At 46.6% G+C, this 288,358-nt stretch overlaps 3 protein-coding genes and 1 long non-coding RNA gene across 5 annotated transcripts in view; all 4 read right to left on the reverse strand.

The window, feature by feature from the left end:
- CZIB (CXXC motif containing zinc binding protein) overlaps positions 1 to 1,791 on the reverse strand; it is a 9,267-nt gene extending 7,476 nt beyond the window's left edge. Inside the window, exons 1-2 of one of the 2 annotated variants that reach the window (XM_064147397.1) lie at positions 1,503 to 1,790; positions 1,338 to 1,421 (exon numbers count right to left, since the gene is read on the reverse strand). In XM_064147397.1, the coding sequence (XP_064003467.1) occupies positions 1,338 to 1,421; positions 1,503 to 1,508 (90 nt within the window). In that variant the 5' untranslated portion in view covers positions 1,509 to 1,790. Of the gene's footprint in view, positions 1 to 1,337; positions 1,422 to 1,502 lie in introns of both variants that reach the window. The other variant, XM_064147398.1, reaches the window with a different exon arrangement.
- Positions 1,792 to 3,286: 1,495 nt separating this feature from the next.
- MAGOH (mago homolog, exon junction complex subunit) lies at positions 3,287 to 8,642 on the reverse strand. The gene is made up of 5 exons (XM_064148297.1): positions 8,466 to 8,642; positions 8,249 to 8,307; positions 7,951 to 8,061; positions 3,790 to 3,872; positions 3,287 to 3,408 (listed from the first exon to the last, which is right to left on the reverse strand). Exons 1-5 carry the CDS (start codon positions 8,551 to 8,553, stop codon positions 3,309 to 3,311), a joined length of 441 nt encoding a protein of 146 aa, XP_064004367.1. The 5' UTR covers positions 8,554 to 8,642; the 3' UTR covers positions 3,287 to 3,308.
- A 24,651-nt stretch (positions 8,643 to 33,293) lies between these two features.
- Positions 33,294 to 241,033, reverse strand: LRP8 (LDL receptor related protein 8). The gene is made up of 19 exons (XM_064147399.1): positions 240,898 to 241,033; positions 239,951 to 240,070; positions 114,842 to 114,964; positions 77,438 to 77,566; positions 58,123 to 58,485; positions 52,652 to 52,774; positions 52,181 to 52,303; positions 49,370 to 49,489; positions 49,115 to 49,240; positions 48,006 to 48,177; positions 45,090 to 45,317; positions 44,461 to 44,579; positions 43,064 to 43,203; positions 40,317 to 40,458; positions 39,783 to 39,935; positions 38,894 to 39,124; positions 36,997 to 37,065; positions 36,613 to 36,785; positions 33,294 to 35,521 (listed from the first exon to the last, which is right to left on the reverse strand). Exons 1-19 carry the CDS (start codon positions 240,965 to 240,967, stop codon positions 35,483 to 35,485), a joined length of 2,763 nt encoding a protein of 920 aa, XP_064003469.1. The 5' UTR covers positions 240,968 to 241,033; the 3' UTR covers positions 33,294 to 35,482.
- On the reverse strand, positions 169,848 to 198,901 carry LOC135177441 (uncharacterized). The gene is made up of 2 exons (XR_010303061.1): positions 198,815 to 198,901; positions 169,848 to 170,601 (listed from the first exon to the last, which is right to left on the reverse strand). It is a non-coding gene; the product is annotated as an uncharacterized LOC135177441 (long non-coding RNA).
- Positions 241,034 to 288,358: the final 47,325 nt, after the last annotated feature.

A 288,358-nucleotide genomic window follows, 5' to 3' on the forward strand; every position in this document is an offset into this window, starting at 1 on the left:
TCCAAGCCATGGGCTGACAGCTTAGCCAGCAGTTTGCTGTGGGGGACAGTGTCAAAGGCCTTGCTGAAGTCCAGATAGACCACATCCACAGGCCTCCCCACATCCACCAAGCGGGTCACCTGATCATAGAAGGAGATCAGGTTAGAAAGGCAGGATCTGCCCTTCCTAAACCCATGCTGGCTGGACCTGAGCCCTTTGCCATCCCTTAGGTGCGCTCTTATCACCCCCAAGATAACCTGTTCCATCAGTTTCCCTGGCACTGAGGTCAGGCTGACGTGTCTGTAGTTCCCAGGTTCCTCCATCCGACCCTTCTTGTGGATGGGGACCACGTTGGCCATTTTCCAGTCTCCTGGGACCTCTCCAGTGAGCCAGGACTGCTGGAAAATGATGGAGAGCGGCTTGGCCAGCTCAGCTGCCAGCTCTCTCAGCACCCTGGGATGGATCCCATCTGGTCCCATGGACTTGTGGGTGTCCAGATGGCTCAGCAGGTCCTGAACTAATTCCTCATGAATTTCCAGGGGAACACACTGCTCCCCAACCCCATCCCCCAGTTCAAGAGGCCACTTGCCCTGAACTCCTCCCTCCTTACTGTTGAAAACTGAGGCAAAGAAGGCATTCAGGACCTCAGCCTTTTCTTCGTCATCAGTTATAGTATTCCCCTCCTGGTCCAGTAAGCAGTGGAGGCTTTTCTTGCCCTTCCTTTTAGCGTTGTTATCTTTCACAGAAGTGGCCAGCCTAAGTTCTAGCTGGGCCTTAGCCTCTCTAATTTTTCTCCTGCATAATCTGGCTACCTTCTTAAACACATCAGGAGAAGCCTTCCCCTCCTTCCAGAGGTGATACACCCTCTTTTTTTCCCCCAATTCCTTCAGGAGCTGTTTGCTCGTCCAGGCTGGTCGCCTTCCCCGCCGGCTCATCTTTTCAGACACGGTGGGTATGTCTGCTGCAGGGAGTCTGTCTTTCACTATGTTGGGTGGCAAAGTGCAGGAAAGAAGCGCGGGACCAGGAGACAAAAGATGGGAATGACTCATTTCACCACTCACCTATCTGCCAGTGGTACTGAACTACCAACCACCTCACCAACGGAGGCTATGCAGGCTCCCGTGTGACGCCGCACATGTACTAATGTGTGCTGTCTGTATACTCCTGCCATCGCACTGACTGCTCGCACTGTGTTGGGAAAAACACCCCACGTCGCTGTTTAAACCGACCAATGTGACTTTTACCGCCGCAATGCCTGTCGCCGGCTGCCCGGCCGAACAGTTCTGGCAGGCTCTCAGCGCCGAGAACGGCGCTCCCCCGATCCCGCAAGGCCCCGGGTCCGCCCGGCCACGCCGCACCTTGAGGTACCAGCGGAAGTCCTCCCCCTCGGCCCGCAGCCGGGTGATGTTCTCCAGCGTGGCCCGCAGCTGCAGCCCGATCCTCTGCAAGGCAAGAAGCAGCGAGAGAGGCCGTCAGCCCCGCCCGGCCCGCTTCGCTTCGGCCCGGCCACGGCTCCTACCTACCCCCATGGCCTCGCAGAGAGCCAGGCATCTCACGGGGCCGCGGCGGCGCTGTGCTACCAGGACTCCTGACGCGGGAGGAGATGCAGGCTTCGATCCGCTCCTGCGTGGTTTTACTGCTGGATCCGCTCCTGCGTGGCTCTACTGTTGGGCTTTTTTCCCACCCTCCATCCCAGTGCGCTTGTGCCCTCAGTCAAGCTGGCGGCCGCCTCCTGCTGCTGACGGGCTAAAGCCAGCGTGAAGACCAAGCTGCCCTCGACCAAGATGGCGCCGGGGGCGCGGCCTGTCCCCGCCCCGCCCAGGCGGCCTGTCGGCGCCCCGCCCAGGGGGCCTGTCCGCGCCCCGCCCAGGGGGCCTGTCCCCGCCCCGCCCAGGGGGCCTGGCCCCGCCTCGCCCAGGGGGCCTGTCCGCGCCCCGCCCAGGGGGCCTGTCCCCGCCCCGCCCAGGGGGCCTGGCCCCGCCTCGCCCAGGGGGCCTGTCCCCGCCTCGCCCAGGCGGCCTGTCCCCGCCCCGCCCAGGGGGCCTGTCCCCGCCCCGCCCAGGCGGCCTGTCCGCGCCCCGCCCAGGCGGGCTGTCCCCGCCCCGCCCAGGGGGCCTGTCCCCGCCCCGCCCAGGGGGCCTGTCCCCGCCCCGCCCAGGCGGCCTGTCCCCGCCCCGTCCAGGCGGCCTGTCGGCGCCCCGCCCAGGCGGCCTGTCGGCGCCCCGCCCAGGCGGCCTGTCTGCGCCCCGCCCAGGCGGCCTGTCCCCGCCCCGCCCAGGGGGCCTGTCCCCGCCCCGCCCAGGCGGCCTGTCCCCGCCCCGCCCAGGCGGCCTGTCCGCGCCCCGCCCAGGGGGCCTGTCCCCGCCCCGCCCAGGCGGGCTGCGGCGGGGCCCTGCGGGGCGGGACCAGGCGGCGCTTTGCGCAGTGCAAGTGGCGTGGAGCGGCCCAGCCGTGGGGAAGGTGCAGCGCGGGTGGGTGGCGGAACGGCTACCCGAAAGGTGCCTGTGGCTAGAGGTGCGTGAAGAGGCCGTGAGAGCTCGGTATTTCCGCCTTTTAAGAAGTCACTTAGCCAGAGTCTTTTTTTAGTCATGGTGGCAACTCTTTCAAGAAAACGAGAAAGGTGCTAGAGAAAGCAGGGGCACAGCTTGAACAGCTGCCACGGGTGCCACCCCTGGAGCCTGCAGGGAGCCTCAGACCATTTTTGCACACACCCCCTCCCTGCCCAGTGTGTCACGGAAACGTTGGGGCGTATTTGGTCCTTCAAGTCTCTTAATTGTGCAGAAAACTAAAAACCACCCAGCATGGGTTTAGGAGGGCCAAGTCCTGGCTGACCAACCTCACCTCCTTTTATGATCAGATCACCTCCCTGGTGAATGTGGAGCAGGCTGTGGATGTAGTCCACCTGGACTTCAGCAGCACCTTTGACACTGTCTGCCACAAAAGCTCCTGGTAAAGCTGGCAGCTCGTGGCTTGGACAGATTGACTCTGAAATGGGTCAAGAACTGGCTGGAGGGCCAGGCCTAGAGTGGTGGTGAATGGGGCCACATCTCCGACTGGAAGTGTATCATTGTGTGATCCATGGGAAGTAAAAGACCCTAAGTGTACCATGATGGAAGTGTTAGGAAGTCAGTTTATCACTAAAACTTATAAATTAATAGATTGGTATGATTTGTTTTTATAAGATAGTCATTGACAGTTTGTGAAATAAAAATTAAAAATGAACATACATAAAAGCTTCAGGCCAAAACCAGTGAGGAATGGAAACAGCATCCTTCCCCTGCCCCCACCCCCCATACAGACACCAGAATACAAATTTCAGTTTATTTGATTTAAATTGGCTTAATCTTGAAGTGTAGTCCAATAAGACTGAAGACTAGACACTTCAGGTCTTGCACCAGGTAGTAGAATACTCTCAAGCCTTCTGGATCCCTGCAATGCACAACAGAAGGATGAGAAAGAAAAGTTAGACTGGTGTTTTATGAGCAACTTATAAAACTAAACATAGGGACTATATGGAGACTTTGGTCATCTTTGGTCAAAGTGACACTAACAGACACTCACAGAATTGTTTAATTCTGCATTGGTTGATACTTTTATATTCCAAGTTTGGACAGTTACAAAACGTTTTATTTATAACATTAGTCTGAATACACAAAACATGACTCTCAGTCAGCTTAGGTGAAATAAGGAAGTCTTGGTGTGTGCTTTGAAGCAATATAAACCACAAATACCTGGCAATCAGCAAGTTCTACTACAGACTACTATGTAAAAACAAGAGCAACATAAGAAATGCAACATAAGGGGACGTACTTGGACTGATTTACATCAATGAGGGAACCGATTTTGGATGTGGTAAAGGAGATGTGCTCATCACCAATGACTATTTCAAGCTCCTGAAAAAGAAAGATGACAGAAAATCAGACCACTCCTTTATGGTATTAGTTACACAAATACACAGGATTACAGGATGTTTGGGGTTGGAAGGGACTTCTGGAGATCCAGACCACCCCCCCTGCCAGAGCAGGACCAGAGAATCTAGTGCAGGTCACACAGGAACACATCCAGACAGGTCTGGAAAGTCTCCAGAGAAGGAGACTCCGGGCAGCCTGTTCGAGTGCTCTGGGACCCTTACAGTGAAGTTCTTCCTCACGTTGAGGTGGAGCTTCCTGTGCTGTAGTTTCCATCCATTGCCATCATCATGGTTTGTTCTGTATTGCCTATGATGTACAGTTTGAGTGGCAATTGGCAACTTCACATCCTCTACATTATGCTGTCTGACAGCTGCAGACTCAGGCCTCTATCTGAGAGCTCAGGCCTGACAGACAACTTCAGCCTGTCTCAAACAGCTTCTACAGTTGCTATTCCAAAGGTCCATTTATAAGCCTTGGGATCTCTGAAGCACCCTTCTCTCAGAAAGTCAATTCCCAGAATGCAAGGTGCATTTGAACCTGTTACATTGGCATGTCTTCAACAATCACTCACAGTTAAACTTATTTCTGCCTCCAACCTAGGCAGTCTTTGAGACCTTCCTGTTTATTCTCCTTTTATTGTTATCTTTAAACTATACAAAATACAATTTCATTTTTCCTGACTTTTCCAAAAATCTGTGTTGTAGTGAGTTTACTCTACTGGGGGAGGGATCCATCCTAACCTGGGACATTAATTTTGGCACCCAACATGGGGCATGATCTTGGTTTGGGTTTTTTTGATTGATAATCAGAATAAGGAAGCAGAGGAAAAAATTAATTTGTTTGGTATTTTCTGGCCCATTATTAGTCTGATTTTAGCCTTATCGGTTCAGCAGTGCTTTACTACCATGGTGCAATATCATGTGTGCTCCTTTTTTGCTAAGATGATTTGGAACTGGGTAAAAAGTGTGTTAACAAAGGTTGGAAATTTTGTTATGGATGTTTTAGGGTTTAAGAATGTAGCTGAGGGTATGCCTTATGTTATGCTTGTGTCAGAGACTAAGAGTTATTTGGGAGAGCTGAGTTATCCAGTGGCTTGCCTAATATGTTTGAATTTGATGTTTCTGGCTGCTATTGTAGGTCTGATTGTAGTTTGGAGAAGAGAGAAACACAGGAATAAACAAGCTACGAGTGAGGTCTTTCCCTTCTCTGGAGGCAGTAGCAGGGAGTTAGAGGTTAAAGACAGAGTCTACAACCGAAGCGGGGGAGGGCAGGCCACAGCACCGGGCAGACGGATTGCTCACAGAGCAGCAAACGTCCTGCCTCGGAACCTCTGAAAGAGGAAAAAGTAGTTGGACATGGCCCGTACCTCAGTGACCCTGAAGCGTGGAGGCAGGAAACTACCTGGTTCCCGTTCATACCGAACGGAACGGAGGAAAGTAAGGGTAGAAGCGGTGGAACCCCTGCGGGGGTGCACTCACAAAGGGCTGCAGCGGTGCCGGATCTGGCTGCAGACAGTGTGGGCTACGGCAAAGTCCCTCGGATGGGTAAATTTGAGGAGCTTGTTGGTGGAAAATGCGTCTCGAACGCTTTGATCAGTAGGAGAGTCCCTGACACCGGAGCGTCTGCCATTAGAGGGGCTGCTGAGGCAAAGGTTCTTCTGCCTGCAACCAGGGCACCAGAAGCCATACTGGAGGATGTGGCAGAGTCCTCAGAGGGTGAGCCTGCTAATGCCATCGAGCCTGCTAATCCTGCTGCTTCTGCTTTACCCCAGCTTGTTTCTGCTGAACCAGCTGCTGCTGCTGTGGGAAAGGTTCCTTCTGCCTCAGCCCCAGTTCCACCACCATGTAAGGAAAAGAGATAGACAGATGGCAGTGAGCAGGAAGATTCGAATGGAAGAGTTAAGATCTCCCTTGCTCCAATTAAAACAAGGGGGGAAATGGCAGCTAGTACTGGGGGTTGAGATAGCTCAGATGATGATGGGGATAAACCAGAGCAGAGTCATCCCAAGGAGAGAACTGTTAGGGACCATTTTGTTGCTTTTGAGGAGTTTGAGAAGTTTGCTCAACTGATGAGGCAAAACAAAGACGATCCAGGAGAGGGTACATCTGCTGGTGTGAAGGCTGGTACCCCTGCAGCTTAAAGGAATGGAAAGGCTATTGCTAAGGGAAAATATACTCAGGAAACAGATGATAGTGATGATGAAGAGAAAGCCTCATTGCCAAGGAGGTCAGGCATATTAGGCAAGATTATGCCCAGAAAGAGCGAGAACTGTTGATAAGTTAAACAGATGTTGGGATGAAGTATGGATACTGCAGAAATAAACCCTTGGTCGTTGAGGCAGCTGGGAGTTTTTTCAGAGATATAATGCCATAGGTAAGCATTTGGGACATCTCGGGGGTAATTCTAACCTCTGATCACATGTATTGACAGCTGCAGTACTACTGTACCCTAACAGGGATGATTTACCCTGGAGACCTTCACACTGGAATACAGTTAAACAGGGCACTCAGTGCATGAGAGAGATGGCCATAAGAGAGCTAATTTATGGAGATAACACAACAGAGGACCCTGGTGATGCACCTGTGAGCTGTGCTCTCCTAAACAAACTTATTCAGCTTGCTCCCTCTAATTATGCCCACACATTGGCAAGTAAAATGGTAGGGAAAGATGATGAAAGATCTCCTCTGACTGCTGGTGAGTTTGTTGATCAGATGAGGCAGATGGACAACAGCCTCATGTTTAATGCCGTGGTGTCAGCTATAAATACTATGGCTGAAGAAATAAAAAATGGCATGAAACAACTTGTAAAACTCCGTAACTCCATTAAAACCTCTATACCCCAGCTGGCAAAGGACAATGACCTTTCCTCTTCACCATCAGAGTAAGTGTCTCAGCCATCAGATAGGCATCCTCCCAAAGACCAATTCAAATTTACTTGCTTAGAAATAGCAACAACAGCCAGGTGGTTCTCTTTGGGTAATCCTATGTGACCAGTTTGGTGAAAACCCCAAAGTACTAGCTGCCATTTCCCCCCTTGTTTTAATTGGACCAATGGAGATCTTAATTCTCCCATTTGAATCTTCCTGTTCGCTGCCATCTACCTGAACTTCCTTGCTTAGAGTAAGATGTGTCTTAATCTGGGAGGTACCTCTCATAGGATCATCTTAATCTGGTTTGCCTATCTTATTCTGTTCCTCATGTGGTGGTGGAACTAGGGTGAGGCAGAGGGAACCTTTCCACAGCAGCAGCAGACGGTTTGGCAGAAACAAGCGGGGCTAAAGCAGGAGCAGCAGAATTAGTGGGCTCGACGGTGTTAGCAGGCTTGCCCTCTGAGCCACATTGTCCAGTACCATGTCAGGTCCACTGGCTGCAGGCAGAAGAACCTTTGTCTCAGCAGCCCCTTTAATGGCAGATGCTCCTGTATGAGGTACACTTGTACTATTCAAAATATTCAAGATGCATTTTTTGCAAACAAGCTCAACTCTGTCCACCTGTCCAGGGCACAAGTGAGCAGGGGCTGTCCCTGTCCCTTACCTCCAGACCTCCATCCCCCAGGTATTTACAGACATTGATTAGATCTCCAAACTAAACAGCCTCAGGTTTCTCAGCCTTTCCTTGTAAGGCAGTGTTCCAGACCCTTAATCATCCTCATAGCCCTCTGCTGGACTCTCTCCAGTAGATCTCTGTCCCTCTTGAACTGGGAAGCCCAGAACTGGATGCAATATTCCAGATGGGGCCTTACTAGGGCAGAGCAGAGGTGGAGGAGAAGCTCCCTCAATCTATGGGACACCATTTGCCTTCTTGGCTGCAAGGGCACACTGCTGCCCTATGGATAACTTGTTCTCCACATACTGATGTGATGGCTTTTCTATTTTCATTACAGAGAGTTGAAGACAGCAGGTCTGTAAATCACAAACTTTACTAAACAGACGTGTTTTCAAACAGTGTTTGTTTCCCTCTTGGCAAGAAACAATATCTACTCGAAAAAAAATCAGTTATGCTTCTCGTCAGCTAACATAAAAAATCCAAGCAACAACTAGAAGAGACACTGCACACCAACCTGTCGACCAACTCTGTCAGGTGGAGGCCACAGAGCATCGTCTTCTTTTGTGATTTCACTGTCGTCAATGATCCTCTTCAGCTCCTCCATCACGCTCTTATGCACGTAAGCCTACAAACAACATTCCAACATGACAAGGCAGGCCCTGGCGCTCCCTAGCACGCTGCCCCGGACTCGCAGCTGGCACAAACCACCGCACGACTGCTTCACGTTACCGACACAATGCCCACTCTGGGCGCAGGCCAGCAGAGGCGCTACGCGGCACCACACCGGTACTGCCGCCTTAGGTGGTCCTTACCTCCTTTCGGATCATGACGTCGTTCTTGTAGTTGCTGTTGTTGGCGTAACGCAGTTTCCCTGCAGAACAGAAGGCGGACATTAAGACCCCGCCAAGGCGGTGCCAGACGGGCACCGCTCCGCGACGGCCCCGGCCCCGGCCCCGGCCCGCTCCCTCTCCCTCCTGAGCCTGAGCCCAGCCGCGCCCCCTACCCGCCCGGTCCCGCCTCGCCTCTCACCGTCGGGCCGGAACTCGAACTCGAGGAACTCGTGGCCGAACTTGCCCTTGTGCCCCACGTAGTAGCGGAGGTAGAAGTCGCTCGCCATCCTCCCGCCACTGCCCGGCTCGCACCGCGCCGCCGCGCTCCCAGTGCGTCACACAGGCGCCGTGAGCCGGAGCAGCAGTGGCCGCGGCCGCCCCCTGGCGGGCTGGCGGCGCAAGGATGGCTGCGCGCTGCCTGTGACCGCGGCGGGAGGAGAAGGAGAGCAGGACCGCAGCCAGAACGCAGCCGGGGATGCTGCCGAGCTCCACAGCGACACTAAGCGCTGCAGGTGAGGGGAGGCGCTCCACGCTTCCCAGCCTTGCCTATTTCCTTCCCCAGGGCAAAGGCCTGGGCCTTTGGCGAGTGGTTCCGTTGGGTTGCCTGGAGCCTGGGTCATAGACTCGCTAAGGCTGCAAAAGACCTGTAAGACCATCGAGTCCAACTACCATGGCTACTAAGTCATGTCCTGAAATGCCACATCTACAGCTTCCTGGACACCTCCAGGAATGGTGACTCCACCATCTCCCCGAGTAGCCTGTTTCAATGCCTCACCACAGTTTTTCCTAAGGTCCAATCTAATCCTCCCCTGGCACAACTCAAACCCATTTGCTTTTGTCCCGCTGCTGGTACCTGGGAGAAGAGACCAACACCAGCTTCACTCCATCCTCCTTTCAGGTAGCTTAGCCCTCTCCAGACTAAGCACCCTCAGCTCCCTCAGCCTTTCTTCGTATGCTGCCCTCCAAAGCCCTCACCAGCCTCGTTGCTCTTCCCTGCACATGTTCCAGCACCTCAGTATCTTTCCTATACTGTGATGTCCAGAACTGAACCCAAGCTGTGGCCTCATCAAGGCCAAGCACAGCTGCACTGTCACTGCCCTACTCCTGCAGGCCAGGATGCCTTTGGCCTTCTTGGCCACCTGGGCACACTGCTGGCTCATGTTCAGCCATCCACCAGCACCCCCACAACCTTTTCCATAGGACTGTTTTCCAGCCACTCTGCCCCAAGCCTGGAGCATTGCTTGGGGTTGAAGAGTGAAAGACTGAGACAAAGGCAGCATTAAGTACCTCAGCCTTTTCTTCATCCTTGATAGCAATGTTTCCTCTTGATAGCAAAGTTCAGTCTGGCAATATTTGCTTTTAGGAACTGTGTGGAAATAGTGGAACTTCCAGATCTAATCTGTCCATGGAAATAACATTGTCTTTGTCCATGGAAATAACATTGTCTTTGCTATGGTATTGTGCAAATAATCACATAAACCTTTTGATCTCAATCAGTTCTGTGTGGAGGAAAGCCCTAGGTGTCCACATCTGCACATCACTTAGATGCAAGCTGACTAAACCCCCCACTGATAGGTCAGCTTTGGCTGGAGTTTGTTTTCCAGGAGCTCTGTGGAGCTTCCTCTCCTGCCTGTGTGGGCGCTCTCAGATTTCACTGGCTTCGTCAAAACCAAACAGTGTTCGGGCTGGTGGCTGACTTCTGTTTACAGAGAGAGTCAACACCACAGTGTTATTCTGGAGAAATACAAGTATTTAAATCTAGGCCCTCAAAAATTAAGGTTAACTCCTTTGGATGAACCACAGGACATCACTGGATTGAAATAATGGAGCAAAGAAGTTGCATCTTTATTGCAAATTGCTATTTGCTGGGACCTAAATACACTGTTTGCTGGGTGCACACAAAATGAGGAGCAATTTATTACAGAGAACTTTTAAAATGGGCAGTAGGGGGAGATGAAATACTTAAAGCTCACTCTTGAACAGGTAACAGACTCCTGCTGTCATTTTATAGATGATGATAGGTCAAGCTCCTTCTCTGCCTGCATTAGACAAGGTTTCTTATGTTCTTTTTTTGCAGAGGAACTGGAATGACAAAGGACTGTTCATAATTAAAATAGATGGGGAAAATTACAGATTTCTTGCCCATTATTTGCTGGGTTTAGGTGGACTCTTGGTAGTAGCTATACAAATGTGAAAAAAGATTCATTATTGTTTGTATCTTTGGGCCTGAACATTCACAGCTGCATTCTGCATGAATTTCCATTCTGTAAAATACCTAAAGCTTGGCCCTTCAGTAGAAGAGACCTACTGGGACTGAATTAGCTGACCAGTTCCTTTCTTACTAGTTACAGGCAGGGCAAAGAAATTAAAACATGAGCCTATAAAAAGTAAACAGATGGAAGGAATTTGGGCAGAACTGTTACTTTGCTCATTGTATGAACTTCGTTGTCCAGTCTAAAAGTGATACCAGTGTAACCTTTGTGTGTCCGAGTTTAGAATGAACTTCTCTTTTTGTGAGAGCCTGTAATTGTCTGTGCTTTTTTAACAAGCCTTTTCAGAATTATCAGTGCTTAATGCATTGTGGTTTGAATTACTGTGTTGGAAGGAAGAGCAAACTGCAGGGTGAGTTATGCTGAGAACCTGCATTTAAATTCATCTGGGAGGTGTCAACTGTCTGGGTTCTGTGTAGGAATTCTAACAGACTTTATGCTGAATGCACATTATGGGGGAGATAAACATGTTGTGAGGGGTTTTTTTCAGTGTTTATTAGTTTGTTTCCTTAAAACATGTCACATCTGGAGGCATTACAATAGATCCTGTCTTACTGCCACAGTCTTGCTTGTGTTATCTCGACAGGTTTGTAACCAAAGGGCACGCTGTGCCTGAATGCAGCGACTTAAGGCTTTGTTTGTGACAGACAAAAATGTATGGATTGTAGTTGTCTCCCTTCTGCTCGAAAGCATGTGCACACAGTCATTGTTCTGGCTCTGAAGGAAACAGCTCTCTCAACACACGTCGGAGTGTTACTACTTTAGATGAGGTAAAAGGACTGCACTGTGACACTGCGGGTGCCGCATCTTCATACTGGTACTGGCTTCTAAAGTTCTGTGCGGTTTTAAGCAGGGTAAAATGTGCACCGTTTCAGTTCTGACCCATGGGGAGCTGCAGGTACCTCTGGGACTTGGTGAAAGGGTAGAAATCAGGTAAAGATGCTCTGAATACATCTGTTTGTTTGGGCTTTATTTTCATGACAGTGAAGAAAAAAAAAGCTGTAATAAATCACCCTACTGTGGCTCTCTAATTTAACTTAGTTTTAAGGTTGCAAGATTTATGGACTGCTTGTCTTTTTGTGAAACCCTGCTTATGTTGGTGAAATAGCTGCATTTCTACAGGGTTTTTTGGCTGAACTAGAAACACTTTGGCGAGCTGAGTGAAAGAATTGTTTTCAGAGATTCCAAATACATCAGGCTCTTTTCTGGTCCTTTCCCATGTATTTAGTGAAAGTGTGTTCTAAACGTGCAGAGGTTTATGCAGTTGCTTTGCCTTATGTCTAGAGGCTTTAATTCTTATTGATTCCCTCATCCAAGAAGCTACTTTCCCTGACTAAATTAATACAATCTCTGGGAGTTGGCACTCATCAAATGTTCCTTTGCAAGGTGTGTGATAGTGTTTAATGTGTTCCATGGTGCAGATCTCGAGTTTCCACAGAGATTGCTGTGATGCTTCTTTAGTTGCTGGGAAGGGAATTGTGTTCTGGTTTGGAAGAACGTTAATTTCTCTGCCTCTGCATGATGTGAAAGATAATTAGTGTCAAAGCAGAGCTGAGTCAGCAGTCCTTCGTGGCCATTAGAGACACACTGACTGTGGGCACCAGCGCTAGTACTGAGCTGTGCGTTGCAATGTGCTGTTTGGGAGATGCGTGCCTTTCTGCAGCTTGAAAATGAGATAGCATGGACGAATTTTATCCTCTCAGTTTAACTAGGGCTCTGGAAGAAGTAACATCTGCTGTTTGGGTTCCCAGTAAAATGACCTTATCACCCTCTGAGGGACGGTTTTCCTGCTGTGCCCTGCTGCTACCAGCTATTGCTATTGACTGAAAGACGTTCTTTACAAACACTTGTCCTTGCTTACAAGACAGTGCTCTCCAGACATGACTAAAGAAACAGAAATGTGGTTTACTGACATCTATACTAGAAGGAAAAAAGTCCTTAGCCTAGAATGAGCTCAGATATGTAGATGAGTGTCTGACAGGAGGAAGATTAGTGGAAATTAATAGAGAACAGGACTGGACAAGACTGTCCTAGTAGTCATGTTGTCATGTTCATCCTGTGTCCTCAGACAAGATAATCTATCTCTCATCTGAATCTAGGGGGGGATCTTGATGAAGCTTTTGATTCTCTGCCTTTTCTATTGATCATTTTTCTGGCAAACGCAAGTAAGATCACCCCAAACAGGAATCTGTTTGCTTCTACCCTCTTTGCTTTATGACTGCTAGAAGTTGGTGTGTAGTCTGGTGTGTTAGAAGTGCTAGGCTTGAGGAGTAGTGGGTGGGATACAGCTGAATCCATCTCATTAGAGTTCATCTTCACAAATAGTGTAAGGAAAGAAATATTGGTTTTGGTTTGGTGGTTTTGATTTTTTGTTTATTTGTTTTCTTGCTTTGTGTTGGTTTTGTAATGGCAAAACTGTGGCTTCAACTTCAACAACAAAATATTATTAAAACCAGGGGTGAGTTTATTCTCATTTCAGTGTTTTGCAGAAGCAGTTCTGAGGGCCGACATGGGGAAGCTTGTCTCCAGTGTTTCCTTCTGAGATGCAGAAAGAATCTAGCACATCTTGACTGAGGTTGGCTTTTGTGAATTGTCCTCTAAACAGTTCTCCCAAAATGTTAGCATTACATAAGAAGGAGGCATCTAACATCGTGTCTCAAGCTCTTCCTTTAGAATTAGCCTGGTGCTGTATTCTGTTCACTAGCCAAGTGCTGTGTTCTGTTTGTGTATATCTGTGGAAGTTGATTCTGGTTAAAGAAATCTGCCAAGCTCTTTGAAGGTTCCTTCAGTGGCAGGGAGCAAAGGTATTTGTTTAACCTTTAGCTCATAACCTTCCTGTAGGGGTGGGTCATGTCTACAAAAAGGCTGTAAATCTGTGGAAATAATCGAGGGAATGTTGAACATTTTCCCTCTCAGTTTGGATTGTTCAGGTTTTGGTCCATGTCACTTGAAAGGACATCTTAGTTGTTTCAAGCTGCTCAAGATGGTGCTTTGAACCTAGGCTACTGAGCAACTTTTGCTTGCTTCTGTGTAGCCTTGCTTCTTCCATAAATGTTATGCTCATTTGTTTTTTAATTCTATTTGAAGTGGTTTACCCAATCCAAAGTTTGACCACCTGGCAGAGCCTGCTGATACTCTGGTCTGTTTACAGACTTACAGAGGCGAGAGACAGCAACTTTTCAGTGTTACCTTTTAGAGACAGCTGCTGCTCTGAGTGGACCTCATGCTCTCTCTTATGCTTTGCCAAGAGGCTAACTTGAATTCCTTCCTTTCTCACATTTTGACAATGTTTTGACCTGTATTTCTGCATTCTTTTTAATTGGTTTTGCAGTTCATTTTTTCTCATGCTTCTCACCCCCTCTAAACAACTCATGTTTTTTTCTCAACATCCTTGCTTCCCATATTTAGTTCTGTTTTTCCCTTAGTCTGCAAAGAAGGAAACTAGTCTAGTGGGTCATAAAGCTTCAACAACAAAATCATAGAACATGTTCTGGCTTCTCACAGAAACCTTCTAGGCTTCTCTTGCATGCGTCAGGTTTTCCAATCTCTAGAGCTGTTTGAAAACTTAGGTCAGGAGAAATACCTGCCTTTCCTTTTACCAAGATAATTGGAGCTTTAGGCAGTCTTGGATCAGGTGGATGCCAAAGTGCCATCCATTTCCTGTGCACGCCTTAGTGTAAAACTTGTGTACAGCTTTCACACAACCACAGAGTCACAGAATGTTAGGAGTTGGAGGAGACCTCCAGAGATTATCCAGTCCAACCAGAGCAGGATCACACAGGGCAGGCCACACAGGAACACATCCAAGCAGGTTTTGAAAGCCTTCATAGAAGGAGACTTCACAACCTCTCTGGGCAGCCTGTTCTGGGGCTCTGGCACCCTCACAGGCAAAAAAGGTTTTCCTTATGTTCCCGTGGCATCTCCGCTTGCACCCACTGCCCCTTGTCCTATCATTGGGCATCACTGAGCAGAGCCTGGCTCTGTCCTCCTGCCACTGCCCTTCCCATCTTCATAAACATGAATGATGGCAGCCCTCAGGCTCCCTTGCTCCAAGCTGAAGAGTCCCTCTCCCTCAGCCCTTCCTCAGCAGGGAGATGTTCCACTGTCTTCAGCAGTTTTGTGGCTCTGCACTGGTTTCACTCTCAAGCAGTTTCAGGGATCTCTAGCACGAGGCAGGCAAAGCCTCAACTTTCAGGACAGCCCTTGCAGGGAGATGTTATGTGCAGGTGATGAGCTGAATTCCTTCACAGTTGCCATGACAACCTTTTTCTTCTTTAGCCAGAAGAAGACTGCTTTGTCAGTGCCCTGCCCTTTCATGGTACCCTGTAACACTTGTTCAGGGTTCTCGTAGCTATTAGAAGCAACAGACAGGTAGGCCATGAAATCAGCAGTGTCAGAGGCCCTCCTGTGCATCTCTGCTCACCAGTGCTCCTTACTCTTCATCTCTAAGTGTACCAGTAGGTATTTCCTCCCATCTTCTCTAGGGTGGTTTTCTATTCAAAGACTGGTCCTTCTGTACTGCCTGGGGACAGAATTTCAGTTCTTGGGGTTTGAGCACTATGGTTTGATATCCAGGACGTACAATTCTCAGTCCTGCTGCTCTCCCATCCACTCTCCCCAAGTTCAAAGAGTTCTTCCAAAGAGTCTGTTTTGCTGTGCACAGCTGCTCTCCTGCCCCTAAGAGCTGTCAGATTGCTTCTGTTTGATCTCACTGGCATTTTTTTCATGATAGAAAAGAGAAAATAGGAGGATGGAAATTGAAATCAAGATGGAAATTATGATACTCACTACAAGAAACTAATCCTCTTCCAGAAGTGAGGGAGTTATTGCTCTGCATGTGGGTCTCACAATAAAGTGATTTGACACTCTCAGAACATTGTTCTTCTTTTCCAGTCAGCCAGGATTGCTGCAGGTCTGTCCCAAGGGGTGGTGCATGAGCAGTGCCTTGCTGACAGTGGTGTAACAGGTGGGTGGCAGCTTCAGGAATGAATGCATGTATGTGTATGTATTTACACACACACGAGGGCATATGTTTCTTCTTTTTCTACATAAAATAAAATATCTTGCCCACAGATGGCTCTCGGGATTGAAAGGATTGGAAATAACAACACAATTCTGTTATCAGTGAATAAACCTTGCAGTTAGCACAACATCCATCTGTTGAACATCACTTGGGCACTGTCCTCACAAGAGGAAAACTACAGGTAAAAAGATGTTAGTCTATCATTAATTATGTAATTAGCTGTAATTTACATTATGCTTTGAATTCCTGCTGTTAATTTGTGTAGAGAATGCAACAAATGGTCCATGACTCATCTTGTGGCAGTAGCACAGGAAAGGTTCATTTCAGGAAATGTGTTCTGTGGATTTTGTGCTTCTGATCTTTTGAGAATAGCAGACAGGATTGTGTCAGTATTTGATCTAACAGCTCAATGTTGCACCAGAGGAGGTTTAGACTGGGTATTAGAAGAAACTTATTCTCTGAAAGGGTTCTCAAACCCTGCCCAGCGAGGTGGTTGTTTAAAAGAGGCAAAGATGTGGTGAAGAGGGACATGGTTTAGCACCAGACTTCATAGGGTTTGAGACTGCTTGGACTCAATGATCTTAAAGGGCCTTTCTCGCTAGAATGATTCTGCAGTTCTGTGTTGAGAAAAGAGATATCCCACAAGCATATCTCATTATAATTATTTTCACTGCGCAGGCTATGAACTGGAACTTCAGCATCATAGGATCCTGAGGAGGTACAGGGCTGGTTTGGGTGGCCACTCACACCCCAGCCTGCACTGCTTTTGGCCTCTGGGCCCCTAACCCTAAATATCCACTCCCTAGCAAGCTAGGGGCTTGCTAGCCTGGGTATTCTTTGACCCAGCTTTGAGGGAGAAGGTGCAGACCTCTGGTGGCTCCTGCAGAGCCATCTGTGCTGAGGTTAGGAAAGGTGTGCAGGTTTTCTCCTCTGTGGGGAGATAAAACTGATTTAGGAAGAACAAAAAAGCTTAAATGCTTGCCCAATTGCTTTGCATTCTGCAGTGGGAAAAGAAAGGTCAGGCAATAACTTATGTTCAGAAAGAAGACTTCAGTAGAGTGGTTTTGGTTTGTTTAATAGTAAAGAAAAGGTCATGTCATTTGTTCTTTTATCCTCACAGAAATTGATTTTGTAAATCTGAAGTTGGTTTAACAGCATTTGTGTTCTGTGGCTTTGTTATTTCTGTGCTGGAGAAAAGGTCATCTTCCTAGTGGGGACTTGATGCTCCATGGTCTGTTAGAACTGCATTAGTTCTGCTGACAATGAACTTCTCTTTCTTGCAGTTTTTTCCCTTTTTTTTCTCACTTCAGCTGTCCCAAGTCAACTCAGCTCCCAGTGAGTACTTTATTGTGCAGTCCAGTGTCTCAGAGGTGCCTGTGTGCTTTGTTTTCCGTGGACTGTACAATCTGGAATGTCTTGGCTGTGCTAGTCTGATAGCCTTTTGGATCCACCTGGATTTTCGTCATGGCATTGTCACTGTGCTGAGATTCTTACTCCAGTGGCTTTCCTTACAGGAGTGAACTGCATTGTCTGCCTTAAAATTAGGTGTCAGTAGAAGACAATGACCCAGCATTGGCATTCTCAGTGTTTCAGGACCTCTAACTTCTCAACATGAGTCTGCTCCAAGAATCACAGAATCACAGAATTAACCAGGTTGGAAAAGACCTTCAAGGTCATCAAGTCCAACCTATCGCCCAACACCTTCTAATTAACTAAACCATGGCACCAAGTGCCTTATCCAGTCTCTTTTTAAACAATTCCAGGCATAAGGACTCCACCACCACCCTGGACAGCCCATTCCAATGCCAATCACTCTTTCTGTGAAGAAATTCTTCCTAACATTCAGTCTAAACCTGCCCTGGTGCAGCTTATGGTTATGTCCTCTTGTTCTGTCACTGCTTGCCTGAGAGAAAAGACCAACCCCACCTGGCTACTCCCTCCCTTCAGGTAGTGTAGAGAGCAATAAGGCCCCCCCTGAGCCTCCTCTTCTCCAGGCTGCACACCCCCAGCTCCCTCAGCCTCTCCTCACAGGGCTGTGCTCCAGCCCGCTCCCCAGCCTTGGTGCCCTTCTCTGGACACTTCCAAGCACCTCAACGTCTTTCTTAAACTGAGGAGCCCAGAACTGGACACAGTACTCAAGGTGTGGCCTGACCAGTGCTGAGTACAGGGGCAGAAGGACTGCCCTTCTCCTGTTGGCCACACCATTCCTGATATACAGGCCAGGATGCCCTTGGCTCTCCTGGCCCCCTGGGCACACTGCTGGCTCGTGTTCAGCTGGCTTTTGAACAGGACTGAAAGCCTTTCTGACAGCTTCATCTTTCCTACCCCACCCCCTGGTTGTTGGGTTTTTTTAATATCCCTCCTCTGATTTGCAGTAGAGATCTACCCAAGATCTGAGGTCATTTCAGGAGTGCATCTCACAACCTGCAACTCTGCAGGCCTGGGGAGGAGTGGCTGAAAAGCTGCCCGCAGAAAAGGGCCTAAAGCTGTTGGCCAACAGCTGTCTGAGTGTTGACAGTGGCTGTGATATGACAAGGAGCAACAGATATAAGCTGCAACACAAAAGGTTCCACCTCAACACAAGGGGGAACTGCTTTACTGTAAGGGTCACAGAGCATTCGAGCAGGTTTCTCAGAGAGGTTGTGGAGTCTGCTTCTCTGGAGACTTTCAAGGCCTGACTGGATGTGTTCCTGTGTGACCTGAGTCAGATCATATGGTCCTGCACTGGCAGAGGGGTTCGGACTTGATGATCTCTTTGGGTCCCTTCCAACCTGTAACATCCTGTGAGCCTGTGATCTTCAAGGTCTTTTCCGACTTAAACAATGCTATGATTCTATGAAAGAGTCTGAGAGGTAGGAACCAGTTTGAGGCTTGTAAGACTGGTAGTAATTAAAACAAAAACCTTACAAAAAAAAAAAAAACAAGTCAGAATCCCCAACTCAAAGCCTTGTGACCCTTCCTTCTCCTCAAGCCTCTATACTCAGAAGAAAGGAGACACAGTAGAAGCTGAAGCTGTATTACCATTATTGGTGTAATGATATTCTGTGGGACGACACTTTCGTGCTTGCTGAGAAGCTTTTTGGTGTATCACTTATACACTGTAAGAGGACATTTTGTTATTTAGAGGCTTTTATATTGTTTTTGACAAAGAGGGGTAACAGCAGCATCTATAAAGAGAATGAGAACTGGAAACAGACAAAGACATGCTGGCAGTTTTGGGCAATTGCTAAACATGAAATGTTTTTCACCAGAAGGGTGCTTTTTCTGTTCTTAATGCAATGTAACTACAGTTCCAAGTTCTCTTTAGTTTTAAAGTGCACAAGTTGGTGAAAAAACAGAACAGTCTTAGAGAAGTATTTGCATACTGGAATTGAAGCTGAGTGTTTCTGCTGTTCTTTTTCTTCCCCTTTTCTCTTTTTTTCTCCCTTCCCCCCCCCCCAGTTCCTGTACATTGCCACCTGATTTCTTCCCAGGTCTGTAGAGAGGTAAGCGTGTCTCTGCCTTGCAGACCAAGATAGTTTGGACTCAATGACCTTGAAGGTCTTTTCCAACCTGGTTAGTTCTGTGAAGATGGAAATATTAAGCCTGTGGTAAAGTCATAGCAATTCAAGTGTCCAGTGTAGGCTAAAATGAAGACTGCCTTTATTTCACTCACTTGGCTCTGTATCTCAGTTACCTTTTGAGGAGGTAGGAGATGACAGATTTTTCTCAGGAGAAAGAAAATTTGTACTAGATATTAGTGCAGCTGGCTCATTGTGAAGGTAACTTGCAACCCTTACTTATGATGACTGGAATGATCTGCTGGAGCAGAAAGCTCTCAAAGCTGCTGCTGGAATGAGCCTTCGCCTGTGGGCAGCACTTTCAGCAGGCAGAGCTCTCTGGTGTGTGGCTTGGGAAGAGTGTTGGAGATCAGCAGCAAGGTGGTGTCTTTACTGCAGGGCTTTTGCTTGTAACTGGGTGTCAGGGGGGACCTCATTGCTGTGTACAACTACCTGAAGGGACACTGTAGCCAGGTGGGGGTTGGCCTCTTCTCCCAGGCAAGCAGCCACAGAACAAGGGGACACAGTCTCAAGTTGTGCCGGGGAAAGTATAGGCTGGATGTTAGGAGGAAGTTCTTCACGGAGAGAATGATTGGCATTGGAATGGGCTGCCCAGGGAGGTGGTGGAGGCACCGTCCCTGGAGGTGTTCAAGAAAAGCCTGGATGAGGCACTCAGTGCCGTGGTCAGTTGACTGGCTAGGGCTGGGTGCTAGGTTGGACTGGATGATCTTGGAGGTCTCTTCCAACCTGGTTGATTCTATGATTGACATCCCCACCTGGCAGCAGTCCTGCTAACCTCTGAGCCAGGCTGCATACCGTGTGAATTGGAGAGCAGTTCTATTGCAGGGTCACTGAAGAGCTTCATGAAGGAGAGAATAATTTCTCTGGAGTCTCTTTAAAAGCCTGTATATCACCAGGCCTTATCGGCAGAGGTTTTGAGTGCTTAATAGAAATGCCAGATTTAAATACTCTGGGGCATTTCACATGTTTAACCATCATGAAAGATTGCTTAAAGTGAGAAAATGCTTTTATACCTGTTCTGACTTTAGAACAGCCACTGCCACTTCAGATGAAGTTATGAATCCTCCAAATGCTTTCTCTGCAGCTGTCTCTAACCCATTTAACATTGCCAGTAAGTAGCAAACACATTTCACTGAGACCTAACATAGTCCTTGGAAAACAGTTCCTTAGTCAAGATAGAAGTTCCTCGTCTGTAGTCTTGAAAATGCTGTAGATGATCATATGCTGGTACCTTTGTTTTCCTTTGGCACACAGCATTTCTAAGTCGTCTGCCAGAAAAACCAGAAGGCCTCTTTTTCTGTCCTCTGAATGAAAACAGTAATACCTAAGCAGGTGTTTCAAGGTCTCAGCCTGAGCAACTTCTTGTTCTTAGAACTGTGACTGGAATCTTTGTTTCTCGTCTATGCTGATTTCTGCTCTGACCTCTTTCCTGTAGCCTGGTGCTTGTAGACACTTATGTAGTCAGTCCTGGCTGTGAATCCGGCAGAACCAGCATGTGAAGCTAATATTGCTCAACTGGAGTACGAAGTGGTGGCTGGAGAGGTTGTTAGGAGCACTGGTGTGGTCATTAGAGTGCAAGCACTCAGTCATGAGATACCTGTAAAGCACTAACATCGCATTCTCCCTAAGAGAGCTCAACAAACCCAGTGTTGGACACCATGCAGTTGATCTTTGATTCGGGCATTTCTTTTTGCATGGAGTAAGAAAGAAAAGCAAATGAAAATGCCTAAAACACCTGAGTCTGATGTGAAATGTAGAACATGACTGTTCTGCTGAGGAAATAGTATTTTTTTTCACATCAGTGATCATTTGTCTGACTTCAGTTTTACTCCAGCAGTCTTTGAGATGATTAAACTAAACCAGGCTCACTTTAATGTGCTCATCAAAAGAGGGATGATAGCCAAATGAGTGTCAGTGGGGAAAGGCTTCATTTTGGGGTAGTGGTAGACAAGCAAACAATCCTCTTTATTCTTCCTGTGTTGTCATAGTAGCATACAGTGGTGGCTTGAGGTGCTGCCTGTCTCTGTGCCAGAAATTGCCCTGCAGTTCTGTGCATGCTCTGGTTGGATGGAGGGAACCCAGAGCAGTAATTATATGTGAGCACAAATTTCAAACTGCCACAGGTTTGTGCTGTGTGCTAAGGACTGTCTCTAATGATCAGGTGCTGAAGGCTGACATGAATTCACATTAAAAAAACCCAATTCATCCTGTGTACTGTTTTTTCTGCATTTTTTGTCAGCAGCACCTGGGGTATATGCTTGGAGGTTAAAGGTCCACTTTAGAGGATTATCTGATCTTTTAAATAATTGTCAGCTGGCATCATTCCCCTCCCAGAGTTCCAGCCCAGCTGCCCCTTGTTTGTTTCTAATTGCAACTGGCCTCAGACTGCTCATATTTTGTGTCCTGTCCTGTTCAGGGAAGCAAATTTTACTTTCCTTTGGCTATCACTGAGGTAGTTTGTATTGCCTTCCTTTTGAAAGTGTTGGTAGAGAAGGGGAGCTGTGTGAGGTCTGCTGCTGCAGAGACGGGTAAGTACAGAAACCTGGCATCTTGCAAGATTAATTTCAGCCAGCAAAGTATCTGCTTGATTCAGAAAGGACATCTTCTTTCTATCCCCAGAGAGCAAGACAGACCTAGAATCTTCTTCACCAGACAGAGGGAATCCACTTTGCCAAGTGTCTTGAGTAAGATAATAGCTAGTACTCTATGGCTATCATCTGACATTTGATACTTGTTGGATCTGATGCCATACATATGCTGATAGCACTGTGTGTTGATTTTTCTCAAAGGAGAAAATGTAAACCAAATAATCTATGGCTCCTGATCCACTCCTGGTCTCCAGGAGCAGCTGCAGGTTACTCCTCTTTGGCCTTGTTCTTATGAAGGTAGTGTGCAAGGAGATGTGAAAGAAAAGCTTGAGGTGCTTTGTAGCCTTTGACCACTAATAGTTATTGGCACTGCAAGTTGTGCGTGTTGCATAAAGATTTTGCCCTAAATTGACTAACTGTAAGTAAATGACATCTGTCTACCTGCTAATTATCAGGCTCTGCTCCAGGATTCAGGATTAAATAGAGCCTTTTGTGAGCTGCTGTATAGGCAGCAAAACAGTGCACAGGTCCATGAGGAAAGACAGAGGTATCTGCATCACAGAAACACCTGAGTGTATCTACTGTTGTGTAGTTGTACTTTGGCCAGGATGTGAGCAAGGCTTTGATGCTTTGCTGTTTGTGCTCCTGTCGTGGTAGGCCTGATAGGCCCAAAATAGGCTTATACATATCCTGACTTGCCCAGCCATGTTTTTCTGCTCTGTGGGAGAAGCAACCATGGAAAAGAAGACAAAAGAACCTGGAGCCGCTAAGTCTAAGGACTCTGGCCTGCCCAGACTTGTCTTGCTCCTGTGGTAAACAAGGTACACACACTTAGTTTGTGCCTGTCTTGTGCAAGGACTATGCTTTGCCCAGATTTGGGTAAAGCAAGCCTATGGCTTTGCCTAATCTGATAAGGTTTGGGTAACTGCCATTCTGACTGGCTCTTCTGTGTCCAAAGGGCAATTAATCTCAGCCCGCATTGACACAAAGAGATACGCAGGTAAACAACCTGCTCTGCCCTGCTGCTATTTGTGCCTGCTGTTGTCTACTGCCTTATTGTTGTGGTAGGCCTCATAGGCCCAAAACAGGCTTATACATGTCCTGCCTTGCCTAAGCATGTTTTCCTGCTCCACTAGAGAGGCAAGCGTGGGAAAGGGACACAAAGGAACCTGGAGCCACTGAGTCTGGCCTTCCCAGGGTCCTGTGGTGTAAGGTACACACACTTAGCTTGTGCCTGCCTAGTGCAAGGCCCATGCTTTTCCCAAATTAGGGACAAGCAAGCCTGTGGCTTTGCCTAATATGGTATGGTTTGGCTAACTGCCATCCTGATTGGCTATTCTTGGGTCCAAGGGGCAATTAATCTCATCCCACACTGATGAAAGGAGATACACAGGTGAGCAACGTGATTTTGCTTCACTGCTTTGCTTCCCTGCTCTTTGCTGTGCTCTCTCTGCTGTGCCCAGCCCTGCTGCTATTGCACACTGCCTTACTGCTTGCCTGGTAAACTCCACTGCCAGGAGTTACCAGGAGCAGACCCTGCATGCCTGCACACAGTTGGCCTGTGTGCCAGCATGACATCGTGCTGAGACTGCACTGCATTCTGCCTTCTGCACCTGAAGGTCCTGCCTAGAATTCCTGGACATATGTACAGATTGTCCAGAAACCAGGAGACAAGGTCAGAGATTGTCTGCGTCCTTTCCCCAGAAGCTGGGAAGATTCAAGTCTCAATGTCCAACAAGACAGAGTCCCCTGAAAGCATCTGGGCACTGTCTGGATTATTATTACCTGTGAGGGTAATAATAATAATTTGTGAGTAAATGCTTAAATGCCTCTTTGTAATTCTCTGTTGCCTTCTGCCATAGAGCAGAAAAAGCTCCTTGAGCCCATCTACTGGGCAAGGGGCATATTGACCGCAAGCAGCATTTGACTGTGGAACCTTCTCTTCCAGTTCAATGAATGTTTATCTATGTTGCTGGTTATATTAGCTGTAGATATTATCCATAGAATGTTTCCATGACCGTGTAAGAAACAGCATATTATTAAAATTAGCGGTCGGGGCCGGCGAGAGTTCTGAGTATCAAAATTAATAAACAATGTTAATTTTGGAAAATATCATCTCTCATCAGTCAGTTTCCCCTCTGCAACACTTACTGTTTGCCTGGGAACTCTGCTGTCATGAGTTTACCAGGAACAGACTCTGAATGGCTCCACACGATCGGCCTGCATAGCCAGCGTGCGCGGAGACTGCACATCGCAAGACATCCTGCCTGCACCTGAAAGTCTCCTGCTAAGACTAGAAGTCCTGGAGATACACAGATCATACAGAGGAGACAGGTCAGGTGCTGCGACGGAGGGACGGGGAGACAGCTTGATGCAAAGTTCCAATTTATTTTAGCAACATACAGGAATATATATATATATATATATACTATCTTGGCTTAAAGCTTTACTTACTGCTTGGTCATTTTATCATGCGAAAAATCTTCTTCTAATCTATAATCTGTCTGCCACGTCTAGTTCCCATGGAGCAACAGTCTCAGCATACTCAGATAACAAGGTCCTGTTTCCTTGCTTCTTCTAATCTGCAGGTTCTCATTCTTCTCTCTTGCACAGTGTTCAGGATCACTCTGACTTAGTTTGTGCCCAAGGCTTATGTTGCGACTGGTCCATGATTGGCCATTGTTCTACACTAACGACCTATGATCCTACAGTCAGGGATTGTCTGCCTCCTTTCCCCAGAAGCTTGGGAAGTCTCAGCAGCTGACAAGACAGAGGTCCCTGAAAGCATCTGGGTAGTGTCTGGGACTGTGGCTAGCCTCGTGTGTCAGGTAATAATAGTTTTGTGAGTAAACACTTAAAAGCCTCTTTGTAATTCTCCATTGCTTCCTGCCGTAAGCAGAAAGAGCTCCTTGAGTCCATCCAGTGGGCAAGTGACATTTGACCACAGGAATCTTCTCTCCCAGTTCAATTAATGTTTATCTATTTTGCTGGTTATTACTAGATCTGGTTATTATCTGTAAAATGTTTCCATGGCTGTGCAAGAACCTGAATATTATCAAAATTAGTGGTCAGGGGTGGTGAGAGTTCTGAATATCAACATTAATAAACAGTATTAATTCTGGAAAAATATCCTCTTGCATTAATTCATTTCCTCTTTGTAACAGCTCCCTTCAGAAAGCTCCAGTTTGCTCCCCTGGCCCACCCCTGCCCTCTGTCAGTTCTGCGTGATGCAGTTGCCAAATAAATACACATCTGCTGTGGTGAAAGAGGAAGACTTTTACAAAGGCAGTGCTGGCTCCGAAGTGACAGTGTCTTACCAGGGGAGGTACTAGAGATTTGCAAATAGTTGTGTTTATTACCTGTAGTATTTTGCTGTGAGTGAAAGCACAATCACTTCAAAACCAGTCTGCATGATTGAGGTGATTCTTCTCCTCTACTTCACTCTGGTGAGACCCCGCCTGGAGTACTGTGTCTGGTTCTGGAGCCCCTGTTACAAGAAAGATCTGGATGTGCTGGAACATGTCCAGAGAAAGGCCACAAGGATGATCAGAGGGCTGGAGATCCTCTCCCATGAGGACAGGCTGAGAGAGTTGAGGTTATTCAGTGTTGCAGATGAGGTTTCTCAGTGCCTATGCCCGATTTGGCGGAGGGGAGAAATTAATTAATGTGAGAGGTTATTTATAAAATATATATATTTATTAACTTCCAATATTTCAACTCTCGCCACCCCCAACCACTGAACTTTAATATTACAGGGTTCTTTACACGTTTATGAAGACATTCTAGGATATCTATCTATCTATCTACAGAACTTATTAATAACTAGCAAACATTCAAACTATCAACAGAGAGAGTTTCCCTGTGGCTCAATGCTGCCTGAGGTCTTGTGCTGTTTGCCCAGCAAAGCTGAGCTGAAAACTGCACTCTGCTTTATGGCAGAGGTAATAGAAATTACAGAGGCATCTACTCACAATTCTTATCAATTATTAATCACCCTCTGGGGCTGCATCAGCCTATTGCATGTGTCCAGTTCTTCAGGATCTCTGCCTGTGGACGTCTAGGCTGGAATCCTCTGGCATCAGGGGAAATGGCAGGCTCTGGCCTTACTGCTGCTGGGTTCTGCTGGCTGCTCTCCAGGGGTACGCAGGCAGGATCTCCAGGTGCAGAGGCAGGATTCCGTGCAGTCTGAGCACAGGTCCAGGCTTGCTCCTCAGGCCGATGGAACGCAGACAAGTGGGTCTGCTCCTAGCAACCCATGGCAATGTGCACACCAGGCACTCATACAAAGGCAGGCAGGCAAGCATAGAATCATAGAATCAGCCAGGTTGGAAGAGACCTCCAAGATCATCCAGTCCAACCTAGCACCCAGCCCTATCCAGTCAACTAGACCATGGCACTAAGTGCCTCATCCAGTCTTTTCTTAAAGACCCCCAGGGACGGTGCCTCCACCACCTCCCTGGGCAGCCCATTCCAATGGGAAATCACTCTCTCTGTGAAGAGCTTCCTCCTAATATCCAGCCTATACCTACCCTGGCACAGAGCTGCAAGTAATGTGGGGAAGGCCTTGCACGTGAGCCTGTGCACCCCCATTTATCAACTGTGGGCTGAGAGTCACTGGTCTCATTGGCCACTGGAATGACCCAATCAGGTTGGCAGTCAGCCCAACCCTACCACACTGGGTAAAACCCACAGGCCTGGACTCCAGGTATGGGATCATGTGGGCCCAGCACCAGGCAGGCCCGAGCTGGGCGTGTGGGGACTTACACAATCAGGTGTCCCTTTGTGCTCATTTGCCCCTGGTGCAGGCAGAGACATGTCCAGGCAGAGCAGGCACAAATAAGCCTGCTTTCAGCCTACAGGCCCTCCACAACATTCAGTTTGGAGAAAAGAAGGCTCTGAGGAGACCTTACTGTGGCCTTCCAGTGTCTGAAGGGGGCTACAAGAAACCTGAAGAGGGACTCTTTAGGGTGTCAGGTAGTGACAGGACTGGGGGGGAATGGATCCAAGCTGGAGGAGGGCAGTTTTAGATTAGATGTTAGAAAGAAGTTCTTCACCATGAAGGTGGTGAGACACTGGAACAGGTTGCCCAGGGAGGTAGTGGAAGCCTCATCCCTGGAGGTGTTTAAGGCCAGGCTGAATATGGCTATGAGCAACCTGATCTAGTGTGAAGCATCCTTGCCAGTGGCAGGGGGCTGGAGCTAGGTGATCTTTGAGGTCCCTTCTAGCCCTGACAATGTTGTGATTCTATGATCAGTGTGCAGGATAAGTGAAGTGAGTGGTGAGGATTTTTAAGTGCAGCTCCTGTGCACAAACTGCAATCCTCAATTAAATGATCCTTTCTGTTACTCTCTGCATGATTATTTAGGATGTGGATCTTTTGCTTTCCATATGCCAGGCACTTCACTCTTGGTTTTGTCACATTCCTTATCTTTCTTGCAAGCTGATGCTTTTTCCCTTCAAGTTCATTCAGTGTAGTCTTCCCACCTGTGCAGTGGCTTCCAAATGAAACCTTTTGCTTCCTGCTTTGAAGGGAATGAAAATACTGAAAATATTGGCTTGTTGTTTTGAGTAGTAGCTGGCTGAGAAGTTCATGCAGAGGTCCCTCCAGGCTGGATTGCTTTGTTTGAGGCAGGTGTGAGGAGTTTAAGAAAACATGTTCTTGAGAAGTTGCCTGTGGTTGGTTTTGGCCATTCTTTACAAATCTAAAGTGTCTACTGAGATATCTGCAGGCTGCATTCCCATGCTGTGTGGTGCTTGGTACTTGGAAAAGTAATGATCAGTGCTAAAATTAGGTGGTAACTGATGTGTACCCTTGTGACAGCTACTTAGAGCTGTTATGGTGCCAGGAACTGTCTGGACATAGTTTCTCCATTAATGCATTGTTTCACTTTATTTTTACTATAAAATGTAAGTGCTGGTGAAGATGAATCTCTTGTCTTATCCTGGTGCAGAGATTCACCTGTGTTCATTTCTTCCCAAAGCAGTGAGGACAGTGGGTTTTGTCCATTCTTCCTTATGCCCAAGTCTCATCTTCAGGGTCTAAACCCACCTGTGTATGGTGAAACCCCTGTTGCAGTGAGTGGGAGAACGTTTTGACTGCATGCAGCTGTATTTCAGGTGCACATGGAAGAGCCTTGTTTTAGTTTCCTGGATACTTGGGTGAGCTCCCTTCAGCTGCATGTTCCTGAACAGTGAATCCCACACCTTGTTGCTATGGGAAACTGTTACTGTAGCTGAGTTCTGCAATAGTGTAGCTGGAAGTCTGGAGCAGCAAACTACAAACAAATGCAGCAGCATCACTAGATGCTTCTGTCACAGCTGCTCAGTTAACTTCTCTAGGGCTGCAGGTAGCCTCATGGCTTAGGTCTAATACAGATCAGGCTTGGAGTGCATCCCTGTCTGTGTAGGTTTGCATTGCACTGAGCCTGAGTCTAGGTCAGTCATCACACTGGGACTGCTTACCTGCTCTTAGTGCCTTACACATTGAAGAGATGAGAGCTGCTGTGAGCTGGTAACATGGATGAAGCAGGGCCCACAGAAGTGCTGTATTTGGTGGGTGTTTGTCCAAGTTATGACACCACTGTTCATGTGTTCTTATGTCCTGGGCAAAGAGAATTAAGGCAAAGGGACCACCTTAGTTGCAAGACTTGTGTCTTGGTCTGCAAGGACAAAGTGGCTATTGATGACCTGGGTCTGCACTGATAGCTCTTCATGGAGAGCTCTTAAATCACCAGCAAAACAAAAAAAGCAGCAGAAGTGGTTTGGAGAGTTCATGGCTCACCACACTGGGATGGAGCACAGGTCTACTGAACTGCAAAGGATTTAGGATTTGGCCTCTCCTGCAAAAAGACCAGTGCCCATTAATGGCAGCTTCTGAGGTACCTGAGAGCATGAGCTGCTTATCAGAGTGAACTCACTCAGCTGGCTGAGCTGAACAGAATTGCTCGTTCTTGCTTGTGTGTATGGTGCAGTGATATGCAGCTTGGGAACTCATCTTGATCTAGTAGTGTTGGGAAGGAAAGAATTTCATACAGCTCTTTCAAATCTCTGCTGTGCAGCTTAGCTGTGGTTTGTGATGCTGAGTGCATACAGACCTCAGCTTTTTTGTTCCTTTTAGTAAACACATATTCTTTGTTTTGCCTTTAAAGTTTTCTCTTCCCTCTGTTAAGGTTCTAATAGTGACAGTAGAAGGGCTGTGTGGACAACAAAGCCTCCTAAAATCACCTATTTTGAAAATATTAATGTATTATTATTTGTTTTTTAGTTTAAAACCCCTCTAGGCAGTGGTAGGTTAGTGCCTGACTCCGCACATGAGCCTTTGCATGATGGTGCTTCTGTTTTGAGGACTGCTGCTGTATCTCCTGCAGTTTCCCAGGGCTGTTGTGAAGGAAGAGAAGTTAGGCAGCCCAGCCAGAGTCTTTCTCATGCAGCTTACAGGGGTATTTATTATTAACCACACCATGTGGTCAAAGCCACTCTACCAAACATTGCCGGGGGGTGCTGGGTGCTTATTGGAGAAAGGTGCTCTTAAAGAACCTCGGGAGGCTGTGGGGAGGGACAGGTATAGCAGTGCTACTGTGACCTTAGTGGCAGCCTAGAGATGAAGGCTTTTGGATCAGATGTTGCCTGAAAGAGGAAATCTGTGAAGGTTTTCCTTCTCCTGTAAGTATTAAGGACTGAAGGCAGGAAGAGTGTGTAACTGGTGTGGCTCTCTATGGAAGCAGAGCTGCCTCTGAGGTCTTTGAGCTGCTTTGTTCATGGACGCTGTGCCTGATGAGCCTCACTCACGGTGTTTTCTAAGGAACTTTCCATGTCCTATAGTGAATGATGGAAAAAGAAAGAAAAGCAAATGCTCCTCTCATCATCAGCACTGCCATGTTGGGTCAGACCAATTCCATTTGCCCCATCTCCTATCTGGTAGTAGGCAGTAATAGCTAATTAGAGCAGTAATTATGTTGTAGTGCTTTCTCTGCATCATGAATTCTGTATATAGGTGATGTACATCCTCTCTGCTGTGTCTTTCTGAGTTGAGGCTCTGAAAAATGCAAAATCTTGCTCAATTACCCTCGTTGACCTTCTCGGCATGTTTTCTAGCTGCATTATCCTTGTTGACCTTCTCAGTGTGTTTTCTAGCTGCATTAGGCCTTCCATAAGATGGGAAGATCAAAGCTGTGACCAAGGCCAAGCTTTTAAATGTGGCACACACTTCAGATCCTGTTAATAACAATTAAATGTAAATGTCCAGTAATTTCATGTCAGTTTTTGTTACTGCAGGAAGTCTGAGAATCAGCTTAGCCTCTGTAAGAAAACTGCCGTTATTAACGCTTCAAAATAACCTTCCAAATACTGTTTAGCTTCTGAGCATCATTGCAAGGGGCTCTCTGCTTAGCCCTTACAATGGTCTGGGCCTTTTAAGTGGAATACCTGGATTCAGGGAGTCATGAGGCTTTCCATTAGCCCTAGTGTCAGGGCTTGCACTGAGTGAATTGCCTATAATTTTAGAGAAGTCCCAGTCGGGCAATATATGCATGAAAATAAATTACCACAGCGAGAGCTAATTAATTCCTTGATTGGCAGACTCAGCAGATAGAATCCTGGATAGGGGATGTGAAATGTCTGTATCACTTGGCCTTGGTTGTACCTGCCCAGGAACTGCTGTTAAAACTGCTGCTTTTCCACCTGACTTTGTAGTCTGTAGGCAAAGACTGAACAACTGAACTGACGAGGACAGAAAAAACCCCTCACAAAAGTAGCAGCTGAGCCTTCCTTTTGCTGTAATCCTCCATAAGCCCTCCATGGAGCCAGGCGAGGGCCTATCAGAATATCAGGGAGATTTGCTTTTTCCACTCTCCTAGCTTCTAGCTTGCTGCTTAGCTGGCTGCCTTATCATGACTGACAAGATTACAGTGCTTTCCTTAATAGTGTGGAGAACTAAGCAGGCAGCTGCAGCTAATCCCTTCAGAAAATGTTCTCCCACTGAGGTACAGACTGAAATTTGAATGCTGCAAACAATTAGGAAAAGATTGCATTTTAAATCATGTTAATTCTCATTCTGCTGTTGATGCATAGATCTAGATACACATCTGCATTACCAGCCTCCTGGAAGAGCTCAGCATGTGGCCTTCACTAGTGCTTCTTGCTGGCTTCTGGTAGATGCCATCGCTGTTGTTGGCATGAGAAAGTCAAGTTCAGTGCCCTGAGGCAGATGGCCTCACTTCTGGGGACATGGTTGTGAGGTAATCTTTTTGGGAAGTTAATCTTTCACGTTACTGTGTCTGCTGCTATGGTAATCAGAAGCCACAGGCTCATCTTCATGTGTAAAATTTGGTTCTGTCTTGGGGGGGTTCTGTCTTACCTGAAGAAAGGCAACCCCCAGCTCCTTCTCTTGCAGGGCCTTCATATTATTTACTTATAAATACATGGCTCTGCAGAGTCTTGTCCTGTGCCTAGGATGCCAGCGTGTGCCTTTGCTGCAGCACACTGCAGCAGATTATGGTACAGTCCCATTTCAGGTGCTAGTCCCTGGCATAGCTGTTGTGAGCCCTGCTTCACCCCAGCACCCACGTTTCACCTCACCATGAAACCACAGCCTGGGCTGTGCTGTGCTGACGTTTTGTGTGCATGAGCGTTTGCGAGCTGCAGCCCCAGGTTTTGTCAGCAGGACTGGAAATAGCTGTCACCTGGGGCTGCACTGAGAGCTTCACCACCCAGCATGCTGCTCCCAGGGCATCCCGGGTCAGTGCAGACTCCTGCTGCTAGAGCTGTGTGAATAGGGGGCACCAGGACCCGCACAGCGAGAGGGAGGAGAGGGTGTGAGTGTGGGTGGTTTGTTAATTAGTGTTTTGAGCTGGCCGCTGAGCACCCAGCATATTAATGTGCAAATGGACTGTGGCTTGAATCTAAAAGGTGGTTTATGTATCCTACATCTCAATTCACTCTCTGTTGCTATCTTTTTGCCTTTGAACCCTTCCAATGTTGACACTGTGCATTTAGGAGACAACTGAACTTGGCACTACTCTATGAACCCCTGCACTGAAGCAATAAAAGCACTCACAATAGACCATGGCTCTAGCTCCTTCCTTGACGGCATGGATAGATTTAAAAGGGCTTCACAAAGTGAATTTGATGGGGAGTAAACTGGGTGTGAGGAAACAGTGTGTACCACACGCTGCAGAAGGCAGAAAAGGTGACTCAGTTACATCAACAATGAAAGGCTTTCTGTGTGGTTGTGCAGCACAGCGTTGGTGTGGATTGCCTCACACTTTACAGTGCTGTGTGTAAAAGTGCAATAGAACCTTACCCCAGTGCCCCAGGGAGGGTTGTGATTCTCCTCTGAGGCTCTTCCACTTTTTATTTGTATTGTCCTTACTCTTTAGGCCCCAAGATATTTGGTGGTGGTGGTGGTGGTGGTTTTTTGTTACCGTGCTACTCTGCTGAAGTATTTAACTGGAGAAATATGTTAAAGTAATCTACCAATATTTACTAGCTTCTAAGTCCCTATCAGTTTGGTAATAGCTGTTTGTGTCTGGAAAGTGTCAGCTGCTTGGCAGCCTTCCTTTAAGGACAAACACTGACTGACAGTTCCTGTCAATAAATATGCAGCTTCAGAAGGCTTTGAACAAACCTGTGACAGGGAAGCTTTCATTCCTATTGCTTCTCTGAGTGTGTCCTGCAGATTACCTGAGGTAGGAAAAGGAGTGGTCATTGAATGCACAGTTTGGTTGTCTTGGTTCCCCAGGGGTGTCATTGGATATTGCATTTCTGGCTGCTTCATTCCCCAGCTTGAATTTTGAGTGAAGTCCTGCAGTAGACTTCCACAAAGACAGCCTACAGGGGACACACAGCAGTACCTGAAAGGAGAAAAAGCCTTGCAAGCATTTGAGTGCTTGCACAAGCTTCTCTCTGTGCAGGGAGATGCACCAAAGCTCACAGAGGACCCAAACTGCCCACCCTTTCCAGAAAAAAAGGCCCTTAGTCATCTCTCCTTGTTTACAAGAGCCTTGTTTGTTATTTAGCAGGTCACTTCTACAGGAGAAGGGGAAGGGAGAGCAAGGTAACAGCAGGCAGTGTTCTGACTCCCTTGTGTCTCCAGCTGAAGCCGTTACTGTACTCCCAGTGCAGTGGATCTCACCTTGGCTTTATTCCCAGAGGAGATTGTTGGGCTGTTCTTAAAGGAGGGAGGTTCAGGCTGCCTGCTGTGACTCCACACACACAGCAGCAGCTATTTTTTCCACGATGGCAAAAGAGACCAAGTTTGTCTCCTACAAGTTTTCCAGCTTCTGTAGCTGTGCTTTGCCAAAGGCTGGAGGAAACTGAGTGTTTTGCAGGCAGTGGTCACAGCTAAACTACAGCAGGTCTGTTGTACACAGCATCCACTTCTGAGGCAGAGCTGTCTCACAGTGGGTAAGGACTGGTGTGTCACTGAGAGTTTCACTGGTTGTAGTTACATCACTGCTGTAATTGTTCAGCTCAAGGAAATCATGACATCTACTGCTCACCAGAGCTAGGGAAAGCACAGAGCCAGCTCTGACACAGCCCCAGGTGTAGAATGCTGTTTCAGGCACTACAAAGTAATGAGTTCAGTAGTCCCAGATAAAAAAATTTAATCTTTCTCTAGAAACAGTGCACTGTTGTACAAATGTGTGATTTGGTTTGCAGGTCTCCTCCTCCATGGTAGTACAGCAAGTGTCACACTCGGCACACCCCCACCCCTCCCTGCTCCTTTTGTCCCTAACAGAAAAACTGAAACACAAAAGGCACCAAGCAAGGACTTACTCTAACAGAACTGCAACGTGACAAAGACAGAGATCAGAAATGATTACAATGTTAAACAACAACCCTAACAATCCAAACCATTATTGAAAATAATTAATTTCTTACAAAACAGATTTGGTGTTTGACTTCTCAGTAGTTAGAAATCTGTAAAGGCTGAAGTCAGCACTGCACATTGCGTCCATTTACAGTGGCCTGAAAAAAGGGCAGCCTTTTCTACAGGGTTTGTACAGGTCTGTTCACCTCTGTGTGCTTAAAAAAGTATCAAAACTGTAGAACTTCCAAAGCTATTTACAGTCCTCTGTTAGTTACAGTGATCACATATAGCCTCTTCTTGCTGTTCTTCTTCATGCACACAGTGCATGGGTTTGCAGAAACAGAGCTTCATACCTTAAACAGTAATTATGTAGCTCAGCTTTTCCACTGCTTTAAAATCTAGACTTGGACTGGGATGATGTTGGGTATTGATGCCATGGTGTAAGTTGAGGGTACACACTATGGTCATAATGCAGACTAGGGCTGTCTCCCTTTTCTTAGTCAAGAATCAGCTCTTTTGCTGGAATACAAAAGCTTGGACTGGTGGAAGAACACTGAGAAGCTGTCTGTGGCTTCTGGTAAGAGTTCAAAGAGGTGCTAGTCTATTATGCTAGGAAAGTATACTCACTTCCCATGGAACTCCCTGGGAATCTTATAGAATGAATGATTGTTCTGCTAAGCTGTGAATCTTCACTCTCCTTTAGCCTCCTCACCTGATGCACTGTGGTGCGGGGGATGGACTAAGAGGTAACGGCAGCATCTGGAAGGGAATCGCTGCATATGCTGAACCAAGACACTGCCCTACAGCATCTCCTCAATGTGAACTTGATCAGTGTGAGCAGGGTAGAGGGCAAGGAGGGAAGGAATTAACTTCCGTTACTGTGTTGGTTTTCATGTCCTGATGAGCCAGCTGACAGTGCTCACTTTGGATTATGCAAGTCTGTATGGCTTAGTCTTTGTTCCTGCTAATTTTGAGAGGTGCAGGACTCCCACTGGGGAAAAGCATTTAGATTTACATTTAGCGACAAACCAACCAAGAACTTAAATCAGATTTGTACCAGGCTGTGAAAAGCAACAATACAACAGAAAAAAACTGGGCATTGTAGGAGTTGCTCCTGAACTGCTGTAGGCAGCAGCTCTACAGTTGCAAGCGCAGCAGATGGATCTTCCTGGACAGTGAAATGCAAAAGCAGCCCTTTAGGAGCCAGATGAGAAAGCAGCAGCTCTGTCTGTTACAGAAGCGCTTCAGCTGTCTCACCCTGCAGCTTGCTCTGACTTTGTGTCCTTAGATTTCAAGCTTCTCAAATATCCTGTAAAAATTCAATTATCCCTAATGTTCATAAACATAGGCTAGTAGTTTTAAAATAGATGTATATATCTTTTATATATATGTATATATTTATATGCCTATATATCTATCTAGTCTAGATAGATATATACACAGATAATCTATGCACAGCAAGCCAAACATACCAAAAAATAAATACTCTCACTCTTCTACTGTATTTACAGAGCAGATCTTATAACCCAGATTTTGTTAATAAATAGTTCTAAACCACCTGTACAGGATTTGTTGTACTTATGTTGATGGATAGCCACAAAGCATATTCAACATATTTACAAAATATCTATAAATATAAGTCTTCAAAGAAAGCAAAGCTACCTAACCTTCAGCCTGGCTGGTTATGTACATCAAGTTAGTAGCTCAGCTGTTCACTTACTCACTATCACAAATGGGTAGTGCAACAAGTTAAAACGTGTATAAAAGATTATACATACAAAACTCTCACATCCTTTGGATGTTTGCAGTTCATTATAACTTTGTGGTTACCCTTCTGCAACATAAATAACCATCAAAACAAGAAAAGAAAAGGAAAAAAAACCCAAACCCACAAAACCCAAAGAAGCAGGTTGTGTGATCCGATGTCGCTTTGTTCAGTGTGGTATCTGGAGCAGCAGCTTCCTCTTCACGGCAACCCATCGTCTTCTAAGCTTAACGCCACGCGCTGCGAGGGGAGAAAACCACAGCTGACGACTTGTGACCGGGGACTGCAGGATCACAGGGTTGGAAGGGACCTGTATAGATCATCATGTCCAACCCCCTTGCCACACCAGGAAGCTCAGATCGCACAGGAGCGCATCCAGATGGATGCTGGTGTTAACCTGCACTCCTGCTTCAAATCTCATGCTTGTCTCTTGCAGTTTGGCCACAAATCTATTCTCTGCACTGACTCTTTCCTTTCAAATGGTGTTGCTCAATCAAGTGTTACTAAAGAGGCTTTAGAAAGATAATTCCCTTGTGCACTGGGTCAAGTTCCATGTAAGGGACAACACCTTGTCTAGTGTGACCTTCAGATAAGAGGGGTGTTTCTTAGGGGCCTGCCTGCAGACAGAAGCTCTACAGCCTCTGCTCAGTGCTTTGGCATTGTGACGCTCTTCTGCAAACACACAGCAGTTGAAAGTGCCAGTGCTGCATCTCAGCAGGAGTGCTGCCCAGGAGTATGCTCCTCTGCAGATTCACTGCCCTGACACAGAACAGATCCTCTTGCTCCTGCATGCACAGCAACTGCTATCAAAATGTTTGCTTTTTAAAAGCTTCATCTTGCTGAGGCAACTTGCCATCACTTCTTAAAGAAAACCTCCTTCACTGCCCCTTGTGAGGGACTTTACTCTTTACCATGTTACATTATAGAGAAAATGCTCTTCCTGCTTTGCAAAGAAGCTCAAGCTATCCTTAAGGGTGGTCACGCACTTGGTAGCAGGTTAAGCACAGATGCAATAGCATCTGGCAGAGGATAAATGATCAGCTGTCAGGTATTGAGCTCCTCAGCTAGCTTGACACTTGCCAGCTGACAGCTATATCGATTAGGACAGTTGTTCTGCATCTGAACACAGCATCTCCTGGTACAGACCACTAGCTTCTGAGGCACCTACGTGAGCTGCCTGCAAACCAGGCTCCTGCCCACTCAGTGATTACTGAACTTCTGGGGGTTGTCACTGTATGGCAAATAACTCAAACTGTAACTGGCTGGAGGGAATTCTGCATCTAAACCCATAATGAAATGAGTCTCCATCAGCAGTGGTCTCAGATACTTACTGCTGGGTAAACGTGTCCAATCTGGGCAGTCCGCCCAATGTGGATTTCATCTTCATCTTCCTCCTCTGTTGTCTTCCTGTATACTGGATTGTCGAAATTCATACTTTTGGTGTTCTTCCGTTTCCAGTTCCTCCAGATGAGGTATCCCCCCATGCACAGCAAGCCAATGACCACTGAGGAAAGGAGAAAGAAAGGGCTCTCAGCCAGGCATGGATCTGCTAGGATGGTCCCATGCAGATATCCACGATTAAACAGTTTCCGCAGAGCCAGGCTGCTTTTCTCCAGCAGCAGTTCCTGCACTCTTCCCCACCCCTGGAAATCAGAGGAGTGTATTTACACTGATATTTTGCTGTGATCTTTGAAGGTTAAATCAAAGCAGCTTACCCACAGGGATGACAATTCCAATCACAGCTGCTGTCACAGTTGAATCAAAGCCTTGGTCATTATTTGCATCTGCAATCACAGAAGAAGTTGTGATCACTTCACTCATTGGCTGGTCTGAAAGCCAAGTCTAAAGGGTGTTTTATGTCAGCAACCCATCGGAAAGCTTTTGTAATTAAAGAGTTTACAAAAGCTTTTGTAATAAAATGTCCATGGAGAAGATAAAAAGCATCTGCTCACAAGATGTTAGCTAAGCTGAGCTGTTTCCTCCTAGGAACAATGAACAGCCTGGCCATGAGGTGTTGCTGCCCTCACAGGATTACAAACTACACTCCAGGAAAGCATGGCTAGGGAAGGCAAGTGCTCAGCATGGCACTGCCAGAGAGGAGCTCTAACCAAATATGAGCCCCGGGCAGTACTTGGGCTTGGAGCACAACAAAAGAGGCTAGTTTGAGAAACTGGCACATTTAATGGAAACTCCATGCACCTATGCAGGGATGGCAAAAAGCACTCTTCAAAATCCACACTACAATGTTTTCTAGTACTGCCACAATTATGCTGCCAAAGAACCGAGTCCAAAGCCTTCTCCACTGCTTTGCTTTCTCTTCTTTCTTTATTTACACCTAAGGAGTTAGTCAACGTGCACCACTTGAGGCTGTAGTCTGTCTCAGCACCCAAAACTTGGTATTGTGCTTAAGAGAGAAATAAATTAATGAGGGGAAAAGAATACTAAAGATGTTATCTATAGACCTTTCAAGTTACATACTTAAAAATGTTTGCTTCAAGCTCTTGTAATAGGGCATCAACACAGAAAAGGTTTTTTTGCTATGGTATCAGGAACTGAGAGGAAGCACTGACTGGAGTCTGCCTTTTGATAGACCAACTGATGGGACTTAAAGGGCAAATTATCCCTCTTAGTATCTCCCTGTGGCAGCTTCTTCTATTGCATAATTATTTACTTACTAGTGAGCCAGCCTAGCTCAAATGTGCCACTTTGCCTGTTATAAAAGTTAATTGCACCATTTGAAAGAAGTCAGTGCAAAAGGAGCTTTGAATAAATTAATTTTAGCAACGGGCTGCTGTGCTGCCAGGGCAGCACTGAGGATGCTGCCTTGCTGCCCCTCCAAACAGGCCCTAGGCAAACAGGGAGGTTTACTGTGGCTCTCCAGGTGCAATGCAGACTGCCTGCTCTGCTCAGTACAAGGCTCAGGGAAAGGAAGAATTGTGCAGTTCTGAACACAACATACAGCAGTCTGAGGTCTCAAATGAGTCCTGATGAGTGAAGCTTTCTCTCTGGACTAGGATTTGTTAATTTTATTTTGCAAAAGCAGCTCAGCTTTTCTGAATAACCTTAGCAGCACTGCCCAGAGGAATTGCCTGTTGGCACTGAGATAGGAGGTTGGTGTTTCATTCCTTCTTATGTGGGCTAAACTGGAGGAGAGCCTGGTAGAGGTCTCCGCTAGGATACTGTTCTGCTATGTAATGCAAACAGTCCTGTGTCGTGGCAACAGCAACACAGAGAGCACAGCCACACAAAGAGATGCTGGTGATTGCAAATGTCCAGCAGGGCTCAAGCTGGACAGGAGTCATTTTTCACCCACACCTTGTGCTAGCTCACACGAATCATTAAACAACTGAAATAGGTGACATGCTTATAGAATGATCCACAAACAACACTGGAGCCAGGATGAACTAGTATTGGGCACAAGTCCCCTAACATCCTGAGCGACTTGAGTCACATCAGCCACCACAGCACAGACCCCTGCAGAAAGAGCACCTGGCAGGGCCCACTGCCAGCAGGATGGGCCTGCATCTGACCCATCTCGAATGCTCTGGCAGGTCTCCCACCAGTGCAAAAGGCTATATGATATAGAGGAAAAGGGGAATCTTGTTCTCTTACAGTGCTGGGATAAATTGCTGTTTCCAGTGGTCATTTCAGAGTCTATCAGGATAGATGTTGTGGATGGTAAATGAAAAGTGGGGGTGGTGATGGTAGCTTCTGACACAGCTTTGGGGATGCCGTTGGTGGCATTGCTGGCACTGCCAAGGACAGCTGTGATGGTTGTGGTACCAGTGCTGCGTGGTGCTGCAGTTGTAGGAACCAGTACAGTAGTGGAAGTAGTTGGAAGGTCTGAAAAGCAAGAGCAGCATTGAAATTTGGTTAAAGAGAAGTAACTCAGAGCAAATCACAGGGGTATAAATCAGGGAGGATTGTTACATTCACTGAGCAGAAGCAGCAGCCAAACTGCAGTTCTGTTTACTAGCAGTCAGACTATCCATAGTTTCTCTGCCTGAAGCTCCAGAAACTACTTCCCAAATCTAACCTTAATTTCTTAACAGCAGTAAAACTGTCTGCATGGAGGACAGGTAAGAAGTTCAAAATCTTGTGGTCTTTTTCAGTACCTTGGAAGATGCTGAATTTGTACTAGGAGCTATTTGCATGTCAGGAACAACTACGCTGCAAGGACCTGTCTCTTCAGGACACTGGCAGCATGTGGTCTCTCCAGGTCCACACCAGTAGGGCACTGATGTGTCAAATTTCAATGATTTATCAACCATTCACACCTCTAGAACTGGACCTTATCCCTTTTTTCCCTTTCCTACTGTGTCTTTTTCTGGTTATGCTTTCAAAGAGAAGCTTTCCAGGAAGAGGACGCCACGGTGCTGGTTCAGGAGACAGCAAGGAGCAGAATCCGAAAGCCTGGTGTCTGTGTTCCAGCATCAGGAAATCTATTCCCTCTAAGCAGGATTATCTTGGAATAGCGAAACAGGGACTTGATTGTGTTTACCTTTGTAGCATTTCTTCATGTCAGGACCCAGCCACAAGTTGTCAGGACAGGCACAGGTGTACTTGGGAGAGTGGGGAGAGATCTGGGGTGCAGGAAGACACAAGTACTCGCAGCCTCCGTTGGGCTGGGGACTAAGCTCACAGGAATCTGGAGCTGTTCAAGGGTGGAACAAAAGACAAAGTATTTTTCTAACGATCTATTTCTTGGCAAAGAAACAGCAGGTTGCCTAAGAAGACTGCTCCACTCCCTCAATTAATCGGGCTGCTTAAGCACCTTCATAGTTTGGAGCAGAGCAAAACCCCACATGCTGCTATAAACCCCACCCAAGTAAGTAATGACTGGTGAGCAGCACAGGGAGGAGAGTAACTCACTGGTACCAAAGACAACAATTACACAGCTCGTAACACATTGCAGGCTTCTCAATAAGTGCTGCTGAATTAATTATGCAGGACCTTCAAACATTTGGCATTGATTTCTTATCATTACCTGTGCTTTCTGTTTCACCAGGGCCATGGTACCCTGAGGGTGCCTTACCTTTGGGTTGCTTTAGCTCATGAAACACCACAATGTCGTGAGGGTTGTTGAGGTTTTCTGCCAAAATGGAGATGTCCAAGCCATTCAGCCTATTTGCACTGAAGATTGCTTCATTCTCCAGGTCAGTCCAGAACACCCTGTCCTGCAGGAAAGGCAGAATATTTCTGACCTGGCTCTGCTCAAATCCAACTCAAGATGGATTAACCTCCGGCAGTCACAAAGCCAACACATTCTGTTCCTGCCTTGGGGCACCTCAGTTTATGCTACTTCTATCTGCAGTCTTTTGCTTTTCTTTCCCATGTTAGGAGACTCTCATTTCTGCCTGCTGTCCCAAGGCAGAGCAACCTTACATGTTTGTAAGTACTTAGTGGTTGTGAGGAGCTGTGAGACAGGGACCAGGGAGCAGAAGTCTAGTGAAGCACAGAAGAGCTTCACCCATTCTGCTTCTGAGCAATTGTTTCTTGAAGATCATGAGCAGAGCCAAAGGGCTGTGCTAGAAACTTCTGTTATCTCTGCTGATTTTTTCCTGCATTCCAAATGTAAGGCCTGCATTGAGCAGGTATCCATGAAGAGGCCAAAGCAGCTGTCAAACAGCATGGGATTTGCTGGCTCAAATCCACCTCTACCTCCATAAGCACAGACATTGCTGATGTGGAACAAGGGCAAATAATCCAAAGCCTGTTACTCTAACAGATGAGGAAGGCTCTGTAGAGGATAAATGACCCAAGAGATCCTTCCAAACACTGATGCAGCAGCAAAATCTCAAGAAGGACACAGAACTGCTTGAGAGAGTCCAGCACAGAGCCACAAAGATGATGAAGGGAATGGAACACCTCTGTTACGAGGAGAGGCTGAGGGAGCTGAGGCTCATTAGCTTGGAGAGGAGTTGCCTGAAGCATGACCTCATTCATGTTTATAGAGACCTAAAGGGTGAGTGCCAAGAGGATGGAGCCAGGCTCTGCTCAGTGATGCCAGGGCAATGGTCGAAGTGGAGGCACAGAAAGTTTCATTTAAACATGAGGAGGAATTTTTTTCCCTGTGAGAGTGACAGAACCCCAGAACAGGCTGCCCAGGGGGGTTGTGGAGTCTCCTTCTCTGTAGATATTCAAAACCTGCCTGGATGTGTTCCTGTGTGACCTGCTATAGGTGATGCTCCTCTGGTGGTGGGGGGGGTTGGACTGGATGAGCTTTTGAGGTCCTTTCCAGTCCCTGACATTCTGTGATTCTGTGAAACCTATGCCCAGAGTCAGACACCAGGGGAGGAGTAAAGAGTTTAAGCAAGAGGGGTTTGCCGAGTCAGATGAAACGAAAAGAAGCCACCCTCACTAGGCAGCTTCCTCTGCTGTAGCTTACCCAGCGAGGTGCCAAAGCTGAAGCTTTTGTTCCCATAATCATTTAAATCGTCACAGACAGGAGCTTAGCTACAGGAGAGAAGACTTCATTGCCCCAGGCTAGTGATACTTGGCAGTTCTCTAACAGGGAAGGAAGAGTGGAAGAGCTAGACTGGCTCCTTGCTTCCACCCAGGCAAAGCAGGGACTTGAATTATGTCTTCCATAGCCCACAATAGTTGTGAGCTACTAAGACAGGATGGGGAATACAGTTTCAGACACATGCTTCAGGATCTTAAGCATGAAATACACCCTGCAAGGAAGCTTTTAGCTCTGGTCCTGCCACCAGGTGCCTGGGTATAAACTAAGGGTGAGATGTGGATGCCCATTTAGGTAGTTTCAGCAGGTCTTAGTTTTTTTCCCCAAAGCCATTTGAGGCTTGAGCTGTACTCTCTTATTAACTGTGGTGTGACACTGGATAGTCCAAGAGCACTGAATCCACAGGCCCAGCCGGGTTTGCAGTGGAACACACATGGCTGGGGGGCAGCTGGCAGCCCTTCTGACAACAGGCTCGTGGCTTTGTAGGACCAGAGCTCTAACTCTGCGAACAGGGAAGTTTCTGTGATGTGTGGCAAGATTTGTGTGCCCTAACTAGAGCAGTTCAGCCTGAAAGAAAACTGCCTGTCCCTTTCAGAACTAGGTGAGCAAGCACCTTTCTATGCCAAGTGCCCAGCCTCAGCAGTGCACTGGTGCTCAGCAAGTGCAGCAGGAGCCCCTGCAGTGTCTTGCCCTGAGAGCTGAAAACGTTTCTGAGGACACTTCTGCAGGTGCTGGGGTGGACAGTGGGAACAACCAGCCAACACAACAAAATCTAAGGGGCTGTCCTTCCCAGAGGGCTCTGTGGGCACCAGCAAATGCAACACAGGTAAGCAAAGATGGTATGAACCAAAGCTGCTGAGAGCAGCAGAATGCTCTGCTACAGGCTGTGAGCCTGCTTGGAGCCCAGGCAGCCCTCAAAGTCCAGCTTTCAGAAGATGACAAAAGTGTTGCAGTGTCACTCAGAGAAGAGTTGTCCCACCTGCTGATCTCGGTAAGTGCCTTCTCCTTGGCCTCTGTATGACAGACAGCTGACTCAGCTCACAGCATGGAAAACCCATCCCCCACTTCCCAGTTCTGAGGGAAGGGTTCTGCTGGGCACTGCCAGCCCCTCACAAGTGCCCTGGTGCCAGAAGAGGTAAGAGCATGGCACAACACTTTGCTCCTCATTAGGGCCTGTAGAAAACAGTTCTCCCTATGGAACCTGGGCCAAGTTAAGTGCTTTCAGCAAAGGCCCTGGCTGAGCTTTCTGTGCTATGCAAAAGGCAAATCTTGTGACCAGTTTGAGCTCTGAGCCCTCTTGCAGCCTGTTTGACTCTTACCTCAAACACTGCTAGGCCGAAGGGGTGGCTCAGGTCATCCACAGAAGAGATGAGGACTTTCCTGTTGCTGCCATTGACATCAATGCAGGACAAGGAATGCAGCTTGGAGTCTACCCAGTAGAGACGCTGATTCAGCAGATCTGAGCAGTGAAACGCAAGGAGGCACAATCACAACACAGCTCCTGCCCAGTGTTCTCTCTGCTGGCAGCATGACCAATGTCTTCAGTACTGAGCCTTCTTTTCAACACCAGTTCTGATTTTGAACTGGTGCCCAGAAACACTGGGATAAGACCCTATAAATACGATTAAGAAGGAGGAAGATTCTGGGGTGTGTGACAGCTTTGCACAACCAGGCTCTTTTGTCAGGAGGTGCAGGCCAGCAGCACTCTGGGCTTCCCAGAGGCACTCAGTGCCCAATTCATCCATCTCAAGGCTGTTTGCTCCTTGGCCTCTTGCTGGAGATCATCAGCTGTGGTTCAGTGCAACCTCTCTGAAGGAGCTGCGTGGCTTACACTTTTTCAGGAAAGACAAATCCTGTGCCCAGAAACCCTTCTTGTGCTGCATGCTGAGGGGATGCTGGTGGTGGTGGGGACACTCCTGTCACAACCAGCCAGGTTTTGGGGAGGGTACAAGTAAGAGTAACGGGGAAGGACCCAATCTTATTTATAATATTAGAGCACTGAATTTCTCTTCCTGGAGCAGACTCGCTCATTTTGGATGAGATTCACTAACCAGAATGCAAGTGGATGAGTGCCAACACAAAACACACTCTCTAATTAAACAAGTCATTAATTAATTTCTTAATTACTAAATGCTAACATTATTTGTTCACAGCAGTAACACTTCAACACTCTGCAAGGGTAGCAGCATTTCCTCCTACATCCTTGTCATGGCCAGAATTGTCAAATCTAAACCAAAGCATCACATCTGCAAAGTATTAAAATCCTGGGTTTAACTCCAGGAGAGGCTATCCCCTGCTGCCCCATGAGCGCAGGAAACCTCCTGTCCACTCCTGCTATTTGGTGTGGCAGCAGGGACAAAAGTCCTCAAGATAAGGGCCAAGATGGATTCCATGTCACTGGCCCCAACCATAGCAGCTGGGAAGCCACATCAACAGGGCATTTCCTGCAGGGCTGTGTTGCTTCCCTTGATGTATTGTGCATACATCAGTGAAGTATCTTGACACTGCTTTTGAGACAGGCAGATCCTGACTACCAACCAAGGCCTCTCTGATGCCTCCTGCACTTCCAGAAGGTTCTAACAGCTCTGCACTCTCCCCCCAAGTTTCCCTTTGCCTTTAAGCATCTAAAAGCAACTGTTTTGTTCCCCCCCTTTCACAGTAAAAATAACAGCAGGTCAGCCCAAGTGGATGCTGCAGCTCTAACCCAGACACGTACCCAGTGTGATGCCGTTTGGCCACTCGATGTTGTCGGTCACCAGCACCTGCCGCCCCGCGCCATTCAGTCCAGCCTTCTCGATCTTGGCTTTGTCTCCCCAGTCAGACCAGTACATGAACCTGAAACAGAAATGCAAGGGAATAGTAAGTTGGGCTCTGGGTAAGAAATCTGCACTACTATTTGAAGTAGGAGGTGCCCTGTTCCTGTTTAGCACAGCAAAGCCCCTCGGCCACTCCAGTGAACTCTGACACGTGGTGCGAGTCGCACAGTCTCGCTGCCACACAGCCTGCTCTGCCATACAACCTGCACCAGAGTGCCACACCTCACCTCACAACCCCATGCAAACCATCTCCTGGTGTGTCTGCTCAGTGTGTGGACTTCACCAAGGCAAGCAGCCCAGACAGACTACAACACAGGACAACCTACATGCCTGCACCAGGCATATCAAACACAACCTGACCATTATTTCCAGAAACTCCTTGTGGAGGGTCAGCTGAACCATCTCAGTGGTCCCACTAAAGTTCAATGGATCTACATCTCTTGAAGTCTTGGTGAGAACCACTCTCAAGTTGGTAAAGAGGCAGAAAGAAGCCTGGAACATCTGTTAGTGAAGGGATCTTTACACCTACCTCTGTGTGGGATCAACAGCAATGGCTCTCGGCTCACTGAGGTCGCTGTTGAAAAGTGTCCTCCTCCTGCTTCCATCTGCAGTGGCCACTGAGATGGTCTTGTTTCCAGAGTCTGTCCAGTAGATGTTCTTATGAACCCAGTCTATTGCCAGTCCCTCAGGAGAGTTCAGCTGGCTGTCTATCAGAGTCACCTGCTCGGCCGTGTCGCTCGCTTTGTCGATGTAGGCACTGCAGAGGCAACCACAGGACCTGTCGCAAGGCTGACCAATGGCACAGAGAGGGCCATGCACAGGTGCATGGGGATGGACCTCAGCAGCTCAGTGCCAGGCAGCACCACTGCAACCCCGTGGAAAGCAAACGCCCATGTGGCAGCATGAGTGACAGAAAGTGATGGCTGCACGCTACAACCTTCCTCTTTCTGCTGCAACTTGTTCTGCTCTCTCTGGATCTGCGAGGCAGGGCAGGCACTGCTGTCCTTTTATTTTCCTACCTGCTTCCTGCTGTAACTGCACAACTCAGCCAAACATTTGACTCACTTCAGGCACGTTAACTTCAATGGCTTCAATCCCTGGGAGTTATGGACTTTAAGAATAGCATCTCTGGTTCTCTGCTGGACAGAGATGAACTCAACACACAGACATACTTAAAATGTATTGCAGAATTAGGACTTGTGTAATTAATGATGATTCACCAAAGGAATTAATAGAGCTGTATGAATCTGGCTAGTGATCTTGTTTAGATACAAAGAAAATGTTCACTGAATGTCAGAGGCAGCCTCAGAATCTTTCCAGCTCCTAATGAAAGGTAGCAAGCTCCTTATGGATGGGTCAGAAATAACTCAGCTGCACTTCTGCAAGCACAGGCTGAGTCTGCTTTGCTGGCCCTGCACCAGTACCAGCTGCAGGGAGAGAACCAAGCTAGAGCTCCTCTGAGACCTCAGTCTGGCTCTTGGGTAACTTGGTACATCTGAAAAAAGTCACACACACCACAAAGCTTCTGCTCCCCCCAGCCATCTGAAACTGCAAGGTGGTTCACATCCTCTGCTCAGTGGCCACCCTGCCTTTGCCCATGGAACAGGAACTGAGCTCTCCAGTATCAGAGACTTGGAAGCAAATGTTTAAACCCAGGAATTGTCAGCGTTGTATGGCCTGTGGCCCAGGCTGGAGCAGCCCCACAGAGCCAGTCTGGATTAACTGCATGCTGCTACATCTTCACTGCAAGGACTGCCTTTGGTTTTCTCTGACCCAGCAGCAAATGGATGGCGTCACTGGGGCTCTGCAAGGAGTCTGAGGACCTCTCAAAGGCTGCTTTTTCAGTCATGTTCTAACATCGCAGCTCCAGGTCAGGTAATTCCCCTCCACTGAAATGGTCATGTTCAACACTTCCACCACTGCCATGAGCTGCTGCACTATCCCTCAGTGTGACCTGCTGCACTGCTGGGGAAGCTGCTGCTGCAGCAGCTTTCAGAATGGGAGAGCCGAGAAACAGGTGCCATTGCAATTCTCCCAGTAATAAGTACTGTAAAAGATCTTCTGACAGCCCAAAGGGGACATCACCTCAATAGAGGAGGATCTGGAAAGGCAAGTGAGATGAACATCAGAAAAAATGGGTTCTCTTGCCACCAGTTCCCTCCTGCACCATAGCTTCATCTCGCAGTAGCCTCTCAAGTGCAGGCTACTTTTCCTCAGAGCACTCCTGCAGGTGGAGTCCTGTTCTCTGCTGGAAGGACACAGTGGCCTTTTGTTTAGAAGCTTGATCTTGGTTATAGGAGCAGTGTCTTAAACAGGAACACTACCTGTTAAGCTGTAATTGCACAGCTTGCTCTGTGGAAATGGTGGGGTTTATGACCAAGCTAATGCAAGCAGGAGTAGGAAAGGAAAATCCTGCTGTTTGAAAGAAGGCTTGGTACAGTCATGTTCAGGGTATGAACACTGCTCAGTGGCCCCCAGTACCCCAGGGCATTCACTGTCAGGGAGCTGCAGAAGGAGCAGTGTGTCTTGAATAATTCTCTCTGTGTGAATATAAAACCCTTACCCATGCCTGCCTGTGCCTACAGAGCCAGACACAGTGCAAGCTGCCAGCTTTCCTTCTCACCCACCTCCCCGTTTTCAGAGCAGGGTACCTGTCTGCCTGAGTTCTTAATGCTCAGCTCGACCTGGGCCAATTTCCCTGCCACCGGCCTGGGAGCTACCACAGCCTGCAGAAAACCCCAGCTTGGCTCCCACGCTCGGAAACCACTCACCCTCTTGCTGATCATTAGCTAAAAAGCAGAACAAATGACAGCAGAGGCTGCAACAGAGTGCAGTAGCTGTGCAAATCAGCATGCAGACAGGGGATCTGCAGTGCATTTCTGACCAGGCACAGGCACAAGCCCTGGCACCTGACACTGTGCTGCGTGCCAAGAAAACAGCTGAAGGAAGAGAGGGAAGGACAATCATAGAATGTGTGCTGTAGGCAAGGCTGTGTATTTAAATCCAATCTAGCAGAGACTGGCTATGGGCAGCTCCTATCTGTGCTGCTACCTCCTTGCTCCCAACTTTTTGCCTCCTCTGTGCTTTTGGATGCCAAGTCCTTTGTGGTTTGACGTGCAGCAAGCATAGGGCACAGCAGCAGCCTCCTGCAGCATCGCTGAGCAGCCTTGGGATTCAGCAAACAGGAGTCTACTGTAGCTGGATGGGACCTGTCAGTGACAGGACACCTTCCTGCCTCAGTGAATCAGGTCACTGCACAAGCCCCTGATTTCTTTATTGGTTCCTGAACCCCCAACCTTTACAAAGCCTGTGTCACAGTAGGTAAACCTGTGAGCCAAGAGAGGCCCCCGAGTTCCCTGCCTTGCTCTGTGCAGAACCCTGCAAGGGGTACAGACTGCGCCCCAGCTGCGGAAAGGTGCCAATCCCCACCTCTCTTGCCCCTCACCTGTAGATTTTTCGGTAGAACAAGTCACACCAGTAGATCCTGTTGGTTGACACCTCCACATCCAACGCCACCACGTTCTTCAGCATGGGGATGATGCGGGAGTAGTCGCGCTTCACCAGGTCTATCTTGCGCACCTCGTGGCGATTGGTGAAGATCAAGTATGGGCTCTTGCCTGCCACAGACAACACCACATCAGGCTAGCAGCTGAGCCAAGACCTGCATTCAGCTCTCATGTTGCAAATGATAACAGAACCAGCAGTCACTGGCAGGTCTCCTTTGTAAAGAGCTTACATCACACCGGAAGCAAGTGGCAAGGAATGGAGGAACATGACACTAAAAGGGAAGGGCTGGGACAAAGTTCTGGCTCTGGGACATGTACTATAGGGCTCCTGGGCACAACAAGATTTTCTAATCAACAAACAAATCAGCATCCCAGGATTTGGGTCAGTCCTAACTCACTGTAGGAGAGAAGCTAACAGACTTTATGAGGACAGCAGGACAGAGTGCATACCATACAGATCCTGGGAAGGAAGAGGTCACATGGATGTGAAGCATAACCCTACTGAAGCAATTCTGTATTGCAGGTAACTCACCCTTCCCTCAGAGATCCACTATTGGCACCCCCCAGCATGGTTGATGCTGTCTTGCATAAGTCAGCTCTGTCTCTCTGGCATTACCATTCAGTTTTGCAAACTGCTGTTCCTGTTGATATTTGCATAAGAAGCTGGCAGAGTGGAGAGGTGGCTAACCTGCTATGCTTTAATTGGGATGTTTTCCTCCTTTCAATACCACTACCAATAAGTGTTTTTACTGCACTGTTTTCAATAACACCTGTCAAGAGACTTTCTTTTCTAGTTTCAGCTTCAAACAGCCAGTGAGTGACTGCAAGCTTGCTCTGTGCACTGTGATCTGCAGAATCAGTAGCTCTTGCCTGCAGATGCATCTGCTTTCACTGCAGCAGTGCTGTGCTGCCCGATATGAGGTGTCTGTGTCTGTGCTTGCTTTGTTGGTTTCCTTTTGTTTCTGTTCCCCAGCCCCTCCAGCATGTTTTCTTAGCAGGGCTGTGCTGTTGAGCAAGCAGAGCGTCAGTGCCTGTGGCGCTGCCTTACCTACAGCCTTGCAGTTCTTGGACAGGGTGTCCATCTCGTAGCCCTCGTAGCACTCGCATTTGTAGTCCCCTTTGTAATTAATGCAGATCTGGCTGCAAGCGTCTGGATTCTCACATTCGTCTATGTCTGAAAGGAGCGTTTGAAACCCATCAATAACTCGAAATCAAACCATCTGTGGTGGAGCAGTGCTGAAGTGAATATCATCATGTCGCTGTATGGTAAAACACAAGGGACTGCTGTTTGCATGACAATTACCTCCACAGGTTTTCTTATCCAGAAGCTTGTACCCGGGCGGGCACTCGCACTCGTACCCAATCTTCAGGTCTTTGCATATGTGGGAGCAGCCACCGTTGTTCATGGAACACTCATTGACACCTGGAAGGGATACTGCAGATTATCCATGGCAGAGGGGGGGTTCTCATTTGTAAGGCTGAATAAAATCAAGAGGTGCAGTCAGACATGTTCCCCTATGTCCCAGGCAGGAGCTGGCCCTGCAGAGCCTGTCTGTGACTTCACAGGCAGAAAGCCACCACCGCTTCTTATTATTCCAAACCACCACCACAGGATCACTGACAGCTAGTGTTTAAATGAACAGGGAGCCCTGGGGATACGGTGGATGTGAAGCTCTGCATCTCATCCCATCAGAGAGCTGCTGCTTGGAGCATCTTCTGCCACATGTGAGAAACTTCCAAGGGACCTAAGGGCTCTCTCCAGGAGACTCCTTCCCTGTGTGCTGGTTCATGTTGACTTTTCTGAGCAGTGTCTCTGAGCTTTAATAATTCATGCTGGGGGAGTCTCATCCCCCAGGGGCCAGCTATTTTGAAGTACTGTACTATCTTCCCATCTAGCTCCAAGGAATGATCTATGTGAAACTTCCAGAAAACACCAAAGTGAGTCTGTCAGAGATGCTTCGTTAGCACTGAGATACAGTCCTCCCACAAATACATCCCACACCACGTCTCTGCCAGCAGCCTCCATCAGCCCAAATGTGCAACTTATGAATCAACAGCCTTCATCCTCTCCTGGGGCTCTGTCTAATCCAAGGCCACTTCTCTGATCCTGCTTTCAAGCGCAGCAATGAAAACCAGACCAAATGGGTCCTTGTAACTGGAACTGAGAGACTGAGGGAAGCTGCTTCCTGTCAGAAACAACACTCCTTGTAGTCTTTAAGCTACACAAGGTGAAAGCCAAGTCCTTTCTCCAAGTCAGCCTGCTGAACAGAATCTGTGGGACTTCAGGGATAGTAAGCTCACTACAACAAGCCAGACTGATTTGCTTCAAACTATAATGCACTTGAAAGGTAAACTTTTCATCCATCCTCTACTTCTGGCTTCCTTGCACACTGCAGGTGAGCAGTCCAACAGAGTCACTAAACCAGTGCTTTTGGAAGAGAATGTAAACAACTAGGAGCCAATTAAGTCAGTAAGACTAGGAAAATACCATGCCAGAAGGAAGTCCATCTCAGCTCTGGGATGCTTTCACATTCCCAAAATACACACACAGGTATCAATACATTAACAGAGCAGGGTCACTGGCTCCAAGGAGGAGGTGGCAGAGCCTCCTGGCGTGGTCACCGCTTGATGTTCATTAATGGGTATCACCTGTCCCTACACTGGCAAATTGGGTCATAAACATACCCAACTGCTCTCTGCAGCACACTACACAGACTGTTCCAAATAACAAGCAAACCCTTGCTTAGATGATTCCCAGGGCTTCAGAGGTGCTTTGTGGCATGGATTTAGAGGGTGTAAATCAAGTGCTGGCTCACTGACTGCACTCAATGGGAGCAGAGGAGACACCAAGAAGAGACATTAGCCTGTTCTTCTGCTGGGCACCTGCTACCCCTCACCCAAACTTGGCAGGATATTTGCTGCCTATCTAAAATAGGACAAGTGAGGATCTGTCTTCTGCCATGGTGTTTAGGGGAATCTCAGAGAGCACTGCTAGACAGAGACACCAAGATGAGGAGGATGTCCTGCACCCCCTGCCTTCTACGAGGATTGTATGTGCGTGGGTGCTACAGCAATCCGTGTTATTCCGCTCTCTAAAGGAGCTATTCTCTGCTCAGCTAAAAACTTCACTGCCAGCCTGGGACAGAACCACCAAAAGGCAGAGCACCAAGGCCAGCTGTGCCATTGCACTGCCCAGGCCCCTGATGCAAACTGGGCTGCAAGCTCTCTCAGGAGACTTCCACAGGCAGGCGAGTCACAGCACCCACTCGGAAATACAGATTAGTGGAGAAGAAAGCAAGGGCACACTGAAGGCCAAGGTAGGAACGTCCTCACCAGGCATGCACACATACTTGTCTGACGCAGGGCAGGCTGACAGCTCCTCCTGCATCCGAGTCACGCAAGAGACAGACACTGAGCTCCACACTGCTGCTGCAACAGTGTCATGGAAAGTGATGCCTGAGACATTTCTGCATGGCGGAAACCCCCCACATGTCTGAGTGCTGCTTCAGACTGGGGCTAGTGCTCAGAATGACCAGTCAGAAAGGTGGGGCAGGGGCTGTGACGGGGAGAGGCTTTCTGTTCAGCTCAGCCACTACTGAGGGCAACTGGCTGTTATTTCTGAGTGAAGCAGCAGGTAAAATCCAGAAATGGTGTCACAGAGTAGTTATGGCTGAAGTCATCTTTCAGTTGTTGCTGCCACTCTGTGTGCTTTCACCTTCAAAGCATGTTCCCAATGTTAAACTTTTATGATGTTACCATAATCTTACAATTAAAAGGTAATTTAGCAATGAGGCTAAATAAACTGGTGTGTGCCGCAGGGGACAGCAGCGTCTGGGGAGAGGGGGACCTCCTGGTTCCTAGTTCCATGCTTAGTTCATACATCCCTCCAAGAATAAAAGCTGAGAAGGGCACAGATCAATCTTACAGCTGCTCAGCTGAGGCTACTAATTATATTCACATGAAGAGTGATGAGAGAATAAAGGCAAGGAAAGAGAAGCAGAGTGAGAAATAGCATTAGCAGCTACATGTGGTTACACTCAAAGCTGTGAAGAGCAGATGGAGGAGAGGGGCAGAAGTTACAACAGGAGCAACACGTAGAAGGCAAGTACTGTACCACATTCTTTCAGAGGCTCGTCAGACCAGTCCCTGCAGTCTCTATGTGAATCGCACACTCTGCCTCCGTCAATGCACTCGCCACTCTTACACTGAAACTTGCTGGGACTCTCACACGCTGACTCTGTCATGTCGGGCAAGAGAGGAGAGCAACTAAGTTAGACCCGGCTTGTGACCACAAAAAGCCTGACACAAAGCTTCAGGAGGGTGTCATTAGCGGAAGTGAGATGAGATTAAGCAAATGAACATTAGGCCCTGGGTAACATGCAAGGGACTTTTCAAGTCGTGCAGCCTGCCTGGTCAGCACAAGTGTCTCTCCCAAGCGACCTCACTGCCAGAGCAGCTTAAAACTCTCCCGGGAGCAGCCTGGCCTGGCCCAGGGGAGCAGCAAGGGTCTCTTCCCTTTCCAAAGGCCATGCAGCTCTTGCAGGCTGACAGCACAGAGCAGGAGTGCAGAGCTGTTTGTACCTACCTTGCACACAGCCTGCCTCGTCGCTGTCGTCAGGACAGTCGTGCACCTTGTCACACTGCTTTGCCCCGTGGATGCAGGTTCCATCCCCACACTGGAATTCATCAGGCTGGCAGGTCACCAGAGCTGTAAGACAACACACTGATGCCTTAACCACACAGGACTTGAATCTTTTGTGTGGTACCTTTAGCCACAGACCTCTGACACTGCTGGAGACTTGAACCCTCCCAGAAAATGTTACAGAGCACTTCTGCCCAAGCAACAGAAGCAGCAGATGCCTCAGCCACTGTCCTTCTGTGCTCCTCTGCCATCCTAGATCATTCTCCGTGTCTCTGGGAAAAAAGCTCAACACCCCTGTAAGCAGATCCAGCCCAAACACAAGCAGTGCAGGCAGGGAAGCTTCCCGGGTGAGACACAATAAAGGAAACAGGCAGCAAAACTGTCAACAGTAGAGCCTCTTTGAGGCCTTCAGTCTATGTGTGAGGCCAGGCTGCTTTTCAGTTAGGAATGCAGACTGGCACTGGGCAGGCAAAGGCTCTTCAGTTCTCTTTCCTTCAGGAAAAGTTGTATTCAAGATAGAGTTCAAAACCTGTTCAGGGTAAGGAAGAGACATGTACTGACTTTCTCTGCCAAAGGCAATGTGGTCACACTGGGGCTGAAGGTGGCAACACAGGCATGGTTACTGAGTGCTCAGAAGCTCACAGACCACTGGAAGGCAGAAGAACTCTGCTGTACTATGGCTTGGCGTTTCCTGGGTTTGCAGGCTGAAAACATCTCCCTACTATCAGGCCAAGTTTCAAGCAGGAAGCTCATATGCCCGGGTCAGATTATTATAGACTCAAACCAGACCTGATGAACAACAAAAACGGAGGGGAAACAGTCAGCTTCAGTGACCATGCTAAAAGCAGTTGTGGTGCCCTGCCCACGGTTACACCAAGTGAGAGACCTCCCTAGCCCAGCCTTTTGTTGACAAAGGGTTCAGCACTTGCTAGCCAGCAACGGGCTGCAGACCACTGGCAAAAGAGGCTCCTTAGTGCTGTGCCACGTTCCACAGCTTTCTTCTGAGGTAACTGTCTTACAGATGTTTTCTGAAAATCCTATTAAGGCAGCACACCCTGGGGAGCTCCTGATTCTAGCCTTCCCATCTTGCCAGTTGCATCCTGGAATCCCAGGGCAGAAAATCACTGCCTCTGACTAGCTAGAGGAGGTCAGTATGATGTGACTACACAGGAGGTGAGAGCTACATGGCAGACCTTCCTTGATAACTTGACAAACTGGTTCTTACACAAAAATTACTACTTTCAAATAACCCAGGAAGAGCCACAGACACAAAGTGAGTGAGCACTGATACCATGAAGTACTGACTGCACAAAGGCTCAGCACTACTAGTGCCTGTGTGCCACAGGACCCAGATCCCTGACTGCTTCACTAGACTTAGCTCTAGTTTACCATCACCTGGAGAAGGGCACAAGAGACAGGAAAAGCCACAAGAGACAGGAAAAGCCACAAGTGCAGAGGTGGTGGGGGAAGGGAGAAAGCCTGCCTTTAGAAACAGGCAGTATTCACATGAGGGAGGTTGGGAAATAGCATTGCTCCTGGGGGAGGAAAGCCACATGCACTACACTCAGAAAGAGCTGCACAGCAGAAAAAAAATCTCAAGCCATAAGCACCATTATGGGACCAGCTGTGTCACCACTTTTCAGCTTATAAACCAAGCCACAGAAATGGGAAACCTTGGTGGGGCATCTGGGACATCAGTTCCAAACTAAGCACGTGGGAGCTGCTCTAGATGGAGAAAAACAAAGCAGAGGCAGAGCTCTTGGCTGGAAGAATTGCAGCTCAGGAAGTGGCACTGAGAGCTCCTGCAGGCGGGCAGAAGCTTCTCTGCTCAAAGTGGTCCTGCCATGTACAACCACTTGCCTGAAGAAGCCCTGACAATGGAGAGACCTCCTTTGCCCTACACAATGCTGACCTTTTCCAAGCTAAACCTTGGCCATTGCAAAGTTTTCCTGTTGTCTGGTCAAAAATTGCCTTGTCACAATTATTTCTTGTCTTCATACTCAATATGAACCAATTCACTTCACCTTCTCTGTAGCAACTTCTCTGTGTGGAGACAGAAAAGGACAGTCCTCCATTTGTGACTGTAACTATTAACTCCCCTCAAAGTGTAAAAGGCAATTAAAGCCAGTGTGGGTCTTGTCTTCCCTGCAGCAGGAACAGGTCTTCAACATATTGAGTAGATCTGCATGACAACAGCTGCATATCTGGAAGGCAGCCACTGCAAAACCTAATTGTCCTCAGTTGTAATCTTCAAAGCTCTTCTAAAAAGCAGTTATAGCTGGATGCTAAGAATAGAAAGGTTTCTAATCCTAAAACAAATGAAAATGAAGGAGAACTTTGCAGGAACGGCAAAGACAACCTTATATAAGCATAGCTCTTAGCTTGGTGTCACCAGGGACTGAAAAACACAGATGGGGGACTGTACAGCATCACTGCACAAAGCCTTGGCTTTGAGAAAGGAGACAGAAGCTTGGAAACCAGGCTTGGTTTCCTGTCTCACTTCTCACTCCAGCAGAGCTGTGGAAGTTCAGACCTTTGAGGAATGGCCCCTGAGCCTCTTAACAGACACCTAAACAGAACAGATACAACAACAACTCTTACCAATCACAAAGCCATTAGAGTGCATCTAGAGCAGTTCTGCTTCTTTGGGCAGTTTCTCAGTATCAGCAGACAGGATGATGTGTTTATCCCTGGCCTGCAGAGCCTAAGTTTGAGAGGAGAGGGCCAGGAACTTCATTATTCTGAAGTCAAGACAGAAGCTCAGCTCAGCACCACTGGCAGATTTGCCATCAGGGCCATTCCCAAAGCAGAGCCCAGAAGGAGGGAAGAGCTGTGCTGTTTACTTGAATGAGATGTTCATAAGATTGCTGTGTTATTTTGGAGGGTTTAAATCAGTGAAATCTCAGCAGTTTTATAACCATCTCCTCTGCTCTGCAAATCAAATATGAAATGATTTGCCAAAGCCCTGCTATATTAACAGGCGCACTCAGACACACACAGCCGATTTGCAAATGCTGGGCACAAAGCCTCACTGCTCCAGTTCAGCAGATACCTTGCAGATTCCAAGTCCAAGCCTGGGTGTGTTCTGTCTCAGTGCCCTCCCACCCCTAAATGAACTGAATCTCAATGAAACACCAGCATTTGCAAAAGACGTGAGTCTCTCTTTAGAGATGTGGAGAAAGAGGCACGGAAGTGTGAGGTGATGTCTAAAAGAATCTGTTTTCTAGCTGTCAGTTACAAGCAATGTTTATTCTCCCTCCTGAATGCCTTCATGTAAGTGGGAAAGGACATTTAAAAATATACCCAATTCCAGATTTGGAGACTAATAAACCTAACCTAATGTTCATCTGATAAGTATCCATACAGATTTGACTATATATACATATATATGTGCTGGGGAAAAACCCAACGACTCAGTGTTCTCACACAGCATTCCTGACATGACTCATTCCCTCCTATTTATTTGCTGTCTTGCTGCCAAAACCTGTTCACCAACTGTCACCCTTCCTTTCTGCTCTGCTCCTTCACCACCCCAAAACAGTTACAAGCAAGCAACTGCTGATGGCCTTGTGACACCTTCTGAAAGCACCAATTCCCCTCTTCTATTCCATACAGCACAAATCCCACACCATTCCTGTCTGCAGGAGGAGGTGCAGTCCTGTATCTGCAGTTTGAATCAAGTCAAGCCTGGTGGCTCTGGTGCCATGGCTGTCACTGAGGGGCTGGAGCGGTCTCTCACCTGCAGCTCCCCGCGTGCCGCATGATGACAATTGCAAAAGGATTTTTCCAGAGAGGAAAAAATGTAATGAAGGTCAATCCCCAACCTCTGCAGTCCGACAAAGGTGCAGAGATACTGAGCTTCTAGAGCTCTCAAATGTCACTTCCTTCCTGCAGGCTTGTGCACCCAAGCAACAGCTGCATTTAGGATGGGGAAGCAACACCAGCTTTGGGTGACCCAGCTGACACCAGCGCTCTGCCACAAGTCCTCTCCTGCCATACAGATTCCCCTTCCTGCAGTGTAAACAGCAACAGGTGTATGCACCTCTGTGGCACTGGGAGGACTCCTCGTTTGCAGGGGTGCACAGGGCAGAACCTGGATCTCTGTACAGAGGGGCACTACAGCAGTTAGGACATGGGGCCTTGAGTCCCACTGCTTCCTGGTCCACAGGACTGAAAGCAGCAGAGGCAGCTCACACTCCTCTGTCTCCTGACTCCTCTGTCTCTGCAATTCTTCAGACCCTGGAGTTACTGGCTGGGTGGGTATCTGCTGCCCAAGGGCTCTGTCAGCTCCTGTGTCACCTTTTGGAGATGAAAGATAAGAGATCCTACCTAGTCCTTGGCTCTTCCAGAAGCACAGCAGCTCCAGGGTTACTTGTAGTTCACCCCTCTGCTTCTACAGTGCAAACAGTGGTGTCAAGGACTTAATAATGCCTCCTCTTGCTAAAGAAGCTACTGAAGTTATAGCTGCCTCTCTCTGCCTGGGAGGGAGTCTAATCCCCAAACCTTGGAGAGCTCTCCCACACAGCTGCTCTGAGCTCACCAGCCTGGCCTCCGAGCTGCCATGGTGTAAAAAAGGAGTGCTAGGGCTGCCATGGGTGTGAAAAGGGGGTGCTAAGGCTGCCATGTGTGCAAAAAGGGGGTGCTGGCAAAAGCTGTACATTTGCTTAGGTATCTTTGCAAAAACGTCTGGGCTCAGCAGCTGGTTGCTGCCTCCCTCCCCAGGGGTGCCCCAACGTCAGAGCTGGTAAATCCATACAGCTATGTAAATATTTTATTTTATTGCAATCTTGTGATGATGAATATTTTAGCAAAACATTTTGCTCTTACTTTCTTGCTTCTCTCTCCCCCTCCTCAGGTAAGTGACCAGCTTGACAGTTCAGAGGCCAAAAATGGATGAAGCATTCAAAATACCAGGCACACCACCACCACCATGTTCAATGCATAAAGCCAGCTGAAAACAAATCCATTATTTATGAGCTCGGTGCCTTTATCAAGCCAAGCTCAAAGTGCATTTTAGACTAGATTCTTCAGAGGTGCTGCTGCTGCCTGCCTTGCTCACTCTACTCTAACTTCAGAGGCAGAAAAGGAATTTTTCTTCTGCTGCTCATACGTTCCCTTCAGCACCACAGCTTCAAACCTCCAGGCTGTGACCTCACCACGCAGCCTAGGGACTTGGGGCATTTTCCCCATTTTCCATTCCTTGTCTTTCAAGTGAGACAGAATTCTTCTGAGGCTGGGTATCACCCAGCAGCCCTCTGAGTCCTCCAGGAGCCTGCAATGCACCTGACCCTGCCGGGCCGGGCACCCCCCCGCTGCCGGAGAGCTGCACTCTGCGGTCAGGCACGCAGCTGCCGCACGGACACCGGCCCCCAGCAGCCCTCCGCCCGCCCCAGCCCTCCCCCGCAGGCACTCACGGCAGTCCTGCTCGTCAGACTTGTCCTTGCAGTCCTCGTCGCCGTCGCACTTCCAGTTGAGGTGGACGCACTCCCCGTTGGCGCACTGGAACTCGTGTGCGGCGCAGGCGTTGAAGGCCCTGCCGGCGTAGCCGCAGCGCTCGGCCGCCTCGTCCGACTGGTCCTCGCAGTCGGGCTGGCTGTCGCACACCCACAGCTCGGGGATGCAGACGCTGTTGTTGCACTGGAACTCGTTGGGGCTGCAGGTCAGAGGGGAGCACTTCCTCTCGTCGCTGCCGTCCCCGCAGTCGTCGTCGCCGTTGCACACGAAGATGGTGGAGATGCACGACTTGTTACTGCACTGGAACTCGTTGGGAGAACAGGCTGGGGGGGGGGGGGGGGGGGAAACACACGGCGAGCGGTGAGACCTCCACCCTGCCAGCTTTAGCACCTCAGGAATGCCTGGGGCAGGGGAAAGCAAGGGCACAAAAGCATCAGCTTGGCCATCCTAGCCCATAACGTTTGTCCCAGTGGCAACTCCATGGCAAGCAGCAGGGGAAGCCACAGCGGTCACCTCCCCAGCTGCACCAGAAGACACAGCCTCTGGCACATAAGCAGCACTGAGGAAGAAGGGGAGCAGGATTGTAAGAACTGCAGGTAGGAAAAGTGGGGGGGCCAGGAGCAGTGCTGCACTGCTGTGAGGACAAGAGCCGCCAGGCAAGCCCTAGGTATGGAATGACATGGAATATGGAATGGCATGGAAAGAGAAGGGAGAGGCAGGGCAGGCTGAAGGGGTGCTGGCACAAACTGGGAGACCTGCAGGGCACTTTGCTCAGCACTGACACTGCCAGCTTCCTGACTTTCATGAGCACAGAACCAGGTTGCAGGCTTTCACAGTGTGCCTGGTTTTGGACATATTAAGTGGGATGTGTAGGGTAAATATTTAGTGAGTCGAGCATCAGTTTAGCGGCAATCTGCCAGTGAGGCCCTCACCACACTGAATGGCTTCCCTGGAAATCACAACTCGGCATTAACATACAAATGAGGTGTTTGTCAGACAGGGAGCTCAGTGCAGTGCTCTGCTCTGCAAGTCTAGTGGACCAGAGAAGCTTGGTCACAGTAAACTTCCACGTACTCCACCAACGTGCAGTTCACAGTCACCTTATTCCATCAAAGTGTGGAGGAACCAAAACCCTGGAAGCACTTCTTGGCAGTTCTTAAAAAGAATCCCACTTCTGCAGGATCAGTCACCCACCCACTGATGATACATTACCAGTACAAGAAATATACACAAATAAATGACAAGACTCCTTATTGGTTTGTTTTTCCCCCACATTGTATTTGTGAGGCTTTTTGCCCTTAGAAGCAGTACTGTTGTTATCTGCAGAGCCCCTCTGCCAAACCACACAGCTCAGAAGGTGCTGCTTGCTGCAGTGGTCCAGTGACAAAGGCAAGTTTTCCAGCTTTCTAGGAAGCAGAGTATCTTGAAAGCAGCTGTCACAGCCCAACTTTGAAGAAATGACAGGGCCCCAGTGGTACCCCACTGCAGTGTGACATCTACCAAGTCTTGCAGTTAGGGCAGGGCACTCATTCACCTTCTAGGTTGCAAACTTGCTGGGCTCTGGCTGTTGTGCTCAGCAGCCTGTTCTGACAACATGAATTTCTCCCCTCCTGGCCCATGCCCTGTCTCATTTCTTCCCAGGCTTTCCAGACGTTCCCATGTCTACCAGATCAGCAATCTGCCTAAGTAGAAGAGGAGGAGGGTTGCCTTCCTCGTGCACTGGCTGTGACCAAAGCTCCCTCCACCAGGGATAAAATGTTAAAGAGAGCCTCAGGTGCACACTGCTGTGTACCCAGCCCGATATCAATAATTAAATGCAGCAGAGTGTGGTCAAAAAAGGACATATAGTGTGAGACACTGAAGGAGCATCTGGTCCAGGCAGGCTGCTCAGGCTCCTTCTGTGCTTGGTAGAATATTTTGGGCATAGAGAGATGCTCTCAACAGGCATCTCCTGCCACCCACCTTGGGCTAAGAACTGTCTCCTGAAGGCACTAGTATTTCTCCTCTCCAAACAGAGAGAATTCAGATCAAGCCAACTAACATTAGGAGATGAATCCCTCTCACATGGACCCAAAATAACAGCCAGTCTGGTGAAGAACCATCTAAAAAAGCCTATATTTTGCATGTCAGAATTGAGACCACTGAAATACCCCAGTTTTCACCCAAACTCTGCTCTTTTACTTCACTGAGCACACTTCTCTGTCCTTATCACATAACTAGAAATAAAGAATTTGTTAACCTTCCTGATCAGCCCACAGTTCTGTGACCTAACATTGCTTTCAGATCACACAATGTAGAACTGCCAAGTGGAAACTTCACTAGCAGTGACAATCTTACCAATCTATTTGAGAAAAGAAGGGAGGAACAGGGAGATTCCCAGGGCTGGGCACAGGTTCTGTAACAGACCCAGGCTGAGAAGAAGAAATTGTTTTGCTGGCATTATTTTGATGAATCTCAGAAACAGATCGGTGAGCAAAATTTCTTTGATACCTGATTTTTGGGTGAGATTGTAATGATTTGCACACTCAAAACGTGCATTAATTTCCTTTCCCTCAACTGCAGCGAGCCCATCTCTTTTCCCCTTGTTCTCCTGATCCCACCTCCACCCCTCCTTCTGTCTGCATGCATTTGCCTTCAGAAATGTGCCGTGCTAGCAAACCAGAGGCTGACAAACACGTGTGGGACACAGACAATGGAACTTTGCACAAAGGCCCCTCCTCTGCACCTACAAATCCCAGCACAGACAGGAAATTAGTGATAACTGCAGCCAGAAAACAGAAGCAGTTCACTTTTGCAACCTCTCATGAGGACCTCCTCGGTGAAGCTGATTAATTATTCGCACAGTCATGATTATTTTATTAAATGCAGTGTGATGACAGCACTAAAACTGCAACTGAACAACCACAGCAGCCTGGCTGTTGCTAACCACCTTCCCCTTCCCAACACCACAGACCCTGGGTGGAGGTCCACCTCTGCAACTTATTGGCACAGTAAAGCCAGGGGCGGTGGCACCAGCACTGGGAGGGCATCACTGCACTGGGACAGGACCTAGGAGGCAGAAGAGAAGCTCTGTGTGCTCAGGTCTTCCTGTCAGCAATTACAGCAGCCATGTGCTACTGGGACAACCACTAGAACTGATGGGCTGCTGCTGCTGTGCCACAAGGAGGTCACAGTGTCTACCAGCCAGTGACAGTACTACCATGCGCACGTGGACCCTCATGAAGGCTTCTCTAGGCATTTCCTGGTGCACTCAAGGGATAAAAATGCCATTTTCTTCATTTACAGACCTCATGACCATCTCCAGTCCAGCTCCGAAGGGGTAGTCCCCTCTGGGCCACACAAGCCTCTTGGGTGGCCATGGGAAGGCAGAAAACATCCTAAATTCCTCTCACCCTTCCATCATCCTCTCTGACAGCTAAAATCCACAGGGCATGCCAGGATAAAGCAAAGTCTGCAGCTTCCAGCTGCTCAGGGACCTGCTCTGGCATAAACAGGCAGCAGAGGAGAAAAGCTGCTCACAGTCTCTGTACCTAGGCAAGAGCCAGCACACTCCTGCTCTTTAGGGTCTCTGCTGCATGGCTTGGTGCTGAAGAATCTAATAAAAAGCATCACCACAAATGAACACACACAGCACCTGGAGAGATGAGAATGGGGAAGTAAAGCCCAGGGACAGTTTACTTCATATTTCCTTTCATAAATCTGTCAGGTACCTAAGGAAGCTCCATCTGCCTTCAGAGCATTTCTCTGCCTTCAGAGCATTTCATTAACAAATGTGTGAGTAGTAATGAAATGATCACTGGGTTATTTTTTTCACCTGAGCAATTAGTTTGCATTCTCAGATTTTGCTGCCTGTCCTATTTTAAGCTTATTTGTGCAAATGAAATGAAAGAATTATTAGCTTGCTTTCCTTAGTGCCACAGCAATTAATACATGTCCTACTACTGAGGTGCAAAGTCTACTACAAATAGGAAATGATCCCAGCAGAAAACTTGGAAATGTTTGTCAGGAAGTGTTCAGCCAAAAGGCTTTCAAGTGGTAAAGAAGCATCATCACAAAAGCAGCTTGCAGAGCACTGTAATTCCTCTAAGTCCTTCACAGCTTTAGGAAGCCAAAGATGACATCCCATGACAGTGTACAATGCGTGCTTTGGCCTACAGACGAGATATAGCAGAGGTGTCCTGCACTAATTCCTGCCTTCTACTAGATGCCAACATAGAGAGCACAACTGTCACAGCTTTTGCCTCCAGCTGCAACCTTGTCATCTTTTGAGGAGAATGGAGCAGAAGCAGTCTTTGGATAAACACCAAACCAAACCAGAAAGCACAACAGCAAAAAGACTGCAGTTGTAGAGCTGATGTTTCAGTATGGGCTGGTTTAATTCTGCCCAGAGACAGGATTTAACCCGAGGCTTTAGTGAGCAGCCTGAGGACAATCTTAGCTCAGGCACTGCACAAAGAATTGGAGCTAATTCCACCACAGGCTTTTGAAGTGCTTATAAAGCAAAGCAGAATGCTCTGAAGATAGAGAGCACTCGGAGAATTGCCATTTCCCAAATCAGATATGTGCACCTAACAACATTCTGCAACGGACACCTCTACCAAGTGTGGATCTTCAAGCCTACATAGAGCTCAGCACAGGAAAGAAACAGGATATCCATCATGCATGGGAGCTGGGAATTATGTACAATGGGTTCTAACTGCTGCCACTGCTAATCTTTAATTAAAGCTTTTCTAGCCTTTCAGCAAGACTCAGATATTTAATTCATTTCCCTCCTCCAGAAAAAGTCAGTTCCACTTGGAATTATGTGAATGGCTTAAAAAAGATAATAATTTGGTAAAATTTGTGGTAAAGGGGATAACAGCAATTACTGATGCTGAAGACAAGAAAATAAGGTGAATTATTACGCTGCATTTTCCTGACATCTTCTCCAAAGCTGATTTAAAAAAAGCCTGGATCTGATACTGGATCCTTTAAAGAATGCAAAGGATGCATTCTGTGCATGCTAACAGTTGCCTAGGGAGGGAGAGATCTGCTGTTGGTTTATCACCACTTCAACACTTGCAGGAGAGGCTGGTGGACTTCAAAAAGTCTCCTGAGCTGTGAGGTTTAGGGGCTGAGCTCCACATGGCTGCAGGAGTGGAATGCCTAAGCTCCATCTGCCCATATACTCTCCACCAAGCTACCACATCCCATCTAAATTCATCTTGGAGCTGGACCATAGATAAGGAGGTCACAGAGTGCAGCCAGGCTAAATTAAGCTGAAACTCCTGGGCCAGTTACCAGTGCTGCCATCATGTTAGTTTTATTTAACTAGAGTTTATTTTTGGGTTTAATTGTATCTAAATAATTTGTTCTGCCTGCAGACAATTGGGGTGATTACCCAATATCTAAGGATGTCACACAGCTCTCTGGTCAGACACCAGTCTCTAAGGCATAGATTTCATGCCTAGAAAGGCAAGTTTCCCACAGAAAGCTGCCCTCCAGGAAGGACAGCAAAAGAGATGGAGGTAAATGAAGATGACCTTGAGGAGCATAGCTCTGAAAAAAATGACAGGCCTCCCATGGAGGGAATAATGCCTCTGAATCACAGTCTCACTGCTAACAGTGCTCGTTGCTATGGTGATTGATAGCGAAGAGCCCAGATAGAGGAAGGCTGCAGGAGGAATAGCAATTCCTGATATTGTTCACAGCACTAATGGAGCCAAGGAGCCAGCTCACACACTTTGCAAATTAATAACTGTGTGCACCCTCTGCCTTGACCACACTGCTCCCCCCAGCACCAATTGGTTGTTTTCCCATTCTCTGCAGCAGTATTTGCATGGTATTAGTTAATTACAATGGAGCAACTGTCATGGAGGGTAGCAAAGCCCTTTAGCAGGTTTCATTTCTGCTAAAGTGTAGTGTCTCACATAAAGCCAGCAATCACAAAACCAAAACAATATTCACAGACTCACAGTATCACCAAGGTTGGAAGAGACCTCACAGATCATCAAGTCCAACCCTTTACCACAGAGCTCAAGGCTAGACCATGGCACCAAGTGCCACGTCCAATCTTGCCTTGAACTGCCCCAGGGACGGCGACTCCACCACCTCCCCGGGCAGCCCATTCCAGTAGCCAATGACTCTCTCAGTGAAGAACTTTCTCCTCACCCCCAGCCTAAATTTCCCCTGGCACAGCTTGAGGCTGTGTCCTCTCGTTCTGGTGCTGGCCACCTGAGAGAAGAGAGCAACCTCCTCCTGGCCACAACCACCCTTCAGGTAGTTGTAGACAGCAATAAGGTCACCCCTGAGCCTCCTCTTCTCCAGGCTAAACAACCCCAGCTCCCTCAGCCTCTCCTCGTAGGGCTGTGCTCAAGGCCTCTCACCAGCCTCGTCGCCCTTCTCTGGACACGCTCAAGCATCTCAATGTCCCTCCTAAACTGGGGGGCCCAGAACTGAACACAGTACTCAAGGTGTGGTCTAACCAGTGCAGAGTAGAGGGGCAGAATGACCTCCCTGCTCCTATCTGCCTGCATGAACTACAGGGCCCCTGAGAATATTCCTCCCTAGGAAGAGTAAAAAGGTAAACATTGGCTTTGTTTTCAGTTAGGGACCTTGGTTCTCATGCTCTCTGACCATCTGTTGGGGGCTGACCCCTGGGTGGTTCTGCAGGTTGTTTTGCCTTAGGAATTGTCCAATTGTATAGATTGATTATAATTTTGTACCAATCTGTAAAAATAACACAAAGTCGCCTGAGCTGGCTAAGCACACCCCTTTCAAAGACTATAAAATGGGGCATTTTGCCTTAATCGGGACCTCTAGCTCTCTCGCCCCTCTCCTCCTCTGCACCCCCTACTTTGCGCCTCGATACCCGCTCAGCCCTGCTGAAGGACACTCTGCCTGCACAGGCATCGCTCGCAGCATTCAGAGTTACAGCCTGCTCGGCAGTGAACTGGCAACGCCCGATCCTCAGAGGCCAGGGTCTACCTTGGCCTGATCCTGCGGAAGGCTCGGACAACGCCCTGAACTTTATAAACACTTCGAAACTCTGCTGAACTGCTTTGAACAGTGAGTAACCAACGAACTTTTACTTAAAGACTAAGCAACTTATCAAAAGAACTCTCTTAAATCACAGACTCTCTTTATTTTAGTCATTTCTGCATTTGAATCTGCGACCGCGGACCAAGGAGCTTAGGTGGGATAGTTATAGATAAGTTTGGGGAAGGAGATTTTCCATATTTTAGCAATAGAATCATAGAATCATAGAATCAGCCAGGTTGGAAGAGACCTCCAAGATCATCCAGTCCAACCTAGCACCCAGCCCTATCCATTCAACTAGACCATGGCACCAAGTGCCTCATCCAGTCTTTTCTTGAACACCCCCAGGGACGGTGCCTCCACCACCTCCCTGGGCAGCCCATTCCAATGGGAAATCACTCTCTCTGGGAAGAACTTTACAAATCAGCCTCGCATGTTTTTCCCCATAAATTCCCCTAAACTGCATGCTGTAACAGCAACCAAATGCCAAAGCCCTGCTGATAAATAGGTGGTTCAAAAAGATATTTATTGATGGACAATATTTCCTGAGCATCACACGTTCAAAGAGGTTTCGTTTTCTGAAAAGACAATTATTTATGACCCCACAATTTAGAAGCTGCTTAGGTACAAAACCACACATGCTGAGTTTCTCCTGTCTTTACTCTTATGGGCAACATGGTTTACATGATCACAGGATGTTAGGGTTTGTAAGGGACCTCCAGAGATCATCGAGTCCAACCCCTCTGCCAGAGCAGGACCAAACAATCTAACTGAGGTTGCAGAGGAACACACCCAGACAGGGCTGGAAAGTCTCTAGAGAAGGAGAGTCCACAACCTCTCTGGGCAGCCTGTTCCAGTGCTCTGTGACCCTTACAGTAAATAAGTTCTTTCTCATGTTGAGGTGGAACTTCCTGTGCTGTGCTTACATCCATTGCCCCTTGTCCTAGCACAGGGAACAACTGAGAAGAGTCTGTCCCCTCCCTCTTGGCCCCCAGCCATCAGATATTTGTAAACCTCGATTAGATCCCCTCTAAGCCTTCTCTTCACCAGATCAAAAAGCTGCAGGTCCCTCAGCCTCTCCTCAGAGGACAGCGATCCAGCCCTTTGATCAGAGTTCCTAACTCATACTTGCACCCTCCTCAATTTTAGCTCATACCAAGAAAGTGTTAGGAAGTCTGTCACAGGTTCTTCTGGTTAAATGGTTTAGGAGTCAAATAAAGCAGCTTGGGGAAAAAAATATAAAAGGATGGTCAGAATGCCCAAGGTTGATCCTGGGCTGCTTTGTGCTAAAATCCAAGACACTCCATGGGGATCAGACATCAGCATCAGTCTTTTGTGTTTTGACTGGAATACAATCAGCTGAATCAGCCTGGAGATGTTTGGTACTAGCCAGAATTTAAGTGGGGAAAAAAATATGCTGGGATGTGTTTAGTGGGTTTCTTTTCTGACTTTGCCAGTTGAACCTGCACAGGCCCAGCTCACTTCCATCCCCTCAGACAAGACTTGCTTCCTAAAACAGCAGTTTCACAAATTACACCACTTTGGCAAGTCCCTCGGGAACATCTGATAATATCCATGGAGCTAACAGCTGCTCTGGTCCCCCACACAAAGTCCTGTATTTCTGAGGAACATGCAGATGTCCTTCCAGCAGCCAGAGCAGCCAGAACCAGGGAGGGCCCAGCAAAGGCACACTGCTGCACAGGCACCCTGTCAGGCTCGGCAGGGCTCCCTGGCCTTATAGGCAGTGCCTGCACACAGCTTTCTCCATGGCCGGGAGCTCATCTTGCCGCTTTGGAATCTGGATCGCAGCCACTTTGGCAGGAAAAGCCTGCTCCATAGATGTCCACCATTGGGCCAGACTTCCACTCTGCTCATCTGCTAGCAGAGAGACAGGACCTGCCTTATTGCTCCTGACTGCTTCCTCCCTTGCTTTCTGCTCCTGTGTTCAGCTCAGGAGAGAGACTTCAGCACAACCCTGAAACCTGCACTTCAGTCACGCTGTCAAATGGCAGCACACCCTGCTTTCTTCTCAGAAAGCTCAAGCATTTGTTTTTCATCTGCTTGGGTAAGGCAAGAAACTCAAACCCGTATCTGTTGGTCCAAAGCTATTGGCATTGGCCTCCCACTTTCTCATCCCCATAACCACATGCATGGAATGGCAGAAGCTTTACCAGCTTCACCAGTTCCACGCTGAACTGTTGCACCAGTGTTTTACACTGCCATAACAAGGAAAGGAATTCTGGAGGTTTGTGACAAGCTCCAATACTTATCTTTATTGGACACAGATAAGGAGCAAGGGAGCGGCAACTGACGCTACAAAGCTAATGCCTGTGCAGCTGCTCTCATGGCATGGCAACTGTGCCTGCCTCAAAATCAGCCAGAGAGAAGGAAAGACAGTGATTCTTAGGTAGAACTCTGCAGTGCTGAAGTCTCCACACAAGCCTATCTGTGAAAAACAGAGCAGAGAAAGCCACATTGGCCACTGCCAGGGTGTGTTCCTGAGCCACTGGGCTGTATAGGTAAGGCAGGGAGAAAGGCCTGGCTTCAGCAGGATAATCTGGCAGCTACAGCAGCCAAAGACTCACAGATTTTAATTCAGCTGAGTAATGAGGGGCAAAGCAGTGCTCACGTTGCAAGCAGCGAGGTCACTGCCCCATAAAATCTCCAATTCTACTAATTTACTTTGCTTGATGGGAATTTGCTGTAAGAGAAAGTATCATCTTACTGCAGTGTGCTGCAATAGCAGACTTAAATACTCACTGCACTCAGAACATGGCACTGTTAACTCTTTGGGAGCACAGACAAGCAAGGAAACAGAGAGTTACCATATCTCATCCCTCCAGTTTACCCAGCTGTCTTGCACATTCCTCTCAGTCCAAAATGAGTTTGAATGTAGGTTCAGTAACAACATAAAAGATGCTTTGGAAAGAAAACACTGTGTAAGGCAACTGAAGGGAAGAGTACCATAAAATGAAGCATGGAGAAGGCAAGGAGGCAATTGACAGAATTCAGGGTAGCCAGGTTCCAGGTTATCATCACAGAATCCTAGGATAGCTCAGGTTGGAAAGCACCTCAGAGGCCATCTACTCCAACCTGACATGGGCAGAGATACCTCTTAACTAGACTCAGATGCTCAAGGCCTCATCCAGCCTGGCCTTGAACGCCTGCAGGGAGGAGGCATCCACAGCCTCCCTGGGCAGCCTGTTCCAGAGTCTCATCACCTTTGTACTGAAGATCTTCTTCCTAAGATCCAATCTAACCCTGCTCTCTCTTAGCTTCAAACCATTGCCCCTTTTCCCATCCTGTTTGGGACACAAGCAGTTACTAGACAGATGGAGTCTATAAACTTCCTGTAGAGGTTTTGAGAGGGGAGACTGACAGAGGTGTCAGGGAGCAACCAGCCCCAGTCATGTTCAGTTATAGAGGTTTTCCCCTGTGCATAGTATCTCAGATTTACGGCTCCAGTCTGATGTCTGTAATAGTTTCACAGAATCAGAGAATGGTAGAGGCTGAAAGGGACCTCTGGAGATCATGTAGTCTAACTCCCCTGCCAGAACACATTCCCCTAGAGAACGTCACACGAGAACACATCTAGTTGGGTTTTAAATGTCTCCAGAGATAAAGGCACCACAGTTTCTCTTAGCAGCCTGTTCTAGTACTCCATCACACTTAAATTAAAGAAGTCCCTCTTCTTAAGTTCAAGTTCGTGCCCTTTACCTCTTGCCTTGTCATTGTCTGCCATTGAATAAAGCCTGGTCCCATCCTCCTGCCACCCACCCTTTAAGTATTTGTAAGCATTGATGAGATCCCCTCTCAGGTTTCTCTCTTCCAGACTAAAAATCACCAACTCTCTCAGCTGTGTACTACTAGGGGGCACAGCTATTACACAACCTAAACAGTGTTGCACAGAAGGCTCCCCCAATGCCACAAAAGAATGGTAGTCACTCCTAGAAAAAGCATCCTGGATTTTCTACTCAAATGGAAAATGTGAGCACTGAGTGACACTGCAACTACAAGCACAAGGGTGGTGTGCTGACTTCTCTCACTTCCCTAGCAGAGTTTTCTGTGGCACTAGGATTTGCCCTTCAGTTTCTACAGCATTGAAATAGAAGGTAGCACCTTGCTGGCTTTGGACTGAGATAAGGAATCAATTCTTACCTTAAATTTGTGGGGAGAAGGAAGACTTGTTGAGTGTGTGAGGAGGTATTTTCTCACTTACGTTTTATCACATAAATGTATTTGCAAAATACAAGCCAAGTTAGCCCCACTGGTAGATCTCCTCTGTATGAAGAAAGTGCATCTCAGCTAACTTCCCAGCGTTGTTGCATCCGTGAACATGACTCACATACCAGCTTTTTTTGCTTTTGACATGGTCCCCTCCTGCGTGGGACCATACTGAGTTGAAGCTAAGTGCGTTTGAGTCAGTCTGCCGATCATCTGCTCAGGAAGCACAAAAGCTAAGCACTCATTAATTAGTATGAGGTACTGGTGGACCTGATGGCTGGAACTCCCACCCACCTACCTGCCATGGGAACACCATCACTGGCACTGACAGCTACAGCACAGCTCCCTTCAGGAAACTAAACAGATCCTTCCTTTTTGGGTGAGCATGCTTGGAATTACAGCTCCATTCTGAGGAAGAGAGCACTTCAGGGCCGTGAAATACAATCATGTTTGGCACTAAGAGATGCAATTTCTTGGCTATTTTAACTCCACAAGTTCTAACTGTTGAAAGATTGACTGCCCAGAAGACAAACATAACTACAGACTGATTTCTGCTCCTTTTACAGTAGGAGACGTGAGACTGGAGTGAAGAATCAGAGTCCATTTGTCCATCTGCATCACAGCAAGAGCAGCAGTGTGTGCACACAGGTAAGACGCAGCCCAGCAGGCTTGCATTTCAGTAATCCACCAATCTTTGCACAAAGCAGCTCTGTCCTGTTCTGCAGCTGTGCAAAGTTACCATTTTGGGGGCTGCTGCGGCAGTGTGCTCACAGGGTCTTCTTTGCATCTGGTCTCTTTTCCTAGTGCATCTTCAGAGCAATACTGTAAAAGAGCCAAATTTGCAGTTGTCTTCTTTTCCCACTGCCTTTTCATCTGTGATGCTTTACAGAATCAACTTTTCATGGAACATACTGATACAGACAATTTACCTGTGATGGAGGGATGCACAGAGAGCAAAGGTGCTCACCCCCACAGCCTGCTGTCATGAGCAAGGCACCCCCTCAGCACTTCACTTGCAGAACATTCCCACCTGCTTGCTCTTATATGTCCAGAGAAGGGCGATGAAGCTAGTGAGGGGCCTGGAGCATAAGGCCTGTGAGGAGAAGCTGAGGGAACTGGGGTTGTTTAGCCTGGAGAAGAGAAGGCTCAGGGGTGACCACATTGCTGTCTACAACTACCTGAAGGGAGGTTGCAGTCAGGTGGGGTTGATCTCTTCTCCCAGACAACCAGCAACAGAACAAGGGGACACAGTCTCAAGTTGTGCCAGGGGAGGTTCAGGCTGGATGTTAGGAGGAAGTTCTTGCCTTTGGCATGTGATTGGCATTGAAATGGGCTGCCCCAGGAGGTGGTAGAGTCGCTGTCCCTAGAGGTGCTCAAGAAAAGATTGGATAGGACACTTAGTGTCATGGTCTAGTTGATTGGATATGGCTCAGTGCTAGGTTGGACTGGATGATCTTGGAGGTCTCTTCCAACCTAGTTGATTCTATAATTCTTTACACCTAGGCTCAAGAGATAACAGCAAGAAAAACAAAACCATTTGGCACCAACCTTCTTCAGACAGAGCTCTAGCACAGCTAGGCCATGGGTTTAGGTTTTACTTCTTACCTCTAACCCAGCTTCCTGCACTATTTTTATATTTAACTATGACAAGCATCCAGCAGATTAAACATGCAACTACCTTCGTATTTTCTGTGAGAGTGCAACCAAAGGCAATGACCTCTCTCATTTTTCTTGCTGTTCTGAAGGAACTCAGGACAAATACAATCCTGGACTGAGATTTCCCCTCAATAACAATGGGGATTTTTTTCTGCAATCACTCCTGGTTTTGAAGAATCTCTAATACTTTAAGCAGTGATAAAGTGGCAGCTGTACACATTTAATTTCTGAGAGCCAGGGCATAATGCACAAGCATTAATCCCTCCAGCTGTCCAGTAATTAAACACCATGTAAACCCCAGAGGCTATCATTCCTGTGATGCCTTATCTTATTTATGAAGGACTTTCATTTGATAAATCCACAGTCGTTTTCTTCCCATTCTTGGAAATCACTGCAGATTCCTCCATTCAGTGTGCTCAAGTTAGAGCTGCTTTCCCCATGACAGGAATTTCAGGCTAGGCCTGTCTCCTTTTTCATCACAAGCTGAAATAATCATGAGTAGTGACAGTAGATAAATATTTCTGCTATAAGCATGAATGCAATACTGCTGGCTTTAACCCCATGAAAATTGGTAGCTTTCTCAGGGAGAATATATGGCAAAGTCTGATCCTGTGGATTTGATTTGCCTCTGAGCTGAGTGAGGAACGGTGCATCGCTGTGCACACAGCCTGATGATGAAGGTAATGACTGGGATTTGTAACTTTGACAAAAGCATGTATTAATATTAATCAAGCTGCAAGAGATGATCAAATTGGTGCTACGTTACCACCAAGGACAAAGGTCTCAGCAGGATGTATGGAGATTTGGAATCACAGAACCTTAGAGGTTGGAAGGGACCTCCAGAGATTACTGAGTCCCACCCTCCTGCCAAAGCAGGATCCTCTAGGGTGGCTCACACAGGAATGAGTCCAGGCAGGTTTTGAAAGTCTCCAGAGGAGGAGACTCCACAACCTCTCTGGGCAGCCTGCTCCAGGGCTCTGTCACTCTCACTGTAAAGAGGTTTCTGCTCATGTTGGGGTGAAACCTTCTCTCTTCCAGTTTGTAGCTCCTTGTCGTATTGCTGCTGACCACTGATAAGAGCTTGGCCTTAGCCACTTGACACCCACCCCTCATTTATAGACATTGATCAGATCTCCTCTCAGTCTTCTCTTCTCCAGACTAAACAGCCCCAGGGCTCTCAGTCTCTCTTCGTAGGGGAGATGCTCAAGTCCCTCAGTAATCCTCATGGCTGTCCACTGGACTCTCTCCAGGAGGTCCTTGTCTCTCCTGAACTGGGAAGCCCAAAACTGGACACAGTATTCTAGGTGTGGTCTCACCAGGGCAGAGTAGAGGGCAGAGGAGAACCTTCCTAGACCTGCTGGACACACTTCTTTTGCTGCACCCCAGGATGCTATTTGGTCTCTTGGCCACAAGGGCACATTGCTGTCCCGTGCAGAACTTGCTGTCCACCAGCACTCCAGGAGCTTTCTCCACGGAGCTGCCTTCCAGCAGGGCAGCTCCAACCTGTACCAGTGTCTGTTGTTATTGCTCCCCAGATGCAGCTGTCCTTATGGAACTTCACGCAGTTATGAACAGAATCAGTATGGTCAGATTTGCACGAACAACACTGAAAGTGTGACTCAGGTGAAAACCTTTACTGCCTAAAGAAGAAAAAGTTGCTGAGATGACATGAGAGTCCTTATTGCTACAGGACACCAATGAAAGATGATAAAACAATCTGTCAACAGGAAGGTCACTCTGTGTGTGGGCAGGGGCAGGAGCAGTGTGGAGGGTGCTGTCTTTAAGCCACTTTTGTAATTTCCTCACGTCAGCTGGCTCATCACCAGGTGGATTTGTTCAGGGCTCAGACCAGCTTTAGCCTGCTTTAAATTCTGCCTCCTGCCAACGGTTCTCAGGTGATGTGAGAGCTACCCAGCAGGGCATGGCAAAGATTTGACTCAAAGTTTTCTGCACTTGGACCTTGCAAAGAAAGAATCTCTCACTTGTCAGCACTGTTGCTTTCCATGGGCAATCACATGTGCCTGGAGCTTTGCCAGGACAGAACCAGTGAAAAACACCTGCCCTGAGGATTTTATAAGTGATTTATACACCATGGGAAAGAGGCTGTGAGCTACCGTGGCAAGGACATATGGCTTACAGCTGAGCAAGACTGTGCCTACTGTTGTTTGCTTTGATTTTAAAAAAAGCTTCACCCACTCCAATTTTTAATCTTCTATATTGTATCCCAGAGCTGAAGAGTCTAGATCTAAAGCTGAGACAATTAGTAGCAGTGAAAAGCTGCAAGACTGGGGTCTGAAAGATGATGTTCTTGGTGATTTGGCTGCCATGAGACTCCTGCAGGAATTCCTGACTTTTGCCCTCAGACAGCTTTATGAGATCAGTGTAAGCATGTCTGTTACCTGCCCATGTTCCCATGGATGGCTGCCTCTGTACTGTATTTAAGTACAGTATGTCATGGCATAGGAAATAGCTTATTGTGCTATCACCATGCCAACAAACACATTGCTGCACTGTGCCTGACTATTGGGAAAGGGGAAAGCTGTAGCCTTCCAACTCCTTCCATGCAAGACACAACTTCCATATCATGTGCAAGCAGCAGTCCAGATGAGGACCAGTAACACAATCAGAAGAACAGAGGCCAGAGTCCCGTCAGCAGGAACAAGCAATGTGTGCACTGAAGGGGTCCAACACCCATTTCAGCTGCTGCAGGACGGCAGCTCCTCTGCACTGCAGCCATGCTGAAATGCTGTTTGCATTCCTGAGCAGCTGCCAAAACACTGGCTAACATCTCTTTTAGCTGAGATTTAACAAGTCCTGAGTTGTGACGCTTTCATTACAGTCTCTTATATTTATTGTGTCTTTTTAGTCTCAGTAAACATGTCCCCAGGCTTGCCCAATCAATTGTGACAAAGGTTAGGTACACTGGGAGCAGAAGCTCTCAACCAGATTCCTAAGAAAGAGAATGCCAACACCTCCAAGCCAACAAGTTCAAGACTGCTCTTACATTATTAACTGTTAATGTCTATTTTGGAAGACTAAACCTGACCTATGACTGCAAGACACTTCGTATCACATTACTTCTGCTCCAAAACCCTGAAGAATAAGCTTTTTCCTTGCTATATACACTCTTTTAAAAATCTTAAAAAGGTGGATATTTGCATTTTCAAAATTGCCCATGCACTGGAAATTAGGAGTAGACTTTAAGCTTACCTGCTGGCAGTAAATTATTTAGACAGACAGGCACTTAGCTACCTGCATGCAAGGATTAACCCCCATAATTAATCCCCGGTGCAATTACAGCCTGTGCAGCCACAAATCTGGATTCCTAATCACTGGTGCTTCATTCACTGCAGGTTAAATGATTCACAGCTTCCACTGTCTTCTTAGGAAGTTCTTCCACAGGGTGGCTATCACACCAGCAACAAAGTTCCTTACTAACCACTGACAGCAGCTGCCAAGCAAGATGATGTGGCCTGGAGGGCTGCTGAGTTACTGCTTCACTCATACTGGTGCCAGACCAGGCCTGACAGACCAGCAAAAGCTCATTTACACATTTCTGTGGAAGTGTTCATTTGAAAGGATTTTATCTATCAAATGGTTGTTTCCCACTCCAGACATAGCAAACAGAACCCTTGTTTCAGATGAGCACAGCCTGCTTGGCTTACTTCTCAGACTAGCTTTGCATAGGGCTGCACTGTACCCAGGAAACTCCAAGTCTGCCTGGTGGTGTCTTCTGCCTGGTCCTGTGGCTATGGATAGCACATCCCATGTCCAGACTCAGCAGCAACCCCTCAGCAGAGACTGCCAAAACCACCCACTGGGGTGGCAGTTGCCTGGGGATGACAGTCATAAGGAGCTGGATGCACGTCCCTAACACATCTCATGCGAGTTACCTAACATCCAGCAGAAGATGGTAATGTGTTCTTGGATTCAGTTTCCATTTTTAGAACCCACATGTGCATTATAAACACAGATGATGGGCAAGATGAGCGATGCTGAGTGTTTCTTCCCTGTATGTTTCAACTAAATCCACTGAGAGCATCATTATGCTGAAATTCTGTGGCATTCAAAATGTATTTATACTCTGTTTGGAGGTTACCTAGAGCTTTGAAATTTCAAGCAGATTTTTATTATAAATAAGACTCCATGAGACAACTCCTCCTGGTGTAAGCTGTAGCAGCAGCATTAAATTAGTGGAGGCAGCCATCAGTGTAAAATTCTTCTAATTTCACTAACCCATGCTGGGAAAAGAATAATATTTTCAATATCTTCTGAGCTTGTCTCTAATGCAAGCCTCCCATTCAAAAGAAACAGAGGCAGAGACTATGGAGAGAACACTAGGAGGTTCATACAGAAGACAAAGAAAAGACTAGAAAACTGCCAAAATATCCTTAGCTTAAAGGACACAGGACCAGGAGTATAAACACATCACCGACTTCACCATATCATGACAGTTCAGTACTCAGGTACACACACTTAAATCCACAGGAGACAGCAGGCAGTGTGAGGCAACCTGTCCTTTCTCCTTGTGAAGCTGGACTACCTCACAGCCTCAACACAAGCACAGTAACCTCTAAGTGGTTTCTCTGAGTCATCTGCAGTATGGAATGGGGATGCTCTGAAAACTGTGTCTAATCAGTGGTGAACTGCTGAGTTGCACTGAGCCTTCATGCTGAGCTTCCTACATACCTTACACTCCATGAGCAAGAGTGAGGCCAGCAGGGGGAGGAAAGTGTTTCTTCCCTTGTTAGGTACTTGTTAGGTAGCATCTGAAATGCTACGTTCAGTTTTGTGCCACTCTGACAGTACAGGAAAGGCATCTGCAACCTGGAGAAGGTCTACTAGAAGTCCAGCAGGACATGATATAGATGGAGGAGCTGAAGGACATGGGTCTGGTTAACCTGAAGAAAGTTGGAGGGAAACCTCATTGAAGTTTTACAATATCTAAAGGGGAGATACAGTGGAGCTGCAGGCCAGCAGTTCTGAGAAGTGCACAGCAAGAGGACAAGCAGTGAGGACAAGCTGTGACAGGTGAAAAAAGTGAAAAAGGACAATAAAAGTATTTTTACAATGAGTGGCTGAACACTCAAAAAGGCTTCTCAAACAGTATACTGTAAACTGACTGCAAAGACCTAAGTTTAGCCACAGTGTTTTACTCAGAACCACAAAATGTTCTTACAAAACACATCTCATTACACTACTTTGGTGAAAAGACATGATGTGCATTATGAACTGGCTAAGTTCTGGAGTCCCAGTTCAAACAAAGAGACGTCAGTGTGTGCTTGCAGGCAATCACCCAACCTTTTCACCAGAAACCTGGAAGGAGAACTAGCACTGCTGATATCACATGCAACACCAGAAACACTGATGGATGGGTCAGTAGCTGTGCAGAACGTGAGACAGCTTCTTTAGCTATTAAGAATGTAACAACAACAGAGTTCTGCAAACCCAGTACTGAGTGATTTTACTTCTACGCAGACTGGTTAGGCTGATATTCCCTAAGTTCTGGTGGGGGGAATCTGTATTAGAAACAAGGTGGAAAATCATATGGGATGCTGAAGTGAGCCACAAAAATGAGTCAAGCATTCATTCAAAAGCAAACATTTCACAACAAGAAGCATAAAGAATAAAAATATGTTTAGCCTCTCAAAAAGACAGTTTGAGAAACGCTTTACACAGTGTAGGAGTTGTCACTGCTGAAGAGCTTTCATCCAGCAGAGAAAGGCCTAAGAAAAGGCAATGGTCATTCAGGTACTGAATTTAAAAGAGTTACAGGCAATAGTACCTAATTCTCTCTCTGCCCAATGAAACCAACAAGCTATTCACAAATAAATGTCTGAGTCTATCTGTTATATCCCATCAGCCTTAGTCTACAGGGCTGCACTCTGCAGGAGGAAGAATGTGGTGGTAAGCTGCTGAGCTGCCACAGAGGAATGTTTGAACGTTGTTAAGTCCTTACCACAAATCCTGATAATCATGTTCTGAACTGACTATGTTCTGCCACAGTTGTAAGACAGCAATTCTCCATACAGTTGACTTTACATTCTCCAGCCAGCTCCACACGGAGAATCATTCTTTGGTCTCTTTTTTCTAACATTTATTACCTAGCACTGTAGATCACAGAGTCAAAATGGTCTGGGATGGAAGAGACCTCCAAAGGTCATCTAGTCCAACCCCCTCTGCAGCAAGCAGGGGCATCCTCAAGTAGATCAGGCTGCCCAGAGCCCTACTGAGTCTCACTGAATATCTCCCAGAGATAGGAGTGCATGAATTTGGTGGCAGGGAAAGTCACTGCTTATTGTGCAATTTATAGCTCCAAGACTTTTAGAGCCCTAAAGGTAGATGTTGCAAATGCACTAAAGCATGACTCTAACTTACCTGGGGTGCAACCAGCTTCATCAACACCACTTTCACAATCCTTCTGCCCATCACATCTCCAGGATGATGGGATACACTTGTTGCTTAAGTCCCCACAGCTAATTTTTTCAGCTGGACATACTTGCTTGGCTGGAAGGATAAAACAAAAAGGAAAAGAAACACCAAATCAGGTTAGACATAATTGTAGGCACTGCTAACTGTTTACACTTTTCAAGTACTGTGTCCAGTTCTGGGCCCCTCAATTCAAGAGAGATGTTGAGGTGCTGGAAAGTGTCCAGAGAAGGGTGACAAAGCTGGTGAAAGGCCTGGAACACAAACCCTATGAGGAGAGGCTGAGGGAGCTGGGGGTGTTTAGCCTGGAGGAGAGGAGGCTCAGGGGTGACCTCATTGCTGTCTACAACTACCTGAAGGGACATTGTAGCCAGGTGGGGGTTGGCCTCTTCTCCCAGGCCACCAGCAACAGAACAAGGGGACACAGTCTCAAGTTGTGCTGGGGGAAGTATAGGCTGATGTTAGGAGGAAGTTCTTCAGAGAGAGTGATTGGCATTGGAATGGGCTGCCCAGGGAGGTGGTGGAGTCACCGTCCCTGGAGGTGTTCAGGAAAAGCCTGGATGAGGCACTTAGTGCCATGGTCTGGTTGACTGGCTAGGGCTGGGTGCTAGGTTGGACTGGATGATCTTAGAGGTCTCTTCCAACCTGGTTGATTCTATGACTCTATGACTTCTAAGTTACTTTTATTTTGCATGGCTCAATCCTGAGACATATTGTAATGAAATCCCAAGCTGAGATGACACTAATTTCAAAGTATGGCTGCTTACATGTCCTGCATGTGTTCCCCAAAAAAGTTCACGAACACAAAAAAAAGAGAATTGCAACAAAGTCCCAGACACTGGAAACACTAACACTGCACACAGCAGCACAACTCCAACAAAAAGACTACCTAGAACTATGGCAGGAAACACAGACTGCCTAATTTTAGTATTAAGGGTCACTTAATATCTTTGATATTGCAAGGCAATTTCTAAATGTAATGGTCTAGGCAGCTGATGGTCCATGAAGCTGGGGAAAATGTGGCAATCCCAAGCATGAACTTGCACATTGAACTGCACTGTAACTGCCCAGACCAGAGACAGTAGTGATCCAGAAACACAGAAACACCAACAGAAGCAAAGCTCAGTACATGCAAAAACACATCTATGAAAAAAAATCTGCCAAATTTATCTGCAACCAAGTAAGCTGTGAAGCTTCTTCTCTTGTAACTATTTTTGCACTGCCAAATTCTTGGGATTTTTTTTTCCTTTTTTTCCCCTTCATACTAATGTAAAGAGCAACAGAGCTACATTTATTGTGACAAGACTGCTTGAATGCATAATGTCCCACTGTTTAAACAACTGGTTAGCATCCTGCAATCATCATCCAGATTGGATGGATTTGCTTATCAGATAGACCCATTTATTTCCTTTTTAAATTACATGTTTTAAGGAGTTATTCCATGGATATTAATGAAGTTAACATTTGATTTGTCTGCAAGTCTACTGAAAAGGAATTTAATTCTGAATTAAAAGCTTTCAAATGACCCTGCCCTGGTAAAGGAAGTTATGCAAAGGCAACCAACTTGCCAAGTGTTGAGTGAAAGGTGATGAAAGATGATGTAGGGAATGGAACATCTCTCTTATGAGGAGAAGCTGAGGGAGCTGGGGCTCTTTAGCTTGGAGAAGAGGAGCCTGAGGGGAGACCTCATACATGCTCGTAAAGATGTAAAGGGTGAGTGCCAAGAGAACAGAGCCAGGCTCTGTTCAGTGATGCCAAATCACAGGACAAGGGGCAATGGGTGGAAATTGAATCACAGGAAGATCCATGGAAACATGGGGAGATTTTTTTCCCCTGTGAGGGTGATAGAACCCTGGAACAGGCTGCCCAGGGGGGGTGTGGAGTCTCCCTCTCTGGAGATATTCAAAACCTGCCTGGATGTGTTCCAATGTGATCTGGTATAGGTGGTCCTGCTTTGCAGGGGTGCTAGGCTGGATGAGCTTTTGAGGTCCCTTCCAGAATTACAAAATTTTGCAATTCTGTGAAAATTATACTTCTCCCACCTGCACAAGAAGGCTATAGAAGAGCATCTTAGAGCCCCAAAGCATCAATCAACCACTTAGCAGTGGTATTTAATCCCAAGATTCCTCTGTCATAGCACCTTGAAGTGTTAGAAGAAGCAGTTTCTAAAAGCTGCAGGCAACCAACACGTAAAAAACTCCACCCCCCAAAAAATTCCCCAACCCCTTAACACCAAAAAACCCCAGGTCTTGCCACAAGCACACAGTTTACAGACAAATATAATCAAGTTTTATGACCCCGAGGCTAGATGGCATTTTTGTTGCAATTTGCTCACTGCCTGCCTAAATGAGGTTTCTGATGTTGCATGATCTACACAGTGTATGGGAGAAAGGGATCCTCACTGAGCCTGTTTTTTACCAGCAGGCCAGCAATAAAAATCACCTGAAATTGGAAAGGCTCTGCAACACAACCCCACCAGGATCAATATATCTACCAGCTCAGATCAGTGCCCTACCAGAGAACGAGACTCATGCCCCTCATAGAATGGTTTGAGTTGGAAGGGACTTTAAAGATCAGGTTTGCTTCTAGGCTGCCCCATGCTCTAACCCAAGTTTTTACCATAAAAACATGTTTAGAAAACATGAGAAAAATAACTTTCTTTGCAGAAAGCCAACTGCATCCTGGGCTGCATCAAGAGAAGTGTGCCCAGCAGGTTGAGAGACATAATTCTCCCCCTGTACACTGCTCTCTTGAGATTCCACATGGAGCACTGCATCCAGTTTTGGAGCCCCTATAACAGGAAAGATCTGGACATGCTGAAACATGTCCAGAGAAGGGCCACGAGGATTATCAGAGGGCTGGAGCTCCTCTCCTATGGAGACAGGCTGAGAGAGTTGGGGCTTTTCAGTCTGGAGAAGAGAAGGCTCTGAGGTGACCTTGTGGCCTTCCAGTATCTGAAAGGGGCCTACAAGAAAGCTGGGGAGGGACTTTTTGGGGTGTCAGGTAGTGATAGGACTGAGGGAGATGGATCCAAGCTGGAGGAGGGGAGATTTAGAGTAGACATTAGGAAGAAGTTCTTCACCATGAAGGTGGTGAGACACTGAAACAGGTTGCCCAGGGAGGTGGTGGAAGCCTCATCCCTGGATGTTTTTAGGGCCAGGCTGAATATGTCTCTGGGCAATGTGATCTACTGGGAAGTGTTCCTGAACATGGCAAGGGGGTTGAAATTAGATGATCCTTGAGGTCCCTTCTAACCTTGACAATTCTGTGATTTCCTACTCCAAATGGATTTCCACGCTTTTGCACTTGGAAAGTTTGTCTCCTGACTGCACCTGTGCAGCACATTGAAGGTTTGTATTGGACTGGCATACTGGGAAAATTAGGAGCCCAAAAAATGTCACAAAGACATTTGCTAACCTGGTTACTAGTCCAAATCCCCCAAGACATTGTTTTAGTTGTTGCTCAGGTTCCAGTGATGGAAAGGAAAATTTGTTTGGATGCCAAGTGGGACCAGCTTCATCTTCATGGTAATCTCCATCAAAAACTAAATGGGTCAGAAGGGATCAGCTGAGAAAACTTTGCACACAGCTGATTTTGAAGCAGGTGTAATTTAATCATGAGATGGTGTGACATCATTAAACAGCAAGAGGGTTATTTGCTGGTCACAGGAAGTATGGGCACTACATCTGCTTGGCTGCTGTGGGCAGATGCCTAACAGCTTAGGGAAGCTGAAAGGTTTGCAAAGGTGTGGACAAAAGGCTTTCCTATGTATGGAAAGCTATCTGTGTTAATCATCTCCCTAGCAGAGGAAATACAGACACTTCTAAAAATGTAAATCAAAACTTGAACTTGCAGGGATGCTGCAACAGGAGCTGCTGTTTGTCACAGTTGATCAGATTTCTGTGTTGCAGTGGTTTCTGCAGCCAAGCAAGCATCGCATGGAAGCCAACAGCCTGTAAGAAGTGGCAGATAACAGAGAGGGCATCTCATAGAGAACTCAAAGTACCATTCTGATGACAACATTTCTGTGTTATTTCAGTGGGGTGTTTTCCTCCCCACCCAAAGATGCTGCAGCAGCACAAGTGGCCTCAGTGGTGTTGCCCACACTATGAAACAGGCTTTTGGCCACTGTAATTAAGACTCAACCATTCTGTTGCTGCACACTGCTAACACAAGCCCTGGTCTTTGAGGCTTACGTGACCAAAATGTTTACTTCCTCGTTTCCCCTTCACCCATAAAGGAAAGGGTTAGGTCTGTAGGTGACAGTGAGTGCTCTCACCCTGAGTAAACTCTGGACCAAGATCTGCCTTTTCAGAAAAGCACCATTAAACAACGTGGTTGAAATGTCAGACACATCAAGACCAATTTATCACAATGAACTGCAAATGCCAAGGATGGACAACAATGGTTTATTTATAAGGAGAGAAGAGCAAAGAAGACAAGAAAGTTCCATTTACTCACTACAGCAAATGGCACATTCTTCTTTTTCTTTACAGGAGGCTACAAAGTCTTTCAGAGACCCACAGAGCCTAACTGGCGCCCTACTGTTTGCTTCCTCTTGTGCCACTGCTGTGCTTTTCAGGCCCCGGACATCATGTGTATTCAGGAAAGCCCAAGAAAGCAGAATTGATTTACTTTCAGAAGACCATGTGTCAGGTTCTCACCAAACAGGTACTCTAGGAGCATACACAAAATGCAATTAAGCAGCTTTTGCTGGTGGGAAACCCACAAGACTTTTCGTCAGCAGACTAGAAAGAATGCCCTCATGGAAATGCATCATCTTACAGGTCTGAACAGTTTATCTCTGCTGAAGGAACTTCCCATCCTCTTCAGACTGCCCCTTGTACTTTTCCCAGGTTCTCAAGGAAGAAAAATCTCAACCCCAAACTTTGCAACAGGGACAAAACTACACTGAAATGGTTTTGTGGATTTCTTACGTGCCAATAAACTGTTCCTGCAAAAAATGTCACTACTATCTTCATTATGAAAGTTAAAATTCCTACTTCCCTCTTTCCTCTATTAATGGTTTTAGATAACAGCTTATTCTTTTTGAAGATGTGGGTTTTAACAAGGAACTTCTCCCCTTAGATATGGCCCTTAAACTTTCTTTTGTCACAGCAGGCAGTCCTACCTCAGAGATGCACCACCAACAAAATGAATGTCCCACGAACAGGAGCATTACCTCCACGTGTCCAAGCAAAAGAAGCACAGTTGTTAAAGAAGTAACTGCTGGGAAGAGAGGAGGGAGCTGACAGGCAGACATTGCTTAAGGAAATTCAGAACTTGGAGTTCCCAATCACTGAAAATTGGTGCCTGCAAAGAGCAGCTCAGTCACAGGTTTGCATCTACAGTCACTTCTATCTACATGTGCATCTATAGGAACGGACTGCCCAGTCCACACTCACTACTAACACCTCCTGCTTTCCCAGTGCATAAGAAACGCATTTCAAAATCCATCTTGTGCACTGCTGTCATCCTTCCTTTGCCCCTCCTCCCACCTTAATAAGGATGCCAGAACACTGACTTCTACCCTATTCACTCACTGGTTTACTCTCTAAGTCAAGACAGACAATTGTTACCTTAGTTTACTTCACTTAACTCTGCTAGACATAGTAGATTTTCTGCTAAAGTGTTTACACAATCATATTTGTTATATTTAATCTCCATTATCTCCTCCTTGTGCCAGGTGGAGCCCAAATCAAACAAAAGCTTCATTTACAGTGAGAAGTGTCTGCATGGGAGCAGCAACATCCATGGTGGATGTGTCTTGAGAATTTCTTTGGCACTGGTGTACAGAGCACTGGTACTACTACACAGAACCGCAGAATATCACGGACTGGAAGCGACCTCAAAAGCTCATCCAGTCCAACTCCCCTGCCAGAGCAGGATCACCTGTACCAGATCACACAGGAACACATCCAGGCAGGTTTTGAATATCTCCAGAGAGGGAGACTCCACAATCCCCCTGGGGAGCCTGTTCCAGGGTTCTGTCACCCTCACAGGTTAAAAATTCCTCCTCATGTTTAAATGAAACTTTCTATGCCTCTACTTCCACCCAGTGCCTCTTGTCCTGTGATTGGGCATCACTGAGCAAAGCCTGACTCCATCCTCTTGGCACTCACCCTTTACCTCTTTATAAACATGAATAAGGTCACCCCTCAGGCTCCTCCTCTCCAAGTGCCACCACAGTTTTGCTGGATGCCTACATTCAGATCTATTTATTTGCACTATACAAAGACAAAACCCATTATGGTTAATGATAATCCAAGAATTGTTTGCACCAAGGTTAGGATTCTGCAGTGAGCTTCCTTTCCAGTCATGTAAAGTCACACCTGAGCATCATCCTACTAGGACAGCAAGTTTGACCTGAACTTGCAGCTCCTCCTAAAGCCAGTGTAGCTGTGTACAGCTGCAGTATTTGGTTTGCTCACAACATCTGCATTATGCACACACTTGAGGTCACTGGGAAAATAAAAGCAACTTCACATTTCCAGCTGAAGCCAGTCCAGGCCAAAACAAATGTCATGATTAGTGGCTTAAGTGAGTTAAGAATACAGCACTTGGAGAACGACCAAAACACCACAGCAACTGCTGGCTTTGTTGACAGAGGAGGCCAATCCATCCATCTGCTGGCACAGGATGGTCTGTTTGGGTCAGAATTGGGCAATGGTGACAATGCTGATTCCCAGGACCTGGGAGGTCAGAATGCTGCTCCCTGACTCCACAATTTTGGGTATTACAGAATTGCCGAGGCTGGAAAAGACCTCCAAGATCATGAAGTCCAGCCTAAAACCTAACACCACATCAGCTAAGCCATGCCACCAAATGTCACATCCAACCTCTTCTTAAAGACTTCCAGGGATGGTGACCCCATCACCTCTCTAGGCAGTCCGTTTCAGTGCCTAATCACCCTTTCTATGAGGAAGTGCTTCATAATATCCAACCTAAACCTTCCCTGGCACAGCTTTAGGCCATGCCCTCTTGTCCTGTCAAAAGTTGCCTGACCCCTACCTTACAATAACTTCCTTTTAGATTGTTGTAGAATATGATAAGGTCCCCTCTGAGTCTCCTCCAGACTAAACTCCCCCAGCCTCTCCTCATCATCCTTCTCCTCCCGTCCCTTCCCCAGTCTTGTCACTCTCCTCTGGACCTGCTCCAGCACCTCAGTATCTCTCTTGCACTGAGGAGCCCAGAGCTGCACACAGTGCTCGAGGTGAGACCTCACCAGGGCCAGTACAGGGCAGAATCACAGCCCTGGTGCTGCTGTCCACACGATTCCTGATACAGGCCAAGATGCCATTTGCCTTCTGTGCCAGCTAGGCACATTGCTGGCTCATGCCCTGCTGGCTTGTCACTCAACACTCCTGGGTCCCTCTCAGCTGGGCTGCTCTCCAGCCACTCATCTCCTAATCTGCAGCTATTTGGGGTTATTGTGGTCAAAATGTATGGCCCTGCCTGTGGTCCTGTTGAATCGCATCCCCTTGGCCTCAGCCCACTGACTCACCCTGGCATCCCTCTGCAGCATCTGTGTGCCCTCCAGGAGATAGACTCCCTCCCAGCTTGGTGTCACCCATGAATTTACTGATTTCCTCACCCAGGTCATCGATAAAGATGCTGACTAGAACTGGGCCCAGTACTCACCCCTGGAGGACATGACTGGTCACTGGACACCAGCTGGATGCAGCCCATTCACAATCATTCTCTGTGCCCAGTCACCCAGCCAGTTTTTAACACAGCAAAGAATGTACCTGCCCAAGCATTGGGCTGCCAGCTTTTGTTGATGGGCAACAACTCTTGTGGGAGCATGCAAAGGCAGAGGCATAGTGAAAAATCTGCTCTTCCTGAAGAAAAATTTAATTAACTCATGGCTGTTACCTTTAAATTTTGACTACAAATTACTGTAAGCAAAAGGTTACTAATAAACTATGTTACAAAGGTCAGGAAGTAAAAAATGGTGCTAACAAGTGGTATGAACTGTTTCATGATGGCTTCTGCTCAGAAGTTCCCAGGGGGATGGAAAAGGATTTACACAGATTTAACTTCATTGCTCTGCACAGTGCAGCCCTTATTAAGTTCTTGTGTGTTTGTAAGAAAGGCTTCTTTGCAACACCAGGGTTTAGAAGTCTTTGATGAGTCTCCAACTCTTCTACCTAGAAACTGGAGGGAGAAAATCAGCTTGGAGTACCATGGATTTGGCATGTCTAAAACAAGATTGGAAGCACCTTGGGTTCTCTGCAGATTATCAGTGAAATAATCAGGAATTGGAGCTCCCAGGATTTTGTCAGAACAAAAGTGAGGTGGTTGTTGTAAGAAGAGGGTATTTCAGACAATACAAACAATCCCAGTGAAGAAAATGATTCTCAGGGGTAGTGCCAAGAGTTTTCATAGGAGACATAAACTGTGTCTATGCACAAACTGAAGTGAGTTCATTCAGGAAATCTGTGATACTTTCAGTAGGAATCAGAAAGCTTTGAAATTGTTGTAAACCTACCCTCATGGTCATACTTTGTAGAGCTTCAGAATTTACAAACTAAGATCTGTTTAACAACAGGCAGGATAGAGGCTATTGAGCTTCAGTAAGTTTCTTTTCTAAAAGCCTGTTTAGTCCCTGTAAAATAATAGTGTTTTGGTGGTGGCTGTGCACTACACACTTGACATCCTCCCACTGCTAAATCTGCTTAGGCACAGAGAGATTAGTTTCTAAGAGACCAGGGCAGGCTTTTAAGAAAGACAGAGATGATACAAGGAGGGTCTTCTGCTCCCAAACAAAGCACATTTCATTACTGCTACTGTGCATAAGAGAATGCAAGAAGATATTGTAAAGGCTCATTCCCTAAAGTAGCAAATGACAAAAGTTCCCTTCCCAGGGGACACTGAACACCTCTGCACAGAGGATCAGCAATTCCTGGACAAGGTCAGTCCTTGGATTGTCTCAGCCTCTGTACTCCACCCAGTCCATCTAGCCCAGCTTCTGATGATTAGATGTACTCAGAGATAGTTAACTGTTGATAGTTTACAGAGTGGACAGACTTTTTACTCCTAAAAGAAGGCAGTAAAAGAAGGCTCTTAGTGAATTGGAGAGGAATACAGAAAAGTATTTAAAGATGTGCAGGAAAAGATCTGGAATATGTGAATCTTTAACACCTGATACAGGATACATGAGAATTCTCCCCAGCCAAGCTAAACCACCAATACCCCAGTGCTTGTTTCCTGCCCCACTCCACTGCCTCCTGTTTTAGGCCCAAACAGGCCATAAATTGCGCAGCTGGAAATTCGCTGCAGCCTTGAAGGCTGTGGGCAGGGTTTCTCCCACATAGTCACCCAGGTAAGGCTCCCTCAGAGATCCAAAGGAAGGGAGAAAAGAGAAAGATTTGACTTTGCTGCCCACTTATAAAGCGCTAGCAGGATTATGGGACTGAACAACAAAACTACAAGTTCCTGGGACGATCAGGTCCAGCTCCTGGGATGGGACTTGTCCTGTGGTCTTCTTAAGGGAAGCTGGGATGCCTCAAACCACCACATTAACTAACATCTAAAAGAAATCTAAACATTCAGGTGCATGAATCCTTTAATGAACTTGAGTAAGTTCCCAATCCTTACTATCACTTTGTGCAGATTCTGGGTAACAAAACAACTGTGACCACCACCAGCTTGTGGCATGATGGCACCAGAAGGTGTTGATCTCTTGTAGAGCTGAGCACAAAGGGTAAGACTCCACATGATAAGACAGAAAAAGATGTCTAGCAGAAACAAGGTTGGTGTAGTCCAACTCCACCTGAGCAGAACATTGGTCCAGCGTGTGCAGGAAGCACATGGCACCTCCAAGCACTACAGATTCTGACATCTTTCCTAACTCCACAGCCATATGGTCACTACAAATGTTTACTCAGATTAATCCAGAGAAGAAATTAATACAGCCCAGTACTGACAGGCTAGTGCCCAGTTTAATCACCACACAGCACAGCTCTCATTGTTCAGAGGAATGAAAATGGGAATTTTGACAAACTCAAGTCTGAGGCCATCTGCCAACTCTTCCCTCTGCTTCAGACAACTTTGGCCCTTTGTCTTCTCAAGGGATGAGAAGAATCTGATTCACCCTGGATGCAAAATGGAAAAATGTTCAAGCATTCATGCAGGAATTCTACCCCAGGAAAGCAGCTGCTGGCTTCAACTGAAACAAGTCACAGATCATGTTAAGAATTTGCCCAAATGGATCCAGCAATTGCTCCATCTCAGCCAGTATCCTGAAGACCACCACTGAATGCGGACACAGGACAAAGTATATGTGCTAGTTTGAAGCAGGCTAGAATGTTTTGGTGAGAAAAAACTAGATTATAGGCTGTGAAAGGAAAAAAAACAATGGTGATGTCTGCTTCCCTCAGAGTCTTGCTGAAGAAGAAGGTAAACATTAGATAACTCTCTCGCCATTTTGTGTCACTCTGCTTCTGGCTTTGGACTGAGCTGCAGCTGCCTAACCTCACCTTCCACTAACTTTGCTTCTTAACCTCTTGGCTGAACCTCCATTCTTCCTTAGGACTGGGGAAGGTGCAGGGGTGGTTGAGAGCCCCTCCTGGGGACTCAGGTTTCTGGGAGGGGAGTTGTGTTTCTGTATTACTTTTACCTTGTATATTTTTGTATATTTCTGTATATATTGTAAATATCTGCTTGTATATTGTGCTGCTGTAAATAAATAGCTTCATTTATATCCCCAGAGCCCGGCTGAGTCTAGTTGGGTACTTCTAAAGTGTGTGTGTGGGGCGGGTTACACCCAAACCACCACAGTATATCCTTGCCAATTGTGTTTATTTCCTCTAAGCCAGACCACAACTTGTCTGGAAGAGGAGTTATCACACACTTCTGAGCATTGCTGATCTCAGGGATCATCTACTAATGCCCTTGGCTTGGCACAGAGGGAAGGAGATAAGGTCTTAGGAATAATCACTGACAAAAAATGTAGGCATCAAAAGCAAGAACCAAGCCAGCTGAAGCAGCAGCTGTTCTTGACGTACCTGAGGTAGCACTGTGCAGTGCTGCCCTCAAACCCTTTAACAAACTGCCGGCTGACTTTGCTAGCTATCAAACACAACGGCCTGTTTGCAAAACCCGGACTCAAAACGTTGTTTGGAGAAAAGCTACTGAACATCCCCACTTCCGAGAGGCATTTTTCACCTTCAGTCACAAGCAAAGATTTAGGAAATCCAGCAATGACATGGCTTTAAGAAGGTCAGTTAAAATACTCCCCTCTTTTTTTGTATCCCGAACACCATCTTTAAACCCTATTGTTTTTGCTTGAATGTGAGTGATGAACAACATTGTCCTGTCAGCCCTCCCATCCCACCACTGCCTACATGGATAATTACCTTGTCACTCTGAGTAGGCATTGCCCATTGTAAAGCAGTTCAATCTCCCCTCCTTTTTGCATTAACAGCAAAGACTAAGGTCGGGGAGGGGGTGGAAACAAAAAAATCTCACAACTCCTCCCCCCCCCCCTAGAAAAAAAAAAGAGAGAATTTCCCTTTCCTATACCAAACTGAACTCCAGTCTTTAGCACGGTAAAGTGCAGAGCTCTGTATCTCAACTCGGATTCTCTTCCTCCTCTGATACCCAGGGAAGCCTACTGTGAAGACCTAGGTCTGGCTGCAGACAGCCTTTAAAGTCTGCCCGGTGCAGTGCTCCCCCCCGATGAGTGATGCATGATGCTTTGGAGGCAGTTCTGATTCAGACAGGCCTTGGGAGAGTAAACCACTCCAAGGTAACAACTGACCCTGCACAGCCTGGTAGCAACGTGGCTGGGAATCAGCAGAGTTCAAACACAGCCCTGCCATGGGAATAAAGAAGAGTGTCAAGGGAAGCTGAGAGCCAGAGCGTTAAGGCAGCACAAGCTAGGCATGAATGGGAGTCGCCTAATTAACCCTGAGCAATGCAGCTTTGGAAGGGGAAACTTAGTCGCTGCCCTAGATCAGTGATTCCAAAGCCTTGTAGGCAAACAGATTTTTGAATAACTTTCTCACACAGCCACAGAGCTGACAAATCACTGCATTCAATACAGCTCTGGGACCTTGGTGCACAGCTGGGGAGCGACTTGCCTTAGCCTTCCTCCACCCAGGTGTGAGTTACTGCAAGTCTTCTGTCATCTGTTCAGAAATCAGCCTGGCTGTGTCAGCTGTGTGCTTAAATAGCACAACCTAATTCCCATTACCTACGCACCCCATGGGCATGGCAGGCCACAATCTCAAGCCTCAACTTAGGAAGTTTAACTGGAAAGAGCTCTTTTCTACTCAACTATGAACTATGTTCTGAGCTGCAGTAACACACTAAAGCTTCTTTCTTTTCCCCAGACTTTTAGTATACATACATTGAAGCAACTTTCTTCACTACAGATTCAGTGATAAAATAGTCCAGATTGCAGCACACAATAAATCAATCACATCTCCTCCTGTGATTTGTAACTCAGCAGTTTGAAAGCGTCTTGGACCAATTTCTGCACAGATACTTTTAGACAGGAGCCACTCTTGCTCTTTATTGAATCAAACATTGAGTGCTCTTGCTTTACAGATACAAACGAGGCAGAGTTTTCTAGGCTCTATTCAAACCTCTAGCATTGTGACATCAAAATGTTACAAATTAGTTTCTAAAGAGAATTTATTCTTCTCACCGGCAGTAATCTTGCTTAGTGCATACCCCCCAGTCATCAGCAACCTTGGTCACTTGTCAAATTCCTACACAAGCAGCTAAGCACAGCATCAGGGTCATTTTAGCTATTTCTCTTCTGATATGTTATTGTCTAGGATTGCCCATAATATGCATAGCAGAAGAGTCCATTCTTCTTACAGCAAATCCAGAAGCAAATTGCCTGAAGGCTTATTTCATAAACATTCTGGCATATTTAGGCTCTCAAAGCACCCCATTTTTGTATTTTTACAGCAAATTAGTCCTCAATTCACCATGAGGTTTTCAAGCATAGTTTAAAACCCAGTTCAGCAAGCCATCTCACACAACTACCAAAATCCAGTTACTAGATATATGCCTGAACCTGAAGCCACACAAAAATCTCCTATTTTTTAAATACTGAGAGGAATCACAAAAATCACTTAGGTTAGAGAAATGTCCCTGCAAAGACAGCTCTGTTTTATGGGGCCAGACTAGAGATGAGTACTGACAATATCCTGAACGATACTGGGATGAATTCACTGGCCAGCACCTTGGAAAAAGGGTGGGGGAACAAGAGAGATGACAAAACCTGTTATGATCTGCACAGGAGTGTCTGTACACTGCTCCCGTTCAGCAACCACATAAGCCAAGAATTAGCAGGGCCAGCTTCCATCTCCAGTTCTGCCCAGCAAAACCTTCCTCCCCCAGGGCATCAGGAACTGAGATGTAAACCAATATATATTAACTAGCAGGTATGTAAACTGCATTACATACATTCCTTGTCTCTCAGTCTTTATCACTTCAGCAGCAACTAGGAAATTGTTAGATATTCCTTAAGATAAGTGCAGTTTGAGAGCTGATGAACTCCTAATGAATGTTGTTAATTGCATAACCTTCCTCCAGCAAGTAGCTTTCTGGTTCATCAAGGCCGTGGATTAAACAGCTTCTCTGCTTTAGAGCATCCTTGTAATTAATAATATATTCTTCTCACTTCTAAATATAACCTATAATGAGATGCTTTAAAGAATAATCCAAGCTGCACCTTTCACCAAGCACTTTTGATCAGGAGCAGCAGATAAGAGTTTGTGCAGACAACAGAGCTGCTCTGACTGTGACTGGCAGCTTCCCAGCAGGCCCAGTCCTGGAAGGCAACAAGCCTTCTTCAAGCAGGTCCCAGCAGCAAACACCTTCCTCTATCTAAAACACAGTGGCTCTTTTTCTCTAAGGATATTCGGTGCAGATCAAAAAGCATAAAACAGATCTATAAAAGCCAGCATATAGATATATATTAAGTAACTTCTGCTCAGTGAAGAATAATTAACTCCATGAAAACTCTGCCATCAATCCTGTCAGGCACTAAGCTAACAGCCTGCGCAAAATCTCACCAATTACATTTCCCACCCCTACGACATATCCTCTTTCAGAGGTTTTTTTGGTTTGTTGAGGACAGACAGACTTCCAATGATCACAGAAGAGAAAAAAGGTTTCTTCACACCTAAGAGTGTCTTTGGAGAACTACCCAGAGTACTGTGTACAGTTGTGGAGCCCCCAACACAAGAAGCACACGGAACTGTTGGAGAGAGTCCAGAGGAGGCCATGAAGATGCTCAGGGGGCTGGAGCAGCTCTGCTATGAGGACAGGCTACAAGAGTTGAGGCTCTTCAACCTGGAGAAGAGAATTCTTCCAGAAGACCTTGTAGTGGCCTTCCAGTATCTAAAGGAGGCTACAGGAGGGCTGGGGAGGGACTATTTACAAGGTCTTGTAATGACATGATGAGGAGTGATGGATTTAAACTGGAAGAGGGGAGATTCGAACTAGATGTTAGGAAGAAGTTCTTTGCAGTGAGAGTGCTGAGACACTGGCACAGATTGCCCAAGGAGGTTGTGGATCACAGAATGTGAACACAAATTCTGTGATCCACAGCCTCCCTGGAGGTGTTCAAGGCCAGGTTGGATGAGACCTTGAGTGACCTGTTCTAGTAGGAGGTGTCCCTGCCTATGGCAGGGGGTTGGAACTGGATGATCTTTGAGGTCCCTTCCAACCTAAACCATTCTATGATTTTATGGATATCTATGGATAGGGAGGAGGAAGCGGTTTTGCTCTCCTCTAATGAACAAACTATTTTCCTTAACCAAACAAGGTTAATTTTGCCCTGAAAATTCCTTCCCAGTGACTTGGATGTCCAGCTGATTCCCACATGGAGTAACTTCCCCATGGCAGAGCTTACTGTGGCTTTCAGCAGCTGGGCCAAATGTCTTCACTTGTAAACTGCACAGCTTCACCAGCATTTGCCAGCACCAGCTGAAAACTTCCCAGGTTTAAATGTTGCAGAACCATTAAAATCAGCTCAGAGCTGTAATTTCTAGATCAACACTCCATTAAAGGACAGCATTAAGACAGAGATCTACTTTGATTTAACGTTTTCAATTGGTAAAGAGTTCTCTACAAGTAAGTCCACTTGTTTACTTAGCACTCCTATTAAGAGCTGTATCTCATCTCTAGTTTTAGTCCTTATCTGTAGTTCTCTTATCTAATTTCAGCATCTGTTCACCGAATCTAATGATGCTGTTTCTTGTTAAGCTAAAGAAACAACTGTGTGATGGAGCTTCTTGTCTAAAGAAGCAGGTGTGGATTGCTAAAGGCCACTCTCACTCCCTGCAATGAATCAAAGAAGCCTTTGTTAGAATACAGAATCCCAACCACAACCACATGAGCCTTGTAGGATTATTCACAACCCCTTGTCTAATAACCTTTCCACTTCACAGCACCTACCTGTGTCTTCTATCACCTTTCAGTCACCTATTGTTTAATATGGCCTATAACAATTTTGTAAACTACATTTGTCTAAGTCAAATCACACACCACAAACTACACATAGTGGCTTATTAACACACAGAGTATCTTGTTAACGAGGTCATGATCCAACTAAGGAAAGTGGGACAACTCCTGTTTTCCCTAATATTGACACATATGTTTAAAATTCTCTTTGAATTTGATGTCTAATACTCCATTATCAGCCTTTCCACAGTTTTATCCTACAAGGAGTAACACCATGATCAGCAAATGCAGCTCTTGGGGTCAAATTATTTATAGTTGTAGCAGTTAGGGGACCCAAGCCTTGGACAGCAGACCTTCTACAGAAGGTTCTATACAGTGCTGTTCTGTTTACTCTTTTAAACCACCATGAGAACACCAGCTTTAATTTACTAGAACTTCCATCAACACCCCACAGTAAAAATTAAACCCTTCTTTTATAAAAAGAAAAACCAAAGTAGATTTCAGAAACCCCAGTGGGTTGTGTCTTTCAGTGTAACTTTGCCAGTACTGCTGTTTTAAAAGCACAAAACTTTAATAGCTGTTCAGTAGCAGGCAAGCTGTTAAATGTGCAAATCTGTCTTCCTCTTCCTCCTCTTTCTGAACAGAAATTAGAAATACACTTATTTTCTCATTTTCTGCCACTGCAGCTTACTGCTTTGCTCCCACTGACCACTATCACACTAGATGGATTTCACACAGCTCAGTAATTCCTTACAACCCTTAATAAAGCTTCCTTGCATACTTCTGGTTTTCCTTATTCAGACCCTGCCTCCATTATCTAACTACCCCTTGTACCCAGACTGTAATTGTTTCAGCTGTTAGTGTTACACATCCTTATGCTGATTTCCTACAGAAAAACACTCTGTATACAATTCAAAACCACCCAACAATCCATTTCTCAATATTACACATTCTTATGCTGATTTCCTATGAAAAAATATATCCATATACAATTTAAAACCCCTCAATAATCCATTACTTCTCCCCTCAAATTCTAAATGCCATGACCAAACCAACAAAAAGACAAGAGGTCTCAAGGAGGATTCCTACAAAACCACACAATGGGGCAGAATACTGTGACAGAAAAGGGGTTGCTGTGTAAGCTCTATCTGCATTGGAAGACAAAGAATCCATGGTGAAGAAACCAGGGAAAGCCTTTAATTTTGATTCTCTTATGCATGAAAAAGTCACTTGAGCAAGCTCAGGATGTAAATGAGTGAGGAAAGGTGAGTAGGAGGGAAAAGAAAACAAACCCAACCAACAGACAAAAGCCCTGCATCAGTCTTCACCAGTTCTACTCTCATGAAGCTCTTTGCTAACCAGGTGACGGAGTGATCTTCATTTGCTAGAACCCATGTAGCAAGGGGTGGAGAAGCTCACAGCAGTGCAGTCCTGGCTCTTTAGGGGTGGTACATGGCTTGTTCAACATTTTCAGCAGGAAGACTTTCTTCCAGCCCTAGCATAAGAGAGGTAGAATAGCTCTGAGACAAAGCTCTGTCACCTGTCCTGTATGCTTGCATGTAGTCTGCAGCAAGTGACTTTTCTGATGCAATTTCAAGTGGAAAGCACACCTCGTTTCCTCTGCAGGTCAGCTGCCCAAGAGGAGTTCAAAGACCTTGCTGTACTCTCAGTGCCTAGCCTTTCCAAAACCTTCATCTGACAACCAGAGCTGTCTTTATGCAGGATTTTCCACCTGCCAACGAGAGAAGCCATGCAGAGCTCAAGGGGGGAAAGGCTCTGGCAGACTGTGAAAGCTTTGTTCTAAGACTCAAGGCAAGTGTCCAGCCCTGCTTCACACCAAAGGCAAGAGGAGCAGGAAACCACCATCCCTGCTTGCCCACAGGGACATGAGGCGACTGGGAGCACACACACACACTTTGCACTCATCATCCTGTGCCTTGCAGAAAGGTCAGCTGTACTACTGTGAGTCAGCTCCTCTGCAGTGTGGGCATCTGTGCCAGATGCCAGTCTGCGTTTCAGAGTAGGGAAAAGGTTAGAGATTGTCATCTGTGTCACAGTTACAGCCTGCTCCTGGACAACACACACTTCTGGTGATCCCAGGCTGTGGTTAGTAACAAAGGCTGAGCTAAACCACTATAACTTCCAAAATATGAAAGAAAATAATCTCTTACATTCTCCCAAAAAGCAGTTTGAAAACTGCCTGAATATCTAAAGAATTCCTCATTCTGTTGGATTCAAACAAACAAAAAGCCCCACCGCAACAAAACACCAACCCACAAAGCAAATGAAACAAGAGCAGTCATTTGAAATCACCAAAACCAAATATCCACTCTTCCTATTTGAAATAACCTCAGTATCCTGCCTGGCTGCCTGGAGAGGTGTGAGTACACCAGCCTCTGCAATGCAGGTGACACAGAAGCCACACACAAGACTAAAGCTAACCTACAAGTCACTCCCACACCCAATTCCAGCACTGCTTTGAAATAGGATATACAGAAAAATCAAATGCAGCTGCTGTGAGTATATTCCAGAAGACATGACGTGCTCTTGTTGACTTATGGCTGCCATAACTGTGCACTCAACCATCCCATTCAAAGACTGCACACTGCTGCTGTTATCCTCTCCATTCCCTCCATCCAGTCAGTGCCGATCTCTAAGGATACCTCAAGGTTTGTGGAAGTGGTTAAGCAATTACAGCACACAGCAAGGAAGGCAGCACATATGTGGGGTTAGAACTACCAGAATTCTTCCTTTGGCTCACTAAGAGAGAAAAGTGTCTCTTGAAAGCCAGAAACATCAGCTCCAGTTCTCATAATATTTGATGAGCAGACAGGGATGTATTCACTTTCCCTAGGACATATGTTACACAACAGCTTCCAGTGGCAGCTGCTTTACAGTCTTCAGGGAAAAAAAACCCAACACCCAACCACTTCTTGTAAGCCAGGATCCTAAGGGATGAATGAAAAAAACATCCAAGCAAAGGAGAAGAATACACATGTCCTTAGGCTATGAAAAGGTGAGAGCTGATCCCACTGTTGTGAAGTCCCTGATTCTGCATGAGCATTAACCACATTTTTCTCAGGAATCTGAATCCCAGACTTTCTCTTTTATTTTCTTCTAAGATTTTAGAGCTCTCTCCTCCATTTATTATGTATAACAAGGACTACTTTGTTTAGTTTCAATTGGCCTTTTCTAAACATCCTTCTATAGCTTCAAGCTATTTCCCTTTGAAATGTTTTCACAGTGGCTGTCTCCCTGGTATTTAGAAATCACCATGACTAACTCCTCATGGCTTCTTAAACATATGCAAGAGGAGAACTTTGATTTATGTTACTAAATGCAGTCACATCACAGACTGTCTCCTGAAGCCAACCTTTAAAAACAATAATAAATATCTTATGCCCTATGATGAAAATACCATGGGCTCCCACCTCAGAGAAGAATTACAAACATGGAAACTCTTTGCTCACGAGTCTGTTGGAAGGAACTGGAGTGCAGAACTTCAAGACAAGCGTCTAGAATCTGCTATGCACAAGCACAGTGCAATGGCCATTCTTAGACAATCTTCCACAATAGCACTCCCAAGTGCTCAGAATCCAGACCAGCAGCAGTCTGAGGCCACCAACAGCTCAGTTACTTGTCCTGTTTTTCACTGCAAGCATCGTTTCAAAGGATGATCCTGCACTTCAAATGGAAACAAGATGTAATGTTTAATCCAGCACAGGTCTGGCAATGGAAGGAAGGAGAAAGAAGGCAATTAAAAATTCTGCTTTTTCTCCATAATCCTGACATCCAACACTGCCTAAACATTTCTCCTTAAAGCTTGACAGCCAAGATTCTGTCTCACAAAAGGTAACAAGGCGTAGTTCAGAGCATGCTGAACAGGGACTGGTACGGAGACAATGTCACGCTGCTGCTCTGCAACCATGATCTAACTTCTAGGCAACCCAAAAGTCATGGAATCACAGCATGACTCAGGTTGGAAGGGACCTCAGAGACCAGCTACTCCAACCTCACTGACATGGGCAGGGACACCTCTCAACTAGACTTGACTGCTCAAGGCATCATCCAACTTGGCCTTGAACACCTGCAGGGAGGAGACATTCACAGTGTCTCTGGGCAGCCTATTCCAGAGTCTCATCACCCTTGTACTGAAGAACTTCTTCCTAAGATCATCTTTGTGGCCTCCTCTGGACTCTCTCCAGCTGCTGTGTGTCCTCCTTATGCTGGGGACACCAGAACTGGAGGCAATATTGGAGGTAAGGTCTCAGCAGAGCAGAGTCAAAGGGCAGAATTCACTCTCTTGCCCTGCTGCCTACACTCCTCTTGCTGCAGCTCAGCACACAGCTGTCTTCAGGGTTCCATGAGGGCAATGCTGGCTCATGGGGAGCTTCTCATCAACCAGCACCCCCAAGTCTCTTTCTTCATGGCTACTCTCAACCCACTCCGCACCCAGCCTGGATTGGCACCAGTCCAAGAGCAGATGGATGTTCCAATAGTGACCTTCAATTGTGAGGACAATGAAGCCCCAGTATAGCATGCATTAGAATAGCATGATGCAAAACCTGAGTGCGCATACAGAAGGGATGATCTGTGCTTGAAGGCCACATAGATTCAAACCCCCATTTTAGTTTGTTTTAAATAAACTTCCATATGGGTGGTTTTGAAGAAGATGTTTAAGCTCAGTTTTGTCAGAGCCTGTGCACTTCACTGCTCTCACTAAAATACTGATTCAGGTACATGGTATTAAAGCATGGACATGGCCAGATGCCCCCTTTCCCACTAGCAAAGTCTGCAAGTGCTTCCTAAAAGCCATTAATTTAGGGCATCCAGCTTAGAAGAAACTGCCTGCAGTGAGGCACCCAAACAAGCTGCATTTAAACACTAATGTATTTTTTGAAAGTCTCAGTCAGAAGTATTTCCTTTGGGTATTTCCTTGTGCACTTCTGAACATCCAGGCTTTACTCCCCTTCTTGGAAGCACAGGAAATGTAAAGTATATTACTAAAGAATTATAGGGGGGACGGGGGAATCAATCAGTAAAGGGCTGTGAAAGAGCAACATTCCACTTAAAATGTATTCAGCTTTTACTCAATTAATTACAAAAATGGCAAGAAATTAGACCAAGAATAGTGCCAGAGTCAAGAGCTTTTAACCATTTGGTAAAATCTAACCACAATTCATAGTCCTATTATGAACTGGTGTCTAATCAAAGAGGAATGTAATCAACAGGTGTACTTCAACCAGATAGTTAGATACAGTGCCAACACTGCGAGCAGCTTTCACAAATTGGCACCACTTTGTTTTTGAAGTTTGTGACACTTTAATCACTTCACACGTACACAGTCCCATGAGACACCAGCAGAGCCAAAAAACCTCCAGACCTGCATCTTTTTTGAGCAATATCACGCAAGTGCCCTGAGAAACATGTACCAGTATCTTAATTTTTCTACCTGCACCTCAGCGTGGAAAACAGAAGCAACTGTGCTCCACCACTGCCACCGGATTCCTGATAGAGGCACAAAAAGTTTCATGTAAACATGAGAAGGAATTTTTCCACTGTGAGGGTGACAGAACCCTGAAACAGGCTGCCCAGAGGGTTGTGGAGTCTCCCTCTCTGGAGATACTCAAAACCTGTCTGGATGCATTCCTGTGTGACCTGGTCTAGGTGATCCTGCTCTGGCAGGGGGACTGGACTGGGTGAGCTTTTGAGGTCCCTTCGAGCCCCTAACATTCTGTGATTCCTTTTGTCCAACTCCCTTAACTGCTGCTCCCCATGCCTGCCCTCTGCACAGATAATTCTCTTGTGCCTCTTGCCCATGCTCCCTTCCTCAAATCCACTCTCACAGGTGATTTTTGCCAATCTCCAACAGTCTTGTTAACACAGTCCTACATTTACCTGTCTGCTAAGTATCTATGTACACAGCTATACCTGGCCTCAGGATGAAGACCCCTCTGACCTCATTAGTATGATCTTTGTTCCACTTTGGTCCAGAGTACTCTAAATTCTTTTCTTCTTCCCTCCCACCCTGGTGGGTTTGAATGGGGAGAAGGTGGCATGGAAACTGCTTCCCCCCCGCACCCTGCAGGCTCAAGGGGGAACCAGCAAAAGGTGTCTTTCCGCAAGTGTGCTGCCCAGGTGGAAGCCTGTGATGGGATTGGGCTGGTGGCAGGCTGGGTTTTCACACCCAGTATAAAATGGCAAATGGACACTGTCTAGAAAAGCATAAATAGAGCAAGGGAGAAGGCAAGGAGATTCCTGCCTTGAAAGAGTTCCCACCTGGATAGAATTCCCAACAGAACAGAATTCCCGTTTTGGACAGCTCCTACCTTTTCACACGGCTCTCAGTATTACACCGCCCCTGCTTTTGGGTGGTTCTCCCCACTTTGCACCATTCTGTGCAAACTTGCAAGCTTGGCAAGTCCTGGGGTCCTTCTGAGAGAGCTGCTGGCGGCACCTGGACCTGGTTACTCTCAGACCCAGTTTGGCTCTTCCCTGCCGCTGCTGAGGCAGCATCGCTTCCACAAATCCGGTTTGTGGCAGCTGTGTCTCAAGACATTTCTGAGACTGGCAGCTTTACCACTTACCTTGGGCTTCTGCTGTGTGGATATAGACTACTGGATATTGCTTGCAGCATCAGGAAGCAGCTGAGAGCAGAGAAATCCAGCAAGGGATCATTGCTGAATACCTATCACCTCTGTGTGTAAAGCCTGCTGTTCCTTAATTCTCTGCTCAGCTTGACTGATAGTGGGGTAAAGCTGTGTTTATTACTTAGCCTTTTCCATTTTCTGACTTCCTAAATCTCTAAATTTGTCCATAACATCCTTTTGAAGAATTCCCAGTCGAACTAGGATCTGTAAATAAACCTAAACTGGTTTTGTATATAGTTTGGGGGTGGGGTTTCAGGAAAATAAAATAATCCTATTTTTATAATTCCTGACTCTTCCACATTAATTCCCTGCCTCCATGATACACTCCTCCTGTTATCACTCTCATTAGTCTTCTTGCTTCCTTTGCATCTGTTCTGCTAGCAAATCCACTTTGCAAGCCCTCATGCAAGTATCTTCAGCAGGGATGTAAGCTCTGTGCAGCAGACAGCTGCAGAGGCCCAGGCAGAACCTGACTGCTTCAGCAATGCTCTGCTGCAAATGCAGGGGAATAGTGAAAGCCATCATGGGACCAGCATTTGATTTGCTCTTCTGAAGAACCTCCTGTGCTTCTGCTGAAATAACCTCCAAGTTTAATTGTGGTCTGTTAAGTACTTGGTGGTTATCGAAGCACAGTTTAGAAAGAGCTCATAGAAGAGTAGTTAAGTGCAAGCAGGATTTAAAAAAGGGGATTTTAAGGTTGAAAATGCTTCTTTAATCCCTTAGAAGTAGTTCAGTTTGCTGTCTGGCTTGAACATAATGGATCCAGAACTGTTTCTCCCAGTTTTGCCTCAGATAAGCAGTTAGGTAATTATGGAAACAGAATGGAACTTTAATTACAAGCAAACCCATAGATTGTTCTATTGTGATCTTCCACAGAGCTGCTGTTTCTTACAAATGAACATATTGTGCAAGCTGGACAGAAACCATTGATTAAAATAATCAAAAGCCTTACTATAAACTTAGACATGTTTTCCCTTTGTAAAAACCCAAAACATTGTATCTGATTGGTTGAGAGATTTGAATTACTTCTTCCAAAGTCCATTTTATTTTGGACTGAGAGATTTAATTAAATTATTACTATTATTATGTAGTGGATTTTTTTTTTCACTTTACAGAAACTACATAAAAGGTCTAATAAAACTAGAAAAGTAGAATTGTTTCAATCAATAGCTTTTTATCTTATTTCCTCCCAGTAATTTGCAGCTGAAGCAGATTGTTTAACATGCTGTGTCCAAGCACTTCAACAATCAAACATTTCAGAAGTGAAACATCAGTGCTAGCACATAGAGGTACCTGATAAGCAGAGCAGCTTTTCAGCTCCCGCTCTGAAAAGCTCAAATATCATTAAACACATGGCCAGAGTCACAGGGACCTGTAACTTGGAGTTTTCCACCATGTCAGGCTACTAATTGAGCAGTCACCACCTTTCCCCAAGCACCAGCATCCTGGCAGCCCAACAGGCATCTTGCAGCTGATGTCAGCCAAGGCCAACCACATGTAGCAGTATCTCAGGGGAGACCAGATCCTGCGCAAGCAGTGCCAGCTCTGCAGATGCTGCAGTGCAGTGCTGGTTTAAAGCTGATTGGAATACTCTAATGAGAGAAATTAGACAGTTGGTTGTAGAAGGAAAACAATGACAGAGTCTGTATCATTCATTGGTTTGCTAAAAGGGATAAAAAAGCAGGAAGAAAGGGGCCTGGGGGTGCTGGTAGATAGTAGCTGAACATGAGCCAGCAGTGTGCCCAGGTGGCCAAGAGAGCCAATGGCATCCTGGCCTGGATCAGGAACAGTGTGGCCAGCAGGACAAGGGAGGTTATTCTTCCCCTGTACTCAGCACTGGTCAGGCCACACCTTGAGTACTGTGTCCAGTTATGGGCCCCTCAATTCAAGAGAGATGTTGAGACACTGAAACATGTTCAGAGAAGGGCGACAAAGCTGGTGAGAGGCCTGGAACACAAACCCTATGAGGAGAGGCTGAGGGAGCTGCGGGTGTTCAGCCTGGGGAAGAGGAGGCTCAGAGGTGATCTTATTACTGTCTACAACTACCTGAAGGGAGGCTGTAGCCAAGTGGGGTTGGTCTCTTCTCCCCTGAAGGGAGGCTGCAGCCAAGTGGGGTTAGTCTCTTCTCCCAGGCAACCAGCAACAGAATGAGGAGATATAGTCTCAAGCTGTGCCAGTGGACGGTCAGGCTGGATGTTAGGAGAGTTTTTCACAGAGAGAGTGATTGGCATTGGAATGGGCTGCCCAGGGAGGAGGTGGAGCCGCCATCCCTGGAGGTGTTCAAGAAAAGAGTCGATGAGGCACTTAGTGCCATGGTCTGGTTGACTGGATAGGGCTGGGTGCTAGGTTGGACTGGATGATCTTGGAGGTCTCTTCCAACTTGGTTGATTCTATGATGAATTCTTCCTTCTTAATTCTGGGGTGCTTCTCCCTTCACTCTTCTCTAATCTCTACGAATCTTGGCTTGACCAGATAAGGGGCATTGGGCCCCTTCTGAGCTTCATTTCTTTGTCTGGGGGGGAAGTTTGGGTTTCTGTATTATTTCTCAATTGTACATACATGCAAACATATTGTGTATATATGCTTGTCAATTTAGCTTTGCTGTAAATACAGCTTTACCTTACTCTACCAGACTAGTCTGGTAAATTTCAGTTGAGGGAGGGGGAAAGTTCCCAATCCACTGTAAGTGCAAGGGAGACAGAGGTGGGGTTTGATGTACAGGTGCTTGTGTGCAGGTTGGCTCCTTCCTATTTTCTCTGACTAATCCAGAAGCAGCTCCATGCCCTGGGAAGCAGGAATGTTCACAGACTCCATGCTGGGCTGCATCGAGAGCCTGCTGCTTGCAAACAGCCATGAAAATGTAGGCTCTTCACAGGGCTCTCAGCTGTGCCCAAGCGTCCAGCACATGCCAGTGCGGGGCTCCCAACCTCTCTGTCAGCAGCTGCTCTTTCATTCTCCCTCTTCCCAGGCTCATTTTGTTTCTCTCGTTTACAGAGACTACTCCAATTCTAATCAAAACAGTGAGGAAGGAGTCCGCATAGGATGCTAGGGGGACAAAAATCATACCAAGGATAAAGGAGTGGAGCAGCACTAAAACCATACCTGTTTGTAGAAAACATTATGGATGTAAAAGTGCTGCTCATCTAGATGGGAAATAAAGGCACAAAAAGTTCCTAGACGACCAAACAATGAAACCTGCCAGGATGAGAGATACAAATGAGAGTAGGAAAAAACAGATAGGTCTCCAGAAAACTGCCAGAATCCATCATTAACCACTTTTTCCCCCGCTGCTCCCCGAAGCCTGCACCTTATTTTAACTCAAGATGGTTGCCTAAGTATGTTGCAACAGTGGCATCTTACCTTGTGTCTGCCATTGTGGCACTTCCTCTCTCAGATGATTGTGTATCAGAAATTGCTACCATAAAGCAGAAACCTGAGTGCAGTGCTACACTCTCTGCGTTATCCCAAGCCACTGCTGCTCGCATGCATGGTCACAAAGAGGCTGTATCAAGGCCTGAGCTCAGACCGAATGAAGACGCTGCTTTTTCACACAAAGGTGACAACTCTTCTGTGTTAAAGGTGTTAAAGGTATCAACAAATGAACTGCTGCTTTAAGAGACCAGCAGAACATGAAGAACTGAGCAAAAAAGGATTCAGCAGAGGGATAGAGATTTAATTATTTAATAGCAGCGGAGCATTTTCAGCCTTACTTTCTTTTGCACATGTAACAGAAAGGATGTTTCAGAAGTAATTGTGTTTCTTGTCTTGGAGCGAACATTTAATCTTTTACATACATACAAAGAACCCCCCACCTGCTCTCCTTTTCAGAGAACAGGCAGCCTAGATGGCAGTTTTAATTGAATGTGTTCAGGTTGTTGCACAAGAACAGTGTGGAGACCTGTGGCTGAGAAGAAAAGGCCTTCCTCTACCACCTACACCTGTACTTCATTACTAACAGCCCTGCTGGCTCCCACAACTCAGCTCCAAGTTTGACATTTGCAATGTGTTTAGAGGCAGGAATTGAAGCAGAACCATACATTCTAGCAGAATTCAGTTTGTGAATCACTGCTCCTCACTCATGTTCCACATAGGGCTGATAGACCTGCTGCAGTGCTTGAACAGCACACAGAGAACTGTACCCATACAATTGCACACACAATGGCTAGAAATGAAATTGCTGATTGTATAGCATGCTGGGTGTGCTTCTCTCCGAACAAGAAATAAGGAAGGAGAAGCACAGCTGAAATGACTAGTTGAAACCTCATGCCAGAATGGAGAATTCACAGTCCTCATACAATAACTTGAGTCTCGTACAACACCACACTTGCAGTGTACTCCTAGCAGTACAAGCCACAAAAAGGGGGCACTGGCTAGCCTGAGTGCATTTGTAGGGGAATGTGTCATCTAACAAAGCTACTAAGTTCTCTTGTGTTTTAATGCAAAGGATTCTCAAGATGTTTTAACGTTAAAATACAAGACAGAAAAGGTGAACTGAAATGTGTCACTTCAAATATACCCACTAAACTAAAGTGTGTGTAGAAAGGAGGCTGGAAGCCCTTGCTGAAGAGGAAAGCCCTGAAAAAGGCTCCCGGCAGCTCACTGCACTGCACAGAGCTGTGAGGGATCATGCCTCGCCCCAGAGCACAACCTGACCAAAAGCATTCCAGAGAATTAAAACCCTCTAGTGCAAGGTTTCAATGACAGAAATTATCAGCCAAAGCATGCAGAGACTGCATATTAAACCAATCTTAATCATGATCCTAATCCTCCAGGAAGCAGGATGGAGTATCATGAGACCCTTATTAAAACTGCAAATGATTTCCATGGGAGTTTGTCCTGAAAACAATCCTGCAACTGCAAGGTTTGAGAAAAAGATGGAAAATACTCATCAGGGAAAAGGTGGTGGAAGAGGAAATCACAGCTTCGACATGCAACTCATTAAGACACCAAAACATAGATGCTACTTAAACAGAAATGTTAAAATACTGTAATTTGCTGTTCACTTGTTTTCCTCACAGTGTTCACCCATTTAAGAAAGGAGCTTTCCATGCTCTTGCAGGCCAATACTGCTTCATTCAGTTAGCAAAAGATTTCCATTTTCAAATTATATTTGGCCTTTAATTCCCAGAAATATTTCCCTTTTCACATCAGCCATAGTAAGGAAACCAAGTACGATATCCCCCTCCAAGAAACAACCAAAAGTATAAATACAAAAATGAAGCAATTTGCATTTCAGCCAGCAAGCAGCAAGAAAAGAGAAAGACCAAAAGCACCAGGCAGTGAAAAGCTGCTTGAGATTTCTGAGAAGCTCTTCACTTTTGGCTAGTTCAGTATTTATGGCCTGTTAAATAATTACACACACAAGAGCTTCACCTGCTCAGCTTTCACTTTGCTGCTGTTCTCTCCTATTGAAATAACTGTGAGATTAATTACAGCTATAAAAAGGCAGCATCAAAGCCTTTTATGACCATTCCTGTTTATGAACAGCAAGAACACATTAGACTGATTGGCAAAATATTGAAATGCCAGAGTTTAAATCTTTGTAATACACAACTAGCAAAAGCTCAAGGCTGATAAGGGACTGCTGCAAGTGCCAAAGCCTGCAACACTATGTGACAAAGTGGCTTTCTTGCAGAGTAATATTGCCTAAGAACAGAACAGTAGAAAAATCAGATGTTTGTAAGTATCACTTTTCACAGAATCACAGAATTAAGCAGGTTAGAAAAGAACTTCTAGATCATCGAGTCCAACCTATCACCCAACATCATCCAATCAACTAAACCATAGCACTAAGTGGCACATCCAGTCTCTGTTTAAACACTTGCAGGGATGGGGACTTCACCACCGAACTGGGCAGCCCATTCTAATGCAAATCACTTTCTGTGAAGAACTTCTTCCTAACATCCAGCCTAAACTTCCCCTGGTGCAGATCTGCCACTGGTTTCCTGGGAGAAGAGACCAACCCCCACCTGTCCACAACCTCCTTTCAGGAGGTCGTAGAGAGCAATGAGGTCTCCTCTAAGCCTCCTCTTTTCCAGGCTAAATACCCCCAGCTTCCTCAGCCTCTCCTCACAGGGCTGTGCTCCAGCCTCCTCACCAGCCTTGGTGCCCTTCTCCGGACATGTTCGAGCACCTCAATATCTTTCTTAAACTGAGGGGCCCAGAACTGGACACAGTACTCAAGGTGTGGCCTAATCAGTCCTGTAGGACTCAGCTGTCTGAATGGGTCACTCCTGAGAAACAAGTTCTGACCACCTTCCTTTAAAGGAACCAGGGACCTGCTAGAAAGAGTCCAGTGGACAGTCACGAGGATGACTGGGGAACTTGAGCATCTCCCCTACAAATAGGGGAGCCCTGGCACTGCTTAGTCTGGAGAAGACAGAGGATATCTGATCCATGCATGCAAATATCTGAGGGGTAGGTGTCAAGTGGCTGGGGCAAATCTCTTTTTGGTGGTCAGCAGCAGTAAGATACGGAGCAACAGCTACAAATTGGAGCAGAGAAGGTTTCACCTCAACATGAGAGAAACTTCTTTACAGTGAGGGTGACAGAGTACTGAGTAGGCTGTCCAGAGAGGTCGTGGAGTATCCTTCTCTGGAGACTTTGGAAACCCACCTGGATGCATTCCTGCAATGACTGCCCTGAGTGATCCTGCTTTAGTGGGAGGGGCTGGACTCTGGAAAGGACTCTTAAGGTCCTTTCCAGCCTCTAATGTTCTGTGATTTTGTCAGGAACACATTTGGTTTTGAAGAACTGTTACTTAAAATTCTTTAGCACTAGTAGAGTTGGAGCACGACCATTACACACAAAATTCATTTACATCTTTAGCTAAGTAAAATGCTGAGACCACTAAAGCCATGTAATCAAAAAGGAGATGGAATTCACTGCCCATGAGCCACACAAACTTATCTCACTACTGGGGATAAACTGCTAGGCTTTGAGCTACTCGAGTTTTCTTTGATGTAAAAAGGACAATTTCATGCTTCAAGAAAAGGAAAAGGATGCAGGAAAAACTGAATTTGGTTCCACACCCTGTCAAAGACTTCTTGTGTTAGTCCCTATGGTTTTGTGTCCTTCAGGATACTGAGTTTAGCTTGGGGTTGCTCAGTAAGGACACACCTGAAGGTGTTCTAAGCAGGTATAGTGACGAAGGAACCAGAAGCAGTAAGGAAGCAAATAAGACACTGGCCGAGCCAGGATGAGTAAATCAGGAGTAAAGGTACATCTGTGAAAATCTGAAGACATGCACTTGGGATAAAAAGGACTTCTAGAAATCTGCACTGCACTGTAAACCACAATCCATAGGGAACCTGCTAACAGGCCTCAGCAAGTCTTGTCCACCTCTAATGTCCTCTTAAATACTTCCACAGGAAGTTTTCAGGAGCCTGGAATCTTCTGCTAAGTATATCTGTGTGGTGGCAAGATAAGCACCAGACTAAATTAATTCCGTACAAATAGAATTAACTTTTAAAGTTGTATTTTGGATGTAGTGGAGCTTTGGCTGAGGTGAGTTAATACTGCAAAACCTGGCTCTTGAATGTAGAGCTGTGTTGTTTCCAGATGCTTGACAAAATAATCTGAAATGAGGGACTACAGTAATAAGGAGAGGGTGAGGGAACAGTATCTGTTCAGCCATCAGAAGAGAAAGCTGAAGTAAGATTTTATTATTTCCTTCAACTACAGGAGATGAAGCCAGAGGTGGTGTGCAGTGACAGGATGGGAGGTGACAGATGTGCTGCAACAAAGCAATGCCTGGCGAGCTATAGGCTTTTTTTCCATTAAGAGGAGTGGTCAAACAGGAAGACAGAGGATTGGACTGGGTGACCCCCTGAGGTGCCTTCTATCTTACATTATTCCATGACTTCATGGAGGGATGATCACGGGCTGTTTCCATTTCATTCGGTCTCAGTAAATTGGATCACATTGACAAATCAAAGCTTTCATCATTAGCCCTACAAACCAGTCTGGGTATCTGGAAAAGGAGAATGCCTCTCTTGCATCTCTGGGAGGATTATGTAGCTCTGGAAGTGCATCCACACATTGTGCCTTCTATATTTGTTTTGCAGATGTGGTCCTCAGCTGCTTCAATTGAGCAGTGGTCCCAGAAGCCCAAAGACAGTGACATGAATGCCGGAGGGAGAGCGGCAAGGCTACAGAGGCTGCTGTATTTCATACTTGCAATAGCAAGTTAGTGCAATGGGAGTGTTGTTAGCATGCACATCTGGACATCTGATATTAGCATGAATGATCTGTAAAAAATTGATCTGACAGATAGGTCTTTAATGGACATCTTCCACTACACTTACAATTTCCCGCTATCTTATCATGTATATACAAACAGAGCTGCTCTTAACATTGGGGCAAAAAACACAGTAATGATAAAAACATCCTCTCTGTTACTGCCCCAGGTCCTAAAACCTGGTATCTGCTGCGCCTGGCTGATCTGGCCTAGTTTTTTTCTTTTGCTACTTGAAGTTCAGTGGCCCAGTATATGTGATACTGCAAATAAGACAGCCCACTCTTCTCCAGGATAAATTCTCCCAGGGCAGGGAACAGTTTATTAAGTCACTTTTGACAACAGCACAGTAATATCACCAGGCTCACTCATGCAGAAGATCTGCATCAAAGAGAATAACAGAGATAGAACATCATTTGGGGTGAAGAGAGAGGCAGGAGAGGGCTGTGTGTTTGTGGGGAGCAATACTGTCATCACCATCACCAATTAAAGAACCCCACAGTTAGGCAACTTGATCAGAAATGAGGACAGAGCTGATCACCATTGCGAGAGATCAGCATGCAGAGCAGCAGCACACAGTGGAACCATGGAAATCACCCATTAAAAATACAGCTGTCAAGTTTGGATACATCTACCCTCAACTTGTGGCACATACTTCAAAATCAGGACCACAAGAACTGCTGCTGTGTATCAAACCAACTCTGAGGGATTCATTTTATATTCCATTTCCATTTAAAAACCTATTTCCAGCACTGCTGCTTATTAAACCTGACCTAGTAAATCATTCCCCTATTAAATGCAATATGAACTCAGGTTTCTCCCTCCTCTTTTTCTTCCTCATAACACCCTACAATATCTTTCTCTATAATAATTTATGCTCTTAACTAGGAGAATGTCACATATGTGATGAAGAAATAAGTGGTGAGTTCATGCTGCCTGCATTACTTTTGCTCATTATATATACAGTGTCCTAAGGCAAGAGTTTGCCAGCTTAGATATTCACTTGCTCTATCCCTTTAATTTGTGTTCCCATCAGTGCTGTTACTGTATGTTAGCATTTGTTTTTATTTTTCTCTAGAGCTTTTCTGTTGTTGTTGTTGAAGTCATTGGTTAAATCACCCAAGTACTTCAGAGGGAAATTTAAAATTCCCTTCTTGTGAAAAAGCAGAACGGTTCAGTATCTGCGCTGCAATAGGATTAGGTGGATAACATTCATTTTGCTGGAGGTCTCAGCTCACTGAGAAAAATGAGTTCCCTTCCCCCTCTCCCAGCATCATGGAACTGGATAGGGAAATGATGAGGACTCTTCTCATATGCATAAGCAATCCTGTGTGTATCAGCAGTGGCTGCAGCACAGCTCCAGGGTGATCGCCACACCATGCTGGGTTGCATTTAGTGAAAGCAATGAGAAACAGCTCTCCAATGGCAGAGTATTCAAAGGTCTCTGCAGCTGGCAGAGACACTGCAGCAAACAATTACAGGATCCTCAGCACTCAAGTATGCTCTGAGGTCAAAACTATTTTCTGTACCTCAAAGCAGCTGCTGGTGAGTTAATGTGGGAGTGATGGGTGGACAGAGGCCCTCTCTCTATTCCCACTGCTTCCAGATATCTTGTTATCCTCTTAAACAAGCTGTGGGGAGCACCCTGCCTACTCAGAAGCTGGCAGGAGGGAGATGAATCACAGAACCTTAGAGGTTGGAAGGGACCTCCAGAGATTGAGTCCTACCTCCTAAAAGCAGGATCCCCTAGGACAGTTCACACAGGAATGTATCCAGATGGGTTTTGAAAGTGTCCAGAGAGGGAGACTCCACAACCTCTCTGGGCAACCTGCTTCAATGCTCTGTCACTTTCACTGTAAAGAAGTTCCTCCTCAGGTTGAGGTGAAACCTTCTCTCTTGTTTGCATCCATTGTTCCTTGTCTTATTGCTGTGGACCACCAAAAAGAGATTGGCCTCGGCCACTTGACACCTACCACTCAGATACTTGTATACATGGATAAGATCTCCTCCCAGTCTTCTCTTGTCCAGACTAAACAGCCCCAGGGCTCTCAATCTCTCTCCCTAGGGGAGATGCTCAAGTCCCCCAGTTGTCCTCGTAGCTCTCCACTAGACTCTTTCCAGCAGGTCCCAGTCTCTCTTGAACTGGGGAGCTCAAAACTGGACACAGTATTGCAGGTGCGGTCTCACTAGGGCAGAGTAGAGGGGGAGAAGAACCTCCCTAGACCTGCTGGACACTTATTTTGCTGCACCTCAGGATACCATTGGCCCACAAGAGCACCCTGCTGTCCATTGGAGAACATGCTGTCCACTAGGACTCCAGTGTCTTTCTCCATGGAGCTGCTCTCTATTACCATTTCAGAGCACCTTCCAGCACCGCCAGTTTTGCATCCACCCTGTGCTGTCCCTCAAGCAGGCAGAGAGAAACAGCAATGGCTCCTGTCAAGCAGGACAGGCCTGCTTCTCCCCTGGCTATCTTCTTGGCATGCCTCTTGCAAGACCAAAGTGGGTCATTTGCTTTATGTACAGGCAGCCAACCTTTTCTGAACAGAGGCTGGTTTCAGCAATATCCAAGTCTAAAAATTGGCCAAGGAAAACAAAGCTGAGTCCTTGGACATGAACTCTTCGCCTTTCCCTCCAGGAGCACTGCTGCAGCACAGCTAAATGAGCTTTCTTTTGTCCCCTCTCATCCACCATCCCAATTATTTTCATTTATTAAGTATGGTTCTCAAAATAATTTTTGCCTCTGCAATGTTAAATTCATTCTCTCTCCTCCAGCCTCAATCAACACAACTTCTGAAATGGTGAATTTGGTGCCTCACACTCCCTGTGGACAGCACTAATTTCTGACTTCAGATGCTTCTGCTTCTCTTAATCTAGGAGATGATTGTGGTTCCACACAGGAGCAACAGAAAAATGTAATAAAGCACACCTCTCCCCAAACTGACTATCTTTCTGATGATGAATAGAATCAGCTCACATGAGAGGGGGACCACATTTCTTGAAAAGAAATGAGACAAAATACTTCAGTAGCCAGATAATGGCACTGAAACACTGACAGATGGCAGAACACCCAGGTTTAGTGGTGATTCTCACAGGTTACATGAATAATTCACTGGGACAAACCTATGGATTTGAGAGCGTATTTATGTTAAGCATCTGGCTGGAAGAAAAAGGAAGACATAAAAGCAGCTTCTTACTTGCAACCACCTGTTTCAAACAAAAAACTTGGCTAACCATCTTCTCCAAAATCTGCCCATGCTAGAAATTAATCCACCTTCAGCTAGCACCAAAACCACCAAGAGGGAGAAGTCCTATGGATCTCAACAGTTGAGAATTCTACGTGACACAAAATATGCTCTTAGAGCTCCTGCTTCCAGCCACTTTTAGTAGCTTGAAGAAGACACAGTTTAAAACCCCCCGCAGAAAAGGTTCTAACACCACAGGTCCAATGTCAAGCCAGTTGTGATGCCATCTTTCCTGTCTGACAGGAAACAGGCTATGATACCCTGACTACTTGGAGATGGATAACAGCCCTAGAGAGAACATTGCCAGCTACAAAGCTGAGCAACTTCAGAAAACTGGGAAACAGAAAAAGCAAAGTACTGCTCTGCAGAGGGGTTATCTAAAACACTGCAATGACCACAAGCTGTTGCCTTTAATGAAGCATTAGAAAGGGGGACAGGAAACCCCAAACTAGCAATAAAAGACAGAAAAATGAATTTAAAACCACACCACAGGAAGAGCCAGAAAATCAAAAGTCATTTAGCAGGTGGCTAGATGCTGAGGACTTGCCTTGTTTTTATCACATTCTAAGCTGGAAATGCGGCTAAAATGAACAAGTCAGCATGATCAATGCTCTTAAACCTTCAGTGCTTCAACAGACCATGGACACAGTCCCAGTGCTGCATTAATTAGGGAATAACCCCAGATCCTGGCAGAGGTGCTGGCAATTATGTGTCCTGTCTGCAAACAAATTATTTTATACAGCAATCTGATCTTGCCAGAGGTGAGAAATCTCCATTTCCCAACCTGTGACTTTCCTTCCCTGAGGAAACTCTGCAGTGCAGGCTCCTCCAAAGGGCTGTGCTGCATTTCTCAACAGGAAAAATGAGACAGGAGCCTGGGTCATTCCTCAAGCATGGGAAGAAAGTTCAGCCTTGTCTGCATCAGGGAGAAAGAAAATGAGACTGAAGGGAGGGACCACACAAGGAGATCCTGGTACAGGTTTTGCCTCACTACATTAGACACCAGTACAGGTTGGGGGCTGCCCTGCTGGAAAGCAGCTCTGTGGAGAAAGACCTTGGAGTGCTGGTGGACAGCAAGTTCTTCATGGGACAGCCAAGAGAGCCAATGGCATCCTGAGGTGCAGCAAAATAAGTGTCCAGCAGGTCTAGGGAGGTTCTTCTCCCCCTCTACTCTGCCCTAGTGAGACCACACCTGCAATACTGTGTCCAGTTTTGAGCTCCCCAGTTCAAGAGAGACTGGGACCTGCTGGAAAGAGTCCAATGGAGAGCTACGAGTACAACTGGAGGACTTGAGTATCTCCCCTAGGCAGAGAGACTGAGAGCCCTGGGGCTGTTTAGTCTGGACAAGAGAAGACTGGGAGGAGATCTTATCCATGTATACAAGTATCTGAGTGGTAGGTGTCAAGTGGCCGAGGCCAATCTCTTTTTGGTGGTCCACAGCAATAAGACAAGGAACAATGGATGCAAACAAGAGAGAAGGTTTCACCTCAACCTGAGGAGGAACTTCTTTACAGTGAGAGTGACAGAGCATTGAAGCAGGTTGCCCAGAGAGGTTGTGGAGTCTCTTTCTCTGGACACTTTCAAAATCCATCTGGATGCATTCCTGTGTGAGCTACCCTAGGGGATCCTGCTTTGGCAGGGAAGTTGGACTTGATCTCTGGAGGTCCCTTCCATCCTTCAAGGTTCTGTTTATCACTACAGCCCTATATAAAACTTTATACACACCAAGAGCTTGGCCTTTCATGGTAAGGGTACAAATTAAAACCAAAGCCTTAGTCTCCAGCTTCTTCTTTAATAACCCACCAGGTTTTATCTCGGTGCTATCTTGCCCAGCAGCATGCTCGGAAGTCCTGCAAACATGAGAACTAAGGGCTTAGTGCTTAGCTATCACCAGATTGATTCCATTTCCTCACAGAGCAGATGGGATCAGCCTTTCAGATGACACACACTTTGACAGATACAAAACAGCTGGAAAGAATGTCCTTATCCTGCAAATTAAAGCCTACAGCTATCAACAGCCATAAGATTAACACTACTTGATTTTCATCTGATTAAGTGTGAAGTGCAGATCTGATCAATCCTATAAAACAAGTAAAGCACCAAAGGTCTAGTTACAGACACTTTCAGGATTCAAAGGCCTTTAACTAAAAGAGGTGGAAAGATGGGCTTCTCTTGTGAGCTAGCCACAAGCCATTCTGCCTCTCGGGTCTATTCTGGTGAGACCCCAACTCTAATACTGCATCCACTTCTGGTGCCCCCAGCATTAAGAGGACACAGAGCTGTTGGAGGGAGTCCAGAGGAGGCCACAAAGATGATTTAAGGGCTGAAACACCTCTGCTGTAAGGATAGGCTGAGGGAGCTGGGGTTGTTCAGCCTGGAGAAAAGAAGACTCTGGGGGGACCTTAGAGCTGCCTTTCAATAGCTGAAGGGATTCTACAGGAAGGCTGCAAAGGGACTTTTCATGAAGGTGTCTAGAGACAGGACAAGGGGAAATGGTTTGAAACCAAGGGAGAGCAGGATTAGGCTGGATCTTAGGGAGTTTTTCAGAATGAGGGTGATGAGACTCTGGAACAGGCTGCCACAATTTTCTCAACAAATGAACTGCCACAGAAATGCAGCTACTTAAGTTTTTTTTTTTCTGTAGTCTGCTATAGCTACAAAAAATATTCCATTCATTTTATGCAAGAGGAGCCAATTCATCTTTCTTAATTAGGGAGAAAGTAGGACTGGGAACAGGCTTAAAAATAAGAGTATGGTTAATTTTGAAGTCCTCTGTATGCCCCATTCTGGTGAAATCTGATAAAACACTTCCTCCAACACTGCTTCTGACTCACAGGAATACATTTGTGAAGTACATGACTGGAAATTCAATAGAATAGCTTGTTCTGATTTCTTAGTTTGCACAAGAATAACCTGCAGACATTAGAAAGCACAGAAATAGAAGTCTGCCTATCAGTGTTTTCATTAAAATGTCCCTGGGAATCCCTTAAGCTCAACATCAGATGACCCTTCACACTTCTAGAACAACAGAGCTTGAATGGACCTCCTCAGAGAGTCAGACCAGGATAAAAAGCACCACATGAAAATCAAGCATGTTCTGTTACCTACTGAATCAATAGATTTTTAAAAGGCATTACCTTCAGTTAACAGCTGTCAGCTTCAGCTATTTCACACTGCTCAATTCTCACCTGCTACTTTTCTGAGAGCAAATGAAGACAAAACATCCCAACAAGAAAACCCTTCAAAAAAACCCCGAAAGAAAAATAAACGAGAGATGCCAGGCAAAAACCCCCAAACATACAAAACCCAACCACCTCAAACCAGAACTCAACCCAAAAGAACTCCCCACTCCCAAACAAAATTGAAGGAGAATCTAAGGCTGCACAGTTCCTCTGTAGTGACAGAAGTGCTGGCTGCAGTGATGACAAATCCCAGTCTGCTACCCTGCAAAATGCTGCAAATCTGTGTTTCCAAAAGGTCTGATCCCATTGTGAGTGCGTTGCTGCTGATCAGGGGCCCTACAACTAAATGAAGTGTAGCAGAACTGGAGGTGTTGTGGATTCTGTTAGAGAAGCACACACCAGCCAGTGCTGCCTGTGTCAGTCTGAGCACCGCTACATCTGAAAGTTTGGAAACCATCTCATTTAAATAACCAGGGCTTTTTTTGTCTTTATTTCCTGTTCAGGGGAAGCAGAAAGTGATAGATCCTGCAGATACTGGGAAAAATACCTTCAATTTTTTCTGTGCTTTGATAAGACAGGTCAGAGAAACACCACTGCTCTGTGCTACTCACTGCATGCTGCTTCCGATTCATCGGAGCCATCAGCGCATTCTTCTTCACCGTCACACTTCCACCGGGCTGGGATGCAGTGGCCGTTGTCACAAGTGAAATCTGACTCAGCACAAGTTTTCTTTGCTGCAAGAAAAGAGGGGGGAAAGTACTTGGTGTGAATATCAGTAGTCCAGGAGACCTCCATTCCATCCAACCCCACTAAGGATGACACTGCTCTTGTAAGTAGAATTTCTCTTTAAGCTTCCAATCACTGTGTGGTATTCTTATTCCTGGGAAGGAGTAAGAGTCATTTCTATCCTCCAGTCCCAGGTATGCTTGTGGTCCCAAACTGGGACATCAGTTTACACAAGAAGTGTGAGGAACAAGATTTGATTTCTCCCTCTGCAAAGCTGCTCATAACTTAACAGGATCACAGGAAAATGTAGGTAGTAAAGGACCTCAGGAGATCACCAAGTCCAACCTCCTGCTCAAGACAGTGTCATCTCTGGAGTCAGACCAGATTACTCTGGGTTTTACCCAGTCTGGTCTTAAAACTCCCCCAGATGGGGGCAGTGCAACCCCCCTGGGCAATCTGTTCCATTGCTCAGCTGCCTTCACGGTGACGCTTGAGCTTGACAGCTATTCCCCGATACAAGGCATGCACACACATCGCTGCTACATCAATGTTTCTTCCAGCAAGCATTCTCAAAGCATGAAACACAACAAATAAGCCTGCAGGGTTTCATTTTTTTTTTCCACATGAGCTGCTGTCAGGGAGGCAGCCACATTAAATGTTAGTCACATGCCCACAAGAAGAAACAAGGAGCACTGACTGTGTGAGGTACTGGAGAGGTCTACATCAAGCACTCATTTTCTAGTACGCAACACATGTAGTATCCAGCAGGAAAGCACTCAAAGCTCAGTCTCTCAGGATGCACTTTGTCAAGAGAATATACACTGACTGCCCCTCTGCTGCTAAATCAGCCTGATTAAAAAAAAAACAAACCAACAGAACAATTTCATTTTCAGTCATTCAGAACCAACTCTACTACAAACTGCAACAGGAAAAACCAAACCAAACCCATACCCACACAGATGAAGAGTTTTGCAAGAGATTGGGCATACTACGAAGTCAGTTGGAGCTTCCAAAGTCGTAGCACATCCATTTCAGAGGGAAAAGGCTTTCTCTTGAGCATCTGTGATTAGGAACCCAGAACTTGGGAGATGAGCTATGGTAGATCACTTCTGGTGCACTGAATGCAGGTTTGCTGAAACTAATCTGATAAGCTTAATGGTCATAAACTGACCAAATACTGATGAGATGTGTAACTGAAGTTGCAGCACTCTCTGCTCACTGTGAAGCTGACTGGGTAAAACGTCAGCACCTGCTCTTAAAGGAAGGTTATGGCATCTAAAAATGAAACAATCAGCTTATCATCCAGGAAACAGAGACCAGTATAATATTTGAGAGAAATTAATTAATTTTTTAATGTATGTAGAATCTTAGAGTGGCTTGGGTTGGAACAGACCTTAGAGATCATCTGTTCCAACCTCCCCACCATGGGTAAGGGCACTTCCCAACTAGACTCAGCTGCTTAAGGCCTCATCCAACCTGGCCTTCAACACCCTCAGGAAGGAGGCAACCACAGCCTCCCTGGGCTACCTATTCCAGAGTCTCTCCACGCTCATACTGAAGAACTTCTCCCTATGATCCAGTCCAGCCTTGCTCTCCCTCAGCTTGAAGCCACTCCCCTTTGTCCTGTCTCTACACAACCTGATGAAAAGTCCCTCTGCAGCCTTCCTGCAGGATCTACGAGGGTGGTGGAGCACTGGAACAGGGTGCCCGGACCCTTCGATGATTTTATGATCCCTTCAGGTGTTGGAAGGCAGCTCCAAGGTCCCTCTAGAGCAGGGGTCCTCAAACTTTTTAAACAGGGGGCCGGTCACTGTCCCTCAGACACTGTCGGGGGCCGGACTCTGGTTTGGTTCCAGCCCGGTCCCGGCGGGTGCTCGGGCGGCCGGCGAGCGGGTAAGTGGCAGCAAGGGGCTGCTGCTTCCCCCCAGCCCCCGGCCGAGGCGGGTGGTGTTCTGTAAATACCGGCGGGACAGACTGAGGACCCTGGGGGGCCGTAGTTTGAGGACCCCTGCTCTAGAGTCTTCTCTTTTCCAGGCAGAACAACTCCAGCTCCTCCAGCCTATCCTCACAGCAGAGGTGTTCCGGCCCTTGCATCAGCTCTGCATCTGTATGCTGGGGACACCAGAACTGGACACAGTATTGGAGCTGGGCTCTCAGCAGAGCAAAGGGGCAGTTTTACACCAGGTCTTTCAGTCTAGGTTTCCACAGGAAAACTTTCCTCTGACTTATTCCATACGGATCCAGTCAGTAACACAACTCCTGCTCCACCTCCTCATTCCATCTCTCAGCGCTACTGGCTCTGGGACGCCTGGACTAAGCGTGAGCAAGGGGTCCGCAGCAGGACGGAGCACAGAGGGCAGTGCCTGCAGCCTGCTCACAGCAGATGGTGGCACTGAGTGCTTTGTTCCCCTGTGCTCCTTGCAGCACAATTCAGAGATTGCCAGCGTGCACAAAAGCATCCCTGGCAGCCCCGGGGCGTCAGCTGGGAGGTGTTATCGCTCCTGGTGCAGCTTCTCTTTAGAAACGAAGTTAAGCACAAGCTCACACCAGTGACCTAAGGGAAAAGGGTCATCCCTGGCCCTCAGCCACCCAAAGGTCCAACAGTCCCGGGCCAGAGAAATCAGCAAGACTCAAATGCAGCTGGTCCATTGTTTGAACCTAAACTGTCTAATCTCTTAAAGGAGCAGCATCAAGGGAGGGGGGAGGCCAGTTCTCTCTATGATGATGACACTCACTGTTTCTGCCTTTGCTTACTTGTTTTTTTTATAGATTAGATTTTACTTTTTTGAAAAAAAATGACTAACAGCCTGCAACACACCGGGTCGTGGCTTGCAGACTGTCTTAATTCCAATTAGCCCTGCTTTGTGTTGCAAGCAGCATCCCAGACTATTCAAACTCTGAGGATATGGAAGCGCTGTCTCATTTCTCACGCCTAACACAAGACTGCAATCACTTTATTTCCAACCAGATTCACCTTCTAGCACTCAGCTGCCGCATCTCTGGGATCACAACGCAGGCAGGGAGCAGTTAATTAAAATCTCAGCTCTCTTTTTCTCCCTTTTTCTTTTTCAAGCCTGCTAACCTTTCCTATTAATCTCCCATGTTGTACACCTTTCTCCTATCAATTCTCTATTAAAAATGCATTCAGGCTCACTCCATAAATTGTCAGTGGTGCATTAAAATGTAAAATAAATAAAGACATCCCTTTTAGACAATGGGGAGGCCACAGGTTCATTTTATGGCTTCACCTGGCTCAGATATAGCCAAGCAAAATTAATTGTTCCCCTGAGATCCATTTCCTTCGCCTAAGCAGCCCAGGCAGCTCAGGTCACATGTCTCTCCTAACTGAACATAAACAAACCCGAGTAAGCAGTCACAGCATCCCCATGCCTCTGCTCCTCAGGGAGCATACTGATACCTGGAACAAGAGAAGGCTACTGAAGCGTACCCAGAGCCTTTCATCTGCTCCCCTGCCAGGCTGCCAGAGTGACACCACAGGGGCTGCCTTGCTTTTGACTCCTGCTTGATTTGTCTTTGGTACCTGCTTTTTCTCTCACATCTGCAGCTGGACAGATGTGTCAGAAACTTCAGGGTGGAATCAGGGCCATGGGGCTCAGCTCCCACAGGGGATGAGCTCTAGCTTGGGCTGCTTTCCAAAAGAAGGCTTAGTCCAAGGTCAGCATTCCTGATTTTCTTCTCCCAGGAAAAAGGCAGGGGGTTAAAACATAGTTTCAGCTTTATCCAGATTCAATAGAAAATTACTCTTACATACTGAATTTTAAACTGAACTGCATCAAACCAACACAGTCCCTCATTTTGCAAAACATATTTTTCCTTTCCATTACTCACATCTCTTATCTTGAGCTGCAAGTAAGGACTCAGGGTTCATCCCTGCAGCAAATGAAAAGCAGAGAGTCCAGAGAAACTGGTTTAGAACAGGAACATTTATAGAGGGGATTAATAAGAAAGCAATTATTAGGAATATGCATGATTTGATTGGATGAAACAAATATATACTGAAAGAAACAAATCTTCCACTGGCTAGGGGGAGGAACTGGGTGATGTAAATGTGATTTCTTCCTTCCAAAAACACTCCTCTGAAAGGTCAGATCCCTGAACCAAGAGCTAAATAGGTATCTAAGGTCCAGGATTTAATCTTTCTTCCTCTTTCTAATAAAATCCAATGTCCCTTCACAGCTCTCATAAGCCCTCAGTCACTCCATTTAACCTCAATTAAAATTTGCCAGCACACTCAGTTCCTGAGGTTTTCCGGGGCAGGAACATCTTTACAGTTACCCTTTGTAAGGCCACCAGACCCTCTGTGATCCAGTTGATGCCTCTGGTTTATCCTTGTTGAGCACACCTGCAATATCCAATGCACCATTTTGCAACAGTGCCATTTTCTGCTACTCCTGATTTTTCCAACCAAACACATGTGGACATATAGTGTAGCCAGCAGGTCAAGAGAGATGATTCTCATCCTCAACTCCACTCTGGTGAAACCGCACCTTGAGTACTGTTGTCCAGGTCTGGACCCCTTATTACAAGAGGGATATGAACATGATGGAGTGTGTCCAGAAAAGGGCCACTAGGATGATCAGAGAGCTGGAGCTCCTCTCCTATGGAGACAGACTGAGAGAATTAGGTTTGTTCAGTCTGGAGAAGAGAAGGCTCTAAGGAGACTTTCTTGTGGCCTTCCAGTTTCTGAAGGAGGCCTACAAGAAAGCTGGGGAGGGACTTTTTAGGGTGTCAGGTAGTGACAGGACTGGGAGGAATGGAGCAAAACTTGAAGTGGGTAGACTCAGATTGGATGTTAGGAAGAAGTTCCTCACCATGAGGGTGGTCAGACACTGGAACAGGTTGCCTAGGGAAGTTTTGGAAGCCCCATTCCTGGAGGTGTTTAAGGCTAGGCTGGATGCAGCTCTGGGCAACCTGATCTAGTGGTGGAGGGGTTGGAATTAAATGATCCATGAAGTCCCTTTCAGCCATGACAATTCTATCATTCTATTTTTCCTCTCTTATCATTGACTGTTCTTTGAGCAAAAGCTGTAGCTATTCAACAATAGTAGTGATGTAAGCATCACTGTGTTGTTCAAGCTCTGAATTGGGAGTCCAGACAGAAAAGTAGGCTGATGAACATGCTCAAGCATTAACCCACAAAGACCCCATAGAATGTGCTCTGTCCCTCGGTAACTATTGGCCCATTTCCACCCATTCTCAAAGGGGGATAGAAAAAATGTGAAAAATCAATCTACAAGTTTCATACAAGTGGTAGCTGAACAGACAACAATCAAAATCACAGCTCTGCAGAGGAAGATAAAGGTAGGCAGTGACCACTGGGACAATATGTGGCACATGCTGCCAAGCCAGGGCTGCGCAGCTTCTGCATCTCATACCCCAGGCAGGTTTACTGCAGAGGGAGAAGGCAATTAATGATTAAAAACAAAGGACCAAAACCACCCCAGACACCAAAGCCACTGAAAGCTTTATTTTATGGAAGACTATTCTTTGAATGCTCTTCTATTAAACTCATTCCTTTCTGCAGGCCCTGCTCCTATTTTAATTCTGTATCAATATCAGTCCACCCACCAAACCCAGTACTTGTTCTCATTTGCAGCCAGTGTCCAGATCTCTCACACAATCTAGCTTCATCCAAGCCACTGTAAAAATAGAAGTGGAAGGCCATACAATGAAAGTTTTGCTGTGATACTTCTGCAGCAGTAAAACAGCACAGCCCTATATGAAGAGAAAGGGAAGATGAAGGCAGTCCAGAAAGAGAAATTGAAATCCCTAACCTAGGCTTTCATTTCATGCTGAGAAACTTCAATGGCAACTTTGATCAATGGCTTATCAGAGCTGCTGACAAGATTCTAGAAGAAGAAAAGCAGCATCACATGAGTTCAGCAGCTCAGCACTGATCATGGCCATCACTCAGGCCTGAGTGGTGCCAGTGGCAGCATGAAGTGCAGCACGGGACACAAACAGGATTTTCCCAGAACAAAACCCATCATTATTATGGCTCACTCTGTGCTCCTTAAGGATCTCAATGAAGCCAGACTCACAGCAAGTGGAGACATTCTGGGCTATACAAAACTTGACAGCAGTCACCTTCAGTTTATAACCCCAGTCAGGTCCTGACTGCAAACACAGCCACCATGACACTGCAGATGTCACTCCCAAACTACTTTCCCAGCCATACAAAGAAAATGAGCTTTAATTTTTGGGGTTTAATTCAAAGTTATGTCCTTTGTAAACTTGCTATATACTCCCAAAGCCAGAAAACTCTTGGAGCAAGAGACTGAACCCTAACTATGTACTTTGTCAGTATCTCTGAGCTTCAACAAAAGTCTGTGGTATTGATCCCCAATCCTCTGGACAGGTTATAAGTCCCAGAGATGTCCAGGTTCTCTTGAAAGCCTTAATCTGCACCCAGCACCACCATGGCACAAGTCCGCTCAGTTCCTGCTGTGGACTAATGTGGCACCAGTTTTGCAAAGGAGGAAGCTAACAGGGAGCACAGGACAATCCATCCTGGGGTGGGTTCCTGATCACTGCAGGTGGGCAAACAGTGCTCGGTACCCAGCCATGCCCAGCTGCCCTGGTTTCAGGCACTCACACACCACTGCCAAATCCTCAGCATGTGAAGTCTGAGGAATATGTTGTTTTGCAGCCATGAAATGGCAACAGACAAGATCTGAGAGCTGAAGTGTCAGGAAATGCTGGTGGATGTGGACTGTCAAATCCTTTTAATTTTCAGACAACTAAGGACACCTTGAAGTAAGGATAGGGAATATTAAACACTGTCTGAATCTAGCCAGGGTTTTTGATGCTGCCATCTCAGCAGGCAATTACATTATAAAGTAAGGATTAATCAGATCCCCTCAAACAGACAGTGCTCAGATAGACCACAGTTCCTTTGATACTCCACTTGAAACACATTTAAAAAACCCTTCTCCCCAAGACGCCTTGAAACAGCCCCAGACAACACCACTTGATGACAGAAGCCCAGTAAGAAAGGTTGGGACTGCATGAATCTGCTAGTATAGAAACCACAACAGGCAGCTGCTGAGTCTGGTCAATAAAATCAGATCAATTAAAAGGAGAAGAGATGTCACCTGTGATTTTTCATTGGCACAAAAGGAACCCACCTCTGTGTATTTTAAGTGGCACTGTTTGTAAACCTCTCATTTCAAATGACTTAAATTCTCATGATTACAATGAGGAAAGTGCAAGCTGAGGAAAGCTATGGGAAACACAAAACACTTTGAGCAGCATTTTGTTCTCATGTAGGAGACCAGAACGACTTCAGCTAACAAATGCACACCTTCAAGTAAGCAAGGCAGAAACTAACAAGTTTTTTTTCCCAAACCTGCCCCTCAGGTTGCTGCTGCCATTTCAGACTTCAAGGAGGAGTTGCTCTGTCTTTCATTCCATTGGTCTGATGAATGTAACCTTTGTCCCTGCAAACCATACTTCACCAGCAAGAAAAACAGGAATCCCAAAAAGAGAATTCAGAATGACCACTGGAACTAGCAAGCTCTGAGTGCACCACAGGTCTGGCAACAATGCTGTTTGGGGATTCAAGACAAGTTCTCATCTGGAGCTTGAAGGCTTTGGCAGGGCTCTTGGGCTTTGTCTCGGGGAACTTTGCAGCTGGGAACAGCCTGGGCAAAGAGTTCAAACACTGCCTCACATCAGAGAAATGTGCTCCACACTCCTTTAGGCAAGGCTCACTCCAACATCTGCTCCCTCAGTTCTCTCAATTTTTCCTTCAGCTCTGTCAGTTTTTGTTTGTTCATTGTTGGTTTGGATTGGTTCTTTTTTATTTTGTTTTGCTTTTGTTTTGCCTTTTAAAGCATCAGTGGTCTTTTAAGCTATATAAAATAATGTTTTGTTAGAGTTTTCTCACAGCTATTCTCCATGTACCCAACATTACCTCACTGTTGAAGTCCCTGGAGTAAGAAACGCCAAACAAACCCCAAAAAGCAGAAACCAAAAAAAAAACAAAACCAAGAGAAACCAAAACCAACCTCCCCCCTGTTCTATTTGTACATGGGAAAATAGCATCCTTGTGCAGAGGAAGGGACAGATTTTCCTACCAGCATCAGAAACAGGCTGACAACTCTGCCAAGCCTGTAGTCACCTCCAGATGCTGCTGATCCACCTTGGTGCAATGTGGCAAGTTAGCAGGTGCAAAACTCTGCCATTTAGTGTCAAAACATGCCCAGTGACAAAGTCTCTCACCTTCACACAGCAGCAAGTGACAGGGAGGCTGGCAAGAGCACAGACAGGGTGAGGTTTCATAAAATGTCACATTTAATATAACAAGAATATACTGTGTCCAATTTTGGACTCATCAGTTCAGGACCTGCTGGCAGGGGTCCAGCGGAAAGTCATGAGGATGACTGGGGGACTCGAGCATCTCCCCTATGGAGAGAGACTGAGAGCCCTGAGGCTGTTTAGTATGGAGAAGAGAAGACTGAGAGGAATCTGATCAATGTCTATAATATCTGAGGGGTGGGTGTCAAGTGGCTGGGGCCAATCTCTTTTTGGTGGTCAGCAGCAGCAAGACAAGGAGCAACAGCTACAAACTGGGGCATAGAAGGTTTCATCACAGCGTGAAGAGAAATTTCTTTAAAGTCTGGGTGATAGTGCACTGGAGTAGGCTGCCCAGAGAGGTTGTGGAGCCTCCTCTGGAGACTTTCAAAACTGGCCTGGATGTGTTCATGTGAAAACTATCCTAGAGGATCCTGCTTTGGCAGGGGGGTTGGACTGGATGATCTCTGAAGGTCCCTTCCAACCTCTAAGGTTCTGTGATTCTATGCAAGGTAGCATTGTACGAAAGGGCACTTGCCCCTCTTGCTCAAGAGATCAGAGAACCTGAAATGCACAATCCTGCACCTCCTTGCTTACAGATGCATGGACACAGAGACATTGAATGACATGCCAAAAGCCACACAGCAAATCTGAGGCACAGGCAATGCTCTGACTCACATCTTTCAGCCACATGTGCCAGTGTGGGATCTTAGGCTCAAGTAAAAATCTCCACTCTAAGGAAAAGAGAAGCCATCACTCTGTGGTGGAAGTTGAACAGGTGTGCAGAACTCCATATTGCTGCAGTCATGACCTCCTCAAACAACTTGGTATGCTCTGAGTTTCCAGTTTGTTTCTAAATATTTCTTTGACTAAAGCTTGTCCACAATGACTCTTGCTGACAGAACTGCCAGCTTTGTCTGTCTGCTGTGGGTTTTGTTTTGCTTTCTTTTAACAAGCAAAAAGACGTTTTTGCAAGACATGAGCTCTTGAGAGTCACCTACATGTGTGTGATTTCACAATGAAGGACGTCTGCAAATCCCTCATGACACACTCAACATGCTTCTGTCTTTCTATTTCTGAGAATTAAACACTAGGGACCATGTTCTACCCTGGTGAAACGTCACTGAAGTTCATGAATAATCTTTGGCCTCAGTGGTCTCTGTGCAAAATCGAATGCAGATGTTTTTATGACACCCTGTGATATCTGTTTCCAATACAGGTTTTACAACCCTGAAAGTCAGAGTTGCATGCCTGAAGGAGGCACTTCTAAATGCTGCTCTTCAACAGGATGGTCACAGAGATAGAAAAGCATTCCTCAACAGAAAGGTGAAGACAAGCAATAAACTCCCCAGACTCTGATACTTGGCAGCAGTCACAAGTGTTGGACTGTACAGCCAGGCTGACACTGTGCTGCAGTCCCTGAGGCTTAGAAATCTTGATAACCTCCCAGTTATTAACGACAACTCCTCTCCGTCGAGAGGTTAAACAACCCGCTGCTGCAGAAAGCCACACTTCCTGAGGACAAGACATATGGACAGCCACTTCTGCTAGCATGTATTAAGGTGGAAAGGCAAAAGCTGTTAATTCAAGTTCATGAAGCAATTCTGGTTCCCATAACATCCATAAACATGCCCATGGCTTGTCAGGGAGCAGAACGGCCACGCTTTTAGGGCAAACTCACCTTCAGTTACTCAGAAGAGTAGAGAAAGGAGTCCTCTCATTAAGTGCTGCTGAGAATGGATAGAGAGAAGGGGCAGGTCTCCCTGTACAGCCACTATTTAAGATTCCTGCTTTACTTGACTTTTTGAAGCATTGTTCCTTTTTTGTAGGTGGTGGTACACAAAATCTCAAAGATCAGTGGAGAGGATGGCAAAGAACATCCCTGAAGCCTGAAGGGCTACTGTTTCTTCCCTGTGTTCTACTCCTGTATCAAAAGATTACAACACTGGAGTTTACAGGGCAGACAAACTATGTTGCAGAAGTCACCTTTCAAAGTTGGGACACAGCATTTAAGTTGTCATTGCCTGAATTTAGGCTCACGACACGTACACTAAAGCACACCAAGCCAAAAATGGCACCTCTGGCACAATTTTACGCCACGTTTGTCTGTGGGAGGTAAATCTCTAAGTCCCAAACTCAGTGCACATCCTGTTATGACAAACCTCTGCCATGTTTTGAGTAGTTGCTTGATCTACGTTGCCTTTGGAGTTAAAAATGAGTGCAGGGCCTTCCTGGCAATCCTCAGCCCCTGGCTGCATGTTTGCCACTTCACTGCTGGAGCCTGGCTTTGCACAGCTGTGTGTGCATCCTGCAGCTCAGGTCACTTGGCTGACGTGAGCTGTGAGAGCATGGAACATCTGCCAGGAAGCAGCAGCAATTTCACTAGTCACCTTTACCCCTGAAAGCAGAGATGTGCGATTACACACTGGGAGTCCCCAGTTTGCAGGCAAAGTCACTTCCTCTGCAACTCAACCTGAGAACAGCCAGTAGAGAAATATAAGCCATTTAATGCCTGTTTTGCAGAACCTGGCATGTGTCCAGGCTGCATACTGTTACCACAGCTGTGTGGAAAAAGAGTAACCTGATATTTACACCTGTAAGCTGCATGTTGGTAAGCAGTGAAGCTCAGGCAGAGATATTGCTATGAATAAGCATCATAGGCTCCCCAAACCGTGCTAGTAGTGAACAGCTCAGATATTTGTGACTTGTGACATAAATGACCCAAATCTAACAACAGATGGAAACCCAGAAGAACTCCATGCAAAATTCACAACCTCTAATAAAACAAAGGAAAAAGGCAAAGGCCCTTCAGGAGTGAGGATCAGTGGCCTAAATCCCATTCTTGAAGCCTCAGTCCTCTCAGTGGCAAAAGGATGCCTTCTGTTGGTAAGAAAGAGGGAGAAGAGACAAGCAAGCCTAACAGCTCCGGGGTTCTGTGCACAAATCCATGTGGGTGGCCAGGAGGGAAAGGCAATGTGGGTCTGCACTCCAGGTTATAGAATTACATGTGCAGTAACACACCTGAGCCTTCTGTGAGGCAGCCAGCAGCAGGGGAAATTGAGCTGTTGCTGTGCTTGGCTCTGTTGCACTTATTTATTAGAAGCAACACTGCATGTTATGCCACTTCCATACATGGTCCAGTTGCTTAATATTGGATGAAGTGTTTGCTCTTTTTATGCTATTTCAACTTCAATCAATACATTGGAGAGTGAAAAATGCAAGAAATGCTCTATACAGTTAAAACCCCCTCACATAGCCATTGCATTCTCTTGGAAGAATGAAGAGTCAATATCAATGAAAAGAGCTACAATTTTCTAAAGACTTCATCTGGGGTTTCCAGCTTTATCCTCTTTTTCCATTCGCTTTGTTTTCAGCAAAACTATGTTGCTTTCAGGAGAAAAAATAAATTGTTTTGTTTATTAAAAAAAGATCAAAATAGTATTTCCCCTTTCTTATCATGCATTACTTTCCTGAATTCTGTAACTGCTTCAGACACCAAACCCAGAAATGGGAAATGGAAAGCAATAATTGGTTTGTCACAGAAGAAAAAAAATACACCCAGAAAACCCTGTGCTATAATAAATGCTACTGAAAAGCATTCTTATCTCATAGCAGTATGTGTGTGTAGGAACATGCACTGAATTAACTGAGTAGCAACATATATCAGGAAGATTCAAGATGACTGGGAAAAAAAAAATTAGACTCTGTTGTTAATGATCCTTAGACAGAGCGGTGTCACAGATGTCCCTGTGCACGTACCTGTGAAGATACCTTTTGGACAGCTTTGTTAGCTGCTCCATAAAGATGATATGAATTGCAATGACTAATTTGCCAGGAATCTTGCTTTTTGAGACCACTGAACGAGAGCTCTGGGAATTGTAAGGGATCTTACACAAAAGCATTCCCCACCACTTCCAAAGGCAGTATCGTTTCAGACTGAACAGCAGGTTCATCCTCTGCTCCAAGTCTGTTACGGCGGAACAGCGCCAAGCAAAAGTTGATTAATATTCCGCCAGGAAGCGCGAGCGGATGGGCTCCTGCATCACATTAAGTGAAGTGGTCAAGTTGAGAGCTGGGCATTGGCCATGTAGCTCTTTCAATTCAAGCACAAACCTCTTTGCCCATCATCATGTGCTGTCAAACGCTTTTGTGGGCTGCAATATTAAATACTAGTACCCTAGGGATGGGGAATGAATAGGCACAACAAGGAAATTATGAAGCATGCAGCAATACCCTTTAACCTATTAACAACTATGACCAAGATTGCTTAGTCTGAGCTCTCTAATCATCAAGGCAAGAAGACATCAACAACTATTGTGTCACTGACAGGGCCTTCAATGGCTAGTGTGGTTCAAAGGTCCACAGGAAACACAAAGAGGCTTTGTCTTTTCATGTACAGAACAAAGCTACCATGTGGCACAGCATCACACAGGCAATTAGTTAGGAAAGTTAATACAGGAGAAGCAGATGGTGGAACCATGTCAACATTTTTAGTGGGCACATTTCCCCTTATTCTTGAGTTTCTGTGAACTGAGGTCATAGGGCAGCAGCAGACAGATTGTCTATAAACCAGACCACAGCAGGGATCTGGGGATCAACACTACCCTTTTGTCTACCCACATGAGGTACCTGTGTACTCTCACCTCTAGTGCTATGCTCCCAACTTTCTTACACCTCCTCCAGACCACACGCCCCATGCCATAGGGCAGCACTCATTAAGTTCTTCACAGAGAGAGAGTGATTTGCCATTGGAATGGGCTTGCCCAGGGAGGTGGTGGAGTTGCCATCCCTGGAAGTGTTCAAAAAAAGACTCAATGAGGCACTTAGTGCTATGGTCTAGTTGATTGGATAGGACTGGGAGATAGGTTGGATGGGATGATCCTGAAGGTCTCTTCCAGCCTGGCTGATTCTATGATAAACAGTCTCTAGCCCTGCCTGTGCTCGCAGGATGACAGGATGTTAGGAGTTGGAATGGACCTCTGGAGATTGAGTCCCACCTTCCAGCCAGAGCAGGACCACAGAATCTAGCACAGGTTGCACAAAACCACATCCAGACAGGGCTGAAAAGTCTTCAGAAGAGGAGACTCCACAACCTCTCTGGGCAGCCTGCTCCAGTGCTCCGTGACACTTACAGTAAAGAAATTCTTCCTCATATTGAGGTAGAACTACCTGTGTTGTAGTTTACGTCCCTGCTGGGAGATGCTGACAGGGAAAGGCATCAAACATACACCTTTGGTGGCACTTACACTGCTCATCCTGCAGTCAGATAAATTACCTAGTTCTTTGTGATCCACTTGAACAGCAGTGCTCCAGCACTCCTCACCCCAAAGCCCTTCATACATCTGCAAAGACTGTCTGCTGCTGGGAATGATATAAGAAAAATGAAGGAGTGCTGGTAAAGGGCCTTACAGACCAGATGCACATTTTAAGTGTGTCTGTGGCAAACCATAAACCACAAAACTTTGTAGAAATGTTTGTTCAGTCAGTTGATAATATGCAAACCTAAACAACTACTGCAGAAGTGTCTGCAGCTACTAGGTGGAGATCTGTGATATGTAATCCTGTAAAGTCCCAGGCCTGCAGTGACTACAGGATGCAGGAAGAAAAGAAGGCAGAGGAGAATCAGAGATACCCTGACATCAGCAATTAAGAGAGGTCTGCTGATGAAAGATGAAAAGACCCTATGAGGAAGACTGTGTTGGTGCTCATTTCAGATAACCATTCAAGATCACTGGGGTGGGTTGGAACCAGGGTGGGGAATGGGAAAATACCTATGTTAATGAACTCCAAGAAAGAACTGTGATAACCCTACCTCTTATTATAAATACGCACACTCTTGTAACAGAAACTGTGGCTTGTGCCAGCATGGAGCGTGCAGGAGTGCTGGAGCCACCCTGCCTGCACCCTGCGTACCTACTTCATGTCTCTGCGTGAGCTTTGGGGGTCATTTCACAGGTCAGGACACTTCTCACTGGCCGGGCGCAAAGCTGGGCTAGCACGGGGCGGGAGCGAAAGCCTTCTGTTCAGCACCAGTCACACTGGGCAGGTGGAGACTGCAAAAGCCAAGCCAGGAGGATGGCATAAAGAAACAGGAGACAAGAAATGCTCAGAGTGCTCTCAACTGTTAACAGCCCACAGGCAGAGTCTCCTCTGCCATTACTGCGAACCACTTCTGCCAAGTTCCCCAGCTCGGTACCTCACGAATATCAAGTGGCACCCAGGTAAGGGTGGCAGGAGCTCTCCACGTCATTGAATGAAACGAAACAACAGCCAGCAGTTAGTCAGTCCGCACGCAGGCTCCAAGCCGCCCCGGCCGCCGAATCCCACAACCTCCGGTCCAATCCCACTTCTTGTAAAGCTCCTGGCAACCCATTCATTAAACCGCGTTATTTACAGCTTCCAGGGGCTGGAAACCATAGGATGCAGCGGGTGGAATTCTTGCACTTGCGTACAGCCAGCCCTAGCGCCAGGCTCCGTTCCTGTCCGCCTCTCCTCTGCTCCCACACTCGGCCACTGCCTTGCCCACGGCCTGTCCACGCGGCGCCGCCCCGCCGGGGCCTGCCAGGCTCCGCCGCGGCGCCAGCGGCTGCCATGGCGATGAGCGGGAGGCAACAAAGGCCTCGCCGGCCTCTCGCTGCAGACGGAGGAGGTGCAAGGGGATGGCGCAGCAAGGCCAAGACAAAGGAGAAACCCATTTGCCTGCTGCCTCCAAACGCAAACAAACCCCCCCGCTTTGTGCGAGGAGATGGTGCTGAATAGAGGTTCCCCTGATTTAATCAGCCAAGCCCCTCACAGCCAAATGCCTGGGCTAGGTGGCTGGAGCATTGGCTCTGGGGCAGCAGCGCATCTGTCAGCGCTTTGTGGTGAAGCACCAGCAAGGAGGTGCTCCCAGAGCAATCCTGGAGGATGTGTAGTTTAACTTAATAACAACCCCCGCGGCACCAGCTGCAGACGGATCTCTACCGTCAGAAGGAGCCTGTCTTTCTTTCACCCCGTTATTAAGCAGTGCCGCTCATCAGCAACTCCCCTGGCTTTGTAACTAAAGAGTACCTTAAAACACAGAGCAAAAGGCATGAGTGACAAGCATAACAAAGCATAACACAGTCTATTGTGCCTTTGAACTGATTCCCAAAAGGTGTTTTATGAGAATAAAGGGAACAAAGTTCTATGGATCCACGAACTTTTTTACTGCTTAAGGACTCCCAACTGAACACCGCTGAAAGATTTAGCTCCATAAGCCTGAGACATCCACACACACAAATCTCCCAATGGTTGCTAGAATCCCTCCCTGCCCCCTTCCCACGTGTGGCTCACTTTTTTTATAAGGCCGGTGACTTACCTATGTAAAACCTATGGAACCTATCCTTAATGAGACACACAAAGGAGAAAACTCTGTTGAACATAAGCTGCTATCAAAGCCTAACAGCTGTTCGCAGCAATACCAAAGTAGATTTTGGCCTTATTCTCCTGTGGTTCATTCACGACAGCAAAGAAATGCAATAAATGCTGTCACCACTCATTGTTGGTGCAGAAACAGAATCACACAGGAACACGCAGGTTGGAAAAGCCCCTCAGCGTCACCAAGTCCAACCTAGAACCCTACTCTACAAGATTTACCTTAATCCATATCCCTAAGCACCACAACTAACGAGCCTTAAACACATCCAAGGTCAGTGACTCAACCACCTCTCTGTGCTCTGCAGGTTTCAGTCTGTGAGAAATACATGTTTGATCCAATCAATTCGTGGCAAGAAGCCACAGACAGGGAGGAAGGGGGGGTTTGAATGGAGCTGCACTCCTCCTTGCACAACCATCACAAAAGCATACACTTGGCTTAAGATAACAGCAAGAAATGATTAGAAGCTAGAAAGATTGGTGGAGGAGAGAGGCAGGTGGAAGAGACAGCCTTTGTGCATGAGCAAACAGAGGACTAGTTTGGAGTTCACAGAGAGGACACTTGAGGAAGACCCCTTACTTCATCACTGAAGACCCCTTACTTCATCACTGAAGACCCCTTACTTCATCACTGAAGACCACCGGAGGGACCACTGGATAAAAAGAGACATGCGTGAAAGAGACACCTCCCATTCTTAGAACTGATAAGCAAAACCGGGCACTGGAATGGGCTGCCCGGGGAGGTGGTGGAGTCGTCGTCCCTGGGGCAGTTCAAGGCAAGGTTGGATGTGGCACTTGGTGCCATGGTCTAGCCTTGGGCACTGTGGTAAAGGGTTGGACTTGATGATCTGTGAGGTCTCTTCCAACCTTGGTGATACTGTGTAACCCAACCTTTTCTTAGCATTAGTAACGAATATGTAATAGAATAGGATATAAAAAGAGAACACTGAAGGCAAAGGGTGTGTGATAGGGTAGAGCAGAGCCTCCCCGCGCACCCAGGCCTGTACATTGCTTGATTCCTGCAATTCTATTAAAGCCTTAACTTGCATGAACGCCAGTTTATGCCTGTTATTTATGACAAGTCTGATTCCAAATACCCAACCTGCCTGCACCATGCCCTCAGCTGCCGTGAGAACTGGCTCAGCTGAAGACAGGGCAGCTGCTCCAGTTCAGCTCTGACAACTTCCTTCACCAAGACCTGTTGCAAAAGTCCACTGGCATTATTTAAGCTCAAATTGAAACATTCTACAGCAGAAGTGCTTGTTACTATGAGAAGCCCAGAAACACAGGAGTTTGTACCACTGTCTGGCTTCCTAGTAAGGCTCTTGTCACCTTAATTTTAGTAAGAACATCTATGAATGGATTTACAGGAGATCAGTGACCAGGAAAATGCCTCTGAGATGACTGTGTTCATTTTTGCTCTCTTTTCCAGCATTGCCAATTCTGCACTGTGTCCTTGTAGGTGCTTTCTGATCGGTGCAACTAAGTGAACTGTCAGACACTTCTTAACAAGAAAGTCAACAATAGCTCAGAAGAGGAGTTTGGAAGAGCCCAGCCATTGGAAAACAGAGTTCTAAACTTCCAATACTTCAGTATTTTCTGGGTGCCCAGCATTAACATAGCCTGAAGCCATTCATCTACATGTACATTTTAAATTCAACAGGATTAAAAAGTTATCTTTTAAATTTGTTACATCATGCATCAAGGTAGGGTTATGGTTGGACTTGATGATCTTAAATTAAGTCTTTTCCAAACGTAATGATTTTATTACTGGCCACACCGCATGGCTGCCACTGCAGCCTGAGAGAATAAGGATCCTCTAGAACAAAAACAAAAACCAACAACAACAAAAAAAAGCTTCAGAACCAAAAAGTGAGATTTAGGGGTGAGACTTCTGCCTCTGGGAGGAGGGACAGCATCCCCAAACAGTTTTCACACATTCCTACACAGTCCAAAGTCCATTCACAGGTTCTAAGACTCTCTGAAGACTACAGCTAGCGATGGTAAAAGTAGAAAGTTTCATAGCTACCAAACCAAGCTGGTGACCACCAGAACCGGATGGGTGAGCAATACAGAAACTTAACTTCCCCTCTGCAAATGGCTTCCAGTCACCTAAGTGTTACCAAGACAACTCCAGCCAGCAGAATACAAATTACTTCTGGGGTACCCTGGTAAACTCCTAACACTTCCCAAAGCTGCATGCAAATTTAAATCACAGCTATTTAAATGACAACTGTGTAAACAGCAGAAACTATTAAACTATCACCCGAGTCAATGGCACCACAGTCAGGGAAAATGTTACTGGAGGCAGCAACAAAACCGAGCAATGGGAGGAGGAGACACATTAAAAAGTTCAGCCTTGTAATTCATGAGTGCCAGGCAAAGGCTTCTCATTCCCTAGGAAACATCATTTTTTCTTTGACTTCTCCTTGTCCTGACTATCAGCTATAAATAAGACCTAACGTTGGAGCAAAACTTTACATGGAAGAAAGCCAGGCAGCTTTGGGTGCTGAGAGATGTCCAGCTCACGACAGCTCTGGAGCGGCAGATTGGTTTATTTCTGACAACTGAGAAAACAAACAAAAAAAGAGCAGAAACACACCACCTTCTGCCTTTAGAAGTGACATCTAAGGCAATCACAGAGCATCAAATAAGCTCTCTGGGTACACAAACTGCTGTGCAAAACCTCTGACAAACGGAATACAGCCGCAGTTATCTTAACTGGGCTCAAAAATGAAGTTTGCAAATAGCTGCAGCAAGTGTACCTGGAAGGACCTGAGCAACACAACCAAGGATTTTAGGCTAAGCGACAAGCTCAGAGACTGGAATCTGAGAATGAGGGACAGGTGGGAGACACTAAAAGCAGCAGCCTCATTAAAGGTAGCGTACCTTCATTTTTTATCCTGTCACAATATTTTTCACTGTAAAGTCCCAAACACTTTACAACTAGAAGAGTTAGAGACAGATTTTCAGAGGCTTGTGATGGCCTCAGTTTCAGGATTCTATGAGGAGGCAACAACATGAAGTTTCTTATAACCATCAAGATCCAGAAGAGCTCTGGGCAAACTCCTTCCTCTACCTGCTGCCCCATCTTCATGCAAACTGTGACAACAACAGCAGCTAATGAAACTCCCAAATCTCTGCATTTTAGTGGGAGCAACGGGGTCTTCCAAAAGCTATCAGTGGAACAACAGCAGATTGGTCCAGATGATCCTTGAGTTCCCATTCCAATCTGGTATTCAATGAATGTATGAATGAGAAAAACTGAATAAGAAATGAAACAAACCACTCAGCTTTCAGAGCATCAGCAGCCTTTCAAGTTGTTACTTATGTTAGATATATGAATAAATGAAACTTATTATTAGGCTCCATATTCCTCCAGCAACAAATATTCTCAACAGGTGGTCTGGAGTTTCTGGCAGCTTTGCACATCTCACACACACGAATGAAAACCAGCTCAGAAGTCCTATTGTCCACAGCTCACATAGTTACTGGTGTGTTGCTGAGGTGTTCACATGCCTTTATTTTTCAGTGACACTTTATCAGGTGCTTGGTTATGGGAGAAGTTACTGTTTAGAGTATCAAGTGCAAGCAGCAGAACTGCAGAGAGCCCAAAGCAAGGCAGTGTTCCATCTCTTCTCTTGCTAAGGTGAAGGCCTTTGCACCAGATTAATAAAGTTAATAAAGTGCAGCTTTTAAGTAAAGTGCAGCTTTTAGGTAAAAATCTTAATTCTCTGTGATGTTATGTGACTGTTGGACAGTTTGTGTGTCCAGGCTGGAGTCTCTGTCAGAGAATGACAGCCTGCCCAGTGGGACTGCTACAAACACTTGAGAGATTGATCATTCCATAGCAGAAGACACTGGACATGAGCTCCCATTACTAGGCTCTTCCTCACCCAGTTGAGAGCAACCAATTACATCCCAGAAGAGTTTATTTAAAAAATCAGAAGTCCTTTCATGCCTGTGCCTTAAAAAACCTCTCAGGTTTTACAGTACATGAACATTCAGAGAAATATTTTGTATGGCCTACTGCATGTTGCTGGCTGGCCCAAAGATGCCAAAGGACACTAATCAGGAAGGGCTCCAAGAGGTCATCATACAGTCAGCAGAAATCCTGATGTTTTGGGTCAAAGAGATGTCACAGGGACTGAAAACTTAGTCTTCAGTTAAAATCTAACTTGTTGGGTGCTCAACTTGACAGTAAAAGATCAAACTACATTTCCCCAGATTCCATAAGCTCTGGAGCCTTTGCTGCTTGTGAGAAGAGCCAGGAGGAGCAGTGGTGCCAGCCAGAGATCATCATGGCAGTAGGGATGGAAACCTGGGCGTTTACTGACAACTAAGGAGAAGAATCTAATGGAAACCTAGGGTTTTAGTGACAAGTAAAGAGAAGAAAAAAAAATGGCATCTAATTGCCATGCTGGGCTACAAGAGCTACACTGTGGGCAACATGAGCTACAGTCTCACTTGAATGTGAAGCTGCCAACAGAAAGCAGAGCAACACCAATCACAGTATTTTAGTAGGAAACCTCCCGTTCCCTACCTGATGAAAAGAGGTTTTGGTTTTCATAGAGCTGGCTCTATTCTTTTCATTTCTTCTTCTCAGCTTTTGGTTGGTGGCAGCTGATTATGAAGCAGGAACATTTCACTTTGTTTCTGCATCAGCTATGTCCTGTCACACAATTCAATTGGCAGGTGAATTTGAAGTGGGTCAGAACTGATTGTAAGCTGTTAAAATGAGAATAAGCTGATTGTCCCTGGGAATAGAAAAGAACAGAGGGGACTTTCAGAGTGTCTATGTCTCCAGATAACCTTTGTTATGTAATGGAGCTGCTTTACATTGGCCTTTTTTTTCCTTCCCCATGGAAGTAGCTATGTCAAGGCTTGCCAAGAGGCAGAGCTGTTTATCAAGGAGGAACTTGATAAGCACATATAATACCTGGAAAAACTGTAGGACTCTCAGGCTATAAGAATCACCATCCCTGGGTCCTCGGGGGTTGTGCTTCTTGCATATGCAGGACAAGGGCCTCTAACAATCCCCACGTCTAAGGCCACTTCATAGTTAGCAAGGTCTAGGGCACAAGCATAGAATCATAGAATGGAAGGCTGGAAGGGACCTCAAAAGCTCATCCAGTCCAACTCCCCTGCCAGAGCAGGATCACCCACACCAGATCATACAGGAACACATCCAGGTGGGTTTTGAGTATCTCCAGAGAGAGAGTGAGACTCCACACCCGTCTGACAGCCTCTTCTAGTGATCACAGGCAAAAATTTCCTCCTCATATTTAAATGAAACTTCCAATGCCTCAGCTTCTACCCAGTGCCTCTTGTCCTGTTACTGAGCATCACTGAGCAGAGCCTGGCTCCAGCCTCCTAGCACTCACCCTTTACATATTTATAAACATTGATGAGGTCACCTCACAGTCTCCTCTTCTCCAAGCTAATGAGTTCCAGCTCCCTCAGGTTCTCCTTCTAAGAGAGGCTGAGGGAGCTGGGGTTGTTTAGCCTGGAGAAGAGGAGACTCAGGGATGACCTCATTGCTGTCTACAACTACCTGAAGGGACATTGTAGCCAGGTGGGGGTTGGCCTCTTCTCCCAGGCAACCAGCAACAGGACAAGGGGACACAGTCTCAAGTTGTGCTGGGGAAAGTATAGGCTGGATGTTAGGAAGAAGTTCTTCACGGAGAGAGTGATTGACATTGGAATGGGCTGCCCAGGGAGGTGGTGGAGGCACCGTCCCTGGAGGTGTTCAGGAAAAGACTGGATGAGACACTTAGTGCCATGGTCTGGTTGACTGGCTAGGGCTGGGGGATAGGTTGGACTGGATGATCTTGGAGATCTCTTCCAACCTGGTTGATTCTATGGATCATAGCACCTGTTGTGGAGAGATATTCCATTCCCTTAATCATCTTTGTGGCTCTGTGCTGGACACTCTCAAGAGGTTCTATGTCCTTCTTGAACTGGGGGGCCCAGAACTGAACACCACACATAAATACTCAAATCCAAATTAAAGACTGCAAACAGTGACCTGTCCTACATAGCTAAGATTTACTGGCTTGCTGGCAGTCTCCTGAAGACTAAATTTGACTTTTCACTAGAGTCAGATGCACTGTGTAGAAGGGTACAAAGTTATTTTGGAGATAGAAGAATTTATAAATAGCTGCTTGGAAGTCTTCAGGCTCATGCCAGTTTCCCGTGAAAACACCAAGTTCTTTCCTAATTCCACTGAAACACGGGATCATGATTTAGAACAAACCCTCACTGGCCCCACCACAACTCATCCACGGCCAAAGAGAGATCAGTCACTAACTTTCAGCACAACTCCTGATGACTACTGGCTGCTTAGAGGCCACTGTTCAAAGTGACATCCTCCCCAGAAACCCTCACTCGTTGAAATCCAAGTTACAAGACAAAACCCCTCCTGCTTCCCCATGTCATAATGTGCCTCCAGAAGTAGCCTGGCAGAGCTCACTTAATGGCTTATTCTGAATTTATGCAAGATTAAATTGACAACTTAGTCTTCTGTGTTTTTGCTGCACAAAGTCCTGAAAAGTGGAAACCCACAGATGCCTGCTGTTGCTGCTGCAGTCACAGCTCATTTTTCTCTAGATCAGCTTTTCTGCTTTGAGACCACGATGGTTAACAAGGTTTTAAACAGCAGAGCAATAGAAAACCTGCAATTACTTCAGCCTCAGGCCTGTCCTTGGAGACTCAATATTATCTCAAAACTAATAAAAACATTCAGAACAAGAACTCACAACAAAATTACCATTTGAAATATTTTTCCATAGTTGGCAATAAGAGGCTACTTAAATTTGATTTATGCAAACATAAAATCATGAAAAATGTAAAGCCTGCAGTGGTCTTTCCATTGCCTTCTCAAACACCTTGAAAAGTATATTTTGTTTTCTGCTTTATTTGAAGTCATTTTTAAAACTGGATATTTATGTCAGCTTTTATTAGCTGTTTTCACTGTTGGTTTTCAGTGTCATTTTACTGTCCAACTTGCTACTGAAGAACCCTTTTTTTAGTCATACAGCAAAGACGCTGCCAGGTTGCAGCTTTGGGCTGTAGCTTGGCTTAGTCCTTTCATTATTAGCCTAAGTTTTTGCGATTTTCTTCTGTAAATCAAGAAAATATTTTACAAAAAATAAAAGAGAAACAAAAAATGAGAAGTGTCCTATAACCTTGCAAGGATACAGCAGAGTACTAAATCAGGGACAGCTGAGGTGCACTGCTTTCTGTGCCTGCGTTGCTTCATTTCTTCCTTCGTTCTCTTTTCAGAAACTATCCCCCTAGAAGTAATCCCAGCACAAGGTGGGACACACACGCACACACACACCCCCCAGCCCACAGCCTCTGTCCTCTGTTGTGAGACAGCTGAAAAGGCAAGAGAGACAAACCAGTTTCCACTTTCCCCCCCCACGTATTTCTTTGCCGGGATTCAGATGTAACCTATCAGTTCTCAAACCTGCTCTCTGCAGGGAGAATCCCCCTCTGGAGGAGCTACCTCCAAGCTGACCCCTATGCAAACCGCCACAGAGCCACACTCTGCAGCTCTTACATCCCAAGCCAATGCTCTGTGCTGGACAGAAGCAGGGTGAGGTACCATTCCCACTCTGTAGCACTTTGCAATCTCTATTATGACAAGATGATAAATCAGGAGCATTGTAACATCACATTCAGCCAGTGACAACATTCCCTGCCTGCCCCCAGGGCACCTATAAATCATAATCCCTCTCCCAGAACGTGTGCATCTGTAATTGTACAGATTCGAAAGGTCAAAACTTTACCTGCATTTACTTTAGTGCAATTCATAGATTATGAAAACCTTTTTGGAGGCACCCACATGCTCCAGGCCCTCCCACAGGGCCAGGCAGCAAGGGCATGCTGGGTGGGGAATTACTCTGTATTCTGTGTCAAGGACAAGTCAAAGTCAAGCACCAAAGAGAAAGATTCTAAATAAGGTAATGCCTTTAAAAGTCTATTTTAGCTCTAAAATAACCATTTGTTATTTAAATGTGTGCATTACACAACTAATCCTGGAATCTCTCATCTGAACACATACAGACCTTTATCCAAAAGTAGAGAGATGTTCTAGAAACCTTCCCACGTGAATGATAAGGAGCAAACAAACAAAATCAATCTAGCAGCACAAAAAAACACCTCAGCTGCTTCTATTTCTGAGAGGCCAAAGCACCAAACAGCTCTGGAGCTGCAATAACACCACATTCATCTGAAACTCTTGAAAGCAAACACCTGCCCCAGCTTACATCCCCTTGCCAGGAAGGAATATTGATTTTTGCCTGGGGGTAAGGATGAGAAAACAGACACATAAACAATGCTTAAGAGCAAATTATTATTATTAGGACTCTCTTTGAAGATCAGTAACTAGTTCATTCCTGATAAATCTCTCAGCCTAAATTCAAATTGGGGCAGAAGGGAACTTGGCAAATCATGTGCTGAGTGAAACACAAAAAAGGATGTCAGGTTTTCATTTGCCTTGCCCAAATGGTGTCATACAGGGAGAGCAAATTAGTGCCTCCTCCTCCCTTGCTCCCATTAATGGGTGTCCATTGGTACAGCAGCAAGGGCAAGAAATCCCAAGCCCGAACTGTGGGCAGCACTTCAAGACACCAGTTAATACCTGACGTTTCAGACCATGTGCTGCATTTTTAGCATCTTCTCATCCCTTTGAAATTGCAGATGGGAATCCTGCTACCTCTTAAGAAAAGTCTTATTATTACAAGGAACTTGGAAGCATCTGGCTGCCTTTCCCTATCCTCATCTCATGGGAACAGTAGCTACCACTCAATAACTTGACCTTTCAGCTGGGTTGTGCTTGAATTATTCTGGTAGCTTCGCCCTTTCAACCCATCTCCTGCTTTCAGTTCATCTTAATTTATTGCCTATTTCCACAACGTGCTCCTTTGGTGACCTGTGTATGAACAACAGACCTTTTTGAAAACTTGGTTCAGATTCTTCCAGATTTACCTGGCATTGGACCAGTCTTTCCCACTAAAAGCCTCTCACTTCAAATATCCCAGGTTGTATCCTGATGTTGTATTTCCTTGTCATTTGCCTTGTTAAGTTACAATACTGCTTATGTTACTGTGCTTGGAATAAACAGACCTTATTGTGGCAACACACTGAGTCACCCCAACAGCTGTCAGGGCATCATAAACCCACCACTCTGCAAAATCAGTCACCCACTCCTATGGGTACAGCTGAGCGTTTAGAACTCCAAATACACTTTAGTTCTTGACACCACGTGAGGGGTGAGGCCTGGAAACACTCCCTGTGAACAGTCAATGCCAATGGCAAAGGCAAGCAGGCTTACTTACACCTGTGAGCATGTTCTCCACTCTTAAAGCAGTCATTGAAGACATTTACTGGACTGTTCCAAGTCACAGAACATTCCGAGGCATAGCCTGAGGGATGTGGTACCAGCAGTGGCTGCTACTAGCAGGAGTGATGGTTAGACTTCCACCTTCTGCCAATATCACATAAGAGTTCTTGTGCACTTACATACCACATCCACTGCTCTGGACTTGTAAATCAGTAAACTGATCACCAGAGTGGCATCAAGGCCACATTCCTGTCTTCACTGAAGAGGACAGCACAACACCTCCTGTCAATCCAATAAAAGTCATTCCCCAACAAAAATCAAGCAGCAGGGGACACTGGAGCCCTTCGTGGTGCAGCCTTAGTGATGCACAGCAGCTCAAGTTTGGAAGTGCTAACCTCTCTCCCCTGCTCTCTTGCTCCACAACACATATAGCACATGCTGCTGCATAGGCACTGAAAGCTCTATGTTGTAGGTGGCAAGAAGCAGCCGAGTTTAAAATAGAACCAGGAGAACCTACAAAGCAGAGTGAAATTCTGGGGTTGTCAGAGGAGTGCAGAGTGTCTCAGAGTGCAGCATGAAGCTTTGTGGTTTTTCTTCTTACTAGAAAGAAGAAAGCTGCTTCTCATTTAATTACCTAACCCTTGAATAATTAAGGCTATCTGCTTAATGGCACAGCACCTCAGGACCTGAAAACAGATTTATTCCTAGACAATCTTATGAGGAGCGACTGAGGGAGCTGGGGCTATTTAGTTTGAGGAAGAGGAGGCTGAAGGAAGACATCATTGCTGTCTACAGCTACTCGAAGGGACATTGTGAAGAGGCTGGTGCTGGTCTCCTCTCACAGGTAACTGGAGACAGAACAAGGGGGAATGGCCTCAAGCTGAAACTGGGTAGGTTTAGACTGGACATTAAGAAAAGGTTTTTCACAGAGAGAGTGGTCAGGCACTGGAATGAGCTGCTGAGGGAGGTGGTGGAGTTGCTGACCATGGATGTGTTCAAGGGTCGTTTGGAAGTGGTGCTTGTGGGTATGGTTTAAGGTGAATCTTCTAGAGAAGGGTTATAGGTTGGACTTGGTGATCCTAAGTGTCTTTTCCAACCTGGATGTTTCTGAGATTCACTTATCTCAATACATTTTATTACCTCTGGATCTCAGACCTGCAGGAGTGTGAACAAGCACAATTCTTGTGTTCTAGGTCCAGGTAGCCTGTAGAGTCTCTGCTCTAAGCTGGCTCTGATCCCAACGACTTTAACTTCTCTTCTTGGTTTCCCATCTTTCATCTGGAACACTAATACACACTTCACAGCCCTGATAAAAAAAATGCTATTATTTAAAGTTTGCAGGGTGCTTTGAAGATGAAAAGGGCTCTGTTTTGACATTAGCATGGCTTCAACAGAGAGATGTGGTTTATTTTTGCTCAGGAAATTTCTGCCATCAAGTTGTTTGAAGAATGTATTTATCTGGAGAAAAATCTACATTATAGGAATAAAAAGTATTGTATTTAACAACATGGCTGAAAAAATAAAGTAAAAAAAGGACAAAGGAAACATGGCACAACAGGAAAAGATCCTGGACATGACATGCTGGCAGGATCAGAAAGCTGCATTGTCTGTCCAAAGCACCCTGGAGACAGAGGGGATCCCTGGAGTGTCTGTGACATAAGCTGGAGTAGACAACTACAGCACATCAAAACTCTGAGTGGTCCTAAGCCCATGATAAGGCTGCCTTTGCTTAGCTCCTCTCACTTCACCTCTTGGTGTCAATAGAGGTTTTCTGTCGGGATGAGCAGCTCTTGCTCCTCTTCACCAGAGCTCCACGGGTGTGCAGCACTGTAGTAAAGTGCACGTTGAAGAGCGTGACCAAAAGGAAGACCCTGCTTGTGTGCTGGAATTCTTGCTGCTCAGAGCCACATGACAGCTGGGGCCTGAAGAGAGGAAGCTACATGGATGTAGACTTGCCTGTTGTGTCCACACCCTGCATGAGCTGCCAAATTTACGCTGTGTACATAAAATATGACATCATGTGGTTTTTTTCTTTGCCTTTCTAAAAGGGGGTTTGCCTTTTTTTGGGTGTGTGCGTGTCTAATTTGTTGTAGCTACTGGCATGTGTGAAGAGAGCAGCATCCCAGTTACAATAGTTTTGGAAGCTGGACCAGTTGTGATGAGTTGCTCATGGCTCTCTCCACATTTTCCCATTTCCTTGGCAGAGCTGCATGCAGCACAGTGTCAGAAGACAAATTAGAGGTGTCTGCTCAGTTCCGGGACTCGTCGCCTGCTATTCAGCCCTGACTGACCTGGCACGATGTACTGAGGGTGCTCCAATGCTTGTGGGACAATCTTCTTGGCACTGCCAAGAGACCTGGCATCATATTTTTGGACAACTGCACTATGCCAAACTTACTGAAGTATTTTAGGCCACAACCCTAGCTGGTATAAACCAGTGTACAGAGCTCAACACAGCTACTGATACTCACTGCTGCTTAGAAGTCAGTCCTTTACTACCACATCAGCTGGAGAACAGACTCTGTGGAACACCCAGCACTGCAGGATGTGTTGTTTGCTGCTGTACAAATTTAATACAGTCATCAAGCACCATGGTTCATGCGGAGGCAGGATGTGAACTTGGCCAGGCTACACATGCTGTTCCCAGGTTTATTTGTAAAACTGCCCACAGCTCAGCAATGGCCAAAGTCATACCAGGGCAAGTTTACCAGAAGGGCCCACTTCATGCCCAGAAACTTGGCCTACACCTCACAAAGTGGTAATTCCCTTTCAGCAGACTTCATGCCCCTAATGCTCTTTCCTTTTTCACCTGAAGCATTTTCCCTCTATCACAACAGTTGCTTCAGTCTCTGAATTCAGCTGAGCATCTTTGAGAGCTTTTCAATGCACCAGTGTCTGCCTACCCAAAGTATCACAGTATCACACAGTATCACAGTATCATCAGGGTTGGAAGAGACCTCACAGATCATCAAGTCCAACCCTTTACCACAGAGCTCAAGGCCAGACCATGGCACCAAGTGCCACGTCCAACCTTGCCTTGAACAGCCCCAGGGACGGCGACTCCACCACCTCCCCGGGCAGCCCATTCCAGTGTCCAATGACTCTCTCAGGGAAGAACTTTCTCCTCACCTCGAGCCTAAATCTCCCCTGGCACAGCCTGAGGCTGTGTCCTCTCGTTCTGCTGCTGGCCACCTGAGAGAAGAGAGCAACCTCCTCCTGGCCACAACCACCCCTCAGGTAGTTGTAGACAGCAATAAGGTCACCCCTGAGCCTCCTCTTCTCCAGGCTAACCAATCCCAGCTCCCTCAGCCTCTCCTCGTAGGGCTGTGCTCAAGGCCTCTCCCCAGCCTCGTCGCCCTTCTCTGGACACGCTCAAGCATCTCAATGTCCCTCCTAAACTGGGGGGCCCAGAACTGAACACAATACTCAAGGTGTGGTCTAACCAGTGCAGAGTACAGGGGCAGAATGACTTCCCTGCTCCTGCTGACCACACCATTCCTGATGCAGGCCAGGATGCCACTGGCTCTCTTGGCCACCTGGGCACACTGCTGGCTCATGTTCAGGCGGGTATCAATCAGCACCCCCAGATCCCTCTCTGTCTGGCTGCTCTCCAGCCACTCCGACCCCAGCCTGTATCTCTGCATGGGGTTGTTGTGGCCAAAGTGCAAGTGCATATTTAATGCTTAAGCAGCCTAGCCACCTCCCCCTGCCAGTTCTCATGTTCTGTCTTGAGTTTCAGAGAGATTCACTGAAATATTATCTACAGTGCTTGAGCTTATTCATGGGCTCACCTTTAAAGCACAAAGGAGCCTATTTCTCATGTTCAAATGAAATATGTGAGAAATGAGGCAGCAGAAACACAGGCTTGAATTCTTCCACACATCTCCAGTTTGACCTTTCCTGCACAATCAAGGCAGTGGTGCAGCAAGGCTGAGACAAACATCAGAACAAGGCTTTATCTCTCTCAAAAAGCAGTGAGGATCTCTAGGTAGATACTGTTATTTAAGAACTCAGCTCTTTTATCCCTCAACCATTCTGAAGCAAGGAGACTAAATCTTTCAGGGAAGAGGTATTCCTCTTCTGTGTTGCAGTGTCCCCACACCCTTCTTGGGCTAGCTCAGAAAATAAAATCCCAAGCAAAACCTTTCCTCTGTAGGAAAGAAAACCAAGCAAATAACTGAACTTCCAGTGCTAAGAAAATGCTCTTGAGATACTTCTAGGACAGTTAGAAGATACTGGGTAGAGCCCTGAATGTCACAAGAAGAGGCTGTTTAGGTGAGAAACAAAATGAAAAGCACTTTTGTGGAGATGTAATGAATCAAATCCACTGCAGCAGGTACACTTCTGCAAACTTGAGTGGAGCTGTGCTTCCTTCCACCAGTCCTGCACTCAGATTCACACCAAGAAATCTCATCAGGCACGCAGCCCTGATGCAAGGGAAATATACTTTGTCAAATATGCAGCACTCCATCTATTATTCACTTCAAAGCCTTTCCTAGTATGCCATAAGGTTCTGGAAATTATTCTCTAAGCAGGTTAAGTCACCAAGCAGTGGGAATAGTATCCAGTCTTTGCTTACACAAAGAGTTTATCCTGTGGTTTTGCTTTAATGATTATTTGTAGAAATAGACTAGCAATAGGCAATTCAAAGAGAATAAAATTGGCTAAGTCTTGAAGTTAAATAGGTTTCTGCACCAAACATGGAAACAATGCAATCCTGCTTCCTTTCACCACAACTTTGATGGATGGAGATAGTAAGTAATAGGAGTATGGAGGAGGAATCTTGCATTAGCATTTACAGCAGCACATAAAGGCTTCAAATGATAACTGCACTGCTGAATGTAAGCTGCTCTTAGAAGGAAAAGCCACTGCAGGTTATAAGCAGCAATAACCTAGCTGGGGATTCGAAACAAGTGTCTCCAGCGGGTCCAGGGAGGTTCTTCTCTCCCTCTACTCTGCCCTGGTGAGACCACACCTGCAACACTGTGTCCAGTTTCGGGCTCACCAGTTCAGGGGAGACAGGGACCTGCTGGAAAGAATCTAGCAGAGAGCCACGAGGATGACTGGAGGACTTCAGCATGTCTCCTATGGAAAGAGACTGAGAGGCCTGGAGCTGTTTACTCTGGAGAAAAAAAGACTGAGAGGAGATCTGGTCCATGTCTATAAATATTTGAGGGGTGGTTGTCAAGGGACTGGAGCCAAGCTCTTTTTGGTGGCCAGCAGCAATAAGACAAGGAACAACAGCTACAAACTGGAACAGAGAAGGTTTCATCTCAACACGAGGAGAAACCTCTTTACAGTGAGGGTGACAGAGTCCTGAAACAGGCTGCCCTGTTGTGGAGTTTCCTTCTCTGGAGACTTTCAAAACCCACCTGGTTGCATTCCTGTGTGAACCACCGTAGGGGATCCTGCTTTGGCAGGGGGTTAGATTAGATGATCTCTGGAGGTCCCTTCCAACCTCTAAGGTTCTGTGATTCTGTAATGGTCACAGGGTTCACCCTCCCAGCTGCCTCTTACATGAAAAGGCTCAAAGTTAGCAGCGTCTGCATTATCTTTAATGCCCTTTGTAAGACCAGGATAGACATGGGTGCCAGGAGAGACCTCAGTTTTAATGTGAGCCTCTTAGCCTCTGCTCTTCCCTCACCTTTGTCCCAGTGTTCAGTCCCTCCTCCCTGTCCCTTTCAGCAGTTACAGCTCTGCACATAGATTACTCCCATGCCATGACTGCACGAAGCCCTGATGAGCAGGTGTAGTACTTCATGACAGTCTCCTTTGTGGCTGCCTCCACCAAAATTAACAGTTATTAATCACCTACAAATCTATTAGGATCCTAGTTCCCATGAGCATGGGAACACACAGGTGTGTGTACACCAGGAAGACAGACCAAGAAAAGCATTTCCTGGTCTCCTTTGCCAAAGACACAGCCACTGGAGAGATTTCTGCTTGGCTGGGCAGCACCAAGACAAAGACAAAGCAATGCAGACGTGCCAGCTCTTAACTTTAATCCTTTGCCCAATTCTTTCTTCTCATACACAGTGTCACTTTGCACCTAAGCAAACCTCAGCAGCAGCACAGAGTCCTCGCAGAAAATGGTAAAATATGTCCAGATCCTAGATTTTCAGAAGGAAGTGCTACAGATCAAAGGACTACTACTGACTTGGAGTGCAGAAAATGGTTCCTGAGCTTTCAGCAAGCCTGAGGGGACCTTGACAGAGTAACACTAGCAGGGATGCTTTCTGAACTACCTGAACAAAACCAACTGGAAACCAGAAGTATAGAGGCTTGAGCCTTTAACTGCAGAAGCCCAGTATCTAGAATATCTTCTCTTCCCATGCAGGAAGCAGGAAGGAAAACCCAAACCTCCACACCCTTCTTTCTAGGAAATGACAGTTGGAAGCTGCAGTGGGAATTGTGCTGTTTACTGCCTCAAATGCTTCATTTTCATATAGAAGACTTTGTTTCTTTGTGAACTCTCCCCCGCAGCAGGGATCTCTCAGTCCTTCAGGGACCATCTCTATTGTCCCTGCCAGGAGACAGGGACCATGGCTTCTGTTCCATGCATATCCACAGTGAATAACAACTAAATCCAGCCAGTGCCCCCCCATCAGACTGTGCACACACTTCAGGTGGAAATTTTTTTCTACCAGAGTCTATATCCCTTCAAGCTAAATCCTTCACCATCTTTTCTAGACTCTGCCATATGCAAATGTCAAAGGGTCACACACAAAACGTGAGATGGGAAAGGATGAGGACAAAAACATCTACTGCCCAGAGGGGTGCTGCCTGAACTCTTGCTGTCTTTCAGCATAAAAGAATGAGCACTTTGCAAGTAAACAATGATAAAGAAGGTCCTGAGATGCAGAAGGATTTCAATGATTGGTTTTCACCAGGAGTCTGATGATGCTTTGCTTGCAGTGTTCATCTTGTTTGGAAAAATGTTGCATCACTTCCCTGCTAAAGAGAAGGCTACAGACCTTCTGGATTTGCTGAATCCCAAAAAATGCAGATTTCTCTCTGGCAGTTCAGAGGGGTGGCAGTGACAAATTTTCTAGCAGCTATTCAGGGATGTAAAAGAGCAGTTAAACTTCCACACTCAAATATATCCCTTTCCCTAAAAAGATTTTGGAGGCCCCCATACCATTTGTGTATTTGGAAAGGATTTCCATACTTTTGAACTGAAACAGATGGAGATGAAGTGACATGCATAAAAGGTCCAGAGAATGTTCACTTTACAATCCTGATTGGAGAATTTTGATACAGGAGACACAGCAAGGCCATTGCTGTTGCTGTTTGTGTGGGTTTCCATAGAGCTGCTGCTCTCAGTCAGGCATCCTCCATGAGACAACTTATCAATGTCAAAACTCTGCATCTTTTTCCCTCCTGAACTTCCTCCCCTTTCCTTTTTGCTCCGAGCACTTACCTGTCAAACACAAGCAAATAGAAGAGACAGCCTATAAACTGCCAGTCCTGGCCTAGAGAGCTTTGGAAGGACAGAAATAGAGAACAATCATATTAGAATCATAGAATCAGTCAGGGTTGGAAGAGACCACAAGGATCATCTAGTTCCAACCCCCCTGCCATAGGCAAGGACACCTCACACCAGATTAGGCTGTCTCATCCAGCCTGGCTTTACCTCCAGGGATGGGGCTTTGACAACCTCCCTGGGCAACCTGTTCCAGGGTCTCACCACCCTCATGGTGAACAGCTTCTTCCTAACATCCAGTCTGAATCTACCCCTTTCTGGCTTTGTTCCATTCCCTCCAGTCCTATCACTACCTGACATCCTAAGAAGTCCCTCCTCAGCTTTCTTGTAGGCCCCTTAAGACACTGAAAGGCCACAATAAGGTCACCTTGAGCCTTCTCCTCTCCAGACTGAACAGCCCCAACTCTCTCCGTCTCTCTTCATAGGAGAGGTGCTCCAGCCCTCTGATCATCCTCATGGCCCTTCTATGCACACATTCCAGCACATCCATATTGACAGCTGCTTGGACTCTGATCTCCTAGGTTGAGGCACAGGCTCTTTTCACTGCATTTCGTGTCAGAACTTGTCAGCTCTTCCTAGCTGGACAGACTGAACAAGCACAGAGATGCCATGGCTGCTCATCAGGTGAGCAGCAGCCAGCATAACTTTACTTCATTCCTTCAACAGCTTCATTAGTTCTAACTGATCTCCATGAACACCACTTCTGAGAGCAAGTCACTCCCTGGTTTCCTTCTTTGGTGCTTTTTCTGCCAGTCTTCAGACGGACAGCGACCACCAAAGCCTAGGAGTACTTGCACTCATTGTTGCCTAGGCTCCACAGTGCCAGTTTACACAAGAGTTCTCAGGAACAAAACATAAAGGTCCCGAGAAGATCCAGTACTGCGTCTGGGCAGGCTGGCTGCCATCACCGCAAGAGGAGCCATCCTTTTGTTTCAAACAAAACTGAATGCAAATCGGGGCTATACAAAAGGCCTTTGAACCAACACCGCAAGATCCTTCTGAAAACTGCCCACCACAGCTCCATCCTGAAAATCACCCTGGGTGCTCAAGGCTGCTTCTTTGACACTTAAGCCACTGTTTAATCAAATGTAGGGGTACTCGTCAGGAGTCACTCCCCCAGCAGCGACACACCATGTCAGTGGCACACTTGTATCCCTGAATCCTGCAGTCTCCAAAGAGAGGCAGGCACAGCCAGGCTCTAGCACTGGCATCCTTACGATATTGGAAGGAAACTGGTACATCCTCCAGACCCTCATGAGAGTGCCTAGTATGGAAAAGCAGCAGCACTCCCAAGGAGAGGATGGCTACCCCTCACAGCTGCCCAGGATGACTTTACCCCCCATGCTGCTGACTCTGAATAACACGATTGGGGCTTTGAAAGAGTCTCCCCAAGTTTAAGAGCAAATTAGGCTGAAAGCAGCTGTAGTGAAGAATAGAAAAGGTCTATTTCTCAGGAAGATCAGCCTCCTGTACAGGAAGGACAGGGTGCCCAGCGTGCCAGAGACATGCTCCTTGCCAAAATGCCAAAAAGGAGCAATAGAAAGCCTAAGTCAGGCTGCCAGCTCACAAGCACTAACTGCATCCAAAGCTAATACTGCATTACAAAGAATTCCTTTTCTGCCCGAGTTCAGCAGGCCTCTCCAACTACACTGGGAAGGGCTCACTGTTTGAGTAGTAAGTGCTGAGACCACCTATTAATTATCAGCAGAGACAACAGCAGTTACACCAAATCACAAGTGTGATTAAGAGGAGGTAAAGTTACAAGTTCTGCATTTCCCCTTCACCCCCAAAATGGTAGGTTTTCTACAGACAGAAATGAGCATTCTGGTTATGACAGACATTAAGTAAGCAAGAGAAAACAGAATAGGAATTACTAAAGCATGGAACTCACAGAACAAGTTAAACATAAGCAAAGACTTTTCAACTGATGCAAGAGAAAACATTCAGAAGTGCGATCAGCACTGACCACCGTACATTAGGCTCCGCTGCTTCCCAAGGAGCTTGACATGTTGGATGTTGAGAGAACACCGAGAAATATCAACTCTTGCAGAAACAACTGTTGCTAATCAAATCTAAATCTCACTTTGAAACACAGAGACACTTTGCACAGCATTAAAATAATAGCTGGAACTATCTGTGTGGGCTCAGAGAAAGCATAACTACTCAGAGGAAGACGAAGCTGCCAGGTGATGTGCTGTGGAGTCTTTTGCCACCCAAGTCATCCTTTCACTACTTTTTTTGCACCAAGTTTCCTGTCCTTCCTTTAAAGCTCAGCTCTCAGACTGTCTCCTGAATTCTCCTGATCTCTGTGTCTGCCAACAAGTCCAAGGATCTTGGGTGCTGTGTTCTGTGTTTCCCCATTCCAGGAAGGCTGCCTGCTGTAGTACTTCCATTCAGAGCTCTCGGAAAACCCTGGCTCTAGCACAGCACTGAAGACACACTCCAAAGAAGAGTTTTTGTTGTGAGCAGCAAACTATCAACACTTGTAGCCAAGGATGGCAACAACAGAGATGTGTTTGAGGAACTCATAAGAAGTCACGTTGTTTTCTGAAATAATTATGATATTGGACATGAGAATCAGCCTTTAAAATCTGGAGAGGAGAAGACTGAGAGGGAATCTAATCAGTGTCCATAAATATCTGAGGGCTGGGGGTCAGGAAGGAAAGGACAGGGACAGCCTCTGCTCACTTGTGTCCTGGCATAGGACAAGGGGCAAGGGATGGAACTGCAAAAGAGGAAGATCCACCTCAACACAAGGAAGAGCTTCTTGACTGTAAGGGTGACAGAACACTGGAACAGGCTCCCCTGATAGGTTGTAGAGTCTCCTTCTCTGGCGACTTTCAAGACCCATCTGGATGTGTTCCTATGCAACCTTCACTAGATTCTAGATCCTGCTGTGGCAGGGGGGTTGGCCCTGAAGGTCTGCAGAGGTCCCTTCCAACCCCTAACATCCTGTGGTGCTGTGAACAGTCTCAGTGACTGGTATTTTCATGTAAATAGAAAGGAGGGTTGACCTCCTTATGGTCAGTTTCTATCACACCAGTTTATATTTGCATCATTCTCTCATTTATTCTGTTTGCTCTGCATTCCTTGCATCCAAGGTTTTCACAACATAGATCTCAATGCCTTGTTAGGAGCAGAAACGAATGCCCAGTTCTGCTGACGTGAGCACAAAGTCATAGGCACATCCACTCAGGAGAATCTCTCAATGCCATGCAGCTCTCTGCTCTCACAGAGGGTCTAGATGCAGCCACTGCTTCTGTCAGTGTTCACAATCCAGAGATGAAGAACCAGCTTCATCATTCCACTCTTTGATAAGCTTAGGTATCATGGTCCCTGGAAGTAAACATGACCACTTGTGCTTGCTACGGTCACTGCTGAGTTACACTGCATGAATCAGGTTCCCTGGCTTCAGAGTCTGTGTCAACATCCACAGGTGACAGTTTGACTTCTTTCCTAATGAAAGGACAAAAGCACAGAGTGTCTGCTCCAGAGCCTATGCACTCTGGCTCTCCTGATGCTTCCAGCTGGCCAAGTGAGGTGCATAAAACATACCAACTCCCCCTGAAAATCAGTACTTATCATCCATCACATCTATCACAGAAAGCAAGGTACAGATTGTAAACACATACCCATACTCAGCAGCAGTGAGAGCCCTAGGCCACATGCATTTCATGAATAGAGGGCGAAGCAGTTTTTGGATAAAATCGATGCTTGGGTCAAACCAGGGGACCTGCAGAGCCCAAACAGGTGAAGAAAATCTGTGTGGGATGCTTTGTCTGTTTCCTGAAAGCAGTATGTGCCAGTGTAAAACCTGCATGTTAGCAGCCAGACAGATCCTCTGAAACTCTGAGATGTTTTTGGCTTGGGGGCTTTTCCCCCACTCAAGTAGCATTTTAGCTGTTAGGATGTGTAAAGGGTTAATCCTGCTGGGGGTGGGCTGAACATGACCCCAGGTGCAGTGCTTAGCCCACTCCCACTTCCCATCTAGACCTCCTATACAAACAGAGGAACTGCCTGTTTCTCTTTCTCTGCCACCTCCCTGCCTGCCTGATAGCCCCAGCCTTGTGCCTGCTGCTCCCCTTTTGCCAGGAAGCTAACTCAGACCAATACAGGATGCAACTGTCACGAGCAACCTCCTCTCCCTCTTGATTTGGGAACAAGTCTGAACACCTCTGCTAAGGGCACAGGCTGAGGGAGCTGGGGTTGTTCAGCCTGGAGAAGATTCCAGAGCAACCTTAGAGCTGCCTTCCAATAGCTGAAGGGATCCTAGAGGAAGGCTGCAGAGGGACTTTCCATCAGGGTGTCTAGAGACAGGACAGGGGGGAATGGTTTGAAGCTGAGGGAGAATAGAGTTAGACTGGAACTTAGGGAAAAGTTCTTCAGCATGAGGGTAGTGGAACTCTGGGAATAGGTAGCCCAAGGAGGTTGTGGATACCTCCTCCCTGGGGGTGTTCAAGGCCAGGTTGGACGAGGCTTTGAGCAGCTGAGTCTAGTTGAGAGGTGTCCCTGCCCATGGTGGGGAGGTTGGAGTAGATAACCTCTGAGGCCCCTTCCAACCTGAGCCACTCTAGGATTCTGTGATTCTGAAATTGGAAATTTTTATCACCAAAACCACTGGCAACCTGAAGCTTGGTGTGGTGGTTTGGGTGTTACACACCCCCCCACTTTGGAAATCACCCAGAATAGACTCAGCCAGCTCTGGAAATTTGAATGAAGCTTATATTTACAGCTCAGCACAACATACAGGCAGATATTTACAGTATGTACAGTTATATACAGAAATATACAAGGAAAAAGGTAATACAAAACCACAACAGCCCTCCCAGAAACCTGAGTCCCCAGGAGGGGCTCCCAACCACCCTTCCACCTTCTCCCACCCCTCAATCTTACCCCAGACATTGCCTTGTGCCCCAAGGAAGAATGGAGGGTTGGCCAGGGAGGTTAGGAAGCAGGTGGATTTATCAGAGAGACAGAGGGTGAGGTTAGAGAGAAATGCAGCCCAGAGCCCAGACAAAGAGCAACTCCCCTATCTATGTTTGGATTCTTGCTCTTATACCTCTCAGCAAGCCTGTGAGTGAAGCAGACATCACCACTGTTTCCCTTTCACAGCCTGTGATCTAGTTCTTCTCACCAAAACATTCTAGCTAGCTTCCAACTAGCACATTTGGTCAGCTCCACTGCTGCTGGTGGCGTGAGGCACTTCCTCATTGTTACCAGACTAAGGCAATGTGTAATTGTAGTATCTTCTCTCTGGCATTAAGTATTACAGAGTACATACACTAGCAAAGTAAATTTCAGTTTCATTTCAACTAACTGAATTCAAGCACAGAAATGGACAAACTCTGCTCCTCCAGTAAAAACAAAATGCCTTTTTTCTTCCCCAGTACAGCACCTGTATTCCAGTAGAAAGCACACTTGTTAAAATGGGCTGCTTATTTCTGGAGCTAATGTAGGCAGATAATTTTTTTTTCACACAATTTGTATTCTAGCAAGATACCAAGTTTGTAAATTTCTCACAGCAAGAAAGGAGCACTGCTCTTTTATACTGCAGCATCCCAGAGATTCCCACTTTGCTCAAAGAGCACTAAAATCACTGAGAAGGGAGGGAAGAAACAAGCTTGTGGTAAACAACAGCAAATAATGAAAGTTTATATGGCCATTTGGATGTGTAAAATTGCTTGAAGTAGCTGATTAGAGACAACTGACTGCCAGCAAGTCTTCCTCAGTTAAGATATTCTGATACCAAAGGAAGTTTTTCTCTTAGCTCCTCCAATATTACTCCTGAATAAGTCACTATAGTAAAAAAAAAAAAGTTGCCTACGATTCCAAATCAGCCTTCCCTCAATTCTCTGTCCTTAAGATCCAAGCATCAACCAAAATCAAATCTACAGCTCAGTTCTGAAAATCACTGCAAGCTGCATTCATGAAAGAGTTAGAATGTGTGTCTAACCCTCACCCCTGCAAACTTACACTGCTGTAATTTTGATTTGCTTTAGTGTGGCTTTGGTCATTTATGAAAACGACTTAAACCAAAAGCTTTTTGTTAATGACACTGTATAACAAACATAAAAGTATCACTTTTCACCGTCTTCACAATGCCTTTCAGTGACCCAGTGCCTTACAGTAAGACCAAAAGAACTGAAAGGCAACAGCACACTTGTGTCAAAAAGCAAATACAGACATCTGCACCTGCTAAGTGCTGTTAGATTTAAGTGGCCTTCACAAGGGCAGCCAAATCTTCTTTAGACACAGAACAGCCCTATCTGCTCAGAGCAGCACGAGTCACTTGGCTTGGTAACAGAGCAGCACTCTCTAGCCCACAGAGCAAGACATGATATAATTATTCTCTCAGGAGAAGGCTAAAGGCAAGCCTTGGAGCTGGTCTCCTCAGACATTCAGGTACAGTTGTGTCTTACTGGTTAATTAGTCTGGTCTGACCTGAAAACATTTGCTACCGCATCAGCTCTGTGAAAGAACAGGCAGCTGAAAGCCCAAGTGGCAGTGACTCAAACCAGACCCAAACTGACACTGCAAACCATTCAGAATTCAAAATAAACCACAGAATCAGTATTTCCCTGCTTTTCACAAGCACCAAGTGCTATCAAATATTCAGCTTTGCCAAGGATTGGCAAACTGAGCAGAAGACACTGAACTACCTCCAGGTCTCACTGACTATACAAGACTTCATTAAAAATGCATCCAAGAAACTATTTTCTCATGCTATAAGTCAAGCTGCATTTAAACAAACTGAAAGGCAGACAACTAAGGAACTACAGGAATCAGGCAGCACACACATCTGAGGAATCTCCCAGGCTTTGTGCTGGGGAGCAATCACTCAGCCCTGAAAGCCCAGGCTGAACCCAGCACAAGAATACAAAGAGCTTCATTACCCCAACAAATCCGTAATTCCTCGATCTGGGAGAATGCTGTTAGGATCTTAAATGATTGGCATTTGAAGCTAATGACACCCAAATCTGTCTGCTAAGCACAAACAAAACAAGTACTTTCAGGACTTGCCTTTCGCACCGCAGCTGACACACTGTTTCCACAGACAGCAGCAGGTAAGGCAGAGGATGCTCGCCTTGTACTCAAGAGCCCAGCAATGGAGGGCATGAACCTGCTGTACCACATCTCACCCACGAGGCATCATCTCTTCGAGTTTGGGCTGGACTCACCTCCTACAGTGTCCCTTGAGCACTTATGCTCTATGCTCAGCAGCCTGAACTTGAAAGCCTCCTGATTTTGTTGTTTCATCCCTTGGGTTGCTCCTCACCACGGAGCTCTGTACAGCTGATTTGGAGGTAGCTAAGCAGCTGTGTTACAGCTCTGCTTACACAGCCTGAGAGCTGAACAGTGAGCGAATATGGTGGGAAATGGATCAAGGGAGGCAGGTTTATGTGGATGGAGAAATCACAAAGCTTCCTACGGTGAAAGATCAGCCTGCTCCTCAGTCACTCTTGCAGGTGTTCAGGTTTTCACCACAAAGTCTGTTCTCCCACTCTTAGTCAGTTAGCAACTGCCTTCACTTTGTCCTACTCACCTGTGTTCTGTGCCTCATTTTTTGACTGGTATCTTTTTCCCATTTGTTTCATCCAGACAGCTCCTTGCACACCATGGCTTTTCTCTGCTTGCAGGTCTAGACTTTGTCTGCAGCCTCATCAGTTTCTGTAACTGAAGGATGCTTTGCCCATAACTGGGCACGACATGCTTCAGAGGAACAACACCAATAACTCTGAACACTTGCTTTAAAATGTCACTTGGTATACCAAGCAAAACTAAACCCGAGGAAGCCTGTAATGTGCTCTTTCCAGCAGTTATTATGCTGACCTCAGCACAGCAGCATCTCAGAACCACAGAAACATTCTGTTTGGAAAAAGCCTCTCAGGATCACCAAGTCCAACCCATATCCCTACTCTACAAAGCTTACCCTAGACAATATCTCCAGGCACCACATCCAAACCACTTCTAAACGCATCCTGGGTTGGTGACTCCACCACCTCCCTGGGCAGCCCATTCCAACGCCTGACCACTCTTGATGGGAAAAAAAATGTTTCCTAATGTCCAGTCTAAACCTACCCAGTCACAGCTTGAGGCCATTCCCTCTTGTTCTATCACTAATTACCTGTGAGAACAGACCAGCACCAACCTCTCCACAACCTCCTTTCAGGTAGCTGTAGGCAGTGATGTGGTCTCCCCTCAGCCCCCTCTGTTTCACACTAACCATTCCCAGCTCCCTCAGTCACTCCTCATCAGATTTATTCTCCAGGCCCTTCCCCAGCTTTGATGCCCTCCTCCGCACTGGCTTCAGCACCTCCACATCCCTCTAGTACTGAGGTGCCCAAAACTGAACACAATACTTGAGCTGTGGCCTCACCAGAGCAGAGTACAATGGAACAATCACCTCCCTGCTCCTGCTGGACACAGCATTCCCAGTCCCAGCTAGGATACTGCTGGCTATCTTTGCCACCTGGGCACACTGCTGGCTCATATTGAGTTGCTTGTCAATTACAACCCCTAGGTCCCTTTCTGCTAGACAGCTTTCCAAGCACAATGATAATGAAACTCCAAATGACCTAAGTCATGTTACTACAGGCAGGCTAGGCCTTACATCTTCCCCCCAGCTTGCTCACCCTTCTACCTATGTATTTTTAACATTACTCCAAAACCTGCAAGCAGTATTGTTTTTACTGGCCAAAAAAAATAAAGGCATTTATCAGCCCTTCTATCTTTGCATCTATTCTAAGTATGAAGAACTTCCAGAAGCAAACAGATAAAGCCAGAGCTGAGTGAAGTCCCACAGAGCAGAGCACAAAATCTCAGGTAAGTTTTATTCTGCTTTTACTTTCATATCCTCCTTTTGGTAGGACAATCCCCAGAGATGTCTATTCATATGCAGTATGAGGTCTCCTTTCTCTTCCCTGTGCCAAAAATAATGCATTACCATCTGTTCACAACTACCAGACATGAACTGCTTCCACAATCATCCTGCAGAAGAGCTGGAAAACTCACACCAATCTCTGCCCAACACAAACACACGCTGAGACAAAACGCGGGGAAGCACAATAATGCCCTGCCCTTAGCCATGCATGTCCATCCCCTCCTCTCATATGACCAGCAGAGAGATGAGAATTAATAAGAATGCTGCTTCCCAAGAGCTTTGCTGAACAGGGGACAGATCTGCCTTGTTTTGCTCTATTATTTGTAACACCCCAAACCTCTCTCGTGAGCAGGCAGCGCAGAGGCAGCGACAGGAAGGGAATATGAACGAAAAGCTTCGTAAACACACAAGAGAGAATGCCAAAAACCACAACAAATTTCTTAGAAATGAGAACTCAGAACTTCAAAGTCAAGTCAACCGAAAAACAACCTGTCAAGGCAGTGACAAAGGAAGTTGGTGCCACGTGCACAGCAATTACTCCATCTGCAGATCTGCTGAAGAGCAGAACTGACTATAAAAAGAATCACACCCAGTAATGAAGGCCCTCCCTGTTAGTCAGATGAAGACAATGTAAGCAAATGAAGGGAGAAAGCTAAAGGAACAGAACAAAAGGAACATCCCAAAATCCTCCTTACAGTCCAGCTCCTGATCTTACAGGTGTTATTGAGAGCTACCAGAACTGCAGTCACAACTATGCGTGGTCATCAGCAGCTCAAGATGTTTCTTGATGTGACTTGGCTCAGAGGGAAGAAAAAGAAGACCAAAGACACACGCAGTTGCTGGCATCAAAATGCTGAAAGAGAATCATAGAATCAACCAGGTTGGAAGAGACCTCCAAGCTCATCCAGTCCAACCTATCCCCCAGCCCTATCCAGTCAACTAGACCATGGCACTAAGTGCCTCATCCAGGCTTCTCTTGAACACCTCCAGGGACGGTGCCTCCACCACCTCCCTGGGCAGCCCATTCCAATGCCAATCACTCTCTCTGTGAAGAACTTCCTCACAACATTCAGCCTATACTTTCCCCAGCACAACTTGAGACTGTGTCCCCTTGTCCTGTTGCTGGTTGCCTGGGAGAAGAGGCCAACCCCCACCTGGCTACAATGTCCCTTCAGGTAGTTGTAGATAATGAGAATTTATTCTGCTATACACAAGACTGCTGCAAGTAGAAAAGGAAATAAAAAGAATTCTGCCTGGACTTAGAATTACCTATTGATTTTAAGGTCCAGACCAAACAATGGCAATAGTTTAGCACTGACTTGTGGAGCAGCATATGCTCTAGCAAGGGCTTAAACCTGTATTAGTATGACCAAACATACTAGCTTTGCTTTCCTAGGGACCTAAAACCAATACTGCAATTCCCACACAGTCATAGGACTATCCCATAAGACTTGTGGTTATCTGCTCCCATCAGCCCCCACCCCCAGGTTAAAAGACAACGGAGCAAAAATGATTTGATACTATCCCAGGAGCAGGAGGATGCTTCCAACAACTTAAAGACTGCCAGCTGACCTCTGCACATTTCCACTACAGACAGCCTGCAAGTCTAGCTTCCAGGAGTTAGCTGACACTCATAAAACAAGCACAGGGAGATGTCCAGTGGTGTCAATTCCCAACCTTACTCATGCTAACCAAGCGGGCACTTGAGTCTAGTTTTAACACTTAAGTTGGCTCTCCTATGCCAGACTGAACTTCCAAACAGACCCTCAAAGCAGAAAAGAGCATCACTTGTTCATCTCATTGGCACCCCTGGGTGAGGTGGATGCCAGGATGGCAGAAGAAGCAGACAAGAGGTCCTGAAGGGCAGTTGAGGTTTGCTACTTGCTGCTCATTATTCTTACCTCAGCATTCAAAACCAGTCTTACCTGGGGGTCTGTCTTACTTTGGATCCTGGGATCTGAAGGTCTTATTGGTTTGTGTTTTGGAGAACCAACCAATTCACTGCCCAAAGGATGCATGACAGCATTTCCTCTGTCTTTAAATCACCTCATGCAGAACCCTTCCAAGCTGAGCTAACTCAGAAGGCAGAGCAGATGTGTGTTTCTCAGCTATCACTACCTCTGAATGAAACAAGGCTCTTTTCCAGAGCCAACTGCTGAGTTTGTATCTCTGACCACACAAGTCAAACCACTCCTCTTTACTTTATCCCTCTCAAGTTTTTACCTCACTATATTCACATTCTCATCACAACTCCAGCTTCACAAGTATGGCTTTGGTCAGGAAGCTCACATCTTCATGGGAGGGGACGATAGAGGGAAGAGTACACTGAATGCAGTATTGAGGCAGAAATTAGTTCTTTTGCTAGGATGAAGCCTCAGCATACAAAAGCTGCACTGTTGTTTTTTTTTTTCTTTATGATTCCTGCTGTTGCAAAGCCACCAGCACATATGTTGGTTAAACAGAAAGCTCTGTCTTGTAGGTAATATGTTTTATTGAGTCCCCAGGACCATATCATCCGTCCACCAGACTTTAATTTGCCACATGAATGGTTCAGTGTAAGACCAGCTCGTTGAGTAGTTGGGTAGGACAGATTTCGTGCTGAGTGCTTTCCTGAGCCAAACAAAAGTATTCTTCAATATGTACACAGATTAGAGAAGACTTCCCCCCCCCCCCCCCCCCATTTCCTCAGCATTATTTAGATCACTTTAGCAGCAATTAGTTAATTTATACATAGCTGTTCACATGAAAACTTGCCCCTATCCTCTTTGGGTACACAAAAAAAACCCCTAAAAACCAAACCAAAAAGGAAAGTCTCCAGAGCTGACATTCGGGAGGGGGAATAAAACAAAATCCCCTTTCATCTTGGTAAGTGAGGCTAATTACTGGGGAGTTCAAATCACATCCCTGAAAAAGCCACACTCCACTTGAACGGAGAGCATTCAGGGCTGAGGGCCAAATCTTGTACTTAGTGAACTCAAAACAAAAAGGTAACCTACCAAGGAGCTAAGCTCCATCAAAATGAAAGCGAAATAAAGCCCAGAGCCCCACAAAGTTTGACAGAAGTGAGTCCTTGCAAATGCCTTCAGCATTTTCGTTTGGATCAATCAATATTGCATGATCAGGACAAATTCCTGCTCAGTGCTCTGTATGTCTCATGGGGCCAGAAGGGGTCTTGGGGTGAGACAGCACAGCAGGCAGCTACAAGGTGACAATTAGTGGCAGTTCTGACAAGCTGTGATACTTTTGGAAGAGATAAACCCTGGGACTTGCTTCTGTATCCTACCATAATAAGAACACCCAAGCTTCCTCAGTCTTGAGAGGTATTTGAAAGCTGTCTGGTTTCAATGCATATTTTCTCAAACTTTACATTCCAATAACCCAATTTCCCCCCACATTTGATGATATAGTAGCTGGTATTCATAACCTAGGTAGGAGCATGACAAGATTCACAATCCCTTCCCTCTTCCCATCCCCATCAGCTTCAGTTTCACCATCTTCAAAGAATCACAGAAACATTCTGGTTGGAGAAGGCCATCAGGATCACCAAATCCAATCAAGAACCCTATTCTAAGAGGTGCACCCTAAACAATATCCCCAAGCACCACATCCAAACCACTTCTAAATGTATCTTGGGTTGGTGACTCCACCACCTCCCTGGGCGGCCCATTCCAACACCTGACCACTCTTGATGGGAAAAAAAATGTTTCCTAATGTGCAGTCTAAACCTACCCAGTCACAGCTTGAGGCCATTCCAACCTCTCCACAACCTCCTTTCAAGTAGCTATAGAGAGTGATGTGCTCTGCCCCTTATCCTCAGTTTCACACTAACCATTCCCAGCTCCCTCAGTCACTCCTCATTAGATTTATTCTCCAGGTCCTTCCCCAGCTTTGTTGCCCTCCTCTGGACTGGCTCCAATGCTTCCACATCCCTCTTGTACTGAGGTGCCCAAAACTGAACACAACACTTGAGCTGTGGCCTCCCTAGAGCAGAGTACAGGGGGACAATCACCTCCCTACTCCTGCTGCACACAGCATTTCTAATCCCAGCCAGGATGCCTTTGTCTTTCTTTGCCACCTGGGCACACTGCTTGCTCATACCGTAAATGTTTAAATGATTCCAGTATCGACATCTCAGTAAAAAACTCAGGGGAGAAAAAGCCTTTCTCAGCTGGACAGGCATAACTGTGATTTTGCAATGTTTTAATTATGTTCAGTGTTTAAACTCCACTGATATAAGCCACGTTCAGCCCAAATTAAGGGCATAAACCACAAAATTCTATAAGAATTGGCTAGAGGGATTTAATTGAAATTGATGCAACTTCTGCCTATGCATAAGCCTAGGGTAAGCAAAATAACTGTGTACTGAGTGGAATATTTCCCTGGAAAAAGGGACACATTCAGCTGCATTAATCCTAAATAGATGACAGAATTGTAATTGGTTTAGCAGAGGGAAGGAAAAGGCAGCAATTAATTTCAACTTACACTTGAACAAATGCATCAGGGTAAAATATTGACAAAGCAGATGATTCTGTTCCCCTGTGTGAAATGCTAACTGGTGCCCAGCTTCAAAATGCCAGTTAAAAACCTCACCAAACCATAATAGGAATAAAACAAGCAGCCATTTGAAAGACTACACAGAACAGCACCGCAAGCAAGTTGGCTTTTCTCTGCAAGAAGATAAGAGGAGCAAAGTTCTGCAGGAGTTAAGGGAAGCAGCCACCTCTTCACACCACACTGTCATGCACACCTGTGCATCTGCTTGCTTTGTGCCCACAAGCTACATGTCCAGATTTCCAGTCTCTGAGGTTAATTCACTGATCCCAAGTTTAAAAGACACAACAGCATAACACTTACTGGTGCAGTACTTTGTTATTCTCCAATATCAGAACTCTGCTATTAACAATTTAAAGTGTATCATCCCTCAGCACCCTTCCAGCTAACAAGTGAAGGAAACCCACAAAGGGAGGACAGGGTCACTGTCAAATAGCCCACATGGCTGCAACTATCATAGACACATCTATCACTGCAGAGCCTTGGAAAACATCAGCCAAAATCCCTGTCTGCTGTCTAGAGATGCTGGAGCCAACCGTTGTGTGTGCAGATTCCCTGGGCTCTGTCCAGCCATGTCTTGCCAAAGCTGCAACTTAACAGCACCTCAAACTGCTGCCTTCATAGAGGCAGGGATGATCCAGTCCTCTGCCTTTAAAAGTTCCCCAGAGGGAGCAGAAGAAGCAGCAGTGATGGACTGCACTAAGCAGCAAGCCTCTTTCTATCACAAATATTCTGACAAGGCTGAGTTTTGTAGAGAACAGCCACCTGTCTGAATAAATTCAGTGCCAAATTCCTCTACTCAGCAGGAACCAGGTACAACCAAGGAGCACACAACGAGTGTCATCCCCCAGCCAGAGACACACATACATCAATGTTGCTGCTGCATGTACTGGCCTCCAAAACAACTCAGACTTCTCTATTAGCAAGATCAGCATCTTCTGAGCTGTCCTCACATGAGCTGAGTGTCTCAGTTCTTGCTTGCAGGTTCCCCCTGAAGCAAGCCTATTGTATGCTGCTTTAGAAAATACACAGCAGTTTGCAAACTCCTGATCTAAAAGAGCATCGAGTTTATAAAAATCACACATTCAAAGCAAACTGTCAGGCAGCATTTCCTGAGCAACCTTAATTGAGCTCCCCTGTGTATATGCAGTACACTACAGACTTGTATTACTGGGCTATTTTTTTCCCTAGCAGCTGAGCCTGATTTACAGAGTGAGGAGTTAGTGAATATTTCTCTTCACCATGTTAATTCCATGCCTGCTTATTCAATCTTCAGCAAACATTACCCAGTCCTTCCCCTGGATGTGAAACTGGCAGTTCCCTTGTGACATTTCCCAGTGCTCTCCAAACAGACTCTTAACTCCTTTTAACCACAGATTCATACATAGTAAATTATAAAAAGCTTGAAAAATCACCTCAAGTGCACACAGAAAAGGTCACAGTTTGGCAAATGTTAAAACAGGAGGAAAGGTTGTTGTAAATGGGAAGCGTCAGATGAGTCCTGGCTATAAACCTACCATCAACTTTACAAATGATGACCTGTGAGACTTGGGTTATTATTCATCATTCAAGGCAGAGACAAGTTCAGCTGAAGATGGCTTCCAGGAACCCCTTGCCTGGCTGAGGCTGTTCCACCTCCCTTGATTCTGACCCTACTCCCAAACTCAAGAGTCTGTTGTGTCACACTTAGAGCCAAGTCCCAAAGTGCACCAAAAGTAATTTCCAGGCAATTCAGCGTCAGCAGTTCCCACAGTCCCTTGGGATTTGTTCTTCTCTCCTTGCCTGGATTGCAAATAAATTTCTTTCTGTGCTATTTTTCAGAAGTCAGCACAATGGTAATCCTTGGAGAGTTACCAAGCTGCCCTTTAGGGAAGCAGTTAAAACATCCTAGTGTTTGGGAAACAATATTCTTGGTATCAGCCTTCAGAAACATCTTAAAGACAAATCTGTAATAAATGTTGAAGCCAAACTGTAATCACATTACTTTGTATAAATTTGCAAGCATTTTTTATGCATTTTGCTTTAAGATGATCTGAAAAAGCAAGAAAATGTATTACTGTATTGCGTCTTTTTTTTTTTTTTTGTCCCTCTCCTCTTGGTTTTGTGAAACACAAAAGGAAGATTTCTCAAGATTTCCCCCTCCCCTGCCTTTCCTTTTAAAATTAAACATTCAGGTCTCATCTCCCTCTGAACATGTCAGAGCTGGCAAGCTTATGGTATCAAGGGTAGCAAACAAAAAATCTGATTAACTGAAATGGAAGGGATTTCTTTTTAATAGCATTTAAACCCATTAGATGGCAACAGAAAACTTGTGTTTCATTACAAACACTTAAGAGCCAAAGCTGGTTACTAAGCACTGGGCCACACTGCTCCATCAGCAACTCACTGGAAGCTCTTCATCCATAGCCCATGGACCACACAAAGAAACCCTCACACAAGGAGAAGGTGAACCAGCAACAGCTCTAAGAGTGCAGGTGATATGGAGGTGAAACCACATAGAATCAGGCAATGAACATAAACCTCTACATATTCAAAAGGTTGGTGGGTTCCCCCCCCAGTCACAAGCAGAACTAAACTAATTCCTATTCTCTAATATGCTTGCCTCTAAAAGATGTTGTTTCAACTTAATCTTTTTGTGCCAGAAGCGCTAAGAGGCTGTGTAGAGAGAGGAAGAGCAGGTGGAATTTAGATATAATGTAGCAGCTAAATGATCTTTGAGGTAAAAGTCTGTTACAAAATCACTTCACTGGAAAATTAATAGTGAAGGAGTTATCAGCTTCCCTTGGACACCCTCCGTGTGTTTTCCATAACGAAGTGCTCCTTAGCCCTGTGTCAGCTGAGCTGCTAAATGCATTTGTTAACTTTCAAGCACAGGACACAGTGCTCGAAAACTGCTCAGAAACCAAACTGAAATCCTTGCCTCGCACTTCAGGGCTAGAACATTTTATCTGCTGTTCATTCCAGAGTCACCAAAAAGGCAGACTCAGGTTTTAAAGAAAATTCCCAAACTACAGAAGAGTGGAAAAATGAAAAAGCAAATTGATAACAATAAATACAGGGCAGGAATTCCTTAAAGTTCATTCAAATGCAATGACACAAGAAGAGATTCTCCAGGCAGCAAAACTAAATACCAAAACCACTTCCCAACAGGCTAACAGCGACAGTAATAACGTAGGAAGTGCTCAAAAATAGTTTCCACTCCACAGCAGAAGGTAACAAAATACTTCAGATTTAACAAGTAGCACCAAGCCGCTAAACAACAGTTATTAAATGTAGATTTTTTTTTTTCCAGACAAGTAATCTGCACTCAGGAGTTCAGAAGAGCTGCTGAGGGGAGGCAATAAAAAAAGAGTGCTGTTTCTTTTCCTGAAATCTTAAGAATGCCTTCCAGGAGACTCAAGCTAATGTCAGGAGTTAACTACAATGAATACATATATATTGACCTGTCAACCCATTGTCCATTGTAGGTATGTCTGAGGAACTCAGCTGCCTTCATCTTTAATTTTAAGACAATCAGCAGAAGTTCATAAGCCTGACATCCTGGCAAGTTAACCAACTGCCTGCCTCAGCAGGCTCTGAGCCTCACACAAAGAGCTACAGGTTGTGTAGCTTACCAAAGCAGATGTAAAGAGTAATTTGGCTCCTGACTGGAACATGGCAAACGAAAGGAGGTATTAGAAGGTTCATTTAGGCTAGCAAGTCAGCCTACTGTGCTCCACTGACTTTAGGTTGAAGTGAAGTTCAGACTGGAAATCTAACATCATTGCTAGTGCTAATAAATCTCCTGGCAGTGTGACAGAGCCCACTGCTGGTTCTGCAGCAATAAACTGTTCAACAAAAAACAGAGCTTTGAAAGGTAGAACAAAAAGATGAAGCAAAGAGCAAATCCTGGGTGATCAACACAGATGACAGCTCTGCTCTCATCTCTGCCCAAACCCCTTTAAAACATAAGGATAATTTTTCAAGCAGGACTTCTGCTTCCTCCATAGGCTGCCCATGCCCTGAATCAGGCCAAGAACAGGCACCCCCAGAGAGATGGATGTAAGCTCCCATGAGAAACAGATGCTAGTGCACCAGCAGTGCTGCCAGACTACTGAAATTAACCTTCTAGAGCAATTATTAAAGCAATAAAATGAAAATGGTTATCTAGCCACTGCAAATTGGTATGAAAATGGCTCCTTAAGTTGTTACAAAATTTCCTGTGCTTCATAAACCATTAAATACTGAGACACAACAAGGTAGCTACCAAAGCAGACAGGAAGCGATCACTGGAATATAAACCAATGGCTTAACCCAGGCCTTGACTAGGCAAGGCAGTGACCAGTTAGCCTCAACAAGCAAAAGTCACTGTCTCACATCAAAGTGCCCAGGAAATATCAGGCTCATAGGATGTCAGGGGTTGGAAGGGACCCAAAGAGATCATCGAGTCCAACCCCCCTGCCACAGCAGCACCATACAATCGAGCTCAAGTCACACAGGAATGCATCCAGACAGGCCTTGAAAGTCTCCAGAGGAGGAGGCTCCACAACCTCTCTGGGCAGCCTGTGCCAGTGCTCTGGGACCCTTCCAGTCAAGAAGTTCCCCCTTATGTTGAGACCGAACCTCCTGTGCTGCAGCTCCTTGTCCTACCCCAGGGAGCAAGTGAGCAGAGCCTGTCCCCCAGCCCTCAGAGATTTATAAACATTTACCAAATTCACTCTCTCTCTTCTTCTCCAGATTAAAAAGCCTCGGGTCCCTCAGCCTCTCACCAGGCAGTGCTTCAGTCTCCTAATCATCCTCATAGCCCTTCACTGGACCTTCTTCAGTAGATCCCTGTCCCTCTTAAACTGGGGAGCCCAAAACTGAAGGCAGTGCTTCGGAAAACAAAGAGGTGCACACATCCCCATGGCACTGCATGCAACAGTCCTAGCTGCAGGACTTTCCATCAAGCATCAGCAAGCAGGGCGGCACTGACAAGACCCCACAATGTTTAGAAAGGCCAAACACAGAGAGCTGGAGTTATGCTAGGCTGGGCAGAAGACAGAAAACCTCCCCCAAAAGCAGACTGTAAACCATGAAACCAACAGGCTCTAAAAGCATAGCATCCTGCATGAAATGAAAAGATACCTGCAGACCAACACACAGGGAATCACACAGCAAAAGGAACACACTGAGGGAGTTGGGGCTGAGACCCTGCTGGGAGAACAAGTGGAAGATGTTGTTAACATGAAGAAAAATATTAACATCTGACAGCAATTCAAGAGAGATGCAGTCAGCTTAGGTACACTTTCCAGCTTACCCTTAAAGGGCACAAGCCTCCAAAGGACTGGCTCAGTTTTGCTTCCACTTCAGTCACTGCAGCTTTTGTCACTGATTTCAGCAGAGAAAGGCTTGTGGTCACTGTAGGTATTGTAATGACTTCTGTCTACTCATAAAGATGACAGTGAGCACATCTTGGGGGTTAGACACAAGCAAGAGGTACCCAGTTTTACCTCTCAGCTGCTCTATTGCCTCTCCTTCAGCTTCAAGCTACTTGGATCTCTCCAGACTATTTGCGTACACACCAGGAATTGCTGCAAAGAGCCCTCAGATACCAACCCCAGAAGAATTTAGGGCGATTCTTTAGCAGAATCAGGCCATGTGGCTCCAGAACAAAGACTTTGTAAACTACTAACCAGGTAGCACTGAAGAACTAGGAGGGAAGGATGAAATAAACCTACCTAGAAATATCAACAGTGCTCAGCTACACACACACACAGAGTCACAGGCCAGTCTGAAGCTTTGCTAGCTTTGGATTCTATTTTGCCTCATTTTCAATGTGTTTGGAGCATGAAGGCAGTTTCTCTGCAACGTATATATAAAAAACCCGTGAATGCAAGTGGGTCTTTTGCAGTATGGAGTTATTTTTACTTGAACTTGTTTGAAATGGCCTACATAGCTTATGGCTACTGCACTGACGACTGGAGCTCTCTCAGAGGCATGCTGATAAAATCCTTCATGTCTCATCACGTGCAGGGTATGGACTGTGGGCTGTCCAAGAGAGCCAACAGCATCCAGGAGTGCATCTGGTAGGTCTAGGAAGGTTTTTTTTCTCCCTCTACTCTGCCCTGGTGAGAGCACACCTGCAATACTGTGGTTGGTTTTGGGCTCCCCAGTTCAGGAGAGACAAGGACCTGCTCGAGAGAGTCCAGCAGAGAGCCACGAGGATGACTGGGGAACATCAACATCTCTCCTACAAAAAGAGACTGAGAGCCTCGAGGCTGTTTAGTCTGGAAAAGATCTGATCAATGTCTATAAACATCTGAGGCGTGAGTGTCAAATGGCTGGGGCAAATCTCTTTTTGGTTGGCAGCAGCAATGAGACAGGGAGCACAGCTACAAACTGGAACACAGAAGGTTTCACCTCAACATGAGGAGAAACCTCTTTACAGTGAGGGTGATAGAGCCCTGAAACAGGCTGCCCAGAGAGGTTGTTGAGTCTCTGTCTCTGGAGACTTTCAAAACCCACCTGGATGCATCCATGTCATTATCTTTTTTTGTTTTACCTTTCCTTCTTCTTTCCTCTACCTCTTGCCACCTTCCTTGAGTAAAACAGCAAATCTCGATCTCTGTGGCAGCTCTAGCATCTCTCTTTAGGGTCTTTGAGGGTGTTCGCTCTTTGGTGCTCCCTTTGATAGCTGGGGTTGTTTAGCTTGGAGAAGAGGAGGCTCAGGGGTGACCTCATTGCTGTCTACAACTACCTGAAGGGACATTGTAGCCAGGTGGGTGGTGGCCTCTTCTCCCAGGCAACCAGCAATAGAACAAGGGGAAACAGTCTCAAGTTGTGCCGGGGTAAGTCTAGGCTGGATGTTGGGAGCAAGTTCTTCACAGAGAGAGTGATTGGCATTGGAATGGGCTGCCCAGGGATGTGGTGGAGGCACCGTCCCTGGAGGTGCTCAGGAAAAGACTGGATGAGGCACTCAGTGCCATGGTCTGGTTGACTGGCTAGGGCTGGGTGCTAGGTTGGACTGGATGATCTTGGAGGTCTCTTCTAACCTGGTTGATTCTATGATTCTATGATCCCTGTGCAAACTACCCTAGGGCATCCTGCCTTGGCAGGGAGATTGGACTGGATAATCTCTGGAGGTCCCTTCCAACCTCTAAGGTTCCATGATTCCATCGTTTACAACTGTTCCAAACAAATAACTAACTTCAACTGAAGTGCCCTGCATCCAATCTAGATGAGAGGCTGAAGTGTTTACATCCCCACATTGAAATCAGATGAGACAAATGTAAGTTATACTAGAGAGGAAGTGTGCTCCTCTCCCTTTTGAAAAAAAGGTAGTTCTTTTTTCCATTTTGCCCTTTAACACTCCATTTTCACAACTGTTTTCTGTGGGTTTACATCTGCTCATGAGCCAACAAAGAAAGAATCATTAGATTTTCTTGCTTCCACTCCTTGCAGTTGTGAGGAGCTGGTTCAGGAGATGTTACAATATACACAGCCAGGGTCACAAATATTTGCATAATCTGAAGGGGCAGAGTTCACTGAGCAATAGTCGCTCATGTTCCATTATTCATAACTGCTCTGGTATGATTTCCACCAACACCTAGTAGTTAATGAATCCTGAAAGCTTTTAGTTCAAACAATTATCAGTCATGAAAATGTGTACCAAAGCATATTATTTGTTACTCTGTTTGCTTCTCCCCATTTAAATTTCAATTGCTGAGCAAGAAGCAGAAACAAAACCTTCACTGTTGGGTGACAGCCACAGCAGACCAAATCACAAAGGTGAAGGAGGTGATGTGCACACACTAAGTAAGTCCTTCAAAGTACATCCCAGTGAACACCACACATTTATATCAAATAAGGGCCATCTTATGAATTATTCACAAGCCAAAAGGGGGATCTGTCTGAGGAATATAATTTAATATTTTCAGTTCAAAACTGCCTCAATTAACTCTGCCTTTGCTACTAGCTGAACAATTAATCTACGAAGTCCTCACGCTAGGGAGCGGCACAGTGATGGCCAGTTCCACCTGATGACCATGGAAATCGCAGTAAGAGAGACACTTTAAACAGCATCTCTAACTCTGTCTCCTACAGCTCAGGGCTAGCATCAGCTGTGCAACTTCACAGCACTCCACACTGCCCTGGCCAGCAGTAAAGGAGGATGTCCAGAAACACTGCAGCCTCCCAACTGCTCACAATGCGAGCAAGTCATGGCTTGGTAAGGAACGTGTTTTATGCACAGAACTTGGGCTGAGAGATGAGTGGAGAATCATAGAATCAACCAGGTTGGAAGAGACCTCCAAGATCATCCAGTCCAACCTAGCACCCAGCCCTATCCAATCAACTAGACCATGGCACTAAGTGCCTCATCCAGTCTTTTCTTGAAGACCCCCAGGGATGGTGCCTCCACCACCTCCCTGGGCAGCCCATTCCAATGGGAAATCACTCTCTCTGTGAAGAACTTCTTCCTAATATCCAGCCTACCTACCCTGGCACAACTTGAGACTGTGTCCCCTTGTTCTGTTGCTGGTTGCCTGGGAGAAGAGGCCACCCCCCACCTGGCTACAATGCCCCTTCAGGTAGTTGTAGACAGTAATAAGATCAGAGAGAGGCAGGTCACTCCCCACTGGCTCTGAAGTCCAACCTGCCTGCTAGAGCAGTTTCTGCCACACCAAACAAGGGGCTGCACTCCTCCAGGAGCTGGGCCAATCTTCACACATCACAAGGGAGAACAATCTGGCCGTGGTGCTGCGCTCCTCTGCTCATGGGTGTAAGGTGCACCAGGAGACATTACAATCTGCTTCCAGCTCAGCCGCTCCGACTGAGAAGCATTCTCAAGTTTTGCCTCCGAGGGAGGCTGGATCTGGGAGCTGCCCCTTTCTATATATCCATGCTCTCTCACACACATACATCCTCCCTCCGTGGAGGAAACATTTGTTGTAAACATATGGAGAGGCCCTGCTGGAGGCCAGCATTTAATGCTCTAGTTAATAACATTTTCAAAGAAAAAAAAAAAGGGGGGGAGGGAGAGAGAGAGAGAAAAACCTAAACGCAGTGGGATGTGAATACAAATAGGGCTCTCAGGTGTAACAGGATTTGCCAAGGTTTCAGCAAGCAAGCTTGAAGACATCCAAGGGTTCTAATAAATAATGTGCCCCCCCATAAAATACAGGAGATACTCAGCTGCTCTCTCCTCTGCATCTGCACGTGTAAGGGGGATGCAGCCTGCTTGTGGTCATTTTGATAGCAGTTTGCATTGGGCTGAGGTTTCTTAACAACATTCTCCAACACAATAGAACAGTTGTTTTTAAATGTCAGACAACATTTAGCTGGCTTGTCTTGCACAGTCCTCCTCCTCTGCGTAGAGAGTTGCAGCCGTCTGGCTGATGCTCGGGGTTGTTTTCCTCCTGGCTGGATTTCTCCATTTAGCTGCCAGCATTTTTGTTCTTTGATGCCTGGGTTTTTAAGCTGGTACCCACTGCTAATGATAATGGCTAGTCAGGTCTATTACAGCACAGTGTAATACTGACAGCCTATATCCCAGAACAGAGAACAAACCAAGAGGGCTGACTGGCAGAGCAGCAGAATGTGTGGGTATGGATTTCGCTCCAGGATCAGCTGTGCCTTCCCTCACTAATTAATCTGTGAGATTTGAACAGTCGGTAGAATGGAAAAAATGGGTCAAGTTGGCAGCATGGGACTGAAATAAATAGGAGACATTAGCTTAGACTGTGGCTGTGATTTGCCCAGGTCTGAAAACACAATAAAAAAAACAAAACAGTCTTAGCAAACAAACTGCTGACAGATTAGATGAGGGTGCACTTTGCAAAGCAACTTGCTCTGTACACAGGAAAGACAGCACCAGTGCCTTTGCAAAAGGCCAGATCGTGGCACCATCAGGATGCAGAGATGTACAAAGCCCATCTAATGTATGACAGTTAAGCAGGCCTCTCACTGAGGACACCTAAACCAAAGGCAGGTCTAACCCATACAGCTACAGTTTTACTTCAAAATCTGTATTGTATTCTCTGTCTCTTTTCCAAAACCTGGGAAGCTCAAACAGGATACTCTAAAGCAGGAAGCCCAGCAGCCCCATCCTGTGTGTTACCACCCATTTTGCTCGTTCAGTTTCTGATTTGTGTCAAAGAGTAGGAGGACTGAGCACCACGGTGAATCCTGTCACCCCTGACTGCTAAATGAGCTGGTGCCTGGCTGGGGTAAAGCCGAATGCTCACCACGGGGCCATGGGTCAGCGCTCAGGAACAAGAGCTCTGGTTTCAGTCATGGAAAGCAAATTAATTAATTCCCTGCACTTTTGGAGCTCAGTGTTCAATGGATTTGGTGTAGATGTTGTTCAAGAGATGTGGGTTTTGACTCCTTGACTCCTCTGCCAATTCTGTGATTTCTTATAGTTACACACACTTTCTCCAAACCCTTAAATAAGAAATCCAGAAGACAGAGGCAGGAGGTATACTCACTGCTTGGAGCCCTCTATCCCTTAACAAATACCACTAAATACAAGAAGCCAAGCACTTATATGGCAGGAGTGAGCGTGTGCAAGTCTCTTCTGGGTTGTTTTTCTCAGAGTTTTTTTGTTTTTACAGGAAAACGAGGTCAGGCAGCTGAGCACAGCTTGTGACGAACTGGACTAGAATTAGTTCTAAGCAGATTCCTAGTAGGCAGATCCCTTCTCCAAAGAAACGAAGCTGTGCTGCATGTTGAGTCAGAGGATGCCAGTCATGTTCACACCTAGGCATTAAGTTGTTCTACCTCTCCAACGGCACTGATTTAATCTGAGAAGGTTTACAGAAAGGGTCTGGTTCTCGCCTTTCTTCTGAGTGCCTCTTTCCCACTTTCTTCTGCCCACTTCCTTCCTACCCCTAGAGCATCAGCAGGCTTAGCTCGATCTGTTACCAGTTCTCACTGGAGAGAAATCTTGTCTTTGGTCCCTCGTACAAAGCAAGAGCTGGGGGCTCCAGAACATCTTCAACATTTTAAAGGGATGACTGAGCAGGAGGATGTTACTCCACCGATGCACACAGACACTAGCTGTGCACACAGACAACTGAGCCACCTGCCAACAGCTCAGACAAATGAGTACAACAAATTTCTTGGTGAATTTACTGACCAACTTCCCTCCTCCTCCTTCACAAAAGGAACCCTGCACTCCACCCCTGCCTCTTTGGGCAGCTCGCTCCCATCCTCTGCCCAGTATTTTATTTTGCTCCTGTAATTGCTGTCTGCTACAGAAGTCACTTACAGCCACACAAGACAAATGGCAGCAAAGGCAGCTAAGCAGCACCAAATGTGTCCCAAAGCATTCCATGGTATATATTTCATCCTGTAACTTAACCAGGCAGCCACAACAAAAGCCCCAGACTTGTCTCCTTGTCCAGAAGCAATTCAGGCCCTGGGGACTGATCATGAATAGTGGCTAATGTGGGTGATGCTATCTCTAATGCAACAAGGTCAAAATATATAATTAGCATTTTTCTCTCAGGGTTTCTCTCTCACCATGGTGTGCACTCAGTTTGCTCTCCCAGGCTGGGGCTGTTCTCACTTGCTGCAGGACAAATGAAGAACAAGCACCAGGCAATAGCAGAAGCCCAGCAAAAGAGAAATCCAGCTCTCAGCTTTCACGGGTACTCAGCGTTCACTAGTGCCAACTGAAAGGTTACAATGAGAACTCAACTCAGCCACCTCAGACGTTGGTTTCCTATTCATACCAAATACTGCCAGGGCAAAATGTGCAGCAAGAAAAAAATATTAATAAAAAACAACCAAAAACCATAAATGTGCAACTTTGAGCCATATGATAGCAAAAGATAAGAGCACAGCATTGCGAACTGGGTGAAGGAGACCTCTTGAGAGCCATTAGCATACCAGGAACACAGCAGTGAACTTTCCTTTACTGGGAACACAGCAATAAAGTTTCACTGGGATCTTTGCACTTTGAGTGGAGACACTAAAACAGTACAGACTTGGCATGGCAATGAGAGAGAAGCAAATAGCCATGAAGTAGGGCTTTAGCAGCTTGGGTGGAGGGCAGTTGCTGCTGGTTCTATGGGACAGTGACCATATTCACTTCATGGTTAAAACCTGTATACACAACATTGGTAACCAGCTGCTCAGTTATCTATTTCACAGGCATCACCAAAGGACAGACTCCAAACAGGCAGACTCCAGGAGACAACCAATACTTTACAGCACAGGCTAAGTTTGTCCTTTCTATGGAGGCCTCCTGGTCTCTGCAGTAGGCACATGTCCTCTCTCAGAGTGTGTGTTGTAGTCCTGCCCTTCCACCTCACTCGCCTGTAGATCTGTTCTGTCCCTTTCAGTGGGGTCACAGCCTGCTGGGTGCATTCTGCTGTCACTTCCTTGGCAGCTGGGAGGAGGAAGAGGTCACTGCCCATGGCACAAGAGCCTATAATGCACTAACACAAATCATCTGCATTGTCACGCAAAGTAAAGAGCACATCTTTAATCATCACAGTAACCACCATAACCTGGGATGTCTCCCACACTGTTTCTCTCCCTAGCAGTTATTTTCTTTTTCCTCTCCCTGAAAATCATAGCAGACTTGAAATCAATCAAATGATTCCCACTTGCATCCAGGAACCTCAGTATTAATAATACATTTTTACCTTATTATTTCTACATTCAGTGAAGCTTCACAGCAAGCTGACAATTTCTCCCTTATCAACACACCCATGACATGATGCCATGAAGTCTGAAAGGCACTAAGGCAGCAATTCAGCTACAGGAGGCTCTGCTGCAATGAGGGATGCTCACAAACTTCACTGGGGTTTGTTGTCACCAAGTCACATACAAGGAGTGTGAAAGGTGCATATTTCAAACCCCAGCTGGAGGGGAAAGGCAAAGCCAGCTGTCCTCTCCTCCCAGAGGGGAGGAAAGGAAGAGTAGCAGTCACCTGCTTTACTCTGGGTATGATATGCAAGGCAACAACCCAGGACAATACTGCCTGGAGAGCCAAGCAGGAAAATCCCTTCCTTTCTTTCCAACTCTCCAAAGAGGAATGGCAAGGCAGCAGAAGCAAGAACCTGCAGAAAACTTGCAGGACAGTGTAAAGGAGATGTAACACACCAGGAGTCCCTTTTAAAGCACATGGCTAATGAGCTGCCTGATTAGGCAGCACAGCACAAACAATGCTGGGACTCTGCAGAGGGCACAGAGGACACCTTTCCATGGCACAACACAGAACCTGCTGGGTTCTTTGAGGAAGAGAGGATTAATTATACTTGATCTAAAGCCAAGGGATCATAAAAAGTGAGCCTTGGTCTGGAAGGCTGGTTTCAGATTAAATTCAACATTCAAAAGCTTACCATTCCTTAGCAAGTTTTTTTTTCCTTCCTGCTTTCGCACAAAGCTCCTTGATCTCTTCTGCCTTCCCACGGATCACACTGGTACCATTACACCACACAGCTCCATGTCCTTCCTGTGCTGCAGCCCCCCGAGGGTCACAAAGATGCTCAGGGGGCTGCAGCAGCTCTACTTGTGAGGACAGGCTACAAGAGCTGGGGCTCTGCATCCTGGAGAAGAGAAGGCTTTGAGGAGATCTTATAATAGCCTTCCAGTATCTGAAGGGGGCTGCAGGAAGGCTGGGGAGGGACTACTGACAAGGTCTTGTAATGACACGATGAGGAGTGATGGGTTTAAACTGGCAGAGGGGAGATTAAAACTAGATGTTAGAAAGAAGTTCTTTACAGTGAGGGTGGCGAGACACTGGCACAGGTTGCCCAGGGAGCTTGTGGATGCTCCCTCCCAGGAGGTGTTCAAAGCCAGGCTGGATGAGGCCTTGAGCGACCTGTTCTAGTGGGAGGTGTCCCTGCCTATGGCAGGGAGTTTGAACTGGATGAGCTTTGAAGTCCCTTCCAACCTAAATCATTCTATGATTCTATAACCCTCAACTTTTTTTCTCCCCCTCACCTTCCAGAGCACTACCTTTGATAGCACTAAACTTGGGATATACAACCTATAGACTCTCCCTGCTCCTGGTCACATTTCCTTGGCTGCTCCTGCACAGAGGTGCTCACTTACACTTGCGTAAGCTGCACTCCCCTGAAGTTCACCCAAGTCCTTCCTGTACTGCATGCTTTCAGCAGCTTAAATGCACACCAGCCCCATGGACATGTGATCCTTGACTCACAATCCAAGTCAATACTTAAGCTGCTTTTCCAAACCCAAATCCCAATCATCTGACCAAGCATTCTGCAGAGTATAAACACAATCCCCCTTAAAAATCAAGTTCTGTGACCAGGCATCTTTTCTTGAAGAAAATGTCTCCCTTGCTACTTCAGAACTGCTGCAGAATTTCCAGACAACCAAAACACTACAAAAACATCTGTGTAGTCCCCGAGTCCATCCATGGACATGCTCCTCTTCGCAGCATTTATTACTCCTAGCATCCTCCAGGAAAATTAACATATAGTTGTGGAGCAAATCAGTAATAGTAGTGGAAGATGTAGAAATTAACCTGTCACTGACATTCAACCAGTTGTTGCTGGCAGCCAGATCCAACACCTCAGCACCCATCACACACGGCTAGAGTCACTCTAATGCAAGTGCAGATGAGAGACTCAGCATCCAACAGAGGTGGTCAGCAACTCCTGAGGAAGCTGCAGCTTTTGCTGCAGTCCAGTCCCACAGTACTGCAACAACAGGAGATGCACAGAAAATCATCCTAACGCAATGGGAATTCCTAAATAACTGGAATGTAACTGTGGGGATACCAGCAGAGCCAAAAAGGTGTGTTCTGGAACCATTATTTCATCAGTAAACACAGGGGGCCTAATCTTGTTCTTAACTACAGTGATATAAAGTTACAGTAGAATCAGAGTGATCATAGTGCCAACAAAAAGCCAAGAAGAAGTGTTAATATCTGAATCAGGTTTGTTCTGCCTGCAAATCGATGGGCAACAACTTCTGCTGTGTGCTCTGCCTTAAGTGGCAGTATCAGCACTTAAAATGAGAGGGACAGCAAACAACCACTTCTCTTGTTAGTAAATGATAGCCTCTAGCCTTGGTAGTAATTGAAGAGCTGTCTCAGTGCTTCTCAAAAAGAAAACAGATATTGCACTTAAAAACCAAACCCAACCCCTCCAAGACCCACGCCTCAACAGCAAAAGGAAAGCCCAAGGACACAACAGATCCTTTGTGAACAATTACCAGGCAGAATGGTATGAATCACAGAATTGTCAGGGTAGGAAAGGATCTCAAAGATCATCCAATTCCAACCCTCCCCACCATGGTCAGGGACACCTTGCATTAGATCAGGTTGCTCACAGCCACATTCAGCCTGGCCTTAAAAACCTCCAGGGATGAGGCTTCCGCCACCTCCCTGGGCAACCTGTGCCAGTGTCTTACCATCCTCATGGTGAAGAGCTTCTTCCTAACATCTAATCTAGATCTCTCCTCCTCCAGCTTGGATCCATTCCCCCCCAGTCCTATCACTACCTGACACCCTAAAAAGTCCCTTCCAGCTTTCTTGTAGCCCACTTAAGATACTAGAAGGCCACAATAAGGTCTCCTCAGAGCCTTCTCTTCTCCTGGCTGAACAACTGCAACTTTCTCAGCCTGTCCTTATAGCAGAGCAGCTCCAGCTCTTGGATCATCCTCATGGCCCTTCTCTGGACACATTCCAACATGTCCAGATCTTTCCTGTTATAGTGGCTCTGAAACTGGACATAATATTCCAGGTGAGGTCTTACCAGAGTGGAGTAGATGGGCAGAATCACCTCCCTCAACCTGCTAACCACACTTTTCTTGATGCAGCCCAAGATACGATTTGCTTTCTGAGCTGCAAATCCACACTGGTGCCTCACGTTGAGCTTCTCATCCATTAGCACTGAGGTCATGTCTAATGTGTTCTCTACTCAGGGTTTTAAATAACATCATCCATTATTAAAAAAACCCAAAACACAGAAGATCACTGAATTGCTAAAATGTCTTTACGATCTGGAGCCACTCTCAAGATTTTGGACTCTGAGCTCATCTCATCACCTTGCCAGAAGTATGAGCTGCTTGCTTGGCTTGGTCCCAGCACATGGTGCCACAAGCCAGAGGTATGTTTCCTTTTACAGTGCAGTTTTATTAAGCAAGTGCCACCAAAAATGTCTAACTGTCTATTTTTGAACCCCCCTTAAACCATCTGCCATACCTTCTCTGTTCTGGCAAAGCACAACTCCTTTTAAGGAGCCAGAAAGTATGGAACTCTCAGGTTCAGATCACATGTGAGATATTTAACTTGCAGATAAAGAGTTAGATTAAAATAGTCTTACAGGTTGCAAAACCCAGCTCCTATTGTCAATCCTGACAATGACTCATTTTTTAAGTGCTTGTCTATACCTTCAGTGTTCTTTTATTAGAAACCTTGAAGATTATTCTTGGGTTTTAGAAAGAAAAAACAAACTCAAAACATCAGAGAGAACAATCAAAATTCCAGGACAGAAGCTAAAGGTGCACCTACAGAGATCTATCCTGCCCAGCTGAATTTTAATGGAGCTGTTAAAAGCACAGCCTCAGCACAAAGGCAAAGAAAGCCAGGACAGATTTCAAGCCCTTAATGACTGGAAGAGCAAACACACACAAAATGAGACTATTCTCCTTAAGCCTTCCTGATAAGTGGCTCATCTTTTGCTTTAGCAACAAAACCCATCTGAGGCAGATGTGGAGTTTTTTGGGTGTAGATAGCTAAACTGGGACAACTAAAAGCAGGGTTCTCAAAGGGCAAGTTCTGAGCAGTACTCATCACAACCAGAACTTCTGCTACATCCATTTTACTCCAATCCAGTTTCTGTAGCAGTGATAGAGTCTCCAAGTCAAAGCCTACCAAAGGGACATAGAATGTCTTGGTTAAAAAACTCATAAGAACACAAAAGCATTCCCCAGGGGTCAGTACTGGGTCCAGTTTTGCTCAGTATCTTCATCAGTGACCTTGATGAGGTGATTGAGTGGACCCTCAGCAAATTCAATGATGATGTGCCACCGAGGTGTGTGGCTGACACTCCATCAGGCTGTGCTGCCATCCAACCAGATCTGGACAGGCTACAGAGCTGGGTGAAGGGGAACCCCATGAGGTTCAATAAGGACAAGTGCATCTGGGGAGGAACAACACCAGGCACCAGTATAGACTAGAGGTTATCCTGCTGCAAAGCAGCTCTGTGGAGAAAGTACCTCGGAGTGCTGGTGGACAGCAAGTTCTGCTGGTGAGGGTGCCAGAACCCTGGAGCAGGCTGCTCAGAGTCTCCTTCTCTGGAGACTTTCAAAACTAACCTGGATGTGCTCCTGTGTGACCCTCTGGAGGTTCCTTCCAACCCCCACTATTCTGTGACAGCAAGCACTCATGCTCCTTTATTCTCAGAGTGCACACTATGACCTTGCTCCTGCTCCTCTTTATCCATACCTATTAAATCACTGTGTTCTTTACACTATTGAATGATTATTTCATTCACACAACCTACAGTTCACCAAATACTGGTATCTGAGGTCCCACATAAACCCAGTGGGCAAAAAGACCCAAAACTCCACACCCCAAACCCCCCAGCCCACAACCCTCCAAAGCAGAGTCACTGTGATGACTCAGTTGTAACACCACCCCAGAGGAACTGCAGCAGCCCAAGGCAAAGTGCTGTGGACCAAGAGGTGGGTTTAGCAGAGTGGATGGAAGCCTGGGAGGACAGAACTTTTGAAGGTAATTTATTTTTCCCTGTCTGTGAAAATGCAACGTTTCACTTGCCCATAAATTGATTTGCCTCCAGTGTACATTCCACACAAAGAATATCCATCACATCCAGCCCTGAACAACACTTCCCAAATCAGGGGAAACGAACCCACCCTCCCCCACATCTAAACCAATCAAATCTCAAATCCATTAGAGCCATGTCTTTCTACCCTCCCCCTTCCAATTTATTTAGTGTCAAAAGAGTAAGGACTAATCAGGAAAATTCCTGTTCAGCTTATCTCCCAGTCCTGGGGGATCTCAGAATCCCTTATCAGCACCAGCAATGCAAAGGCAGGCAGCACACACACTGCTGTAGCTCAGATCACCATGGTCTCTGCTACACATTCACTGAATGACTACAATTTAGATCTTGGCAGGAACCTTGTGTCCCAGGAATCTTCCTGCACCACCACTGTCCCGAGTTTTGTGGGTAAGCATCCAAACAAGCAACAGCATCTCACTTCCAGAGACCTTCAGTGACCCTTATAATCTGCATTTCAACCCCTGGTGTATGACCCTCACCATTTCCAGATCAAGGGTCTGTAACCTGAGAAGCACAACCTGCCAGGACCGGGGGGCCTTTATGATGACATCTGTATTCTGTAAAAGACCCTCCCCGAGCCACTTCAACTCACAGGAGGCTGCAGCATTTGCAAGGGTCCCTGACTTCCCTTTCAGCCGTACTAGAAACCACTGCTGCAGTGCCTCTCCTTCGCTGACAGCAGCTGCACCTGTACCAGAGGCTGCCCCAGCTCCCCTGATGAGCTGCCCTGCCTCTGCAGAGCCCTGGTGTGACTCCAGGGGGCACCAATGCCAGTGAGCTATGCAGGCTGGCACTCCCACTCTCTGAACCAGATCCGGAGGCCCCTCGGCTCCCAGCGAGCGAGTGCATCATTGCCAGCAGCAAGCCAGCTGAACCAGCAAGCCTGGCACAAGCAAGAGACAGACTTGGGGAGAAAGAAAAAATAAATTAAAGCAAAAAATCCTTGTAGGATCCTCCAGCATCATGAGGCAACAACTGCTTGGTGTCTGTCTTCCTGCACAACAGGGAGGCAAAACGGCCAGTGCCAAAGGAACTGCCACTCTCCCTCCCGGTCAGACACCACTCATGGTGGTGCAGCTCCTGCATGGACATTGCCTGCAGAAAGAATGCTTTGCTTTCTTCTGCCTTTTGATACCTACTCAGAGACCACGCAGCTATCCCCACATCCCCTGTGAACTAAACCACAGTTTTAGTTCGCTGTTGTATGCATCTCTAGGTTAGAGCTGTGTAATTATCTGCCAGCAGTCAATGCCTGACTTAGGAAATCATACTAGTAAGTAAAAAACCCACCCAAACTAACAAAGTAAGCTAACCCACAACTCTTAAAGTTGCAAGACTGATTTGCATGAGAAATAGTCACAAGTAAAGGTGAAAAGAGTAACAGCAGCATCAATACCAGACCAAGCTTGCCACTTTGTCACCTATGGAATGAACTTCCACTAGGCACAAGAGAGCACTGAAAGATCTGGAGAAACCACAAACTTTAGCAGATTCTGCAGAGACCAAGTCCTCTGGTAAAGACAGGGGAAAAAAAAAAAACAACACAAACCAACACAAAAACAGCTCCTTCATCTTACATCCTTTGTTTAGGAGATAAAGTCTGTCAGTCCCTACCTTGAATCACAGCAAAGCAAAAGGGTCCACAGAGAAGGAATTACTCTTCTGGACAGAACTAAGTGAAATAAAGCAAGAGAGAGATTCTTCCTGAGCACACTAGTGAGGGCAAGAAGAAATGTTATGCACTAATGTACTCAGCCCTGGCCACTGCTGGATGTCAGCCACAAAGGGCCACCAGGCTGATCCCATGTGACAATCCTGTCTTTAACTATGTAATTAAAACCTGCTGCCACCACACATACTAATGAGAAGCATAGAATTTACTTCAGCACCCAGCACCCCCTGACTGACACCATGGCAGCACAAGGTGACAGCAGCAGTCAGGCAAACACTTCACTGTCTGGAGACGTCAGCACTGGCCCATCAGAGGACACCCTGGTGGGGCTGGGTGGGAAGGTAAATGTGTATGCCACTGGACTGCACAAGTGTCCTTCAACCACTAAAGACTGAATTTAACCAGGCCTGAGAGACATTGCCTGTAACCAGCTTGCAAAGAACCAGTGGCAAAGCCAGATCCCAGGGGACAGCCATTGGGACCTAGGAAGACGTAACTGAGGCCTTCAGCCAACTAATGCTTCACGTTCCTGTTTCCAGGGACTTTGCCCAGCACTGATCATTTCCACAGATGGTGCCATTTGCAGACTGGTGATTAATCAATACACAGGAAGATCTACACTGAGGAAAAAGCATGTTTTAAGCTGGTATCATTTATCTACCCCCTCCAATAGCATAGCTGCCTATCTGGAACCAAATGCAAAAACCCCTCCAGTCCTGGCTCACCTTACTCTGCAGGGCCCCCATATACCCACGGCACAACCTCAGCACCAAGTGCAGGACTCTTGCAGACCTTCAGCTGCTGTTTAGAATTCTTGTGGCCACCAAAGTTTATAATTAACCCTCCAAGTTCCAGGAAAAATTTAAAAAGAGCTTTACATAAGAAGCAATAGTCACAAACCTTACAGAGCAGTATTCCCTGGCACCAAAGGAAAACCTCAGCCCTCTCTCATGTGCAGAGGCTCAGAAGGTAGTGCCCAGCCTGAACAAACAGGTAACTGACCACACGCAGTAACCAACACATCCACCCATGCTGTCACCATAGCTGCTTCCTGCATACGCTGAATTGACCTCAGACCTCAAGGGATGAGAGCAGCACATGGGCACCACCAACGCTGCGGGCTCAGGCCAGAGCTGCTCTGGCTGCTCAGGAGATAGAGCAGCTCACCGAAGCACAACCCTCAGTCATTGGATGTGGTACAGTCACCTCCTCCCAGTTAATCCCTGCCACTCAGCTGCCTTCAGGAACCGAATGGCTGTAACCACAGCGCCTTTGAACTGACAAGACAGCAGAAGATCTCCTCAGTCATCTCACTGTCACGCTGCATTGTCCACAGAGGATAATGAGCCCACAGGCTCAGCCACTCCAGCTGCTTCCCTTTGATAGCAAACATATTCCTGCATGGCACAGAGTGACAGCAGACTGTCCTGCAGCAGGGGCAGAGCCTGCAGACACCTGGAGGGACACGGCACGCCTGTGTCTGCTCCTCATTTTCCTTGCAGACTTGCACTGGGGCTTGGACTGAAGTTTTCCCAGTTCTCATAGCACAGGCTTGCAGCACTCATGGAAGCAAAGGCCTGTCCCCAGTCTTCACGAGTTTCCCTGCTAAACAAAATCTTACATCACTTCATTTATTAGACTGTAACTCACATCTGGCCACATCTCATGGGATTTTTGCTTCTTTTTGTTCACCCTGTAATACTACACAACGGTGTTGATTTTACAGTCATTTCCACAGTTCCTAAGACGTGCTCTAAGTACTGCAGCAAAGTGGGAACTGAAGTCTTCTCTCTCTCCTTCTCCACTGCCACAGATCTTTTCCAGCCAGGTTCAGTAAACACGAGTTTCTGAGCCAAGGCTGCAGGACCCCACACTGAGTCACAGTGAGCTCAGATACAAACAGAAATGAAAAAAAAAAAAAAAATCAAAGCAACAAGAAAAAAATCTCAAATGATTAAAGCTACAAACTGTTGATCTAAGAAGCTGGGAGAAAACAGTCAAAACTTTTTTGATTTTTGAGGTATTAGCAAAATTTACTGACCTGAGGATACCAAGCTAAGCTGTGTGTAGTCACAAGTCCTTTACAAACACCAGGCTCAGAGCTCAGTGACAGCAAGACAAAGTCAGTCTCGATTCACACAGGCATCACTACCAAACCTCTGCTCCCTTAAATCTACCCAAGAGACTGCAGGAAGAATTTTAGTTGTAGAAAACACAAGTCAAGGAGGCCCCATTCACCCGCACCCTGCACCACTCCTGCCTGGCTGTGGTTTAACTGGATTTCAATGCTCACATGCTGCACCTGCCACTCTTTCTGCACCACAGCCTAACTATTGAACCCTACATTATGTCACCTTAAGCACCCTGCCTACACGTGGCTTCCAGAAAGTGGCTTCCATGTAAGCTAGGCAGAACTATTAGTCCACACATCATGCAAGTAATCATCTGGAAAGGAAAAGAACCAAAAACTCCCAACAAAACCCAAACAAATCCACAGCATCAGCAGGCTGGCTGAGTGCTCTGTTTGCAAATACACCAATGCCAGTTTGCTGGTTACTTGACCAGCACAGGGATTATCAGCTCACCTGTGCTGACAGATGGGATTTTACAGTTCTGATCCATGACACATTTAGAAGGAACATACTTGTGAAGCAAGACACAAGAGAAAGAGTAAAGGACCTCCAGTTCTGGGTCCTTCAATTCAAGAAAGATGCTGAGGTGCTTGAATACATCCAGAGAAGGGCAGCAAGGCTGGGGAGAGGGCTGGAGCATAGGCCTGTGAGGAGAGGCTGAGGGAGCTGGGGGTGTGCAGCCTGCAGAAGAGGAGGCTCAGGACAGACCTCATTACTGTCTACAACTACCTGAAAGGAGGTTGTAGCCAGGAGGGGTTGGTCTCTTCTGCCAGGCACAGAACAAGAGGACACAGCCTCAAACTGTGCCAGGGCAGGTTCAGGATGGATGTTAGGAAGAAATTCTTCACAGAAAGAGTGATTGGCATTGGAATGGGCTGCCCGGGGAGGTGGTGGAGTCACCATCCCTGGAGGCATTTAAGAGGAGACTGGATGAGGCACCTGGTGCCATGGTTTAGTTAATTAGAAGGTGTTAGGTTGGACTCCATCTCAAAGGTTTTTTCCAACTTGGTTAAAATTCTGTGATAGGATAAAATGTGTCTGCACGAAGCATGCAAGATAGCAGCATGCAGGGTTTCACTCTGCTCTCACATCAAGATGGACCACATTGATTCCTTTGGGGACAGGCCAGATCTGCTCAATTGTAAGCAATCAAAATGAGGCCCATGGATCAAGTCCAGCAGAGCACTTCATTCTGAGCATGGCAGGACCCATGGGCTCTGGCAGGGTCAAACCCCGACTCACAGCCAGGTTGCAGGGTGCAGAGCAAGCCATGGCACGCTCAGAGGCCAGCAGTGTCACAGCAGAGGTCTTGCCACAACCAGGCTAATCCTGCTTCCACTCAGTGTCACAGGATGAGGAAGGTGATGTTACTCATGGTGTAGGAGCAATTAACCAGACCCAAACTATATCCCTGGTGAAGAAAATATCGATCCCACAAGGATCAGCACATGACACTATATTCCCTAAGAGGCCAAATACCATCCTAAGAATTGTTCATATCCAGAGGTGAGCATGCAAGGACTGACAGAAAATACAGCACCATTAAGGACAAAGTATAATAAATATGGGCTACTGAAGATCATGTCCTTACATGACAAGGAGAATTTCCCAGGCTCCTGTTTGAAACGCAAACAAAACACACACCCTTCTTTGCACTGTCTCTGTCCTCTGTATTCCCAGCAATGGTGCAAAAGCTGCTGGCTATGAAGTCTCTGCTCTCATGCCCTTACTTCACTTACTGGCTTCCACAATAGCTTTAAAAATTGTGCATTGTATTAGCTTTATATAAGCCAATGATCTACCATGCAGTAAAGTATACAGAGTAGAAGTGCAATAAACCCCATTGCCTGACAGCTGCTAGCTGACCAGTGCGAGCCCAATTGATGGCATTACTCCAAGATCTACTAGGAAAGCCTATACATTCAGATTAGCATTAATTGGAATTCTTAATAGCAGTGAGAGCAGAGAGTCCAAGGAGCAAAGGAGCCAGGAAAATGCAGCAGACAACTCCTCGCTTAGCAAGGAAGAGGCAGGCAGCCTGCAACGGAGAAATGTCTTTGTTATAGCCAGGCAGAGGCAGAGCCCTGACAGGTCTCTGCAGAGAGGGAGACAGATTATTTCATAGACTGTGAAGTTTTAAACAAAACATTTAAATAACAATAATATAAGAGAGAGAGGAGATTGACTCTGATGTGACCACAGACATCCTTTCAGGATGCTAATGGAGGAGAGAATTGATGTTAAAGCTTTCCTTTTTGCACCATACACAGTAAGAGCGAGTGCTTGAATCAAACATGAGTATGCACAAAGATCTCATTCCCTGGCAGCCAGTTTTAGAGGCTGGATGTATCGAACAGTTTAGGGGCAAAGACACAGGCTTTGCACTATTTTCACATGGGTCTCCTGTGGCTGGCCAAGAAGGCCTAGGAACATCCCAGAAGATCAGCTCCTTGGAGATCAGACTCTTTTTTGTTAATCCAGGACTAGAGACCACATTTGTCTCTGCTGACAGGATTCACTGTGAGCACAGCTGTTCAGAAGCTAACAACATCAGTGGCTTCTCCTTCCTTGTTTATTTGGAGTTTTAAGGGGGGGGGTTGGTGGTTATTTGGTTTCTTCTGAGAAAATCATGGCAACTTCCTCCTCTGGACAGGAGGCAGCACAGTAACACATGGGCTTGTGTATCCACATCCAGGCATCACCAGAGACTTCTCAGAAAATCCCATTTGGCTTGCAAAGCCCTGCCACCTCCCCCACCCGCCCCCAGGCATGTTATTAATACACCAACCTGTTTAAAATAAACAAGAGTTCTGGACCTCCTTCAGCTCTCAGCATCCAGGTGAGAGGAAAACTGTCTGCCACACCATTTCGCAGCTCCTGTCACGTTGGAGTTTAAATGCCCATGGCAGGAGCCTGCTTACACCTGCTGCTTCCCCCCCTTCCCTTCTCCATCCTGGATTCTGCACTGTGCACAGAAGCAAAAGACATCCTCATTGGAGCCAGCACCATGCTGCTGCTGGGGATGAGTGGAAAAAGCTGTCAGCAATAGAGTCACTGATTGGGTTTGCACTTCACTAATTGAGCTGGCACTCCAAGTTCTGACATTTGATTGTTCCAGACTGGGTGTTTTTACATAATGTGTGCCCAGCAGAGTCACAGAGGACAGGCAGAGGCAGCATGGAAGAAATCTGTGCTCCATCAGACCTTCTGCGGTCAGCAGTAAGCACACAAAGGAAAAGGTGCTGAATCCAGAGCAGGTTTACCACAAGGCTTAGTACTGACTCACAGATGGTCCCATGATGTTTTCAGTCTGGTAAAGGAGGATGTGATATCTTAAACGAGTCTCTTGGACTCACTGAAGGTGACAATTCAACCACCTGCTTCCTAGTGCAATACATGATCTGGAGAAAGGCTCCAGCAACTCTGTCAAGCTCTACAAGCAACACCACCTCAGCTATCAGCTCCGGGTTCTGGTCTCGCTGGGACAAAACCCCTTCTTCTGTGGATACACTGACAAGAGCACAGCACATGGGTGTAACTGTTACAAGCAAGATAAAAGCCAGCCTCATTGCTGAAGAGGCCAGAGAAATGCCGACCAGGAGTCATTCTCTAGGAACTGCCTCACATGCAAGGGTGTGTTGGGATCCAATTAATGCAGGAGATGGAGCACATCTTGCAAAGAAACCAGTCCCATGGGTAATGGTGGCTGTAGCATGAGAGCAGCAGGGGATTGTGGGGAAGGAAGAGGGTTAGTGAGAGTTGCCAGGCTGCAGTTCAAGGAAGAAGCTTTGATCTGAAACAGAAGGGAAAAAACCCCAACAATATTAAGACTCTTTTAGACCATACCAATGTGGTTTATTTATCAAGCTAGAACCCATTATGGCTCTTTTGTTTGCTTTGAAGTTCTCTGGCTTACGTCCATTGTTTATTTATGATTCCATCACTGAGTTACACCAGCAGTGCCAGCCTGGGAATCAGACTGCTTCTTAAGGTACAAGGAGCATGAGCACATTTTAGCTCCTGAGTGCTCCAACACATGCTGTCAGGATGCACAGGTTTCTGTTCCAAACTAGGCTCCTCTTACCCTAGGGGCTGGAAGATGTTGAGTGCTTCATGACAATGACACTAATAACTGCATTGAGAGGGGAGGAGACTGGCACTGTGAAAATCAGCATCTGTCAGACCATGAAAAAATCAGCACTGCCCACTTCGCCCTGACAGCAGCATATGGAGGCTGATTCCTCTGGTCAAGAGTGGGAACCAAGCTCCACCCAAGCCATGATACCAAGCAGCGTCACAGTCAAAAGTGAAACACACCTTTTAAAATCCCAGGCTGCTTAGAATTTCTCCTCCTAGCATACTGCAGCCAGTCTAAGCAAAGCCCCAACAAGCAAACCCCACCACACTTCACTCACTGCAAGTGATAGGGGCTTGTTCAGCACGGAGAAGGGGGGACCTTAGGGTTGCCTCCCACACCTGAAAGGATCTTACAGGAAGGCTGCAGAGGAACTTTTCATCAGGGTGTCTGGAGACAGGACCAGAGGGAATGGTTGGAAGCTGAGGGAGAAGTTCTTCAGTCTGAGAGTGGCGAGACTCTGGAACTGGCTGCCCAGGGAGGCTGTGGCTGCCTCCTCTCTAGGGGTGTTCAAGGCCAGGCTGGATGAGGCCCTGAGCAGCCAACTCTAGCTGAGAGCCATCCCTGCCCACGGTGGGGAGGTTGTAGTAGATTATCTCCGAGGATCCTTCCAACCTAAACCTTTCTAGGGCTCCATGTCAGAAGCAACACAATCACAATGAAGTCTCTAAACGAGGAGCTGTGATTCAGGAAATGAGGTGCATGATTGGTGTCTCCAACACAGAAAGGAGCTGAGGTTGGTAACTGGAAAAGAATGTTAAAAACAAGCAAAACCACAAAGCCAGCTTCACACAAATGACAAGAAGTTGCACAAATTTCTCTCAAGCCCTTGTGAGACATCAGTACAAAACCCAGCACCTGAATGCTAATGAAAACCACAACATTCACTAATTTATCTGGTTTCTTCCTTCAGCGAGGAGATGGTTTCTGCTCCACCTCAGCCCTATTCCCAGCACACAGCATGAGCAGGACACTCAGTCAATAGGTATCACAGCAGCGAGGGAAGCTCAACGCATTAAACACAGCTCTTTTAATTGTGTCTCATTCAGCCTTCAAAGCCCACATCAGCTGCCAAATGCTCTTTCTTCTGGGCTTTGAAGTATTGCTTTCAGAAATCCCTCTGCCACAATCCCTCACTGTCAAATCATGGCTCACCAGCAATGAATGTCATTAACCTGGCCCTCTCTTCTCATCTCCTTCAGACAGCATGGCCTGATACCCACACTTGGTTTTAACTATGCCTCCTAAAATAGTGTAGTGTAAATTTTGAATTATTTCAGATTTCATTTGTTCCTGTATACCTTCCTTGACCATGCAACATCTCAGTACATGAACACTTTCTAATTCATCTTTCATTCAAAAATGACTCCATCTTCAGTCTACAACTACTTGAAGGGACACTGTGGCCAGGTGGGGGTTGGTCTCTTCTCCCAGGTAACCAGCAACAGAACAAGGGGACACAGTCTGAAGTTGTGCCAGGGGAAGTATAGGCTGGATGTTAGGAGGAAGTTCTTCACAGAGAGAGTGATTGGCATTGGAATGGGCTGCCCTGGGAGGTGGTGGAGGCACCATCCCTGGAGGTGTTCAAGAAGAGACTGGATGAGGCACTTAGTGCCATGGTCTAGTTGACTGGGTAGGGCTGGGGGATAGGTTGGACTGGATGAGCTTGGAGGTCTCTTCCAACCCGGTTGATTCTGTGATTCTATCTTTCTGTATAGGAGGAAGCTGCCAGGATTTAAAAGTTCTCTCACCCCACAGCCAATTTGATGAGTGCTGGCATATTCAAACTCAGCATAACACTTTGAGCTTGACATGTTCTGCATATTCTAGATCGTAGCCTTGAGTGGCACAACCATGGACATCCCTCATCTCATCTTTTCTGTGCCAACAGCTGGGACTGCGCCAGTCACCATCTCCTTTCTTATCTTTAGAAACAAGGCTGAGAAAAGGGCCTTTTTCTTAACCACGTGGAAGGCATCCCATTGTTGATTTCCACAAGCAATCACAGAACATTAGAGGCTGGAAAAGACCTTCAGAGATCACAGAGTCCAGCTCCTCTGCCGAAAGCAGGATCCCCTAGGGCAGTCCACACAGGAATGCATCCAGGCAGGTTTTGAAAGTCTCCAGAGAAGAAGACTCCACAACCTCTCTGGGCAGCCTGCTCCAGGTCTCAGTCACCCTCACTGTAAAGAAGTTTCTCCCCTCATGTTGAGATGAAACTTTTTCCGTTCCAGTTTGTAGCTGTTGCTTCTTGTCTTATTGCTGCTGACCACTGAAAAGAGATTGGCCCCAGGCATCTGACACCCACCCCCTTAGATATCTGTGCACATTGATCAGATCCCCTCTCAGTCTTCTCCTCTCTAAACAGCCCCAAGTCTCTCCATCTCTCTTCATGTGGGATATGCTCAAGCCCCCCAATCACCCTCGTGGCTCTATCAAGTGAAGTCCCACCCAAGCACCTCTCCCTTTTTCCAGACACAAGTGGCTCTGCACCACATTTGAAGACTGGTAGCAATCAGCTCTTCTGTGTGGTGCTGAGCACTCTGAAATGGCTCTGCTCTCTCGGGCAGGCTTGCAGACTAGAAGTGGTGATGAACCAAAATTCAATTATGTAATGAGAAATTGCTTTAATTAGCCAGTTAATTGACTTCTCAATTGCAATAAGTAAAATCACTTGTTTTTACAAGGCACATTCTTTTCCTAAGGGCTCCCAGGACCAGCTTTGCCTTCTGCCTTTCCTCCACCTCAAATGAAACCAAACAAGACCCAAGCGCTGACGGTACTGGAGGATCCACATTGGATAACTTCCTCAGTGCAGCAAAAGAGGTAGGCAGAGGTGCAGAGAGATGCACCAAAGTAATGAAACAGTCCTCCTCTGATGGAAAGAATCTTGCATTGGAGGCAGGATGAAATAAAAACAAACTGCCTTAGTGCCATCATCTTGCTTTCACCTGAAGTGTCCTAACTGAGGACATGGACTGCTCAACACAAGTGACATCCAAGATCTATACACATGATCTAAAGACCTGCTAAAACATCAAAGAAAGGGTACAGAGTGCCTTGGCAGATGTCCTAAAGACAGTTTAGGGCCAGTTAACAATGATATAGTTCCAGGTTGTCAAAAATGAGCCAACATAGGCCACTTCTGCAGCACACCAGACCCAGTGTTTAGTCTGGGATTAGGACAACGCAACTCAAAACCCCAGATCAGTGGCAGAATTAAGAAGAAAGTCAGCATAAAGATTACTGCAGATTTGGATTTGGCAACCCATTTAGCTGAGATAGAAAAATCCTACTCTCTTTTTTGTGTCTTTGAGTATGACTTGCAAGTCAAACACCATTATTGTCACAAGGTAATTCCCTGATGTGGAACAGGAGGCAGTTAGCCACTGGACTTCACACTGCAATAAAACCAAAACCAGATAAAGGGGCAGAGCAGAACAAATCAATCTCTCTGCATTCTGGTTATCTCCTGCAGAACTACAAGGGCTTAAGAAGAACACTTCTTATAGCACAGAACCATCACCACACTGGAAATCCCTGAAATCTTCTATCTCCTCCTATCCTGTTCCATAAAACTTCTGGTTCCTTTGTGTCCCACAGTGTATGCTGCTGCCTAGGTGTCTTACCCAAGCCAAACCCTCACAGGACAAGCCTCTGTCCTTGGGGTCACAATCTGCTTCAAGGGACAGCCTTCCTCTACACACTAAGAGCTGCAGACAAGCCTTCACATTAGTAGAGTTGTCCAGCAGTTCCCACCAGTAAGACTCTCTCAAGGATCTTGCTGTGCTTGCGACTTTCCATCTGGGAGATGACCTTTGGTCTCATGCAATTCACCTGCCTTCCCTCCTCTCCAGTCTTGCAGCAGGTCATCTCCAGAAGGCAAACAGACGATCACAAATGAACTGTGCCAAAGGCAGACTGCTGAGTTCTGTGACATTTTAAACATCTGTTTAATTGGGAGGGGTAGAAAGCTGGATGAATGCAAAGCAGCAGGGCATACACCCTGGGTGGAGGGCTGAGTGACACCACTTATAGAAGACTCCTCTAGAAACCAGACACAGCCTTGGTGAATGGGGAGGTAGAGAGTCAGTGGAGTGGTAACTTCAGTGGAGTTCACATGGGACTTCAATAGGAATTGCAAATATTCTTTATAAATAGACTCCTCTTGTAGGAAACCTCAAGTATAATCAAGAGGGAATATCTGGCTGGCTTGATTAGGGCTGACATTTTATACTGAAGCCAAACACTCTATGAAAGAACACTGAAATCAGCAGCAGTGTAACAAACAAGGCCCTGTCTTGATGTGGGCATGCCAGGAACAATTTTGGCCTGGTGTTCTGCACCCAAAGGAAGACTAAGTATCACCAAAAGAATGCCTGTCAGGATGTGAACAGCAGCTCTGCTGGAGCCTGCAGAAAGCAATACACTTTTAGGAGTGTCTAGGCAAGCAGCTCCCCAAACAGGGGCAGGAATCCCAGGTGGGATCACAAATCAGACGAAATTTAACGTCAGAAGAAGATTTTGCAACAGAAAATGGGGACACAGGCAGAAGAGTTTGAGATCTGCTTTTGTGTAAGCCTTCTACTGAAAAAAAAATTAACAACATGGCTCAATTAAAATACATAAAAATCCTTTTGAAACCTCACTCACTGCAAAAAGCCTGGAGAGCTGATTTCTCAACAGAGCACTGGATTGGAAAGGAACCAGCCAGCTTTGGGAAGCACAAGTTGAAATGCATGGCACACCACACCAGGTACTGAGCAAAAGCAAGAGGAAATTGAGCCTAGATACAGAAGGGGCCAGAACCTGCTGGATTTCCTCTCTTACATCTCTGGCTGGAGATCCCCAACATATCTGTCTGGCACCAAAGAACAGGTACCTTCTTCTTCCTAGGACACTGTCATCAAATATCCAAAACCAACATGATATAGCACTAAACTAAGTCTTAATTACCAATTAGTATTAAAATGTGTGGCAGATCTTAGGTATTCTTCCTTTTTGCCTGATGACATTTTTTCATCTGTCAGCAAGAACACAGAATTTCCATGCCAGAATCACAGCCATTACAGTTTTCATAGAATCACAGAATGCTAGGGGGTGGAAGAGACCCTGAAAGTTCATCCAGTCCAACCCCCCTGCCAGAGCAGGATCACCTCTATATCAGGTCACACAGGAACACATCCAGGCAGGTTTTGACTATCTCCAGAGAGGGGGACTCCACAATGCCCCTGGGCAGCCTGTTCCAGGGCTGTGTCACCCTCACAGGGAAAAAAATTCCTCCTCATGTTTCCACGGAACTTCCTATGCCTCAGCTTCCACCCATTGCCCCTTGTCCTGTCATTGGGCATCACTGAGCAGAGGCTGGTTCCATCCTCTTGTCACTCACTCTTTACAAACATGAATGAGGTGACCCCTCAATCTTCTCTCCAAGCTGAAGTGCCCTAGCTGCCTCAGTCTCTTCTCATAAGGAAGATGTTCCATCCACATTTTTGTGACTCTGCACTGGAATCTTTCAAGCAGTTCCCTGAGGTCCTTCCTGAACTGAGGGGTCCAGAACTAGACTGAGTATTCCAGATGTGGCCTCACCAGGGCAGAGTAGAGGAGCAGGAGAACCTCTCTCCATCTACTAACCACAGCCCTTCTAACACACCCCAGGATGACACTGGCCTTCTTGGCCACACGAGCACACTGCTGGCTCGTGGTCAATCTCACATCCACCAGGACTCCCAGGTCCTTCTCATTTTCACTGCTCTCCAGAAGATCATTCCCAACCTATACTGATCTGCAGGGTTGCTCTTTCCCAGGTGCATGTCTCTACACTTGCCCTTGATGTTTCCCTTTAACAGAATATACTGCAAGAGATCAACTCTGCACTAAGTCAGACCTTCACCTTTACAACAGAGATACTCCATGATGGACTGTGGCAGCCTTTAAAAGCAGCACAAAGCCACAGAAGCGTTAGAGGCCAAAATAACTGTTGGGTCTGAGATAGCTGCACAGAGATAGGCAAAATTAAACTACCCATGAGACATTCAACCTCAAACTCTGACCTGAATTTGGTCAGAAAGTTTGTTCTGCCTGATTTACTCAAATCAGGATCCAGGCATTCAGTGCCAGACTGACTGGTATGAAGAGGATACAGACAGCAAAGCACACAGGGTAAGCACAGGAAGCACCACACCAGAATGCAGGAGGTGCAGTACTGCACATGCTAAAACCTAGCAAAAGAAGGCTGCCTTTAAATACCCCTGCAATATCCTGAGAGATAAAAAAGCATCTAAACCAATCGAGATTGACTGAGTGAGCAGCAAGGGTTTAACAAAAACACCTCAATTTTACAGAAGTAATAAAGAATGGAAAAATAATTTCAAGGGTCTCCGCAAGGTTAGATTTCTTCAGTACTAAGTGCATGCATGTATCAAACCAAGGCATACAGAATCACAGAAACATCCAGGCTGCTAATCCTGAGGATCTTTTCCAAGTCCAACCTATAAGCCTCCTCTACAAGATTCACCTTAAACCATGGCCCTAAGCACCACATCCAAACCACCCTTAAACACATCCAGGGGCAGAGACTCCACCACATCCCTGGGCAGCTCATTCCAGTCCCTGGCCACTCTCTCCATGAGAAATGTCTACTGTCCAGTCCAAACCTACCCAGCCTCAGCTTGAGGCCATTCACCTTTGTTCTGTCTCCAGCTGCCTGTGAGAAGAGACCAGCAGCAGCCTCTCCACAACGTCCCTTAAGGTAGTTGTAAACAGCCATGAGGTCTCCCCTCAGCCTCCTCTGTTTCACACTAACCATCCCCAGTTCCCTCAGTTGCTCCTCATAAGACTTATTCTCCAGACCCTTCACCATCTTTGTTGCCCTCCTCTGGACTTGCTCCAGCACCTCCACATCACTCTTGTATTGCAGTGCCCAAAACTCAACTGCCACTTTTGTGACAGTCTATGAGGTGACAGGAGTCTGACTGGATGAACAGCTCTGTAGTACGGCCAGCATGGGCAACAGGCCAGTCACGGAATTAGCCAGGTTGGAAAAGACCTCTGAGATCATCAAGTCCAACCTATCACCTAACCCTTCTAATTAACTAAACCATGGCACCACATGCCTCATCCAGCCTCCTTTTAAACACCTCCAGAGACGTTGACTCCACCACCTCCCTGGGCAACCCATTCCAATGCCAATCACTCTTGCTGTGAAGAATTTCTTCCTAACACCCAGCCCTGGTGCAGCATGAGGCTGTGTCCTCTTGTTCTGTCACTGAGTGCCTGGCAGAAGAGACCAACTCCACCTGGCCACAACCTCCTTTCAGGTAGTTGTAGAGAACAATGAGGTCTGTCCTGAGCCTCCTCTTCTTCAGGCTGTACACCCCCAGCTCCCTCAGCCTCTCCTCACAGGGCTGTGCTCCAGGCCCCTCACCAGCCTTGGTGCCCTTTGCTGAACATGTTCAATTTAGGAAAGATGCTGAGGTGCTTGAGGGACCCAGAAGTGGACACAACACTCAAGGTGTGGCCTAATCAGTGCTGAGTACAGGGGCAGAAGGACTTCCCTGGTCCTGCTGGCCACACAATTCCTGATACAGGCCAGGATGCCATTGGCCTTCTTGGCCAGTCCTCACCATGCTGCTTTAGAAAGCAGAGCTCCATCCTTAAGTGACACACTGTGGGGTTTGAGTGTGCACAGCCAAGAGCCTCCTTCCTCCCTCAGCACAAAGCACACCACACTTCTGTGTGCTTACAGGCAGCCCACGCATGCCAAGGCAGCTCCTCCTGGCAGGCTCCTGGGGGCTCAGTTCTTCATCCCACGCCTGACACTAGGGCACAAATAGGCAGCAGCAAAGGAACCGAGGAAGAGGAGAGAGAATATGTCCAGTTTCCAATGAGCACTTCTACAGGAGGTGCTGGGTGCACAGACAGCACTTGTCAGCTTGTCTTACTCAGATGAGGACTTTGCTGTAAAGGACTGCAAGGGGCCACACTCCTGCAAACAAAGCAAGAGGAGCAAGCAACCTCTCTAGAGCCAGCAGAGCTGGCTGCTCATTGCCTCTTTGTTTGCTCTTTCAGACTTAACCACCTGAGCAGATTCACACAAGCGTGTGCACTGGAGAAGCAGGCAACCTGAATGCGAGCTCCAAGCCAACAGGCTGTGGCGTCCAAGAAATAGAAAGTGGAATTAACTGCAATCGTCTGAACTAGACAACTAAGCACCTCCTGTGCCACTTGGAACTTCCTAGTGGGGTCCTCTCCCCACCCTTGTGCAGAGCTGCACAGCAGCATGGCTGCAGGGCTGGCTCCAGGACCTACCAGATCTGCGTGTTGCCCATCACCTCCATTCCCAACTGCCCATCCATGTGCAAGGGACTGGCAATAGTTAGCAAGAGCCTAAGGCAATCAGTAGAGAAGGAAATTCAGATGCTTAGGAGTAATCTGCACTTGAAGCTTTACCAAAAGAGCTCTCTCGAAATGCTAAAGACTGCAATAGACAGTTTGAAACGACCTTCCCTTTAGCAGGGCAAACTTTGGGTTAACTCAAGAACTTGCTTCTTCAGGAGGCAGCAGTCAAGAGAGCCCTCTGAGCATCTATTCCTGAGGGTACCAGCAAGCCTGACGTGGTTTGAAACGCAAACTGCAAAATTTCAGACTTCTGAAGCATCAAAGTTGGGAACTAGTTTGCAGTGGGAAGGCTGCCTCCATGGGTATCTGTGCGTGTGCACACAAAAGGCAGACTGACAGTCCAGAAATGAAAATGAGATCTCAAAAATGCTGAAATGCTGCAGCTTGCATGTCCTCCCTTGTCTGTCAAAGCCAGTTCTTAGGAATATATTTACAATGCCTAGACAACTGCTCAAACCCAGTGCATGTTTTTGCAGTTTCTGACAGTTAGAAGAGCATATATTTGTTCAAGTTTATTTTTATAGTGTTCATCACTACATACCAGAGGCTCACTAGCATGGAAACCCACAGCACTTTCTTCTACCCAGCCTCAAGTCTGCCTGGCTGGCTGGCGGAAGGCACCTAATTCACATCTTCACATCCCTCTGCAATTTTCACACCAACAGAGAGAACAGAACTGCTGCTGCCTAACCAGAGAGCACTACTTAGAGATGAGCTTTCTCCAAGAAATGAACCAACTACAGCTTTCTTTTAGACCAGTGAAATCATACAACAGATCCTCAGCACTGGCGTCGGGCAGTTGCTTGATATTAATACTTAATTCATGTAAAAGTGAACTGAACTAGAAGACAAAGCACTTATACCTGCTACTCACAGCCTTCCTCTTAATCCACCAGCATCTTCCAGACCTTAGAGGGGTAGTGAAGAGTTTGCCCATTTTGCCATCCTGGCAAAGCCACAGGAACCATTTCCTTTTGCACATGACTGCCTTCAAGTCCCAGTTTAAGGGATATCAGGGTCCATTCCTGTCTTGTCCCTATCATTTTCAGCTATCTGTGCCAACAACGAGACCTCCCCTATGTGTAATAGCTATGACTGCATCTTCTACCTTTGCGTACTACAACCCACAAGTTCTTGTCACTCCTCCTGCTCTCGTTGCTCCAGGCATAGTCCTGCAGTACTTGTCTTGCCATAAGTGGTACATGCTGCATTATCTAGACAGCATCATTAAATACAGTAGTTCTGCTGCAGCATTAAGCACACAAGAGTAGCACAGTCATGGTTCTGCCAGCATATCCACCACTGAACACAGCAATTTTATGGGGCAGATCAAAAGGCATCATACAATTGAAGAACACTATCCCAGAATAGGAGACTGTGTAATTGCAAGCACCATTCACAAGCACACAGACACCCCCGAGATGCTTTGTTCCTTTGGCAGTAACACAGGCCAGCAGTTTAGAAACATCCTGCTACTCATTCTAAAACAACCCAACAAGAGGAAAAGACAAGTTTTATCTCAGCTAGACCTGAAAAGAATTGTATGGCTGGATTTTCTGGTCTGCAGGTTTTCTTCCTGTAAGAGTTCAAATGCCTGCCACAAACAGAGGAAGAGGGAAAGGTCATTAGCACCCTTCCCACAAACCATGGGAATCCTTTAAATAGAGTTGAAAAGCATCAGGCACTCAGAACAGAGGAACTGCTGCTGGCTTTCCCCACAGCAGGCTTGCAATGCTCTGCAGCTCCTGTCCAGCTGCCACAACAGGTTCTCCTCTGCTTTTACAGTCCAGTACCAGACAGCTCTGCAGGCCACAGCTTCAGATGTGCTACACCAGGCAATCCAAAACCACCAGGTGTTTCACACTGTCACTGCTCCTGCCTTCACCTGTCTGGATTTTCCTGCAGTAAACTTCTTCCAGTAAATCCCAAGGCTGAGCTGCAATCCAACAACAAACAGTAACTCGGTCCCAGAAGTGCAACAGCAAGCAGCTTCCCTTTGGCCTTTCATAGCCAAGTTGGTATTTCCAAGGGGCTTTTTGCAAGTCTTGGGTAAGAGTTGTACCAACTTCACAGTACCACAAATGCAATTCTTCTGGTTCCCAAGGAACTCCATAGGAAGGTGGAGCATCAAGATGCATAACTAAAGCTGCAGGCACTACAGCACTCTACCCATTGCCGCCTCCTCAACACAGAACGCCCTCTGCCCTTTCCCCAGCTCCTGTCTTGCTCTGTCTGTCTCCTCAGATATCTTTCTGGTTGCCAAAACAATCTCCTGACACAGCCAACTTCCATTCACTCCATCTGTCATCAATCCAATGTGACAGACTCCATGAACTGAAACCAAAGTGTCCTCTTCACTTTTCACTGAGCTGCACTTTACATCCTCTCATGCTGCTCTTTCAAACCCATGATTATGCCACTCCAGTCAGCTAGGCTCAGCCAACACAGTCAAACCTCAGACTGCATTTCAGAGATGCCCAGAAAGCTGTTGCTGTCCCCAGAAACAGGTGAACAAGAGCCTGAAACTCCCTCAGCATTTCTCCTGGCTCTGGTTATCACACTAGATGGACGTTCACCTTCCCTGAAGGGTCAGCAGAGTAAGACAGCCAAGGGAAAGAATAGATGAGAGAGACCAGCAACGCTCCAAACAGACTATAAATACAGTCTGCAACACAGAACACTAAACTCTGCTCATCCTCAAGCAATACTCCAGCTGAGTTATGCCACCTTACCCTACAGCAGAAGCAGAAGGCACAGAACATCTCAGTCTGAGAGCTCCTACCTCACATCCACATGCTTGGGTACAGCAGCGAGGCTCTCCTGCCTTTCAGCCAAGTGCATTCAAACCAGCAAGGTTTGCAACCCCATAGCTTGTGTTTTTCCTCAAAGTCTCTTGGCTTGACTACAGTCTCAGCAACACATGCCAAGAAACAACCCAGCTGAATTACATATTTCAGAGGAGCATGGGATATACAGTTCAGGTATGAAGATCTAGCCAGAGAAGGTATGACAGAAGTGCAAGAAAATCAAGATCATTTAAAAATCAGGTGCTTTCTAACCATTCTTTTGAAGCCATGCTCAGTAGTTACTGGAATGTTTTGAAGCTCTCTTCTACAAAAGACAATGAGACCCCAAACCAAAGGGCACTGCTTCAGCAAGAGTTCTGCTCAATGAACAAGCAGTAAACAATCTGCTTGCTACAAGTTGTCCTTTTGGTTAACACAGAAATAACCATCAGAAGGAAAACACAGCCCATAGGGCACACTGTGCTTTGGGGTCCAAAAGCAGCCTCCCCTCCCAGGATCTCAGTCCCTGGAGATGTCACACACATCACTTTTCCAGCTACTTGCCAGTACAGACTGGGAGGCATCTTTACCATTTCATGATTCAGAGTGAGCTTTCCTAAAAGCATCAATAACTTACTTCACAGAAAGCACCTACAACCTAAGGCCATCTAAGATGACCAGACTGGCACCTTTACAATTGTGACAACCTACCAGAGAAGGCTGCTGACTGTTGGTGCCCCCTCTCTAGCAATAAAGATGAACACCCACAATCTCCCTTGCAGGACTGCCTTTTAAAGTTCTGATTTTCTCTGCCTCACCTGCAAAAGCTCCAGTTCACCTTCAAATGAGAAATCAATCACAGTTTGATCCCAAAAAGGCACACAGCATCAGGGGGCTACACAATTTGGAGCCATCTGCTCCCACTCCTCTTGCTCACAACCAGAGAGAAGTCACCCCGCCCCCCCACCCCCTCTTCTTTCCATTTGGCTTTCCTCTCCAGCTTACCTGGCTTCAAAATTCCTTAGAATCCACCATATGCCTCCTATGCCTCTGAGCCTTTTTCTCCCTCTCTGTTCACCCCCTCCCACTGATGTGCTTTATTAAACCCACCTGCCTGCCCTTCACTCAACTGTTATTCCCACTTGTAGTCATGCCCCAGCCAGGCACACATGCTGCTAGTTAAAGCTAACTATATTAAACACTACTGCTAGATGCACCTGTCAGAAACTGATGAGCAGGGAAGAAAATAACATCATAGAGCTGGGGTGAGGCTTTCTAAGCAAGGACTTTGAAAATAGTGCATCAATGCTGCATTCACAAGACAGCCCTGGGAATCTGGGTCACTCTGTCACCACATGCTGAATGTGGAGCCTTAAAGAAGACAGGAGGAGCAAAACGGGATTCAGCTCCCCACCACCATCAGAGCTGAAATGCAGAAAGGGGCATAAATTATAAAGGCAACTGCATAGTGGTGCATCCACAGAAGTTTTTGTTTCCTAGATGTCTTCAAATGAGAATGCTTTCTCTCTGCATGATGCATTGACAGCTTATGCCCTAAGGTAAAGAAATCTGAGCACGACACAGAACCCGGCGAGACATTTGTTCAGAGATTTTGCAGACCCTCCCATTTTCTCTGTGCAGCAAAGAGTGTAACAAAATCCTGTCTGAAGAGCAGATTCCAACACACATTTGCCTTTCATTCCCATTAATATAAAACACACTCCTCTTCGTGGTCTGAACTTAAACTGGGGAAACTGTGCAATGTTTTCTCTGCTGTCAACAACTACTCAAAATTCCACAGTAGTAAATTTGAGGGCTTTAGTGTAGCAGTACCCTCTTAATATTTGAAGCATCAGTCAAGCATGGAACTAAGTAGTACAATAGAAAAAATGGGGACATCCAAATTCCCAGTTTCAGAAGAAAGTGATGTAGCTGAACTGGTCTTTAAAACCTGGAAAAATCTCCAAGCCACACTTAGAGAGCAAACATTCCTTTGCTTGTCCTTTTGTTCACAGCTTTTCTTTTTAAGAAGAATCCAGTGATCAGTGAGCTGCTGCCGTGCTCTTTACAGCCACCCTTGGGCACACCCAAATAACAAAAATCACAGCAAAGATCCTAGAATGGCTCAGGTTGGAAGTGATCTCAGAGACCATTTGCTCCAATCTCCCCACCACAGGCAGGGAGACCTCTCAACTAGACTCAACTGCTCAAGGCCAGCCTCACCTTGAACATCTACACAGCCACAATCTCCCTGGGCAGTGTATTCTAGAGCCTCATCACCGTCTTACTGAAAAACTTCCAAAGATCCAGTCCCATCCTGCTCAGCCAGGAAGAAAGGGACCTGGGGGTGCTGGTAGATAGTAGCTGAACACGAGCCAGCAGTGTGCCCAGGTGGCCAAAAGAGCCAATGGCATCCTGGCCTGGATCAGGAACAGTGTGGCCAGTAGGACAAGGGAGGTTATTCTGCCTCTGTACTCAGCACTGGTCAGGCCACATCTTGAGTCCTGGGTCCAGTTCTGGGCCACTCAATTCAAGAGAGATGTTGAGGTGCTGGAATGTGTCCAGAGAAGGGTGACAAAGCTGGTGAGAGGCCTGGAACACAGCCTTGTGAGGAGTGGCTGAGGGAGCTGGGGGTGTTTAGCCTGGAGAAGAGGAGGCTCAGGGGTGACCTCATTGCTGTCTACAACTACCTGGAGGGAGGTTGTAGCCAGGTGGGGTTGGTCTCTTCTGCCAGGCAACCACCAATAGAACAAGGGGACACAGTCTCAACTGGTGCCAGGGGAAGTATAGGCTGGATGTTGTTAGGAAGTTCTTGCCAGAGAGAGTGATTGGCATTGGAATGGGCTGCCCAGGGAGGTGGTGGAGTCACCATCCCTGGAGATGTTCAAGAAAAGAGTAGATGAGGCACTTAGTGCCATGGTCTAGTTGATTGGATAGGGCTGGGTGCTAGGTTGGACTGGATGATCTTGGAGGTCTCTTCCAACCTGGCTGATTCTATGATTCTATTTCTCTCTACAACCAACAGTAAAAACACACATTTTTGAACACACAAGAGACCTTGCCTGTAAAACATTTCTTCTGTCGCCAAACCCCCATGGTATATTGTGTGAATGCAGCTGAGGGACACTTGCCAGTCAAAACACTCAGTTCCTGTACCAGGGAGTCGAGCACAAATACAGGATCTGCTTTAAGGTGTTCACAGCACATCCAGTTCCAACCACTTCTAAGGCTTCTCAGTACAATCTGCAGCAGAAACTGCCCTTAGAAATCAGGTTCCCACTTGGGAGCTAGCAGAAAGCAAGATACTTTGGAGGCAAAAATATGTCCCCTTAAACACAATCAAGTTTTTTGCACTAGAAGCAATTGCTTATGTAACATATATATAAAATACATCTAATATATGCAATCTATCTATAATATATATAATTGTTCAATATTCTTTCCACAGTGAAACTTCTCTCTGCCAAACATCACAGCTTAAACTAGAATGAGCCCCAGAAAGCAGCTATTACATCTTGAAACTGGCCATGTCCAAGCACAGGTCAGTAATCCTGAGGCTGATAGGAACTATGGCCATGAGTGTGGAGCCCTCCAAGAGCAGGGAATCAGCTGGATAAGGAAAGCAGCAGACCAAGTACACCAGAGATACGCAAGGACAACACTGCACAGCACTGCTGTGATTTGTGCTCAGACTTCTGTAGATGGCACAGAGCAGAGCAGACCTTACTTACAGGGATGCCAGGAGCCAGCTGGGCCCTGGTGCCACTTGAGAAGCAGTGTAACTAAAAGGCTAAGCCCTCCTTTCTCAGAGCCTGAACAAAAGTGCTCTAAGTCAAACCCATCTTCTGCACCCTGTGCTGGGAGCACTCAGTGGAATACCCTGAGAAGTTAGAATTCAAAACTAAACCCTACAATCGTTTCTAACAAGCATCTTATGCTACCCACTGAGCTCTGTCAGCCCCAGCCCACTTTAAACTTGGCATTTCTAGAACAAAGGATTGTTATCCTTTCCAGAAAAGAAGATTAATTTCCTCAGAATTTATGGCACATCTTCTAGGTTATAGCTAATGTTAACAATTGCTCACACATATATTCCATGCTTTCTGCGCTAACTTGTGACTATGGCACAAAATCTTGTACTGTTCTAATACTGCCATAGCTGGGGGAAAGTAGAGGGGTTGTTGTTCTGGATAGCACTGAACACCAGTGAGGACTGCTGCTTTCCCAGTCATGTTTGCAGCTCCAGGATGGGAACCTTTGCTTTGTCTCTGAGCACAGCAGCCAGATGCTAGCTGATGGTTTATGTCAAGCCATCTACCATTAACATTTGAGAGTCCTCCTAACAATGTCAGCTAAGTCATCAGAAAAAAAAGGAAAATCATAGAATCATAGAATGGTTTAGGTTGGAAGGGACCTCAAAGATCATCTAGTTGCAATACCCCCCAATAGGCAGGGACACCTCCCACTAGAACAGGTCGCTCAAGGCCTCGAACACCTCCAGGGAGGGAGCAGCCACAACCTCTCTGGGCAACCTGTGTCAGTGTTTCACCACTCTCACTGTAAAGAACTTCTTCCTAACGTCAAGTCTAAATCTCCTCTCTGCCAGTTTAAACCCATTATTCCTCGTCCTGTCATTACAAGACCTTGTCAATAGTCCCACCCCAGCCTTCCTTTAGGCTCCCTTCAGATACTGGAAGGCCACTACAAGGTCTCCTCAAATCTTTTCATTCTAGTAAAAAACCCGCAATGAAAAACAAACACTTGATTCACAAGTGAAGAGGGAGAGAGTGAAGAACTAATCTACCATAGTAATTGGATTGAAAGGTTCTGAGTTGGTAGAATTTAGTGGCTGTATTAAAAAAAGATCTCCTCTTCAAGGCAAGAAGAAAAGACAGGAAACAAGCTGGGGAGTGCCACTTGAGGTTCAAAGGAGATCCTGTTACCTTTAAAAGAGAAGGGCAGCCTATTTCCATGCAATTGAGTTTTTCTCTGTCTTTTGCTGTCTAAGGCTGTTCTTTATTACCAAAATCAGCACCTGGAAAATACATTTACCAGTGCACTATTCCCATCATTGTAATAATGAACAGGTCAATTAAAACTCAGTTAAGTGGTTGAGTCTGTTGTGTGCTACTCAATTTAAAAAACAATTTCCCTGATTACCTTTCCAAATGTTGAAGCTCAACTGCTCAAGAAAGTAAAATCCTTTTTTATACCATTGTTCCACCCCCTAGAATGCCCAAGCAGTTCTGAACCACTCTCAGTTCACCAGTGATATGCTTCCAGAAAGAATTGTTTCTCCAGAATGATTAAATAGAACTTCAAAATGCAATTCTGTCTTTACAGCAGGAAATAACCAAACCTGTCTCTGGCTGGCAAAAAGAAGAAATGAGAGGTTCAATGAGCTGCTGTTCAAATTATGTCTGTTAAACGAGAATCATTGGTTCTAAGAATCTATTGCATGGCAAAAGCAGCAGTGAGGGCCCCATTTTTGCCCACTGCTGCAGCATGCACACAAGTCCTGAATTCACTCTGCATCTCAGCTGTATTTGGAGCTCAGCTTCTTACACTCAACTTTGTGCACTGCCTAAATTAAATCAGGGAGAGATTTTGTACCTGGCTTACCAAGAGTCATTCCTTCAGCTGTTCCAGCACAACATGATATTAGTGGCCAAAGTCTATGTACATATTTTCCAGTGTATTTTTTTCCCTTTTCTCCTGCAAAAAGGTGAAGTAATAAGCTTTGCAGGGTTAGAGAAGGTGACAGCACATCTTACCTCCTCACAAGAGGGGATAATGACACAGCAAGCATTACAGTGACTAGTGACAGAAATCACTTCTGCAAGGTTAAGAACCATTCATTTCACACCTTGCTGCCAAACAGCTGCTTAAAAATTCTTCCCAAGAAGAAACTGCAACACCATTTGCACACCAGACACTTCCCTAGTGGAAGTTTTATGTCACCTCTTCTCTTTCTTCTGTTTCAACAGCAGAACTGCTCGCTGGCCAACACCCAAGAGCTCACTACTGCCAGTTTCGGGAGAACTGACACACACAAAACATTCTCTGAAGCCAGACCTGCACTCTGCAATGTGGGCCCACTTTTAATGAAAAGCAGCAGCTCAGATAATCCCACCCAGCCATTAAGCAGTGTACCGAGTTTTCTTAGTGTCACTTTTAATAGGCTGCTTTTAGAAGAGGCTTTTGATTCTGCATTCAGCAAGACACCAAATGCTGCCAGCACTGTCTGATCTCAGCACGACAGGGAAAGCACCACTAGCTCTCTGCTCCACTACTTCTAGCAGACATGGCTGAACAAAATAATTTGCCTGGATTAGGAGGCTAACAAGCACTCCCCAAATCCAGGATGAATTGCATTCATCTGCTTCTTTACTCTTGCTCTTGTTGGTAAGAAATCACCGAAGCTTTCTTCTCAAAACTCCACTTCAACCACAGCAGGGATGACTATTTATAAGAACCCTGTCTGGGGTAGAAAGAAAAAGAAACAGTTTGCCTAAGCTTATGGAAATGTGGCTGCCTGCTTCACTTTCTGCCTTTTCTTCTCCTCAAGCAAACAAAGCAGCAGGGTGGGAGGGGAATGGCAGCACAAGCAATGAAACAGCCTCAGCAACAAAAAGCTGAAAAGATGTTACAGCTGATGAAAGGCAACCAGAGGAGGCTGCTCACTTAGTCTGCTGCACTAGACAGGAGCACTCAGGACAGGCAAAATCTGCTCCCTAGGTATGGTTCACCAGGGCCTATCACGGCTTCAGAAACATTATTATTACACTGTTAATCACTCAGGGATCTGCCTCTGTCCCTCCTGATTAATGTCTCTGTAGCAATGATCCAAGCTTCACTGAGGTTGTCATTCTGCTGTCTGTAATTGCTTATGCCAGATGAAATGGTTATTTCAGCTTTTCGTTGTCTTTTAAGGTTGATATCTTAATGAAGTGGCAATTTTTTTGACAGTGGATGCCAAAAATGTGCCTGGAAAAAAAGGGTAGAGAAGAAAGAACATGGAGAAAACAAGACAATTCTTCTGCGCACATGGATGTTGCAGAGAAGCCTTTCAGAGCAAATATTGGCCTCTTCAGACCTGCAGTCATCTGCTCTCAAGCCTGTATCCAGCAGCAATGATCTGCACAACAGCTGTGCCTAGGTCAGCAGTAACCAGTATGTGCCTGTGCAGCTTCCACTAAGACCACAGGAGAGGAAAGAATGCCCCAGAACCAGGACTTGTTCTAGGCTGTTTAATGGCTACAAACAAGGAGTAAAGATTGCTACACACCAAAATTAGCAAGGGAAAGGAGCCCATTCATCTTTCTAACAAAATCTGCTACTCTAAGCCATGCATACATTACAGTTTTGGAATCTGTTTCAGAAGTTTGTGTCTAGATATGCCAAGACACTTCTTGCCACATCGTAGTTCACCACTGAATGATCCAGCTTCAAAGCATCTGCTAACTCAGGCCTGCTAACTGAACTCAGCAGTGGTCCAAATCCACAACAATTAACTTCAGCCAATTTCCAACACTCCCTAGAGAAAGATTCCTCTCCTTAATAGATCTTGTAGTCATTCAGAGTAGGGGGTCGTGTTCCTCTGCTCACTTCATCAGAATCGTTTGGTGTGTGCTCAAATAGGACCATAGAGCAACTTTGTTACTCTGAATACCATATTTGCCAAAGGTGTGATTAGCACTTTTCCCCATGGCAGCCCAAAGAAAGCCAAGACTTGGAGCCATGTGGACATTAGACATGCAGAGATGGTCTGTCAGACAGCATCCACACCAGGAAGAAGGGCAGACACCATCTATCTTCAGCATCCTGAGAAAAAACAAGTTCTTCTCTACTGGCTACAGCAGTCGAGTCTGTGCTGTTCCATGAGCAATGTGATGAGGTCCCTACATTCTTACCGAAAGGTCTAGAAGGTCTTGGTGTCTCCCAGGAGAAGGGGATTCACATTCAGTTGAAAGCTGCACAATGGGAACAACGGGAGCAAGCCGTGTGGTGAGTAAGTTCCCCAGGATACTCATCCTTTTCATTCGCCTGAATTGTTGTGATTACCAAGGGGGAGACCATGACAACAGCAGAAAAGCCATTCACTGCTGACACTGGGGGCACAATGGCCAACTAGCACTTTGGGTGAAATAAATCACCCACTAGCTGTTTTATTAATGACCCAGCCAGAAGGCTCATACTTCATCGTAGAAGATGAAAGAGACAAGTAAACCAAGCTGCTAGTTGCCAAGAATGCATTAATAGTCATTGAGCTGCTTCTACACTGCTGGTTAGAGCAGGAGAGCTGAGCATAGCTAGGCTTGGGGTCTTGATTCCACACTGAAATTCAAGAGAAGCAACTGAACCCAGGGAGCCTCGCACTGAAAACCGTGCACATCCCAAGCTGACAGCTATCTGCTAACTAACACAAGAGTCACCACAGGCCTCTGCTGTCTGCTCTTGAGTGTGAGCAGTAATGGGAAGCCAAAACTTCCGAAAGGAAGGCCCACCAGCAGTGAGTACAGGTGTACTTCCATCAGCTTTTCTCTAGGAAGCAAACTTTTGGTGACAGCCTGGTCCACATCTTGGTGTGTCCACACACATCATGACTTTGCCCTCCCTGAGAATTAATCTCTGCAGCTGTTCAGCCATAGCCAAAGTCTCATTCCACTTCTCTGCAGAGAAACAGAGGACAGGAAAGAAAAATGAAGTAAAAACAGCACTAAGATATTAGGGCTTCATTATTTTGTCATCTTTTGTGCTTTCCTAGCAATGCTGCCACAGGTTTTCTACAAACACTTTTTATGCCAAATACTTTCTTAATAAAAAAGTAACGTAGAAAAACAAAGTCAGCATCAGAAATTCACCAAAGGTGAAATGAAAACATTATTGAGATGACTCAGACCTGTCACATAACTGACCTGTAACTCCATGACTCAAACTGCCAGTGGTCCAGACACCAACAAGTCTGTCAGTGATGAAAACATTACTATGGCAGTGACATGACTTAAGTCCTTGGCACCAAGACATTGTTCTTTACTTTTGAGTGTGTGTGCTTAAAGACAACTCGTGACCCTGTGTGTGTGTGCTTAAAGACAATCAAGACAATCTGTGTGTGTGTGCTTAAAGACAACTCGTGACCCTCTGTGTGTGTGTGCTTAAAGACAACCTGTGACCCCATGTATGTGTGTGCACTTAAAGACAACCTCTGTGTGTGTGTGTGCTTAAAGACAACCTGTGACCTCGTGTGTGTGTTGAAGACAACCTCTGTGCATGTGTGTGCTTAAAGACAACCTATGACCCCGCATGTGTGTGTGTGTTGAAGACAACCTCTGTGCATGTGTGTGTTTAAAGACAACCTATGACCCCGCATGTGTGCGTGTGCTTAAGGACAACCTGTGACCCCATGTGTGTGTGTGTTGAAGACAACCTCTGTGCATGTGTGTGTTTAAAGACAACCTATGACCCCGCATGTGTGTGTGTGCTTAAGGACAACCTGTGACCCCATGTGTGTGTTGAAGACAACCTCTGTGCATGTGTGTGCTTAAAGACAACCTATGACCCCGCATGTGTGTGTGCTTAAAGACAATCTGTGTGTGTGCTTAAAGACAACCTGTGACCTCGTGTGTGCGTTTAAAGACAACCTCTGTGTGTGTGTGTGTGCTTAAAGACAACCTGTGACCTCGTGTGTGTGTATGCTTAAAGACAACCTCTGTGCATGTGTGCTTAAAGACAACCTGTGACCTCGTGTGTGCGTTTAAAGACAACCTCTGTGTGTGTGTGTGCTTAAAGACAACCTGTGACCTCGTGTGTGTGTATGCTTAAAGACAACCTCTGCGCCTGTGTGTGCTTAAAGACAACCTGTGACCTCGTGTGTGTGTGTATGCTTAAAGACAACCTCTGTGTGTGTGTGCTTAAAGACAACCTGTGACCTCGTGTGTGTGTATGCTTAAAGACAACCTCTGTGTGTGTGTGCTTAAAGACAACCTGTGACCTCGTGTGTGTGTGTATGCTTAAAGACAACCTCTGTGTGTGTGTGCTTAAAGACAACCTGTGACCTCGTGTGTGTGTGTATGCTTAAAGACAACCTCTGTGTGTGTGTGCTTAAAGACAACCTGTGACCTCGTGTGTGTGTGTATGCTTAAAGACAACCTCTGCGCGTGTGTGTGCTTAAAGACAACCTGTGACCTCGTGTGTGTGCACTTAAAGACAACCTCTGTGTGTGTGTGCTTAAAGACAACCTGTGACCTCGTGTGTGTGCACTTAAAGACAACCTCTGTGTGTGTGTGCTTAAAGACAACCTGTGACCTCGTGTGTGTGCACTTAAAGACATCCTGTGAGTGTGTGTGCTTAAAGACAACCTGTGACCTCGTGTGTGTGCACTTAAAGACATCCTGTGAGTGTGGGTTTGCTTAAAGACAGCCTCTGTGTGTGTGTGTGTGTGTGTGTTTAAAGACAACCGCTGTAAAGACAACCTCTGTGTGTGCGTGTGTGCACTTAAATACAACCTTTGGGTGTGCTTAAAGGAAACCAACCACTTCTGATTTCAATGTGCTGAGGAAGAAGCCTCCCAGGAAGTCAGCAAGCTTAGCACTGGGCAAGGTTGCAGGTGCAGATTTGCAAGTCATTCTTACAATGCAGCACTCCTGTGGTTCAGGTTTATTTCACTTCTGTTAGGTGGCTATTCCTGTTTTCACAAAATAAACCAACCACCAAAGCAGCCAGGGAACGTTCTGAATGCTCTGAAGAGCCTCATCTGGCTGTTCACCTTTTCTCTTTTTTTTTTTGAGAAATAAGCTACTGAGATCCACACAAGAAGGTTTTGAGAAATAAAATACAAGAATTCCACAGTACAAGAGTTCCAAAAGCAAAAAGCTAAGTGACATTTTTTCCTTTCCACCTACATATTCTTCCTTAAATCACTGCTCATGAAGCAGACCAGGACAAAAGCTTTGCAAATTGAAGTTCCCAGGCACAGCGATTTGTTCCCATGTTCTTCAGCAAGCCTGTTAGCACAGAGAGATGATGAAGAGGAGAAAGAATGGGGAAGTGTTTTAACAAAGTAAATAGTGCTGGGAAAAAAGGGAAATTAGGAACTCTGCAGACTGACAAGCCAACGAGCCACAAAGAAATCACTGCAAGATTTTAAACTTCATATGGATTTCCTGCAGAAAACATGACCACATATCCCCAGGATTTGGAGAGAGGAAGGAGGAGATTTCTGCAGAAAGGGACCAAAGAAATTGGACAATTAGTTTGACCACAAGTATAGACTCACAGGGTTTTTTAAATGGGAATTCCAGTTTTAATGGGATATAATGTCCTCAGTTTCAGAGCCCAAGATAATCACTGAAGGAGATTAGGCAACAGCTTTCACTGATGGTTTTCTATCTTCTGGCTCCATCTCTAAGCCCACCATAACTGGGTCTGTCACAGGACAGAATAGTGAGGATGGGGCCCTCCAACAGCCTCACCATGACAGGTCTTGCACCAGACCTAGAATGTCCCACTGCTAGCCAAGTTCTGTGAGCATGACTTTTCCTCCAGCAAGAAAACAAAGATCAAAATACAAAATATTAGAGAACAGGATTAATGAGGATTCCTTAGATTTAAAACATCAGTGTGCTTTGTTTTCACCCTAAATATCATTTCTAGGCATTTGAAAGTGGGAGAAGATTGCCATGGAAGAGGCCTGCTTGATTTGTCTTCTAGGAGGTTCTCATCACTCTGGTGGGAAGCCTCCATCCAAGCACAAGCTATTCTCAGAGGCATTGTCAATAAAAGGCTGCACAGAAGCTGAGAACTGCCAGCAGTGATTTTAATTATCCAAAGTGTGCTCTGGAAATGCCCACAGCTTTACAAGAGGACTTAAGGGCAGAGGGCAGGCAGGGGTAGAAAGACAGAGGGAAAGAGAGGGGGAAAGAGAGGGGGAAAGAGAGGGGGAAAGAGAGGGGGAAAGAGAGGGGGAAAGAGAGGGGGAAAGAGAGGGGGAAAGAGAGGGGGAAAGAGAGGGGGAAAGAGAGGGGGAAAGAGAGGGGGAAAGAGAGGGGGAAAGAGAGGGGGAAAGAGAGGGGGAAAGAGAGGGGGAAAGAGAGGGGGAAAGAGAGGGGGAAAGAGAGGGGGAAAGAGAGGGGGAAAGAGAGGGGGAAAGAGAGGGGGAAAGAGAGGGGGAAAGAGAGGGGGAAAGAGAGGGGGAAAGAGAGGGGGAAAGAGAGGGGGAAAGAGAGGGGGAAAGAGAGGGGGAAAGAGAGGGGGAAAGAGAGGGGGAAAGAGAGGGGGAAAGAGAGGGGGAAAGAGAGGGGGAAAGAGAGGGGGAAAGAGAGGGGGAAAGAGAGGGGGAAAGAGAGGGGGAAAGAGAGGGGGAAAGAGAGGGGGAAAGAGAGGGGGAAAGAGAGGGGGAAAGAGAGGGGGAAAGAGAGGGGGAAAGAGAGGGGGAAAGAGAGGGGGAAAGAGAGGGGGAAAGAGAGGGGGAAAGAGAGGGGGAAAGAGAGGGGGAAAGAGAGGGGGAAAGAGAGGGGGAAAGAGAGGGGGAAAGAGAGGGGGAAAGAGAGGGGGAAAGAGAGGGGGAAAGAGAGGGGGAAAGAGAGGGGGAAAGAGAGGGGGAAAGAGAGGGGGAAAGAGAGGGGGAAAGAGAGGGGGAAAGAGAGGGGGAAAGAGAGGGGGAAAGAGAGGGGGAAAGAGAGGGGGAAAGAGAGGGGGAAAGAGAGGGGGAAAGAGAGGGGGAAAGAGAGGGGGAAAGAGAGGGGGAAAGAGAGGGGGAAAGAGAGGGGGAAAGAGAGGGGGAAAGAGAGGGGGAAAGAGAGGGGGAAAGAGAGGGGGAAAGAGAGGGGGAAAGAGAGGGGGAAAGAGAGGGGGAAAGAGAGGGGGAAAGAGAGGGGGAAAGAGAGGGGGAAAGAGAGGGGGAAAGAGAGGGGGAAAGAGAGGGGGAAAGAGAGGGGGAAAGAGAGGGGGAAAGAGAGGGGGAAAGAGAGGGGGAAAGAGAGGGGGAAAGAGAGGGGGAAAGAGAGGGGGAAAGAGAGGGGAAGAGAGGGGGAAAGAGAGGGGGAAAGAGAGGGGGAAAGAGAGGGGGAAAGAGAGGGGGAAAGAGAGGGGGAAAGAGAGGGGGAAAGAGAGGGGGAAAGAGAGGGGGAAAGAGAGGGGGAAAGAGAGGGGGAAAGAGAGGGGGAAAGAGAGGGGGAAAGAGAGGGGGAAAGAGAGGGGGAAAGAGAGGGGGAAAGAGAGGGGGAAAGAGAGGGGGAAAGAGAGGGGGAAAGAGAGGGGGAAAGAGAGGGGGAAAGAGAGGGGGAAAGAGAGGGGGAAAGAGAGGGGGAAAGAGAGGGGGAAAGAGAGGGGGAAAGAGAGGGGGAAAGAGAGGGGGAAAGAGAGGGGGAAAGAGAGGGGGAAAGAGAGGGGGAAAGAGAGGGGGAAAGAGAGGGGGAAAGAGAGGGGGAAAGAGAGGGGGAAAGAGAGGGGGAAAGAGAGGGGGAAAGAGAGGGGGAAAGAGAGGGGGAAAGAGAGGGGGAAAGAGAGGGGGAAAGAGAGGGGGAAAGAGAGGGGGAAAGAGAGGGGGAAAGAGAGGGGGAAAGAGAGGGGGAAAGAGAGGGGGAAAGAGAGGGGGAAAGAGAGGGGGAAAGAGAGGGGGAAAGAGAGGGGGAAAGAGAGGGGGAAAGAGAGGGGGAAAGAGAGGGGGAAAGAGAGGGGGAAAGAGAGGGGGAAAGAGAGGGGGAAAGAGAGGGGGAAAGAGAGGGGGAAAGAGAGGGGGAAAGAGAGGGGGAAAGAGAGGGGGAAAGAGAGGGGGAAAGAGAGGGGGAAAGAGAGGGGGAAAGAGAGGGGGAAAGAGAGGGGGAAAGAGAGGGGGAAAGAGAGGGGGAAAGAGAGGGGGAAAGAGAGGGGGAAAGAGAGGGGGAAAGAGAGGGGGAAAGAGAGGGGGAAAGAGAGGGGGAAAGAGAGGGGGAAAGAGAGGGGGAAAGAGAGGGGGAAAGAGAGGGGGAAAGAGAGGGGGAAAGAGAGGGGGAAAGAGAGGGGGAAAGAGAGGGGGAAAGAGAGGGGGAAAGAGAGGGGGAAAGAGAGGGGGAAAGAGAGGGGGAAAGAGAGGGGGAAAGAGAGGGGGAAAAGCAAGCTACACATCAAGAAAAATCTCAGTCTGGAACCCCCCGGTCTGGCCTCAAGATTGTCTATCAGCCCAGGTGAAAGCTTCTGGACTGTTGTAAATGAAGATAAAACAAGCTGGCATCCGTGTGACAGACATGGGCACAAATAAATCAAGCAATGAGCAGCACAGCATGGCACTTCTGGCTTTGTGCCTCCTTTTGGTCACAGGAGGGGAAAAAGTTGCATTCAAAGATGACAACTGTCTCTGAAACAAGCAGCCTCTCGACGCCCCCCCACCATGCAGGCAGAAAAGCAGGCAAACTGCAGTGTCTGAAGGGATTAGGGACGACCAGGGAAGCCTGCTAACAGAAGCAGACAGCCGCTGCGGCTCGGGGAATCCAAGCGGGGAGTTCCCCAGCCTGTTCCTCCCGGCTTACCGTAAGGGCTGTGCGCTGCCGGCTACTGCCTCTTTCCTGCCCCAGCCCTTCCCCAGTGCGCTCCGCTGAGTCACAGGCAAACCTCAACGACTTTCTGCGGGGCAGCCTCAGAGAGCTGCTGCCAATGACAGCCTGAGTCACACCACACTTGCTACACAAAGGTTTCCCAGCACTGAGAAATCAGGGTTCTACAAGCAGGAGGCTGAAGAACAGCAAAGAGCCACTCTGCCAAGGAGATGGACTGGTACTTGGAAAGGTTTGTTCTGCCCTTATTGTACCCTGCTCCTCCATGCTTATTTTTATGCTATCTTTATATTATCTTTATCTCACTTCTCAGCTATCAACACCTAGCAGAGAATAAAAACTGTCAGAGCCAGCTCTTTGTTATGTGCTGCAGAGTGCCCAGAACTGTGGTCACAGGCTCACAGCATGTCAGGGGTTGGAAGGGACCCAAAGAGATCATCGAGTCCAACCCCCCTGCCACAGCAGCACCATACAATCAAGCTCAGGCCATACAGCAACACATCCAGGCCTTGGAAGTCTCCAGAGAAAGAGACTCCACAGCCTCTCTGGGGAGCCTGTGCCCGTGCCCTGGGACCCTTCCAGTCCAGAAGTTCCCCCTTGTGTTGAGCTGGAACCTCCTGTGCTGCAGCTTATATCTATTGCTCCTTGTCCTATTCCAGGCAGCAAGTGAGCAGAGCCTGTTCCCCACCTCTTGACCCCAGCCCTCAAATATTGATAAACATTGATTAAATTCCCTCTCAGTCTTCTCTTCTCCAGACTAAACAGCCCCAGGTCCCTCAGCCTCTCCTCAGGCAGTGCTCCACTCCCCTAATCATCCTGATAGCCCTCTGCTGGACCTTCTCCAGTAGATTCTTGTTCCTCTTAAACTGAGCATCCCAAAACTGAACACAGTTCTCAAGATGAGGTCTCACCAGGGCAGAGTAGAGGGGGAGGAGAACCTCCCTTGACCTGCTGGACACACTCCTCCTAATACACCCCAGGATCCCACTGGCCCTCTTGGCCACCAGGGCACATTGCTGTGCCATGGATGTTATCCAGCAGCACTCCCAAGTCCCTCTCCACAGGGCTGCTCTCCAGCAGATCACCTCCCAGCCTGTACTGGTGCAGTTGTTATTCCTCTTGAGGTGGAGGACTCTGCACTTGTCCCTGTTGAACTTCATTTGGATCCTCTGTGCCCAGCTCTGTTTGTCCAAGTCAAGCTGGATGGCCACACAGCCTTCAGCTATATCAGTCAAGCCTCCCAGTTTGGCAGCATCAGGAAACTTGCTGAGCAGACTCTGTCTGTCTGTGCCCTCATCAATGTCATTGATGAAGAAGTTGAACAGCACTGGACCCAACACTGGTCCCTGGGGGACTCCACTGGTTACTGGTATCCATCTGGGCCTGGCACCATTGAGCACCACTCTTTGAACTCTCTCAATGCCCTTGTGCAGTGCAGAACTGCCATATGAGCCAAATTTCTCAGAAGCATTGCCCCAACTCCAGCTGCCTACTCCCCCCTTATGGGCCAATTTGGCTGAGAATCACAGACCATGCATTTTTCAGTGTAGGTGTGTCCAAAAACAACGCAGCAAGATTTTGAAGTCACTCTGAAATAGTGACTGTCTGATATGTCAGGATTGGTCTTAACAGAGCAGCAAATAATCACATTCTGTAGGCATGAAACAACCTGGTAGCAAAACTTACCACTTCCAAGAACTATCCCAAGGGCTGAACACCAGCTCAGGGATGGAAGCAGCACAGCTGTAAGCAGGAGGATCAGACAATGACTCCACAACAGCAAAACAGAGTGACATGCCAGGACAGGTCGATCTGCCAGGACAGAGTGACACGCTGGGACACCTTCAGAAGCAAGCAAATCCAATGGACATGGCTCACTGTGCATGAAGAGAGCTGTCATCTTGAACAGAATCCAAGATGACTTTTCCCCTTCATTCCTAAAGCTCTGAATCTAAACATTGTCCTAACTTTGCATGTTGGAGGTGTGGGGAAGGACCACCTTACGACAGAGAAACGCTGGCACCTCCACTGATCTCCAGGAGCTGCCCACGTGCATGCTGCTCCTGCTGTCTGGAAGGGACTGGATGCCTTCCTTTCAGCACACTTTTTCATTTGCAGCAATTTGCCACCTTTCACATGAAGGCTCTTTTTCTCAGTATCACAGTATTATTAGGATTGGAAGAGACCTCACAGATCATCAAGTCCAACCCTTTACCACAGAGCTCAAGGCTAGACCATGGCACCAAGTGCCACATCCAATCCTGCCTTGAACTGCCCCAGGGACGGCGACTCCACCACCTCCCCGGGCAGCCCATTCCAGTGTCCAATGACTCTCTCAGTGAAGAACTTTCTCCTCACCTCCAGCCTAAATTTCCCCTGGTGCAGCCTGAGGCTGTGTCCTCTCGTTCTGGTGCTGGCCACCTGAGAGAAGAGAGCAACCTCCCCCTGGCCACAACCACCCCTCAGGTAGTTGTAGACAGCAATAAGGTCACCCCTGAGCCTCCTCTTCTCCAGGCTAAACAATCCCAGCTCCCTCAGCCTCTCCTCGTAGGGCTGTGCTCAAGGCCTCTCACCAGCCTCGTCGCCCTTCTCTGGACACACTCAAGCATCTCAATGTCCCTCCTAAACTGGGGGGCCCAGAACTGAACACAGGACTCAAGGTGTGGTCTAACCAGTGCAGAGTACAGGGGCAGAATGACCTCCCTGCTCCTGCTGACCACACCATTCCTGATGCAGGCCAGGATGCCACTGGCTCTCTTGGCCACCTGGGCACACTGCTGGCTCATGTTCAGGCGGGTATCAATCAGCACCCCCAGATCCCTCTCTGTCTGGCTGCTCTCCAGCCACTCCGACCCCAGCCTGTATCTCTGCATGGGGTTGTTGTGGCCAAAGTGCAGCACCCTGCACTTGGAGCTATTGAACCCCATCCCATTGGACTCTGCCCATCTGTCCAGGCGGTCAAGGTCCCGCTGCAGAGCCCTTCTGCCTTCCAACTCAGTCACATCTGCCCCCAGCTTAGTGTCATCTGCAAACTTGCTGATGACTGACTCCATGCCCTCATCCAGATCATCTATGAAGATGTTAAAGAGGATGGGGCCCAGCACTGCTCCCTGAGGGACACCACTAGTGACAGCCACCAGCTGGATGTGGCACCATTCACCACCACTCTCTGGGTCCGGCCCTCCAGCCAGTTCCTAACCCAGCACAGAGTGTTACCATCCAAGCCATGGGCTGACAGCTTAGCCAGCAGTTTGCTGTGGGGGACAGTGTCAAAGGCCTTGCTGAAGTCCAGATAGACCACATCCACAGGCCTCCCCACATCCACCAAGCGGGTCACCTGATCATAGAAGGAGATTCTCAGTAAGGGTAGCTAAAAAGTAGTTGGGCATTACACCGAGTGTCATTTTAGATACTGCAATCAGAAATGAAAATGCACAGTAAGAATTTGCTTTAAAAATAGCATGCTAGAGACAAAACTCCAAGGAACGAGACTAACAAAGCAGGAGATGGGTTCACAGAACCACAGAAAAGAACCTTCAGAGATCATCCAGTCTGGCCCCTCTGCCAAAGCAGGATGACCCAGTATAGTCCTCCCAGAATGCATCCAAGTGAGTTTGTGAGTTTCCAAAGTCTCCAGAGAAGGAGACTCCACAACCTCTTTGGGCAGCCTGTTTCAGTGCTCTGTCATCCTCATTGTGAAGAAGTTTCTCCTCACGTTGAGGTGAAACCTCCTATGTTCCAGTTCAAATCCCTTGTTCCTTGTCTTGTTGCTGCTGACCATCAAAGAGATTGGCTCCATCCACTTGACACCCAGCCCCCCAGATATTTATACACATTGATCAGATCTCCTTTCAGTCTTCTCCTCTCCAGACCCAAGGCTCTCAGTCTCTCTCCACAGGGAGGATGCTCAGGTCCCCCACCAGTCATCCTCGTGGCCATCCACTGGACTCTTTCCAGCAGGTTATTTGGAAGCACAGCAATGTTCCCTCCCCCTGCCTACCCAGGTTTCCTCATCACAGCTGTGGGTTTTGGCATCTCTGCTGCTACCTCCCTAAACAGTTTTTCAAAGTGTGGAGCTCAGAGACTTTGTCAGAAGAAGTAAAGTTCTGCACAACACCAAACTCCAAACACTAAATAAACCCTATTTAAAACACATTTCTAACCCAATCTCAATTTCCAGGTAACAGTTTTGGGGCTATCTTGACTCAGGCAAACATGGGATGTCTTTTCTCACACTTTCACCAGTTGTGACACTTCAAGGTAGCCCAGCTGCTTTGCAAGTAAACAGATTAAAACACACTGCAAAGGATGCTTACACTTTATACAGCAATTTTTATCCATTAATCCAGTGATAGCTCACACAGCTTGGCAAGAACATTGACACTTTCATTTTAAGCAACGATGCCCAGAGAGGTGAAGCCATTTGTCCAATGTCACACAAATGCAGCCAAAGCCAAGGCCAGACCAATTTCTGAACAGCAGCAAAGCACAAACATGTTGCCCAGATCCACTGCAAGCTCTGCCATCACATCACAGCTATTCCCACTCAGCTGGAGACATGTTTCTTCCCAAGGCTGGCAGACACAGAACCAGCAGACAGCAAAGGACTGACACCTCGCTGCCTCCCCACACTTCCTGCTCCTTATCACCTTAGCTGGTACTAGGACAGTGAGTTGCAGACCCATCAATCCCTGCCCCTTGTGTAGACACACTGACTCCTCTTGTTTATCTCATCGATTATGTGGACACAGCACAATTTGGTGAACACAGCTTCAGTGCAACCGCTTGGACAAGCTATGGGTTGGAGACCCTAAACCCAGCTGAGGGGTTTCACTGGAGCAGCCACCTTCAGCTCAAGGGTACAGTGCCACACTGACATCCTAAATCTTACCTGAATTCATGAAGGAGGTTGCACAAGCGGGTGATTTTGTGAACTTGTCAAAGCTTTGGGCTAAAAGAACATGTAAAAGACTGGACAGAGTCACAGATTGGATTGGCTCACCAGAAGCTCACAAACAGATTTGTTTCCTCTAAGGCCACAGACTGGCTGCAAACTACTCAGAAGCCAGTTGTCTCCGGCTATTTTTAGGGCTGGGTGTCCAGATTTTCCTTAGGAAATGCATGCCAATCTTCAGCAAAATGTCAATAAAAGAACTAATCTTTGCACAGCAACCAGACTGTGACAACCCTGCATGTGGACGTCTGACACCAGCACCAGCTCCTCCGATGAACACATTTCAGCACTGACAGACACCAGAAAATCCCAGCATGGAGTTAGCAGCCCCCTTAGATGGAGCCTAGCAGCAAGCAGGCATGGCCCTGGACCCAACCTCACTGCCAAACTGGCCTTTTTTCAAACTAAGTTAGGGCTGCAGCCTTCACTTGCCAGGGCCTCTCTCTCTGAGTCAAACATACAGCTGGATTGCCTAATCGACGAGCAGATTGGACTTTCAGGTTCTTGCTGCTTCTTGGCCTCCAGCAGTGAGATCAGTCCCATGCATGTTTCTTTCCTGAGGCTGCTGCAGTTTTACACCCAAGCATTTTCCTCCCCTCTGCCTCGCTTTCTCCCCTTTGCCTTGCTTCCCAACACATCAGCACCACAGAATCCAAGTGTCGAAACATTCCATGCTCCTGAATTCCTTTTGCTGCAGCAGACACAGACTCATCCTGCAGTTTCCTGGAGAAGAGAAGCCTCCTGGGAGGCCTTACAGCAGCTTTTCAATATATAAATGGGCTTTCAATAAAGACAGAGAGAGACTCTTTATGAGAGCCCGTAGTGACAGGGCAAGGGGAAATGGTTTGAAATTAAGAGGGGGGATTTAGACTAGATATAACAATGATATTATTTACTCTAAGGGTGGTGAGATACTGGAAGAGGTTGCCGAGGTAAGTTCAGGATGCCTCATCCCTTGGAAGCGTTCAAGACCAGGTTGGATGGGGCTTCAAGCAATCTGATCTAGTGGAAGCTGTCCCTGACCACAGCAGAAGAGTTGGACTAGATGATATTTAATCCTATGATTCTATGAGTATGTTCTCACTGCTGGGATCTCTGGAGCTTGGCAAGAGAAAAGCTTTCCATATTTATTGTACTATTTATTCTTTTTGACTCAAATACAGCAGCAATAAAAGTCAATTGAAAAGAACGTGCATTTATGGATAAGCAAGATTTAGGAGCTGATAAACTGCAAAACTCAGTAAAGCAGACAGAGAAACTGCAGCATCTGAAGAAGAGCTGAACTTAGAGCAAGCAATCAAGCTTTCCAGGTAGCTGTGACAGAATAACAACTCTCATTATTTTAGGAAAGCATTTCCTCCCCACGCTAAGGTGGCCAGCTTTGCCACCCAACTCCCTGGCAGCTGTGGAAGCCTCACAGGTTGCAGAGTCATCACTAGGCAAGAGGGCAAGAGGCAAGTCCCTCCTTTTGTAATTTCTGCAAAATATGAAAAGCATTGATAGACAATTCAGACCAGATGTCCAACAGCACCACCAAGGAGTGTCTACTATTATGAAATGGGAAAATTAAATCACATAAGTCCCCCGAGTACAGGAAAGTCATGAGCCCAAGAGGAGTGACTTGATAGGAACGCAGCAGCACGCCCAGATGCTTGGGGAGAGAGAAAGCATGAACTTTGGCCACATGTTACTGGGAAAGCTGATGTCCTCACAGCTCCTGCTAAACCCACACCTGCTGACCCCACAGGAGTAGCAGCACAGATTTCAAAATGTGAAAGCCATAGAAGTCCGAGTTCTGACTGAAGATTAAATTGGACTTTTTATAGTGACCAAAAACACATCGACACAAGAGCAGACACTGTAGAGGGCCCAGAGGTTAAACAAAGGTCTTGCCTGCTCGAAGATTAACAACCTTGTATCTGGAAACATCCCAATGCCTCCAAAATCACTGTGTTAGCCTCAGACACCTTCGGCAGCATTGGATTTAAAGTTCATCTCTCGGTGCTAAAGTTTCCAAATTTTAAGTGCCTTATAGCTCAGTGAGACTTTTCTGCCTCAGAGATAAAAAGAAAATAAAGTGTCCCAGCAGGTACTCAAACATTACAGTGCTCCTTACAAGATCCTCCTGCTGTTGGGAGCAGAAGGGAGCAGCGTGCTCTTCCATCTCCTCCTTGCAGCAGCTGCTGTTGCGTACAGGAAGCACTGCAGCACTCTGGGCTTTGACAGTTCATCCAGCACCCTTGGAGCACAGCCCCGAGGAGATATTACAACATTTTGCAGGCATTCTTTGGAAAGAATCAAGTGAAAATTGGAACAGACTTTGAATGTTGCCAGCAACAGAAACTGCACTCACACAGCAACTCTCTGCCATGTTTGTTACTCACTCACTCTCTTGCAGCAGCTGAGAGATCACTGCATAATCTCCTGGAAGTAACTGAGAGGAAGGAACTGAACCTTTCTGTGCACCAGGCATGCCAAGGATTCATCCCGCACTGAGGATGAGAGGAATGTCACTCAGATGACTCAGCTGTCAACATGTCTCAATTCCTGTGGTACTTAAAAGAGGAAAAGGTTGCACCTCTCCAGCAGGATTCTGCCATAAGCTTCAAGGAAATTCTTCACAACAGAAGAGTGCTGTGACAATGCAACCTCTGGAGACAAAAAACTTCCCCTGACCAGGATTTTGCAGGCACTGAGATTTCAGGTGACTCTTAGAATTGGACTGCTGCTGCAAAATCAGCATTAATTGTGAAAATGAACTTGCTCTGCTGTGATTTTATTCTCCCCGTGCCAACAAAACACTGATTGAGTGAGCTGCAGGTTTTATTTACATAAGGGTCTGATTGCCAGGTTCATTCTTATGCAAAGCAGAGAGAGAAAGCTCACTCAGCAGGCATCTGAAAACATCAGATCTAAAAATAGCATTAAGCTTTAGCCTTAGTGGTAAAATATCAAGACTATGTGCCTGTGATTCTTTCTTCAGTAGTCACTATGAAAGACAAGAACCAGATCAAGGAAATCCCTGCAATTTCCACTGACTTAAAACTAGAATCATAGACTCAAAGAACCATAGAGTTGTTTTGGTTGGAAAACACCTCCAAGATCATGCTGATGGAGATGAATTTGGTTAGAATTGCAATGTAAGTGAGCCAAGCTCAGCAGCAGTAAGAAGAAAACAAGAAGCTGGGGTTCATTTTTGATTCTCAGCTGAAAGCATATACCAAAATGCAATCTCCCACTGCATCACTTCGAATGCACCACTTTGTTCCCCACACATGCACTTTGAAAGCTTCTGTGTGCTTAGTGATGTCTCTCAGATCCTTCCTTGAAGCTGTTGCTGTTTTCTCAGGCCGCATCCTTCTGAAGCTGTAAAAACAAACATCTGATGTATGGAGCAATGCCAGAAGGAATGACCCAGCAAAGTAATTTTTGAAAGAGACCTGCCCCCTCTGGAACAGAAGCAAACTGGTAGCCTCTGAAAGGCAGATCAGCTGCCTGAGCCCTTGTCTATGAAATAAAGGCACACCTGGTGGAATGATGAGGAAAAGCACAGCTGGGTATCACCCGGCCAGTAAAAAGTCAGTACAAAATTGGACTTAAAGTGCTTTTCAAAAGCCCCCATTCATGGAGATATTCAAGGTGAAGCTTGATAGGGCTCTGGGCAATCTGATCTGGTTGAGGATGCCCCTGCTGACTGCAGAGGGGATTGGACTCGATGACTTTGGGAGGTCCCTTTCAACCCAAACCATTCCGTGATACTGTGAAAAGCAAAGCACTGTTTTTTTTTCCTAGCAGCTACACTGGTAGAAGCATTCGACCTTGTGATGTGATAAAACTTGAGCAAATCTACATCTTTAGACCAAAAAGGTGCCATGAAGAACATTCTGTATTTTATGAAGTCCTAGGTCACACTTAGCATGCATCCAGATTCACAATTCGTGTTCTTCTTCCTGTCTGTCTAGTTACAAAATCCCATTTCTTCCTCCAACAGGCAGTGGAAGCAGGAGGCAGTAGAGCACAGAATGCACTTCTGGGCTAATGGTGTCATTCTGCTGTCCCTGGGGGCTTTTTTGTGATGGTTATGCCTCAGGAGAATGGAGGGAAAGTCTCACCATCATCAGGACTCCCTTCCAAATGCATTGGCTCATTATGAAAAAGCAACAACACATTTCAGTGCAGAGCAAAAGCTCAGCACTAAGCAGCTGAAAGAAATTCTTGGGAGCAAATCTGCTCCTTTCTAAAGCTCTCAGTAAAGCATTTACTGATTAAATCCGGGATGAGATCTTGAAGGCCTTACTGGATACAGAAGACTGTTTGGGAATTTGCCATTCTCCTCCATAAGAAGAAAACAAGTGCACCCAGGGGTACATCTTTGCAGCCAGAAACAGGCAGGCACACCACAGTGCAGGCTTCCAGAACATCTGCTCTACAAACCTAATTATCCCTCATTGCACAGATGCTAAACCCAGCTGAAATGCTAGCACTTGAGACACGGAGATTATTTTAAGTCCCCTTAAAACGGACTTTAAATAAAAAAGGAAAGCAGAAATATTTCTGTAAGCTGATGCAGACTCTCTAAGTCAACAGATCTGGGAGATGATCTGCTGGAGAGAAGCCCTATAGAGAAGGACCTGGGAGTCCTGGTGGACAACAAGTTACCCATGGGACAGTAATGTGCCCTGGAGGCCAAGAAGGTCAATGGCATCCTGAGGTACATTAAAAGGAGTGTGGCCAGCAGATCGAGGGAGATTCTCCTCCCCCTCTACTCTGCCCTGGTGAGATCTCACCTGGAATATTGTGTTTGGTTTTGGGGTCCCCAGTTCAAGAGGGACAGGGATCTCCTGGAGAAAGTCCAACAGAGGGGTACAAAGCTGATTAAGGCACTGCAGCAATGCCCTGTGAGGAGAGGCTGAGGGACCCAGGGCTTTTTGGTCTGGTGAAGACTTAGAGGGGATCTAATCAATGTTTATAAATATCTGAGGGCTGGGGGTCAGGAGGGAGAGGACAAACTCTTCTCAGTTGCTCCCTATGATAGGACAAGGGGCAATGGATTTAAATGAGAGCACAAGCAATTCCACCTCCACATGAGGAAGAACTTCTTTACTCTAAGGGTCTCAGAGCACTGGCACAAGCTGCTCAGAGAGGTTGTGAAGTCTCCTCTGGAGACTTTCCAGACCCATCTGGATGTGCTCCTGTGTGACCTGTGTAAGATTCTATGGTCCTGCTCGGCAAGAGGGGGTGGACTCAATCTCTGGAGGTCCCTTCCACCCCCTAACATCCTGTGATCACCCAACCTCACTTCATTCTGGTATTGGGGAAGTCACATTCCCTCAGCTGCCCCATAACAGGTGCTTCTCGGATTCAGTTCCTGTTGGGATGAGATGAAGCTGTGGTACTACCATCCAGTCAGGTTTTCAGGGATTTGGCAGCTCCCTTTGAGTCCAGAGTGCAACGAATTCATCTAGGCTTAACCTGCAGCAGAAATAACCAAGTCTTAACATCTAGATAAGAACATCACTTCCAGAGGAAGCGCTGAACTAAGCTCACCTCCTAAAGCCACCAGGGCACTGGCTAATCTATTGGTGGCCTCTCTATCAGCAGATCCTTTCCTCAGAACAAATTCCATATAAAATTCGAGAGAAGTTTAAAATGGAATTATTTATACAAACGTGGCAAAGAAGTGTACCTAAGTGAGGCTGAAATATGTGGCTGTACGTGTGTATGTAAGAGTAGACAGCTTAAATCATTTAAGAAACATTATCCACAAACCTCTTTTTTCAAGTGAAGACATCTTTTTCTTTGTCTCTCAGGAGCTCTCGTCTCATTGCTCTTGCATTTTCACTAACAGTCAAGCAGCAAGCTGCCAAATAACTCACAGTTGGCTAGAAGCATGGTCACCTACAAGCTAATTCATGGCACAAAACTTCCCTCCAGGATGCCATCTGGGTTGCATTCAATATTCTTACTGGATTCAGAAGTACATCCCTCTAAACTCAAAAGCTGCTTCTCTTGACCAAATGCCAGCTTCCTGATTCTGTTTGCAAGCACACACATTTAACTCAACAGCAACACCGAGCTCCTGTGCCACTCTTTTGACCAGGCACTGTTTTACAGAAATAAGGACAAATCGTTTCCCATCTCACACGTAGGTAAGCTGGGAAAATGAGAGCTGAGAGAGCTTGTCAGTACGACCTCAGAAAGGCACCAGTATGAAATAAAAAGGCGTTATATACCAAGTCCCTGCTCCTGCCTGAACAAACAGCCCACATTTCAACAGAGCCAAGTACCCTGCATCTCTGGATGGCTATAATGAGACTTCTGGAAAGTAGGGCATTTACTGAATAACCTATATGTTACTTTGGGGGTCTGTCTGCCCTTCTAACAGTCAAATAGGTAAGGCAGGCAACGTTGTTTTTCTGTTGCTGTTTACTACAGCAGACGCACACCTTACTGACATGCAGCTGCAGCTCAGAGTTCTCCACAGTCACAGCAACATCTCCACAGCAAACAGCAACACCAAACCAATGCAAAGTTTTCCTGCAAACAGCAATATCAAATCAATGCAAAGTTTTTCCTGCTTTCTTGGTGGGTGTCTGATGCCTGGCAACTTCCAGCAACTGTGCTGTCACCCTGGCCCTCTGTGAGATGGGGAAAGCCACTCACCTCTACAGCTTGACAGTGGGGACCAAACTCGCATCCTGTGATGCTGCAAGGGAGTCCCAAAGGACTGCTGAGGTCTACGTGATGCGCAAACCACCACAAGTATTGCCAGCAGGCTGAGGTGAAGGAACTGAGCACAAACAGCTCTTCATTTCCAGATGAGGAGCTGCTTTGATGACATCTGAGGTTAAGTTTACACAGTTTCCTTGGGTGAGGAGGTGAGAGCCTGCTGAAACAAGGACGTGTTTTGTTGAGTTTCAGCCTGCCTTTCCCATCATATCCTTTTCCTACCCTTTATGGGCAATCACACAGGTTGCATTCACGAAAGCCACACCGCAAGCTCTGTGCTCAGGGAGACACCTCCCCAGTGCAGAACTGCAGACACAACTGTCCAGATCATCCACATCTCACAGCCAGAGGCTGCTTTACCACCCTCCAGCAGGCCTGCCTCTCACTTGCAACTTCCTGCAGAACATGGCCACTGAATGTTGTCCCTAGAAGGGGTGCATGAAGCCTTCACCAGCAACATCCTCTGACACAAGATCCTTGCAAAATCCATCTTCTCAGAAAAACTTTGGAATACAGATTCAGCAGGACTGAGTCATGGTTGGCTGCTCTTCCTCTGAAGAAGACACAGCAAAACAAAGCTTATATGACTCACTTACACAGCCATAATGGTGTCTGACCAAAAGTCCCACCTACCAGAAGTTCATCAAAACAAATGCCATTCAAAACCAGACATTTACAAACACCAGGGATAGAAGTGCAGAGTGCCTCCTCACAGCTGGCAGTGCTTCGTGGCCACTTCCTTCTGTCAAACCAAAAATCTAATACCCTGCAAGTGTTTTATTACCTATCTATTAGGGAAATGCTATTTATAGCAGCTGAGGAATGGGCACTGAAAAAGCAGGATGTAAACTGCAATCCTGATGTAAGGGAATTAGAGGTTTATAATGACTCACTGCTCAGAGAGCAACAACAAACAGGCTTTGCAATCTAATCTCTGGCAGCGTGGCAGGAGAAACAGCCTCTCCAAACAGTTCAGGGTTGGGGGTGGGGGGGTTTAGGGGGTTTTGTCAGTGGAATATATTGCACAATATCTAAACAAAACCACAAACTTAGGGTTTGGGTTTTTTTTGTAAACAAGTGGACTAAAGCAAGATAATTGAGGTTTTCCAAACCATAGGCAGGCAAGACACAAGACTGTCAGAGAGGACAAGGAGCTGTGACTGTGGATGCCCAAGGGTGGTAGGAGCACAGCCTGCACACCACTTTGTGGAACTGAGGAACATTTCTCATATCCTTCTAGCTCATCTCTGCTGTGACACATAAGGCTGCAAACTGTGGGCCAAGACTGGGCAAACCTTAGCTGCTGCTGTGTTCACTGTCACGGGCAGTGGGAACACCAGAGGCACTGTTGAGGATTTACTGCTCTCAATACAATCTAAGCATTGCCCCAAACCTTGCCATTTCCTGCTGTTTCAGGCTTTCTGTGATGAAGCTCAGACCTCAGTGCTACACTCTGTACTACACTGAGAACTCTGGGTCTTTCTGCTCCCCACAACAAGCAGAGCTGAGCTTGAGCACACCAAGAGCCTGTGTTAGCTGCAGGAATCGTGCACCATCGGTTGGAGTGAGTTTAGCCAGTCCACAAGTCAGCGGTGCTCTAAATGCTGACTAAGCAGCCTTGCAGCAGGTGAGGGGGCAATTTTACAGCCTGCAAATTGAAAGCAAGATCATTCTTCAACCAGGGATATCACAAACTGAAATATGCATGTGGCTGATCTTCCTTTCAGCAGGACACTGGAGAACACAAGCCAAAGAAGCACTGGATACGGCCTGAATGAACAGTCACTAAAATATGGATGAGTTCTATTTTAATGGCTTGCCTATGGCAAGTCCTCACAAAATGGAATGAGACTGCACTGCCTTTTCCAGGACAGAATTACCAAGGAGTTAATCCTCACTTGGAGCAAAGCTGTGGTCCAAACCCAGAAACTGCTTGCCTCCCTCATGTACTCTGCACATAACTTGGTGGGAACAGCCAACCGCAGTCAAGCATGGCATGTCCTCAGCAAGCCTCCTCTTCTCCTTGCACACCAGCATTCTGTCTACAGCACTGCAAAACCCACTTCAGTCTGCATCATTACAAAGCATGCACCACAGACCAGGATTGCACCTTCATTTTTCTGTAGGGCCGTGGTGATGCTCCATGTGCCACTGGAGACTGAAAGGAAACAGGAAAATACACTATGGAAACTGATACAGAAAACATTTTTGTGAAGAAAACAGGACTGCAGTCTTTGGGTTTTGAGTTTGGAAAGGTTCCCCATTGCCAGCTGTGCCTGTTCATGGAGGACAAAAGATCTCTTGAAACATCACCTTAAAATGTGAAGCTCTATCCAGCCTCTTCCTCAAACAACATTGCTGCCCTCGCTGTTACTTCCCAAAATCCACCTCAAGTGAGAGAACACAGGTGAAAATCTGCTGGGATGGGAGGCAGTGGCCGCACACACACACTGGAGAAGCCCCTGCCAACACAGCTAGGTGGGTACAGCCCCAGAGCACAGCAAGACCAGCCAGAGCTCTTCTCTCAGCAGAACCTCCCAGACCACACAAGCTCATCTCCTTTCGTGCTCCACAGTGTGCTAGTTTGAAGCTAGCCAGAATGTTTTGGTGAGAAGGACTAGATTACAGGCAGTGGAAGGGAAACAAGGGTGATGTCTACTGCCCTCATAGGCTTGCTGAGATGTATAAAAATAAGAATCAAAACATAGATAAGGCATTCTCCTCTTCTGTCGGGGAACTGGCTGAACTACATCTCTAACCTCACTCCTCTCTGCGGTTTCTTTAATTAATCTACTTTGCTTCCTAACCCCCTGGCTGAACCTCCATTCTTCCTTGGGACTGGGGTAAGGTTGAGAGGGGTAGGGGGAAGGTGAAGGGGTGGTTGGGAGCCCCTCTTGGGGACTCAGGTTTCTGGAAGGGGAGTTGTGTTTCTGTATTACCTTTTATCTTGTATATTTCTGTATATAACTGTATATATACTGTAAATATCTGCTTGTATATTCTGCTAAGCTTTAAATAATAAGCTTCATTCAATTTCCAGAGCCAGCTGAGTCTAGCCTGGGTGATTTCCAAAGTGTGGGGGGCCAGGTAACACCCAAACCATCACACATGGGCACACAGGAACAGTTTTGTCCACCTACAAGATGTCAATCTTGGCAGAGCTGTGCCAGCAGGGAGGTCAGGCTTGTGCTAGAAAGCTACAGGGCCAAGCTGTTAGTCAGCAATCTGAAATAACAGCTCAGCATTTCCTCAGAGGCTTCTGCAGCAGCAAGATCAGGCCGAGCCAGCATGCAGACAAGATGGGTTTTTTCCTTCAAATTTCAAATCAGGAATGTTGCTGTCTGTGGATAAAAGCAATAAGGAAGCCCTGGCAAACATAACAATTAATTAGAGCAGAACATACAGCAAACATCATCCCCAGACCCCAAGACACTTGCCATTGAATATTTTGATTTCCAGTGCTTTATAACTAAATGAGATCCTCAGTCCCTCAGTTCATATCCAATGAACGATAGAATTGTTTCACACAGACAAGAGCACAAACAGAAGAGAATCTTTTTCTCATGTACTGCTGAGAATGTAGCCCAGGTAAGGCAGTGAAACCTCCAGCATTTCTCTCTCAAAGTGGTGTCAAAATCTCTGCTATTAGAAAAGCAGAGGAAGAAAAAAATAACAGAGTAAAAGATAATCCCAACTGATTACAGTAGGAAAATGCCATTTCCACATACTTTTTTTCTATGTTAAAGGTAAAGCTGATGCACCAAAAAGCTTCCTCTACAGCAGATTCACCCCAACCAGCTCAGGGAGAGATGACACCAGCCTGCAGGTGTGCCACAGTCGCAAAAAATGGCCAGGATGTTTAAGGCAGAGCTTTAGGGAATTTTGGTCTGCTGTTCTAGGTCTCTCCAGGCTTGTTCTTTCTCTCAAGAAACCCAGTCCACAAGACTCCAGTAAAAGCAAGTAGCAGGGAGAAAACCACATTCAAAACAATACAGCAAGGATCTGTGCTAAACCAGTCCCTGACCAAGTTCTGAACACCACCTCCAAGCTCACACTCCCCCCACAGAAAGAAAAAAATATTCTTGTGGGAAGGGGACAAATTAGGTCCTGTACTTGGCTGCCTTTCTCCCGCTCTGTGGATTTCACAGCCAGATGAGCATCTTCTTTGCACTCTAAAATTAACTCTCTGATAGGATAACTCCTGCACAACAGAGTACAGAAGAGTAACAGAGATTGGTGCTCAGTCCTTACCATTATGAACATCATTTGACAGCTATCCTGCTTGCACTGAGAGGGAAGGAAAGAAACAGCCTCCTGAAGGGGTATTTTGGTTTCATGTTTTCTTTAAACACTCCTACAGTGTCCTGCAGGGCAGAGATGAGGCTGCCTGGGAAACAACCCTGTGAGCTGAGGACTCCAGCACAAATCTGACTCCTGCTGCAGAAGTGCAGCATTTCCCATGATGCTGTCTTGACCTTGAAAGCTGGAGGATGAGAACTGCTCAGTGATGACAGGTGATGGCTTTTGTTCAGTGAACACACAGCTTCTGGGTTACTGCTGGCCAATACAATTCACGGTGTGCCCAACACTTGGGCGCACAACTGCCCTGAACTGGCAACAGCAGACAGATGTGAAGCTCCGTGTCAGCTCCAGTCTCTCCAGTGCTGTCAGCTTCCTGGACTGCAATCTCAAAGAAAATGAACTAAATAGATCTGGGCAGTGTGAACTTGGCAGCTTTTATCCAGCTGCAATACAGCATTTGTGGAAGAGCTATTCACCCTTTCTGCAAGTATTTGCACAGAGTAGAGCTGGCAGCATTCACATGACTGTGTGCACCACCAAATGAGAAGAAATGCTTGCTGCTCTCAGCCAGGCTTTGTAGAGGCTACTTCAATGCCTGAGCGACACAAAGGGTTAACAAACACCTTGTGCATTACTGTTGAGGACAGGCACTCTGTGAAACAAGGACAGGAGGGAGAACTAATGGCTCTGCTCCTGTAGAAGGACTTGAAGGTAAAGGATTCCAGCAAGGCAATGAGATGCTGTGTTAAGCCCAAGAAAGGCTCACCTTGCTCAGGTATATGCTCATTCACAGCCACGAAGAAAAACTTGCTACTTGATATATCATTTCCCTCTAGAAGAAGGTTCCTGGATTTATACTCCAGGCCCCAAGACTTCTCTGCTCTGCACTCACAGTCTCTGAAGTGTCATGCCACGAGCACAGTCCCTCCAGTCAGGACTTGGACGGATGTGACTCTTTCCTACACCTGTCAAAGCAGCTCCTCAATCCTCACGTAACTCCAGGGATCAACATGCACTATCACCTTGGGCAAACATACATAACACATTGTTCTCTTAAAAATAGGCCAAAAATCTATGTTAAAGAGCTCTTGTGTAAAGAAGAGCATAAATCATCCAAAGAGCAATTCCTTGAAGTAAAGAGTGCAGTTTCAATCCACCAATGTGATCCTGGCAGAGACTGTGCCAGAGCTTCCCTTTGAAACTCATTATTTATCATCCACCAAAGAATTATGCCCACATAGGCTACCCCTGTTAAATTGCAGAACAAGCCTAAGGGGATCATCCAGTAGTACCCAGCTAATTTAAATGCTACCTGTTATTGCCACCAAGGTAAGGATGGAGCCCTACTTATCCAGCTAGGAGAAACGAGTATCATTGTGCAAACTTCAAAGGATTGTAAAAATGTACATTATATCTTTATTGTTTTACACAAGAAAGGATGAACAGAAAGAGAGGAAGCAATAAAACAGGCAGTAGCAAATTAAACTTCCCAAGTCATCTTGATTCTTGCCAGTCAAGGTTGTATTACAAATAATTTATTGAGACAAGGGTGCACTAGTGATAAATTACTTCAGTAGTGCTCAGGTAACAGCAACGGGTGGGTCTGGGAGTAAAGGAGGTCTGAAACAGTATCCCCACCTCAGGAAATTGAAAGAGTCTCTCTGGCAGTGCAACAACTGTCTTGTGCAGTCTCAAAAGCAGCACTTTGGGCCAGCTGAGGAGGCAGCTGCAGTGATGCCTGCCCATCTGCAGATTGAACTCTGTTGTTCTGCTCATATTGGAATGTACAAAACCAGTCCGTTTTGAGAAGCAAAACAAATGCCACATTCCACTCAAACACCTCTATTTTGTGTGTCTTTGATACCAAGTACAAGAACTGATCCATCCAAAGTCATTCTTGCACTTGACCTAACACTGAAATTTTGGAACAGTTACACCACCACTGAGATTTCTCTGTGTACTTCACAAATTGTGTATGACAAAGGCAAAAAATTAAGCCCTTGAGCAGTCCTTAATCCCCAGAACACGATTATGTGTGTAAGACAGTGCAATAATGGACCAGCAGTAAAGAAACTGGGAACACTCTTGGTGAGTCACTCATGCTGACAATGACTTGCTGAATCACTCTCCAGCCTTGGGCAAAGGATAACTTCTCTAAGCATCACTTTTCAGATCCATAAGATGGTGTTTAGGACTCACAGAAAGCTAAGCCACTAAGCAGCCACTGAGTGACAAATGTGAGACACCGCTCCACTGCCTGAACAGAGCCACTCAGGCACGGGGGCAGAGGTGCTTTATTGGCCTAGATCAGTCACCTCTGGCAGCTGTTATCAAAGCAACTGGGGCACTGCTCTTTGTTCATAAGGAGCTGCACAGATGTATTTGTGATTCAGGATAAGGAGTCTCCAGGAACAGTTGTAAGCTTACACCTGAAGTTCTTACTCTCAGTTCAAGCACATTCACCGCTCCTGCTGCTGCTGATTTTTATGCTCTTAGCTACTCCATGGATCACAGAGAGTGGCATTATATCTGCCAGGCTTACTGATGTACAACCACTGCTAAGTCAGCAAGCCAAGCAGCTGGTGCTGCAGCAGACCCATGCAACTCACATAAGCTTACTCATCTAGCTCAAAAAAAAAAGAGGAAAGCCTGAAAAGCCACCAAATAAATCAATCACATTAAACTTTATACATGGAGAGAAAAGACCAAGAGAGAAGCTCTGTGGGTATTCGTAGCTGAACAAAGACTTGGGATCCAAAGAAAACGTTAACTCACTCTTTGCAACGAAGCAAAACATCACCTCAATGTGCACCATACTATACATTGCATCTCTAGGAAGGAAGCATAATAAAAATACAAACCAAGGTCAGTTAAAATACAAAACAAAGTTGAGACCTGGAAATGGAGAAGTTATCTAAATGAGGAAAGGAGTTAAGAACTCACTGTCAGTTGTACACACTGGTTTCTTCAACAGCTGGGTTTTGTACTTGATAAAACTATGCCATAGGCTACTTGGAAAGAGAGAGACATCTACAACAAAGTAACATGTCACATTTAACCACGATCCAGAGGAAATTTCCATCCATTTAAATGAATTTTCAATGCACTCTTTCCCCCCTCTTTCAGTGGCTTGCAAATAAAAGAAATCACACACATAAAAGCTATGTAAACCAAGCTACAACTCCAGAAAAGATAAAGAAACTTACAGCAGGCAAAATTCTCACTCAGGATGTACAAGGCTCTGCAGCACTAAGGAATCAGATTTTAAGTTATATATCTATCTTTAAAAAGAAAAAGTAATAACAGCACAGACCGCAGCTGCCAGAGTCCTTCTGGTTCTGCCAGTACGGGACTGTGCTCCTGCTGCCATGGAAACTGAGTTCCTGGCTGCTCTGGTCCTGGTACAGTGCCACACATGCTCTCCAGCATGTAATAAATATTAATAATGCAAAATAATACTGATAGATCAGAAACAGAACAGCAAAGTAACAAAAAAAACCCAAAACCAAACCAACTCCCTTTACATGGCTGTAGCCCAAGGGCTGCCAGCCTTACACTAAGCCAACTCTAAATCCTGTTCTCTCCTAGTTTCCAATACTTGTCTTGCCTTTAACTGTGATATTAAAATGACCACCAGGCTTTAGCCTAGACCAAAAACAAGCCAGAAAACCTGGAGGAAAAATTGAAACTAGTCCACTAGTCCAACTGACACCTCCACAGTGAGCAATATGGTTGTGCATATTGAGCAATGGACTGCTAGTAGGAGACCTCATTTCTGTTCCTGGCTCTGCTGCTGATTGCTTACACAACCAGAAGTCACCTGCAGAAGAGCTGTAGCAGCATTTATTGCTCTCTTGATGAGGAGCAGGACACAGGGCTGGCAGATTTGCCCCAGCTCTGGGGAAAGAGTCACAGTCCTTGCCAGGAACAGAACTACAGTAACAGGGTGTCATCACAGTGCAAGATACAGAGTGTATCTCACCCTGAGAGACCATCAAAAAGGGAGCTGACATCCCTGGTTTAAAAATGTTCTGGATTCTCTTAGGTTAAAGTCTGCCTTTTGAAGATCTTTCGGTTTGGAAGGGTTCAGTTTTATTTTTCCACTAGCTCACAGCGCTGTAACTCTTAAAGTCTAATCAGTTTGTTATCTCCTGTATTTCAGCCAGAATTTTTCACAGAGAAGAAAATCTGCATTAATTTTATCACAGGGCCTTTTACCCCTTCCCTTGTGGCAATCTAAATATTAATAACTGCAACAGGAAATAGAGAGTTAGAAAAACCACACTCGGCATTTCCAACACTTCTCGCACACACTCCGTGGAAGAGCCAAGACTCCCCTTTGGCTAGCACCAGCTGTCTGCTCTGGAAGCAGAGCACACTGGAACAGGCTGCCTGCTTTTCCACCAAGGGCATTCCACTGTATAAGAAAACCAGCAGCAACACAGATTTCCATCCCCATCACTCAAACTCAGCTCACTGACTTGTTTTCCTTGGCAGAGCAAAGGGAGAAAAATGAACATCCCATGGCATTTCATTCAGTGTGCAATGGCAGAGAGAAGCAGAGCTGAGGAGCAGCGTACTGGGGAACCTCTTTGAAACTGCCAGGGAAGAGCCACAGGTAAATGGGAAACTTGTAGAGAGGTAAAGACCATCACAGAAGGAATGGCATGAGAGCCAGTAGAACTTCACAGCAAGCCAAGTCTACCACAAACACCTCTCTGATCCAACATCACAGTCTCTGCAATACACCAAGGATGCGGTAGATTTGCTAGTGAATTAAGAGAGCTGGTGCCATTAAAAAGGTGGCAGAAACAAAGGCTGGGTGTCTTCTCTGCTACCAACAGCTAAGAAAATCAATGCTTAGATGTTTTCAGGCATTCCAACGGTTCTTTAGGCAGACACTGAAGTCCAGCACTGGTGATCTGTTTCTCTGGGTATGTCAGACAAATGTGTTCACCAGTACATTACTCTTGGTTTTTCAGTCTCATAACTGTGATTTGTTAATGTGAATTAATCTCTAAACATTTTCTGATAAATATTTAATCATCTTAAGTATCTTCCACTCTAACATCAACCAATAAGACATCACACCTCAAACGTGTGCTAATCCTGGGTCTGCGACACTACAGCCAGAAGAGAACTGCTCTACATACCTTAAAATGCCCTGTATGAAGCTTTGGCTCAACACGTAAAATATGTTCGTGGCATCTGAAAAGAGAGCTCTCAGCTTCTTGATAAACAAACCAAGCCTCTGCTGAGTTTGACTGCACTTTCATAATTCCCTTCAGGAATTTAATCATTCTTTTCAATCTTCCCATTTTCCTTGACCTCAGGAAAGCTTTTCAGACCACACCTTCTATCTGTACCGAGAACCATGTTCTTTCTTGCTACAGCACAGCAGCACTCCATAAACCCATGTTCTCCTTCTTCTGTAGCCAAAATGGCTATCCCAAGCATTCTCTTTTCAATGGTCCCAGTCCAGTTCTCTCTTTCTTTTCCAGACCATAAGCAGGAGTGACAGAAACCCACCACTCCCTGAGAAGCAGTTTGTACATAGAGACAGCAAAGCTCCTCAAGTGAATGTGCCAGGAGCTGGGGCAATGAAGAAGAGCACGTTTCCCACAGATACTTAATGTTTGATTTTCTACTTAGGGGATGCAGCACAGGTAAGATAATTGAAATCTGAAGAACATGGAAGGTGGCTTCCTCAGAACACACAACAAAAATGGAAAGAGAAAAGGAAGATAAGCAAACAACAGCATTCGCTGTGCAACGCAAGTGATCAGTAAACTCGCTCTGAGCCTAGCTTGCACATGAGCACTTACAGACCAGGACAGACAGGCAGGCTACAGACATGCAGGTAAGCAAATGAGCCCTGCCTCTCTGTAACACTCTTCCCAGTCCTTCCAGCATGGGTGAGCATTCAGGCTGGACAAGCAACTCAGTTAAACTGTCACTGCCATAATCAAGAGCATCCACCCATGCATATATCAAGGAAGCCTAAAACTCTCCACAGGGTGATGTGCACACACAGCAAACAGAGACATCTCCAGAGAAACATGCAAATACTGCCCAGAATGAGAACAGTCCCAGCACTGAATATGAAGAAAAAACTAGAGCAAGGGGGAACAGAGCACAAAATATTTAGAGATCAGATGTGGCAACTGTGACTGCTGCCTGCCACCTCACTTTGTCACATCCACAAACCTGCACACTGTTACATTTCTGCGTTTCAGTACCACTTGTGCCATATTTAACTCTTCACAGGATCCAGAGTTTAGTTCTCAAACAGACTTCTGATGCATTTTTATTCCCAAATTCCATATTTAGTGAAATCTCAACTGAAAAGCAAAAAGAGTATCAGGCTGCCCCTTGGGCTTTTGCATAGGCAGCAGGGGTCACACTCTCTGAAGATTCTCTATGCACACAGCCAGCAGAATGGGAATCCCTCTTCTCCCTAGAGCCAGGTAAGTGTGTCTCAGCTATACAGTCACAAACTGTGGTTCCAAAGTTTGGCAAGGGCTGAGGCCGGAGGAAGTCTGCTGATGCAAACGCATTTACCCTGAATTCTGCATATGTTAGCAACAGCCTTTGAAGCAATAACTCCCTTCAGACTGCATCTCATACCTGAGGCCTGTCCAGTATGAACAGTATTCACCAGAAAGAAAAAAAAAAACCAAACCAGAAAGGATCCCAATGCAAAGAGGGAGAATGGAGCTTTAAATGAGAAAGAGTAATTCCGCATTTGGCTGTGTCCCCCTGCAGGCAGGTGCTGCAAAACAGGAGAGGTCTTGCAGCTTCTGCTTCATTTTAAGGAACTGGTTAAGCTGCCGATTGCTTTTTGCAGCTATATTCTGTGCCACATTTAAGGTTTAATCAACAATGAAACATTTAAGCAGAGGTCATTCAGTCTCTTTTACCCACTCTCAGGTCTGAGTTAAGATCATGTAAACCCTACCTGCAGCAGAAACATCAAATCCCATCAAACCTAACCACCAAACTGAGAGCTTTTATTTTGTGTCAAATATATTGTGTCTGGCTGCAGTCTGCAAGTTCTTCCTGCAGTGGCAAGCAAGAAGAAACTTGCAAAACTGGGCAAGAAGTCTCAAGAGCCACTCCCCCATCAAAGCAGCTCTCTAGGATGTTCCATTCTGAGTGAGGTGTCACACAGCAGTAGGCACTCTGAGCACACGGCTTGCAGGACCGGGTGATGAACTGATCCTGCAACATCCACCCATCCTAGGGGAGCCATAGACTAAAACCTCGCATCTCACATTCTGAGTATCTCAGCAAGGAACAAACCCTTGCCAAAATGCTGTGCCTTAGAAAAGGGACATTTTTCCCACCAGAAAGAAATAACTCTGATGTTTTATGTCACTGATATCCCCTTGAGGAAGAGTACTGATGAATGTGCACCTGCAAGTGCCCTCTAAAACAGGTTCTAAAATTCAGTCTTGACTCTCCGGAGTTTGCTGAAAGTTAAAAAGCACCACTTGCTTGTGCAGGGAAAGAGTAAAACGTATCTAAAAAACCATGGTCCAAACTGCCCTGGAGCCCTGTCCTCATTGTGTGGATCACACACAGCGCCGATCATGACAGCTGCAAATTGCAATTGGGCTTTTGCCTTGTCAGGCCCACGCAGACTGGATTGAGCAGAGAGCAGAGTCAGTAGTTTTATACAGATTTAAACTTTCAAATTTCTAATTCCAGAGCCCAAGACTTCATTTCCTCAGCAATCCAAGCACCCTAACTTTTCACTATCTCACTTTTAGGAGTTCAGTTTCCTTTTAACTGACATCCAGGAACATTTAAAGGAGCTTCTCCACTCCCTGTTTCTTTTCTTTCTCATAAAACACACCAACTTTTTGAAAAGATGGTAGGAAAAGGAATCTCCTTATTCAAGCATTCTGTATACAGCTTTGTGTATTTCACACACACACACACAAAGGAGTGTGTCCTCCTCTCCTGTTAACACCTGACAAGCCACATGTCTACAGCGAAATGAGCACTGTCGCCTATCCTGCTGGTGGCTACAGCTTTGCCACCAGCATTTGTATCTTTTTACTTGCTACCTACATCAACCAGGTGCCTTTTCGGGTGAGGCCCTTTCTGTAATCTGTTTTCCCCTGCTTCCCCGAATCCTCAGCATTAGTCCTCATACCACATGAGTCTCCTACTTTTTCTGGTCACCCTTTGACTGTTTTAAATCATCAACATTACTAAAAGCACTTGATTATTTTGAAGTAGCTAATATGAATTATGCTCCCTAAGGAGAATTGATGCTTACTCAAATGAAGAAGACCAAAGTGGCACAAAGTTTCAACTTTAAAGATGCTTCTTGGAGTATGCTGAAACTGTACAGGTAACTTAAATTGACCTGATGTAGAGTCTAGTCTGTGGGTGCCTTACCTGAACAACCAACACACGATAATCCACACAGTGTAACCCAGAAATCCCATTTCTCTACCATTCATCCTCTGCCTATCAGAAATAAACTATGTGGTCATTCTACCTCTATCACCAGGTAAACTTAAAAAAGGTGTTACACATCTTTCCCCCCTTTTTTTCCCTTAAAATAGGCTTTCTTTCATTTAATTAATTTCCTGCAAGTAAAACCTCTGAAGTCTACTGCCACATACAAAGCACGAATTGGGCCCTGTGATATACGAGAAGCAACTTGGGATAAACTTAGCACACCTTACAAAGCAGTACCGCGTAATCTGATTTGTGTAAGAGCTGAGGTCATTGCTTTTGCATGCTTCAGGCCATATCCTTGCCACATTAATTCACAGGCAGAAAGCCTAACTACCAACCACAACAGAAAATGAATGAAGAGCAAATTCTAAGGTGATGATACAGGATGATAACTGAGATGTTCTCCTTGGAGTCCAAAACTCCTTTAAAAAAAGCCAACATTACACCAGCAAAGGTCTAGAGAAGGGGGGAAAATAATATCAGTCTTAGATAAAGATGGCTTCTAGCACACAGAGTAATCACTAAAATAGTTTTCCTTCTGGAACTACTTAAGATACTCTTGGTTGCAAAACCTTCTAGTGCATATAGGACAAGCTTGTTTAAAAAACCAATTATTTACACTGATGAAGACCATTTTATCTCTTCAGGAAAAACAGCATCAGCAAGTTATCACAGGGGTTAGCACGGTCCATACCAGCACTCACCACCAGCAGGCTACCTGCACATTCTTTTCCCTCTCCAGCACCGCTCCAGCATGCTGAGTTTTCCAGAACAGATCCTTCCAAGGCACATGTTCATAACATAGTTTTTTTATAAGCGTCCTTTATTACAGCAGAGATAACAGAGAGGATATCTAGAAGCAAAGAGCATGGCACATATTCTTTCACCCAGTCAGTACAACCCTAAACACTCCATAGGCTGAAAAGCAGCATGCATTTTGAAAAGAAAATAATGTTCAGAGCAATGTAAGCAAGAAAAATGTGTGTGGAAAATGCAATTGAAATGCCTTTCAGACTGCTTGGAAAAGCAACTGCAATGCATGAACTAAATTAAGTGCACAAATAATTTCTATAGTATGTCCCAGATCAATAATAAATGTCAAGTTCAGATTAAAGCAAAGAACTCTTCCTGATGTCTCCACATCAGAAAATTGTTTTTCCTAACATCTCAAAAATTACCAGACTAGAATCTAGCCATCATATTTTTACAACCCCAAGACTCAACAACTGTGTAACTCCTCCAAATCAAAACTAAAGCAGATGCAATTTCCCATCAAGCCATTCCAACACAGTGCAATACACACAGAACTAATGCTCAACAGGATGTCAGTTTACACTCTCTTTCCTGACGCGTTGCTCAGAGAGCAGATTATATGGACAAGCCAAAGATAAAAATGCAGCCCAGATTCTGACCCGCTCACTTGTGCTAGGCAAAGTCAGCCCACAAACCTCTCCAGTGTGGAGTGCAGGGTGCAGCATCTGTTCTTCAGGATGCTACTCCAGCCACGATCCCAACCTCTGAAACAGCAGTTCCCAAAGCACAGTCCCTGTATTACCTGCAGCTCACCTCATGTTGTACAATCACACACAGAAGGATTTTTAAACAGCAGGTTTCAAGGAGACCACAACCAGCCTGCTCAGAGGTTGCCAGTGTTTCCACTACTAAGTGTTTCCCTCTGGAAGCTCACACGCTTCAGAGAAAACCTGCCCACTTCTGCCTACCCCCGAGTCCAAGCCAGTTCTCAGCCAGTCATGGCTTCCAGGAGCCTCTTGTAATTTGAAAATTACAAAGCCATGAGGTCTCTAACTAGTACCAATATCATTCCTGGATGAAACATTTTAAAAATCTGAATTAACACTGCTAACTCCCCAGATCACAAACTTAAGCATACATAAAGTCTATCAAATCCTCAGAGTACAAAAGCACCAGAAATAAATGTTATGCTTTATGTTATAACACCGAGGCATTCCTCATGAAGAAGAGTCTGGGAGCCCTTGCTGTTTTTAAACTAATCTACTTAGATGTCACTTTGAGTGTCATCTGGCACAGCTTTATTGGTGAAGCTTTTAACTGGATAGTCACATACTGACAAACACACTGTAGTGACTCATCTTTTCTTGATTCCCCAGGTTTAGGAACTTTCAAGAGTTCTTTCAATCAGTTATATTCTCATATACATTCACAGAGAGAATTCAAGAGATGTGTTACCTGCTACAGTATCTGCAACTTAAAACTCCATATCAAAGATACTCCTCTCTAAGGCTTTGGCTCTGTAACTTCTTTTACAGATGTTTCTTGCACTCCACAGATGACACAAATTCTCCTAGGCTGTCAGAAGATTCAAGCAAAATAACAAGAGAGGTAGTAACAGCACAACACTGCCTACCACCCAAAGTTTACTGGGCGCCACTTACATGTGTCAAAGGCACACCACAGGAGAAGGCAAGAAGGCTACCTTCTTAAGATTGAAAGTATAGATCTCTCCGCTCTTCCCTTACACTACCAAGAAACGTAGTCATGTGTCTGACACCTTCAAGCAGAGCTACTTGTTCACCTTCTTTCTCCTCACCAAACATCTATTTAAACGCAAAACTCACACCAGCCCTACATCTTGTAGGATGTTTAAGAGTAAGCAACGTTACAGACAAGCACCGGTCACTGGCCCTGAGCTTCTGGGCCGGAGCTCCCCCTGGGGTTAAACACTTCGCAACTCCTCGGACACAAACCGCGCTGCTCCTTTCTGACTGGGCAGAAAGGCTGCTGGAGGCGAGGGCGGAACATTACGGGGTAGGAAGCAGGCAGGGACAGGGCAGAGCGCGGGCTGGGAACGGGAAAGTGAGCGCTTCCACTGGACTCTCGCTGCCTCATCGCCCCTCGGATGCCCCGGCCGAGGTACCTGGTCCCGGCGGCAGCTCGGAGCCGCTGACCCGTGGCGCGCGGCTGCGGTCGTGGCGCGCCCGGCCGCCGCGTCACCGATCTGCTGCTCCCGGCAGCCAATCGGCACCGGAGCCGGGGCCGGCGCGACTTCACTCATTCATTCATAAAAGCGAGGCGCAGCGCAGCTGGCAGCGCGCCCTTCCACGCTCGGCGCGGCGAGGGCCCCGCTCCCCGGCTACCCGCTCCGCCCCGCCGTGCCGGAGCACAGACACTCACGGCAATCCGCCTCATCGCTGTTATCCGAGCAGTCGTCGTCCTCGTCGCACTTCCAGACGGCGGGGATGCACCGCTCGTTCCGGCACTGGAACTGGTCCTTCTCGCACTCCTTGACGGCGCCTGCGAAACACTGGGTCAGCGGGGCGCGCCTCCACGGCAAGGCGGCCGAAGCATCCCGGGGCCGCCTCGCCGGCCGGTCTCGACCGCGTACAACCCAGGCGGAGCACCGGGAGCCGCTGGCCGAGAGTGGAGGCTGGGGCTAAACTCGCCAGAGCAGAGCGGCTCGGTGCGAGGCTGGAGTAGACGCGCACCCGCGGTAGGACCGGTGGTGGTTCCTAAGCTGCTTTGTGCGGGGATCAAAGGGACCGTTCCCGTGCCTCCCCGCATTGTTTTAAAGGCAGAGGGGGAAAGGAACCCCGGGAATAGAAGATGCTTAAACATGAAATGCAAAAGACAAAGAAATCATAAGGCACACTGATGCTGGGACCCCCCGCACGTCCGTTACCGGGGCAAAACGCAGATACCTGGGGACGCGGCGGGTAGCAGGCACCACCGCCGGCCCAGAAGGGACCTGACCCAACTAAAGTTGAGGGCGGGAGGACGGGGACGAAGGAGCAAATCTGCTTTGCAGACACGGTGCAGCGCTGCTGTGATGAGGCACAAATCTCCTCAGAAAGGGATTAAAGGTGGCAGCTCCTGTCACCAGCGTCAGGGTTGTATTCGCCCGCTGAAGAGCGAGCCCGGCCCCCGCAGGTCGCAAACCTCCGAGAGTGTCCGGCCCTCCGCAGGTCCCAACCCTCTCACGAGGCACCGCGACGAGTGGGTGCCCAGGCAGGCAAGTCTCTGGCCCCCTCCTCTGCCAGGAGCGCCGAGGAGAGGCGCGCGTTTGCCGCACGCCGCGGCCGCCCGGCCGCTGAGGAGAGCCGCCGAGCCCGCGCCGGACCCACCTTTGCCGAGGTGCAGCTTCAGCAGCAGCAGCTGGAGGAGCAGCAGCCGGGCGAGCGCTGGCCGGCACATGGTGCTCGCTCCCTCCCTCCCTGGCAGTGTGCGGGGTGCGCGCAGCCAGCGCGCCGCTCGCCTGCCCCGTGCCGACTGCGGCCGGCGCCGCCCCCGCCGCGCCGCGCGCCGCCGCCGCGCCGTGACGCGCCCCGCTGGGCGGGCCCCGCGCGCCGCCGCTCGGCGCAGCCCGGGCTGCTGTCAGCCGCTGCCCCCCGGAGAGAGCCATCGCCGGGACCAGCCTTCCCCTGAGCGCCCGTACCCGGGGGGACACCTGCGGACACCTTCCCCGGCACGCCCGCGGGAACGGGCGCGCTGCGGCGGCGCGTGCAGCGGCGGCCACCGAAAGCCCCGCAGATGGCACACGCGGGCCAGGTCCGGGCCCTGCTGCGGAGGATGCTGGCCTTCGCCGAGTTCGAGGCCGCGCTGGCAGCGGCCGGACTCACCTGCTGCTGCTTCGCGAGGGACTAAGTTCCCGCTGGGCTGCGGGAAGCAATGGCATCTCCGAGCAGGTGGGTCCGGCGGTGCTGGGCAGCCAGCAGCAGCGAAAGGATCCCGGCAGAGCGTGGCAGGCCCGGGCCCCGCTGCGGAACCCCGGACCTCCTGCAAAGATAGAGAAGCCCGCGCCGCTCGGAGCCGTGTGCACCGGGTAGCGCCCGCTGCTCGTGAACCTCCCTCCATATGCCCCCTTAACGGCTGCCTCCTTCATGGGCTTCATTTGAAGTCAATTAAGTCTCTTAAATGGCCTCGAGTCACAAGTGGTGCGCGCTTCTCATTACCGCATCCCACGGAGGGATTTCATTGCGGTTATACTGATGTGGTCATTTCCATTTGGCTGTGTTCAAATTAGGGAAACACGCACCAAGTATGCGAAGGTGGCCACCTCCCTTGGCAGGCCCGGGTCACCCTCCCTGCTGCTTGGACACTTCGTTCAGCGACTACAAAGGCAACGCTTTAGGAGCCGTCGGGGCCGTGTTTGTTCAGCCCCTTGGCACATCGGTGATGAGAAGCGGTTTGCTGTGTCTTTAACACAGCATTAGGAGTATTTCAGTAATCTTGATATGAAAAGATGCTTTTCAGGAGGAACTGGAATGTAACATCACAACATGATTAACATGAGTATACCTGAAGTGTTCTCTAAATAATCAAGCACTAATTTCACATAAACCAGTGCAACAAAACTTCGCTGCCTCAAACCCTGAACTGCCGCTTGCTGCAGAACTGGGGTGCCATTGAAAATGCACCTGTGCCTTTAACAGAGATTTTGCAAGTCATTAGACAGTAGTGCCACTAATGGCGCTGGAATCATGTGAGGTGCAGAAGAGCTAATCACCGAGCTGTTCCACCAGCAGCTTATGGAGTATTAACGATTTATCCAAGCCTTTTGGAACCATTTTTTAGCATGCAAAACGAAGAGATGTGGTGCCTGTTTGTGTTGGCTGCATCAATATGATAGATTGCAATAACTGCTTAAAGCAAATGAAGTATTTATTATACATTAGGTCAATTTTATCTTTTTTTTTAATATGCCAAAACACAGATTCATAAAACTACTGTAATTTCTGGCTTAATTCTTCTCTTATCAGAAATGGTTCCAAAGAAAGTAACAAAGTGATCCAGTAGAGCATCAGTCACAGCAATAGTTTGCTACAACTCTAATCAGAATATGACTTTTAAAACTGGTATTTTTGCCTAATGCCTCTCACAGAAAACAACATTAATAAGCTTTTTTTGAATGAGTTGTTCTGGTGACACCTCACCAGTAGCCTTCACTGACCAGCCATTGTAGGGCTGCTTGTAGCTTAGTACCATCTTGTGGACATATGTCTCTCCAAGGAAATGCAGACGCAAGAGGGTAAGTGAAGGTGCTGAAGAGAAGTTAATCAGGCATGGGAAACCATTTGACATGTAAGAGATATTAAATCTAGTTTTATCACAATCAGATTTAAGTCAAACTACACACTACATCAGTTTATCACTCAAGCACTGTCTTTCCTACAGACCACAACCTCTCACTTCATAACTTGTCTTCATCCTAAGCTGTCACTCAGGTCTCCTTTATTCAGGCATAAGCAGCAGTGTGATATACAGTGCCACACTGGCCAAACAAAACCTCAGAGGTACTGTCCAGGTATGAGAGTGCAATATCTAGTGGCCAGTGCTTCCATTGTCTGGATATGAGAGTGCAACATCTAGTGACCAGAGCTTCCATTGTCCAGATGTGAGAGTGTGTAATGGAGGGGTTAATTAATATGAGATATGATTTTTTTAACAATATTGTTTATTAATTTTGGCATTCAAAACTCTTGGTTCTTTGCACAGTCATGGAAACATTGTATAAAGGAATAACTAGATCTAGAAATAGCTAGCAAAAATATCTAAACATTAATTGAGCTGGAAGAGAGAGTTCCTGCGGTCAATATACCACTTGCAGTTAATTGTACTGCTTGTCCAGCACATGGGGTCAAGGAGCTCCTTTCTGCTTATGGCATAAGGCTATGGTGAATTACAAGAGGCTTTAATTATTTACCAACAATTACTATCTCCTGACTCACAGGGCTAGCTACAGATTCAGACAGTACCCAAATGCTTTCAGGGAATTCTGTTACTGTCTTGTCAGCCGCTGAGACTTCTGATTCTTCCCAGCCTTCACATGATGCTGGGGAAAGAAGGCAGACTGTTTCTGACCTAGTCCTGGCTCCTCTGGACAATCTGTGTTTCCCTTCCAGGACTTCCCATCTTGGCAGGGGACTTTCAGGTGTAGGCAGGATGTCTTGCAATGTGCAGTCTTGGATGTCACACTGGCTATGCAGGCCAATCACATGGAGGCATCGAGCCTATTCCTGGTAAACTCGAGGCAGTGGAGTTTCCAGGCAGTTCAGGATACAATAAGGCAGTACAGTGCCAGAAGCAGAGAGCAATGGCAGCAGGCAGTAGCAAGCAGCAAGTAAGCATGAATACAGCATCAGAGCACACTGTGTTACCTGCTCATCTCTTTTTATCAGTACAGCCCAATTGGCATGGCAGTTACCCAGGCTTGACCGTATTAGGTGAAGCCATAGGCTTGCTTTACCCAAATTTGAGAAAAGCACAGGCCTTGCACAAGGCAGGCACAAGCTTCATGTGTGTACCTTGTTTACCACAGGATGTAAACAGGAGCAAAACAAGTCTGGGCAAGCCAGAGTGCTTAGACTCAATGGCTTCAGGTTCTTTATCCTCTTTCCCATGGTTGCTTCTCCCCATAGCAGAAGGAAGGAGAGCAGAAAAACATGTCTGGGCAAGCCAGGGCATCCATAAGCCTATTTTGGCCTGTTTAAGCCTACCACAACAGAGTGCAACATCTAGTGACCAAAGCGTACATTGTCCAGGGATGGGAGTTCAACATCTAGTGACCAGAACTTCCATGGCCCAGGTATGAGTGCAACATCTAGTAACCAGAGCTTCCACTGTCCAGGTTAGTCCATTCTGACTACTTTCTCGTGATCTTGCTTAGCAGATGCACTGAGATATGACCCGTGGCCATCGAACAGTGCTTTGCCATGTAAAAGTGGGTGGGAGGAGCAGCTCCCTGGAGCTTAGTGTCCTGCGGAGTGCTGTGTTACAGTGCTTTTCTGGTATGTCTTCAAATCCATCTGCTTCATGTTCTCACTCCTGACTCTTCACAGTAGCTCTTTCAAAGGAGTAGGGAGAAGATAAGAGATGCTTTGCAGTCCATCGGGAATGTTTTTATTTAGCTAGAGGGAAGTTACCACAGAAGGTTTTTGCCCATCTTTCCCATCCCAAGGCTGGAGACCATACTGTAGCAGTATCCCGAGGCAATAGATCTTTGAGTGCAACCAAACCTAAAGTTACAATAGGGACCTTTCCCATTAATTTTAATGAGCATAAGAAAGAAGGGTCCAAGAAGAAAAAAGTGAGGATTAGGTGTCTGGCAAGATCTTTTGCATGCTGGAGGAGCACTGCTGTAGTCTGCTCTGCTCTTTGCTGTTGTACAGTGACTAATCACCGTGAAAGCTAACAGAAATTCAGACTTGAGGCCACTTAGTAACAAGTACAGTGGGATTTTTTCAAGATGTTTCACTTCAAACTATTTATCCTATTACTACTAACAAAGGAATCATGAATTGGAGCAAAACTGGAGTTGACAGTGTCTCGTGTAACTATACAGTGGCCATATACCAGTGCTGTAAAGCAGCAGATTAGTACCACAGACTGCTGTTTGCACCATGGCTCCCAAAAGACCTTCACACAAACAAGTGAAGTCTCATAGCAGCACCAAGCCTGCATTTTGGTTTTTTTTTTTCCATTTAAAAAATTCTGTGAACTAGATTCCTGCCCCTTATTTGTTTGGGCCCCAGAGCTGCAAAGAGGTGGTGTATTGTGCATGAAGGGCAGAAGCAGACAAGGTCTGGCTGTGAGGTGCAAAATTCCCTCAGCTCCTAGCAGCCCTCTGGAAAGCTCTAAGCATCTTGAAGGCTCACAGACAAATTATTTTAGCATTAATTACAACATCAATGAGAAAATAATACCCAAATGGGAATTTAGGATGATGTCTGCATGGAATGTTTCTCATTATTTTTGTATGGATTTCCTATGACAGCAGAAGACTTTAAAACCCATCTGGCTTTCAAGCTAGTGCTGAATCCCTGCCTTCATGCTAAGCAGTGGGCAGAGTCCAAGTCCTCTCATTTGTATGATCTTAGAGCTGCATGACCAGGCTGCTTTTCTGTATGAAAGAATATGAACTCCATGTTTGTTTTCCTTTTTACAGTGAGAGCAAAATTTTCCAGGTTAGATTCTGAGTGTTATTTCCTTCCTTTCTTTCCTGATTTCTTTTTTCTCTTTTCTTTTTTCTTTTTTCTCTTTTATCTTTTCTTTTCTCTTTTCTTTTCTTTTCTTTTCTTTTCTTTTCTTTTCTTTTCTTTTCTTTTCTTTTCTTTTCTTTTCTTTTCTTTTCTTTTCTTTTCTTTTCTTTTCTTTTCTTTTCTTTTCTTTTCTTTTCTTTTCTTTTCTCTTTTCTTTTCTTTTCTTTTCTTTTCTTTTCTTTTCTTTTCTTTTCTTTTCTTTTCTTTTCTTTTCTTTTCTTTTCTTTTCTTTTCTTTTCTCTTTTCCTTTCTCTTCTCTTCTCTTCTCTTCTCTTCTCTTCTCTTCTCTTCTCTTCTCTTCTCTTCTCTTCTCTTCTCTTCTCTTCTCTTCTCTTCTCTTCTCTTCTCTTCTCTTCTCTTCTCTTCTCTTCTCTTCTCTTCTCTTCTCTTCTCTTCTCTTCTCTTCTCTTCTCTTCTCTTCCCTTGCCTTCCCTTGCCTTCCCTTGCCTTCCCTTGCCTTCCCTTGCCTTCCCTTGCCTTCCCTTGCCTTCCCTTGCCTTCCCTTGCCTTCCCTTGCCTTCCCTTGCCTTCCCTTGCCTTCCCTTGCCTTCCCTTGCCTTCCCTTGCCTTCCCTTGCCTTCCCTTGCCTTCCCTTGCCTTTTCTTTTCTTTTTCCCGTAGCTATGCCTTTAGGTATTGCCATCTCATTACTTCCAGTTGCTAAAGAACAAGAGACTGAGTGGAGTCTTGGGTGTAACCAAAAGACCTGAGCTTGGTCAGAATGGAATGAATTGTGGGGTTTTTTTTAAAGTGAAGAAAAAACAAAGTAATTTTTAAAAACCCCTGAAAATGGGCATGAGGAGAGAGGAAGAAAAAGGAAACACTAATAAGATTTTTTTTTCCCATGAGAGAAAAAGAATCAAGTTATCATCTTGCAGATGTAGGCCTGATGTTCAGACTTGTCTTCGCTTCACACAGTGTTTTTCCTGGTGTTAAAATTCCTCTGTCTGTCTCTTTGCACAGCTTCATTAGAGATATGAGAGTCACACAAATGCAGCCTTGTTTACATTTGTCCATCTGCGTGAGATGAGTTCTCAGTGCCATGGAGGTGTGAAAAAATTGTTTCTTTGAGCTTCAGAAACCTTTTTTCACCAGTGTTAGGGCAGAGCAGCTGCCAGGTGTGGAATCCATGCTTCTTTGAGTGACAGACATCTGCATGTCCGCTCCCAGAGCTGGGGGTCTGTCAAGCAGTTACAGAAAACATGTCCTTTCAGATTTCCTGCCTGTTACACCATGTTGCAACAACAGCAGCTGATGGATCAATCCCTGTGGCATTTTGTCATATCACATAAAGCATCGAGTGATAGATGTGTTTCAGAATTACATGTCCTAGAAACAGTTTCTAGAAGTACAAACCAGCTCTCCTCATAACCTTCAAAATACTGCCCCAGCCCCAGTTCTTCCTTCAAAAACAAAAGTGTCTCTCAGGTTCACAGATGCAAAATTCTGATTAATCTGCCTTCAGCCTGAAAGAAGCAGAGAGATACTGGTAGTTAAACCACCCTAAACCAAAACCAACTCCAGCTAATTCAGCTGATCCTTCAGTTGCTGCGCCTCTTGTGCTACAGCCCTGGGCTCTCCTGTGGCTCTGCTAAAGCACAGTATTTATGCATTTGTATGTCTGCACAGATCTTGTCAGATTTGTACAGTCTGAACTTCAACAAGACTTCCCACAGCACTTGGTGAAAGTACTTGGATTTTTACTCATGACACTCCTGCTTTGTCTCAGAAGAACCTTGGCTCCCCTTCAGACACTCTTTGGAAAGCTTAAACATGTCCAAGCTAATCTCAGAATTGCTTCTTTTAAAAATAGCTCTTCTATTTGCCACTCAGTAAGATTGCCAGGTAGTTGTCCACTAGTCACCAATGGCTGGTTTTGGTACTTGGGAAGGAAGCCCATGATCCCTAGAAGGAGAAAAGTGCTGAAGGAGAGCAATGAAAGGCTGCAGCTGACATCACAGCCCTGCACAACTTTTCCCTTTCCTCTGGAAAGTGATGCATCCTGTAGCCAGATCAGGTTAAAGCATCCCATGTTCTTCAGCTGGTTTAGAGGGCTAGGACCTAAACCATGTGAACACTGCCCTGCTAGAGGGCACAGGCCTGAAGGACTAGCATGGGCACCCAAAGATCCTAACAAATCCTTGTAGTTCACCTGGAAATTGGTTTGGGAATTGCATTGTTCCTTTTGCTATTACGAAACAGGCATTGGAGAAACTCATTCCCACTCAACCGTTTTGGGCTCTGTTTTGATTTAGTCCTAGCCAACTCTGTGGATCCCCAAAACATGGCATAGTGTTTGCATCTCCTGATTCAGTGTGGAGTAACACCTGCTTTCAACCCCGAAGTGAAACCTCAATTCAGCCAGTCGCCCAGCCCTCACAAAGACACAGAGGGAAGTCGAGGCCACCTCCCTTTGTACAGGTTCACAATCTTATCTGTGCCTTGCCAAAACAAAATCAATAGCACAAAACACCAAGGTTTGGGCCTTTTGTTAATCATTTGACAACCAAAGTCTATAAATTCATTTCCCCATTTCATTCCTTTATTTATCCTGCTGCTCTGAAAGTCCTGAAAGGACAATGAAAACTGGCCTGACTCTGGCTGTCTCCGTCAAATAAAGCTGGCATGGATGTGGAGTTACACTTAGCCACCCACCCACATGATTTCAGCTTCCCAGCCATCAAAGCACAATCAAAACTGCATTTTCCTGACTGTCAGTTTCTCTATGCAGTTTTTAGAGCACAGATGTAATAGGTTTTACAGGGAGTCCCTTTGATTGGTGCCAGCCCTGCACATTCTCATTCTGCCCCTAATCTCTCCTTTGTGGCATGCGGACTCGGAGCGGTGGGCATGAATCCCAGCGGACACTGATTACCATCCAAATTCCCTTTTGGAAACGATCCCATCTGGCAACTGCGGGACCCAAAGCTTCAACCCTCAGCTATTGTTCTTCAGAATGAGCAGATTCAACTTTATTACAGATTAAACATTTGCTGTATTTTACACTTAAAGCTAATTTCAAGTGCTCTGTCAAAACACAGAGGCTTTTTCTGCTGACCCTCCTGTGGGCTTTTGTATTTTAAGGATGAATAAAAATTAAGCAGTCCAAGCCCTTTTTTTTCCCTCTCAGAATACATACAAAGAATTGCTCCCCAAGCTTACATTTTGCATGTCAGGTTTCATCTGGGAGCAGATTCGTTTTTACAGCTCAGTTATCAGCTGTGCAAACAGGCTATTATTCATGTTCATCTAGGGTCTAACAGCATTATTGGCCTCTCCAAAATTTGCCAGGCCAGGAAAATTATGCAGGACCCATTTCAGAGGGGGAAGAAAAAAGAGACATGGCTGAACAGGCCCATGGAAGGCAAGCAGCAGTCTTGTACACCTTACTCACAGAGCAGAAAGCAGCGCAGTTATCTCCTGTTGCATACTCCCCACAGTTAAGGCTCATATCAAATCCCTGCACAGCTCTGCACTGTGACTTCTTTCCCCATCTGTGGTCACATATGCAGGATGCAGATGGCCAGATTGCTCTGTGATCTGCTGTGAAGGAGGTACAGTTGATATAAGGCCACAACACCGCCTCACAGCTCCAAAGTAAATCAGGCAGTAGGGCCCTGCATGCACAGAAATCCCACCAGAAGCCCTGATCCCCATCAGCCGAGCACTCCTTACCGTTCAACCCTCCCAGTGTATCTGGTGCATGGATGATGATAGGTCTGAATTCACGACTCAGCTACCACCCAAACCAGCCAAACTGCACACATCCAACCTCAAGAAAAAGTGTCCAGTCCTATTTCTTACAGTGGTGCTCACAGCATAAATGTTTCCTGGATAAGCACTGGTCTTCTCAAGCAAGGATAATCCCTAAAGCTGGACTCTGCAAATAAGAGAATATTAACTAGTACTGTGCCTTAGGTGCTTATGTCCTGATCTATTGTTCTATTGATCTATTGACATCTGCCATGCACTTGAAAATGAAATTTGTACCAATGGCAGCAGTTATCCTTTCTTGTATATTCTCTTCTTAAGGGTTTAGTAACCTGAGGTAATTTAGCCTTTCTGAAGCACATGAAAAATAATGGCAATATAAAACCAAAGTTTTCCCTCTGCAAACAGAAAGTCAGCAGAGAGGTTGTCTCTGGTTTTAACTGCAGTGTGGGATGGTATTTTCCTGGATTTTATTGTGTCAGTTTTTTACAGTATCAAGATGATTTCCAAATTGGTTTTGGACATCTGAAGCATTGTATGATGTGTCTGCAAATCAAAAGGATGCTCTTGACTTTTATACTACAGCGACACCAATGAATATTTCATGCCTTCTAAGGCAGACTGTCCTGTTACCTTTACCATTAACATCTGAACTGGTTGCAGTCCTGCTGCAGAGGTATGTCTCCCTAGGTGGCTTAAATGACTCTTTTGTCAGTACCTTTATTAAAAATGCAGAAGCTTAGCATCATCTCTTATCAAAAATTAAACCATCATGTTGGCACCCTTATGAAACTTCCACATTGTCGTTGTTCTCAAGTTCAAATCCCCTTGTTTGCTTTAGAGAGATCTGGGAATTCATCCATCTTCAAAAGCAACTCAAAGGGCAAGACAGCATTGCTGTGATTAAATGCAAGAGTCAAGGATGAACACAGCACAACATGGTGCTTGGCTGGGGGTTGTTAGCCAAGTGCACAACACAAGGTGTAAAAGATGCAGCAGCACTTAAGAGCATTCATCTTGAAATAAGCCAGTGTCTGAGTCCTGCACGGCAGAATGGCCATTTGCTGGTGAGCAAAACCTAAAGAGTACCCTAAAAAAATTTATGAAGTAAAAATTAAGTGGAGTGGTAGCCTTGACTTATTGCTGTGGGGAGAGCAGCTTATTGCTTAGTGACCCTAAAACAGTTTATGGCTTTCAGCAAACCTCAAATCCTCTGTCTTCTGCCATATGGGAAATCAGATTGACCACCATCTTCTGACCTTTCCTGTGCCCTCAGCACTAATATCTATCTAGGCAGTAGCAAACTTGATGCAAATCCAACATTTTGAGCAACTGAACACCCTAGATGACTGACTTCCATCTAGCTCAGCTCTCTCTGTTCTGTATTGCTATCTTCTCCTTGAAATCCTGCTGGTGTTAACCTGTATTTGTGTACAAAACCTATTTACAGAGCCAGGCAATTCGTCCTTCCCACCCGGAGGCTGATCAAGCTGCCTCTCTGTCCTTCAAGATGGACAATTACACGTCATTGTTTCTTTCTGTGAGTAACAGCAACACAGGACATAAGTATAAACAAGACTGGTGACTGCTCCAAGGAGAAGATTGGACTGGCATCTCCAGTCACTACTGTTGTGAGGTGCATAAACCACCACCACGTTCCTAAATAACAGTGCTACAACAGGAAACTGAAGCCACCGACAGATGTCCTAGACCCTGCCTAGCCCTTTCCGTGATCAAATTGTGTTTTTCACATACAGCATTAATAAAATTCATGATCTGAGATATCTGCAGCAGGCTGACTCTTTATTTGCTCTCTTAGTTTCAGACAAAATAGTTCCCATCCTTGAGAGAACTGAGGCAGGGAGCACATATTGTTCCCCCACAAGAAAGAACAGAATAACCCTAGTACTGTTTAACTGAAAAGCCTTCAGAGCCTTGAGATCTCGAAATGGGGACTTCAAATGAGTTAAAAACCATGTAACTTATTTACTGCACACAAAAACTGTGCTATGCTTACATTAGAAAGGCTGCTAATCAAGCAGCATAAAATGGGGTGGTTGCCTGTGAAACAGTAATTGATGTGCTTCGTGCACAGGCACCACGAGAGCCCTGTAAATGACACTGTCACATATGCTCTTTTCCATGAGATCCTTACCTCATTCAGGGCGCAGAATGAACAGTGCTCAACTAATGTCTAGCTTTCAATAGTTTATTTTCCCTTCATTATTCACTCTCACCAGGCATTATTTATTGCACACCATTCAGATCCTGCTTTGAAAACAGAATTATTCATTTCTTCATAGGCTTTGCTGTGGTGCTGATCAGAATGGTCTGAATGCTTCAGGCATCAAGGCATTCATTTTTATCAACCTTCTGGGGATGTCCAGGTTATAGCTTTTACCATTTATGCAGAACATGAACTGTGCAGGAAGTGCCAGCTAACCTGGGTATCTAACACCAGCTGTTTAAAGTTCATATTATTATAAGGAACTTTGTGTACTCAAGATTAAGATCCCAGCAGCTTCAGCTGCAACTCTAATCTCTTAACAATTACCTGTTCTACCACCAGGAGATCTTAGCTGTGTATTACAATAGAATAGAAACTCACAAGAAGAAAGCAGCCTTGAAAAGTTTGATTTGATCCAAGTAGGATGCTCAGAATCAAGAGCTCTCTGGCACATCTGGAGACAAAGTCCATTTCTCTGCTCTTCACTTGCCATGAAGGAAAGCCATCATAAAAACCTCATCTTTTGTTCTGCAGATCCCTGCATCACTGTCTGTGTGCTCTTCACTTTCTGCAGCAGGCAAAGCTTTGGTGCCTGCTCACTACAAAAGACTGATTTATCTCCAGAGCACACTTCAGCATGCTAGATTTTAGACAAAGCAAAGGTCCCATGTAAAAAAAAATGAAAATACAGTGTGGAATCCCAGAATTTGAAGGCAATGAGGACTCCCATGATTAAATATAATGTGGAATCCCAGCATTAAATGGTAGTGTGGAATGCCAGAATTATAGAATACAAGTGTGCAAAACAGCTGAACCCAAACTCCACAGGAAACATAGGAAGGCTCAGCTTCTGTGAATTTAACTTTGTCACTTTTGTTGTAGGTTTTCTAAACATATATGCTGAGGAGTCTTAGCACAAACCATAGATCCAGCACACACCACAGGCCTAGCACACATCTGTGATGGTTTGGATGTTAGTCCCAGACTAGACTCAGCTGGCTCTGGAAACTGAATGCAGCTTATATTTACAGCTTAGCACAAGATACAAGCAGATATTTACAGTATATACAGTTCCATACAGAAATAAACAAGGTAAAAGGTAATACAGAAACACAACTCCCCTCCCAGAAACCTGAGTCCCCAGGAGGGGCTCTCAACCACCCCTACACCTTCCTCCCACCCCTCAACCTTACCCAAGATCTTGCCTTCTGTTTAAGGCAGTTTTGAGGGTTGGCCAGGGGGATTAGGAAGCAGAAGGATTAGTCACACAGATGGCAGGTTAGGTTAGAAAGAGAAGTTCAGCCCAAAGCCCAGACTGTGACTGTGTTATCTATGTTTGTGTTCTCGTTCTTATACATCTCAGCAAGCCTGTGAGTGAAGTAGACATCACCACTGTTTCTTTCTCACCAAAACATTCTAGCTAGGCTCAAACTAGCACAACATCACAGACCCCCCTCAGACTTTGTCACCCAGCTTGCTTTCACAGTTAGTGGGCTCTGAAAGGGAGGATGAGTGCCCTGCCGGACGTAAAGTATGTCCTGTCTGCAGTTAGACTCTGCTCAGCTAGGACAGACCACGATCCCTACACACCAAGTCACAGGGCTGTTCACAAGCCTTTCTGAACCCAACACACATGGATGTTGGGCTGTCAGCATGCAGATGTCTATCCACAGGAATATAAACATAACACTTCAGCCAGACTTTAAATGATGACAGGAATATGGTGGTCCCTTTCTGCCTCTACAGCTTGTAACCATCTCCAGATGTCTTCTCTGTTCCTGGGCTGAAAGGAGAAACAAAGTAGTTGAGTAACAAGAGGTTTTGAGAGACTAAAATTGATTTTTTTCCCATGATGAGTTCTAGGTTTGATTGTTTTGCATGTTGGTAAATCAAGTCAGTCTTCAGCATAAGGGAGTTTTCTCATCATACAGTGCGCTCTCATCATACAGTGCACTTAATACCCAGCCACAAGGAGGATTGGACCACAGAAGTGGCAGACATGTCTTGGTTATGTTGAGCTCATTTTCGTGAGGAGGAAGTGAAACAGGGACAATCAACACCAAGATAAATCCTCACTGTGGGACACCATCTGAGAAGCTGAGTAACTGTTACAGAAAAGGTCCAGCTGGGGTACAAAGAGAACTTGGATCTGCTCTTGTAAGCATTGGCAATTATCTAAGCCTATGAGTCAGAAACATGGATCTTGAGAAGTGCCCTAGGCTTCTGGAGAGGAAAGATTCCAGCTAAGTTTGTATTATACACCCACCACCATCTTCTCAGGCACAGTCATTGTTAAGGAGTACATGGGAGACCAGAACAACAGCTCAGAAATGTCAGATAATTTCCTCTTTGCACATGTATTGGAGGGCTCCTGTTGAGAAACACAGCAGCAGCTTTGAGTTTGCTCCAAACAGCACTCGTTGGTACCTAGGAGGCTTCAAAACAGAAAAGGGAGGCTGAAGAAATTCAAACCCATCAATACAACTTCCCTATATGGCAAATGAGTTATTTAAACTAATCACACAGCCAAGCTTAGCCTTCAAAGCCTGGAGGATCCTCATCACTGCACCAGTTACTCTTTCAGAAATACCTTTCATATTGCATGAGAAAGAAAATGAATTCTGGATGCCTCCTTCTGCACAACACAGATACAGGCTCTTGTGCATATGAGTAGAAGATAAAGGCATATGGAGCACCAGGGAATCGCTCTTGTGTTAATGGAAACATCGCTGTGCAGTGCTGTGATATGCCTGGCCAAAGAGGGACACACGGCAGGGCCCCTTATTAGGCAGGTTGGTGGTGTTTAAGATCAGAGGAGTGGGTGTTCAGAGAACAACGTGAGAGCCAGAGCACTGGGGATGTTCTGCCTGGAGAGTGAGGGCAAAAAGGAGCAGTGACCAAACAGCACCTTGGCCACGAGGAACTGTGTCACATCTCCAGACACAGAGAAAAAGGGCTTTGAAGTGCTGCAGCACAAAAAGCAAGGCCCGAGTCTGGGCATCCTTAAACTGCTGCTCAGGCTTCTCCTGGGGTGTGTGATGCTGTCCTGACTGAGCTCACCACAGCACTGTGATGGGCTCAGTGGGGGCAGTGCACTGTCAGCATCCCCAGGCAGGACTCTGCAGACCCAGTGCTATTAGAGTACATGCCTCTCTGGGACCATCTTTGGTTGCACAGATGTTGACCTGCTTGTTCAAACAAGAACAGATTTAGAGCCAAGGATTTTTGTCACAGAAGGATTAGTTTCTCTGAGTGTGGAATTACATAACAATCAATTACAAGCTGTGAAAGACAGAGGTACTTAATGATGCTTACTTGTTCACCTAACTGAATGGGCTCAGCCATCTCTCCTTTCACACAAGAGAGCAGAAGCTTCTCTGTGCTACTGTATTTTATATCAGTGGCTCTGGAAAATCTAATCTTTTTCTTATAACATTGGTGCTTTCTTGCTGACAAATGCTGATATTTTTCTATGCTTCCTCCACTCTCCAGGACTATTTTCTTTTACTCCTGTTTTTGTTGGTTTCAGCTAATTGAATCTAAACATTAACAGAAGCAGAGGACGAGGTGCTATGAGGAGCATTTAAAAAGTTGAATCGCTGGCTTAGAAACAAGAAGTTCCCCTCATCAGACAGCTCATTTGAGGCCATCACTTCTGCACTGCGCCAGGCAAGGGCCCACACAGGATGGTATCCTTCTTCCAGCAGATGTTTGGGGAAGGACTGTGTCCTGTGTGAGCCCTTTCTAACTGCTTTAGAGAAACAGCACTTGAGGGGATCCTGGCTGTGCAGGTTCTCCCCACACTACTGCAAATACTACCAGCAGTGGATTAACTTCTAAGCAGAAATTTTCATTTACATAGTGTTAGACAACAACAAAGCCTTGTATGGCAGGACTGGGTGTTTCCCCTGATCACAGTAACACACCTAAACTCTAGAAACTCTTTTTTGGAGCCTCTGGCCCACTGAGAAAGAAGGTGTGAAGAATATCCATTGTTACTGTCCACACTATCTTTGACTGATAAGAAAAGGCTGTTTCGAGGACTAGCCAGCACCATTTGTGAACAGAACACATGCTTGCAGGCAAGTTTTATCAAATCAAAGATGATTTACTGCTTTGTTGTCATAAAAGCCCCCAAAGTCACAGTGAAAGATGAAGCTGGGCGAGCACAAGAGGCTTACAGCAAGACCCGAAGCTGACGATGTTGCCAGAGACTACACAAGGCATTTGATATGCTGTGAAGAAAGCATTGTGGCTGCTATGTAAATCCTAGAGCTCAAGTGCAGGAAAATAAGGGCACAAGTAAAGTAGAAGAGATTATTTAGGCAGCAGGAGAAAAGGAAAACATTACATCTTGGATTTTACTTTAGAAGCACGTCTGACTTCTAAACAACCTGCTAAGAAACAGGAGTACACAATGTGCTGGAGTTACTCCAGTTTAAGGCAACGCAGCCCTGCATTGCATACATCAATTAGCTCAATCTGAATGGTTCGGTAGTTTGCAGGTACTCTTGTTGATGACTGTCTGCCACTTTGAGTCAATCAACACAAGACAAGGAAAATGCCTTTCTCCATTCCAGGTACCTGAATTCCAGATGTCCCAGTAACGCTAAATAAATAAGACCCAGTCCATATGCCAGCACCACTCTCAGGAATGAAGCAGTGGCACATCTGCAGTGAAGAGGCAAGAGATTGTTTTGCTTTAGTCACTGTAGACCCCAGGCAGCGGCTGGGCTGCCTCTTTAGCTGAGGTTCTGCAGGCAAGCCTTGCTCTACAAACAGCATCAGATTGCCAGTCCAGCATCTTCAGGTTGAAAAATGATGGTACATTTGTTTATTTGTTTGAACCATAATAGAGCACTGACTTGTAACCAGGAGTCTCAATGACAAATGAACCCCTTGAAAACAATTGCTCGTGACACTGGAAGTGTGGTGGTTCAGAAGCACAGATGATGCCTATCATTGCACACTGGTTTAGATTAGGTTTTCCTTCCCTGCTTTATCAGCCTTTCCATTTAATAATGGCCTAGATCTCATTTATATGGGGTGGGCATGTCTAGAAACTTCACTGCATTGAATTAGAAATTGTATTGCCATATTATCTGTGACATTCAGATGCACCTCTATTGATATTTTTTTCCTTGCTTAATTAAGCACTGACTTGAGTGTTAGCTCACATCCTGGCCTTCCTCTCAGAGGTGATAGTAAGCTCTGCATCCTCTCTGGGAGCTCATATACACCAGCTGTTATGATAAATGTGGTGTTTCTCTTTGCTGTACACTCTGGAGAGTCCATCTTCTGATCTGCATTCCCATATTTTCTTATTTCCACAACATTACATGACCTGCACCAAATTTTTGTTCTCTGAGGAATCACAGAATAGTTACCTTGGGAAGGAACCTCTGGACCATGACTTTAACCCTCTTCAGAGTCAGCTGGAGAAGGTTACCCTGGGCTGTCCATAGTATGTCAAAGCATGGAGACACCATAGCCTCTTTGGGTAACCTGCTTTAGAGTTCAATCAGCTCATAATAAAAAAGGTTCTGACATTTATATGGAATGTCCTGCACTACAGTTTGTGTGCAGCAGCTCTTTCCCTGTCGATAGGGACCAGTGAGAAAAGTCTGCTTCTGTTCTCCTTACACCCCAAGCCACTGCATTGAAAACAAACAAACAAACAAACAAACACACCCCTCAAAAACACAAAAGCAGATTAAGCAGAATTTACATTTTGTCATAAAAAGCATCTTTGATGCTGACAAGCTCCTGGATACCCACTTCAAATTTCTGAGTATCCTGTGTGTTTGTGTTTTTACAATATAAAGCCCAGCTGGGTATCAGGAGCCTAGATCACAGAATCACAGAATGTCAGGGGCTGGGAGGGACCTCGAAAGCTCATCCAGTCGAACCCCCCTGCAGAGCAGGGTCGCCTGTACCAGCTCACACAGGAACACATCCAGGCAGGTTTTGAATATCTCCAGAGAGAGAGACTCCACAACTTCCCCAAGAAGCCTGTTCCAGTGTTCTGTCGCCCTCACAGGGAAAAAAATCCTCCTTGTGTTTACGTGAAATTTCATATGCCTCGACTTCCACCCATTGCCCCTTGTCCTGTCACTGGGCATCACTGAGCTCCAGCCTCTTGGAGACTGGCTGGAGAGACTGGCTCCAGCCTCTTGGCACTCACTTTACATCTTTATAAACACTGATAACCCCTCAGGCTCCTCTTCTCCAAGCTAAAGACCCTCAGGTCCCTAAGTCTGTCCTTGTAAGAGAGATGTTCCATTCCCTTCATGATGTTTGCAGTCTGCACTGGACTCTCTCCAGCAGTTCTGTGTCCTTCTTGAACTGGGAGGTCCAGAACTGGACATAATACTCCAGATGTGTCCTCACCAGAACAGAGTAGAGGGGCAGGAGAACCTCTCTTGACCTACTAACCACAGCTCTTCTAATACACTCCAGAATGGCATTGGCCCTTCTGGCCACAAGAACATACTCCTGGCTCAGATGCAATTCAGTATGTCACAACCCACAGTTCTGACAATTCCCAATGGAGGACAACTGGATATGTCTTTGGAATGCCTTATAGTTTCATTAGTAAAAGGACAAGGACAAGCATCTTCCACAGAATTAGCTGCACATTCCCGTGCCTTTTAAGGGGGAATTACTGTCACCCAGGGGTGCTGCAGAAAAAGCCTCTTCACAGAATGTGACATTGAAGAGCTGAAGAAGCTGATACTGCTCACCAATTCCCTGGTTGCCAGCTGGCATCAGATGTTAGCTAAAGCCACAGGTGGCAGTATCAGCTATAACAACTCCTGAGGGCATTCAAGTACAGAGCTGCCCCTCACACTTGCAAGTTAAGATACTTTGCTTTAGACTCAGCTCACCTGTCACAGTGCTTTAGAAGGAATTAAATGAATTTGGGAAAGGAGACAGACATTATCCGTGAAAATTTGGGTCAGTCACCTTTCCTGTGGCACAACAGAGTTGTGTTCAGCATTTAAAGGACTGAAGGTGAGGTTGTTAACAGCGTTTGGGACAGCTATCAATGTTTGATGTGGGTACAAAGAGACCTGTAAGATAAGGCAGTGCCAGTGATAGAGTCGCTTGTCCTATGCTGAACTGGAGGTCAGCAGTAATAGGAAACTGGAAGTTAAAGAGTCCCAGCCTGGCCTGTTCATCCAAAAGTTCACTGACTAAAGCAAGCATGAGCAACACACCTGCCACTTAGTGTCTCAGATTGCTCCTAAGAACTCCTATAGCCAGGCATAAAGCATTAATAACAACATTGGCTTCCCTACCTATGGCAGAGAGCTTGGAGTAGATGATCTCTAAGGTCCCTTCCAACTGAAGCCATTCTAGGATTTTGTGATTTTCCTAACACAATAATGACCCAAATCTGAACACATTTATCCATTAATATTTTATGATTTCCCTGGTGCTCAGTGAGGGTATAGTTGTACTGATAGAGTGATCTCTAGCAGACCCCTAAGGGGTTTGTATCAAGATGTCAGCAGCAAAACGACCATGCAAGTGGCCTTGCTGTACAACAAGTTTTATTTTTGTCACACAAGCCAGTGAGGCATAGAGTGACTGTCACAGCCCTTTGCATGAGAACAGCAACGATAGGGAAGTCCTACATTTGCAGCTTCACAAAGCATTAATCAGTTGCTTGCACCATTTAATTACTATCTATTATTGTATGTGTTTGATAAAGTGTTCAATGGAATGAAATGTCGAGCATCACTTTCAGCCACTGTTATCCAATTTGGCTTTAGCAAAATTGCTTAAACAAGTACACATTCTCAACATATTTCAGCACAATTTATGGCTCCAGGAACAACTGAATAGAAAACAAACACAGTTATTAAGGAGTGGGGTGATAAAGCAATGTGACTGTCACACAGATTGTCCAATAAAGTAGCCATTCTTTTCACCCAGGCACTTAGATGCAGAATCTCTTTCTGTTCTCTGTCCTGATAACCACTACAGTTTCAATGTCCTCCTGAAGAGGAGAGAATGAGGCTTTTATTGCTCATCTTTTTTCCCAGACTTGTACAAAACTGGAGGTTTTAGAACATAGAGTGATTCCATAAGCAAAAGAATGGAGGAGACAGAGAGTGGAACAGTAATATGAAAGCAAACAGTCCAGAACAGAGCCCTCCTTGCCTCTCATGTCAGAGCTATTGATAAACTGATAAATGAATTGTTCAGAGGAAGGAAAAGTGTGAGACTGTATAACTGGCAAGCTCTTAACAGAGGTCATAAACATACAGCTTCCTCTGGTGAGATATTCAGCAGTGAATGTGCTGGAAGTTATGGCTTTAATGGGGCTGAACTGGAAATAAAATCAGAGAATCAGAGAATCAGCCAGGTTGGAAGAAACCTCCAAGATCATCCAGTCCAACCTAGCATCCAGCCCTATCCAATCAACTAGACCATGGCACTAAGTGCCTCATCCAGGCTTTTCTTGAACACCTCCAGGGTCGGTGACTCCACCACCTCCCTGGGCAGCCCATTCCAATTTGTGGGAAGTCAGGAAGTGTGACAGGTGGAGGGAGCTGTATGTCTTCTCAGTGCTCTGTGGCTGCTGTGCTAACAGCACCTGAGAGCCTTATATTAATAATGCTAATAAAACACATAAAGGAGTCTTCAGGATAGTTTTTATCTGTCCTATGAAAAGTAATAGGGCACAGCTGCTCAGGACATTTGGTGTAGAGTTTAAAGCTGGATGAATGATGCATCTTCATCAATCACACACAAAATTACTGCAGCCTATTTCTCTGAATTTATAGAAAGACATCTCAGAAAAGCTGACAGACTACAAAGAAATTACTACATCTGTGAGTCCAGTAAACTGGAAATTTATCCCCCTTCCTCCCTCTCCTCCCCATCACTTCCTTGAGTGAAGGGGAGAACTCATGTTCACATTCAGAATTATCAGCGCCCTTGTCCTGGTCATCTGCCAGTGCAGCTGCAGGAGCCAAGAGCAGCCTGAGGTTTGCAAGTGGCATACACAGGAAAGCAGTTAGAGAATTGTTCTCTGCCACGGCCACATCAATAAAGCCTGAGGGAATCAGCAGTGAGCTGCTACAGATGGCTTCATCGTGAGAGGCACAGAGGGCTGCATAAGTAGTAGCACCACGGAAAACTGCACAGATTTAAGGTTGCCCTTGACTGATCTGAAATATTTCAAACCCCTTGGAAGATCCTTTGAACATGGAAGGCATTGTCACCAGAACAGAGCACTACTAGCAGTTCATGACATCTAGCCACCTATGGCTTTAAAAAATGCTGTCCTTCCATCTCAGAACAGCCTTCTCTGGGCATCAACCAGGACCCAAGCACTGGGACACCTGTTAGGGTACCGGAACCCAGCAGAGCCAAAGAGTCCACATCTAGTTCCTTACACAGCCAGAAGTGGTAACCTCACGGTGATACATGCTGGTATGCCACAGTCCTCTCTGCTGCCTCGCTCAAAGTCATGAAGGCTGAGGCTGCTTGGCATTTCGTGGAGCTTTAGATGCTTGACCCACATTAGCACTCTTCAGTGCCCACCATCACCTACCAGAGCTGCAATCGCTCACTGCAGGGCTGCATATGCCCTGCAGATCACAGAGTTTTCCTCCTGTTTGTCTTCAGCACTGTGACTAAACTCCTCTCTTCTTTCTCTTCCTCTTCTCATTTCTTATTCAATTAGGATTACCTACTTGTGTTTAAAAGTCATCCAGGTGTGCAACGACCACAGTGGTCATGTTTATGACATCTAAGTAATTTTAGTGGCATTTTTCTGGCCTCGAGTGTTACTTGAGAAGTGAACACAGCCCTTCACCAGTCTGTTGCTGTTACTCACCATAGTTATGGACAATTCAACAATTCTGCCTCAGTATTGCATCTTTCCACACCAACCTGCTGATCTCTTCATACATCTAGGTCCAGCAGGTGGGATTTTCACTTGGTCCAGCTCTTCAGGTGTACTCCAGCTATAGGTTTCAACAGCTCCTCTCTATTTACCAGGCAACAGCCACTACACATCCTGGAAAGATTTTCAGTATTCCAACAGAAGCATTTGTTGGCCAGGCCCATTCTGCACTGGCATATGAATTGATGCTTCAATAGGGCTCCAGGCCAGGGAATTCAAGATGCTTTTCCTTTTACACCTGCCTAGAAAATTAAGATTTCCTCAGTTCAAGTCATAAGACAGCCAAAACAGAAGGTGGGAGACAATACCAGGATCCTTTATGTCAATCATCCATTTGGAATCTGTTCAGAGGCAGAAATTACACATTTCCCTTTTGTCTTTTGCTTTAAATGCCTTGATTTTCCGTCCTTTCATCTGTCTCTTTTTGCTCTGGTTCTCAGTCCTTTGGGCTAACACAGCAGGCTATTAGTCTCTCTCAGAAAATGCTGCTAATTAGTTTATTTCTGTATTCATCACCAGATCGATCTTGTAGGCTGCAGCCCAGCTATCAGCTATTTAGAAGAAATCCTGCTCACCTCAATTTCTGCTACACATTTGGACCAATCTGTCTTGTCTTTTCTTCAGGATTTATAAAAATTAAGCATGAAGACAGACCTTTCTCCTCTCCTCATGGTTTATCTAAAGGCCAGATTTTGCCATCTGAGTGGTCATCTATGACATATATTCTTTAACTGATTTCAGTGAGGTTTCTTATCTCATAAAATCTGCCTTCACAAGCATAAACAGATGCCCTTCTCCCCCAACAAGGAAGCGGTTCAGAAGAAAGCTTCTTTATGCTCAGAAAAAGACCCTCATGTTCATTCCAGAAATTAATATAGCAGGGCCTCAGCTTCTGTCATACAGAACCAAGACAGCCATTAGAGTTTTCAGTATAAGATCTGAAAGGGTTCAATGACCCTGTTCCATCTGGTGCAACAGCCTCACCTCCTTACCCTGCTCAGTTCACCTCATGGAATTGCCCAATTGCTTTAAAATGGTTGGGACACTTATTTCTATCTTCATTAAAAGTCTCAATCCCTCTTCAGTCCCATGGATATCCTTGCCTTTTGCAAGCTTCAAAGTGTCATTGATGCTTAACCTACTCACCAACTGTCAGTAAACATGATAGATCCTACATTAGAGCTCCCCTGCCAATTGATCACTTTGGTGATGCAATACAGGTCCCTGCTTGCTGCAGAGATACCTAAAAAAATAATTCAGAGCCCAAAGAGCCAGGAGCAATGGACAAGGAGCAAGGGATGTAAGCTGCAGCACAGGAGCTTCCACCTCAACACAAGAGGGAACTTATTTAAATGTAAGGGTCGCAGACCACTGGAACCACAACAACCCCATGCAGTGCTACAGGATGGGAACAGAGTGGCTGGAGGGCCAGACAAAGAGGGACCTGGGGGTACTGGTTCACAGTTGACTGAACATGAGCCAGCAGTGTGCCCAGGTGGCCAAGAAGGCCAACGGCATCCCGGTCTATATCAGGAACAGTGTGGCTAGCAGGACCAGGGAAGTCCTTCTGCCCCTGTACTCAGCACTGGTTAGTCCACACCTTGTGTACTGTGTCCAGTTCTGGGCCACTCAGTTTAAGAAGATGTTGAGGTGTGTCCAGAGAAGGGCAGCAAGCTTGGGGAGGGGCCTGGAGCACAGCCCTGTGAGGAGAGGCTGAGGGAGCTGGGGGTGTGCAGCCTGGAGAAGAGGAGGCTCAGGACAGACCTCATTGCTGTCTACAACTACCTGAAAGGAGGTTGTAGCCAGGTGGGGTTGGTCTCTTCTGCCAGGCACCCAGTGACAGAACAAGAGGACAGAGCCTCAAGCCATGCAAGGGCAGGTTTAGGCTGGATGTTAGGAAGAAATTCTTCTCAGGGAAAGGGAATGGGCTGCCCAGGGAGGTGGTGCAGTCACCATCCCTGGAAGTGTTTAAAAGGAGGCTGGATGAGGCACTTAGTGCCATGGTTTAGTTATTTAGAAGATGTTAGGTGATAGGTTGGATTCCATGATCCTGGAGGTCCAACCTGGTTAATTCTGTAAACAGGCTCCCCAGAGAAGTTGTGGAGTCTCCTTCTCTGGAGATTTCCAAGGCCTGTCTGGATGCATTCCTCTGTGACCTGAGCTAGATTGTATGGTCCTGCTCTGGCAGGGGGGTTGGACTCGATGATCTCTTCAGGTCCCTTCCAACCCCTAACATCCTGTGATCCTTTGAACCGTAAGGAACCACTGCCTGAACCTCAAAGAAAAGCTTTTAAGGCAAGCAAGGACTGCAATTCTGACACCTCAACTCGAAAGGGAAATGCTTTGCTACTACAAGAAGCCAGCTAGTTTCACCACTTTCCAGTTCTGCTTGTCTGCTTATATGTGGAAGATGCACAGCAAGCTGAGATGGGGCTGGAGGGCCAAGTTAAAATGTGGATGGCTGAACCAGCAGGATGAAATTCTCATCTCTTGGCTTTTACATGCTCCAGCATTTGCATCTCTCAGGAACAGGAATGAAGATGCTTAGCTCACATGAGAGTGCAGCACTACTTAGAGGTCATACTGCTGCTGCTGTTTTCTTGAAAGTGCTGCAGTCAGCTAATATACTGGAGTCAATAGATAGGTTCTGCTGCAGTCTCTGTGCCTCTCAAGCCCAAGGCTACTGATAAGCACATTTGTATTGATTGCAGCAGAGTATATTCCAGGATTTCAGTTCTGAAGCAGTTTTGTCCTAAGGAAAGCTAAAATACAAACAATTCCTTAGGTGCAAATGAGAGAGGAAGGAGCTGGAGACAGCTGCTGAGTTGCACAGAGGATTGGTTAAATCATGTCCAAGCACATGCAGTACTGCACAGGTTTCAGCACTGATCAGGCCACACCTTGAGTCCTGTGTCCAGTTCTGGGCTCCTTGATTCAGGAGAGATGTTGAAGTACTGGAACGTGTCCAGAGAAGGGCAATGAAGCTGGAGAGTGGCCTGGAGCACAGCCCTGTGAGGAGAGGCTGAGGGAGCTGGGGGTGTGCAGCCTGCAGAAGAGGAGGCTCAAGGCAGAGCTCATTGCTGTCTACAACTACCTGAAGGGAGGCTGTAGCCAGGTAGGGGTTGGTCTCTTCTGCCAGGCAACCAGCAACAGAACAAGGGGACACAGTCTCAAGTTGTGCCAGGGGAGGCCTAGTCTGGGTGTTAGGAGGAAGTTCTTCCCAGAGAGAGTGATTGGCATTGGAATGGGCTGCCCAGGGAGGTGGTGGAGTCACTGTCCCTGGAGGTGTCCAAGAAAAGACTGGATGAGGCACTTAGTGCCATGGTCTAGTTGATTGGCTAGGGCTGGGTGATAGGTTGGACTGGGAGGTCTCTTCCAACCTGATTGATTCTATGATTCTATGAGGTGAGTCTCAGGAAAGCCAGCTGCAGGTGCCCCAGCACTCGTCTGCATTGTGCACTCCTAAGCAAAGTGCTCCCTGAAGCTCCTCTGCTGCTGGATTCCCAGGAAAGGATAAAGAAAATGGCATTGAGCTTGCTGTGAAATATTCAGATTCAGGTCCCTGCTAAATCACAAATATCTTGTGGAAACCCACATAAGAGACAAGAAAAAGATAATTCACTGTCCACTCAAGTTCTCTACTTCCACTTGTGAAGTGCTACAGGAGAAGGCACAAAGTAGGCAACGTCAGCAAGAAGCTGAATAATCTTATTTTAAGGGGCCAGGACAACTTGTCTGGGCACCATCACCCATGCAATGACAGGGGCAGAGAGAGTGCTGCCACACAGGCACTTCTGAGACACTTCAGAGCATGTTGAAGCTTCCCAGCAATGCAGAAGTAATCTGTAAGTTGTTTCCAATCATTCTGCCTTCCTGTTTTCAACTGAAATAGAGGATCTGGCTCCCAAACTGCCAGTTACATGGGTGTGCTGAGTTGGAGAGCAAGGTAACAAACTCAGTACTGTTAAAAACTATGAAGTAAGTGAGGAATATTCAGGCAAACATTGTAAGAGATTAAAAAAAATAGAACTTAATCAGGTGAAAGCAATGCCTGCCAAGAGTTAGCAGACAGAAGTCATAATTTAAGAACAGTGATATCCATCATGTTAGAATAAAGCTAAAAATCCTATTAACCAATAGAAGGTGAATGTGTAACCCTCTAAAAAAAAAGTAAGGGCTGCTCCCAGTGCTTTGCTAAAACATGATTTTGCAGACTTGCATTTCCTGCCCCTACCTTGATCTCACAAAGCACTTGGGCTGCGGCTGGAGAGATTTTTTTGAACCATTCTGAATGAGCAGGGAGCTGCCAAATTTAACCAAAGTGGAGAAAAAAATACTAGAGGCACTCTACTATAGAGTGGAGATCATGGTTAGCTCTTTGCTTCTTCCCATCGTTCAAGGTGATGTTTTCACAGAGTCACACAGAATCATGGAATGGTCTGGGTTGGAAGGACCTCCGAAGGTCACCCAGTCCAACTCCCCCCCTGCAGTCAGCAGGGACACCCTCAGCTAGGCCAGGTTGCCCAGAGCCCTGTTGAACCTCACCTTGAATATCTCCATGGATGAGGCCTCAATATGCAGCCCCAGTACAAGGCTACTAAAATGCAGCAAGAATCTAAACCTCTGAAAAGGTTTAGGGGAAAAAACCCAACCAATCAAACAAACAAAAACACAACACAAAAAACCCAACAACATTTAAATCTTAGGAAATCTGAGTAGGACAACAAATAACTGAACCATTTCTTCAGGGCTCAGAAAGCCTTGCAGGTTATCTCCAAACTCATGAAGGCTCCCACAAACTCAGAGCTATGTCTCTGTACAAGTATGTATCATGAAAATACTTTCATCTTGATATTACTGGGTAGTATTTATTTCTTCACCACCACCACATACATAACTCATTTGACTCACAGAACAAGGAACAGGGTAAGGTGGACTGTTGCTACTTGCTGGTGATAATAGGAGGGTTTTATCTCCCTATACTAATTTTTATTTCATGCTTCTGAGTTTTGAGCCTTGCAGTGAGGTTTGAGCTTCAAAGCAGCACAGCAAGGAACGGGACAGGTTTGCCACACACCTTAGCACCAGAGCAGGACGCTTCTGTAGTCTACTGGCAGACTCCACTACACAACACATGGTACAAAGAGCAAAATAGATGAAAGTATTTCGTATGGAAGACAGCATTGAGGACTTCTCTAGTGATGGATGACACAGTATTAATTAGATATGACAAGCTATCCAGGGCGATAAAAGGCAAACCAGGCAAAACCTGGTTGTCCTTACTGACTTTGAACTAAGGGCACATAAAGCAGGAGCTCCCTGAATTTAGATCCAAAGCCACGACTGATTTGACACCTCTCAGCTGACTGTTGATTTTTCCAGACACTGAAGGGCACTGAAGAGTCCTCCCTAGTGCCAGAAATGGCACAACTGCCGCTGATACTGTAGTTGGGGCTTGAAGTCCTGGAATCAAATGACTCGAAAGTCATTTCAATTACAGCTTTTTTCCTGCCTAAGCAATTATTGAACACCCCCACTGCTATATTTCCTTTATATTTGATAAATATTTCATATTCCTACTTCTTTGTGTATTTCTTCCCTGCCAACTGCTCCTTTGCAGAACGTGGCAAAAGATGAGCCTCTCATGACAAAAGCCTGCAAGTTGCCAAGATTAAGATCTTTATTTGTTGATCTTTTTTTTTTTTCATCTCAGCAATTTTGCAAAATAGCACAGTAAATATAACAAATAGAAGCGAGCAAGAGGACTGCATTCAAGAACTAAATAATTTTAATCAGCATGACTAGATTAAACAGCTTCTTAAATATTTCAATGTGGCAATCCTTTAGGAAGTGTTTATGACAGGCTTATAACAGTGCCAGGCAAAAGACAAAGTGGAATCTCTCCAGGCTCATCCATATTTAAATGTGTGTGCTCTGCAAACAGGGCTTAGGGAAATGTGCTGACATCTCCAGACTTACGATAGGTGGCAGGCAAGAATGCTGGCAGAAGGACCGGGAGAAAGAGAGGAGGTAAAGAGGGAAGTTGACAGCAAGAAGCCATTTGGAAGTGTAAATGAGCTGAGGAGAGAAAAACACGAAGGCAAGGCAGGTTGTGCGTCCAGGATGGACTACAGGTCACTCGAATACACCAGGACTCACTTGCCTTTTGCTGGTGGAAAGCTGAGTGAAGGGAAGACGCCAGCTGTAAAAGAGTGTAGCTAGCAAAATCGTGAACAAACCATTTGAGGAACAAGAAGCAATCTGATGGCCACACATTGCAAAAACATGAAGAGCTCCGAGTTTCCAGGAATGAGAAAATGCTAGTGGGCATGGATTCCACCACCGTGAACAGCTGCCCGAGTGAGAAAGGAATGCGAAAAGAAAGCATTGCCAGCATTTTTTCCCTGCGCTGCTCCAGGTGCCATGACTACAGCCTGTCTATTTGAGGGGGAAACTTCATCTGCTGCAGACAGTTACCAAAAGGGCAGTGCAGCATGCCCTGCCTGTGTGGCACATACAACTTGAGTAGTTCTTGCAGGGAAGTAGGTATCCCCAGACTGCTGAAGGCTCAGGTTGGCAGCACACGCATGCCAGCCCTTCCACCTTTCATTTCAAGCCAGGCAGTCAGTTATAGAAACAAAGTACAGCTCATATCTTCTGCCAGCTCAATTTATTCTTTCCATCTGGAACACAGTCCAGCAGTACAATATAAGATTGGCTTTTCCCAAGATATCCATCTGCAGAACATAAGCTGTCAAGAGGTGAAGTTCCATCCTGCCTCCAGCTCCTTCCACTTTTAAATACTGACAAAACCTCAGACTTTCCACTGTAGCATCCCAAAACTACCTAGTAGAAGAACCTTGGTTTTTTTAATCCTCACTGAGACCACTGCCGAGGGTGTCAGAGAGTGCCTTTGGGATATCAACCACAGGTGACCATGTCAGAGGGTCTCTTTGAGATATCAACCACTGCTGAGAGTGTCAGGGGGTCCTTTTGGGATATCACGTACCTGCAGATAGAGAGTGCAATATCTATATCACAGAATCACAGAATTAAGCAGGTTGGAAAATACCTTTAAGATCATCAAGTCCAACCTGTTACCCCATATGACCAAGTATGTCTGAGACTGGAGATGGCAGACTGTATTTGGGGGACTAAATCATTGAACAGACAACCCATGATGAGGAAACAGTTGTCATCACAAGTTCAATCCAGAAGTCACATCTGATAGTGGAGTGGTATTCTACTGATAAAAAGTGTTTGTTTAAAATAGCCATTTAGTGGGGAATGTAAAATGCAGTCAAACAATGGGACAGAAGGACAAGCTTCTTAGCAGAGCACTGATACCAGTCAGCATTAAAGAGAACCACAACAAAAACACTGGCCACGCATGCCAGCAGCTGAGCTGCATACAGGAGATGGAACGTCCTGCCATGATAATCATGTTTAGATTGATGCCTAAGCAGCTGCTGCACAGCTAAAGAACATTCCTCTGCCTCCAAGTCCCTGGGTTCACTCTCTAAGAGCATCCTGCATGCTTCATGGGCAGCACAGAGCTTTGTGACACGAACAGCAACACGCAAGACCAAACAAACTATGTCTCAAGGAAGAAAGGGATTGGACAGGCAAATAGAGTAGGGTAGGAGGCAAAAAGAAAGGGGAGGCCACCAAATCTGCTCCTGCTTGTGCTCTTTGCTATTTCCTTACAACTGCTCTGCAGAGCTATCACTCCTCTGCTTTGTCAGTTATGACATAAAGGCAGAGACCTCATAACCCATAAATGTGTCAGCAGTGGCATTTTCCATTTGAATCTACATATACTTTTGGTCAGAGATCTCTGAATGCTTAGTGATGGATTAGCATCAGGCACATGAGCAGACACTTGTATCTGACTTGTAGTTTGAGACCAAGGTTGCAGGCTTCCCGCTGATAGCCCTTGTGGACAGTCACCCTCAGGAATTTCACTTTCTTTGGTACAAAACCCTTCTCTGTAGCTTGTTGTGTAATCCCAACTCTGTTTTTTAAACACTGCATGTAAGAAAAGCTGTTCCTCACAGCCCTGCTACCTTAAAAGCAGCTTAGATTTAATGTATGTAAGACACTGATGCTGTCTTTTGTAACACTGTATGCACCAACCCCCTTTTTTTTTGTTCATGCCAGTATCCCAATTTGCATGCTTCCTGTCACATCAAATGAAGCTGCTCATAGGAAATGAGGACGGAAGCTACCACTGCATTCATGAATATGTGTCGCCAGCTTTCATTTAGCACTTGACATTCTAATGTGCTCTTGAGCAGCTCTGCAGGTGAAAAGGCCACTCTTTATCAGCAGCCATGGGAGATAAGAAATATATGGGAAAAGCTTATCTGAATCCAAACATTTTCAGCTCTAGCAAGTCTTTCACACAAATCAGTCCTTAAAAATAAACCTGGCAGAAGCTTTACTCCCTCTCTGATGATAGAGATGTATTTCTGCATATTCACAGCAACCTCAACAAAGGATTCTTGTGCTGCACTTCCACTCTTTCCTGCACTGCCCTTCACATGTTAAGAAGCAAGACAGGATGACTCTCCCATAGCAACTACAGGAGGCTTCACTTTGTTAAACGGAGCTTCAGTGCAAGGAGACCTTATCACTCTCTACAACTACCTGAAGGGAAGTTGTAGCCAGGTGGAGGTCAGGCTCTTCTCCCAGGCAACCAGTCTTGTCTCCCAGACAAGAGAATATGATCTGAAGCTGCACCAGGGAAGCTTTAGGTTGGATATTAGGAAGCACTTCCTCACGGAAAGGAAGATTAGGCACTGGGATGGACTGCCCAGGGAGGTGGTGGAGTCACCATCCCCGGAGGTATTTAGGCGAAGTGGCATGGTTTAGCTAATGTAGTGGGGTTAGCTTATAGGCTGGAATTGATGATCTTGGAGATCTTTTCCAGCCTCAGCGGTTCTGTGATTCTGCGAGACTCAGAAAGCTTGTGGGAACTGGTTCCTCCTCACAGGAGCTCCACATCAGTATTAAACACTTTGAACTGTCAGTCTAACAACAAAAATGAAGCCGTTCCTCTTGGAGTGACCCACCAAAATAGTTTGTGCAGTCTAACATCCTCATTTATTCATTTGTGTTTTCTCTCCAGACATACACTGAACCTAACTACAGCAGGACATGAAGCACACTTCCCTCCCTGGTTGACATGTTTGTCCTTTCACAGCTGTGGGTTTCAAAGAAATAACCTCGTTGAACCCTGTGAAATGGAGATTGCTTACATTGTTTTGCTCACATGATAAACACAGATCTGGGTTAGAGCCTTGGGCTCTGATCTGCCATGAGTATTTGATCAGCTGAGTGGTCATATTTAGATTAATCAATGGGCTCAACCAACTCAAATGACTCTCTTTGTGTCTGCTGAGAAATTACCTGGTCAGAAATGCCTACCCATTTTCACATGGGATCCTGCTTCCATGGAAGTCTGGCACAATTCCCACCGACTTTCAAGAATTCAAATTCAACCTCCCAGCAGTTTAGCCAAAGAGAATTTAATCTTGTTTTTAAATCCAGGAGAATTTTAAGCTTTACATTTCCTTTCCTCATCAGTGTATTCCTTTAATTGTCATGGCTGTTCCCTGCCCTGGCATTGGTTTTCCAGGAAACCCATCCATCTCCATATTTGTGGGCCTGACACAGCTCTTCAGTGGCTTGCAGAAATGATGGAGATAAACAACGTGCAGTTCATTCAGATTAATGGCTGCGGTGACAACCAGCTCATGACAGCAGCAAACAAAAGGTCTTCGCAAGGGGCTGAGGGCTCTTGCTGTGGTGAAGGATGGATGCTTTTTACTGCCTGGAAACTGGCAATAAAAAGATTTGCTACCTGCTAAAGGCATATATTAGTAATAAGTGCTCCTAAAGATAACAGCATTTCCAAGACAAACTGCCACTCACATCTTTATCTGGAGTGCTCAGGAAAGTGGCACTGCCAGCATAGCAACTCAGCCTGCAGCAGAAGACAGCTTCCAGATGAAGGCAACATACATGAGAAGTAAGGCTGAGCCTGCAGCTTGCAAATCCCTCTTGCTGCCTTAGTATACATGCTAGTGAGCACTCCTTAAGACAAATCCCAAGAAGGCAAGTTATTTTAGTGATGGCCACCCAGTAAAGTAAAAGTTAAGTAACACACTATACCCAAAATGCCACCAACAGCAAATGTGGTGCAAGGAACACAGATTATCTTCAGAAAAGCCAAGCATAAAGTAGTCCTGGGAATTAAACTCATGCTCAGGGTCCTCCAGAGCTAGAAAACGCCCATACGCAAGAGGTGACAGAAGTTGTCATCTCTGGCAAAACCTGTGGAAGCACTTTGAAATCAGCTTCTGAGACAACAAAAGTGTTCTGCAAGGAGCCATAGAGGGATCTGTCCTTCCCTGGATTAAATTTATTGGAGCTGCCAGTGGATCACTGGATCAATGGATCACTTACATCTGTTTCTACCTGTCCAAACTGGTAGAATCCACAGGAAGATGGCTCACCATGTTAAATGCACTTTCTTTTAAGAGAGACAACCTCAGCAAACCTGAAGCATGAACAATGGCAATTGTTTGATAAACTTGTTCTTAGTGGTTGTCACTGTTAATCGAATATGTATCTCCTCCTCCTAACCAAACAAGCGCCAGTGCTTTAATTTGTTACACTACTTCCTCCTCTTCATTAAAGTGCAAGAAGGATTAAACGAGTTTGGGTCAGGTATTTCAGTGCAAAATGGCAGTGCTGATATTTGAAGAGTTCACATTCTGATGGAGAAGATTTTATCTATAATTTGATGTTACTTCAAGGTTTGCTGGGAATAAAAGCCAAGCCTAAAGCTGGGAATTGAGAAGCGGGGATTTTGTGTGGCCATAGCTCTGTAGCACATCTCCGATGGTTACTTTGAGGGCTGTGCTGAATTGGATTGCTTTGGATTTGTATCATTGTGCTGTTTTCTTTCCTCATTTGCACCAGCATAATTCTGCAGTACTTTCATTAACAATAGTGGGATTACTCCAGATTTGCACTGAAGGCAGGTTGGCTTTGAGCTACAGCATATGAGCAGTGTAAACTAGGACACTGGCTGCTTAAACACATGGCACTCAGCTGGAAGCCTTCCTACAGTGTCCAGGTAAGGCAAAAACAAAGAGGAGAAATAAGCCAACACAAATAAAGATAAGATGAGGTTATTGGCAGGAACTGGGTTTTGTGGCCAAGAAGGCCAATGGCAGCCTGGAGTGTATTAGAAGGGCTGTGGTTAGTGGGAACCAGAAAAGTTCTCGTGCCCTTCTACTCTGTCCCAGAAAGGTCACATCTGGAATATTGTGTCCAATTCTGGGCCCCTCAGATCAAGAAGGACCTCAGAGAACTGCTTCAGAGAGTCCAGTGCAGAGCCACAAAGATGCTGAAGGCAGTGGGACTTCTCCCTGCTGAGGAAAGGCTGAGGGAGCTGGGGCTCTTTAGCTTGGAGCAGTGGAGCCTGAGGGGTGACCTCATTCATATTTATCAAGATGTCAGTGTCAGGAAGATGAAGCCAGACTCTGCTCAATGATATCCAATAATAGGACAAGTGGCAATGGGTGCAAGCTGGAGCAGAGGAGGTGCCATGGGAACGGAAGGGAAAACTTTTTCCCTGTGAGGGCACCAGAGCCCTGGAACAGGCTGCCCAGAGAGACTGTGGAGTCTCCTTCTCTGGAGACATCCAAATCCTGCCTGGATGTGTTCCTGTGTGACCTGCCCTGGGCAGTCCTGCTCTGGCAGGGGGAGTTGGATGATCTTTCAAGGTCCCTTCCAACCTCTACCACTCTGCAATTCTGTGACTCACAAGGATTAGAAATATGCCTATGAAAACTGTGCCTTTTTAATTGTTTCTGAAATCACTAATCATGATGCTGAATATGAAAACAATCATTCATATGCAGCTGGGGAAAAATAACTTATCTACAGCCGAGCTGGAACTGACTCCTTAGAAATCAGTAAATGAGCAAACTTCTAATCATTAGTAAGTGCATAATTACAGAGAAGTGCTCAGGGTTCCCAGGCTGCACTCCCTCCAGCTGTCTTCAGCAAACAGGCTAGGAACAAGAAGAAATGTCTTCTCACTGCAGCTATTGCTGTTTGTACATGTCTCTCACCCAGCACATCATAATCCTTCACTTCCTTCAGCACATGGAAGGACACTTCAAAACATCCTCTCCAGCTGTACAGGTGTAGGAAGACCATGCCCATGCTGAGACTCTCTACCCTACTATTCACAAAAACATTCTGAACCCACAGTCCAGGAAGGCTGTGAGTTAGGTGGCAAATATCTTCCAACAGGCAAATGGTTTCAAAGATTAATTCTAGCTGCTTAGGGCTTTCCTCATCACTGACCAGGCAGCAGCTATGCTGAGCAAACATCAAGTCCAACAGTAAGCAGAGATCCTCACTGAGGTGTACAAGTGAGTCTGCAGTCACCTCAGATTGATAGGACAATCTGCTAACATGCACTTGCCTCTCACAGAATGACTCTGCCATCGGTTGGCAGCATCTGCCTTTGTCTGGGGCAGAATTTAAATTACTCTTGAGAAGTGACTGGTCTCAGGTTAGAAAGTGTAGTGTAAATCAGTTTCTCACTCCTGCACAAGCTTTTATACATCTCCTGATCCAGGCCACAAAGATTCTGGTCTCATATGCCCGTGGAGGCTTGAAGATCACTCCACAGTTTGGATAAGAAGGCACTCATCTAGAAATGAAATGTGAAAGGGCTGTAGCATGGAACCTTAGATGAGTCTTAGCAAGCCTTTCTTAACACTACTGAGGCAGGGCCACACAGCAAAGCCAGAATCCCTCCTTCTGCCTTCCCCTTCCTTCTCCTGTACTGATTCCTACACTCTCTGCTTTGCTGCACTCCACCATTCTTTTTAGGAGTGGAGAATTCTCCCTTCTTCTTTGTGTCCTACTCCACCACCATTTCTTCTCTTCCTCACCAAAAGCTGTCTCACTTTCTTGCCAGGCCACAGCACCTTCTCTCTTGACAGCCCCATCTCTGTCATTCTGGGAATGTCTCCTAGATACTAAAAAGCCTCCTGCCTTTTCTACTGGCAGTTTACAAACCCTGTTCCCTCTCCTTTTTGCTGTCTTCTTCCTTTTGGCTGTCAACAAACCAGAGGAAAATGCCAGCAGCATGAAGGAGGCTGTACCAGCACTCCCACTGCTGGCAGGGGACACAGATTCAGCTGTTCTCCCTCAAGTAGCTCTTCCCAAACCACTCCTTCTAGCCTCCCCCACACTACCCCCCAGTGCACACTTGTCCACAGGAGCCGACTGGCAGCTCAGTAAAAGGATTTATGAACATACCACTACATCTCTGTACCTACCCAAGCCCCCTATTCGTCCCCCTTAGGGACAGGCAGTGCTTTCACTTTGTGTTTTAAAGCAGCCCCAAGCTCTGACTCTCCAGTGCAGGTCCTAGGCACCAGCTCAAATAGACAAGCAGATGTGAAAATAGCTGCAGTAGGCAATACTCTATCCCCATCGTGGGCCACAGATGCGACCAGTCCAGCAGGCAGGTCTCATGCTGTGGGAGGTCAATCTTGCTGCAATAGCATCTGAGGATTCCTTTGCATGAACACAACAGCAAGATGAAATTCAATGATCAAATACAGTTTGAGAGAAAGGTTGCCTTTGTTCATGAAACACAGCCATGAGTTAAATGCAGTGACACCACTCCTGAAAGGGAGGGTAATTCTCCTCAAAAATAACAAATCACACCAAGCTAAATTTTCTTTGAGATTTAACTTAACTGAGCTGTGCCAAAGTGTGTGTGTGTGTGTTAGATATTACGCTGGATTTAACTAGCAGAGGATTAACTCAAACTCTGCAGGAGCCCGCTGATGGCAAGCTCCATGCTTTGAAAGACAGCAACCTCTACATGAGCCACAGCTAGCAGCAGCTTTATTTTGGATCTTCCACAAACACTGTTTGTTTGCTAAAGCATAACAAATTTCCATGTTTCTCCTTGTGCTCAGGGTTTCACAAAGTGAATAACAAATCAGCCCACGTTTAATACTGGAGGAGCACCGTTAAAATCTTCTTGCCAATGTCCGTGGCACAGGTGCTTTGCTGCAGATTCTACTCTGATGAACACACAGCTGCTTATCATCGCATGAGGTAGAGGTCAAATAAAAGGAAGATGTGACATGTTGGCTAATCAGGGAGAAGAAAACAAGAAAAAAGAAGAAGAAGAAGAAAAAAAGATGTTCCTGTCTCTAACTGTGCTTTCTGCACCACTGCACACCGAGGCACAATGTCATTTATTTCAACCATACAAACCATGACCACAGATTTGTGGATGCAATTACTTCAACTTTATACTCACTAGCTTGGAAACAAGCCCTGTTTGTCTCATTCCTCAAGGAAAATCAGAGCCATAATGCAGAAGTGGAGAATAGAGATGTCACATCCGTTCAATTCACCCTCACAGCTCCCTTGTCTCCTCCACCAATCCTTGCTCCTGAGGGATTTGAGACAGGTTTGCATACATCTCACAGGGACTGATTTGAAGTAGGATTTGTTTTGTAGGATAAAGATACGAGCAAAGAGGGAAAGCTGAAAAGGTACCAAAGTGGACAAGCATCCAGTATACCCACCCAGAGGTTCCCTAAGGAGCAGCTCTTGGGGACGAGCAGCAGCTCTCCCATGTTCTGCAAATATTATTCCTCTGTTGTTGGATGGTTAAACACTGTGGAAGAACATTTTAATGACTGAAATGTCCCTGGATCACAAAGTGGCAGTTAGCTACATCGGAGGAAAATACTTCAAGACAGCTTTGCATGCATTTCTCCAGTCATTAGTAACAGCTCTATTAGCCACTCCTTAGACAAAAAGCAAATGTATGCAGCGTGATAGCAGGGATCATGTTGGAAAGGAAATTCCCTGGATTCTGCCCCTGCACCACTGACTCTCGGTTTAATGCAGCTGAGGTATTTCCCCAGAACAATGTCTACAGTACAGTGGAGTGCAAAGGCTCTTGCACTACCTGAGCCCACACAGGCCTGGTTAGGCTGATGGCAAACACTGCTGAAAGGGAAGAGTGAGTAAGTCTTCAGCGTGTTCTCTCTTATTTTGCCAGTGACTCCAGATGGCAACCTGCATCAGTTTGTTCTTCTGTAGTGGCTGGCCCAGTGGAGACCCATGAAGTTACAAAGCATGCTTAACCTGAAAGTGAAAGCTGGCTGCTGTCCCACTGTCCTGTCCTTTCACTTACAGCTGACCTCAAAGCAGCTAGATTAGGTTACAGGATGAACAACTGCAAGTGTTAATGGTCCAAAAATGTAGGAATTAGCAGTAATTATCCCAGCCCTGAAGGGAATTAAGTCAAAAACTTTCATTTCACTGATGCAGGTTGCATAGGGAAGGTTGCACCTAACACCTTATTTCTCATGAAGCAAAAGAGATCCTGAATTAAGAGAAGCTTCCTTAAGTAGAACCTCTGGATAATTTAAGATGTATGAAATCCATAATCACTGGTATCTTCCCAGTGTCCTACAAGATAACCTTCCACACTGCCCAGTAACCAGCTCATGGCAGGTAGCATACAGAGAACCCTCTCTCAGCAGGTAGTGTGCAGAGAATGTGCACTGAAAGTTGCTACACAGGGAACTGTGAGTAGTGTGAGCCAGGATAGTTTCTGCTGAATCCATATACCCTCAAGCTGTACCTTTGCTGTAGCCATAGCACACAGAGAGATGCTGGAAGCACAATAGAAGGCAGGTGGTTGGTTTGGTTTGTTTTTCTTTATCTTTTCTTTTTAGGGCAAGTTATGCAACCTCTCTAAGCTGAAAAAAATCATTCCTAGAATAGCTGTGTTCACACCAGGGATTTTGTTGCCCTGAGTATGCCAACCAAAAGGATAAAATCTGCAACACTGCCATGTTTCATAGCTCTGTCTGCACAACTTTTACTGTAGAGCTAGACAGAGTGGCATAGAGAGGGTCTAAGGTCACGCACTTCATTTGGGATGGCCTTAGTGCTCACACTTAGGAGAGATCAGAACATAACATGGCATAAAGCAGATTGTCTTAGAAGTCTGCTGGTTCACAGATGTCCAACTAATACTTCATTCAGCTGAGCAAAGAGTCCGGTTTTGATGGCTTAGTTATTATTTATCATTATTAAGAATCAGTAATTGATTATTTTAAGAGTTGAAATTGCTTGCTCTGCTTCAGTTATCACAATTAAGTATGATTCTGTCCTTTTCCACACAGATCCTGGAGGCTGTAGGGACTACATTCAGAGACCCACCTGACAACCAGGTAGCCACATCCTTAGAGAGCTTTTCCCTATTCTTAAATCTTCTAATGTATTTTAAAACAGTCCACAGTTTCTGTTTCATGTTGCCTCTGAAAGACAAAACCTTAAGCAAAGGGCAGTTACCTCCCAAAGGAGCATGACAACGTGTACTGCTGCTGAAGTCTATGACATCACACATTCCTGCTGAAGTTTCTGACATCACACACTGCTGCTGAAGTCTCATTGCCTGTGTATCTCAGAGCAAAGTGATCACAGTAATTTTAGCAGTTTCTGACACTAGTATCGTGCAGCCCTGGTTTCCCCTTGTACTGCTACTCTCTGCAAATTACTTTGCATATACAGAAAGATGTAAAATCCTTGGAAGATGTTAATTTGTCTTCCATGACAAACACAGCTGCTTGAGATTGTTCACTGCAGCTTAGGCATGTCCTTTCCAGTTTACCTTTGGTAACTGGCCAAGCCATTTCTCTGTGTTACTATTCCATTCAGTAACTTGCCTGTCTGAACAGAAATTAGATCACACATAACTGCCTTTCGCTATCACTTCTTTGTATTGTGCATATCCTTTTTCATTGGTGCCATCTCCTTCTATACTCTACTACCCCTATCAGCAGACACCAGTGCACATTGATCTCCTCTTCACTGTGCTGCTTGAATAAAGCACAGTTTGCCCTAGGATGTGAACCTTTTCCAGATCCTCAGTTAAAGCTCAACAAAAGAGAGTTTCATGAGTTTAGACCCAGAGGGATGCAACTTATTTATCATTTAAAATAAAGAACCAGATTCTTTTGTAGTGTTCCTTTGTCCCATTGTATAAAACAAGAGCAATCCCAGATCATCCCAGCAAGGATTCTCAGTTAGTGTAGATGTCAACAGCCACTCATTGCCAACCTCATTTCCATGACCTCCCAGAAACACTGAGAGAAGAGCTAGACTAGTCCTGTGACCCTCAGTTATTTGAAAATCACTACCTGAGGAGTGGTTGTGGCCAGGAGGAGGTTGCTCTCTTCTCTCAGGTGGCCAGCACCAGAACAGGAGGACACAGCCTCAAGCTACGTCAGGAGAAATTTAGGCTTGAGGTGAGGAGAAAGTTCTTCACTGAGAGAGTCATTGGACACTGGAATGGGCTGCCCGGGGAGGTGGTGGAGTCGCCGTCCCTGGAGCTGTTCAAGGCAGGATTGGACGTGGCACTTGGTGCCATGGTCTAGCCTTGAGCTCTGTGGTAAAGGGTTGGACTTGATGATCTATGAGGTCTCTTCCAACCTTGGTGATACTGTGATACTGTGAAAAAGCAAAACCCACCCATAAAAAGGGCAAAAAAGGAGAATTCAGGAAGATACAGGCCAGTCAGCCTCACTGAAGCCCCTGAAAATATCAGAGAATGTTCTCAAGGAAGAATTGAAATAGAAATTGCTCATGTATAATTTCCAAATCTCATTTGACTACCTGAAGGCAAAATCCAGGGTCAAGATCTAGATTACTTCTGTCCTTGAAGATTAGTAAGCTAGTTTAGTGAGCACATTGAAAGGCTGCAAAAGGGGAAAGACCAAATGAGAAAAGAACATCAGACAAGAATCATTTTCCTAAAAAGGCTACTGGGGAAAAGAAAGATTCATCATGTAAATGAAGCATGGGAGACATCAAAGCAATGTAGAAGTTGGGTTCGTCTGTAGCAATGACACTTGCACTAGTCCTAGGACAGGAAATCATTTTACTATCTTTGCTGCACAACTACATTCTTTAAGACATTAATACTTCAAAGGCTGAAAAAAAGAATAATAAAATCAGACACAAGGCATTAGGGTTGTATCTGAATGTTGCAACGCATTTTCACATGGTCATGCTGATAAAAGCAGATTATCCAATTAATGAGATAAATAATTACAGATGCACTTCATGCAAGAGCATGTTATGCTGAGAAAATAGTTGTAATTACTGGGGGAGCCCTGCAAAGTATTATCACAGTATCACAGTATCACAGTATCACCAAGGTTGGAAGAGACCTCACAGATCATCAAGTCCAACCCTTTACCACAGTGCCCAAGGCTAGACCATGGCACCAAGTGCCACATCCAACCTTGCCTTGAACTGCCCCAGGGACGACGACTCCACCACCTCCCCAGGCAGCCCATTCCAGTGCCTAATGACTCTCTCAGTGAAGAACTTTCTCCTCACCTCGAGCCGAAATTTCCCCTGGCGCAGCCTGAGGCTGTGTCCTCTTGTTCTGGAGCTGGCCACCTGAGAGAAGAGAGCAACCTCCTCCTGGCCACAACCACCCCTCAGGTAGTTGTAGACAGCAATAAGGTCACCCCTGAGCCTCCTCTTCTCCAGGCTAAACAACCCCAGCTCCCTAAGCCTCTCCTCGTAGGGCTTGTGCTCAAGGCCTCTCACCAGCCTCGTCGCCCTTCTCTGGACACGCTCAAGCATCTCAGTGTCCTTCCTAAACTGGGGGGCCCAGAACTGAACGCAGTACTCGAGGTGTGGTCTGACCAGTGCAGAGTACAGGGGCAGAATGACCTCCCTGCTCCTGCTGACCACACCACTCCTGATACAAGCCAGGATGCCACTGGCTCTCTTGGCCACCTGGGCACACTGCTGGCTCATGTTCAGGCGGGTATCAATCAGTACCCCCAGATCCCTCTCTGTCTGGCTGCTCTCCAGCCACTCCGACCCCAGCCTGTATCTCTGCATGGGGTTGTTGTGGCCAAAGTGCAGCACCCTGCACTTTGAGCTATTGAACCCCATCCCATTGGCCTCTGCCCATCTGTGCAGGCGGTCAAGGTCCCGCTGCAGAGCCCTTCTGCCCTCCAGCTCAGTCACATCTGCCCCCAGCTTAGTGTCATCTGCAAACTTGCTGATGACTGACTCGATGCCCTCATCCAGATCATCTATGAAGATGTTAAAGAGGATGGGGCCCAGCACTGATCCCTGAGGGACACCACTAGTGACAGCCGCCAGCTGGATGTGGCACCATTCACCACCACTCTCTGGGTCCGGCCCTCCAGCCAGTTCCTAACCCAGCACAGAGTGTTACCATCCAAGCCGCGGGTTGACAGCTTAGCCAGCAGTTTGCTGTGGGGGACAGTGTCAAAGGCCTTGCTGAAGTCCAGATAGACCACATCCACAGGCCTCCCCACATCCACCAAGCGGGTCACCTGATCATAGAAGGAGATCAGGTTAGAAAGGCAGGATCTGCCCTTCCTAAACCCATGCTGGCTGGACCTGAGATCTTTGCCATCCCTCAGGTGCGCAGTTATTGGCCCCAAGAGAACCTGCTCCATCAGTTTCCCTGGCACTGAGGTCAGGCTGACGGGTCTGTAGTTCCCAGGTTCCTCCATCCGACCCTTTTTGTGGATGGGGACCACGTTGGCCATTTTCCAGTCTCCTGGAACCTCTCCGGTGAGCCAGGACTGCTGGAAAATGATGGAGAGTGGCTTGGCCAGCTCAGCTGCCAGCTCTCTCAGCACCCTGGGATGGATCCCATCTGGTCCCATGGACTTGTGGGTGTCCAGATGGCTCAGCAGGTCCTGAACTAATTCCTCATGAATTTCCAGGGGAACACACTGCTCCCCGACCCCATCCCCCAGTTTAAGAGGCCATTTGCCTCCTCCTCCTCTCTCCTTACTGTTGAAAACTGAGGCAAAGAAGGCATTCAGGACCTCTGCCTTTGCTTCATCATCAGTTATAGTGTTCCCCTCTTGGTCCAGTAAGGAGTGGAGGGTCTTCTTGCCCTTCCTTTTAGCATTGATAAATTTATAAAAGTGTTTTTTGTTAAATTTCACGGAAGTGGCCAGCCTAAGTTCTAGCTGAGCCTTAGCCTCTCTAATTTTTCTCCTACATAGTCTGGCTACCTCCTTAAACACATCAGGAGAAGCCTTCCCCTCCTTCCAGAGGCGATACACCCTCTTTTTCTCCCCCACTTCCTTCAGGAGCTCTTTGCTCATCCAGGCTGGTCGCCTCCCCCTGCGGCTCATCTTTCGGCATGTGGGAACTGCCAGTTCCTGTGCCTTCAAGAGCTCCTGTTTAAAGTAAGTCCAACCATCCTGGACCCCTTTGTTCTCAAGAACTGCTGCCCAGGGGACATTGGAAATAAGTTCCTTGAGCAAATTGAAGTTTGCCCTCCTAAAGTCCAAGGTGTAGGTTTTGTTGAGGTGCCTCCCTACCTCCCTGTATATTGAAAACTCCACTAACTCGTGGTCGCTACACCCTAGGCAGCCTCCCACTATCACATCTCCTACCAGCCCTTCTCTGTTGGAGAGCAGCAGGTCAAGCTGAGCTTGACCCCTAGTAGGCTCGTTTAACAGTTGGGTCATGAAGCTGTCCTCCATGCACTCTAGAAATCTCCTGGACTGCCTCCTCTCTGCTGAATTAAGTTCCCAGCAGATATCTGGCAGGTTAAAGTCACCCACAAGGACAAGATCTGAAGATCTTGAGACAGCCTCCAACTGTTTGTAAAATATCTCATCTGTTCCCTCATCCTGGTTGGGTGGTCTGTAACAGACTCCAACCAGGATGTCAGATTTATTAGTCCTACCTCTGATTTTAATCCACAGGGTCTCTACCCCTTCATCCCTCACTTCTAGCTCAATGGCATGGAGTGACTCTCTAATATACAGGGCCACCCCTCCTCCTCTTCTCCCTTGCCTATCTCTCCTGAAAAGGTTATATCCCTCCAGTATAACAGCCCAGTCATGTCTGTCGTCCCACCAAGTTTCTGAAATGGCAACTACATCGTAGTCCCCCTGGTGGACCAGGACTTCCAATTCCTCCTGTTTGTTACCCAAGCTGCGTGCATTGGTGTAGATACACTTCAGCTGGGCTCTCGATTCAATTGTCCTTAGTTTCCTTCCATCTCTCTCCTTCTCAGAGAGAGTAATTTCCTCACCCACCCCCTTCAGACCTAGTTTAAAGCCCGCCTAATGAGCCCTGCCAACTCCAGTGCCAGGACTCTCCTGCCCTTCCTAGATAACTGCACCCCATCACAAGCCAGCAGGTCCGGCGCAGTAAAAGTTCCCCCATGGTCAAAAAACCCAAAACGCCGCCGCTCGCACCATCCCTTCAGCCATTTGTTGATATCGTAGGTTCTGCTATTCCTCTCTATGAACTCCCTTGCCACAGAGGGAACTGAGCAGAACACCACCTGCGCTCCCACCCCATCTATCAATTTCCCCAGGGCTTTAAATTCCTTTTTAATTGCCCTGGTCCCCTTCTTTTCAATTTCATCGCTGCCAGCCTGTATTACCAACAAGGGGTAATAATCAGAGGGCTGGATTAGGTTTGGGAGTCTCCTGGTGATGTCCCTAACCCGGGCACCAGGAAGGGAGCAGACCTCCCTGTGAGATGGGTCGGGACGACAAATGGGTCCCTCTGTCCCCCTCAAGATGGAGTCCCCGACAACTACAACTCTTCTCTTTTTCTTGTTTTTTGTGGAGCTAGTCACCACAGTTGGTGGTGACTGCTCCACCCTAGGCAATGTCTCAGTGGGGTGATCCTCATCGCTCTCACCCTCTGTACCCTCTGCATGCAGCGCCTCATACTTGTTGCGCAAGGGCAGAGGAGGAGAAGGAGAGGGCCGGGGATGATTTCCCTTACTTCCCCTGACAGGGATCTGCACCCATCCCTCACTGTTTCCAGGGGCAGATTCCTTAGCAGGGGGGATCTGCAGAGCCTGCACCCACAGATCCAGCTCCCTTTCATTCTCCCTTATTGACCTGAGCCTGGACACTTCGTCCTTCAGCTCGGCCACTTCATCTTTCAGTTCCGCCACCAAGGTGAGAAGGAAGTTCACCTGCTCACACCTGGTGCAATCGTTCTCCCCCTCCCCTTCAGCAGCAAGCGAGAGGCTGTAGCACTCCCTGCATCCAGTGGCCTGGACTCCTGTGTTTTCCCAGGTCACATCAGTCTGTGTGCACACGCTCCTCCTGCCCTTTGTAGCACGAGTGACAGGCATAGTGCACAGAGATACTGACAGTCAGAAAGAGGGGAAAAAAAAAAAAAAAAAAAAAAAAAAAAAAAAAAAAAAAAAAATCTCCCAGCCGCGGGAAGGCTGGCTTTTCACTCTCTCGGCTCGGCAGCCAAAATGGCGGCCGGCGCGGCACGCGGCGGGATTTTAAATCTCCCGCGGCTGACGTCACCAGCCCCGTCACAGTCTCACGCTGTATCGCGAGACCACAGCCCAGCCGTCCCCTCTGCTTACCTTATCGTGTCTCAGAACCACGGAGAGCAGCAGAACGGAGCAGCAAAACCGAACCCGGCAGCAACCCCCGCGGAGCTTTTCACTCTCTCGGCTCGGCAGCCAAAATGGCGGCCGGCGCGGCACGCGGCGGGATTTTAAATCTCCCGCGGCTGACGTCACCAGCCCCGTCACAGTCTCACGCTGTATCGCGAGACCACAGCCCAGCCGTCCCCTCTGCTTACCTTATCGTGTCTCAGAACCACGGAGAGCAGCAGAACGGAGCAGCAAAACCGAACCCGGCAGCAACCCCCGCGGAGCTTTTCACTCTCTCGGCTCGGCAGCCAAAATGGCGGCCGGCGCGGCACGCGGCGGGATTTTAAATCTCCCGCGGCTGACGTCACCAGCCCCGTCACAGTCTCACGCTGTATCGCGAGACCACAGCCCAGCCGTCCCCTCTGCTTACCTTATCGTGTCTCAGAACCACGGAGAGCAGCAGAACGGAGCAGCAAAACCGAACCCGGCAGCAACCCCCGCGGAGCTTTTCACTCTCTCGGCTCGGCAGCCAAAATGGCGGCCGGCGCGGCACGCGGCGGGATTTTAAATCTCCCGCGGCTGACGTCACCAGCCCCGTCACAGTCTCACGCTGTATCGCGAGACCACAGCCCAGCCGTCCCCTCTGCTTACCTTATCGTGTCTCAGAACCACGGAGAGCAGCAGAACGGAGCAGCAAAACCGAACCCGGCAGCAACCCCCGCGGAGCTTTTCACTCTCTCGGCTCGGCAGCCAAAATGGCGGCCGGCGCGGCACGCGGCGGGATTTTAAATCTCCCGCGGCTGACGTCACCAGCCCCGTCACAGTCTCACGCTGTATCGCGAGACCACAGCCCAGCCGTCCCCTCTGCTTACCTTATCGTGTCTCAGAACCACGGAGAGCAGCAGAACGGAGCAGCAAAACCGAACCCGGCAGCAACCCCCGCGGAGCTTTTCACTCTCTCGGCTCGGCAGCCAAAATGGCGGCCGGCGCGGCACGCGGCGGGATTTTAAATCTCCCGCGGCTGACGTCACCAGCCCCGTCACAGTCTCACGCTGTATCGCGAGACCACAGCCCAGCCGTCCCCTCTGCTTACCTTATCGTGTCTCAGAACCACGGAGAGCAGCAGAACGGAGCAGCAAAACCGAACCCGGCAGCAACCCCCGCGGAGCTTTTCACTCTCTCGGCTCGGCAGCCAAAATGGCGGCCGGCGCGGCACGCGGCGGGATTTTAAATCTCCCGCGGCTGACGTCACCAGCCCCGTCACAGTCTCACGCTGTATCGCGAGACCACAGCCCAGCCGTCCCCTCTGCTTACCTTATCGTGTCTCAGAACCACGGAGAGCAGCAGAACGGAGCAGCAAAACCGAACCCGGCAGCAACCCCCGCGGAGCTTTTCACTCTCTCGGCTCGGCAGCCAAAATGGCGGCCGGCGCGGCACGCGGCGGGATTTTAAATCTCCCGCGGCTGACGTCACCAGCCCCGTCACAGTCTCACGCTGTATCGCGAGACCACAGCCCAGCCGTCCCCTCTGCTTACCTTATCGTGTCTCAGAACCACGGAGAGCAGCAGAACGGAGCAGCAAAACCGAACCCGGCAGCAACCCCCGCGGAGCTTTTCACTCTCTCGGCTCGGCAGCCAAAATGGCGGCCGGCGCGGCACGCGGCGGGATTTTAAATCTCCCGCGGCTGACGTCACCAGCCCCGTCACAGTCTCACGCTGTATCGCGAGACCACAGCCCAGCCGTCCCCTCTGCTTACCTTATCGTGTCTCAGAACCACGGAGAGCAGCAGAACGGAGCAGCAAAACCGAACCCGGCAGCAACCCCCGCGGAGCTTTTCACTCTCTCGGCTCGGCAGCCAAAATGGCGGCCGGCGCGGCACGCGGCGGGATTTTAAATCTCCCGCGGCTGACGTCACCAGCCCCGTCACAGTCTCACGCTGTATCGCGAGACCACAGCCCAGCCGTCCCCTCTGCTTACCTTATCGTGTCTCAGAACCACGGAGAGCAGCAGAACGGAGCAGCAAAACCGAACCCGGCAGCAACCCCCGCGGAGCTTTTCACTCTCTCGGCTCGGCAGCCAAAATGGCGGCCGGCGCGGCACGCGGCGGGATTTTAAATCTCCCGCGGCTGACGTCACCAGCCCCGTCACAGTCTCACGCTGTATCGCGAGACCACAGCCCAGCCGTCCCCTCTGCTTACCTTATCGTGTCTCAGAACCACGGAGAGCAGCAGAACGGAGCAGCAAAACCGAACCCGGCAGCAACCCCCGCGGAGCTTTTCACTCTCTCGGCTCGGCAGCCAAAATGGCGGCCGGCGCGGCACGCGGCGGGATTTTAAATCTCCCGCGGCTGACGTCACCAGCCCCGTCACAGTCTCACGCTGTATCGCGAGACCACAGCCCAGCCGTCCCCTCTGCTTACCTTATCGTGTCTCAGAACCACGGAGAGCAGCAGAACGGAGCAGCAAAACCGAACCCGGCAGCAACCCCCGCGGAGCTTTTCACTCTCTCGGCTCGGCAGCCAAAATGGCGGCCGGCGCGGCACGCGGCGGGATTTTAAATCTCCCGCGGCTGACGTCACCAGCCCCGTCACAGTCTCACGCTGTATCGCGAGACCACAGCCCAGCCGTCCCCTCTGCTTACCTTATCGTGTCTCAGAACCACGGAGAGCAGCAGAACGGAGCAGCAAAACCGAACCCGGCAGCAACCCCCGCGGAGCTTTTCACTCTCTCGGCTCGGCAGCCAAAATGGCGGCCGGCGCGGCACGCGGCGGGATTTTAAATCTCCCGCGGCTGACGTCACCAGCCCCGTCACAGTCTCACGCTGTATCGCGAGACCACAGCCCAGCCGTCCCCTCTGCTTACCTTATCGTGTCTCAGAACCACGGAGAGCAGCAGAACGGAGCAGCAAAACCGAACCCGGCAGCAACCCCCGCGGAGCTTTTCACTCTCTCGGCTCGGCAGCCAAAATGGCGGCCGGCGCGGCACGCGGCGGGATTTTAAATCTCCCGCGGCTGACGTCACCAGCCCCGTCACAGTCTCACGCTGTATCGCGAGACCACAGCCCAGCCGTCCCCTCTGCTTACCTTATCGTGTCTCAGAACCACGGAGAGCAGCAGAACGGAGCAGCAAAACCGAACCCGGCAGCAACCCCCGCGGAGCTTTTCACTCTCTCGGCTCGGCAGCCAAAATGGCGGCCGGCGCGGCACGCGGCGGGATTTTAAATCTCCCGCGGCTGACGTCACCAGCCCCGTCACAGTCTCACGCTGTATCGCGAGACCACAGCCCAGCCGTCCCCTCTGCTTACCTTATCGTGTCTCAGAACCACGGAGAGCAGCAGAACGGAGCAGCAAAACCGAACCCGGCAGCAACCCCCCGCGGAGCTTTTCACTCTCTCGGCTCGGCAGCCAAAATGGCGGCCGGCGCGGCACGCGGCGGGATTTTAAATCTCCCGCGGCTGACGTCACCAGCCCCGTCACAGTCTCACGCTGTATCGCGAGACCACAGCCCAGCCGTCCCCTCTGCTTACCTTATCGTGTCTCAGAACCACGGAGAGCAGCAGAACGGAGCAGCAAAACCGAACCCGGCAGCAACCCCCGCGGAGCTTTTCACTCTCTCGGCTCGGCAGCCAAAATGGCGGCCGGCGCGGCACGCGGCGGGATTTTAAATCTCCCGCGGCTGACGTCACCAGCCCCGTCACAGTCTCACGCTGTATCGCGAGACCACAGCCCAGCCGTCCCCTCTGCTTACCTTATCGTGTCTCAGAACCACGGAGAGCAGCAGAACGGAGCAGCAAAACCGAACCCGGCAGCAACCCCCGCGGAGCTTTTCACTCTCTCGGCTCGGCAGCCAAAATGGCGGCCGGCGCGGCACGCGGCGGGATTTTAAATCTCCCGCGGCTGACGTCACCAGCCCCGTCACAGTCTCACGCTGTATCGCGAGACCACAGCCCAGCCGTCCCCTCTGCTTACCTTATCGTGTCTCAGAACCACGGAGAGCAGCAGAACGGAGCAGCAAAACCGAACCCGGCAGCAACCCCCGCGGAGCTTTTCACTCTCTCGGCTCGGCAGCCAAAATGGCGGCCGGCGCGGCACGCGGCGGGATTTTAAATCTCCCGCGGCTGACGTCACCAGCCCCGTCACAGTCTCACGCTGTATCGCGAGACCACAGCCCAGC

This window comes from Pogoniulus pusillus, chromosome 8, assembly GCF_015220805.1.
Source record: "Pogoniulus pusillus isolate bPogPus1 chromosome 8, bPogPus1.pri, whole genome shotgun sequence".
Classification (NCBI taxonomy): Eukaryota; Metazoa; Chordata; class Aves; order Piciformes; family Lybiidae; genus Pogoniulus; species Pogoniulus pusillus.

Bases quoted from the DNA above. Each gene is read 5' to 3' on its own strand.
- MAGOH (XM_064148297.1), bottom strand. From the start codon at position 8,553: ATGGCGAGCGACTTCTACCTCCGCTACTACGTGGGGCACAAGGGCAAG. The intron at 8,062-8,248 runs GTAAGGACCACC...TGTTGTTTGTAG, and splicing joins ACGTCATGATCCGAAAGGAG to GCTTACGTGCATAAGAGCGT. The intron at 3,873-7,950 runs GTTGGTGTGCAG...TTTCTTTTTCAG, and splicing joins CTGACAGAGTTGGTCGACAG to GAGCTTGAAATAGTCATTGG.
- LRP8 (XM_064147399.1), bottom strand. From the start codon at position 240,967: ATGTGCCGGCCAGCGCTCGCCCGGCTGCTGCTCCTCCAGCTGCTGCTG. The intron at 36,786-36,996 runs GTAAGCTGCTTT...TCCTTTCCTCAG, and splicing joins TGGAATTGTCATCCCTGTGG to TGGTCATTGGCTTGCTGTGC. The intron at 35,522-36,612 runs GTAAGTATCTGA...CTCCCCTCGCAG, and splicing joins TTGGACACGTTTACCCAGCA to CGCGTGGCGTTAAGCTTAGA.